The following is a 288,358-nucleotide window of genomic DNA, read 5'->3' as shown; positions in this document are numbered from 1 at the left end:
AAAGTATGTAATATATACTTCTCTTGTCCTCAAACCGTTTTTTTCATGGACCTCTTAACAATTTCCGAGAGTCTTGGTGGACCACTTAATAGTCTTTGCAAATGGTGTTCGTGCTGTTAGCTAACTACTGTAAAGCGCTTTGGATAAAAGCGCTATAAGAAAACTCTTAATAATTAATGCTTTTTTTGTTCTACAAATAAAAGCACACAACTCATATTTTAATATCACTAAGAGTAGAGCTGAGGCTGGGAAGGAGGGTCACCTCTTCCCTCCAGCTATAGCCCTATAGCTGGAGGAAGTTGCCTCTTTCTCTGGACGCTGCAGCCCTGCGTGTCCCAGATTCCACCCACCCACTCTCCTAACCCTACTGCCTCTCCCACCTACCCCTACTCAGGCCCGCATCTTGCAGGGGGACAAAGAGGGCAGTTACCAATTTCAACAGGGCCAGGAACGCCAGCCGCAGTTGCTGCCAAAGCAGCAGTAGAAGTGGCTGGAGCTCTGGGCCCCTCTGAAACACTACAAAGAGCTGTGTCACTGCTCCATGTGCGGCTCTGAGGGAGCATGGGCATGTGGGTGGGATGCACAGGGCTGAAAGCCCAAATCTCTACCCCTTCTGCCCTTGCCCCTGAGCCTTGCCACTGGTCCCACAGTGACTCTCACAGCTGCTGGTCCTATTCCTCCCAAGCCATCACTTTACCTTCCAGTGAAGGTCCAGGTGCAAGGCACCTGATCTGTGGAGCCACTACTATGAGCCACTGATTAGGTGGACAACTTTTCATTCTCTCGTGTGAGACTGCCCAAGAATACAGCCTAGAGGTAACTATCTATGGATTCTATTCATAACACTAATTAGTAAAACTACAATAATAAGATGAGGGCAGACTGTAAAGAAGGGCAAACCACTGAAACAGGTGCTATGTTCAAAAACTAGATTTCACCAACCAAGAAACAATTGTGAAATCCTAAACTACTGTAAGTCTTACCAGGGAATCCGATACAGCTTCCTTGGGCACACTGATATTTTTGGTTACCCCAGGCAAGACAGCCTCTTTGACAGATCATCCCATATATTACAAGTCACAACAATATAAAATTATAGATTGATTGTACCCAGACTTCACACCAAAGACAATGGCCGTGTCCACACAACAGAGCTTTGTCAAGCTTTTGGTCAGCCATTCTTTCGAGAGAGGGCCAGGCAGTCTGGCTGCTCTCTGTCAACAGCGTGGATTGCTCTTTCAATCTGCTTTTATGTGTAGACATAATCTGTTGACAGAAGTTTTGCCAGTAGATCTCTTTTGACAGTGACTTCTGTCAATAGATTGCTGTTGTGTAGACATAGCCAATAGGTATAGACAAGCCCATAATAAGCTAACTAAAGGGTCATTAACTAGGAGAAAGAAGCAATTTGTTTACACACTGAAGACGGTAACATGCACACACAAATGAGTAACTGTCCTAGATTCCAAAAACTGACAGAAACTCCTGTAACAAGCAGATTTCTTATGTCCATTAGAGCTAACCCAGATAAAATAGCTGGGGTCATTTGCTTATTGCTTAGGGAGTTTTTCCTATTGACAGTGCAAGATGCCTAAAGGGCCTATTTTCACCCCCTTGTTTCCAGAACCCAAGATGATAGGGGGAGTTCACACATAGGCCTTCTGTTTGTGGAATGGGAAAGGAATGTAATTAACAAAGTCTTTTGATGCTTCACAATAGCTCATTTAGTTACAAAGCCCTTCTTTTCAGGCAGGACATATCTGCTTCCCTTTTCCACGGTAACAGCCAGTATCTGCACTAGAAAAGGCATGTCTCCTTTTTTGATGAATTACACAGTCACAGAGGTCTACAATACAAACATTAGCTATTGCTTTATAACATAGGCTGCAGATAAGTGAGACTAATATAGGCAGCATCTCATGAGCTATTCATAAGGTCTAAATGCCTAACACTTTCTTATGAGTCTAATATCTAGCTTTACAGTACTAACATGCAGGTGAGCAAGAATTGTTTCCAAGTATGAATTTGTCAAGGTCCAGTGAGTCCTGATGCCTTGGTATAAGTTGGCACCTGGTCTTCCATCATCACAGGTACAAGATGTGGCAGCCTATCTTCCAAATAAAACTGATCAGGAAGAAACCAATTGTCCTCATGCTCTGCACAACACACTGGTTCCTTGCCATATACTTAATCCAATATAATGACCTGATGTGGATTTTACACTTGGGGTAACTAAAGCATAAGAAAGCTAAGGGTCCTAGATCATCCATTTCATCAGAAGAAAAGCCAAGACAGAGCACCTGCATTCTGACTTCCAGGAAAACAATAATTGTACTGCATCTAAGTTGTACCCACAAGGTAGAATGTCTCTATTTTTTTGCACAGAAACAGTCACGCTTTATTGGCTTGTTAGAGATGATATGCAAAATTGTGTCTCGGTTCACATTTTCTATTAATTGTTCGAAATCGATTTTTCACTTAACTATTTATGAAGTAAATATTTACATAGTAAACTTTGCAAAAGACTGCTAATTCCTTGGTTTTTGTTTTTTGTTTTTTTAAAGGTAATAAATATAAATAACTGGAACATATTTTCTCTCTGGCATGTGGTTCCTGCAACTCCCCTTAATGTTAAAGGAATTGTACACCCTAATTTGGAGGAATTGAGTTCCATAATTCTGTATTAATATTAATTAGAGTATGGCAAATTTAATTGTAAAGTTACAATAAACATATATGATCATGTATTTGTTATTCATTTTACAGATTTTAAATTAAAAATAATGTATCAAAATTTCATTTACAGTCTTTGCAACCTGTTTCTTCATAAGAATTATTGTGATGAAATACTGTACTGTAGTCATGTGAGTGTGTTTTGAATTCTAGAACAATATAAACTATCTGTTACAAAATAATTTAGGTACTGATGTTTTTTCTATACCATAGTGATCTTTTTATTCCTTTTTTTTAAAAAAAGTCTGTACTGCTAAACATGTACATCATAGCCCTTCTGACAATACCTGTGACTGTATATAAGAAGGCTGAACTAATTTTATACTGTGTGAAATAGGACAAAAAGTCAGAGACTTATAAGATGATTTGTGGAGTTCAGACATATTCCATTTTAATAAATGTTATACAGTAATGATCAAGTCAAATGGTAAAAAGTGAATAAACAAGATAGACTCTAGGAAATTTCACTGTAAGGGTGGCATTTGAAATGAATACACATTTGAGGCTATTAATATATGTCAATGATGCATGAAAAGCTTACATTTTATTATCCTCTTTAAACCTATTTTTACAATACTATATATTCATTAAACAGCAAGAGCCAGAAAAAAAATATGAAGTCAATGAAAGATTTACAGATGTACTGGCCTATCCTTAGCCCAAGGATTAGTGTGGAAACTGTGTTTGACTGCAAATTATTACATCAACCTTATTAGCATGATGATTTCCCACCTTCTATGGTGATGCATTGTTATCCATCAGCTCCCAAAGGTCCTTAAGCTTGTTAATAACCATTATAGATGTTCACTGTAGTGAATCAAAACTAAAATGAACTCACCTGAGCCCAAATAGATTAACCCTGTTCAAGTATGTCAATGTCCACATAAATTTACCAGGATCCTGTTCCATCAACAAATAGAAAAGTGTAGTAACTGGGTAAAGCACAAGGACATTTTATTTGTTCTTTTAAAAAGAACACTAGAGAGTAATGCAAGAGACAAATTCAGAAGTACAGTTTTGGTTAGTAATGGAGATTCTTCCAAGTGGAGACATGCTTAGTCTCTGGGCGATATTCCCTACACAAAGTCAGACCATGGAATTTTTTATGTCACTGGGGGTTCTATTGGATCTAAGCCACTGTGGTCCACAAACTAATTTTACAAGTATTCTGGTGGCCTCTAATCTTCAGAAAGCTCCTCACTTTCTGTTACAGAAACAAAGACTGTCTCTGCAAGTACAATGGTTTGGAATTGGGGTAAAAAGCTGAACAACATTTATACTCAAAAGCATGGGTGGTGGATTTCATGAAGGTTTTAGGCTAATATAATATTGTGGATAGAATTGTTTAAAGAAAACAAAACATTGCTATTCTTGATCTATTGTGGAGGAATAAAGAACCGTGCAAATAACTTACTACAACAAAAATAAAATTAAATACTTTCCCAAATAGATCAACTGTACATAAATATGACAATAATGAGAAGTCATGTGTATCTTATCCTTTTCTTTTTCATTTCCAAGTATATTTAATTTCACACAGTTTTGTATTAAATGAATGGTACAGGCATAGCATATTTCAATTTAGTGTTTTCCTCAGCTGACACATTAAAGGTCACGTTCAGATTACTGCAGTATATCTCCTTATTTGTTGAAATGTGTTCATTACATAGATTTTTATTAACTTCTTTGTTTACATCATTTGTTCTCTGCTACAGTAGCTTTTGAATTGCCTTTAGTAACACCCACATCTACTAACTACTTCCTCAGATTACTATTCAGAATCAAATGGATGCTCAGATCAATTTCTTAGTAATGGACTTGTGATATTTTCATTGCTCTCTCACTCCACTGCCAGCTGGCTGCTTAGATCAAGAGTCACCTTCTGAGTTACTTTTACGACTTTCCTTGGGGCCTTCTAGGTAACTGAGTTGGCCATGGGAGTGAGGGCCACATGAAATACGCTACATAAAAGCAACATAAGTGTGTATTATAGCTAATATAAGCAATACCTTTGTTTCCTGAAGGCAAAAAGAGGAATTTTGGATTGGTTGTTACCTCTTGATAGTGCCTTGAAAGGTTGTTTATTTGTTTTAAATTGGTAAAGGATTCCATTGACCTTACCTGTCCTGAGTATTTCTGTGCTTTCACAGGGATGGGATTCCCTCTTTTCCTAATACCAGTATCTGGCCAGGGCCACCTTCTCCAGGACCTTTGCTCCCATGAACAACTAAGAACTGACTCCATCTCTTACAAGGCTGCTTTAACTGCTGCCAGGCCAAACTCTCAATGATATCTAAATTATTTTTCAGTTGTGGTTGAGATACTTCCAGGGATAAATTTGCTCACAGATGTCAACTGTTTTTAGACTATCATCTTACTTCTTTCTTCTTGGGTTCTAGAGTTGGTACCAATTGGACCATTTATTTTCACAGCCAGGATCTGCAGGAATGTAATATAGATCATGTGAGAGGGGATTCACTGCATGTCCATCATCCATGATAAGTAGTGCAAGTATGGCCAGTCGGATGCTTTTATTATTATTATAGTTCAATTTTTGACAGAGTGCTATGAGTGCGGAGGGCAATTTACAGAAAGAATAATGATTTTGGCCTATATGCTATGCCAGTATTTCTCAAACTTTTTTATGAAGTACACCTTTTTTAAAAAATTGTAAGTACCTCCAGACTTCTCTCACATACCTTAATGGGTAAGTGTATCACCAGTTGAGAAACATGGTCCTAAAGGAAACTGAGGTCTTGAAACAAATGCCATTCAACCTTTCCGAATTAGTGTATCCTTTTCAGGAGTCAGATTTTTTGCATACCACCAACTTACACCTCATTTAAAAACTGCTTATAAAAACATACAAAAATATCACACAAGACTGGTGTTGAAAACTTGCTGATTTTCTATAATCTTATCATCAAATAAATGAATTGGAATAGAAATATTCTACCTATAATTCAGCATAAGGCACATGAATCAGTAGAAACAAGTCATTGTCTGAATGAACTTATAAATGGTACTGACTTTACTAGTGTTTTTATGTAGCCTGTTTTAAAAATAGGCAAATATCTAAATGAGTTGATGTACCCCCGGAAGACCTTGGCGTACCCCCGAGAGTACATGTACCACTGGTTGTGAAACACTGTATTATGCTGATTTCTACTTGCTGAGGATCTAGCACTTGGTTATTACATAGAGATTTGCAATTAAGGTTAGACATGACTTAATGTGGGGGGACTGATTATCTTAAGCAAGAAAGAGCGTACAAGGAAGGCATAGATTAAAGACATGAAGTTGCCATTGGGAGTAAGGGATAATTGGAAAGAGTGTAGAAATAAAGGGCTTTGCAGAGAGATTACAAAGATGAGAAAGTGGGTGTGCAACACAGTGGAAAAGGTAGAACCTTCTGCCTTGAATGACATCATGGAAGAAAAAAAAACGGTTTGTAGAGAAGACTATGAAAGTGATGTTAATGAATAATGATGTTGGAAGAATACGTGGATCCCAGAACCCAGGGTTAGTTTTGTAGGAGAGGAGATTAAACAGAAGTAGGTTTATAAATGAGGGGATAGAAAAGTTTGAATCTGATGTGGAAGGAGATAAGGAAGTGACTCAAAAAGAAAGATAACATTGTCGAAGAAACAAAGGGGGAACCACAGAAAGAATTTGCGTATTAGGAAGGTGCTGTGATAGATAGATAGATAGATAGATAGATAGATAGAACACTTTTTTCACAGGTGGTGAACACTTCCTTGGAACTGACTGGTCATAGGGAGTGGGAAGATCCGGGGACTGGGTGGGCATGGAGTTTAGAATTTGGATCAGGGTAGTCTGGGACTGATTGGGCAAGGATGCTGGGACTGGGAGAGGACTTGGAAGCAGCATGAGTGTAAGGAGCCAATAGATGAAGAGGAGGCCATGGTGGGGGACCTGGTGAGGCAAGGAGACTGGGGTTGAAAAGCAATGAGGTAGACAGAAGGAGGCACAAGTGAGGGCAGACACATCTGTCAAAGAACAGAGGTGCAGGAACCGGCTGACCAAGAGCCTAGGACAAGGAAGCTGAAATGGTGACACTGAGATTGGATGAGGAGACCAGGGAGAAAGATTGGGACTGAGAGGCAGTTGAGATGAGGAACTGGGACAGAGAGATAGAACAGGGGAACCAAAACTGGCTAGGGCTCCATCTACACGTGCACGCTACATCAAAATAGCTTATTTCAATGTAGTGACATCGAAATAGGCTATTTCGATGAATAACGTCTACATGTCCTCCAGGGCTGGCAATGTCGACGTTCAACTTCGACATTGGGCAGCACCACATCGAAATAGGTGCTGCGAGGGAACGTCTACACACCAAAGTAGCACACATCGAAATAAGGGTGCCAGGAACAGCTGCAGACAGGATCACAGGGTGGACTCAACAGCAAGCCGCTCCCCTAAAGGCCCCCCCCCCCAGACACAGTTGCACTAAACAACACAAGATCCACAGAGCCGACAACTAGTTGCAGACCCTGTGCACGCAGCATGGATCCCCAGCTGCCGCAGCAGCAGCCAGAAGCCCTGGGCTAAGGGCTGCTGCACACGGTGACCATAGAGCCCTGCAGGGGCTGGAGAGAGAGCGTCTCTCAACCCCTCAGCTGATGGCTTCCATGGCGGACCCCGCTATTTCGATGTGGTGGGACGCGGATCGGCTACACGGTCCCTACTTCGACGTTGAACTTCGAAGTAGGGCGCTATTCCCATCCTCTCATGGGGTTAGCGGCTTCAACGTCTCGCTGCCTAACGTCGATGTTAACATCGAAATAGCACCCAACACGTGTAGCCGTGATGGGCGCTATTTCGAAGTTAGTGCCGCTACTTCGAAGTAGCGTGCACGTGTAGACATGGCTTAGGTGAGGAGAATGAAAATGGGGAAAGAAGCCAGGAGGTTGAGTATTGAAGAGACAAGATTCAGACAGGGAAAGGATGGAGGAGACAGGGAATAAAAGTTCAAACAGCTGGAATAGGCTGAAGAGTTTTTTCCCACTTTAGCACATTTATCTCCAGAATTTAAAATGTAACAGAAGTTCCCTTAGTCTTTGCCAGTTCTCTGTCAGCAAACATCTATGATACCCCAGTATCTCATCTCTTTCTATTGTTGTTCAAAACAGATGATGACAGACTACTGTTACCAATTAATCCATCAATTCAAGAGGCAGAGTATACCTGGGCGTTGTGGGTGCTGCCAGGCCAGCCCACATAAATGTCCAGGAAACGGCCCCGGCTGTCCACCAAGGCCTGGGGGACCACTGAGTGGTAGCCCTTCCTGTTTAAGTAGCGTCCTCCACTGTGTTCCGGGGGCGTGGATGGGGATGTGAGTCCCATCCAGAGCCCCGAAGCAACTGGGGAAGCCCAGGGTGGCAAAGCCCACGATGGCGGCATCCGGGTCCCCAAGCCTCACGAGCCTGTGGAGGAGCAGGGCGTTGATAGCGCAGATGACCTGCAGGGGAAGCACATGGGAGAGCACCAATGACGGGTGTGCAGGGTGTGTGTGGCCCTCCCCTGCCAGGGCCCCCCTCCCCTCCCCTCCCCTCCCCTGCCAGGGCTGCCTCCCCCTCCCCCTGTGGGTCCTCTTACCTCCATGAGGACAGCCCCGATGGTGGCCTTGCCGACGCCAACCTCCTGGCCCACGGATCGGTAGCTGTCTGGAGTGGCCAGCTTCCAGACAGTGATGCCGACCCGTTTCTCGACGCTGAGGGCACGCCGCATGGCAGTGTTCTGGTGCCTCAGTGCGGGGGTGAGCCACTGGCATGGCTCCAGAAATGTCTGCCAGCTCATGTGAAAGTTCTGGAGCCAGCGGTCGTCGTCCCACTCTCAGAGCACCAGCCGCTCCCACCAGTCGGTGCTGGTGGGGTAGATCCACAGCCAGAGGCGTGTGCGGCGGGGGGGGGGTGCTGCAGGGTTGGGGGTTGTGTCCTCCTCCCCTGCGGGCAGCTCCTCCTCTGTGGCAAGGAGGTGCTCAGCTGCCTCCTGCATGGCATAGAGCAGGGCGAGCACTGCTCCTGCAGGGATGGCTGTGTGGACCTCTGGCTGCTGCTGCTGCTGCTGCTGCTGGGGGTCCATGACTGCGTCGCTTGAGGTGTGCGTGCCTATGGCTCTGCAGACTGCGTGCTGTGCAGGCTGAGTGTGTCTGGGAGGGGCCCTTTAAGGGAGCGGCTAGCCCTGTGACCCAGTCTGCAGCTGTTCCTGGCACCCTTATTTCGATGTGTGCTACTTTGGCGTATAGACATTCCCTCGCAGCGCCTATTTTGATGTGGTGCTGCCCAAAGTCAACGTTCAACGTCGACGTTGCCAGCCCTGGAGGACGTGTAGACATTATTCATCAAAGTAGCCTATTTCGATGTCGCTACATCGAAATAGGCTATTTCGGTGTAGCGTTCACGTGTAGACGTAGCCTTAGAGGTTCAAATGAAATCAACAAGAGCATTCCTTTGAAAATATATAATATTAGGTATTCTGAAAAATCTGATAGGCAGACAGTGAGAAAGATGACCTATGAAAAAAGAGAGTGTTTCATTAATACTGCTGTAGAACGCATGTGTGCAAGGGGTCCAAATTAGCACTGAGCAGGGAGTAAGACATGAAGATGGGATACACCTGCTTAGAACTGGAAAAGATCACCCAGAATAGGGGATGCTGGTGAATGACCATCACTGGTATATGCTGCATGATGTGGAAGTAGAAGATGCTTAAAGAAGATGAGTGATTGACTTTGCAATATTGACATAGGATTGTATGTGTGTGTGTTATGTATATATTTATATTTACAAACATAAAATTGCAAATATATACAGCATTGAAAATTAGTTCACCTTTTATTTTAATTCATAGTTTCAATATTTAAATATTTAATTATTGTAATGCTTTATATTTTTCTCTGACTCTTAATTTCTTTATGAATTTTTAGCAGTTGGCTTTCTAAAAAAACAGCAACAAGATGATCAAATTTTACTTTCCTTAAAGTCTCAAGTTAGAATGGTTGGCAGTACGTGTGAGGCTGATTTTTGTCTTTAAGACTATTTGGAATCTAGAATTGATTTATCAAAGGGCTGTGTGCAGCCAAAATGTACCTTCCAACCTTCTGAGGCGATGCTTCCTCTGTGGACCTCACCGTGGCAGACTACCAATGAGCAATCTTCTTCCAAGATTCTGTCCCCTCTACTTAGCACCCAAGCATTATATTTGCATAATTTGAGACTATTTTTATTGAATTGCATCTTTCTTTTCATTTTTTCTTTTCTGGTTTTTAAAGCAAAAAGAACGTTATGAGAGTCTAGCAGGACACCACTAAAGCAGTTTATCAGCTGAACATTATTTTCCAGAGCAGCCAGAAATTCAGCTCAGGAAAACCAGAAATTTGTTTTTTTTTATTTTTTTATGTTCAGTTTTATATTTCTTAAATGTTGTTAACTGTGGACTCTCCAGTCTGGAAAAAGTGTTACTGACAGATTTTCAAGTGTTGTAAATCAGCATAGCTGCATCAACTTCAACTGATATTAACTGGGTTATGCAGATGATTATCCAGTCCAAATTTCTAGGAATGCCTTTGCAATTAATTAACCACAGAGCAAGTAACCCATACACGAGAGTGTTACAGAGTACATAAATAAGGCGCTTAGAAGAGAGACAAGATGAGTGGGGTAATATCTTTTATCAGACCCATTTCTACTCATCAGAAAGACACATTTTTGAGCTATGCAAATCTGCTCTTCAGACCCTGTAGAAGGCTCTGTACGTATAAAAATTACCTTTCTTTCCCTGAAATTAATGTCATGGCATGTAGGTCAAAATACACTCACCTTTATGTTTTCTTAAATATAGATCTATCTGCAGTTACTCAACTGAAAATTAGAAAAAAAAATAAAATTTCACAAAGTTCATGGGAATCCAGTAAAGTAAACCATAGTTGATTGACCCCCAAAATCTTCCAAAATGAAAACTATCTTCACAAAACAGACCTTTACTGTGAAGGTTGAACTTTACAAATTGAAATCCCACTGGGTCTTTCTTCTTCCTTTCTTTTCAGATAACCTCCCTGAAACAAGACTACTTATATTTTCTTATTACTTGGAATAGAACGTGTCTGCTGCCAGAGTTGCTGTCCCAGTTTCCTATTTTCAAATTTTGTTGTTCCCCACTGAGCTGCAAGAGTTCAGACATATGTATGCAATAAATTCAGAAATGTTGATGTGTAGAGCAGATGAAAGGATAAATAACAGAATAGTCATAAAACTGAAACTTTCATTCCACACAAGCAGCCCGCACTGTATTTTACTCCACATTTCAAAATATATCATGATGACAGTTTTTCTAATGCCAGGAAATAGAATCAAAAAGTTCAAACAAGTTTCTCAGCTGCTGCTGTTAGAATAGTTTTAGGTGAGCTATAAAACTGTCTGAATCTTGCTAGGGTTTTCCCTATCTCTCAAACTTTTAGAATATACGAAATTTTCATTTGTGAAACATTAGGGCTGTGTCTACATTGGCTCCCAACTTCAAAGGGAGCATGATAAGTAGGGCATCAGGAGATTATTGCATATGCAGCACTTCATTAAGCAAATTGTCACCCGCTGCAACTTCAAAGTGTTAAATTTTGAAGTGCTGGCTTGCGTGTAGTCTCGGCTAACCCATGCATACTTCAGAGTGCCTGGGCTACTTCGAAGTCCTTTTACTCCTCAAAATTTTACAGTGCAGATATATAAATAGCATCCTGATCCTGTGTGTTCAACACTATCCACTAAGAAACTGAACCAGAAGGGTTCTGACATCAGAGAGTAGACCTGGGTAAGGAAGAGTAGTTTTCATTTACATGAGCTAAACCTCTTTGGTTTTTATTTGTTTTATCAACATCTATTTAACACAAAGAGTCAAGCAAGACTTGGGAGAACAGTTTAAAAAAGCTCATAATTCACGGTTGTGACAGATACAACAAGAAGTCCTGTGGCACCTTATAGATTAACAGATATATTGGACTCATGCATCTGATGAAGCGGGTCTTTGCCCACAAAAGCTTATGGTCCAATATATCTGTTAGTCTATAAGATGCCATAGGACTTCTTGTTTTTCTCGAAGATGCAGACTAACACGGCTACCTCAGTGGTAGTTGTGACAGATATTATCAAGCAAAACCAAGGAAGACCAAAGGAGAGTTTTGTTATTTCTAAGGCCCAATATTACCCCCAAAATTATTTCTCCCTACTGCCACCCCATTTCATACTTTTTTGAGGAGTAAAGGGACTTCAGAGTTGCCCCAGCACTTCGAAGTACTGGCGGGTATGCCATGGCTAGACGCGCACCAGTACTTCGAAGTTTAAAACTATGAAGCTACCACGTGGGGGAGTTTGCTTAATGAACTGCTGCCTATGCACGGCAGCACTTCATTAGTAAACTCCCAACACCCTAATTACCATCCTTCCTTCGAAGGAAGGTGGTAGTGTAGACAAGCCCTGTGTGGAATATTTTAGCCCCTTTTAGCAAATGTATCATCAATCTTCACAATTGTATATACTTGCTGTAATTGGTAAATATGTTTATTTGGAAGAATAAACAGTGGTTAAAGGTCATGATAAATCCTGATTTCCATTTTTTTCTCATTTACAATATTCCAGCAGACTGTTGCATTTCATTACCATGAAAGCAATGGTCTTGAAGTTACAGCAAAACTAAGGTATATTGGCATATTTATTCCTTGAAGTACCCCAGGAACAGTCAAAACTAAGTTGTTTGCTTTGATATTTATTGAATTAGATGAACCCTGGCTGAACTAGAGTCAATCTCAAACATGTCATAGAGCGTCAAGTTTTTTTTGAAATACAGCTATGAAAATGTGCTTTCTTATGTTGTACAAATAGTGAAACTGTAATGTCAAATATTTCTTTGAAATTAGCACAGGATTAATAATTGATTGAAAGATGTCTGTTTCCTAGAATGTAGGAAAAGGTTTGAACTCATAAAAAGGGTGACAAATATACAGTGCGACAATCATGCCATCATAGAATTACCAGTGGGCATCTGAAAGAGACTTTTTAAAGTGTTATGTTTAAAGTGATATGTTGAAATTATTTGAGTTGCCAAAGCTTTTCCACTTATATTGTACCTTACAATCATCTGTTCTGTTTACAATAATAAGCATACCAGATTACCTAAAACAAGGCACCTGTTTACAATTCTAACAATTATGGGATGACATCTTTTGCTAGTACTGACTATTCACTGTGAAATGGCACTGAAGACATATTATTTCAATACAGAAGGTACTGATCAAGCCAAATTGTTTAAATACAGTAAGGAAAATAATAACATACAAAGAAACAAACAAAACACAGCACAATGAAGTATGTATACAACCTATTTTACTATGTCTAGTCCCAGTATACATTTATTTTTTTCTGGTTTCTTTGCTGTACTATTTGTAAGAAAGATTAATTGAAGCTGCAGCACATTCAATCACAGCTGATCGTGTACATTTCTCTCCTTTCACCCGCTTCTAGAACATACAGAACAAAGGAAGTCTCTTCCTAATATAACCAGGCAGCATCACTTGACAGGGCTCTTGCTCTGGCACACATGATAAAGGAGATGAGACTACTGGGACTGGATAGTCCTCTTCACATGAAAACGAGGCCCTAACTTGCTGTACCACCAGACAACTCTGCCATGCAGTCCACATCTTCTTCCAATTTGACTCCCCTGTCCATGACTTTGTTCCCATGGTTGAGTCCACTGTCTACTGTCTCCAGCCTCGCCAAAGTATTTATGAGGTTCTTGACAGTGGAAGTGGGGTCATTGCCCATGACAGCATCTACCCTGTAGAAGTGGCAGGTCTTCAACACAGTACCAGAGCAATGGTTTGCCTTCTGGCCTGTCTGCCTTAACTCCTTCATCTTTGCATGGCAAGTGAGTCCTGAAACAGCTTTGGCATGACTCATGGACAATCTACTTGTTGTTCTTTACTAATCCTGCTTGATTTGTCTTAATCTTTTGACAGAATGTATAACAAGCTCCTACACACTTAGGCTGTGTCTACACGTGCCCCAAACTTCGAAATGGCCATGCAAATAGCCATTTCGAAGTTTACTAATGAAGCGCTGAAATGCATATTCAGCGCTTCATTAGCATGCGGGCGGCAGCGGCGCTTCGAAATTGACGAGCCTTGCCGCCGCGCGGTGCGTCCAGACGGGGCTCCTTTTCGAAAGGGCCCCGCCTACTTCGAAGTCCCCTTATTCCCATGAGCTCATGGGAATAAGGGGACTTCGAAGAAGGTGGCGTCCTTTCGAAAAGGAGCCCCGTCTGGACGCGCCGCGCGGCGGCAAGGCTCGTCAATTTCGAAGCACCGCTGCCGCCCGCATGCTAATGAAGCGCTGAATATGCATTTCAGCGCTTCATTAGTAAACTTCGAAATGGCCATTTGCATGGCCATTTCGAAGTTTGGGGCACGTGTAGACACAGCCTTATAGTCATGAACTTTCACATGCAGTTGGCAGTAGATAATAGGGACAAGCAGTACCATTCCTTGTTTTTCAGATCCTTTGCATATGGGGTGCCACAGGGATCGATCCCAATGCCCCTCTTTTTAAACACAGAACTTATACTCTTACGAGGAATTGTTCAATGTTTTCAGTGTCCCAGCTGCTGTTGGCGCATAGGTTTATTACTTCCTATCTGGGAAGTTGAGCAGCACTATTGCACACAACCTAAATTACCTTTGAGACATACCCACTTGGAAAAAAAAATCAACTGCTGGCTAAAATTTAACGCTTGAAAGATAGAAAAGACTTTGTTATGGACAGGGAAAATTTTCTGTGCTTTTGACAAGACCATGACTATATTATCTATTGAAAGGCTTCCAATTATCCAAGCTTAGGAGTAGTATTATACTTGTCCCTTATTCTTGAGAAACAGATAGAATTAAGCAGTAATACCTTCTTCCACCTCAGAATAGACTTTTCCCATTCTTACTGGATCTGTGCATGGGTTGTTAATTTCAGACTAGACTGTGTCAAATTCCTCTATCCTAAGTATTATTTAAGCTCTTCTAAAAGTCTAGCTTGTCCAGCATGCCTCAGCCTGCTTCTGATCTGAATGAGCTGTGGAGAACATGGCTCACTGTGTTCAACTATCAGTGTCTTCCCTTGCACCGCAGAGTTCAATTCAAGATTGCCATCCTAGTCTTCAATGAATTGTAGCCAGTTTATGTCAGTGAGAGGCTTCCACTTATAACCCACTCGCCAGTATCATTAGATTCAGAAATGATACAGAAACTGCAACAACAAAAACAGAACTATCTACTTCTGGTGCTGGGCCCTACATTGTGGAACACCTTACAAAGCCTGTTCTAAATAGACAGTGTGAAATGTTATAACACAAACCAACCAAATGCCACTTTTTTCAAAATAATTATGAGACTGAAACCAGAAACAAGAAGAACATGGCACACTATTATTTGAGTCTTACATCTTACTGTGTTCTATACCAAGGTATTATAGTACAGGTTGAACCTCTCTAATCCAGCACCCTCACGACCTGACCACTGCCAGAAGAGAGAATATGCTGGACCATGAATGGCTAATATTGTCTAGCAGCACTTTCACTATTTGCTGGGCTCTTACAAGACATTTAGGGGTAAACTATAGAAAATAATAGCACAGAACACTGAGAGCCAGGACTGGTGGCTGGAAACAAACTTTATGGGACCCTGGAAAACTTGGCCACACCCATGACAAGCGGCCACCCATCGAACAAAAATCATGCCAGATTACAGATGCTACTGGATGAAAGAGTTCCAAATTAAAGAAGCTCAACCTGTATCTGATATTCTGTTCAAAGGACATATACAGATAGAAAAATCACATGGCATTTTCATATTAGTACACTTCTGCATATAATTTCAACACATTCAGATTCTCATTTTTCTCTACAGAAATTACTCATTTAGTTTGCCCTGAACATAAAATACATATGTAACCTTTGGGAACATCTAACTAAATGTCCCAAGACTGGCATTAGGTATCAAGTAGTATTCCAGAAAATAGCTAGGAAACTACAAGGTGTGGATGGCATGCAACAGAATAGGTTTTTGAGCTACTATCTTGCTATAGCCTTGACAGATAAGGTCTTATGCTTGATGTCAGCTATTCTCTGACTGCCAATTTGAAGGCAGATTTTGCTAGGAATGACTTTTATCTAGGCTGACAACCAAAATATAGCGAACAATGTTGTTACACTTCTGAGATGAGAGTGAAAGGACTATATGTGAAGTGCCAGTCAGAAACAGCAGAATATGAATACACATTATTTAGTGTCACTTACACATATAAAACACGCATAAAGACTGGAGTGATAACTTTATCAGTGGAAGGGAAGAGTAAGCGTCACATAGAAATTACATATTCTTTAAAATGGAGATGAATGAGCAATTAGCACTGGGAGGAAGATCCTGTCATCCTAAGCAACATGTGCCCATGCTGTGATACTCACTTTTAGGAATAATTCACAATAGCCAAGCTCCACCATTTTCAGATATGCTAGGTTCTCAGCCTTGACACGTGGGGTATGTAGAAATATGTTTGCACCTAGCCATAATCTTTTGGCTCCCAAGTGAGTGAGCAGATTGTTCAGATATTCTATAGTATTTTTTGGGGGGTGGGGGAGTAAATTGTCTAGATTTAATCATCGAATCATAGAATTATAGAATACTGGTAATGGAAGGAACCTCAACAGGCGATCGAGTCCAGCCCCCTGCCCCAATGGCAGGACCAAGTACTGTCTAAACCATCCCTGATAGACATCTATCTAACCTATTCTTAAATATCTCCAGCGATGGAGATTCCACAACCTCCCTTGGCAATTTATTCCACTGTTTGACCCCCCTGCCAGTTAGGAACTTTTTCCTAATGTCCAACCTAAACCTCCCTTGCTGCAGTTTAAGGCCATTGCCTCTTGTTCAATCCTCAGAGGCCAAAAAGAACAAGTTTTCTCTCTCCTCCTTATGACACCCTTTTAGATACCTGAAAACTGCTAACATGTTGCCCCTCAATCTTCTCTTTTCCAAACTAAACAAGCCCAATTCTTTCAGCCTTTCTTCATAGGTCACATTCTCTAGACCTTTAATCATTCTTGTCACTCTTTTCTGGACCTTCTCTAATTTCTCCACATCTTTCTTGAACTGCAGTGCCCAGAACTGGACACAATACTCTAGCTGAGGCCTAACAAGCACAGAGTAGAGTGGACGAATGACTTCTCGTGTCTTGTTCACAACACACCTGTTAATGCATCCCAGAATCATGTTTGCTTTTTTTGCAACAGCATCACACTGTTGACTCATATTTAGCTTGTGGTCCATATAACCCCTAGATCCCTTTCTGCTGTAGTCATTCCTAGACAGTCTCTCCCTATTCTGTATGTGTGAAACTGATTGTTCCTTCCCAAGTGGAGCACTTTGCATTTGTCTTTATTAAACTTCATCCTGTTTACCTCAGACCATTTCTCCAATTTATCCAGATCATTTTGAATTATGACACTATCCTCCAAAGCAGTTGCAACCCCTCCCAGCTTGGTATCATCTGCAAATATAATAAGCGTAATTTCTATGCCAATATCTAAATCGTTGATGAAAATTTTGAACAGAGCCAATCCTAAAACAGACCCCTGCGGAACCCCACTTGTTATACTTTTCCAGAAGGTTTGAGAACCATTAAGAACTACTCCCTGAGTATGGGTATCCACCCAGTTATACACCCACCTTATAGTAGCTTCATCTAAATTGAATTTGCCTAGTTTTTTTATAAGCATGTCATGCAAGACCGTACCAAATGCTTTACTAAAGTCTAGGTATACCACGTCTACCACTTCTCCCCTATCCACAAGGCTCATTATCCTATCAAAAAAAGCTATCAGATTGGTTTGACATGATCTGTTCTTTACAAATCCATGCTGGCTGCTCTCTATCACCTTACCACCTCCAAAGTGCTTGCAAATGATTTATTTAATTACCTGCTCCATTATCTTTCCTGGCACAGAAGTTAAGCTGACTGGCCTGTAGTTTCCTGGGTTATTCTTATTCCCCCTTTTATAGATGAGCACTATATTTGCCCTTTTCCAGTCTTCTGGAATCTCTCCTGTCTCCCATGATTTTCTAAAGATGATAGATAAAAGCTCAGATACCTCCTCTATCAGCTCCTTGAGTATTCCAGGATGCATTTTGTCAGGCCCTGGTGACTTGCAGACATCTAATTTTTCTAATATCAGAGGGGTAGCCGTGTTAGTCTGGATCTGTAGCAGCAACGAAGGGTCCTGTGGCACCTTATAGACTAACAGAAAAGTTTAGAGCATGAGCTTTCGTGAGTTAACTCACTTCTTCAGATGCATCTGAAGAAGTGAGTTAACTCACGAAAGCTCATGCTCTAAACTTTTCTGTTAGTCTATAAGGTGCCACAGGACCCTTCGTTGCTAATTTTTCTAAGTGATTTTTAACTTGTTCTTTTTTTATTTCAACTTCTAACCCTGCCCCTTTCCCAGTAGCATTCACTATGTTAGGCATTCCTTCATCAGACTTCTCAGTGAAGACCGAAACAAAGACGTCATTAAGCATCTCCGCCATTTCCAAGTTCCCTGTTACTGTTTCTCCCTCCTCATGGAGCAATGGACCTACCGTGTTCCTGGTCTTCCTCTTGTTTCTAATATATTTACAAAAAGCCTTCTTGTTTCCCTTTATGCCTATAGCTAGTTTGAGCTCATTTTGTGCCTTAGCCTTTCTAATCTTGCTCCTGCATTCTTGTGTTGTTTGCCTATATTCTTCCCTTGTAATTTGTCCTTGTTTCCATTTTGTATATGATTCCTTTTTTATTTTGAGATCATGCAAGATCTCCTGGCTAAGCCAAGGAGGTCTTTTGCCATATTTTCTATCTTTCCTACACAGTGGGATAACTTGCTTTTGGGCCCTTAATAATGTCCCTTTGAAAAACTGCCAATTCTCCTCAGCTGTTTTTCCCCTCAGTTTTGCTTCCCATGGGACCTTACCTACCAGCTCTCTGAGTTTACCAAAATCTACTCTCCTGAAATCCATTATCTATATTTTGCTGTTTTCCCTTCTACCCTTAGAATTATGAACTCTATGATTTCATGATCGTTTTTACCCAAGCTGCCTTCCACTTTCAAGTTCTCTACCAATTTCTCCCTATTTGTTAAAATCAAATCTAGAACAGCTTCCCGCTGGCAGCTTTTTCAACCTTTTGGAATAAAAAATTGTCTCCAGTGCAATACAAAAACTTACTGGATAGTCTGTGACCCACTGTATTAGTTTCCCAACATATATCTGGATAGTTGAAGTCCCCCATCACCACCAAATCTGGGGCCCTTCATAACTTAGTTAGTTGTTTAAAAAAAGCCTCATCCACCTCTTCCACGTGGGTAGGCCGCCTGTAGTAGACTCCTAGCAGGACATCACTCTTGTTTTTTACCCCTCTTAGTCTAATCCAGAGACTCTCAACACATCCATCTCCTATGTCCATCTCCACCTCAGTCCAAGTCTGTACATGTTTAATATATAAGGCAACACCTCCCCCCTTCTTCCCTGTCTATCCTTCCTAAGCAGGCTGTACCCTTCAATACCAACATACCAACCACATATATTATCCCACCAAATTTCCGTGATGCCAACAATGTCATAGTTGTATTTATTTATTAGCACTTCCAGTTCTTCTTGCTTATTACCCATACTTCTTGCATTTGTCAAAACAAAAAAGCAGTCAAGTTGCACTTTAAAGACTAACAAAATAATTTATTAGGTGAGCTTTCGTGGGACAGACCCACTTCTTCAGACCATAGCCAGACCAGAACAGACTCAATATTTAAGGCATAGAGAACCAAAAACAATAATCGAAGTCGACAAATAAAAAAAAAAACATCAAGGTGAGCAAATCAGAGAGCAGAGGTGCAGGATGTTGGGGGGTGGGGGAGACAAGAATTAGATTAAGCCCAGTATGCCAAAGAGCCCCTATAATGTCCCAGAAAATTTGCATCCCGGTTCAAACCACGTGTTAGTGTATCGAATACGAATACGGAAGAGAGTTCAGCAGCTTCTCTTTCTAAAGCAGACTGAAAATTCTTCTTCAATAAGACTCATACTCTTAAGTCATTAACAGAAGGGCCCACTCCATTAAAATATAGACTAACTGGTTTGTGGATCAGGAATGTTTTGATGTCTGTTTTGTGCCCATTAACTCTTTGTCTGAGAGAGTTTGAAGTCTGTGCAATATACAAAGCATCTGGGCATTGTTGGCACATGGTGGCATATATGATGTTAGTTGAGGAGCATGAGAATGTGCTCATGATTCTGTGGATAATCTGCTTAGGTCCAGTGATGGTATCACCAAAATAGATATGTGGACAAAGCTGGCAGCGAGATTTGTTGCAAGGAAAAGTCCCAGGCTCCTCAACTAACATCTAATTCTTGACTCCCCTCCCCCCGCCCCCGGCTCTCTGATTTGCTCACCTTGATAATTTTTTTCTGATTTGTTAACTTTGATTACTGTTTTTGGTTCTCTATGCCTTAAATATTGAGTCTGTTCTGGTCTGACTATGGTCTGAAGAAGTGGATCTGTCGCACAAAAGCTCACCTAATAAATTATTTTGTTAGTCTTTAAAGTGCTACTTGACTGCTTTTTTGTTTTGATAGTATATAGACTAGCATGGCTCCCTCTCTGTTACTATTCTTGCATTTCTATATAGGTATCTAAGATATTGATTTGATCTTGCCTCTCTTTGATCTTGATTTGTCTTCTCACAGTCCTCTCCTCCCTTTTTTCCATTGACTGATTTTCACTGATTCAACCCAAGCTTTACTCTTCTTCTCTTCCATATTTTGCACCTCTATCCTATAACAGGGATAACATGTTGACTCCAGTCAAACAGACCCAGTGCCTTACGTTCTGCAACCCAGTATTTCCCAAAGTTTCAAAACCATTGTTGTAGACAACACCACCTTCCTACCTATCATTCAGTCCAATAACCTTAACGCTATCTTTGACTTGGACTTCTATCTACATCCTCACATCATAGCTATGTCTAAATCTCACAGATTATTTCTGCATAACATTCGTAACATGCAGCCATTCTTATCTGTCTATACAAATAAAACTCTCAATTGAATTCTCACCAAGTTGCTTCTGCACTTGACCACAACTAAACTGTTGATGTGCTGACACCATCACCAGTCACATGGACCTATATTGTCTCCTCATTTTATTCCATTCCTCTATCAGTCTGCATCTCTCTGTTTTCTTATGTCTCATATTTGCAATATGTCTACAGAGCACATAAATGTTGTGTGCAGGCTAGCCTAACCAAACTAGTTTGACTCCAGCTAGTGGGGAAAATTAGCATTGAAGACAATGCAAAGTGAGCTTCAGCCCAATATGAACCCCTGTGTACATACTCGCTAGCTCACTCTGAAGACTTAACTGTTTCTACTGCTGTTGCTATCCATGTTATGCTGCAGTCAGCCCGAAACTTCCAACGTACTGTGCAAATTTGGAATCCTCCATAGATCTTTGAAAGCACCATGGGACATTACAAGCATGCAAAATCATTTGGCTGAGGGGAGGGAATTCAGATTAACTGTAAGGGAAATGCTGTAATAATCTTGACAAGAAAACTTCCAGTGATTTGCTAGTAAATAAAACATTTTAATTAGATAACTTGGTGTTGTTCCTTTTATCTTTAGATCTTTTGAAAACTGGAAGTAAATACTAAACACATAAATCCTCTTGTCTCCACCAATGGACCAAAACTCTAAAGGAAAGCGATTTGAGAGAAACAACTTGGCAATTCTCTGGACGACAGGCTTGCTGTGCAGATGATATGCTTGCTCTCTGATTTACCAAGAAAATCTAATGTAATAAGTTCTTAGAAGAATGGAAAGGAATTGAGAAAAGGGTAATGAAAATATTAGAAGAGCTGACCTCACCCCCTAAAACTGGATATTGAACTGCTGATAACATAGATCTGAATGTTATAACTTCAGGAAAGACAGAACTAATATCCAACACTTCCAAATTTGCGGGAGGATAATAAAATGGATTCAAAATCCCCACTGTTCTAAAATTCGTGATGCTTTGTCCATGATAAAGAATGGTTCAAACTGCAAAACCACACTGAAACAAGGTCTGAAGTTAAGATCCAGGTTTTGGTTTGGCCCAGTTCCAAAACAATATAAATATAGTTTTGATCAGATTTGCTATGCCAACTAAAATGATGAAATGGTGAAATAAAACTTTCCCCCCTGCATTTGTCATGCCACTTTCAAGACATTAGCAAGAGAAATGCTCAGCTGATGTATTTTGTTACCCCTTTAATATATGTATGAATATACTTGTGATATATTCTTTCAATTTGTGAATTTGAGTTTGGACTGTTGGAAGTCTGTAGATCAGGGGTCATCAACCTGCGCCTCCAGAGGCTGAGAGGTTCCTTGAGGTTCCAGAGGCTGCTGCTGCTTAAACAAAAATCTAAATCCAGTTGTCCAGTGTTAAGCCAACTGAATTTAGTTTTTTCATTTAAGAGGTGGCAGCCAGAGCAGTCCACTGTGGCAGGGAGCCTGGAAAGGAAAGCTGGCTGGGCAGGAAGCTGCCCCACATTGGTGAAAGTGTAAGCCTGCAGAAGAGCTGTGGGGAGGGTAGCAGAGCCTGCCCCTGCCAGAGCCACACAGCCTGGATGAGGAGAAGGAGAAAACAGCAGGTAGCAGTGGGCGGAGGCAGCAGCGGTCACTGAAGAACTGCGTACACTGAAGCGAGTTAAGTCTGCGGGTGGAGGAGGGAGCTCAGAGTGGTTAAGCCTGGTGCCTGGTGGTGGGGAGGTTGGAGTTCAGAGGGGTTAAGCCTGGGGATGGGGGGCAGGTTTCTGGGATGGGGGGTAAAGCCTGGAGATGGGGGTAACAATATTCTAACTGGTACAAATTATTGTGTATGTGTTGTTCGTAAAATAAGGGTGATAAAAAGCACAGTTTGCTGTCATTTATTAAGGCCTGTCTCGTATTCGCATGCATTGTGGCTCTTGAAGGATTGATTTTGTGACTGAATCTGAAAACATGCCTCTTCTCACTATTTCGGTTGCAGACCCCCACTGTGCATGATTCAAAATCTTTTCTACCTCTGATATTAACATTTATTTTTTCTAATAATATTTTGAATGTTTTTATAGCCATGATGTGTCAAGTTTCTGACAGAAATATCCCACTTTTCTTGTGTTGTTGTCTTCTTTTTCTCCTTTTTTCCATAATCTCAGAGCTGTTCAGAGGATCTTATTCTCATGAGGGTCAACAGCTTCTCTTTCTCAGCAGTGTTGTAAATATGAACGCTGACCCTGCAAGGCTTAAATATATGCCCTTTGCTTTTATGCTAGTCATGAAAATCACAAATGCTGTAATAATTTGCTCCTAGCAGTAGTCTAGCAGCTGTCTAAATTTACAAGGTCACTACTAGCACAACCTAAGCCAAACTTTTTAAGAGACCTCAGGTCAGGTTTCAAATAACTGCACATTCCTACTTTAACCAAAAACAATCCCTGAGACTCAGCACACTTTAAAGATGAATGTTCATCTCGTCTCACATTTGAAACTTCAAAGGGCCAATTACTACTGGGCTGATAGAGGCAGCTCCATGATACTTCCTGTGCAAAGTGCTACCTCTCTGCACTTTGATTCTGAGGCTTCTGTTTTCACTGGCCAGTTTCTCTTGGCAATACAGAATTCAATACCAGGCTTCCTCTCACCTCTCTTGCTCTTGTTAAAAGCAATTAGTGTTAGCATCTGTATGTGAACCTTGATTTCTGTTTCCAGGACAGAGATTATGTTCTGTATGATGGCTACATTAATCATTCATTGTTATGTTACTTCATAGTCAAAACTATTAGAAACATATGGCTTGAATAAACAAAACTACAAAAAGTCAGGGTTAAGCTAAAGAGGATAACACTTTGACACCTTCAGTACGTACTTTGTTTGCAAGGAAAAACATTGACAATACTAATCAGTCACGTTAAAAGCAATGCTTACTTGAGTGGGCAACTGGAAAATTAGGCAATTGTATGTGTTTATATATGCTGTCAAGGGAGTTTATTTTTTTTATTTATAATTTACATTTTCAGTTCAGTGATTTAAAGTCCTGTCTCCTGGATGAACTCAGGTGTCCCACCACTGTGATATGATCCATGTGTGGGAAACTGACACAAATCACTCATCCTTTACTAAAACCTTTCATCCCCCTAAAGGTAGTAAAGAATAATCTAGACCAGTGTTTCCCAAACTTTATGTACTTGGAAGCCAATTTTTTTCAGTACCTTATTTTGCAGCCCAAAAATGTAAACACATGTAAAAACTGAATGAAAAATGAATAAATTTTCAATCTTTATTATTTATTCACAATAATAATAGTACACAATAATATAAATCTTGATAAAGCACACTTAAGTGCATAACCATGTTATTACCTTAATTATGAAGGAAAATAAGAAATGTGCCAAAGCAATAGGATTGTGCACGATAATTTATGTATTTTCTAAATACCGGTAATTTTTTTCCAAGGACCAGTACTAGGCCACACACCACACTTTGGAAAATGTTGATCTAGACTAAGCAAAGTTTTTGGTATACAAGCCAGAATCTTCTTGCACTTTAGCATCCAAGTAGGATTCCAAAGAGAATTTTGGGCCATTTTCATCTCTACCCAGAAGACTAATGGTAATCATTCTCTTTTAAAGCCCTGCTGACTAATTAAAATTTTGAATCAATTGACGTAAACTGTATAATTAAGGATAGTGGGGTGAAAATTAAAAAAAAAATTAAATCCATACTTTACAAAAAATAAGCCTGTATAATATCCCCTGAGGCAGCTGCCTACTCAGAAAGTTGTGGTGTAATCCTGAAAAGGCCTATTAATTAAAACAAAAACAAATAATTACTCGGATATAACCCCTTCCCACAAAAAAGCAAAACACTATATTTCTTTCTCCAAATTTTGATAACTCTCTCCAAAGACGATCATACATTTGTCTGATAATACTTAAAGAAGCCTATATAAATATCTGCCTTTTCTGAAATGTTAAAGATTGTACAGACAAAGCTTCTTTTATATGGTGTTAAGTCTGCTTCCAAACTTTAAATGTTTAGTTGTGTCTTGTCATTAACAGCAATTTTGAAATTGTTTGTACTTCACTAGAAAAATAAATGAGTGAAATCATTCCCAGTAACATAATACCTTTAAATGGTTTATACTAAAATGGCTTGTTCTTTTTCAGGGATTTACCTTAATGATATCATTCCAGAGGAGTCTGGTTTGGATCAAACTAGGTTAAAGATCATGACTGTCAAAAAATGATGTCATTAGATTCCATTACTAATAAAGCTAGAGGTCATTTTGAGTACGAAAACCTACTGGTAGTCATGATGTTTATTTTCAGACATACAGTAAATAGAATACAATTTTAGAAAAGTAAAACACCATATTGGCATAATCTAGCCACAATAGCTCAGCACTGTGTCATATCAATCAGCTTTATACATGTTTATCTCTCTATGTCATAAATAATTATTCATAAACTTTACCTGAGTGCTTCTAAAGGGGTTTCTAAAGTGAACAAAGTACATTTAATACAAAATCTAAATGTCTATCAGATATAGCTACCAAAGCCCTTTATGTGACAGGAGAATGAGAAGGAATATATTGTGCATGTGCAGATTTGATATTTAATACAAATATGTGTGTACACATGTGCAGGTAGATATGTGAAATTATATAATGATAACATGTCTGTTGCAGAACAAAACACTTAAAGAAAGGAAATTTCAGCTGAACCTTAGATCTTCTCTTTGTGTGCATGTATATTACCATTACTGTAAATAAATAATTATATTTTCAGCACCTCAAACAGCGTGAGACACTTTACAGAAGAAAGAGAAGGGCTGATCTCTGCCTTGAAAAACTAACCATCTACTTGAAATAGTGATGTGATGAGCATACGTAGTGCCATTTTGAGTTTGAAATGGAGTAACACAAACACTTCCACAGTTACAATTTAACACAGAGATATCTTTTTTCAACAGGGAATGCCAAAGGAGTTGGTAACAGATCATGGTCTTTCGAGCAATTCATGAGAATTCCAGCTATTTATAAACAGCTGATGTTTTCATCACACTCATAGTCCCTGCTGTCTGCCAGCCAATGGGAAACTAGAAAAAGAAGCATAGACTATGACACACCTTGTAGCAAAAATATCAAATAGGTTGAAGGAAACCCATATCTGTCTATGCTGAAAAACAGGCATAGGGAGCCTGAGGACACAGGAGCCAACTAATGAGCAGTTGCTGGCGTTTTATTTGTCTTGAACGATGAAAGCCAAAAGCCACTGTTTAAGCTATAGTGCAGGGGAAGCTTATGATTAAACCAGTTTTCCAGTTTGGGACTTAGGTGCCTAACTGACTTTTGAAAAATGTATTCAAGCTTCTATGTCATGTAGGGCTTAATTTGCAAATAGACTTTGGTGCCTAACAGCCACGTTAGGAACATAATTCCCAGAGGTCTTACTGGGATTCACTAAACCTCCACTCAGCTGTGGGCACTTAAATTTGCGCAGATTTTCATAGAAAAAGTTGTCTAGAGTGCTATGTTTTTGCTTATATGCAAGGGCACTGCAGCTCCACCCTTGGTGTCTGGACACCTAATCCCCAGAGAGACCCATGAACTGGGAGGAGGGTAGCCTACCTCACCTGTTCCATCATCTAATTTTTTAATGCGTCTGATTAATGGGTTATACCCATGAAAGCTCATGACCTAATACATTTTTGGTGTCTAAGGTGCCACAGGACTGCTTGTTGTTTTTGAAGTGACACATTATCAGGGCGTCTTACCCCTGTAAGTCTTACCCCTGTAAGACTTCTCACCTGATCCAGTAAACATATTGGGGCGTCTCATGTTGGATCAAACCCTGAAACAAAGTGTACATGAAAATTATAGGCTGTGGCTAGGGTGCTTACCTGGGACATCACTGGTTCATGTCCACCCTGTGCCTTGGAATGCAGAGAAAGGAATTGAACAGGGACCTGACACTCTTATGGGGGTGCTCTAGCCAGTAAGCTATGCTGTTATGAGGACTACCTCAGTTTCACCTGATACAGTTATTCCACTGTGGATTAATCATTTTAAAAAAGTCATCGTGGGACAGGGGGACTGAGTCCTGGGTATCTGACATCCCAAGGAGTACTCTGTCCACTGGGTAAAAATTACAGGGAGGAGATGTCCTCTCCATCTCTTTCACCCCCACAAGTTTCTTGATAAAAGAGCACAAACCTAGATAGGTTTGCAGCTGAGAATCCTAAGGGTGTTCCTGCAATCTGACTGTAGGCATCTCTGTCCAAGAGACATTTTTATGTCTGACCTCTCCCATTGACCATTGTAAGCAAAAAGTGCCTAGTCTGCTGGCTTTTGCTGGCTTTTGGAGCTCCATTTGAGGCCCCGTCTCTCGCCATTCATTGTACACGGAGCCTGGGTGCTGAACTTGAGCTTTATGGATCCCAGTGGCTGTCTCAGCAGCTAAAATTTAGTTCAGTTTCTTCAGAAACCTAGTCCTTAAATGGTTTCCAAATAGCACTATGAATTTGTAAGTAGCTGACTTTGTGCTTTTCAAGACTATATCAGAGATGTCAGCTTACTCTGAGGCATTTAGGAATGTTTATGAGAAAAATTAGGGAGGATTTAGGGATGTTGCTTGGTCCCCTTACTCCTCCCTGTACCTGTGAAGACCAGGAGAGGTCCTGTTCTACAAAGCCTCCCCTCAGTCCAGTACAATGCAGATGTAAATTCTATAACTTTCAGTCATCACTGGTTTTAAGTCCTGTAACTTGCTATAAGCTTTGTTTTGTAGCATCTGATAGGTCTATACTAGGTATTAAAGCTTAGTAAGAAATTGTTTATAGATACCACAGGTCTGTAAGAAATCCTGGTTGTTCCTTTGTAAAAGAAATTGCTTTCTCCGAAGTGAGCCTTCCTTTGCATGAGTGAGGTAAGTGTGAATGTGGGTGTATGGGCACTGGAACCAGTCCTCCAAGCCAGCCTGTCTGGATAACAAGCTGCCAGCAGCACCTTGCTGGCCAGAGAACAGGAGCTGAGTCCTGCTGAAGAACCACCCGAGAAAGAGGCCCCATCCAGAGAAGATTGAAGTCCCATCTGCTGTTAGCTGATGACTCATGGTCATACAGAGTTCTGGGCCAGTAGACGGAGTTCTGGGACAGTTCAAGAGCCATGAGTTGAAACATATAAAAAGATGAGTGCAAAACTATAGGGTAGTTCATCTTGTCACCCCCACTCTGTAGGAGTTAGTGTCAGCTGGCTGGGGATGCAGGAGGAGGTCCAGGGTTCTGGCCATGGGCCCCTTCCCCTTACCTTAGGATGGATGGTACTGTCTGCTCATAGTGCTATATTGATAAAAGAGGAGGCTGACCCGGAGGCGGGGGGTGTCATGCAATTGGCTGGCTGCCCCAGATTCATGATTTCAGGCAGAGACACTGGACCCGTTATGTCTTGGCTTCTTCCACTGTCTCTATGCAGCTCTTCACCTGCGTGAGTTTGCCTGTGTAAGTGCAGGAAGGCATGAGTGTACATAGCCATGTGCTTGAAAGCTAGTTTCCATTTTCTTTAACCCAACAATGGCATTTAAAAAAATACATTGAGTAACATGGCACACATCAATGAGACAAACAATTCCATGGTACACCCCTTTTTTCAGCTGAGTCAATTGCTTACACATATCGGCCCACCCCGCCAGCCAGTTGGAGCCATGATGCAGCATTTAAACTATATCCCAATTCCAACAGGTTCCTGCACTCCCTTCCTCCCCCATTGCCACAGCCGGGCATGGGGGTGGGCTCCCCACCAGTTCATTCAAGCCAGGAAGCAGCATTTCAGCTACTTCCCAGCACACACAGGTTAGAGTGAGGTCAGCATTTTTCTTGTGATGGTTCTGCAAAGAGCTGCCATGGGGCAAAATTAACCAACCCCACCTTTCTCTTGAGCCCCAGTTGTCATTGGGTCATAAATCCCCTTCACCCCCAACCCATGGTGGCTCTGAAAGAGCTGCTGGGAGGGGAATTGATGAAATCTCACGGCACATTTGAATGGTTCTCACAGTGCACCACTGTATCAAGGCACACCGGTTGAAAACCACTGAGTTGGTGTGCAACATGCACTGTGCTATGGGCAATTAATTCAACCCCTTCAAAAATGCCACTGCTTGCCTCCTTTCAGGCATTTATTCCACAATCCGAGCATGTGCACAGCAGCAGTGAAATAGAATGCTCTCCATAGCAGAAGAATGATTTGATCTGTGCATCAGACCTGAGTGAGAGTGAGTGACATGCACTGTTCACGTATGTAATGTGTGTGCTTGCAACATTGATAGGTTTATACCTGAATTAATTGTTTCTAATGTAATAGGGTCAGGCCAGCAGACCCCAAGTAGAAGGGTTGAAGGCAGCTCAGGACACAGCCTGGGCTAGGGAACAGCAGAAACAGCTAATTAAGCTCCCAGGTGGAGGCAATAGGGTGTGGTGGCAGGCAAACAAGCAGCCCAGGAAAACAAGGATGGGAGAGCGTGAGACAGGAGGTGGCTAAGTTTGGAGAGTCGCTGTAAAGGAGGAAAGGAGAAGGCAGAAGCAGATAAGGAGCTGAGAAAGTACTCGTAGACAGCTGGGTATGGAGGAGTGGCTGGCCTCCCCTCCCCACATCCAAGCCGACAGCCCTGGCTGGGATTAGCGGAGAGGAGAAGACCAACCAACCAGCCAGGTCAATAAAGTTAGTCACAGTCTAGACCCCACAGTCAGAGGCAGAAGCAAGGGACCCCAGGCAGAAAAAGGGACAACTTATCACAGTAGATACCTGTAAAGCTTGGGAAGGTAATGGAAAATTGGGATGGGGGGTGGTATTTTGCATCTGTGCTATATTACCTTGATATGTTATTGTTTTCTTCTGTCAGAAGGAGGTTGTAATATTATTGGGGGCCACCAGATGGTGTTACGAGTTCTGCTCATCAAATGTTTAGGAGCCAGTTGGTGAAGAACTGCTTTTTGTTAGCTGTGATGCTCTTCTTGTTAAATGCCAAGCCTATCACCAATAAAGTCTGCTCACTGCATTCATTTCTCTGTCTGTAATCAATCAACATGCAGCTGCTTATCATGCAAACAAATCAAAACGGTTATCTGTTACCAAAATATTTCATATACAACTCAACTGTACCTGTACATGCTGAAAAACATACCACTGCCCCCTTGCCTTTTCAAAATTTCCAATACTAATGCCCACTTCATTTCCTTCTCTCATTTCTACATATTTTTCCATGTTGTATACCCTAAGCAAGAAATAACCTCCTAATTCCTGTTTTCCAAGACACTACCCATTCCTTATTTACATCCACCTCGATTAACTTGTTTTATCACCTATAAAGAGTGAATTAAAAACAAACAAAAGTAGCTACTGGGAATAGAACTCCATGACTTGCCAAAGCAGAATAATCAAACAATCTTTTCATTGTAACTTCAGCCTTCCTTCTTTCTCCCCCAGCTATTTGTCCTCCTTTCAATGTATCAGATCTAAAATTAGATTAAAAAGAAAGGTCGGAGCTCAGAAGAACTCTTATATTACCGTAAAGCACTTCACATGCTTTTGAGCACTGAAAAAATAATAGTAATGGTAATAAATGAAAATCTTGGTTAAAGTAAACATCACAATCTAATTTCAGCGTTAGGTGCTATTCTGTTAAAATTGAGAAATAAACTTGAATACATACATTAACTTGAACACTATAATGTAAATTGCTGGAAAAATGCTTGGCTTATACACTAAAATTAACATAAGGAGAACATGATATGATTTATCCTAAAAAGTGGACTAATCACCATATGGCAAAAAGATATACCCAGGTAGATACATCACAGATCGAATTAGTTGTATAACCCACTGCAACATGTAAATTACTTGCTTTATCAGATATTTAACCTACTAAATCAAAGTGAACACCTACTAAGTTAAGTATAACATCTAGTAAAAACCTACTAGCACAGATTGCTGGGCATTCATGTGAATTACAATAGACATAAAGCCTGAAAAACTAGACACACACCTATATTAGTTCTTTTATTCATTAAACTCTGCTAACTCCCATATAGACAATACAATAAAGTAGGGTCCACCTGGAATCAACTTATATTAATATGAAAACATGTAAGTTGAGTCTACACAAAGTGAAGGTCTACTGTACTAAGAAGACAGCTATACAGTCTCTGAAGTCCAACCATTAGATAATGATCAGCCCAGGAGACAAGGGCTGTGCTATCTTAGTTCTCAACCATAATGAATACATGGATAAGGTAAAATGATAGTGCTCCAACAGCACGTACTTTGAAGAACTCAGAGAAGACCCTACACCATGATTCATCCAGCAATTTAAGGAGATCATCAAATCCTTCCCCAAAAATTCCAAGAGAAATGCTCCAACCTCACTCCCCAAAAACCCACTTCAGAGAAATACGTGCTTTCTAATATACACATGTGAGGGAACTCAGGCAGACCCATCACACCTGAGACAACACTCTTAGGCTGTGTCTACCCTTGCATTCCTCTTTCGAAAGTGGCATGCAAATGAGGGAAATTGAAACGCAAATGAGGTGCAGATTTACATATCTTGCACATCATTTGCATATTCTTCTTTCGAAAGAAGAAAAGCGGTGTAGACACTGCTTTTTCAAAAGTAAACCTCATCTTTGAAAAAACCCTTCTTCCCCTTTTTATGGGAAGGAGGATTCTTTCGAAGATGTAGTTTACTTTCGAAAGAGCAGTGTCTACACCGCTTTTCTTTTGAAAGAAGGTCTTTTGGAAGAAGAATATGCAAATGAGGATCCATATATGTAAATCTGCATCTCCTTTGCATTTTGATTTCCCTCATTTGCATGCCTCTTTTGAAAGAGGAATACAAGAGTAGATGCAGACTTACTGATAGAATATCAGGACTCACAGATACCGTTCTCAAAGTCGTCACCACAAAAAGGGCCTATAGCCTCCAAAACACAACTGACATCATCCTGAAGCTCCTCAACATTAAAACCTGCCTTAAGATGCCATCCCTGACACTGAGAATGTCACTTTCCTATGCACCACCATCCCTCTGTGTGATTGCATCACTGACTACAACAAGCTAATGGACTAAACTGAGATATGCACCCCAAACTCATTGCCAAACTCACCCATTTCATTCTCACACATCATAATTTTACGTTCAATAACAAACACTTTTTCCAAACCATGGACACATCCGCAGCTGCTAGGATGGCTCCCTGTTATGCCAACATCTTCACGAGCCACCTCAAGGAAGAATTTCTGGATAAAAGTGTCATAAAAGCCCATGGTATACATGACAAACTTTTATGACATTTTCATCCTCTCTGTGGATGACCTACTCTCTCTCTCACAGAGTTCCACCAAAATTTCAACAGCTACCAGCTTTTACTCAAGTCTCCCTAGAACATTACTGCACCACCATCAACGTCCTGGGCACCTGAATCAGCGTCAGCAATAAAGCCCTATGGACATCTGTAATCAGGCAACACGCAGACCTCCCCAAGCACACCAAGAAGCTATCTACAGCCAGGCACTTGGATACAACAGAATATGCCGTGACATGAAAGTCCAGGATATACACCTTAAAAACTTAAACCCACCTTCACCAAACAAGGACTCTCTACCCCAGAAGTAGATCTCTCCTAGCTTCAGAAAGTGTCAAAATGGACCCTTGTAAGTTAGATGTGGTCAAGCTCTTGGCAACACTCTGAAATCTCTGTGGTCTGTAGAACTTCTTGGGCTTTTTGAACTTTTACCATCAATTTATTCAAACTTTCTCTGAACATATCACATCCCTTACTTCCCTCTTGCACAAAAGTGTCAAGTTCCCAAGGCCCAGCCTGATTTTGAATAACTGAAGCTTGGGTTTACAAGGCCAATGCTCTAACCACTGAGCTATCCCTCTCTCCCATTTAGCAATTAATGTTGCCTTTGATGACTGTCAGATCACTCTTTCCTGACCTCAACCACTACATTGTACGATAGATTCTCCTTGCAAACAGCAGCCATATTATTAGATTTGTAGTATCATGCTGTATTCAGACTTTTTCTGCTTCCTCAGAAATCTGTCACCCAAATAGTCTTGTTTTGTACAGGTTCTCTACTCTGATCTTGAGAGGTTCCTCAGAGGCTGACCCAGCTTGTCCTCCTTGTAGCAGCTGCCTTTCTAGTATGCCACCACATTAGTCAGCTGACATGCACACAGAAATAAATAAGCTGCTGATATTCTTTTCATAATTAGTGATTTTCTCATCTCTAATATTTGCTCTTGTGAGTTATTGTTTAAAATACAAGTAAACACATGCAATAAGGAAAACTGCAGAGCTGTGATTGCAGCATGTGAAACAGTACAGTTTCTGTAGATTTCCCTTGTTGATTTAATGACATATGTTTTTTGAGTGTTTGGGTTGGTTATCAATAATTCAACAATGACACTTCTAACAGCTCACTGACTGCTACAGAAACGTTGCAGGTTGTCCAGCAACCACATTACAATTCAGAGGTAAAATTTTCATTTGGCACGTAACTGTGAAACAGACTTCAGCTCATTAATACATAACTTGCTACCAACCTATAAGAAAACTGATAATTATTTGCACAGTACCATGCTTGAGATACTGAGCGACAGCTGCATGTGTCTTTCATCCATGGATGTGTCACATAACATTCTCTATTCATACACAGAGAATCAAAAATTATTTGTTTAACTAAAGCAAACAATGACTTCCATTATGAGCTTACTTCAACTCTTTTGGTATCTTAGAATAGGCACACACTAAACACAAATTAACATCTACTGCATGCATCTCAAGCTGAAATACATTATGGTGGCTCAATGCCTCTTAAAACAACAATGTAATTACAATTATTGTGCAGACCCAAAGGAAGTGTATCCTGGTAAGACAGATAACTAATATCTGTATTAAACAAAAAACATCTGCATTAGAAAAAAACATCAACACAGCTTCAGAAATGGTAACTGTTATCACAAGATTCATAAAATTTACAACATTTGGAAGGCCGGGTATGTAATTGTAATAGTGATTTCTTGATGTATGTACATCGGAAAGACAGTATGAATGGTCTTAGTAAGATTACACAGCATTTAACTTATTTATTGAGACTATATTGGTCAACAAACTAGACAACTGTTTTGAAATATGTACATATTTATGAACTGATAAACAAACCAAAATATGTTAGACACTGTCCAGAAAAAAGGCAGAGATCTTTCCCAAGATGTTATTCTCTAAGGCTATATGTACACTATGAGATAAATTCAAATTTAATGCCATTAGCTTGGCAGTACCAAGTGTCTTCACTGTAAATACCATTAACTGAATTTATGGAGCACTAATATTGTCAGAACTGGATGGGTGTAGCATCAAGTTCAAATGAAGGTTGGTGTGGAAGCGCCATGTCTTTAAATCAAATTTATTAGCCTCTAGAGGTTGAGTGGTGCTGCTGCACCTGGATCCTGGTTCCCTGCCACTCACAGGATCCAGGAAGCTGACTAGCGCAGCACCTGACTCCCTGCTGCCCCGGCTCCTGGGTCCCAGGAGCCTGGTGGAGCAGCTCTGGTCAGTTTCCCAGCTTCCTCAAGCTGCGGGGATCTAGGAACCAGGCAGCAGGATGAGCTTTGCTGGTGGTGGGGATTCAGAAAGGCCCGGGGGGAGGGTGTAGAATTTGGGCTGAGGGAACTGTGGGATAGCCCCACAATGCACTGCTGCAACAGTCAGTCTTTGGCCACTCCAGTGTGGCAGCACTAACTTGACTTTGTGTGGACTTTGTGGGAAGTTGAAGTAATCGATAACAGATAGTAACTGTAACATGATAATTTCAACTAAATAAATTTGGTTTTAAAATTTAAGTGGTTAACTGTTCAGAAGTTTCTACTCCTCTACCATTGGTGGTGAAATGAAAATTTCATACCTTCAGTGGCTTTTCCTACGCATTCATTGTATGCTCTGTACCTGACTTCATTTTTCAGGCAGCACACATTATATTGTGAAAGTTGTCCGATTTCAGTCATTCTCACAAAGGTGAAAGTCACTGAATTTAGTGTATGGTGCTTGGGAGAGGAGCACTGTGTAGTGATTGCTACCTGTTTAGTGCCTTCTACCTTCTGCAGAATTTCTGGAGCCCCGCAACTGGTTCGCCCCTGCCCTTGGACACCAAGAGACTGCATGAAGCCCACTTTCCCCCTCAAGAAGTGGATCGCTATTGCCATATGGAAGCTGCTACCCCAGATAGCTACCAGTCCATGGAACACCAGTTCAGGGTGGGCAAGGTGACTGTTGGGGCCATCCTCTTGGAGGTAAGGCACACTCAGATTGCACACCCAGCATGGGGAGCGGGGAGAGGGCTCCTGGGCTCAGGGACCAGGGGCAGGGGGACAAGAGACCAGAGCAGAGTGTTGAATGTCAGTTGGGCCATATCAGCTTGACAGGCCTTGGGTGCATAGCTCAGGCACTCTACTTTTAACCTCGGCTAAGGGAAATGGGGACACATCTCAGCAAGACAAGAGAAAGGGAAGTAACTAGGGCCTCTTTGACTGCATGTGATAAACATGGAGCCTGGAGAAGCAGGAGCAGTTCGCAACGCATGAAGCAATGAACGTAGTGATTAAGCTAAAGCTGGTGAGCTCCTCCCTATTCCACATCCCAAATAAGGAATCAAGTGAAATGTGTTACAATACCCTTCCCCTAGTATATCCCGTACAAGGGAAAAAGTAAAATGTGTGGTAAAATGATTGGTGTATAGATATACATAGGGGACCAAGTAAAATGTGTTGTAAAATAAGTGATGTATAGGCACACATCACCCCAGGAAGTAGTGACATCAAAAGTCCTATAAAGTAGTATAATAGTAACCCCCAAGGGGAGACTCCTGAAGCCTGGAGAAGCCGAGTGTTGCTTGCACCGAGGACTGATCACCCTACACTGCCATCCCCCCAGCCTGCTCACGAGATAGATAGAGTAGTGTGCGAACACCTATTGGTACTGTGAAGAAACCTGTATAAGTATAGCTTTAGCAACATAATGCGACAGTTTACTGTTTTATCTTTGTACCTGCTCAGTTGCATAAGCAAAAACTATTATTTGTGTTAACTTTGTCTATGTCTTGTTATTTGCTTGTCACCCATATCCATTCTTCTACCCAGTACCCTAACCACTGGTTAAAGGTAAAGGTACCTTCAACTGTGTATTGTGGTATGTTTCTGTTCTAGTTCATGAACCTGTAAAGGCCACGTGTAATGCTGAGGCAAAGATGCCCCAGGACCCCCGAAAAGGTTCCGTCCCAATGAACAGGAAGTTCTGAAAGCAAGCTACCTCATCTGGGAAGCATGTCCTGCTGAACCTCCATGTTCTACAGGACAGAGTGTTGTGTGTTTGTATGTCAGTACTGACAGCTGGGCTGCAGGCACACCCACTACTGGGACCCCTTCCTAGTTCACCCCCTTTCTTAGTTCATTACTTTTAGGTAACCCCTTCCTAGTTTACCCCTTTTAGTTAACTCCTTTTTAGTTAACGCCTTCTCAGTTAACCCCTTTTTAGCCAACCCCTTTCTCCAACCAAACCCAGTTAGAAAGCACTAGACAAACCTGGGAATCTGTGTGCGTGACAGTAGAACCCCAAAAATACACAGTTCACAGAGCAGCTAGGGAGTCCAATCCCTGGTGGGGACAGAGGGTTTGGGGGGAAAGGGGACCAGGAAGGGGCAGTTGAGCTCACTCGGGCCTGGGGGTACCCCATTATGTACTCATGAGTGCGTTCCATGCAGGTCATCAAGATGTTTAACCTGATGCTGTTGTGAAGGGTTGTCTGCATCAGGGACTTGTCACTGGATTCACCACCCTTGGCTTCCACCAATGCTTTGGCAACCTTGCTGGCACTCACATTACCGTCCATGCTGGGACCACAGCACGGCCCACTTTATCAAGCAGAAGGGCTACCACTCAGTGGTGCCACAGGCCCTGGTGGACCAATCAGGAGGGACATGGGGGTGATGCTCCAAAACCTTTTTAACTCAACAAAATACAATAGTGTAGAAAACAGACTTTTGAAATAGAGTTATGTATAATTTAAACAAATGGGCAGGCTTGGGTCATGGGATGTAGGGCATCTCAACCTGGACGAGGGGTTGGTGGGCATTATTCCAGGGAGGGAGTAGAGGGCAGCAAAAGATGTCAGCCTCAGGATCCCCTTCCACCTCAGATTTGGGGTCCCCATCAGGGTTGGAATGGGCCCAGGAGCATGAGGAAGTTCAGGGATGGTAGGGGGTTGGCAAGCTAAAATTGGTGTGGGGAGAAGGGGGAACCGAGGGGGCTGGGAGGAGCAGGAGCACTAGCTATGGTCATTGCTCTTTTCTGCTGCCCCTGCAGCTCCACCTGGGGAATTGGCCAAAGGTGATTGGTATGAGTGGGCAGCAGGGGTGGCAGCAGAAACAGGGAGGCATAGGGGTAATAGGACAGAAGCCTGCTCCCTCAGGATGCCAGTGATGTCCCTGAGGTTGCCCATCAGCTCTGCCCAGGCCTCCTGCTCCCATGCCACATCTGCCTCCTCCAACCACAGCCTCCACTCTGCCACCTCAATCTGGTGGTGGACGGTGGCCATGTCGGTGTTGTTGTTGTATGTGGTGTACCTCTGGGCCCTGTGGGCACAGGCCAGATGGGGCACCATTAGTGGGGGTGCCCTGGCCCTTTCCACCACCGCTGGTGGACGCCCCAGCTCCATGTACTGGGCGATGCTCGCCTGGCCCTTGGATGGTGCACCTGCAAGGATGGAAGGGGTGAGAGAGTACATCAGTCCTCTCTGTAGTCCTGAGGGCCATGCCATCCACCCCCCATGGGTGGCAGCCCCCTCATGCCCCTATCCAATGGCCTGGTGGCCCTGGGGGAATCGCAGAAACTGAGGGGTCCCTGGGTACAGTCTGCACCTCCCCACACATGTGGCTCACAGTACTATCCACGAGACTGAGTGCTGAGTGTCACCTGCAGCTTCTTCTTTAAGCCAGGAGCTGTGGCCTCCCATGGTGCATCCAGGCTGGGGCCAGTGGCTGTGGAAGTGGCTAGTTTCCGGCTGTGGTGAAGGTGGGTGCTACCTGCCCATGCCCCAGGATGTGTGACACACCTGGGACTTATCGGATGATCCCTTGGAAAGGTCCAGGGATGCCCTGCTGGATGTTGCTCAGCTTGAAGAACCCAAGGGCATGGCAATCACCAACATCCCATTGCTCAAGTCCTCCTTGTCCAAAGGAGACTCCAGCTCCAGCTCCGTCTTTGGCTCCGATCCAGCTTATTATCTGGAAGGGTGGTCCAGCTGAGTTGTCCTCTTGCAGGTCATCCACACCATCAACCAAGTGCTTCTGTGCACAGTTATCACTCTGGGAAACAGGGATGTCCCCATGGGTGTCTTTGCCATCACAGCCTTCATCAACTGAAGAGGGGCCCTACCCAGCAAACACATGCTCATCCTGGCCCCTGCCCATCAGGCCATGGACTATGTCAGCTGCAGGGACTACTTCTCCATGCATCAACATGAGATGGCCATGATGTATGGCATCTTTCAGAACTCCAGATATTCTGGATAATGAACACTGGCAACTTCTTCTCTGACCACACCATCAGAGTTGGTGACGTGGATACCTCTTCTGGATGATGCGGCCTACCCTTTTCTCCTCTGACTCACGGAGCCCTACACAGGCAGCCTGGAAACTGGTAAGGAGGACTTTAACACCAGGATAAGCAAATGTTACATAGTGTGGAATGCACATTTGGCCATCTTAGCTGGATGTTCCAGTGTCTCCTCACCCTTCTGGAACTCAGTGAGCATAACATGTCCTTTGTGGTGGCAGCTTGATACGTGCTTCACAAGCAAGGGGGAGGTTTTCCTGGGTTACATCCTGGGCAGAACATCTGCCCAGGGTCTATGAGCAGCTGAACACTAGTGCCCTACGCAGAGAACATTGAAGGGCTGTGCTCATCATGGAGGCCTTGAGGGACAGTTTTCTGCAGGCCCATTTCTGAGACTCTCTGTGGTGCTTCTTCACAAGGGACCCCAGATTTCCCATGTGTGCTTTCATCCCTCACCCATCCCTTCCCCTGTCCTCCCTTCACACTATCCACCCTGCTCCTATGTTGAACAAACTAGTGTTTATTGCCAGGGACATACAAGAGGGGAGAGAAAGGGATAGAAAACTGGAATGCAGGAGGACAGACGGCAGTGTGGGGTGGGTGGTGGTCAGGGATGGGCTGCAAGTGCTGACTGCTTCCAGGTCATGAGGAAGCTGTGGGTGGGGCCTCAGTACCCCCTGTGGAGACTGGGAGAGGGAGGCTGGAGGTGGGCAGGGATTGGGCCAGTGTTCTGCTCCACGCAGAATATCAGGTGCTCCACTGCCATGGCTATCATGTCCTGTTCAAACATCAGGTGATCCCAGACAGCTTGTTAGTACTCACGGTCTCCTCAGTTCTCTGCGTGTTCATCCTCCAGGCCCTCCGTGATGGTCCACATGTAGGCCAGCTGTTGCAGAAGCAGGTTGCCCTGGGAGCACTTCCTCTTGCAGGTCCCATGCAAGTGGGTGGATGGGAGGGTAGGAGAAGCTGTGAAGAGAAATTATGAGGATTGTCGTCATAAGAGACACCCAGCCCCAATCCCTGAGCTGACATCAAAGGTCTTGCTTCAGATGCTGGCAATGTGCTTTGAGCATGGCCATATGTTGTCCGGACAGCGGGCACTGTCCATTGAGGCACAAATAACCCAGCCTTGCAACATCAATGACCCACGGGCAATATGGGAGTGTGCTAGCCAAGCCATGGACCTGCAGGTGGGAGGGAAGACTAGGTGGTTCAGCATCTGCCTTAGTCTGACATACCCCAGGTTCATCCCCTGCAGGAAGGACTCCTATCTGTGCCTGTTGGAGGGTGAAAAGGAGATGGAGGTGTGTGAGAGTAGCAGATGCCACTTGCCATGGAGAGGGCAACCAGATTTCCCATCTATGCCTCCCCTCCAGCAGGTTCCCCTGCAAGACATCAGTCTCCCTGGTAGCACCACGCTACATTGAGAGTGAATGCTGCCTGAGTGCGTGTCCAACCCTGAACCCTGAGCTGGCACTGCTGTTTGGGTCATTGACCCCAGACAGCTTAGTGGTGGCCTGTTGTGGGAAGGTGTCCTACCAGCAAGGACAAAATCAGGCAGGTGTCTGCAGAAAGCTTGTGAGAGGAACCACAGGGTCCCTGTGTGGAGTGTCCTGGACCTGATTGCCCCAGACTGGTGGGCCATCTGCAGACAGATGACTGGGCTGTTCTGCAACTGCCAAGATGTGTGCGCCGCTAGAGGAGTGCACCTACCCAGCCACTGATGACCACCCTAGGTAATAGGAAAAGGTTTCTAACTCACCTGAAGTGTCCTCCCTGGGATCCTGAGGAGCATCCTGGGAATGGGGGACCAGCTCCAAAGTCAGCAGAATCTCCTGGCATCCAGACATGGTAGACTAGCTGTCCTCCTCCTTCTCCTCCTCCTCCTCTTCCCTGTTATCATCCCCAGGCACCTTAAGGGTGATATTGGGCATGTCCCTGCTGGAATCCACAGCTGTAGGAGAAGGGAGACATGTACTGCACCCCCAGGATGGTGTTCAGATGCTAATAATAGCGGCACCTGTGGGTTATCACCCCAGAGTGGTTGGACTCCTCCCCGGCCTTTTGGTAGCCCTTGTGCAGCTCCTTAATTTTGAGCCATCACTGCTCCAGGGTGTGGGACTACCCCTTCTCTGCCAGGCTGGTGGAATTCCAACTGTAGATCTCTGCATTTTTCTCTATCCTTCCCACAGAGCCCTTTGAGGCCCAGGGTATCTACACCAGTCCAGGACAGCATTTGTCTGCATCCTGGGGCACTGAGTGCTGTGGCAGCAGCTCCGGTGGTGCTGTCAACTATTGGGGCTAACTTGGAGCTCTGTTCTGCCTCATGGCTCCCCCCACACCCTGTGTTGGACTACAGGGCTTCAGGGCAGGCCATGTGTAGCCAGCCCTTCTGCCAGTGGAATATATTAACATAATTATCCAGTGCCTAGTACACTAGCAACAACTGGTAAGCATCTGTTTTAATATATGGTCAGACTTTTGGAATGCGTTACCTAGAGAGGTGGTGGATTCTCCATCCCTTGATGTTTGTAAGTCCCAGCTTGACAAGGTGCTGGCTGGGATGACTTAGTGGGGGTTGATCCTGCTTGAGGTCCCTTCCAGCCCTATGATTCTTTGATTCTATGATTTTGTTCATAGGCTTTGACTCAGGCCTCAGATCTTGCATCAGGCCTAGTGCTGCAGGCTGTTTCTTTACTATACCCGAGGGGAAAAAGAGATCTCACTCAGATCCTGGATCTTGACTGGAGTCTAATTACTCCTGAAGTGAACTGGGACACAGCAAAAGGAAGAGGTTACTTTACAGAAGTCAGTAAGCTGATGGGGTTACAGCCATGGTGAGCAATTTGATTATGGGCCACAAGACGTTTTGCTGATGTTGACCATCCATAGGAACCTCTCCCTGAAGCTCCCAGTGGCCATAGTTCTGTTCCTGGCCAATCAGAGATGTGGGAAGCAGTAGCAACTATAGTCACTGGGAGCTGCAGGAGGAAGGTGCCGTGGATGGTCAACTTCAGCAAAATGTCTCATGGCTCACAGTCAGATTGCCTTGATGGAACACAGGTTGCCCACTGCTGAATTACAATCTCTTTGTAAGGACATCAGTTACACGAAAAAAGACTGGGGCTTCTTGTGCTTCATACTGGGACTTTGGGACCTTGTAAACACTGGTTATCATAAAGGACATGCAATGGCATTTTCAGTCTGACTCCATGTTTGATTAATAACCTAGCATACATCATGAACCATGTGTTTCTACCATTGGACTCTTCAGGCCTTAGCCCTCAGAAGTTTCCAAGATTATTCATCCACTTCAGCTGACAGGATTTCCTTTCTACAACTGACAGAAGTAGAAGTTGCAGTTACTCTTAAAAGAGCTTCTTAACTCAGCTCCCAAGGAGAAGTCCAGAATGGTGGAAAGCTACAGTTTCCAAGATATCCAACTCCCCCACCAATCCCCAGCCACCTGACTAGCTTTTTGTCCACCACCAGTTTCCAGGCTACTGCTCAGCTTCCAGCTTCCTCCCGAACCTTCTCCTTTCTGATGTCAAGTGGGACTTCCCTTTCCCAAGAGGGAGGATTACATGGCACTCTGCTGGCTGCATTTGGTACTGGATCATAATACAACTTCCAGTGAGTTATCAGCATATTCATTTTTCACCTTTAAAGACTCCTGCTAGCATTTTCTTAGAATCTTTTAACAGGTATTGAATTCTATTTTGTGATGGCTGAGGCAGACTTAGGATTCTTTATGGTCAACAGGTTCATAGTTGGACCCATCTAAACTATTCTCAGTTGGGCCATGCCGATTATCCAAATGCAGACACCACATGGCTAGAAAGAATGAGAGGCTGATTTGTTCTCAAAGCATATTCCCTTAATGGGGATCATGTGTTTTGTTTTGTTTTGATTTGTTTTGTTTTTTCAATTCAGATCAATTATGAAAGAGTGTCCTTACAGGCCCTCCCCACAACATATGAATGCCACAGAAGAAGCCTAAAAAAAATCCACCCATCTCCCTACAACGGCTTTCATAGTAAAAAGACAGACTGTGCACACAAATGAGACATTTTATTTTAGCTCGACTGCCTACTGCAGATAAAAGCATTTTGGACACTTGCCAGGAGAGAAACTTTAAAGCAGCTTCATTAGGCAAAAGCAAGATAATCAGAGTAAATACACAGTACTGCCTTTGTTACTTAAGCTTTTTGAAAGGCCTTTATGCTGTGGGCTAACCAATTAATGCCCTACGCACAGGGTACAGACACAGGCTTGGCACTCAGGGCTCTGAGCATTCAGAGATTGGCAGGATTTTAAAAAATGCTGATCTGCCCTGGTTTGGACAACCAGCAGTGGTACAGAGCCAGCCAAGGGGTTAGTTACCATATGCAAATTATAATTAATATATGTTAATGATGTTGATGAACACCCTCTCCCCCAAAGACATGCAGCACAACAAAAAAAAACAACCACCCTTCCTTTGTAGCCACAACGTGAGTGCTTTTTCCAGCAGCAATAGAGGGGTAGGTGGCTCAGAGTACCAGGGAAACAAGAGGATGCCCAATGCTATCAATGGAAAAATGGTTTCATTGTGGTCAAGACAAGGAGTTGCTTGAGAAAATTTTCTAGAGCTCTGTGCATTACCTTGAAATGGAAGCCGTGACGCCAAATAGATGGGTAAATTCTCTTCAGCACCAAAGGTGAAAATAAAAGCACTGCATACCTACCCCTCCCACCCAAAAAGGTAACTTTTTAAGGTTTCATTTAGCTGTGTTTTGTCTGTGTTACTTGTGTGTTTGGGAGGTTGTTCAGTTTCTCCTTGACTTAAAGACAGTATACAAAGTAGCTGGGCCTATACGTCCACAAAACATAGAAATAAGCGTCCCTCTTTCGAAAGAGCGGGAGGAGCGTCCACACACGTAATGCCATCTTTCAAAAGGAAGTCGGAAGAACAGGGTGCAGATGTTGAAATCTGAACCCTGATCCCAGATCAGGACAATCGGCCCCTTTTGAAGTACTAAATCGAAAGAGTACACATGTAGATGCACCACAGTCCACTTTTTCGAAATAAGGGTTCACTATGGCTCTGGTCAGAGGGAGTGTGGGGCTGCTGCAGCTGGCAGCAGGGGGGATCTATGGTCCCTGCATCCGGCCGCCTTAAAGCTGTATGCACGCAGGAAACCCGTGGCAGGAAGCTGAGAGCATGCTAGAAGCAGCTTTTGCACATGCTCCAGCCCCATGTTCCAGCACCGCATCATGGCCAGCAGCCAACCATCCTGTGAGCCCCATGGCCCCCCCTCCGAGCCCCTGCAGGGCTCCCAGGGGGAGAAAAAAAAGGGCCCCCTCCTGGACGAAGCAGGAGCTGCAGGACCTGCTCAGCCTGTGGAAGGAGGAGGAGGTCCTGCACTAGATGGGGGTCACACAGCGCAATGACGCTGCCTTCGACCACCTGGCTCACAGCCTCCAGACCAGGGGCCACCCAGAGCGTACCTCAGAGCGGGTATGCTCCAAGGTCAAGGAGCTGCGGCAGGGCTATGCCCGGGCCAGAGACCAGGCCGGCCGCTCTGGGTCAGCTCTAGCCACATACTCCTTCTTCCTGGAGCTCCGGGGTATCCTGGGGCCTTGGGACAGCTCCCCACCCCTGGCATTCTTGGACACCTCGGTGGAGGAGCTGTAGTCAGAGGAGGAGGAGCATCCTGGACTGGGGATCCAGGAGGGTGAGGAAACCACTGAGTGGTCAAGTGTGGAGGGGGACCTCACCATTGTCATCCCCTGCTGCTCCTCCAGCCAGGTGACTGGGATCCGGTCATCCCCAGACGTTGTTGAGGAACCCTCCTGTATGCACATGGAGTGGCGCACACTTGCTCCACAGGGTGGGGGCGATGCAATGGCTAGTCACCCACATACAGGACCGGTGGTCCCAGGCTGCAAACAGGCAACCCCCCAGATGGTATGCAGCACCCCACGGTGGCAGCAGCCAGTCAGTGCTGTACAGCTCCTGGGGCCTGCACACCACAGGCTGGGAAGGGCCACCTGAATGAGAGACCCCTGCATGCACCCCAGGCCGGGAGGCCCAGCCCATGGAGGGCGGGTGGGTGCCCCTTGGGGGGTCAGTGTCCTTTGGAGGGGCCGTACATAGTTACCAACAATGATTTTGATAAATTTTTATTTTAACGTTTACCACTCCGTGCAATGCTCCTCAAGGGGATGGTGGGTGGTGGATGAGTGGGTGCGGTGCTGGTGAGGGGGGCAGGGACAGTGGGTGGTGGATGTGCATGGGATGTGGGTGTGCATGCGAGTCAGAGGTGGCCATCAGTGAAGGCCTGTCTGAGGGCCTTCCATATGCAGTGGCCTCCCCGTTGGGCCTGGCGGATGGGGGCAGTGCCCAGCTGCTCATAGCCGGCACCAGCCGGAGTGCCCCCTCCAGAAGCTAAGGCATTCCCCTTTTCCTCCACAGCATTGTGGAGGAAGCAACAGGCACCCACCACCTGGGGCACGTTCAGGATCACCACCTCCAGCCGCATGTGGAGGCACCTCCACTACCCCTTTAGGTGCCTGAAGGCCCACTGCATGATGTTGCAGGCATGGTTGAGGTGCTGATTGAATGCCTCCCGGGTGGGGTTGAGATGTCCTGTATACGGCCTCATGTGCCACGGGTGCAGGGGGTATGCTGCATCTGCCACCATGCAGAGTAGCATGGTGACGTCCTCTGCCACTGGGATCTCCCACTGGGGGATGAACATACCAGCCCCCATGCGCCAGGAGATGCCAGAGTTCCGGAAGAGCTGGGCATTGTGGGTGTGGCCAGCCCAGCCCACATAGATGTCCGTGAACCTTCCTCTTGCATCCACCAGTGCCTGACGCACCACCGAATGGTAGCCCTTCCTGTTGATGTACTGGCTGGCGCCGTGTGGTGAGGCACAGATGGGGATGCGCATGCCATCAAAAGTGCTGATGCAGTTCGGGAAGCCCAGGTCCTGGAAGCCAGCGACAGTGTTGTCCAGATCCCCAGGTGGATGACCTATGGAGCAGCATCATGTTGATGGCTCTGACAACCTGCACCGGGGGGGAGGGGGACACATGCTCTTGTCCGGATGTGGCGGCCATCTCCCCACTGCCTCCAGCCCATTCTGCCCCCCTCCCATCCGGCCCCTTGCAGCAGTGGGTTTCCCTAGTCCCAGCCTCCCCCCACCTGTAGGCGATGCATGACCCATCCCTTCCTTACCTCCATAAATACAGCCCTGATGGTGGCCTTGCCCACCCCAAACTGTTGTCCCACAGAGCAGTAAGAGTCTGGGGTGGCCAGCTTCCAGATGGCAATCGTGACCCCATTTCTCCAGGGTGAGGGCTGGCCGCAAACAGGTGTCCTGGTGCTCAAGTGTGGGGGCGAGCCAGTGCCAGATCTCCTTGAAGGTCTGCCTCAACATCAGGCAGTTCCATAGCTACCTTTCCTCACCCCACTGCCCCAGCACCAGGCCCTCCCACCAGTTGGTGTTGCTGGGGTGGGTCCAGGGGCGTTGAGGCACCCGGGAGAGCACCCAGCGGTGCCCTGGGTAGGGGTGCCCCACGGCCCCAGGGGGACTGCCCAGCCACCCAATGAGATAGGGTGAAGCTGCTGCAATGGTTCACAACACTGCCGGCAGGGTTTCCATAATGAGGGTGTCCTGCAGGAGCGGTTCCTGTGCCTCCATCACAGGCACAAGTGGTCTCTGCCAGGCTGGGAAAAGCTGCACTTGGCTCATGCAGAGTGGAGGGTGGAGGGAGGGGCCCTTTAAAGGGAGTGGCTGGCTGTGGTCCCAGAAGGGCTTGTCGGCCATGGGACCCCATCTGCAGCATTTCCTGCCTCCCTTCTTTCGAAAGAGGGCTTGGAGCAGTGTGGACGCTCTCTTTCGAAAGACCGCGGTGAAACTTCAAAAGAGCAGATCAAAATGCCGATCCACTAATTGCATTGGGTGCTCCCTTTCAACAGCCACTATTTCAGCTGCCGAACGTTGATTTTCGCCCTTTTGAAAGGGTCTCACATGTAGACCCAGCTAGTATGTGTGTGTAAAATAGATATAGAGAAAAGTCTCGTTGAATAACTTATTGTATGAGGAATTGCTATATGTTTGTGGTTTGAAAGATTTTTTGCCATGCTATTTAGTATTTCCTTCCATACAGTCCTCTGTTCTTTCCACTGGAAAGCTAGGAGACATGATATCTGAAAGAAATATCTTAAGCTCCCCAGAAATTCACAAAGGTGATGAAAGTTTCATTAAATGACAAACTGGTTTCATCAAGAAAAGGGAAAGACTCTAATCTTTCTCTCCCCACTTCCCAGGGCTTCTTAGTTGTTTCATCATCAGCCTCACACTCACACAGTTGCTTGACTAATCTGGTTCTTCATACTTAACAAAATAGTCAAATACACTGGGTACTTCATAAGTGTCAAAAAAACCATAGCCTAATCTATTTTCTTTACTTATAAAACATACTGGTAAATTGCTCCAGTTAGTACCATAACACAGCAGAAAAGCAAGAAGAAAGATTTTTCGAAGCTTTCTGTCAAGATGGACTCCAATTAGAAAAATGGGCATGCAGTATATTTGTATGACAAAGGCTACGTCTACACGTGCACCCAACATCGAAATAGGCTATTTCGATGAATAACGTCTACACGTCCTCCAGGGCCGGCAACGTCGATGTTCAACTTCGACGTTGCTCAGCCCAACATCGAAATAGGCGCAGCGAGGGAACGTCTACACTTCAAAGTAGCACACATCGAAATAGGGATGCCAGGCACAGCTGCAGACAGGGTCACAGGGCGGACTCAACAGCAAGCCGCTCCCTTAAAGGGCCCCTCCCAGACACAGTTGCACTAAACAACACAAGATCCACAGAGCTGACAACTGGTTGCAGACCCTGTGCCTGCAGCATAGATCCCCAGCTGCCGCAGAAGCAGCCAGAAGCCCTGGGCTAAGGGCTGCTGCCCACAGTGACCATAGAGCCCCGCAGGGGCTGGAGAGAGAGCATCTTTCAACCCCCCAGCTGATGGCCGCCATGGAGGACTCAGCAATTTCGACGTTGCGGGACGCGGATCGTCTACACTGTCCCTACTTCGACGTTGAACGTCGAAGTAGGGCGCTATTCCTATCTCCTCATGAGGTTAGCGGCTTCGACGTCTCGCCGCCTAACGTCGAAGTTAACTTCAAAATAGCGCCCGACGCGTGTAGACATGACGGGCGCTATTTCGAAGTTGGTGCCGCTGCTTCGAAGTAGCGTGCACGTGTAGACGCAGCCAAAATTTCTTACTCTAGGACAAAGCAAAAGGGTCATGAAAAGCTAGCATCACATAAAACTTCTGTGAGGTGAAAGTGTCTGTGGTAACATAGCAAAATAGCATGAAGAGCATTTTTCAACAGAAATGATTTTTGGATCCATGAAAACTGGAAATAGAGGATATGACTGCTAGACAAATAGAGGGACCACTCTTAAACAAGCATTATATTTTAAATTAACTTAAAAGATCTCCATTATTTAAAAAAAAATTAGAGATTTACCTTCCCTGGCTACTACTACACTACAGAGATCTTTTGAAAGAAGTTTGTCTGGAAGATCTCTTTGAAAAAAAAACAACCTTGTTTTGAAATAGTGCATCAAGACACACACACACACACACACACACACACACACACACACACACACAAAGGATCAAAAAATTGATCTGCTCTTTCGATACAGAGCATCCACACTGCCTCCTTTCTTTTTAAAGGATGGTCTGGGGATCAAAAAATCTCATACCATGAGGACAGCTTCTTTGAGAAAAGGACCCCCAGAGCATCTACACATTTTTTTCAGAAAGAATCTTTCAGAAAAAGGAGACCTTCCTCATCTGGGAGAGGAAGAGAGCCACCATTCTTCCAATTTCAAATCAAAAGAGTGCATTTTGTGTGCAAACACTCTACAGGTTCTTTTGGAAAAGGCCCGGTATTTTCAAAAGAACTTGCTAGTGTAGATGCAGCACCTTTGTTTTCTTTATCCAACTTCTTAAAGTATATTTTTAAACCGTGGCTAGATAATTGTGATGACTCTTGATAATTCCCCTATTTTTCCACTTGGTGTCTGAAAATTGCTTTATAGAAAGGCTTTTCACCAGCTGAGTGTAAATCTTCCTGGTAGAGAGACATGGCAGTTCACTAGGAACTAGCAATTTAATCACTGAAGTAAGCTTATATAGACTATGAAAAAAAGAAAAACAAAACCTTTTGAAACCTGTTTCCTGTGGTGTGCATCATTCATGATAAAAGACAGAAAACATACATATTCATACTTATTTTAGCCAATATCAAAAATCAAGACAATATTAGTCAATGATAACAAACTCTGGTTTTCATTGTCTAGGGTGGCAGTGGAAGACTGATAAAGCTGCCAGTCAATGGCAGAAGGAAGAGCCTTTTCTTGGCACTAAGGGGCAGCACACTGCCCCCAAGAGAGCATGGGGAGGCACCAGGTACAATGCCATCTGAGTTACTAGATTGCACAGACATTGTACTGCCCTTTTAGCATGCAGAGAACCTTTCCCTCGGTAATCTGACCACCTCTGGAGGCTGAGGCAGAGAAGTGGTCGTAACAAGATCATGCACAGGAATTAGGTGGATTGTGTGGGGTTTTTTGTTTGTTTGTTTTGTTTTGTAAATGTGGACCGCAATTTTTTTAAATATAATGGAGTTCAAAATAGTCATGCAGTGAGTGTGCATAAGAGATGTTAACGGAAAATTTGACTGGAAAAAGTGATTGGTACAATGATTTGATACAACATATTAAAATTATACGGTAATAAAGGTTTTATAGAAATTACCTCCTGGGATCTTACAGTCTTGGTCTTCAGAGATTTTCAGTTCAGGCTGTATATAGGTTAGTAGTAATTAAATAGGTTATAGTTAACAGCAACCTTTTCTTCATGTCAAATGCTCTCAGAGAGTAGGGCTGTGTCTACACTACGAATTAACTTCAAAGTTAACTTTGAACTAAGGGGCTACTTCAGAGTAGCCTGCAGAACATCTACATACGCTTTTCCTTACTTCAAAGTTAACATCAAAGTAAGAGAGGCTTACTTTGAAGTCACTGCTTCATTCCCAGGAATGGAGTAGTGGCTTACTTCGACCTGCAACTTCCAAGTTAATGTGTGTAGATGCTCTGCACTCCTTATTTCCAAGTAAGGAGTCCTCCAAGGAGCACCACCCCCCCGCCCCAGAGGATGGAGACAGCCTGGCCAGCCCAGGCAGGGCTCTATGGTCCCTGCCAGCTGCCTTAAAGGAATCAGCTCCCTGGCAACCCCAGGCAGGAAGCTGAGAATGTGTCACAATCAGGGGCAGCACGAGTTCTGCCCTGGACTGCCCTGCTTGAAGCACGTGCCAGACTCCTCAGACCCTACCCACCATGTCTGCATGGCAGGATTCCCCTCCCCCTCCGGGGGCTCCAGAGGAGGGGTCCCAGGACTCACAGGGCACAGGCAAGGGCAGCACTAGGAGGGCACCCCCTGGACAGAGGCAGAGAGGAAGGACCTCCTCTCTCTGTAGGGGGAGGAGGAGGTCCTGTGGCAACTCGGAACCCACCAGCGCAATGCTGAGACATTTCACCAGCTGGCCAGCGGTCTCTCCACCTGAGTACACCCCTACCGCCCCAGTAGCAGCATCCGAATCAAAGTAAAGGAGCTATGCCAGGCATATATCAAGTCCCATGATGCTGCCAGCCAGTCAGGGGCATGATCCGTCCACTGCCCCCACTACCAGGAGCTGCACAGGCTCCTGGGGCTGAGGTAGGTGGCCAGCCCGGAGCATCTTGTGGACACCGCCATTCCCCCCACTGCAGACAGCAGCGAGGAGGTGGGCCCCTCCAGTACCACCAATCCCCCAAGCAGAGACCGGCCCACTGAGATGGAGGGCGATGACGGGGGCTTCAGCAACAGGACCCTCATCATCACCCTCCCTTCTGGAACACCGATCCAGGCATCATCCAGCTGTGACTTGCCCCAACCCCAGGTGGTCACAGCCAGTACATTCATGGAGAGTGGGACATCACAAGGGATGGGGATGGGGCCCCTCCCAGAATAGCCCCACAGTCCATACCCCTAAGGATGAGGGGGAGCCCAGGCTGATCCTTGCCAAGTGGGAACCCCTGGGCATCCAGGATCCCATGGGCCATTGGGTGGCAGGGAGGTGGGTCAGGGGGCAAGGGAGCAGGAGATCCAGCCCACCCACAAGTTGGGAGCCAGCACTCACGGTCCATCCCCCGTCCCTTCCTGTCTCCACAGGTCCCTCACCAGCCAGCCATCCCTGCAGTCCTGAGCGGGATGGAATTGTGGAAGGCCAGGAGGCTGCCCCATCAACCCAGTCAGCATCCCCTCACGGCCGTGGGCGGGCCCCTTGGAGACGGCAGTGGAGGGATGAGGAGGCAGCCTCCAACCGGGTGGTCGTGCGGGAGCTCACCAGTGTGCTGCGGGAATGGCTGGCAATGGAGCGCGATGTAGGGGTGAGGCTGGCCAACAGCATGGATGCCTGCTCACGACCTTAGCTGGCTGCCTCTCCCAGCCCACCCCGCAGCTGCCCCTCCAGCTGTGGCCACCCTTCCAACCACCACCCAATGTGTGGCGGACCTCTTAGCAGCTGAGCGCCTTGAGCTGGCCTGGTAGCTGCTGATGGAGGCGGGTGTTCCTGGCCCAGACCTAGCGGCCCCTCCTCTCTACCCCATAGGGGCAGAGCCCATGGCACCCCCACCCCAGCCTTACCTCCCTGTGGTACCAGCCCTGTCACAGCCCCATAGGGAACCCCAGTCCCAGCCCCCCTGTGCCTCAAACCAACTGACCCAACCAACATCCCAGCCCCCCGCAGTCCAGTTCCCCACCTGAGCCCCTGCCTCCCCACTGCCAGCCAGTCCCCATGTGCACATGAAGGTTTCCACACTCCGTTCAGTATTTTATGTTACTATGGCTACGTCTACACGTGAAGCCAACATCGAAATAGGCTATTTCGATGAATAACGTCTACACGTCCTCCAGGGCTGACAACGTCGATGTTCAACTTCGACGTTGCGCGGCACCACATCGAAATAGGCGCTGCGAGGGTACGTCTACACGCCAAAGTAGCACACATCGAAATAAGGGTGCCAGGCACAGCTGCAGACAGGGTCACAGGGCGGACTCAACAGCAAGTCACTCCCTTAAAGGGCCCCTCCCAGACACACTTTCACTAAACAGCGCAAGATACACAGAGCCGACAACTAGTTGCAGACCCTGTGCCTGCAGCATGGATCCCCAGCTGCCGCAGCAGCAGCCAGAAGCCCTGGGCTAAGGGCTGCTGCCCACGGTGACCATAGAGCCCCGCAGGGGCTGGAGAGAGAGCATCTCTCAACCCCGCAGCTGATGGCTGCCATGGAGGACCCGGCAATTTCGACGTTGCGGGACGCGGATCGTCTACACGGTCCCTACTTTGACGTTGAACGTCGAAGTAGGGCGCTATTCCGATCCCCTCATGAGGTTAGCAACTTCGACGTCTCGCCGCCTAACGTCGAAGTTAACTTTGAAATAGCGCCCGACATGTGTAGCCGCGACAGGCGCTATTTCGAAGTTAGTGCCGCTACTTCGAAGCAGCGTGCACGTGTAGACACAGCTTATATTTCCCCTATTAAAGTTTCCTGTTCCCACCCTAACCTAACATCTGTGTTGCTTCCTGGTGAGGGGGTCATGGCAGGGTGTGAGGGGTGCAGGGTGGTGTGGTGTGTGGCAGAGGGGGTCAGGGCTGGCCCTGTGTGAAGGCCTGGCACAGGGCATCCTGGACCCTGACCCCATCACACTATGCCTCACGGCACAGGGCAGCAGGTGGCTGCTCATAGCCAGCTCCCTGGTCCACAGCCCAGCCCTGCATGAAGGGCTCCGAGCAGCCCTCCACAAAGTTGTGGAGGGAACAACAGGCAGCAATGACCATGGAGACATTCAGGAGGCTGACATCCAGCCTAGTGAGGAGGAAGCAAAACTCTTCCCTTCAGCCTCCTGAATGCCCGCTCAACTGTGCCCCTGGAATGGTTGAGGTGACTGTTAAAGATGCCCTGGACTTGTGTGGTGTGGCTGGTATAGGGCCGCATGAGCCATGGGTGCAGCGGGTACGCGGCATCAGCCAGGATGCAGGGGGGCATCGTGATGTCCCTGAGCGAGAGCACTGCGGGGGGGACATATGTGCCCTCCTGCATCTGGCAACCCAGCAACGAATCCTGGAACACTGAGGCATCGTGGGCCCTGCCTGGCCACCCCACACACATGTCCAAGAAACAGCCCCTCATGTTCACCAGGGCCTGGAGTACCACTGAGTGGTACCCCTTCCTGTTTATGTAGGCACCCCTGTTGTGGCCCGGAGGCTGGATCGCAACATGTGTCCCATCCAGGGCTCCAAAACAGCTGGGGAAGCCCAGGTCCACAAACCCAGCAAGGACAGCATCCAGGTCCCCCAGGGTCATGACATGTTGCAGAAGTACTGTGTTGAAGGCTTGGACAACCTGTAGGGGGAAAAGGGAGATGTCCATGACCACCGGACTGGGGGCCCCATACCCCCTCTGGGTGCCTCTTGCTCCCTGCCCCACATGGGGTGCCCCCTGCCCCCTGCCTGGTCACCCCCTCCCCAGAGTGGGTCCATGGTGAGGGCTGGCCATACCTCCTTCAGCACTGCTCTGACGGTGGCCTTGCCTACGTCAAATTGGTGGCCAATGGATCTGTGGCTGTTGGGGGTGGCCAGCTGCCATAGTGCAATGGCCACCCTCTCCTGCAATGGGAGTGCTGGCCGCATAAGTGTATCCCAGTGCTGGAGGACTGGGGCGAGCCAGTGGCAGAGACCTATGAACGTCTGCCAGGTCATCCTGAAATTCCTGAGCCACCACTTGTTGTCCCAGTCCTCCAGCACCAGCCTGTCCCACTATTCAGTGCTGGTGGCATAAGCCCACTGGCTCCAGCCTGGAGGGGGGGGACGTGGGAGGAGCAGCATGAGGGTGGTAAGGGCCTCAAGTCTGGGTCCCAAGAGAGAGAGCTGCCTGTGCTGCTGGTGCTGCATGGTGAGCAGCAAGGGAAACAGGCTGAGCAGGATTGTGACAGCATCATCCTTGCCGAGGGGGGAAGCTGGCGTGGTCTCCAGCTGTTCCCCTGTGTACGTGCTGCTGCTGTCTTCAGCCTGTCAGCCTTGAGCATGTACAGGCTGTGGATGCTGGGAGGGGCCCTTTAAGGGGTTGGCTGGCAGGGATCCCAGAAGGACTTGTCGGCCATGCGACCCCATGCCTGCATCATTTCCTGTGTCTTTATTTCGAAGTAAGGAGTGTATGTGTGTAGACGTTTAACTTCGAAGTAGGGGAGCGGTGCTTTTTGTGTGTGGACACTCTACTTTGAAGCTGCAACTTCGAAGTTATTTTGTAGTGCAGAGACAGCCTAGCTGTGTTAGCCTGTAGCTTCATAAATAACAAGCCGTCCTGGGGCACCTTAGAGACTAACACATTTATTAGGTCATGAGCTTTCGTGAGTCAGACCCACCTCTTCAAATGATCGGAGTACACAGTTAGAATTCAGGGTATATATAGTGGCAGGGAGGGGTTGAAGGAAGGAGAAAGAGAGGAAAAATGGAGGGAGGAAATCTGTCATCACTAGGACCAGCAGACTAAGCAAATTAAATTAAGTAGGATGTGTCTCATTCCTGAGAACATCAAAGGTGGGGAAATTGCCCTTGTAATACACAAGATACTTGAGATCTCTGTTAAGGCCTAATTTAAATATGTCAGATTTGCAAATGAGTTTCAATTGAGAATTCAAGAAGACAAGGATGAGTCTATGAGTTTGATTGGATAATCTCTGAGGTTAAGTAGGGACAGGTGACCTCACTCTGTACTGCTTGGATGGTACTTCCTGTGGTACTTAACCTTCACGGCGCCCCCTGGTGTGTTTTTATTTTCTTTTATTTTAAAACATTTATAAAGAATTTGAGTTTCCACCCATATGTGTAGGCTGAACACTTGTCAAACCTTTGCATTTTTACTTTTTATTGCAAGTTATTCATCTTTAAATTGTGTATTTATTTCACACATGGTACAAGTATAACAAACCATTTCAATTTTCAGATGTAAAACAGTTTTATGTGCAAATACATAAAATGTGACTCATGGAATTACAGAACAGGAAGGAAGCTCAAATCCAGTTCCCTGCACTCATGGCAGGACCAAGCACCATCTAGATAAAGCATAGCAAACTTTTCACGCCAGGCCGCACTTTTTGTTCCCTCAATTAGCAGGGGCCCCCAACCTGTCTAATAAAAGCCAAACTGATGGAACTATTGGCTATATTCATATGAAAAAAACCCAAAAATGAACAAAAAAATCTTTCAGCACATATAAGAAAATAAGTCTGTAGAATATAAAATCTTTATTAATCAGTACAGAAATGTGAATACACATACATAAAATGCTATCACTTATTCCAACATTTTTAATGAGATGGATGAGCCTTAGCAGACCATGGCTACGTCTACACGTGCACCCAACTTCGAAATAGCTTATTTCGATGTTGCGACATCGAAATAGGCTATTTCGATGAATAACGTCTACACGTCCTCCAGGGCTGGCAACGTCGATGTTCAACTTCGACGTTGCTCAGCCCAACATCGAAATAGGCACAGCGAGGGAACGTCTACACGCCAAAGTAGCACACATCGAAATAAGGGAGCCAGGCACAGCTGCAGACAGGGTCACGGGGCGGACTCAACAGTAAGTCGCTCCCTTAAAGGGCCCCTCCCAGACACACTTTCATTAAACAGTGCAAGATACACAGAGCCAACAACTAGTTGCAGACCCTGTATATGCAGCACGGACCCCCAGCTGCAGCAGCAGCAGCCAGAAGCCCTGGGCTAAGGGCTGCTGCCCACGGTGACCACAGAGCCCCGCAAGGGCTGGAGAGAGAGTATCTCTCAACCCCCCAGCTGATGGCCGCCATGGAGGACCCCGCTATTTCGATGTTGCGGGACGCGGATCGTCTACACGTCCCTACTTCGATGTTGAACGTCGAAGTAGGGCGCTATTCCCATCCGCTCATGGGGTTAGCGACTTCGACGTCTTGCCGCCTAACGTCGATTTCAACTTCGAAATAGCGCCCAACATGTGTAGACGTGACGGGCACTATTTCGAAGTTACTGCCGCTACTTCGAAGTAGCGTGCACGTGTAGACGCAGCCCATGAGTCACATGCCTCCTTTTGAAATATCATGGTCCCCCACGGGGACCTGACTTCCACTTTGCTCACCCTGAGCTATACCATCCTGACAGTGTTTGTCTAACTTGCTCTCCAATGAAGGAGATTCCAAAATATCCCTAGTCAATTGATTTCGGTGATGAATCACCCTGACGCTTCGGAAGATTTTGCTAATCTGCAACCTAAACCTTCCTTGCTGCAATTTAAACCCATTGCTTCTTGTCCTATCATCACAGGTAAAGGAGAATACTTCTTTCTCTCTCCTCCTGGTAAGAATGTTTTAAGTATTTGAAAGCTCCAGTTGAGGTCTAATCAGTGCACAGTAGAGCAGAAGTGGTAAGTGATGTTCACCATCCCACAACATAGTATATTCAGTGGGATAGTAACACAGATTCATTGACAATAAACAAAAAATGTTTGTCTAGCAGTGCTTTTTTGTGTTGTTACTTGCCTTTTCTGAGCACTGCCATCTCGGCAAAACCAGCCATGAGATTGGTTGGTGGCAGGGATCCGGCTAAGTACCAACTTCGGTTTTTTGCAAAAAAGGTACAGGTGTCTATCATATATCTGTGGCTGTCAAAAGTATACATAAAAGAAGTAGCAGGTGGAAGACTCTTTCAATCTGCTCATCAGCAAACACTCACAGTCCCAGGTAACTTCTATTTAGTAACATTTTTTAGCTTGTCTAGATAGATTCTGATACTCCCTTGTTTGCTATGACAAGGTGACCTGAACGGGACTGCAAAGAAACTCCAAGAAACCAGTAAGACTGAACAAAGAGAAAGAAGGTTTCTTACCAAGCAGTTTAATAAAGATGCTGAGAGGTTATGCTAAGTCTACCTGGTCACCAAAGATTGTTTTATTTAAATCTTAAGATGTCAGGGAAGGGAAGGCTCCAGTCTAGATTGAGTTCCTTTTCTCTTTCCAATGAGGGAACAGTTTTTGTGATATCTTTTAACTTGCAGTAAAGCCACGAGAAATATTTATTACTGGTGTATGTAGATTGTTCTGTCCTTTCTAGAAATGACCAACATTCTTCTTGCAGTTTTCTACTCAGAGGCCCCAGTTGTACACAAAGAACTTTTTGCTTGTTTTTAACTTTGCACACTTGTGATCAATCCCACTGACATCACTAGAACTACTTGAAGAGAATAAAGTGGATTAGAGGATGGACTATAGCCCATATGGAGCTATAATTTTGAATCTTTCCAGATACACTGCTTCTCAAAAATGGCTACTGTTTAAAAAGTGCTGTTTATTTGTTGTTTGAAATGACAGCAGTTTATCAATCAATAAATGACCAATCTTGCTCCCATTTCAACTTGGTACCACGTTTTGATTAAAAAAGCTATAAAATGTCCATGGTGCACATTTAATGGATTAAACACCAGCTGATAGGTCTCTAAATGTAGCTATACATGAGGAATTGTCACTAAGCAGGGTATTGCCAGTGGCAGTCCCACAGGCAATGGTGACTGGTGAAAAGTGCTTCAGGGAGGCGCCAGCCACATGCCCTCCTCATCCCCCTTTGCCCCAACCCCTCCCCTCTTTCCCCTTGTTCTGCCCTTGTCCCTACTGTACCCCTTACCCTCCCCACATTTCCTCTGCCCCCTCCCACCTCTTCCTCCAGAACTGATGCACTGTTTCTGGTGCGTGTGGGGGTGGTTCTGACCCTATCCTGGAGCAGCACAGCCTGAGAGCAGCATGAGCTGCTCTAGTTCACACTGCTCTTGGGCCACGCGTCTTTGGGAGAGAGGCAGTGCTGCCCTCACACTCACCAGAGGCATCACAGCACTGACAGTATGTGTGTGGTGTGAGGGTGGGGGGCACTGGGGAGTGAATATGGCCACTCATGCACCCCCACACATTGGCCTTGTCCTGAGGGATCAACTGCTGGCCCTATGCTATTAATGACCTGGAAGAAAACAGAAGATCATCACTGATCAAGTTTGCAGATGAGATGAAAATGACTGGAGTGGTGAGTAACGAAGATGATGATTCATTGATTTATGACAATTTAGATTGCCTGGCAAACTGTGCACAAGAAAACAATATGCATTTTAATACACCGACATATAAAAATTGTAAAGCATATTTAAATGATGGGAGACTCGACCCTGGGAAACAAGGACTCTGAAAAAGATGTGGGAATCCTGGCTGACAATCAGCTGAACCTGAGCTCCCAATGGGACACTGTGGCAAAAGAACTGGTTTGGCCCTGGCATGCATAAACAGAGGAAGCTTTAATTGGAGAAGACAGGTGACTTTACTTCCATATTTGGTAATAGTACTTCTAGCACTGGAATACTGTATCCAATTCTGTTGCCCATAATTCAAGAAGGATCTTAAGAAATGTGATATAGGTCCTGCTGTGAGTGCAGAAGACTGGGCTTGATGACTTCTCAAGGTTTTTCCCAGTTCTATAAGATAGGTATATGCCCATAATTTGGAGCGGGTGCAGAGAAGATCTATGAGATTGATTAACGTAGAGTTTCCTAAACTAGGGTCTGTGGGTCATTGTAGTGGATCTGCTGTTTCTACAGTTCAATCTACTCCCTCCCTCAACTCCTTCGCTTCCTTCCAATGCATCCAGAATGCTCAGGAAGAGTGTCTGACCAGGGGGAGAAGGCAGAAAGAGGTGGGGAAGAGGTAAGGCTGAGGGAGGAAAAGGTGGGGTGGACTGTGTGCAGTAGGGAGTCCTGGGGGTCCAGAAAACTTTTGAAATCAGAATAAGGGTTCAAAGATTGATATAGTTTGATAAATTCTGGATTAAGGATTGAAAAAATGTTTTATAGGCACAGACTCAAGAAGCACAATTTGTTTGTTTTAAGAAAGAGGATGTCGGGGGTGACTTGATTGCGCATAGGTACTTACATGGAAAAAATATCTAATAGTGGGCTAACTGGCTAACTGGAAGGTGAAACTAGGTAAATTTAGACTGGAAATAGCCATTTGAACAATTTACTATAACTCATCTCTCCATAACTGAAAAATTTTAATTCAGGATCGGATTTATTTTTTTCTAAAAAATAAACTCTCGGAATTATTTTGACAAATTCTATGGTCTGTGCCAGTTAAGACAAATGAGATCATCATGACTCATTCTGGCCATAGAATTCATGAATCTATAAAGCTTATGCTGCCTGACAGTAGGAAACAATGTGGCTCCTAAATGGCTAAAAATACTTATATTTGGTAAATAAAGAAGTTTCTATATTTTGAGCTTGGAAGTTAATAATATTGATGTTTCGAGTAATTATGTCCAAATATAAATGAATGCATCTTGATTGGCTGCAGATGATTACTGTGAAACTGCTCTTAACTTTGTTTTGTCTTGCATCATAAGAAATAAATGTTTTTTTTCTTGAATCTCTAGCATCTTTTCCATTTTGAAGAAATTTCCAAATATTTTCCATCATGAAATTTTGAACATATTTAACAATACATATATTTTGGTGAACATCAAGATTCATTATTGTTTTTTGTCTTGCTTAAGCAGTGCTTTCTTCTGAGGGCAAAAAATCTTAAGGTTTTGCTCACCAAATTATTCTGTGGACGTTATATATGTAGTGGGCAAGTGGCAAGAGTGAATGAACACATTTAAAGTTCAAACACCACTGAAACTTTATTATATTGTTTAATGTCTAAATCTTAACCAAATTGCTTCTCACGTTGTTAACTTTTAATTGTACAAAAAGGTGAAATTAATAAATTAGATGTTTCAGAGAAAAATTCTTTGGTGGGAGGAGGGGAAGGGGAAGGACAGAAGAGGACATAACGGGAAAAGATGCCTGTGTAAGTTTGCAGAATTGTCATAAACATCTTCTTTGACAGCTGATAACATGGACCTTTCATCATAAGGGGTTCACTACAGAACGTGGGTTTCCAGATGGCAGTGCACCTATTGGCACTTGCTTCTGTGCCCATTTGATGGAATGTGTTTATCTGGGACATTTTCAGTGCCTGCAGAGAAGGAACTCAGTAACTCACATACACTTGTTCCCATTGACTGTGGTACACTGTAAATGTATGGGCTATGGCAAGAACAGTTACTTAAGTGCATTAAGTGATGCTGAGTGATTGTGGCACTTCAAATGGGAATTAAATGAAATATTTGTGTAATAAGTATACCACCAACTGTCTATATTAATTTGTGATATCATTAAAATGTTCTTATAAGATAGACTGATAGATACACTATTAATAAATAGATTTAATAGGAGATCTGGATGCATAATAAAGTATTACAGAAATGGAAAAACTATAAGATTCATTCATATTTAAGTGCCTGTGCAGCATGTGGACAAGAAGACATTTTATGAATAACATCATTATTTTAATTTTCTCTTTTATTTTTTCTGGCCTATTTATACCAAAATAATCAATGCTATTGGTCAGGTACTTCTAATGACACAATGCAGAAACTGAGGCTCACATGAAACAAATTAAAACAATAAGTTCAGATAAACAACAAAAGCTCAATTAGTCAAGTAGTCTGTAATTTTGGAGTGTTCTTAAACCATAAGAAACAGTGTATGTACAAATTCAACTTTTTTTGAGTTAGGGTTTGTTTGGTTTTTTTTTGAGTTTTCTTTTAGAGTTTGTTTTTGGTTTTGCAGATTGCTTTATTGATTTAATGGCCTAGTGATCAACAGCTTGGAACTAAACAAGTGAAACTGTACAGAAGCTATACGCTCCTTCAATGATCAGTGAAGTCAATGAGAATCTTTTCCGTATAAGCATGACAGAAATGAAGGGATATATACTGATTAGTGTGTATACTATTATTAGTATATATATAACCTATTTAGAGAAAAGTGGATGGATCCCCTACTCATCCTGATTGCTTTGGCCCAGTTCTTCTGTACCCTGCTGTAATCCTTGAATACAACTACTTTAGTCTTTTTCAAAATACTTTCTTGAGCAGCACTGGTGCTGGAGCACATCTGATGCTCTTTCACACACTGACTCTTCAATATTTTGGCACTTGGCTGTGAAAATCTCTACAAGAAAGATCATTTTCATAAACTAATGCATTCTGCCATGATTTCTGAGCCCCAGCATTCAAGATCCGGTATTCTATATACAGTCACAGCCGAAGGACTACTCCCATTGACCCACTGATCACTCTACTGTATCTAGCCCAGTATCCTGTCTCTTGACAGAGACCAATGCCTGATGCCCCAGAGGGAGTGAACAGATCAGGTAATCACAAAAGTGATCCCTCCCCTGACATCCATTTCCAACCTCTGACTAACAGAGGCTAGGGACACCATTCTTACCTATCCTTGCTTTAGCCATTAATGGACCTAACCTCCATGAATTTATCTAGTGCTTTTTTGAACCCTGTTCACTCCCTCTGGGGCATTGGTCTCTGTCAAGAGACAGGATACTGGGCTAGATGGACCTTTGGTCTGACCCAGTATGACCATTCTTATGTTCATTGCTGAGGCAGAACAGGCAAGAAGGAGACCTCCCTTTTGCCTCAAAATACTTCATCTGAGAACTCAGGGGATGCCTGCCCTGCAAAGCAGTCTGATTCTGAAATAAGCTATTCCAGACTGGCCATTCCAAAATAGCTATTTCAGAATAGGACTGCTACATACAAAAATGTATTTCAAAATAGCACTTAGCTATTTTAAAATATACAGTCTGCACACATGGCACTTATTTCAAAATAGACAGGCTATGGCTACACTACAGTTTCTATTTCAGGATACAAATGCCTGCCCTCTTCTCTCCAGATCCCCCTGGTCCTCCAGCTGACCCAAACCCTGCTGCAGACCCACTGCCTCTGTACCTCCCCACTGCTCCCATCCTCAACCCAGCCCTGACAGGGACCCTGAACCTTTGATGGGAGAAGATCCTGAGCCTGATGGTGGTCAAGGTCCTGCTCCCCTTTGGGTTCACAGCCCCTCACCCTTCCATGGACTGAGACCCCACCATCTCTTTCTCAAGCCCCCTCCAAGTTCTGCTGCTCCCTTCCCCCATCCAAAGCCTCCCACTGTACATAGTTAATTGTTTCTGCACTTGTCTTTGATGTACATAGTTCTTTGTTGCATGGTTTCTGTTTTGCACTAGTTTTTATTTAAGTAAAATAGTTCCTTTAACACCACTCCCACATCCTTCTTTCTTCAGCAAGGGTTGTGGAGGGGTGAGGGTGTGATGGGGTTATGATGGGGACAGAATGAGGCTGCGGTCCCAAGAGCCATGCTGGGGGGGGCGGGTCCTGGGGAGGGTTATTGGGAGCTATGGGAGAAGCTTTCCCTCAGGTCCTCATGGATCTGCAGCCCATCCTGATGGGCCTGTTGTATTGGAGCTGAACTCAGCTGCGCATACCCAAGGCCGGTGTCCTCCCCTCAGCCTGCGAGGAAGGCCTCCTCCTTCTCTTCCACAGTGTTGTGTAGGGCACAGCTCATGGCCACAACTTTGGGGATGTTCTGCTCCCCCACATCCAGGTGGGTGACCAGTCACTTAAATGCCTTGCAGCATCCAAAGGTACACTCCACCTGCATCTGGGCCCAGCTGAGGTGGGTATTGAGCAGTTCCCAGCTGGAGTCCAGCTTGCCGATATAGGGCTTCATCAGCCAGAGCATGGGGGTGTTGACCATACCCCCCAAAATGCACAGTGTTATGTGCACATCCTAAATAGTCAGCTCCCAGTGTGGAAAAATGTGCCTGTCTCCATCTTCTGGAACAGTCCAGAGTTGTGGAACACCTGCATATTGTGTGCTCTGCCCAACCATCTGACATGAATGTCCATGAACTGTCCATGGTGGTTGATTGGGGCCTGCAGCACCATGGAGAAGTACCCCTTTTCGGTTGATATACTTGGCCGTGCTATGGTTTAGGGAACGGATTGGGATGTGGGTCTCATGAATAGTCTCAAAGCAATTTGGGAACCCCAGGGTAGTGAATCCATCCATAACTGTGTCCACATCTGCCAGATGATGGATGGCAGCAGGATGGTGTTGATGGCTGTCAAGACCTGCAAAGAACTGAGGTAACCAAACACACATGTCAGGAACTGAGGGAGGAAGTCCCTGGGACCTGGTGTGGGAGGGTTCCCCTGCCCCTTCCCATCCCCTTCTCTCCGAGCTCTCCAGGATCCTCACTGTGAGGTTGCCTCCCCTCCCCCAGCAGCAGGTTTGTGGGAGCGTGGGACAGCACAGTCACCTGGGGATGGAGCTTCCCCTCACCCCAACCCCCCTCCTTGTGATCTCAACCCTGGCTCCTGAGGGTCTCCCGTTGATGGGACACCCCCTCCCCGCATGCAGGGACTGCAGACAGAGAGTGCCTTACCTCCATGAGAAGGGTCCCGATGGGTTTCCCATGGAGCAGTAGCTGTCAGAGGTGGCAAGCTTCCAGAGGGTTACTGTGACTTGCTTCTTCACAGGGACGGCAAGCCACAGCCAGGTGTCCTGTCTCTAGAGGATGGGCATGCACAGAGCTCCAGGAAGCTGCCCTTTCTCATTCAAAAGTTCTGAAGCCTCTTCTGGTTGTCTCACTGCCCCGTGACCAGCCAGTCCCACCAGTCAGAATTGGTGTGGTGCCTCCAGATCCACCTGTGAACCTGGGGGCAGGGAGGAGGTGGGTGTAGGTGGGACCATGCAGCAGCAACAGTGAGCTCCTCCAAGCTGCTGTTTCTGACTTGTCCTCCCAGAGGAAGAGGTGGGCAGCTCTGAGGAGGTGCAGCAGGAGCTGAAGCACCTCGGTGGGGCCAGAGCAAGCCTGGGCGCTGCAGTGGCACCATGGCTAGCTGGAAAGTGCTGTGTCTCTCAGCAAGCTCCAAAGCCCTATTCTAGGACATATGCTGTCTCTTGTGGAGGCAGGTACGCCTCAGCATGGGCAGGGAATGGGAATCTCGGGGGATTGGGGGGCTTTAAGAGCACATTTTGCCAGGGCTCCCAGAAGAGACTGCCAGCCACGCAACCCTGTCTGAAAGGGTTTCGGGTGGCCATTCTGTCGAAAGAGCAGCTGGGCAGTCTGGCTGCTGTCTGTCTACAGAGCAAATCGGAAGAGCAATCCACTTTGCTGTCTGGCCACCATCTGTCAACAGATGTTTTGTTGGAAGACATTTTCTGACAAAATCATCTGTTAACAGATTGGTCTAATCTAGACATAGCATCAGTACCACAGCCTTTTAGTTGCATTTAGTTGCATACATCTGCAGTTGATTTCTTCTGATAACGTTTAATGCTACTACATTACTAGCAGAGATAAACACATAAAAGTAAGCAACAGCATCTCAGCCTATGTGAAAAACACAAACTCACACATTGAAAAGTACAGTCCTTTTAAAGAGACAACTCTGCCCCATTTTGCAGAAATAGTGTGTTGCTGTGTGCAGTTCCTGGATTCCTTCAATAGGCTGTCAGAATTCACAAGTCCTTCTCTGAATGATGCAGAAAATTCTACTTTGATCTGCACTGTCTCTAAGCAGATAAAACTGACATGGTCAATAGTATTTTAGGGACTGCAGGTTGTGGTGGATATTAGTATTTTATTAATATTTTTTAGACTTCAAAGAGCTGTTTTTCTATCACTTCATGGCTATCTTACTATCATTCATGCAAGGCGAGAAAGACAGCGAAGATCTGAACATCCAGGATTTTCTACTTGTCACTGACAAGCTGCTTCTAAGTGCTGCCACTTTCCAGCCATGGATTGGAATCCTTTCTAACCTGCGTGACTGTCAAAAATGGACACACGTGAATAGAGCTTGTGCAGTTTGAGACCCACAATATCAAACCACAATTATTCGCACACTATAGATGAAAACCCTGGTCCTAGACTGCATGCTATGTTTCCTATTTCATTTAACCCCAGGCCACACAGCATGGTTCACTAATTTTGGAATGTTGTTTTGAATACTGAGTTCAAACAGCAAGTTTAAACTGTAGATTTAATCTGCCGAGTGCTGTTGAGATGTATGTAATTGTCTTCCACAAAAGCTGAACAAAGAGACAATATAACGATATGATTGTGTAAATCTTCTTTCATCACCTCCATTGTGAATGTGGTCTCAGTGATCGAATAGCAACAAACAACAGAGCACCTCAATTACATTTCTGTGACTCACAGAAACATGAAAGCTTCATCCAAAGTATTCTCTATAATTAGGTGTCTTCTTTTTAAAGCAAAGCGTGTTTGGTTTAAAACATGTTTGGAATTATGCTTGAAAGGCTGAACAATAATGATCTGATTTCTGACTTGTAAAACTTTTCTTTAAAGGACAGTCAGAATAATTTATTGAAATCACTTAAATCTTGCTATTAAATAACCAAAGACAATAACTTAGCTCTGAGTTTTATTCGTATCACCTATTATCTATCATTTTTCAGCACCTATAACCAGGTCATATGCAGAAGGCAAAAATGATTTCCTGTAAACCGCAGCAGGATTTTAGATGAAGCTTAAAATAGCTGTTAAATGAGTAGTTGATGAACTACACAGTTAAAAGCACAAAAATAAAACCCCGAAAAATATTTTGCAACAACATTCAAAGGTAGTTTGAAATCAGTATTAATTATGTAATAGCAAATAAAATAACTAGAATAGTTATTCTGTAATAAAAACATTAGTTTTATAGGGTAACAAATTGAGCAGGATGTTCTTCATTCCCTGGTTACATAGCATTGTTTTAAGATCAGGCTCATTGATCTTCCAAAACAAACACTCTAAATCTTTGATTGCCGCAACAATTTATTTAAAACCTAATGGGCTAGATTCTCAAATACCTGCTCAGAGCACCTGAGGAAAGGAGGGAAGCAGAGGTGTCTTTCCATGGTGTTTCTGCTCTCCTACATATCAAGGGACTACGCTAATTTTACTTACAGGGTTTTCCCTATACCAACTGTTTGGAGCATCAGAAAGCTGACAATATGTCTGCCTACACCCGTGATGTATATGGATATGGCAATGTATTTTTTGTTGTGTGAGTCAAGTCAGTGGGTTGTGAAGATAATGGGGAAACAATTCTCAAATCTTTGCCTAAAAAGGCAATTGCCTTTTAGAGTGTGGCAATGGATCACATTTTGACCACTTGGAATGCTGGGGAAAGGTACATCAGTGCAGTGATGATAAACTAGGTTAGCAACACAGAATTTGCCTGAATATAAGAATATCACTATCTTTGCTGTTTTGCAGATATTGAGATTTCAAATCTATTTTATGCACTGTGAAGTAAAACATGGAGGCCGTTTCTACACATGCCACTTGTTCTGAAAGTTGCATGCTAATAAACGTCCTGGAAAATGCTAATGAGGAGCAGATGTAAATTTCCAGAACCTCATTAGCATAAGGTCACATCATTCAGGGTCCAGAAAAAGCTCTTCCAGATTCCAAAACAGCGTGTAGATAAACTGCCCCTGGGGATCTTCCTGAAGGAAATCCTCCTTCCAGAAGCCCCTTCTTCCTGAAAAGGAGGATTTCCTTCTGGAAGATCCCTGTGGGACCATGCTTCTACATGCTGTTTTGGAGTCCAGAAATTGACATCCATGCCTCATTAGCATTTTCCAGGGCGTTTATTAGCATGCTGCTTTTGGAACAAGTGGCATGTGTATCAACGGCTGTAATGTTTTTATGATGCCTCCACTGGTGACACAGGAGCAGGAGTACCAATCTCAGAGCAGACTGTTAAAAACCAGGGCAAAACTCATTAATTTACTGTGATTTCTAACCTCAGGGTGCCAGCCAGCTGTGCTAGTACAAAGTCCTCTGACACTTTAACAGCCTTACCATGAAATCACAGACTGTCCTTTGGTCACTCATATCTGTCTTGCCACATGAGTGAGAGCATGTCTGTGGTAGATGTCCCTCTTTATACCTAGAATCACAACACTATTCAGATTATTCTGCTCCCAAGGGACCAGTCTCTTACCCCAGGCCAATTGTGCTGTAGGTCTCCCAGCAAAGACAACCCTTGCAGTCATTCACATAGTAAATCAAATGAAGATAGGAAAGAGGAAGTGCATTATTTACAAGAAAAAAGTAAGGAAATATAGATACATGAATGAATTGCAGTCTTAAACTGAAAAGGTGATTTAGCCTCAATTTTCCCTTTAGTACCAACTGGGGATCCCTTGCTTATATCTATCAACACCTTGTGTGTCATTTCCATCCCTCTCCCCTCCCCAAGTACAAGTACAAGCAGCACACAGAAAGCCCACTGATGGAGGTCAAAGAGGCAGTTGCCAAAGGGTCTGTCAATTCAAAAGGCCCAGAGCCCCAACCCCCTTTGAATTGCCACTGGTGCACCAGGACACAATCTTTGCAGGGCTTTGAAGGCTGGAGGATGGGCCAGCACCACAGTCTGGGCAGCATCAAGGGCTGGCTGTCTGTAGCCCCATCCCTTTCACCTAAGGCTCCACTTCTTTTGGGGCCTTGGAGCTACCCCACACACCTAGGGGTCACAGTGGCTGTCGGTCCTCCTGATGTAGAGATACCTTGTTCTTTTAGATTTTTTATCCCTCTCCTCCCATGTGCTCTGAGCTGCCAACTCAGCTGATGGAAGGAATCCACTTGCAAGACTCATCTTCCTGGGAAGGAGATCAGAATAGGAGTCTTTTCCCCCCTTTTGTTAACAGTTGCTCAATCCAGATGTAGGCAGTGTCCAGTTGTAAAATCCAAACAGACCCCATCTGCTGTCCATGGGTCTCCTGTTTCAGGAGGGTCATAACAATTCTGTAGCAGTGCAACTCTTTACACTGATTAATTTCCCTCTCCTGTTATGGGGATTCTTACAGTCACAGAAGCTCACAATACGCTCACTCAAATATTTAATTATGATTTGGAATACAGATAAACGTAAGTAAGTGTAATGCATGCAGCGACTCATCAGCATTTAATAGAGGTCAAATACTACCTAAATTCATAGAATTCTAATATCTAGTTTACTAATATTATCCCACAAGTGAACCAGACAGAGCCCATCCAGCTTGTGTATGTCAATAGAGAGAGGAGGACCTTAGCACGAGCTAGCACACGGTTTGCCAGCACCACAGTTTTCATAAAGAACAAAAATGTAGCCTTAAAATAGCCTTGTATTTTGGTGTTTGTTTTCTAAGCTCTTTTACAAACTTTAGAATTCCCATTTTGAACTCAGATAACTCAAATTGGATTAAAGGAAAAGTACCCAGTTTGCTGGAGCCATAATGTGACATGCATTTTAGAATCGGAACAAATTCTGCTCCATCCTACCTTACTTACCCTACATATTTATGATAACAATATTATCTTTAATTATTACTGGGCTGTTATCATAGTAAATTGTTTCACCTGAAGCTGATGTTCATATGGTGTGTGGCTGTGTCAGTGCATACATTAAAATTGCCCATGGTTATTAGTCCTTTTGGAACTCCCACAATTCTGTTTCACCCTGACCATGAACAAGAGTGGATGGTACAACTGCTGTGACCATCATTCAAAGAAGTAATTCAAAATATTAGCATATATTTGAGGAAATCTCTAGTTCCTATGCTGCCATTACTCATGTAATGGGACTACCATTTAAGGCATACAGAGCATCTTTTAGTCTAGCACTGTAAGGCTTTACTTTTGTCCCATAACAAGACTTGTGGGATAGGTAACTCTGGGTGGGAAGTAGTCTAGAGTTTGTAACAATGCTCACACTCCTCAGGCTGTCAGTAGAGTCCAAGTCTGGATTTCCATGAGAAGGATTCATGGAATTTCCTTTTTTCCCTCTGGCATAATGGATAAAATTCTCTCTAAGTGACACCATGCTATCTTCTCTCTGAAATTCAGGGGGATCAGGATTGCTGGGAAAAAATAGTTCCTCTTGTCTGGCCCAGAACAAGGCATGTTGGGAAACAGAAAATCCCAACCTCCACCACAAAGGGCTAGAGAACCATATGGAACCAGATTGTGTTGATGGTCTATTCTGAAAGTTGTGAGAAAATAATGGCATATTATTTGTTTTGTGCAATTGTTGTTTCTCTGTAAGTCTTTTGAAATGTATATGTATATGAAGGTGTCAGACAATAAAGGCTTTTTTCCAACCCTAATTTTGGGCAAAATAAAATAAAAGTGCCACTTCACCAAAAACAAGTGAATTGACTTTGGTCTGGCTTTTGGTCTGTTTACAAATTCTCCATTTATACATTTCTGGGCCCACTTCACTCCACAAAGAAGGATTTAATGAAGATGAATCTTCTTTGGCATCTGCTTGTCTGTTTAATTTTTTTTGTTTTGTTGTTTTTTTTAATATTTTCAGACGTTCCTTTCAGTCAAAGCTGAAAGTCATTATTTATGTAAGACAAAAGCAAGCACCTCACTTATTAGTTTGCTTGTCGAAGCTTCTTTATAAGTTATCTGGGAGGGAAAAACTATTACACTTCAGCTTCCCTTCCTGGCTCGCCAGAGTCCAGTGTCACTATGCCTCAGTGACTCCTCAGATTCTGACTGCCTTGCGAACCCTGGCCCTTCCCAAACCATAAAGATCAAACACTCTGAAGCCTCTATAATGAAGTTTCTTTACTATCAGGGTATGGGAAAGTAATCATATTTCCTCTTCTAAGCCTTTCTCACCTATTTTTTTTTTTTGGTGCCTTCTACATTGAAAGAGAATTGGAACCTTAGCATATTTCAGTGTTTGGACACTAGTAGGAAGACTATCATCAAGTATCATTTCTGCCTGACAGGGTACAACACTAACTTAATAAAAGATGTTACTTTAGCCCTCCCATTAGCAGACCTACATGACAAAAACAGCTCCTTTCTCAAAGAAAGAGGACACGGCAAGATTTCCACTTTTAATCCATTGGATATTATCTCATTAGTCAGCATCCAAGGCTTTTCCTTCTTTATTTTCCCACTAGGCAATTTCTCTCCCTGGTTGTATGGCTTCTGCAGTATTTAAATGACATCAGTTTTTAGGAGATCTTTTAAAATCCACCATTACTGATTTATAAACTGTTCACTGGTATTGAAGGTCCCAAGAATAATTTAAGTCAGTCAGGAAGCTAAGGTATCTTGTAACAATGCCAAGAACTGCTTTATGTCAGGTACTTTAATGTCTTAAGTTTTGTATACAGTGGAACTGCATTCATCTGATCTTACTGGGACAAGGGCCAGATTGCATAATCAAACTTTTGGTTAATTAGGACAATGGGAAAAAGAGCTTTCTAATTGTTAATTTAAGATGTGAGTTGCTGTTAAACTTTCTGAAACAGCATTACAACATGCCCTCCTCCCTCTCTCTCCCACATCCTCACTCTTATATAAGCCGTGTCTACACGTGCACGCTACTTCGAAGTAGTGGCACTAACTTCGAAATAGCAGCCGTCACGGCTACACGCATCGGGCGCTATTTCGAAGTTAACTTCGACATTAGGCGGCGAGACGTCGAAGTCGCTAACCCCATGAGGGGATAGGAATAGCGCCCTACTTCGACGTTCAACGTCGAAGTAGGGACCGTGTAGTCGTTGCGCGTCCTGCAACTTCGAAATAGCGGGGTCTGCCATGGCGACCATCAGCTGAGGGGTTGAGAGACGCTCTCTCTCCAGCCCCTGCGGGGCTCTATGGTCACCGTGGGCAGCAGCCCTTAGCCCAGGGCTTCTGGCTGCTGCTGCGGCAGCTGGGGATCCATGCTGCAGGCACAGGGTCTGCAACCAGTTGTCGGCTCTGTGTATTTTGTGTTGTTTAGTGCAACTGTGTCTGGGAGGGGCCCTTTAAGGGAGCGGCTTGCTGTTGAGTCCGCCCTGTGACCCTGTCTGCAGCTGTGCCTGGCACCCTTATTTCGATGTGTGCTACTTTGGTGTGTAGACGTTCCCTCGCAGCGCCTATTTCGATGTGGTGCCGCGCAACGTCGAAGTTGAACATCGACGTTGCCAGCCCTGGAGGACGTGTAGACGTTATTCATCGAAATAGCCTATTTCGATGTTGCTACATTGAAATAAGCTATTTCGAAGTAGGCTTCACGTGTAGACGTAGCCATACTTAATCAAATGCACATGTCCTTCAGTTGCTTCTTGGTATTCAAGGATGCAGTTATTTACCTCATATTTAAGAATTTGCTCATTCAATACTCTGTTTTTTTTTCCAGTGTTATAATCTTGTGCTCTTTTTGCTAGTGCCTCTCCTTTTGAATGTTATTAGTAATGTCTAGTTTAGCATTGAATGCCAGTGCTATGCACTTTCTCTTAGTAGTTGTAGTTATCTGTCAAGAACAAAAATATGTGATGGTTACAGTAGTGTTGCCATGGAGGTGACATCAATTTCCCATCTGTCTGTGTGTGTGCTGGTTGTTCAGTTAAAATGGAGCACCAGATAATGGAGGCACAGATAAATGGGGTTGTAATATTTGTGAATAAAAGATCTGGGATAATAAAAATACCCCGTGCAGTTGTTAAATCTCAGTATGAATGTGTTGACTAAAGTTGCCAAACAAACCTTTCATTCAAGTTCTCAAAATCATTGCAAGTTGTTTTATTGTTATAAGACCTTCTGGCAGGATTAGTAGTGAAAGTTTATTAAATAAGGAATGTCCCTGTTTTTGTTTTATTTCTTTCATTTTTCTTTTTTCCTTCTCCAAAACAAACAAAAATAAATAAAAGTACTTTAGAGCAAAAAAATGGAGTTTGTGCTGATGAAGACAGAGTCCTTGGAGGGAAATTGAAATGCTGTTAGAATTATTTTATTTACAGAGCTCTGAGTTCCAACAATATTATTCCTCTTGGTCCTTGAGGAAGTAATATACTCTCACCCTTAAAACTCTGTAAGTAGTCGATAATCCATTATTACAGTAAGCCGTACACTCTCACAGTAATTATCTAATAACCCCTTATAAAAGACCGTAGCTTCCTAATCTGTTTATAATTATCATTTCAATGATCCTGTGCATTAATGTCTGACCTTCAGCAACTCTGACCTGATCTTAATTAGCTCTAATATCAAATCATCACTATATAAGAAACTAGCCATGACCAAATGAATGAACCCCAGGTACAGTTAATTTCTAGAGCAATTATCTTTTCATGTAGGGAGATTTAAATGATTATCTGCACAATTTCACACAGTTTTATGTAATTCTGTGACATTATAAATTCTGTTTTAAATCATATTTCAAAGGCAAGGCTCCACAGACTGCTTTCACATACTATACTGAGCTACCAGTATACTACATCATACTATTACTGTATAACAGTAGATGATTTTGTGTCATTATTTTCAATTACACAGGAATAAAAAAAACATATTTCACAAAGTGATGAATTGTACCTGAAATACATAAATATGTACCCAGATAATCTATGGGCCAATGATATCAAGTTTAAATAATGTGCCATTTTAAAGAAATATTGCATTATGTTAAAATATTGAGAGTAATTGATAATATGTATGTGTTAAAGTAAGATTAGAAAATCTGAAGTCTATGTTAATATGCATATAGTATTTATAATGCTTTGGCAGCTGAAAATCATTTATCATGCTAACCAAGCTACCATACAAGAAAATGACAGCTCTGCAAAAGGCTTTTGGAAGCTGCTGTTTAACTCACAGTTTTGTGCTTTTGAGAATATGGGGAACATCTGACGTGCTATTAAAACACTCATGCTCTTGATTTATTGTTTAATCTGACCTGAACATAACTCAACCTTCAACACCACTGCTGCTGTTTTCCTCATGCCATTTTCTTGTAAATTTGGTGGGAAAATGCAAAGTCTTTAGGGTAAACCAAATGATTTGAGATTCTATAGGCCAGCATAATAGCCAATGGAGCAGATGTACACTGTACAGTTTTAAATAGCATAGCTTTAGGAAAAAAAACAATAAATATTTGCTTGGGTTTCACAAATTGTAATTTTTGCCTCATCTGAAACATATGTTCAGAGTAGCGTTTTTGTTTTGTTTTGTTTTTTTGTTTCCCAAAAACTACAGGACACTCGCACTAAGTATTTCAACAAGCATATTATTGGCTACGCTTTCTTTACTTAACTCATTTACCAAAGTTAACCATTGAACCTCCTTGGTCAGGGCGCTTTTAAATTCTAACATTTCCTACCTATAAGCCAAAGCATTTGTCCTACAGCTATCAAATGAAGATAGCTGCCTGATGAGTGTGATTGATCTGAAAGATAATTTGAATGGAGGATGTTGTGTACATCCTCTTACTGATGCCTCAATGACAGCTCAGACAACCTTTCCATGATGTATCACCGAGGGAAGCAGAAAAGAGTCACTTTAACAAGTCACATTACCTTATCACATTTTTCCTTTCCCCTAATTGAATATCTTTGTTATATATTTAGTCTAGTTATTTATAAATATCAAAAGTAGCCAACAAATGTTTTCTTTTCCCCACATAATTAAGATAAAAGCTACTTAAGTAATGTAAACTGGTGTACTTAGGCTTGGTATAGATAAAATATAATTACTGATCATGGTGTAAACAAATTTCAGAAGATGACGTAACACAAACCCTAACAAGATTTCCAATATAATAAAACTAGCTTATTAGCACCTTTTCAGGACTACCTTTTCTCTCCCTTTCACACACCTGTTATATATACATTTAATTTTCTTCCCAATACTATATGCTGTATTTAGGAACAAAGAATTCACTTTCTTAAGTCTTCAGAATATCCCTGTGGTAAAAAGTGGTCAGTATAATGTCCTATGTCCTGACTAGATTTTTCATTAAATAGATCTCCATCCACTTTTAAAATTCTGATTTATGAAAAGTAAGATGGAAAATGTTTTACAGGAAATTAAACTCTTTTCTGAAATTTTTGAAATCTACTGAATTTGTCGCTGTCTGAAATGTTATTATCTATTCTTAAAAATCTTTCTCTTGTTTGACTCTTCTGTCCTTAATTTTAATCTCATAACTCAGACATGGCAATTTCAGTTGGTTTAAACTCACACTCTTGTCTCTTTCAAAGGAAAGTGATCCAACAATTTATTTTTAACTAAAGCACCTTAAAGAAACCGTTGCTTTTATATTTAACATTTTAATGTAAGGTTTTGTGTTTTGTATCTTAATATCTAATTTAGCAGATTAACTGAATATTAAGAGCTCAAGAGTGTTGGACACAATCATTCATTTATTGATTGGTGAGCCCTTGATTCAAGATGAACTCTACCATGAACTTACAATTGGGTACTGAAATAACTCAGGAATCTGATCCTGCATCCACAAATCCACCCACAATAGGTCCAGATATTCCATAGCAGACCATCTGCCTTGTGGGAGAAAGTTCTTTCTTTTTCCTTCCTTCTTTCTCTCTTTTCAGCTTTGAGATCCAGGGATGTTTCTTCAAAATGGACCACTGACGGATAGAAGATATAGCACCATTATCAACATCAGTTTTTCCAAGATATGGTTTCAGAGTATCTTTGTAACATTTTCTATGACTGCTTTATCTGACCATGGGTGAGCTGACAGTAGAGGACATGTTTTGGAAGGCTGGAGTTTACCTACACACAACATCCAACCCAGTGGAGGTGGTGCATAGGGTTCATTGCTTAAACGTTGTTGGCATTGTCTTCACCAGGGATTTTGGTGTAGTGTAGATATCCTTTCATTTCACATGAAGGATCTTCCAGATGCACTACTAGTGATATCTTTCCAGATTCTTCACTCAAGTTTTGTATCAATTAAGAGCTGTGTCTACACGTGCACGCTACTTTGAAGTAGCGGCACTAACTTTGAAATAGTGCCCGTCGCGGCTACATGCGTCGGGCGCTATTTCGAAGTTAACTTCGACGTTAGGCGGCGAGACGTCGAAGTCGCTAACCTCATGAGGGGATCGGCATAGCGCCCTACTTCGACGTTCAACGTCGAAGTAGGGAACGTGTAGACGATCCGCGTCCCGCAACGTTGAAATTGCCGGGTCCTCCATGGCAGCCATCAGCTGGGGGGTTGAGAGATGCTCTCTCCCCAGCCCCTGCAGGGCTCTATGGTCACCGTGGGCAGCAGCCCTTAGCCCAGGGCTTCTGGCTGCTGCTGCGGCAGCTGGGGATCCATGCTGCAGGCACAGGGTCTGCAACCAGTTGTCGGCTCTGTGTATCTTGTGTTGTTTAGTGCAACTGTGTCTGGGAGGGGCCCTTTAAGGGAGTGGTTTGCTGTCGAGTCCGCCCTGTGACCCTGTCTGCAGCTGTGCCTGGCACCCTTATTTCGATGTGTGCTACTTTGGCGTGTAGACGTTCCCTCGCAGCGCCTATTTCAATGTGGTGCCGCGCAACGTCGAAGTTGAACATCGACATTGCCAGCCCTGGAGGACGTGTAGACGTTATTCATCGAAATAGCCTATTTCGATGTTGCTACATCGAAATAAGCTATTTCGATGTTGGCTTCACTTGTAGACGTAGCCAAGGAGTGTAGGAACAAAAATTTTCTTGCAGAGTTGGATCTTGATGTCCTGATGTTGGTCATGGTCATGAAAAAGTACTATAACATTTTTGCAAAGAAAGCACTTGTGCACAGTATTCTGTGCAGGTCACTGTTGATTTTTATGTTTGAGAAAGTTGGCTACCGAGGCAGCAAAAGTGCTCAAGTGTCTCCAAAGTTTGACCCTTGCTGGTGATTTTTGGGAAGTTATATGCAGAACCTGAAGCAAGTTGTAAGAGCGCTTTTGTCTTATCATTATTGAATGGAAATCCCAAGCATTGATAACCTTGGGCAAGGAAATCAGATATGAACTGAAGGTTCTTCTCAGTGTGTGTGAGGCTGGCACAGACATCAGTACACTGAAGATCAGTAATAGACACCTGGAAGACTTCAGACTTTGAGCAGATATGTTGGAGAATAAAGGACCACCTATCCATTCTGTATTGCACATCAGCTTCTTTAGGGAGATGATCTTTTATGAGGACCAGAATGACTTATATTTGTCTTGGGCTCAGAGTGGTGTGGGTCCATGGGAGCATGGACAGTAAATGTTCCTTCTTGTCTGACAAAGAAACCCTCCTCATGTCATGTTTATCGGCACAGAGCTCAATCTCCTTGGCTTTTCTCTCCATCACTTGTTTTTGATGCCACAGATTTTCCTCTGGGCTTTTGCCTACTGGTATAATAAGTCATTTTGTCACTTGTGATGAGCTTTTCTTTTCTGGTCAAACAGGCCCTGACTCATAACATCATTCTCATAAAACCAATCTGAGTGATAGTAGGTGACATATCCTCTTGCCCTGCTCTCTATGTCAAGAGAGAATAACATTTCTTGATCTTTTTAAAGGCAGTTTTGCAGGTATTTGAAGACCATTATCATTTCCATTAATCTCCTCTTTGGCCTTTTCTCAGATGGTTTGTATTACATCCCTTTAATCTTTTTTGTTTATCTCTGGATCATTTCCAGTTTGTCTAATTTATTTGCATATATTTGTTACCAAAACTGAACAGGATACTCCAGCTGAGGACTAAGGAGCACAAAGAAGAGCAATGCTATCACCTTCTACTACTTGTATGCTGTGCCACTCTTAATACAACCTAAAATTACATTTTTTCCAGCAGGATCACAGTGCTGACTCATGTTGAGGTTGTGATGCCCCACAGCTCTTAGGTCCTTCTCAGCAGTGCTGCTGCCAAGCTAGTTTCCACCCATTTGTTATTTGTACATTTGGTATTTCTTCTCTAAGTGTAGCATCTCCTATTTGTCTCTGACGACAAACAACTCCATTCTCCAATTTATCAAGTCCCTTCTGAATTTTAGCTTAATCCTCCTTAATGTTGGCAACCTCCTTTTGTGTTATCTGCAGGCTTGAACAGTGTGCTCTCTGTTCCTACATCCAGATGATTAATAAATATAGTAAGCATCACCAGATCCAGAACAGATCCCTGAGGAACCCCACTTGAGACCTCCTTCTAATTTGACATCATTCCATTCTTTGGTTTTGGTTGTTTAACCACTTATGTACCCACTTACTAATAATCCTGCTGAGTCCACATTTCTCCAGCTTACTTATTATAATGTCATATGGAACCGTGTCAAAAGTTTTGCTGCACTCCAGGCATATTACGTCCACCATTTTCCCCCTATCCCACATAGTTAGTTACCCAGTGAAAGAAGAAAATCAAGTTGGTAATACAAGATTTGTTCTTGGTAAATCATTCTGATTACTCTTCATATTTCAGGTATTCACAAATGGAATATGTATATATTGGACAACTAGTTCCCCAGGTATTGAAGTAGTATATAAGTACTACTCAGACCCTATGCTGGCAGCGCTCCCAGCTTTCTTCAAGATACCACAGACTTCCTTAGGAAACTACAATTCATTGGTGACCTTCATGAAAACACCATCCTGGCCACCATGGATGTAGAGGCCCTTTACACCAATATCTCACATGAAGATGGACTTCAAGCTGTTAGGAACATTATCCCTGATGGGACTGAGGCACAAATGGTGGGGGAGCTTTCTGACCTTGTCCTCACCCACAACTGTGACAGATTTGAGGACAATTTATACCTTCAAATCAGTGGCACTGCTACGGGCACCCTCATGGCCCCACAGAATGCCCACATTTTTATGGCTGACCTGGAACAACGTTTCCTCAGTTCTCATTCCCTAGAGCCCCTCCTCTACTTGCACTACATTGATGACATCTTCATCATCTGGATCTATGGGAAAGAGGCTCTTGAAGAGTTTCACTGGGATTTCAACAGTTTCCACCCCACCATCAACCTTAGCCTGGACCAGTCCACACAATAGATCCACTTCCTGGACACTACTGTGCAAATAAGTGATGGTTACATAAATACCATCCCATATCAAAAACCCACAGACTGCTATGCTTATCTACACTCCTCCAGCTTTCATCCAGGGCACACTACATGATCCATTGTATACAGCCAGCCACTAAGGTACAACCACATTTGCTACAATCCCTCAGACAGAGACAAACATCTACAAGACTTTTACCAAGCTTTTCGTAAACTACAATACCCACCCAAGGAAGAGAAGAAACAGATTCACAGAGCCAAATGTGTGCACAGATCCCATCTGCTACAAGACAGGCCTGATGAGGAAAACAAGAGAACACCACTGGCCATCACATACAGCCCTTACCTAAGGCCTCTCCAGTGCGTCATCAGTGGTCTGCAACCCATCCTGGACAACAATCCTTCACTCTCACAGACCTTGGGAGGCAGGCCTGTCCTCACCTACAGACAGTCTGCCAACCTTAAACAAATTCTCAACAGCAACTGTAGACCACAGCACAGTAACTCTAAACCTGGAACCAATCCCTGCAGCAAACCTTGCTTCCAATGCTGATCACATATCTACACCGGTGATATCATCACAGGACCTAACATCAACCTTACCATCAGGGGCTCTTTCGCCCGCACACCTACTCATATAATATTGGCCATCATGTGCCAGCAATGCCCCACTGCAATTTACTTTGGACAAACAGGACAGCCTCTACCTAAAAGAATAAAAGGACATAAATCAGACATCAGGAAGGGTAACATACAAAAGCCTGTAGGAGAGCACTTCAATCTCCCTGGACATTCAGCAACAAATTTAAAAGTAGCAGTCCTGCAACCAAAAATTTCAAAAAGAAAATGGAAAGAGGAATCTCTGAGCTGCAATTCATTTGCAAATTTGACTCCATCAACCAAGGATTGAATGGAGACTACTAGTGGTTGGCCCATTACAAGAGCAGTTTCTCTGTTCTTGATGTTCGTACCTCCACATTAGCATCTGACAATGGGCCACATCCCCCCCGATGAACTGACTTGTTTTTTCTCCTCTCTTGATGTTCACTCCTTCACATTAACTGCTGATAATGGGCCATTTCCACTCTGACTGAATAGATCTTGTCAGCTCTGGCCCGCCCTCTTAATGAGACCCCCTCTTTAAATCCTCCTCTGAAGCACTCCTACTCATGCATCTGATGAAGTGGGTCTTTGCCTTTGAAAGCTTATGCGCCAAGATATGTGTTAGTCTACAAGATGCCACAGGACTTCTTGTTGTCTTTGTATTAGTACTGCGAGTGGCATTAAAGACTAGGATGAAATAGACAACCAGCATCAGCTGAATCAGAATGGAGACGACAGGTGGTAGATACATGGTAATTTCTGTGAAAATAAGTGTGTTAAATGCACACCAGGTGGAAGCAACTGAGGTTTAGAAGTCACAACTGGGCCACGGCAAAGCTGTAGGGTCCACCAGATGCACTAAGCTGTGCAGTGAATAAATATGAGGGTACCACGGAGATGAACCTCTTGAAAAAACTGAATGCTGTGCTCTCTAAAGAGGCCAGCCATGCTAGTTATAGAGGAAACCCCAGAAATAAAGGAGAGTTTGTTTCCTGTGGATGGGATTCCACTTCCAGCAGTCTTTCTGGAAGATGCCTATTTCATTTTCCCAATAAGTCCTCCCAGAGACTTAGGCAACAACATAGTTAAATAGTAAGGAGAGGCAGGATGAGGGTAGAGGAATCTATTATTACAAATGTAGGATCTTGGAAATTGAAGTGTGACTTGCTTACTGAGTGCAAAAATCACAGGTTTTATGTGAGAGAATGAAGGAATAATGGTTCAGAAGCAATAAATTAGTGTTCTCTGGAGTGCTTCCAGTCACAGGGACACTAAGTCTTAATGCACAGGTAGGAAGATAAGGTAAAGGACTGTGAATTCCGATTCTTGAGGTATTGTGCAACCTTTTGGGAATGGAAGACATGCTCTGCAGCTTTTTGCTCTCTGTTTGTACAGCATCTAACACAAAGGAGATCTGGTGCATAGCTATGGACACTAAGATCCATGTTAATACAGATGATACAAAATATGAAAGGTACGGGTTACAGTCTTAACACAAAGAGACTAGATTTCTGATAATTAAAATGAACATGTTTTGGAGACTTTTTAATAAAGAGCTAGTTATTTTTAGAGTTATACAGTCTTGTTTTAAAACTGTAAAACTAAATTCAAAACCAAACAACATTGGTTTTAATCATCCCACAGAGACGCCTATCTTCCTTTTGGATTAAGGTTGACTGAGATAAAAAGAAGCTCTCTTTTATTGATTGCCATTGACTGGGAAAAGCACTTGACTTTGAACTCTATCTTTTTTCACCACATATTTACTTTTTGGAGATGACGGTGGGAAAGATAAATGTAGTTTTGTTTTTGTTTAAATTGGCATATTTTCTGTATAGGCAAATAAAATTCAAGATTTGTACATAAACACAAATAACGTGCATACTCCCTGACACTTAGTGTTTCCTGTGAAGCATTTCCTCCTTCCTTTTACCCACTCACACATCACAGGGATGGGAGTCAGGAATGAGGGAGAGGGGTTTTAGTGCCAGTTAGCTTCTCTCTATTACAGATCAAAATCATACTGAAAATACCACTGCTCAAATAAGTGAATGCTGTGGTAAGTACTAGAGAGACAAGATGGGTGAGGTAATATATTTTATTTGACTAACTTCTGTTGGTGAAAGGGACAGATTTTAGGCCACGCAATCTCTTCTTCAGCAACCAGTACAGCTAAACCTACAGGCTACATCTACACAAGAGGCTTTTCAGGGCAAAACTGGGTTTTTGTTGGGAAAAACCGTGGAGCTTCTGCATGTAAAATCAGCTTTGTCAACAGTTTGTCAACAAAATCCAGCACATCCGCTGGCAGTGTTATACCTTTCAGGTATAGAGCCACTCTCGACAGTGTGCTGTTGACAAAACAGCTATATAGATGCTCCGGGGCCCTTTTGTCAACAGACAGAGCTTTTGGTTCACCAGGCAGCCTTGTTTGCAGAGCATCCAGTCAGACATTCCATTGAGAGAGGGCAGGGCAGCCTGACTGCTTCCTGTTGACAGAGCGGATTGTTCTTTTATATGCTTTTATGTGTAGATCGGTTGACAGAAGTTTTGCTGGGAAAAGTCGGGGCTCATCAACTTATTCCCATCTGCTCATAGGAATAAGGGGACTTCGAAGTAGGCGGGGTCCTTTCGAAAAGGAGCCCCATTGGGACGAGCCACGCGGCGGCGAGCCTCATCAATTTCGAAGTGCCATGGCTGCCTGCATGCTAATGAAGCACTGCACATGTATTTCAGCGCTTCATTAGTAAACTTAGAAATGGCCATTTGCATGGTCATTTCGAAGTTTGGGGCTAGTGTAGACATAGCCTAAATGAATGAATAACTAAGGCTATGCCTACACTACTACTCTCCTTTGAAGGAAAGATGGTAAGTAGGACGTTGGGAGTTTACTAATGAAATGCCGGGGCAACTCATTAGTAAAGACTTCGAAGTTGCCCTGTCACTTCAAAGTACCGGCAGGTGAGCCGCGGCTGGACGTGAGCTAGAACTTCGAAGTTTAAAACTTCGAAGTTGTCGCGGGCGGGGTTGGAGGGTATTTGTTTAATAAAGGTGCTGCGTATGCAGTGCAGAGCTTCATTAGTAAACTCCCAGCACCCTCTTTACCACCCTTCCTTTGAAGGAGGGTGGTAGCGTAGAAAAGCCCTAAGTCAAATGGCAGAGCTAGACACAGGGCCTCCTGTGTGCAGTTTGCAGAGCTTTTCATAAACTCCCTCACTTAGTTGGGGATAATGTATGAACATCCATATGCAAATCTCAAACTGTAAATTTATAAATGGCTCACGTTCATGCAAGCACAAAATCCCATATTTGTGTTCACATAAAGAACAAATGCTCACCTTCGTGGGCCACGCTTAAGAATGTACATGAGCTCAGAAAACCCCACTATTTCACACCATGGGACACAAGGCTGAAGAAGGGTCAATCAAAACTGTACAAATAATCTCACAAAGTAACTTTGGCAATGATGTTCTTAAGCACAAAAGGGAACCACAGGTGCTTCAGAGAATACTATGTCAAGGAGCCAAGAATTAGTTTTATTTGCCCATAATAAGACTAAAGAGAGTGGATATTAATGCTTGTTTTGAAACTTGACATGGTACAGAATAAAAGAACCAACACTGTGGTTTTCTTCCTGCTGGCCAGTGATGGAGAAGAGACAAAAAGAGCGCCTGGGCAAGGTGTGTGTGGGGGCAAGGGGCTGCTCTTTGCCTCTAGAAGGGGTGGGGCTTCTGTAAGAAAGAATCAGGCTGGGACAGCCAGCTGTTAGCACTGGCCAGACTATGGCATGGTGCTCTCTAGCTGTCGAAACCCAGCAGCAATTTAAAAGACCCTGAGTTCCAGGCCCTTTTAAATCATCAGGCCCTGGGGCAGTTGCTTCCTTTGTCCCCTTGGTGGTGGGCCTGGAGAGAAATAAAGAAGGGAATGATCCCCAAATCATCAGAGATATCACCAAGCCACTGGGTCCTTGCCAGAAAACAGTATCAAGTAGTGGGCAAGAGAGCTGCCAAGATGGAAGGTTATATCTATAAGCCTATGTGCAAATTGAGGCCCATGTGGCAGATTCTTCATTGATATGGTTAGCTTGAATCAACAGGCTAACTAAACTTATCCCTTTCCAGTTTCCATTCCAGGCAAATATATGTCTTTTTCCCAATGCTGCCAATTGTTTCTCTCAGTTTTTATAAACTCTTTGTCCCACTCAAACTGGTTTATCGCATTTTTTTAAACGTCAGGTTACAGAGCTGATACTGGGTTTTTTTCTTACTTTTCAAGTTATGAATTAGGCCCCTCCTAATGTCCTTGGCTATGCAGGACTTTTTTTGTTTTTTGTTTTTTTCTTCAAAACTTGCCCATTATTGCTACCTCTTAGGCCACAGCAAATAGTATGAATGGTAGGATTGATTAGTATGGAGAAGTTTGCAGCAGCAGTCAGAGTTTAAACTGCTGAGTGCACTACCATTTCCAGCATTATTCCTATCTGTGGAGTTGCACTATAGGCAAAAACAATTTTATGAAAAAAAAATCCAGGGCCCTCCTCTGAACTAGGACAGGCATAGAGAGGAGTCATATAGGAAGTTATCACATGGCCTGTGGCCCCCTCATATCCCTCCCCAGCCATCGTCACTGGATGGCCTGGACCTGCAGTTGGTGCTGTTGCTGTTAAAATGCAATTCCATTTCCTAAGAAGACAAAACAAGATAAAAACACACAAAAGAGGGAGAGCAAAGAACAAAGACCGAAAATGCAACTTTTGTCTTCAGTCTTGACTATGACTTTCAGCCTTAATACTGGAAAAGCACAGGCATATCCTGTGGTTTTCTCAGCCACTCCAAGACCTGCCAAATTCATATCAGTAGCTTTCTGATCACAGGCTTATAGCCAGGGAAAAAGGAGATAGGAAACAGAATAAATAAGGTAGGGAAGGAAAAGGGCATATGGTCTTCTCAGTTATTTATTGGGATTTAACTGGATTTGGTGGAGGTAACAATGTCATCTGGGTTCCTTGCTCTGGCCTGAGGGGTGAGAACATTTCTCAGGACTATGATAAAGAAGTTCTGGAGTGCAAGCAGAAAGTAGCAGTGGAAGTCATGATAGTGAAGGTTGCTCCAGTACTCTTTGACTGTGTCTGCACTTGCATTCCTCTTTCGAAAGAGGTAGGCAAATGAGAGAAATCAAAAATGCAAAGGAGGTTCAGATTTGCGTATCTGGCACCTCATTTGCATATTCTTATTTTGAAATAGCTTCTTTGAAAGAAGAAAGCCTGTGTAACACTGCTCTTTTGAAAGTAAACCCCATCTTCAAAAGAATCCTTCCCATAAAAAAAGGGAAGAAGGATTCTTTTGAAGATGGGGTTTACTTTCGAAAGGGCGGTGTCTACACTGGTTTTCTTCTTTTGAAAGAAGCTATTTCGAAATAAGAATATGCAAATGAGGTGCCAGATATGCAAATATGTCCCTCATTTGCATTTGATCTCCCTCATTTGCATACCTCTTTTGAAAGTGGAGTGCAAGTGTAGATACTGCCTTTATGTCTTCTTTCTTTCATTTACCATCAGAGGCTTCTTTGAGGACTGATGGTTGGAATTGCCCATCCTCTTATTAATCAGTCAAGAAATTTGGCCTAATATCTGGTACACTAATTTTGGTTCATCAGTTTCCCAGCACATATTTTCTTGTTTACCAAACATGATATTTGTGTTATATCAGGAGGCACTTTTGGTGTGTGGATTAATTCAGTCTTTCTCTTCTTTAGGTACCTTCTTCCATCATTTCTTATTATGACATCTTATGAACATTCACATATTTTTCACAGATAAGCTCACAATTAAATTTTATGATTATTATTAAAGAGTTATGCTAGCATAAGATTGTTTTGAAAAAGTGGTACAGAGAGCTAAGAAAGATATGATGGTCAAATGGCAAAATTTCTTCAGTCTAACTAAGAAAATGTAGGCTTTCTGCAGCCTTTCACTAGAATGTACTTTTGGTACAGTTGATGAAACTCCTCTTTTTTTTCCCTGCCTTTGAATGAATGATATATGCATTCATTTATACGCCATATAAAGTAGTGAAAAGGGGGGGCTTGATAAAATCCAATATTTTGATTAAATGAAGTTATGTAGAAAAGGGAAGCTGACCATAAGTGATACAGCTTTGTGAAGAATATTGTAAACTTTAATGAAAGGATTTATGTCATGGTCAATTTTGTTAGGAAAACAAAGGGGTTGTGTTCATATTGATTTCTCTTAATTTAGTAACAAAGTAAAGAAGTAAAGCTAATGTCGGCAATCAAGCATGCTTATCCTCTTGAGTTAGTGGAAAGCACCTGTGCAGAAAGAGGCAGTAAATAAAAGGAACTGAAACCAAATAATGTGTTTTATGAGGACACTTGATCACAGAGGGACATAGTCAGAAATGTAACTGATTAATAACGTCCAGACTTAGGTCAGCCACACATACCAAGGTCCTAGCAATGTTGTTAAAACTAGGATAACAGAAATGGAAGATTTATACAGCTCCTCCAGCCTGCAGGAGAATCAGAAAAGGCTTACTCTTTGTGGCTATGGCTACATTAGAGTTTTGTCAACAAAACTGGGGTTTTGTCAACAAACCTGTGGAGCACCTACACACAAAATGCGTTTTGTCCACAGTTTGTTTACAAAACTCGGCATTTCCACTAGCAGTGTTTTGCCTCTCTGCGATGAAGAATAACACTTTTGTCCACAGTTTCTGTTGACAAAAAGGCTGTGTGGATGATCCAGGGGGGCCCTCAGTCAACAGACAAGGCTTCTGGTTACCTGGGAAGCCCTGTTTGCTGAGCTTCTGGCTGGCCATTCTCTCAAGAGAACAGCCAAGTAGTCAGGCCACTCTCTTGTTGATGGAGCAGATCAACAGAGCAATCTGCTTTTGTGTGTGGATGTAATCTGTCAACAGAAGTTTTGCAAGAAGATATCTTCTGACTGTAACTTCTGTCAACAGATTGGTGTGGTGTAGCCAGAGTCTGTGTGTGTGGTGCCAAATGTATTTGTGGGCATTGATGGGGGCCACGGAGTATGGGGATTGATCTCCAGCACAAGAGGCTGCCCAGGGGCTTAGCATAACATGTGTGGCCTGCCTCTGACCAGGCCATTGGGAGGGCATTATTTACAAGCCAGCAGTCACCAGATGCACAATAGCCCTCCTGGCTTTGTGCTGCCAGCATGCCCTATACCATGCCATATATCCTCCCTTCCCAACACTGGAACACTCCCCATGAGTCCCTCTGGCCAGAGACCCCTGTGCTATGCCCAGTTGCTCCCCAGACCCTGCCACAAATGCAAAGCTCCCAGCACACCACCATCTCTGCCTAATGCACCCCTGCCCAAAGCCTCACCACCGTTGCTCAGTTTCTTACACTCTTTATACAACTTATACTTTAAAACACGGATTCCAAACCTATGGGTCTGGACCCAAACAGGGGTGGTGATTAGATTTGTTAAAGGCTGACAGCAGCTCAGATCTGCATCTAGCTCTCAAAGAAGCCATTTGCAGCTCCTTAATACTGCCACATCCAGTAGCTGTCTCTATCAATAGAGAATCAATTACACATTACAAAGACAGCGTCTCCATCTTTGATATTCACAGCCATCCCAGGCAATAGACTTAATAGACTCTTACAATAAGTAATTTTCACTCCTCCTCCCTTCCCCCTGTTGCCCCCCTTCTGTTCTATGTAGCTGATTTGTCATTTTTCATTTTTTGTTTGTATCTCTCCCAGCCCAAGTGTGATTCCCCCAGCCTCTGAGTGTGACCTCCCAGTCCCTCCAACCCCTGAATGTGACTCACTCACCACCTCCAGACTCAGATTGTGACCTTCCCAGCCCCTTCATTATGAGTGTGACTCCCCCAGCCCCTGAGTGTGAACCCCAGCCCCGCAGTAATAGAGTGTGACTTACCCAGCCCTAAGTGTGACTCCCCAGCCCTCCCAGCCCCTGAGTGTGGTTCCCCGCAGCCCTCCAACCCTCCCAGCCCCACCAGTCCCTGAGTCTGACCCTCCCAGCCCCTCCAGCCAGATTGTGACTCCTCCCAACCCCTGAGTGTGACTCCCCAAGCCCCTCCAGCCTCTGAGTATGGTGTTTAAGTTGTAGGTGTGGGGGAGAATAGTTTGGGGATGAAGGTCTTTCTCCCGCTACAACTCAGATGGACTATAAAATAAAATAAGAATTAACTATATTAAATGTCGTGTTATTATTTTATTATTATCTATGTATTTTCCCTTTTTATACAAAATAACTACTATGAATTATAAACATAAGGGATGCAATTTGATTTTCTTGCCTCAGGTGCAAAATTAGCTAGTTATGGCACTGCTCCCAAAAAGGTTGAGAATTGCTGCTTTAAAAGAACCCCCGCTTCCTAGTGTGCCAACACACAAAGATCTTCCTTATTCCCTCACACCCCAACACCCCCACTCAGGCCCTCCAAAGACACTTTCCTTCATGTCTTACCTCCCAGCTGCACTCACCAGCTCTGCTGAGAGGTATCTTTTTAGGCTGAACTGCCAATTTAGCCAGGGAAGGCCCTATGGCAGAGAGTTGCCCCATCCCCTTGGGAGTGATGTGATCAGCCAAGCTGGGGCCTGTTGCAGCCGGGCTCTCTCAGGACCCAGTGGCTCAGCTCCACGGAAACAGGTGGGCCCCAACAGGAAACAGGGACTGCCAAGAGCTGGAGGTACACTGAGATCCAGCCAGGATGCAGATAGAAGCTGTGAGTAAGATCAGGAGGTGGAGAGGAGGCCTCGGCTGACCTGCAAGCAGGCCAAGATTCATGGTGGGGTGAAAACCAGCAGGTTGGTGGAGTCTCAGGACGCAATGCAAGCAGATCAGGCCATAACCTCTTCTGAGTATGGGTCCTGCTCCATGACACCACTAGCACACTTGTAAACCCAGCACTGAGGAGAATAATAATTCTTGGAGGGACTTTGTATAGTATAACTGACTATTAAAACAAGCTCAGAGAGCATCAAACAATACTGAGAGACTTAAATTATATGAACTTTAAGTTGGAGATTTTAGCACCTAGCCGAGCGATGATGGCAAAACTGCATTTGAGTAAGTGTAACTCCAGAATTAGTCAAGAGATGCAATTCAAAGGGACCCCTGGAAATCAATTTGCATAACTGAGTTGCTGACTTCAGCAAACTGTTCAATGTGTGTCTCATGACAGGTATATTAACAGCCATGACCTAACTGGTCTTATACAAGCTGGTGTGACAAATGTGTTTGCTGCTGAACAGCTATACCCATCTCTTTCGTACGGGTGTGAAACATGGACGCTATATAGGCGTCACATCAAGCAGCTCGAAGCATTCCACATGCGCTGCCTCCGTAACATCATGAAGATCCGCTGGCAAGACAAAGTGCCCAATCCTGAGGTCCTCGAGAGAGCCCAGATGACAATCATTGAAATGATGATTATGAAGTCCCAACTACATTGGACAGGTCATGTCAGCCGCATGATTGCCAACAGAATTCCTCGCCAGCTTCTGTATGATGAACTCTCCCAGGGCATCCGGTGTATAGGTCGTCCACGGAAACACTACAAGGACACCATCAAAGCCAATCTGCAGTACAGCAGTATCAAACCTAGAGACCTTGAGGACACTGCCGGTGACAGAGCACAGTGGAGTGCAACAGTCAGAAATACCTGCATTGCCTTTGAGGAAGACCACTGCTGGCATCTACAAGAGTCACACGAACGATGTCACAGAGCATCAGCAATGCAGAACCCACAGATTACAAACTTCCCATGTACCATCTGTGGCAAAATGTGCACCTCTAGAATTGGCTTATACAGTCACCAGAGGGCACACAATAAGACCAATAACAGATGATCTGCACACATTTGTCATCATCGGATCGATGGACTACCATTATTATTATTATACCCAACACCCCGTGTGAAAGGTGTCTAGCCCTGCTACAGAGTCTAAGTAACCATCCTTTTCCTAAGGGAAGGATGACCTTATGGTCAGCATCAATAGGAATAGTCCTTTGGTACAGGACAGTAGGCCCAAGGATGGGCCACCCCCAGAGTCCTGGAAGTACAAAATAATCATCATCATCATCATCATCATCAATAACCTTGGGCTCAGCGCCTGTTGGTGTCTGATGCTTCTCTCACTATTTCCTTCCATCTTTTCCTGTCCAGTGCAAAGTGGGTTAGTTTCTGTAGACTAGCTCCGCACCTATCTACTACATCATCTATCCATTGTCTGTGGGGTCTGCCTCTCCTATTCGAACCGTCCATTATGCCGAATACCAGGATCTTGATTTTTTGTTCGTCATTCATTCTGCAAATGTACCCGAATAGTTGTAGCTTCAGTTTTATAAACTTCTGCAGCAGGTTCTCTTTCGGCTGTATCTTCCTATTATTATTATTCTACCGACTAATGGCCAGAGTTAACAGGACTGCCATTTAATGAAGGGCTAAAAGCTCCAGTGGCCAGTTAGTAGGACTGCCCTTAGCAATCAGAATAAATATGTTTTCCCTTCTCTGGAGGGTAGTATGTCCTAATGACCCAAATTGGGTGGACCACCACCCAGGGTCAGGTTTGTGGCCAGGGAGTTCCAGACTCTCCCTATTCCAACAGGTCCTAGCCCAGGGCTCTATCAGCAACTGTTGTGTCTCACAGGAGGTCATTAGGGATCCATTTAAAATACTATGGCTCTCACCCAGTTATGGAACCGGTAGCTATGTCTGGTTTCCTTAGCCTATTTTCTACCCTTTCTTTCTCCTCTGAGTCTCCAGGGTCATTGGCAAGCAAATCTTCTCCTCATGGTCATCCACAACCAGCTGGATATTTGCCTGGGTCCTGGTATGTCTGGCTTCCGTGGTCTGGGGAACCAATAGTTCTCACCAAGGGCCTTCAACACACACCCTCTCTCCACACAGTCAGAGTTGAATGAAATGGGCTGCTCCCTTTTATACTGATGTTCCAGTTGGAGTATTCCCAGCAGAGGTGAAGAAGCATTGCTTCATCAGCCCCCTATATGAGTTTAACCTCTTCCTGTGCAGTTCTGGCAGGTATACGCTGTCACTGTGTCACACAAGAAGATTGGAGTATCCCAATACCTGTTGCAGGAAATCAAAAAGGTTAGGCCCATTTCCTGGTAGGATAGCGAGCAAAGGTAGCTCTCATTTTGGTGAGACATTTCAAAGACTAAGAAGAGGTATGGGTCACCATCTGATTGGGCCACACTAGAATTCAAGAGGAAGAAGAAAGTTAAACACCCACCCCACCAAACCCCAGCAGAAATTGTACTAAACAGTTTGTTTTCATTGGTACATCACAGCACACCAGATAAACACACCTGAAAGGGAGAGTACAGTATTACCAATGCCAAAACCAATCACCCTTTGGGACTACTGAGGACCTGGTCTGAGGAACTCTTAGTCAACCTTTCCCAGACTGTGAAGGACTTCTACTGTGGTTGACTAGAAAGAGAGGCCATTATGTGGTACTTTGAGAATAGTGTGGCAGGAACATTCCAAGGACACAATTTAGGAACAACAAAAATTTTTGATCTTGCAGATGGTACAGAACCCACTAAAGACTATGGAAGCCATTTCCATGATCTTGGTTAAATTTCCACAATGTGGAAGTTGGATGCACTTTTATTGAACTGGGTATGAAAAAATTAAGCATATTCTCCCAAAGGTTTGCATAAAATGCAGTTAGGTTTCAGTTGATTTTTAAGGGGTAGAGAATCAAATATGGATTAAGAAATCCATATTCATATAGATGTCAATCAGTTAACTTCTGTCTCCATAAAGCTGCATGCTAGATTAACTTTATTCTCCAGGGGACTACTTTTAAGTTAAATACCATAGTTTCATATATATGTTTTATGAAAGATCCAGTAAAGGCCCAGTCACTTTGCTTTTATAAAAAAATGAATACAATCACTAATTCATTCACTGTCTGTAGTGTTTATTTTTACTTTAAAGTCAGATTGAACATAATATATTAAAACAGTCTTTAATCATTTAGCTATAGGAATTCATTCAATAGATTTTTTCCTCTCTTTTTAATAGGACTTTCTGAACAGAGTTCTTTTGATCTCCTTGACTGCTTTCTATATTGTAAATCTAATCCTATATTTAAACATTTCCAACATTTCATCAAACACTCTGATTTAAATTTTCCTTAATCTAGCTAGTCATATTAATCTACTCCTTCACTTCACGTTGTAAATCATGTCATTTCCTTTTTAAAATAAATAAAAATAAAAATGCTTTATGAAAATGACTGCTACAATATATTTGAAAATACTCCACAATTTAGCATCACAAAAAGTGAACATTTAAGGATTCTGCTTCTAAATGCCATCCTAATTAAAGGAACGTTCCTTTTAAATGTGCTTTTTTCACATGCATAAGAGGCCTTATTCAAATGAAGGGGAAGACCTTTCACATACATGAGGCTATAATAGAGAGCTTAGCATAACTTCCACCTGATTTTCAATGCAAATGGCAGAGGAGAAGTTAGTGTGTTGATGCAGATTATGGTTTATCCTTCTCACACACCACAGAATTCTTCACGCTCTGGAAATATTTTGCTTATCAGTGGGAAGCAATGATCAACACCTCACACCCCCATTCCCAGAGAGACGCTGAAAGTGAGATCATCAATATTCAGATATAGTCAGATTCTCACTGTTCCAGACTATTAATTTGCTCTTAAACTGAAGGTTTACTGTACAATTTATAATATCAACATTTTTACTTCCACATATCAAATATCAAACAGAGTGATTAAAAGACAATTTAACAATGATATTCTGGTGCAAAACAGCAGATGTTTTCCTTTGCTATTATAAGCAATGCTAATTTTTCATCATAACTTTCGATAGAATAATTTTGACTGCTTTAATATTCATTTCGCAAAGCACATTAAACTACAGGACTGGAAGGCACCTCAAGAGATCATCTAGTCCAGACCCTTAAATGGGGAGAGATTCCTTTTTGTGATACACTAACATTCTCTAAACGGTTTAGAAAGTGCATACATTATTTACTCTCATTTATTTGATTTCTGTTGGATGCTATAATAGCTTCAAGAGATGCCAGACATTAAAGGTAGTACATTGCACTGAAGCCTGAGATCATAAATATATGTGCTACATATAACACATGATCATTTTTAGTCTAAATATGCAGAATGTATTCCCAATAATGGAGGAGAAATATAACTTACAACTAACACCATTGCTCAGAACTATTCCAAGTAACTAGCCATGTGGTTTGGCTGATCCAAATGTTTCTGAAGAAACACTATTGGATTGGAAGGTGAGGAACACAATATTATCAGAAGGAAGGTTTCACCCCATTTTACTGACTGAAGTGTTAAGCATGCCTAGTCCTCTGTGATCCTACCACTTATGAATGGATGTATACCCTTCTTTATTATTCACAGGAAAGGTGGAAATTGTGAGCGTTGTGATTGATGAGAATTATTAACATCACTCTTCTGGTGGGCAAAATGGCAGATTATAGGCATTAGTCATTCTTAAATTATATTGACTCCAAGCAAAGAAAGCAGTCCTTTAACACCTTAAAGACTCACATGAGCTTTCATGGGAAAGACCAACTTCTTCAGATGGGTGATTCAATGTCAGAGGTGGTTATTGAAGAAACAATGATGAAGCAATTTCAGTGACTCTTGCATTATATATACTCCTAGACTGCTTCCAGTCTAGTTTTAGACTGAGTGATGGACTAGCATAAGGGTTCAATGTCAAATAAAACCCATCAACCAGCAACTAGGATTTTACAAAGTAGACGGGAAGCCCTTCACTGAATATTTTTAAACATTTCCCCCTCCCCCCAAAGATATCCCAAATAATAACATTGGGAACAGCTCACAATCCTCACAGGCCTTCTAATCTACCATACTGAGTGAAGCGATAAAGTCACTGGGAAAGAGTGAAATATGTTTTGGTCAGCAATGTAGTGACTATGCTGAACATAATTAGTTCTATATCTTTCCATCAAACACAAGATCTCTGGAGGATCATACAGCAGAGGTGATCAGGAAAGATTTTCCATGAGTGACCAGGAAGGAGAGTGTGATAGTTTCTTTCAGATACTGACCTTGGTATCATGCTCCTTATCTTTGGGAACATCCATAGTTGTGTGAAGATTGACTCTCTGGAGGTAAGTCGTCTGGAGTTTGATTTAGCATGTCTAGTAGGGGTGCACTAAATTGAACATGGAGGGTTCCACCATTGACTCTGGTACATCTTTCAACCACGAGGAAGGAGTAAGAGAAGTTGACAGGAGAGTTTCTCCTGTCAACTTCCTACAGTGGGCTGAACCAGAAATTTGACTTAAGGTATGTTGAATCCAGCCGTGCCATTCTTAATAGAGTTCTGTATCGTAAGTTGATTTATTTATTTATTTATTTTGTAGTAGAGACCAAGGATGGAATAAGATGGAATAGTAGAATTCATGCTACACACCTCAAAGCTATTGGGAAACTGAAGGTGACACAGCATGTGGGCTCCTACTTGAAAAACAGTGCATCCCTCTAGGAAGATATGACACAAGTGCTCTTCAGGCTGCACTGGCTGACTAAATTTCCAGATAGAATTAAAAATAATGTTCTTTACCTATAAAGTATTCAGGGTGAGATTTTCAAAAGCATTCCACACTGCCATATGTGTTTGAAAATACCACTCTAAATAGCTTTGGACATGTCTGAAGAGGTGCTTGTTCTGCATCCTCCTTTGATTTAATGTGGGAGAGGCTAATAGTAGAACATGCTTCAGGAAGGTCCTCCTCTGTGGAACTAACTTCTCCCCACAACCCTCTCCAAAATTGTTGGGGAATGTTGTCAACCTTCAATTAAACTGCAATGCCCGTCTTTTTACTTAGTTAGCGGAAGAGGTTGGGGCAGAAAGCGTGATAGCTTATGAGAAATAGAGGTTTGGTAGGGAATCTTCCATTTGGGACATGGAGTGTATGGAGGGTTATGTTGGTTTTGGCTTTTATTGATATTTCAAATAATGCCATAAGTACCCACATTAGCACATAGGGGCTACGTCTACACGTGCACGCTACATCGAAATAGCTAATTTCGAAGTAGCGACATCGAAATAGCCTATTTCGATGAATAACGTCTACACGTCCTCCAGGGCTGGCAACGTCGATGTTCAACTTCGACGTTGCTCAGCCCAACATCGAAATAGGCACAGCGAGGGAACGTCTACACGCCAAAGTAGCACACATCGAAATAAGGGAGCCAGGCACAGCTGCAGACAGGGTCACGGGGTGGACTCAACAGCAAGTCGCTCCCTTAAAGGGCCCCTCCCAGACACACTTTCATTAAACAGTGCAAGATACACAGAGCCAACAACTAGTTGCAGACCCTGTATATGCAGCACGGACCCCCAGCTGCAGCAGCAGCAGCCAGAAGCCCTGGGCTAAGGGCTGCTGCCCACGGTGACCACAGAGCCCCGCAAGGGCTGGAGAGAGAGTATCTCTCAACCCCCCAGCTGATGGCCGCCATGGAGGACCCCGCTATTTCGATGTTGCGGGACGCGGATCGTCTACACGTCCCTACTTCGATGTTGAACGTCGAAGTAGGGCGCTATTCCCATCCCCTCATGGGGTTAGCGACTTCGACGTCTCGCCGCCTAACGTCGATTTCAACTTCGAAATAGCGCCCAACACGTGTAGCCGCGACGGGCACTATTTCGAAGTTACTGCCGCTACTTCGAAGTAGCGTGCACGTGTAGACGCAGCCAGGGTTGCCTGGTCTATATATTATAGACAAATGAAATGTATCAAAACAAAAAGCAGTCAAGTAGCACTTTAAAGACTAACAAAATAATTAGGTGAGCTTTCGTGGGACAGACCCACTTCTTCAGACCATAGCCGTACTAGAACAGACTCAATGAAATGTAGTATTAAGAACTCAGCATCTGGCTGAGTTTGGAATGTGAATGAAAGGGAACTGGCTGTAACTCAGCCCAGATAATACAAATGTGATGACTGTTGACAGGAGTAACTACGAAGAGGAATGGCTGAGGCAGCCTTGGCACCAATTATTGAGAGTGGATTTTTTTTAAATGAAAAAGTAATCAGTGCCCTGCAAGATATCTATCACTGTCTGCCACTCTGAAATCCTAAATGCTTACATTGTTTCAAACAACGGGACAGTACAAACATGGTAATAATTAAATGGCAGTTCAAAATGTCAGCAGTTTCTGCATAAGAGAAAAGCAGTAGAACTCAATCCTTTAATGTACAGAGGTGTTTATATAGAACTGGCTGTGGAAGGCATTTCCAAAATTATAGTTAGGTAAATATAATAAGCAGGTTACCTATACTGACTTGTGGGTGACAGGTAAAGTAAAATGCGTGTAATCAATTAATCCTATCTTAAATTGTTTAGGGAATATATATATATAGATAGATAGATAGATAGATAGATAGATAGATAGATATACAGATTCTTCAAAATAAAAATGAGAATTTTAAATAGTAAATTTAAAAGATTTGAGGCTGTTTTTTTTGTTTTTGCTTGTGCAATTTTTGTTATCTTTTGGATTAAATGAAGTCACAAAAGCCAAAGCAAAGCAGTCAGCTACATTCATTGTCTCTTTTTTGTTTTGTTTTGTTTTGTTTTGTTTTTTCATGAACTCACTTTAGGAGAATTACCAAACCTAGAATTCATGTTTCGGTGGGTAAGCGGAAAAATAAATTATTTTCAAATATTTTCCTTCAAAGTATACTTTCCTGTAATTTTTAAATCTAGTCAACTATTGCTATTGGGAAGCCTTAGTCTGACTGAAATTAGTGACCAAACTTAATTGATTCTAAGATTATAATTGTATGAATGTGTATATATGTAAACACTCAAACACTTTAAAAACATTTGTTTGTCTGAAGAATTTTCTTGGCTCTAGCAATGTTTCACTGGGTCTGTCAAATCCAGAACTGGTCTCCTAATATTTTCTTTACACGAGATCTGTGCAGTGCTCTTGTGGTATTTGATTATATTGTATAAACAACAAAATGTTTAATTGAAAATCCAGTACATGTCATTTATTAACAAGAAATCATTAAAAAACAAATTTCATAGCCCAACTGTGATGCTAACAGTTACAAAATACATATTGCCTAGCAATAAAATACTGTATCTGATCACTATATACTGTGTCAAAGAGTAGTAAGTACTTCACGAAAATGCACTGGGAGATAAGGATAACATAAGCCAGATCGTCCTAAATAACTTCATGTGCCAGTGCTTTGACTTCACTGGGAGGTATTCCATGAAATTCTGCCATAATTTACATAAGCAACATTATTCTGCAATTCTCAGTCATGGAGTTCTGAAGCACTTAAGTGAAAGGAGAATGCTATATATAAAATGATACAATTACAGTACATTTGTAGAGCAGAAGAATCTATTCATGATTTTTATGAATCCAACTCCTTTAGGGATTCTCACAAACAAACACACTGTTCTTCATCACATTTTTCATTTAGGTTTTTGGTGTAGTGAAAAGATTTATAGAAATTTATAGCTGGAAAACTCCTAATTACCTATATAGAAAAAAGCTGCCCAGGATCAGAAACTGCAATTCACATTAAAAGAGATAATTTAGATGAACCAACATACCTGGTAGAATGACCCTTTCCATACGTGTTATAGGAATAACATATGCAATTGATACTGCACATCCATAATGTTTTAAAACGAAAGATTGCACCTTATGCTTTACATCACATATATAGATGAATCACTTCAACCATCACTGAAACACAGCCGCTTCTAAACTGAACACACCAGCACTTGTCAAGATACCCTATTCTTACAAGAGTTGCAGGCTCTCTTTCCATTAATAATCAATTAATAATAAACAGCTTAACATCCAGTATGAAAAAAACATCATAGAAAGAGGGATCACGTCTCTGGATAAAGAATATCTGTCTCCCTCTCTATATGTGTTTGCTGTTCTGCACATTTCATAGTTAAAAAACTGACAAACTGGTGGGCATTCACAGAAGGGCCTGGACAGACTGATTTCTGAAGAAAGACTGACAAGTTAAAGATGGGTTTAAAGGTAAGAAAGGCATAACAATTTACAAATATTTGACAGGTGTAGGCAGAAAGGGTGGAGCAGAAGTAGTCAGAATGCTAAGAGAAGGAGTAACTGGGAGTCACTCTATCAAATTAAAAAAGGATAAATTAAAGATGAAGTCAGAAGTAGCTCCTGATAGTAACATTTAAATTATTGTGGAAAGTAAAGAGGTGAAACAGTGTTTTCTAGCAAATTTTAATCTGCATTGGACAAAACACTGGTTCTTTTACAGAAAAGAACAATTATACAGGAGCCATGCTATAGGCTAAAACATATGATATGTTTGGGGGGTTTCTATTTGTTGATGTTGCTGTTTTTGCTGGGAGGGAGGACACTACAGGTGTTCCTACACAACAGCCTTATTTCATCTTCATTATCATCATCATCATAGAACTGGAAGGGACCTTGAGAGGTCATCATGTCCAGTCCCCTGCACTCACAGCAGGACCTATCACTACCGCCACAGATTTTATTATTTTTAATGTAACCTGCCCCAGATCCTTGAAGGGCCCCCTCAAGGATTGAGCTCACACCCTGGGTTTACATGGCAATGTTCTAACCACTGGGGGAAGGAATAGCTCTTATGCAACCCATAGGCAAGTAATTGCAAATGAGTGTGTATGTAAATTTAAACACTCCCACCCCTCACCTCCAACACACACAAAGAGACATAGACTCAATGGCTACAGTTACACTACAGCACTCTGTCAACAGAAGTTTCTCTTGCAAGAGATTTCCCAACAAAACTTCTGTCAACAGAGTGTGGTTACACACAAAAGCCATTTGGGTGTGGTCACACACAAAAGCCGTAGACATCCATAGACATACATAGACATACTCCGCTCTGTTGACAGAGTGGTTGGACTGCCCAGCTGCTCTCTCAACAAATCAGAATCACAGCCGACAGGGCTGCCCATTGTCCTGGATGCGTTACTTATCAAAAGAAGGTCCCCCAGAACATCCACACAACTTTTTTGTTGACAGTACGTGTTGACAGAAGGCATTAGTCCTCATCTGGAAGAGACAGAAGGTTGTCCTCAGAAATGCTGAGTTTTTTCGATACAGTGTCGACAAAATACATTTTGCGTGTGGATGTGCAGTGAACTTTATTGGCAAAACCCTGGTTTTGTGGAAAAAAACGTAATAGCGTGGCCATAGCCCAGGTCTTACATAAGCTGTCAATGTGTAAGATATTTACATGGAGTAGTTCCCATATGGAAAACAACCCAAGCACAAACTTTCATTAAGTTTTCCACTCTTGGAAAATTTGTCCCTGCCTTCCTTTTTCTTTTTTATGCATAAGTATACACTAGGATGCATAAGTAAGTACTAAACACAAGGATCATAGAATCTTGAATTTATATGAAGGGCTTAACAAAAAACAAACATTGTATATTTTTTAAATTCTTAATGGCTGTGTCTACACGTGCCACTTCTTCTGGAAGTGGCATGCTAATGAGCTATTGGGAAGATGTTAATAAGGTGCAGGTGCACATTTTCCATGCCTCATTAGCATATCAGGATGTGGTTCAGAGTCTGAAAGAAGCTCTTCCAGACTCTGAAGTACAAGTGCAGATGTACGGCCCATGGGGATCTTCAGGAAGGAAACCCTCCTTCTGAAAGCCCCTTCTCCTGGACTTTGAACCACATGCTCATATGCTAATGAGGCATGGAAAATTTGCATCCATGCCTCATTAGCATCTTCCAGATAGCTCATTAGCTTGCTGCTTCCAGAGAAAGCAGCATGTGTAGACACAGCCAGTGTCTTGTAATGATATCCATAGACATACCGTTTCTCATTATTTTCACACTGGCAATTTCTTCCAAATCTGAAAGTTTGACCCTTGTGCCTATGCTTCATGTTTACATGGTCCCACTTAATTAACCTTTAGCTATTAAGTTTTAGAATTCTCACACCTTTGAAACTGGCAGATGTAATTCCAAAAGGGACTTCAAAATGAGTTATGGAAGAGATGTAAAAACATACAATTGTGTCAGTTTACATGAATTTCTAGGCGTCATATAATTAACCACTAGAATAATTTACCATTACTGACTATTTCAAAATCAAGACTGGATTTTTTCCCTAAAATGCTCTGGTCTAGAAATAGTTTTGGGGAAGATGGGCAGACTGGATGATCGTAACAAGTCTTGTGGCACCTTATAGACTAACAGACATTTTGGAGCATAAGCTTGGATGATCATAAGGTTCCCATCTGGCCTTTGGATCTATGGGGGCAAAAAACTCACACTAAAACTATAAATAATCACTGTTGTAGTTTTCAAGCTTCCTCATTCTAATCTTCCTCTAATTTGCCATATTTGTATTGGTTGAAAACTGTGGGGATGGAGCAAGAATGAAAATCCCCCCACCCACCCCCAAAAGGCCATTTCTATCCAAAAATAAAATCATAATGAGCTATTTTGTTAATGTAATGGGGTTAACACCCATCTTTTCTGAGCATCCCCTCACTGTGTCTCTAAACTACTCCATGGCTACGTCTACACTAGAGAGATCTCTTGACAGAAGTTTCTGTCAGAAGATACCCTGTGACAAAACTTCTGATCACAGATCACAGATCACAGCCAGACTACCAAGTAAATTGAAAGAGCTATCCACTCTGTTAACAGAGAGCAGCCAACCAGAAGCACAGCAGACAGGGTTGCCCAGTATCCTGGAAGCCCTGTCTGTCGACAGAGGGCCCCCCCTGGAACTTCCAGACTGGCTTTCTGTCAACATAATCTGTTGTCAGAGGTATTCTGCCTCATGGGGAAACAGCAGAATTCTGTTGGCAGAGGTGCCACAATCTGTCATTTTGCAGTTGACAGAACGCCTTGGGAACGTGGACACAAAAATGCCAGTTTTGTTGACATAGCCATCTCTGGTATGAGACCATATCCCCAGGGCTTCCTCCCTCAGGGGCACTCTTTCCTGTGTCCCTCCCCACAGCCATCCAGGAGTTCCTTCAATGCTCTCCCATTCATTGCTAGCAATATGTCTTTGGCTCAGTTCTAGCATCCTACCAAGAGCCTCTTGCTCCCTCAGTCTCTAGCAACAGACTTAGCTGTTCATAATCCTTCTACTCTTCCATGTAGCCTTTTCTTCTCCAGCTCCAAGCAACAGCTGTCTTCTGCTCTGTTCTGCAGCTCCTTTTTACATGGTTCTCCTGGACCTTCATTGGTTGCTTCCCCTGCAACCACTGTAGCCTGCATGAAGGATGTCTCCACTACTCATTTTCTGGGATGAGTGTCATAGAACCTTAAGACTTCCAGCAGTAGGCCTTTGGGCCTACTTCACCCCATCATATTTACATTGTAGCTAGAGAAATCATACAGGATGAACTTCAAATATATTATAAATGACTTTTACTGTTTCTGTGAAACTTTCAGTTTTATGTGATAAAAGTAACTTGTAGTTTTACAACTACATAAATAAAATCCTTCATTATCTTCTCTCACAGGAGCTGCAAAATAAACATACACTTAGTGGAGGTTGAGGCAGTGAACTGATATGGACTGCATTTTTTATAAAGTTACAAAGTAGGCTATATAAGTGATTGAGGGATAAATTGCAAGATTTTAATTCAGTGGTACTAAAAACATGTGAACTATTCTCCTGAGATTTCTGCCAGATTGGGCTGGCAACTCATGAGGACATCTGATCTGTAGTGGGAAAATAGGACTTTCTCTGTTTAGTTACAGGAAGGGTTCAGATGTAGGGATACAAATCTGCCTTCTTCCCCTAATATTTAATTGGATTAAGATGTAAGGTTCTGGTTTTGGTCCATCTCTGCATAATGTGTCCAAGATTTAATACAGCAAACTATATTCTGAGCACAAAGGCTGTGACAACATGTATTAATGGCTAAACTAAATACATTTTCCAAACAAGAAGAATTATGCAGTAATATTCAGTACACCTGGAAAGGTCAGCGCAGAACTCGTCTGGGAGCAGAACCAATAAATTATTTGTGTGATAAAAGCAATGTGTTGCCTAGAACAAAATGCACTATATTTTTAACTGACAATTTATTTTCCATATAAATAAAACAGTAAGCATGGTAAAACAATGTAGTGTGCAGTGAACAGAAATAATCTGCAGTTTTAGCATGCATTTCAACAGTGGTGTGAGTAACAGTGAGATAGGTTCAGCAGTAGATGGAGACTAAGAGCTAGCTCTACAGGTAGGGAGGAAAATTTGTGGCTATACCATTTCTAACACCAACAGTAATACAGTCAGCTCTTGTTTGTAGGCATGTAGCCGCAAGGGAAAATTCAAGATCTAGAAAAGATTAGTGTACATCTGTGACCATTCCTTCAGTGCAGTGTTTAACTCTCGTTTGCCTGAGTTTCAATTAATTTAATACTTTGCATTTATCTTGGACAGGAGCTTCCATCTAAGCAGATCTATTTTGGGCATCCTTTAAAAGAGATTGTAAAGTGCATTGCTTTCACTATCAAGCAATTTGGTCTAATTTGATCAAGTTTTGATTTTTCTTGAAAATGAAATGAAAGCCTTCACTAAAACATTCCTTCTTGAAATCAGTGACATATTTAATGTGGTTTTATGCCACAGTCCTAGAAATCTGTTTATACAAGACTACCCAACCTCCTATCCATAGCCATCAGTGGGGTACCACGCAGGTTCAAGGCATTGACAGAGACAGTTTGCTAACAGATCTGATTACAGTATACAAGTCTTCATTACAGGTTGCACCTTCGAAAGCCAGCATACTCTCATCCGCCAGCATCCTTGGTCCGGCAGCAACATGGATGATCCTGGACCAGACAGCCCAGGAACAGAAGCACAGGCTGCCAGCTACAAGGAAGTGGGCAGCCCAGGGCCAGAGCCCTGGGACAGTCCACAGCAGCAAGGGGCTAGGGCCAGAGACCTGGCAGCGGCAGTGTGGGGCTGGGACTGGAGTCCCACGGTACCTGGGAAGAAAGCCAGAGCCTGGTGGAGGCTGAATGCCATAGTCCTGGGACACTGGAGTCAGAATTCCATGGCAACCAGGAGCTGAACCCCTGCTGCAGAACAGGTGAGTACAGTCCAGGGTTGAAGCCCTGGTAGCACAGGGAAAACCAGAGCTCCAGGAGCATGGGGACAAGGATGGAGCCTTTGCGAGATGAGCTGGATCCCTCCTACTGCCCCAGGGAGCAGTGCAGAGGCTGAGGCTGGAGGTCAGTGGAGGTGGGTTGGAGCCCTCCAGCTGCAAGGGACCAGAGCAGCAGCCCTGTGGTAGCATGGGCTGAATCAGCAGGAAGCCCTACAGCAGATAGGCAAGGAGGTTGGGAGGCAGAGGAGGAGCTGAAACAAGCACTTGCGGGCCATGGCAAAGAACCTCCCCGGTCCAGCAAATTCTCTTGTTCGGGAGTGGTCTGGTTCCGACCATGCCAGACAAGGGAGGTGTAACCAGCATTAAATATCAGCTGACTACATATTCTCCAATAGAATGATGAAGACAGCTATGGCCAGTGGGACTGATAGACTCACTGCACCCCTGGGCAAGGTGGGAGCTGCCTGGCTCCACGCCTCTGGAAGAGGCAGGGCCTTGGGTGGAAGAGGCAGTGCTGGGGCTAACTTCCCCCAGACAGGACACTTGTGGTGTGCTGCATCTGCCCCAGGCAGCCCTCAGCACCTCCTGTAGCAAACCACCCATGGCTCTGGAAGGCATTTAAATGGCCCAGGCTCCAGCCACCACCACTGCCACTGTAGCAACTGTGGTGGCCAGGAGCTTTGGGACTTTTTGAATTCCCAGGCCCTAGGGGAGTTGATACCTTTCCTCCTCTCCCATTGGCAGGCATGGCTATGGCTAAGTCTGCACCACTGGCTCTGGCACATAGTCTGTGTGTTGCTACATGCCAGAGTGAAAAGGAGACTGGACGCACACTGTGGTATGTATCTACACATATCAGTGAAAGGCTCTGGCATGAGGAGGCAGTGGTACACTGCAGTGTAGGCAGGGGAGGAAGTGCTTAGGTGAGCAGAGAGCTGCGCAGAGTATATAGCCTCCTGGCCCAAGCATGTCTTTATTCATCTCAATAGTGTCTGAGCATCTAAGCTGCTATTTATGCTTGTGATAGAAGTGCAGGCTAAGACATCTACAAGACACTGAAAGGATCGTGCAATGTAGACATGTTTTACAATAATAACATAAATGGATCCAGGCACCTTTCTTTAAACTTGCAGTTTGAAATATTTTGGCTTCATCAGGTGACCCTAAAAACAGGTTTACCTACACTATGGATGTGATGCTACTCTTTTGCAAATACACCCGTTATCACATTTCTGTACTGATGCCAAATCATGATGGGTGATGAGCCATAACTAATGTTCATTCTGCTAAAGTATTCTTGTGTGTCAGTTCATCCCGTCACTTCTCCACTCAGTTCACCTTCTCATCCTACCCTGTGTATTTCATTTACTTCTAACATAGGGTATATCTACATGACAGAATTATTCCGGAATAGCTTATTCTGGAGTTATTATTCCAAAGTAAGGTATTCTGGAATAAGACATCTACACTACAAGGAAGCCCCAAAATAAACATTTTTTTTTCCAAAATAGTGTGTCCACACACAATAGAGTCTATTTCAGATTACAGCCCCTGGAGGCACTGTTTCATGTTGCTCTGATCTGCAATACAGTAAACCCTCAACTTAATGGACTACTGGGGGCGGGGGGGGGCGGTCCATTAATACCAAAAGTTTGTTATATCCGAATGGCTATACTGTATGCTAATGCACTGACCTTCCCAGCCCATGGCCCCCATCACTCGCTTCTGTTCTTCTACTTTCCTGTCCCATTCTTCCCCTCATACCTCCATCTCCCTCTCCCAATAAGCAGGAGAGGAGCTGAATGCCGGCCTGGCTCCTTCCACTTGCTGCAGCTCAGTGCTGATGCTCCTGCAGCCCCTGGCTCTGAGCCGCTTGCATGAAGGAAGAGTGTGGCTGCCCCCAGCTGCTCAGCGCCATTGCAGACAGCGGCAGCCTGTTGCTGACATGCTCTGTGCACATGGGGATGTGGGAGGAGAGCTCCTGTGCCCCACTGCAGCCCCCCGCCCCCCGCAGCTCCTCTGGCCCTGAAGGCCCCAGCTGTAGCAGGTGGCCCCTCCAACCCCAGCTCTGGCAGCTCCTTCAGCCCCTGTGGTGGCTCTGGTGAGTCTCCAGACTCACTTTTCCGTTTGTAAAAAAGAAGATTAAAGGGGGACATGATAGTGGTTTTCAGGTATCTAAAAGGGTGTCATAAGGAGGAGGGAGAAAACTTGTTTTTCTTGGCCTTTGAGGATAGAACAAGAAGCAATGGACTTAAACTGAAGCAAGGGACATTTAGGTTGGACATTAGGAAAAAGTTCCTAACTGTCAGGGTGGTCAAACAGTGGAATAAATTGCCTAGAGAGGTTGTGGAATCTCCATCTCTGGAGATATTTAAGAACAGGTGAGATAAATGTCTATCAGGGATGGTCTAGACAGTACTTGGTCCTGCCATGAGGACAGGGGGCTGGACTCGATGACCTCTCAAAATCCCTTCCAGTCCTAGCATTCTATGGTTCTATGATTCCAGCATTTATTTAGGGGGGCAGGGGAGCAGGCAGACATCATCTGTTATTTCCAAAGTCCATTATATCAGGGTTCATTATATCAAGGGTTTACTTTATTATGGCCACACGGCAAAATATGCAGTTTGAAATAAGTGCTATACCTCATACAATGAGGTCTGACACATTCATAAACAGCAGTTGTGTTGCGTAGATGCTTGCAAAGTTATTTCGAAATATCGGCGGTTATTTCAAAATAACTGTGCTGTATAGACACACCTATGAGCTACGTCTACACTGGCCTCTTCTGTTTGGAAGGGGCATGGTAATGAGAGAGTTCAGAAGATGCTAAGGAGGCACTGACGTGAATATGCAGTGCCTCATTAGCATAACAGAGGCAGCACGCAATCTGAAATTGCCGCTTGCAGAATGCACGCTGAACATGTAGACGAGAGCCTTTCAAAAGGATGCCTGGATTTCAAAAGCCCCTTTCTCCTATTTGGTTCTGAAAGGAAGGGGCCAGTGTAGATGTAGCTCATGGGTATCTCCATACAGCATATTCACGGCAGTGCCTCTTTAGCATCTTCCGAACTCCCTCATTACCATGCCTCTTCTGAAAGGAAGGGGTTAGTGTAGACATAGCTATAAAGAGCTCTTTGTGGCATGCATTCTTTTTAAGAGAGGGCTGAACACTGCCTACCAGAATGGGGCCCTGTTACTGACTTTGGGCAGTATCATAAAATAAATACTAAGCACTGTTTCTTTTTATTTTTCAATTGGGCATTGGTTACAAGAGGAAATTCTGATATGAAACACCTTCACTTCTGGGGCAGGAGAGAGGCAGGTGAGATTATGGAGAGTTGGAGGTACTAGACTTTGGTTCTAAATCTATGAATCTAAACCAAACCCAGGTTTCCACTCTTGGTTTGGATTTTGTGGCTGTTAGACAAATACTCATTCACATGCAATTATTTTAGCTGAAATGACAAAAGTGTCCTAAAGATTTCCACCACCCATTTGAAATCAATATCTTGCAAGAACAGTATAAGATATTTTGGTGTCATTATCTCTGAACTCCTGGAATCGAATCCAGGTATCAAGCTCAATCATACTCACAACTAAAGGAAGCTCTGGAGTCCTCTCAAATTAGTTAGAGCCACAGGAGAAGTGCATTGGCAGGCAGAACAAACAGGAACACTTATTGAACTGGATAGTTTTCACTTCCTGAACGGGTGGATAATGCTGGCCCTGATTTTCTCTAAACAATTTGCTCATCCCTCGTCTATAGAACCAGGAACATTATGAAAATTGAACTGTGTTTAGCTGACTGTGCAAGTTATACTGTAAGTGCCTTTGTTAGGACATTTGCCTGTACTCTTCTGGGAAATTAATTATATGGCAATAGAATAACCAACTAACTAAATACACTGAAGTGTTATGTGCTGCTGACTTTAGGATCCCTTTGTTGATGGGTTCTGGCAATTGCCTCTTTCAGTTCGTTGCTGAAAATGAGAGCGGAAGTTTGACAAAAGTTGTAATTTTCAACTGATGGGTTCAAAGTGGAAGGGTTTAAAAATCTCATTTTTAAATGTTACCTTGATTTTTTCTGATCTGTCATCTGTACCCATCCGGAAAGACAAGGAAAGGCAGATGGAAGTTAAGCGACAACTCTTATTTGTCAGTTGCCTGCTGCCAGCTGCGCACTGCTGTAGAGAATCGTCTTGGTAACATACCAAGTCAGGTCTCAGTTAAAGCGATGAGGCCCCTACACATATTGTGCACAGAGCCACCACAGTCACCCTACGAAAGCCATTCATCCCTGTGAGTTATTGTGTCAGTCTGTCTGCAGAAGCAGGGAAGGAGGAGTTCACATTTGCTATTGGCTGGGCAAAATCTAATGATAGGACACATCACCAGCTTGGGCTATCTGCCCTACTTTTTGTCAGCCTCCCTGAGGCAGGCAATCACTGCTGTAAGCCATGCCAGTGTGATACCTAGTAAATGAACTTTTGTTTTGTCAGCCCCCTGTAATCTCAGAGGGAGTTTTAATCATGGCATTGATGATAACTTCTAATCATTTCTTATTTTTATCTATTAAAATGCCCCTTCTTTTGTGAAATGATACTGTTCAGCTTCTACGCCTATTGCAGACTGATACATATAGGCAGAAAATGAGCTCTTGAGTAGATACAAGTAGATATACTCTAAGGCTTTGTCCACAGTACCATGATATGTCAATAGAACTTACTCTCAGAAAAAATATTCTGACAAAACTTCTGTCTGCAGATTGCATCCACACACAAAAGCGGATTGAAAAAAGTGATCTGATTTATTGATAGAAAGAAGCCAGACTGCCCAGCCACTTTCTTAACAGAGCTGGCCCTGGAATCTGGGAAGACAGGGTCACATGGACTGCAAGCCCTTCCGGGAGACCTGGCCCTTAAAGGGACTCCCTGCACCCACATTGACTGTCCATGCTGAGGTTTGTCTCCTTCCTTGAGGTACAGCAAAGCGACTGCAGGGCTTCCATGCTTGCTGAGAGAGAGTTCCTTCTCTCCAGCCAGCCATGGTGCCAGACCAGCCCCTGGGCTTGCCCTGTACCTAGTCCCTGCTGCTTGAGCTGCTGCTTGTGCTGCCAACAGCTGTCCTCCACCACCTCTGTGGGGACACAACTGGCACTGGGCACTAAGAACAGGACCTTGGTCCCAAGTCCCCCACTTGTGCTTGTCCCCTTAGGTGACATGGTGTGTCAGGAGGTACACCACCAGTTCTGGCTGGTGGGACCCGCTGGTCATAGGGCAGTGGGACGACCAGCAGTGGCTCCAGAACTTGCACATGAAGAAGGAGACCTTCCTGGAGCTCTGTGATTGGCTCACACCCACCCTCCTCAGACAGTATGCCCAGACATGTCCTGCTAGCCCCCTGGAGAAGCGGGTCACTATCACCCTATGGAAGCTTGCCACCCTGGACAGGTACTGCTTAGTGGCAAACTATTTCAGCATGAGAAAGTCCACTGTGGGGGGCCATCCTCATGCAGGTACGGCACTACTGGGCTGCAGGCCCTGCATGGGGAGAGTGGGGAAGGGGGTCCCATCAAGGGCAACCCTTGGGGGAAGGAGAGAGGCTGTGAGGGGGGTTAGGGAGTGAGGGAAGCCCCATTCCCTCAGGAGCATGCTAAGTCAGCCTCAGACAGACCCGCTGTTGGGGGATGGCTACTCAGGGACAGTGCCAGGAGAGCTGGGGAGGAGGAGATGGGAGAGGGCAGGGGAGCCCCTGGGAGACTCCTTCCTTCTGTCCCTAACATGTGTCTGGTCTCCCTCTCTTGCAGGTAGTGATGGCCATCAACACCATCCTTCAATTATGTAATAACCGTCTCCCCCCCCCGCCCCTTTGGGACAGATGTGTTCATAACTGCAGCAGTCTGAGGTTTGCATGGCTGTTTGGGGAAGGGGCGTGCCATTACTGGACCTAGCTATCTGGTGTTCTGGGAGTTGTGAAAAGTGGCTTTGTCTGCCCCAGCTCTCCTCAGCATTTCTCAGAGTGAAGCTGGGGAACAGGGTTCTAAAAACAGCCCTTTTTTGCGCTCTTACAGAACATACTTTTCTGAGGAGATACAGAACACTCTGTGTGAAAATATTGAGTCAAGTACTGCAATGTAGGTGGTGGGGGAAAGGGTTCTGATGCCAGAAGTACCTCGTGGTTCAGCTTTCCTAACACAAGTTTTACTTATGATTTAGTAAGGGCTTGTAACTTCCTAATTCATTGTCATTCAGAAATCCCACTGAAAGTCTGCATTGCCTTCTCTTTGCATGACACACCAGGAATGTCCAATGGGCATCTCCTAAGTTATCTCTCACTCGGCTGGGTGCAGAAGGTCAGCCTTGTTCCATAGGCTGCCTCTCCGTTATTAGTGACTGTTAAAAGTATCACTGGCACTCGGACCGTACATGGAGGTCAAAAAGGTCAAATTTTGGCACTCCGCCTCGGAAGAGTTGTTGACCCCTGCTCTAAGAGGAGTCAAAAGGCCAGCTCCTCAGTTGATGAAAATTGGCAAAACAGGAATGCAATCAACAGAGCTTGACATTAGTCAATGTGTGGTTTATATACAAAGGTTATAATAAGTTCTTCCATTTACTTTTAGATAATCTCACACTTCTAGATTTTCCACCTTGTCGTGAGACAGGGGCTACAGCTCAAACTGAAATGAGTTAAATTATGAAATATTTTTCATATTCCACATTCATGAAATTTCAGTGGAAATGTGTTATCCGCCATTTTTGAAATCAGGTGGTGCGGATACACCTCAAGTGCACTCACTCACTAGAGCTGTACTCAAATATGCTGTGGGTGTCTAATACTACAGCTCCCCAGAAGATGAGGACTGGTGGACGTACCATGAATAAGCTCAAAGTGCTGGGTTAATTCTCAACGGCCGATTAACAAACAGCTTCCCGTCCTTTTTGTGTCAGGGAAGCACACGGATAGGGAAGCTTCCCTTTGGGGAGACTAGTCCCCTGCTCTGCCCCTTCCAGCCAAGGCCATGTTCCCACTCACTCCTTTCAGCTTCCTCCCCTTCCCGCCATGGGCCTAGTTGGGGCATGGAGGGAGGGAGACTGAGAGCTTGGCCCCATCACCAAAAAGGTCCTAGGGCTGAGAGCTCAGTCAGGGCCATTCTATGGATGCCATTTCACCCACTGCCTATCCCATTCCACCCTTCTCCTACAACCCTCTTCCCCTTCCTCTTATGGCCAGCCCCCGCACTTCTTTCTGTGCCTCCCTAACCCCGCACAGTTGTGGCCCTGAATCCAGAAAAGTTCTGCAGCCCCAGGTTGCTGACAAATATATTTCTGGGGCTTCAAACTGGCCAAGGCAGACCCTTAGGCACAGGCGCCATGGACTTGTGCAATAATCCACCGCTTCCCTACCTCTAGGGGTACACAAATTTTGGGGAGGCTTAGCCTCCCCCAGCCTCCATTCTGTGCTGCCTATGTCGGAACAGCACAAAGGAAACATGAGGGCCAAGGATCCAAGTTCTTATATGTAATAGAAAATTAAAGTAATAAAATACAGTGAAATGCAGACCTTCCTTTTCCCAACTGAGCCAAGATGGCAATATGTAGACAGTGCATTATTGACTTCATTATTCTGGTCTATTTAAGCGTAAAGATAGGAAGAGGTAAGCCTTTTTTTCAGAAACATTTTTTATTTTTTTGATTTTGCAAGCAAAAAGCAAATTTCTACTATATTCTCCATTTCATTTATAGCCTGTAGAAGATACAGTATTGTAGTCTTGAAGTTTCTTTGTACATTTGTAAAGCCCAAACTGAAGTGGTAGTCCTGTTTTCCCTTGCAAATGCTGTTTTATCCCAATGAAAGAACTATTTAAAAACAAGCAAATATGCCAATGCCAGTGTTAACTTAGTCAAAGCAAATACACATTTTTTCATTAAATTAGCCCCACAGCAAATTAGCTTTGGCATTGGAAAATATAGATATCTCTAGAGGGATGGAACCTCAATATGTCTGATATTTGAATTAAGGTATTTTCCAAAATGTTCATGCTTATTTATACTCAAACTATATAGATTCTGCTCCACCACTAGATTGTTAGACTGACTCTCTGCTCCCCATCCCAATCTGTCATCCCACTTACTGATGTCTGCTATGATCTGATTGTCCTGACTGGTGTTTGAAGGGCTGGTAGGCCTGTTAGTCTATACACCTAATAATTCTATAGAGTTAGCATATTTCCTCCTAGCATTTGCCTCCCTGCTGCTTATATAGTCAGAGAACCTAAAAAAACAGCTTGTGAAATCAAATGACTATCTCCAAGTAACCAACCCAGCTGAAATGTTTCCATGGTATTTTCACAAACATCAGATAGTGCAAAACACACATTAACATTCTCCTTCAACAGCATTTTTCATTTATGCAGAAGTTTTATATGAAGCACAGTGAATTCTCTGAAGCTCCTAGAGCTCAAAACCAAGAGTATTTTGACTTTTTAAAAATTTCTGTCACACATTTTTTGACTGAGGCCTGGAACTTTGGGATATCATTAACTTTTATAGTCTGCAGAAATGCTGCCTCCTCATAGGCCCTTCATTAATGAGGAATCTTTTCCCTGGAATTCATGATGCAAGCAATCAGTCTGCATACACAAACCTGCAATTCCAAAAAGTTTCATAGGCTGATATGATTTTTAACTTGATTACTAACCTCTCAGTTTGGTGATTGGTTTAAGGAAAAAAAAAAAAAAAAAGGGAAAAAAGGTCTTACTGATGGGAACCTTCCAGGGTGCTGGTGCTGGCCACTTGTCATTTGTCAAAGTAGGCCACTGGCAAGATGCCAGACACTGGAGCCAGGAAAGGTGAGCTACAGTCATTGGGAGCCGTGAGTGGCCATGCCTGGGAAGCCACCTACTGTAATTGCCTCCCAGGCAGAGATTGCACTTGGTGCTCTGCTCCCTCCTGCAGCTTAATCTCCTGCTTCCAAAGGGGTCACAGCCCTCTCCTGCTTCCAAATCCTTTAGACCCCCTCCTGCATCCCAGCCCCATGTCACAATCCCCTCCTGCATGCAAACTTTCTCCCAGACCCTGCAGCCAAGTCCTTTATCCTGTGTTCCCTTCTGTACCCAAATTCCATTCCCATGCCCTTGTCATTAACATCATGGAAAAGTGCGGCCCATGACCACTTCCCAAGTTCTTGGAGTGCTTGCCCCCAATCAAAAATTACTTCCCACAACAACTAGGAGAATAAAATAAAGAACACTGACATCATGCCTTTGCCTTTCTCCTCCCCCCTGGCAAGTTTCTGTGCAGTAAACAAGATTTTTTACACTCCAGCTGCAGAGGTGCACACACTGTTGAGTGACTTTCTGTGAAGTAATCGCACAGTTGCAGTTCTGTAAAAAAACCCACCCCGTTAAGAGGCATACAGGTTCTGCACCAGGCTACAGCTACACAGCACCAGATTAGACACTTTGGTCTACTACAGCATTTCACTTGGCCTCTGGAGATGTCCCACAATGCCTGTTCTTACCTCTCTGGTGGTTGGTTTGAACTCTACTGCCCTGTCTTCAGGAAACCAAGCATCAGCCCCATCCTTTAAATTCTTGAATATTTTGAAAGTCCTCTCACAGTTTGCTTCTTGACACATGTAATAGCTTCAGTGCATCTTTCCAGGTGACTATGGCTGCTCCAGGCACCAGCTGATCCCCACATTGAGCAATGACAAGGTGTTGGTCCTCATTTACATTTGGGGAGAGGAGACAGTCCAGGCTCAGCTGTACTCAGTATTAGGAATGATAGAACCTTGGGAGATCATCAAGTCCAGTCTCCTGTATTCACAGCAAGACCAAGCACCAACTAGATCAGCGGTGTCGCACATGAATTCAAAGATCACCAGACTCGTGGTTGTTATCCTTCCATATTCACCACATTATCCTATTAAATAAATAATTATCTAAATAAATGCCTTCTCCCTCCCCGCAGAGCTAGGTACTCCCAGCTCCCTCTCCTAATTCAATGCCAGTGACTCACTGTGTCCTCAGCCGTGGCTGCCACTGGAGCTGCTGCCATATGCTTCTCCAAACAAGTGGTGGGACATATGCACAAAGATGGTGGATGGCACTCCCCACATGCATCTCTCAGCAGGAGCTGCACTCAAAGGCTCCAAGAGTCATGAGTGGCTCAAGATTCATGGGTTGGTTATCCCTGTATTCTCCTGTCTTGATGTTCACAGCTCCACATTAACTGCTGACAATGGGCCACATCCTACATGACTGAACAGACCTTGTCAATTCTGGCCCTCCCCTTGACTGAGACTCCCTCTTTAAACCCTCCTCTGGAACCCCCACTCATGCATCTGATGCAGCGGGTCTTTGCCCACAAAAGCTTATGCTCCAAATTATCTGTTAGTCTGTAAGGTGCCACAGGACTTCTTGTTGTTTTTGAAGATACAGACTAACTCAGCTGCCCCCGATAAAGGCCAAAGAGTTTTGCTTCTGCAAACCAAAGCTGAATTAGAGAAAAGGAAGGAGTAATTTTACATAAGGCCTTAAAGCATGTATCAACTTTAAGAATAAAGCTGAAAAACTAATACTTTTCTTATTCCTTAACTGAGATAGAGGGTTTTTTCTTTTTTCTTTTTCATACTTTGCCCTCCTTTAGAAGATTGCTGTAATTTCTATTGAATAAAATAAATTCCACTGGTATATTAAACACAGTAAGTTCTGGAAACATTAGCTACAATACAGTACTTCACCACCCTGAAACTTTTTCACCTTACATTTTACACTAAATCTGGCTAAAGAACCTATCAAGAGACTTAGCAAATCATCATGTCTTACTGTAAAGTAATTTACAGTTGCATTTGCAGGCAGGCAACAGCAGGCTCAAAACCCATTACAGCCAAAGATAACAACATTAACTTAATCCTGACAGGCAAAATATTCCAGTCAATACAGTTGCAGGTATGGCATATTGAAATATCCAGCCTCAAACAATCTTGAGAAAGGTCAATGCAGTATGGTTTTAATAACACAATAACACAAGTGTTTCAGTCTAGTGTCTTAGACAAAGATTATAACCAATATTTAAGTCTGAGAAATTCATATTGAATCCTTGCCTTTGGAGTTTTTGTTACACCAAGCTTTCATCATAGCCAGAAGGAGTCATATTAATATATCACAAAAAGTTTTGTTTAAAAATCTGGTTAGAAAAATCTATCAAACTCAAACAGGCTTACAGATGTAGACAACTATTTATTTAGATTTTTAGGTTCTGTAATATTTATGGTCACACAGCTCGGTGAGCTGTAAAGGTGGGCCAACAGCAAAATATTTGCATTCAGCTCAAACTTTGGTCTTTCTCTAGTGCTGGGACTTCCTTGAAAACCTATTGTTTTCACAAGATTTTTCTATTTTATGTTACTATTTAAACTATCATCTTTGTACGATGCCATAAAATAAAAATAAATATGAAAAAAACATATGTGAATTCCTCTTTCAAAACAGACAACTGTTTTGGAAATATGCCCAACTGTTAAGAACATACACACACACACACACAAGCGTTATCCATTGCAATAGCAGTCAACACTGTAGGCAGGAAAAATAAAAACTGAAGCACAATAAAACCAGTTTGAGGCAAATCTCTAATCAATTAAACATCTTTAACTGGGAATTCTGGCTAATTTAAATGCCTCATGACTGACTTTGAGGTTTACATGAGCAGCTGGTGTTAGCTTGGGAATAAGAATTTTCATACTTGATTGCAATAAGTGTGCTTTTATACCACTGCTTAATACTATACCATCACAAACTTCAATGTCATATCCCTATTGGTGCACAAAAAATCACTTTTATTTACGATAAATACTAGCAGGCTAGTGTCTGTAAATCATATGCTGTTTCTAACAAATATCTGCAAATTAAGAAACAATAACCCAGAATTGTCTTTTTTCTCCTGTCAGTTTGAATTCATATCTAGCCAAGACAGTTATTATTAGTAGTAATATTAATAATCATAATAATTGTATTATTACTAGCTTTATTTGGAAATTAGCCTTATATTTAACTAATGAATCTGACCAGATAAGGGACAAAGATACAGATCCCAGTTTTAGAAGACTGCAATTTGATTTCTTCCTCTTCTCTGTAATTACAATAATAATTAAAGATGTTATTTTTTCCAGCAATAACAGAATGCACTGCAATGCTTGCAACATTTGTGCATGGTAAGTTACCGAATAGCAACAAAATGCTCTCTCCGATGGGTTGAGAATTATTACTACAATAATAATTAACATGTTACTCTGACATGACTCAATTTCCAGAATAAAGCTGATGTTCCTCAGGGAGGGACAGTCTAGAAGGTTAAATCAACCATGCATCATTAAACAAATGCATACCACTAGATCAACTGCCAGTACAACTGATGTACATCAGGAGAGGTGTTCACACTGTGTTTCAACTAGCATGTATCATTGGGGCACCTGTATTGAGGATCCAATGTGAGCAAGGGAAAGAAAACAAATGATGCTTGCATATAGAGAAATGGGTGCAATTTACAAAAGTAATTTGTCAAAACAAAGGAGAGAGAGAAGTGGAATATCTGTATAAATATGTGGCTGACAGGATGTAGAAGGATATATTCAAGAAAAAGAAATGAGGATTTTTTTAAGCTCACCAGTATTGTGGTCTGACTGTTGAGTTATGGATGGGAATATACAGCATAGAGAAAAATGTGGTCAATCCATCATGGCATGGCATTCAAACTTTGGACTATTTGCAAACTCATGTTTGAATTTAATTCCCAAATTCCCTAGCTAGGCTTGCAGGAGCCTTCCTCTGGAGATGAGCCCACAAGAAAGATGGATCACAGCTGTGAGTGGTTAGAGAGGCTGCGGAAGGTAAGGGGAGAATGACAGCCCGCTAGCAAAACAAAACTCATATGCATAACTGTCTATATATGAATTGTGCACTTTGGAGGATTTTAGTCTAATCTCACAAGCAAATAATTGTTTTTTCAAAGGCAAACCTTTGATTATACAGTTTGACTTTTAGTTCCGAAAAAAGAAATTATACTGTTTCGAAAGATAACAGCAAAAAGTAGGATATTCAAAGTAATGACCCATATCACCATCTTTTTGAGCCCCATGCTGCATTTGTTATCCAGGCAAAATTTCCACTGAAATCAATGAGAAATTTTCCTATAGAGAGAATGAGTAAAGAATGAAAAATCAAACCTTCTGATTTTACCTCACCTTTATCAGTTGAGTCACAATCTGGCAAAAACTGAAGTTCATACCTTACAATATGCCTTCACTGCACAAATAATCTAGATGTTACCGCCTCCTGTCCACACACAAAACTCTCCCACAAGCTTTTTTTTTTTTTTCCTGGAAGACAGGTGCTTTTTGAAGGGATCCCATCCATGCTGCTGCTTTGGCTTCTGGAAATGGCTCTTCCAGAAGCCAGATCACACGGGAATATGCAAATGAGGCATGAGATATTTAACTCCACATCTCATTTGCATTTCCAATCTCGTGCATTTGCATGCACCATCCAAAAGGGAGGGGCCACGTAGATGCAGCTGTGTAGTTAAGGAGCTATAAATGTTCAAATTAGTATGTCTGAGGTTATAATTATCTAAAATCTTACAGCAACGTAGCATATTTTAGGTGACATAAGGGATTTGCGTTGTTTTGGGTACTGATACCCAATGAAAGCCTTCATTTGCTTTGTCTGCAAAAACTATTTTAATATCTGCAACTTGGGGAGGGAAGACATAAAGTATGCGGGGGGTTGGCTAAAAAGGCCATGCTTCTTATCCTGCCTGAAACTGTGCACTTGGGGGCACAAAGAGTTTTGGAGACTCTCACTTAACCTGTAGCGCCAAAGATAGCAGTCAGTCCTGTCTATCTGTTGTCTCTTAAGCCTACTCACATATAACTACTAGTTCGGGGGCAACAGCAAACCTTAGCTGCAGGGAGTCTGTTAGGATTGCTTGTGCTTTTGTAAAAGCTTAGCAAATTAAATGATAAATACTACATTAAGGCTGGGTCTACCCTTGCCTCCAACTTTGAAGGGGGCTTGGTAATCAGGGCCACAGGAGATTACTAATGAAGTGCTGCGGTGAATACACAGCACTTCATCAGATAATTTTCCCCTGCAGCAACTTCGAAGTGTCAAATGCCAGCCTGAGGAGTAAAGGGACTTCGAAGTAGCGTGGGCATTTCAAAGTGCCCGTGACTACATGCATGCCAGCACTTTGAAGTTTAACACTTCAAAGTTACCATGGGGGAAAATTAGCCTTCATTAGTAATCTGCCCCTTCAAAGTTGAGGGCGAGTGTAGACAAGCCCTAAGTGAGCAGGATTTGGTCCAGATTAGGTGATATGCATGTTTATCTAAGAGCTGAGTTCTGTGAATCGCTAAGCACCCTTAATGTCTGTTAACATCAAGGACAATTGACAAAACTCAGCAACTCCCAATTGTTTCCCTGCACTGTGCTGTAACACCATGATGTATTGTGGCATTTGAGAATTGCCTAATAAGATTTGAGATTGCCTAATAAAGAATATCATAATATATGTGCAAAAGAAGTTAGGATTGGGCTGTCAGTCCCAGCTTTCATGCTTGCTTACCTTTGTAAGCTTAATGAGAACACATAAGCTCCATTCTCTTAGCTCTCCTTCCTGCCCCCAAGAAAATTAATGGGAAGTTGCCCGTTGACTCTGATGGGTGCAGTATCAGGCGCACAATGCCTTGTATTTAATAATGAAGGGGTCTATATTTTACTTTTGGAATTCTCAGAGCAGTTACAATCATCATTTTTCCTCTCCAAAGCAACATGAACTTTTCAGTCTACCTGCTAAATATTGAAGTTCTATGAAGATAAAAATGGACAATGTTTCTTTAGCAGACAATTTGTCAAGTAGCCTTTAAGTTTTACTAGCCCGGAGAGATATTCGACAACTAAATAGTGAAAGGAAAGTGAATGATTAGCTGGCAGGCCTTCAGGCTACTGAAAGATAGTTTTAGTAGCCTGTCATGAAAATCTGTGGCCTCAGGCTGCAGGGCTACATTTTATTTCCAAGCCTGTTATTGATTTTGGTATGAAGAAAATAATTTGGTATTGTTGCTTAAGGTGTCACTGAGAAAAAAAAATCTGGCACATGTTTCATTTGCTAACAGTTTTTAGTTCAAATTTACCTTTTTATTACAACAGGGATTGAGTGAGTAGATGAAGGCATTTACTACTTAAAGGTACTACCATCTTTATGAAACATGGCATACTAATCGAAAACACAAGTAAACTGAAAATTAAATTTAAAAGCCTATAATTTAGTATCTTCCTTGCCAGGAATGATGACTTTCATTTACAGAAGGAATCCAGAGCTGCTCAGGGTCAGTCTGATGTGTGCCATTTTCAGGCCTATTGCGAAGGCTGATGGAGTTGATTAATTTCTTGGAACTCAGCTTTGTCTTCTCCAGCTCACTGAACAACTTCATTTCAGCTGATGAGTTCAAACAGAGGTCAGAACAATCCTCACTTCTGACATACCCACAAAATGGGAATTAATTTTATGAGTTAGTACTACTGCGTTGAAAACTAAGCAGAAAATACTCAGCTAAGTTAACATAAGCAGAGAGGGAAAATCTGTTTGCAAAGCCCTGTACGATAACCTAACCTCTTTAAAAATGCAGGAAAAAAGTATTTAACTAGGGAATATGGCTAAGTATCTCATAGACTGAAAAGACTGGAACACATCAGTTAGTTCCTTATCTCTGGTAAACACTAGGAACATTTTTTTCCAACTTTTCATCATTATTTAAAAAAACACATTCGGGTTGGTATGTTGGAGTTCACAGATATTTTAGGGTGTGGAGACACACTCATTTTAAGATGCTACAATACATTATTTTATTATGGTTGTTAATCATATATATCAATAGCACTACTTCAGTATAAGATGGTAACATTGTTTTACATTATGAATGTTGATGTCAGTTTCAGACAAATGCTAAATCTAAATCTTTACACTGGAAAGTGATGAAATCCAAGTAATGTCATTGCTTATTAAGAATTTCACAAATAATGTTGGAATAATACAAATTTATTGAATTGTTTTCATTAAATTCAGACACTGGAAAATGTCTTTTGAAGATCTTTTCCTTTTCTTCTTAATATGAAACAACTTATTTGAACAGTTTCATGTCCACCCATCAAGGTGTTTCCTGACCTTGGTTTGCACTGGCGATGGTTTCTAAGTGCAGAATGTTTGACAACATTGTTGTTAGCTCCTGGATTTGAAATGCCAAAGAAGCACAGAAACTGCAGGGACACAATCTGAACAAATGATCAAAGTGAATATTATCTTGTGAAAGACCCTCAATATTGCCTTTCTTTTCTTTAAATTATTTTTGTTTGTTTCCAGTCCATAATCTTTAGAGCTAAGCTTTAAGGTGACACTCTAATCTAAGTGAGAGGCAGGACATAACCATGTTCCTTCATGAGCAGACCAGGAGGGAGCTATCAGTCACAATCCTCGGTCTTGCTCTAAGTCTGGGGAGTGGGAGGTAGAGAGAGTTAAGTTTCTGATGGTCTGTACCTAGTTTTGCCAACTTTCTAATCTCTAAAATTTGAACACCCCTTCACAGCCCCTTCCCCAAGGTTCCACTCATATCTCCTCCTTTCTCCAACCCCAATCCCACCTGCTTCACTGCCTGCTCTCTCCATCACTCACTATTCCTCATCCTCACTCACTTTGACCAGGGAGGGGGGCTGGATTAAAAAGGGGGTGAGGGCTCCAGCTGAGGGTTCAGGCTCTTGATGGGGACAAAAATGAGGAATTTGTGATGCAGGAAAGGTTTTCAGTGTGGGAAGAAGACTGAGGTGTGTGTGGGGCAGGTGAGGGCTCTAGGCTAGGGTCACGGATTAGGGTTTTGGGGTGCACAAGGGGGTTCTGGGATGCGGCCAAGGATCCCTTTAGATCTGTGCATTCTAATAAAAAAAACCTGAATAATTGGTAATCCTATCTGTACCAGATTACTGTCCTCTTTCTGTGACAGCTTATTACTAGAAAAAGTCAAGCCTTTACTATGCCTCATCCAGGAGTGTGGAAAAGGAAGTAGAAATCCTGCAGAATCTTCTCCCGCTCAGTGCTGTGGCCTGATGACTAGGTAGCTCACACAGGGGACAAAGAAGGCATCTTATGTCTTTATCTTCCTGTGCAGCTGCATTGGGCCAACTGCTAGTTTTGCCATTACATAACAACTCTTCAGAGCACAATCTCTCCTTTTTGGATTGGAAAGCACAAATCAAGGAATAAAAATAAATAATAACAGGTGAATATTAACAATATTGGCAGGCTTTAGATACAGGAGAGCCTAAAAAGAAGACATTTGGTCCAAATAAATGTTTTTACTTATTCATCTGTAATCTGTGCTATACAACATCTCCTCAAAAGGCAAAGAGTATTAAATATACTACCAGAACAGGCCTTCTTTCATGAGATTTAATCCTTCCCGCCTCCAGTTCAGGCAGGAAATGAGAAAAAAGAAAATTAATTTACCTCTCCTGGCTATCTGTCTTTTCTTGGAGTTATAAATTTTTCAGGAAGGTCCAGCAACTATCCCATTGCGACCTTGCCTCACAAATGTTATGCAGGATACAGCAGGCAGCTATAACCACTGGGATATTTTTCTTGAAGAGATCCGGTTTTGTGAATGAACAGTGTCAGAGTCCCTTCAGTCTACAAAAAGCAAATTCAACTGCCATTCTTCACCACCTAAACCTGCAGCTAAATCTTTCTTTAGTGCTGTTGAGATGTCCACTGTACAATTCAAGAGCTCCAAGAGCAAGGGATAGTGAGTCCCCCAGTTTCACTACTGGTATTTCAATAATACCAATGGTAATCTGCAAATCAGTTCATAGTGTCCATGCTTGCAGCCCTCTGAACAGTCTTATATTCTTAAGGTGTGTGTTTTATGCACTTTTCTTGATTGTCATAATCCTTGTACGAATAGAGAGGGGTGGGGTAAAGGGTCTTGGCAGGAGGTAAGGTGCAGGACCAGGGCAGGGTCTGAGTGAGAGCTGGATACCAGAGCAGGCTGAGGATGAGCCTGTAGGGTCTGAGAGGAAAGTAGATGCCAGAGCGGGTTGGGATAGGTAGTTTGGAGAAGCATCTCTAGTGATCCATGAAGCCTTGCTTAGCCACAGAAGAGTAGCACTTTCTGTGGATGTAATCTGTATCAATGTTGTTCGTTCCAAAATAGATATTACCATGTCATCTATATCCCTACTGCTGTTTGAGACTAACATTTCTGCAAATTCATTTCTTATGCCCTGCACATTATGAGACTTGCAGTTCTGTGTAGCAGGAGATGACGAGCAGCGCACTTGCATAACAATAAATCCCACTCTTGACTTTTCAGCTCAAAATGTTTTCCCACTGTCTGGCAGTTTCCACAGTGTGGTTCCAATTCCCACTGTCTGGCAGTTTCCACAGTGTGGTTCCAATTCACTTTTCCACTGAATCGCCAATAGAAGGAGAGACAGAGGCTGGAGAGGAGGCAGAGACCAGCATCTATCCCAGCCCAACAGAAGCATCTATCCCAGCCCAACAGAAGCAATGCTGGAGCCAGATTGGGGGAGGGGGTGGGGGCCAAGGCTTGAACTGGCTGGCCCAGGGAGAGCGACATTTGGGCATGATCAGGCAGAAGACACCCAATACCAGTAGAGGACAAGGCACGTTGCCCTGGCCCCTACTTTATCATAAAAAGGGACCTGCTGTACCATGTCACACAGATCCAAGGACAAGAGGTACACCAGCTCCTGGCACCCCGGAAATATCAGTGGGCCATTATGGACTAGGCCCACAGCCACCTCTTTGGGGCACACCAGGGGGTGGAAAAGACACAGGCACGGATTCTACGCCAATTTTACTGGCTGGGTTACACGAGGATGTCCGCTGATACTGTGTCTCCTGCCAGCTCCACGCCCTCAGCCCCATCTGAGGGCCCCCCGGTGCCTTTATCCATTATAAAGGTTCCATTCAAATGAATTGCAATTGACCTGGTGGATCCACTGAAGAGGACTACCTGAGGACACCAGTATATACTGGTGATCCTCGACTATGCCACAAGATACCATAGAATCATAGAATCATAGAATAGTAGGACTGGAAGGGACCTCGAGAGGCCATCGAGTCCAGCCCCCTGCCCCCACGGCAGGACCAAGCATTTTCTAGACCATCCCTGAAGCCATCTATCTAACCTCTTCTTAAATATCTCCAGTGATGGAGATTCTACCACCTCCCTTGGCAATTCGTTCCAGTGTTTGATCACCCTGCCAGTTAGGAACTTTTTCCTAATGTCCAACCTGAACCTCCCCTGCTGCAATTTAAGTCCATTGCCTCTTGTTCTATCCTCTGAGGCAAGGAAGAACAAGTTCCCTCCCTCTGCCTTATGACACCCTTTTAGATACCTGAAAACTGCTATCATGTCCCCCCTCAATCTTCTCTTTTCCAAACTAAACAAGCCCATTTCTCTCAGCCTTCCTTCATAGGTCATGTTCTCTAGACCTTTGATCATTCTCGTTGCTCTCCTCTGGACCCTCTCCAATTTCTCCACATCCTTCCTGAACTGCGGTGCCCAGAACTGGACACAATACTCCAGCTGAGGCCTAACCAGCGCAGAGTAGAGCAGGAGAATGACTTCTCGTGTTTTGTTCACAACACACCTGTTTATGCCATGAAGCCATTCTCCTCTGAAACACAGCCTCCAAGAACATCGTCAAAGCGCTGGTGGAAATATTTGCTCAGGTCAGTATCCCAAAGGAAATTTTAACAGATCAAGGCACCCTGTTCATGTCTCGTCTAATGAAGGACCTTTGTGGCCTGCTCCATATACAGATTTGAGGACCTCAGTTTATCATCCTCAGATCAATGGCTTGGTGGAAATGTTTAATCATACTCTCAAGGCAATGATTAAGAAGATTGTTTGCAAAGATGGAAAGGACTGGGAAATGCTATCGCCCTACCTCATGTTCACTGTCTGGGAAGTACCCCAATAACCCACTGGGTTCTCCCCCTTTGAGTTGTTATATGGGTGCCACCCCAAGGCATTTTAGATATCGCCAAGGAAAACTGGGAGGAAGAGCCAGGCAGGGGGAAGAACATAGTGGATTGTGTGATGCAGGTCACTCCGATAGTGAGGAGTCACATGGAAGAGGCTCAGGAAACCCAAAGACCTATTACAACCGCCAGGCCAGATCTGACGATTTCAGTCTGGAGACCGGGTTATGGTATTGGTCCCCACTACTGAAAGTAAGCTGCTGGGCCAGTGTCAGGGTCCTGATGATGTCGTTGAGCCAGTCAGAGAAGTAAACTATAAAATACGCCAACCTGGGCAGCGGAAGTTAGAACAGGTTTATCTCATTAACCGCTTGAAACCCTGGCAAGAGAGAGAGAGATCTGTCTGATGGCCCGAGGGGAGGAAGGGAGCCACCCCCCAGATGAACCTGCAGTACTGGTAAAAGTAGGTCCTGAGTTAACACCAACCCAGAGAAGGGACATCTTCGACATGATCACCTGGAACCAGGATGTGTTCTCTGAGAAACCTGGTTGAATATCAGAAGCTGTTCATCATATAATTACAAACCCTAGGGCCCGTGTAATGATGAGACCTTACAGGGTCCTGGCTGCCAAAAAAGAAGAAATCAAGGGAGAGGTGCACAAGATGCTGAAAATGGGCATTATTGGAGCATCCCACAGCCAGTGGTCCAGTTCCATAGTACTGGTACCAAAACCAGATGGCACTACATGCTTCTATAATGACTTTCGGAGGTTGAATGAAATCTCCCAGTTTGACAGCTACCCTATGGCGCGTATTGATGAGTTGGTAGACCGCCTGGGCAATGCTTGATACCTTACTACACTGGACCTAACCAAAGGATACTGGCAGATCCCTTTGTCTGAGGATGCCAGGCAGAAGACAGCCTTCTCTACACCCAAGGGACTATTTCAATACACCATTCTCCCTTTCGTCTCCACGGGGCACCAGACACCTTCCAGCGCCTAATGGACAAATTGTTGCTGCCCCACACCATATATGCAGCCGCTCACCTATATGATGTAGTTATACACACCCCAGACTGGGAAACTGACCTGGAAAGGGTGGAAGCCGTCCTAGACACATTTAGGCTAGCTGGCCTCACGGCAAATCCAGCTAAATGTTCAGTGGGGCTTGCTGATGCCAAGTACCTTGGGTATGTGGTAGGAAAGGGGGTAGTAAAGCCCCAGTTTAATAAACTAGAGGCCATACAGCAGGGGCCTCAGCCTAAATAGAAGAAGCAGGTCCGGGCTTTCCTGGGGGTAGTGGAGTATTACTGATGGTTCATTCCCCACTTTGCAATGCCGGCCAGCCCCCTGACAGACTTGGTAAAAGCTCAAGGCCCTGACCCAATAAAATGGTCTGAAGCAGCTGAGGCTGCATTTGAAGATCTAATAACTGCTCTCTGTAGCAATCCAGTGCTGATAGAGACATCAGACGTGGGCTTGGGGGTGGTCCTGTCTCAGGTAAATGAAAGAGAGGAGCACCCAATCCTATATCTTAGAAGGAAATTGCTCCCCAGGAAAAGAAAATATGCAGTGGTCGAAAAAGACTGTCTCACAGCCAAGTGAGCTATAGAGGCCTTACAGTACTACCTGCTCAGGCATTGGTTTGTCCTAGTCACAGACCACTCTCCACTACAATGGATGCACTGGAACAAAGAGAAGAAAGTCAGGGTGACCCAGTGGTGCATATCCTTGCAGCCTTTTCAATTTAAGGTGCAGCACAGGGCAGAAACACTGAATTGGAATGCAGATGGACTTTCCAGAATGCACTGTATGACGTCCCAAGTTGCCCAATCCCCAGGTGTTGAGCAGCGGGGAAGGATATGTGGCAGACTGCTGCCTGTGGGCTACAAGAGCCTGCAAGAAGGCAGGTATACCGGATTGTGGGGGAATGTGTTCCTGTTCCTGGAGTAAAACCAATTAAGGCAGGCAGCTGGGGGCCTCATAAAACATTAGCCACAGATGAGTCTAATCGGCAGTTGTGGTCAGCTGAGGCCCTGCACTCCCCATAAAAGGCTCCCTGCCTGGTAGCAGGGGGGAAGATTTTGGAAGGTGCACCAGAGAGCAGGAGCAGGAGCAGGAGCAGGAGCAGGAGCAGGAGCAGGAGCAGGAGCAGGAGCCATGGGGAAGCAGTGGGCCAAGTGGCCCAGGGTGAGGTTGCTGTGTTGGGGTAAAGGCCCTGCCAGCTGCCTCTTGTCCTCTTAGGGACCCTGGGCCGGAGCCCAGGGTAGGGGGTGGGTCTGGACTCCCCCAACCCTTCGTCAGAGGGTTACTCCACTGGAGCATGTGCGGGCAAGGGAACTGGCTTTATCCTCCCCATTTGGGACTTGCCTGTGTTGAGCATGGCTCGCTAAGCGAAGACTCCTGCCTCTGGAAAGGCCTGGGCAGATAAGGGCTCTCCGTGAGTCTCTGAGGCACAACAGAGAACCTCCAGGAAGTGCAGGGACCCACAGGGGCTGACAGGGGAAATTGTCTCAGTATGTATAACTAGGATAACTTTTTCCAATGTGCATTTCTTTGCATTTGTAAATATGAAACTTCACTCAGTTTACTGAGATTCCATAGACACTCTTTACAGAGAGCTTTGGATTAACTAGCTTGAGCAATTTTGTAATATCTACTAATTTAGCCACCTCATTATTCACCCTCTTTCCAGTTCATTTATTAATATCCTGAGCAAAGCTGGCCTTAGTATAGATCCTTGGGGAACCCTGCTATCTACCTCTGTCCAGTGTAAAAATTAAGTGTTTATTGCTACCCTTTGTTTCCTATCTTTTAACCAGTTACAGATAGATGAGAGGACATCCAATCTTACCCTATGACATCTTGTTTTGTTTAAACGCCTTTCGTGAGAGACCTTGTCAAAGGCTTTCTGAAAGATCAAGTACACTATATCCACTGGATCAACTGTGTCCACATGCTTATTAACACAATTAGAGAAGTCTTGTAGAGGGGTGAGACATGATTTTCCTTTGCAAAAGTTGTGTTAACTCCTCCACACTAAAATGTGTACTACAGTATTTGTACTAGATGAACTGAAAAATAGTATTTATTTTGTTCTTTACAGTGCAAATATTTGTAACGAAAAATATAAAGTGAACACTCTACACTTTGGCTACGTCTACACTACAATGCGTTTTCAAAAGACAATCTTTCGAAATTACATTTAAAAAGATGGCCTTTCAAAATCGAGCATCCACAGAGCCAAACGCAGATTGAAGGTACGATCCACCTTTTCTAAAGACCCAGCTGCTCTTCCAAAAGGGACCATCCACACGTCCCAGGGCACCCTTTCGGAAGTAGATGTCCAGGAAGGTCGCAGGCAAGGTTGCATGGTGGACAAGCCCTTCCAGGGCAGTTGCCAGCTGGTTCTTTAAAGGGCCCCTCCCCAACACCCTCACTCTGCACATGCTGAGGGCCAGCTAGCTGTCTTGAGGCATGCAGACGGAAACCACACAGAAGAGGCATCATGAGGCACAAAGTGGAGCCCCAGAAGCTCCCCCCTCCACCACCCATCCAGGCTGTGTCCAGCTTGATGGTTGTGCTGCTGGCTGCCATCCTGCAGTGGCTTTGGGTGACCATCCTGATAGCCACTGTCCTGGAGGCTGTCCTCAGGGCGCAACACCCACAACCCATCTGCCAGGCCATCTGCCACTTGCAGGGCTACCCCACAAGCACAGACTGGTGGGATAGGCTGGTGCTGAAGGACTGGAATGATGACTGGTGGCTGCAGAACTTCAGAATGACCAGGGGACATTCCTGGAACTGTGCCACTGGCTTGCCCCAGCCCTCCAGCACCATGGCACCCACATGAGACCCATGCTGGTGAGGTCCCTCAGGGCTGCAGTTTGTGTGGGGTCCCCTGTGTCCTTCTCTCTCCCCTGGTGGCACCAGCATATGGCCCGGAAGTGGCCCCGTGCCATCCCAAGATGAGATATGACGTATGAACTGCCCCCCCTTGCCCTCTGCAGTGGGGCTCCTGGGCCAGCAGACAGGGCTTGGCTGGTTCCTGGGTGCTGGAGCTGTGGAGACAGAAAGGGACAGAGGAATGGGTCATTAATCCCATGAGTTGGCCCCTGTGTCCCTGTACCTCTATCTATTGTCCCGGGGGCCCTGTGGCATCTGGATTGTTGGGGGACCCCACATGGGTGGACCGAGAGCAGGCTTGTGTTTGACTCCACTGCTGTGTGGCCCATGGTGCTGTCTAATATAGCTGATGCTAAGTGCCGCATGCCATCCCCTCTGGGACCCAGGGTGTGCAGTCGTCCAGGATGCATCTTGACTCAGGCTGGCACCTATGTGTGTGGCTTGTGGCCACCTCAGGCAGGAACAGGCACCCCTTCCCCAGGTCCCAGGGCTACCAGGACACACAACTTCTACCTGAGGGTCCCTCCAGGAACTCTAGTGAGGTTCAGGTAGAGGGGGCCCAGCTGGACAGACTGAAGGAGATGTCAATGACAAGGGTCCCCTTGCTGGAGCCCTCATCATCACTGTTGGCCACAGGCTGCAGGACCATCCACTGGGGTCTGGTGGTGGCTAACTGTCCTGGGCGGTCCTCTGAGTCAGTCCGTGGCTCCAGCTCAGCTGTTTCTAAGACCACAAGTGGGGGTGCCACCAACTTTGGGCCAAGGAGATGGTCCAGTTCTTTAAAGTAGGGGCAGCTGGTGGACATTGCCACCAATTGTGTGGCTGTGTTCCTGGCCTTACAGTAGCCCTGACAGAGCTCCTTCACTTTTGAGAGTAACTGATCCATGATTTGGTTTGGGTGGCCCTGGCTGATGAGGGCCTTTGACAGCCAGTTCTGATGCCGGACCCCTGTCTGGTGCAGGACCTCCTAATCCTCCTAGAAGGAGAGGTGGTCCCGGAGTTCAGCCTTCATCCAGGATGGGGCCCTTTTTTTTGGTGCCGAGCTTGGCTCCTGGGAGATGTCCCCAGTGTCTCTCTGGGGAGAGTGGGGGTCCTGGCTGCTGGCCAAGGGTCTGAGGGTCAGGCTCTTGTGGCTCAGGTGTCACGGAGGGAGTGTGTGGCTGGGCAGTGTGTGCTCCCTGCTACCAGCAGACTCTGAACTTCCTGCCTAGGGATTTGTGGGCACCTGTGTCTTTAAACACAGCCACATTCTGGAGCCATAGAGCTCTGCTTACACTTTCAGTGAAATCTCCACTCACCAGCTGATCAGCGCCATAGAGGGCTCCCTTTTTCAAAATAGCTGTCCACAGAGCATCTACACATGCTCTCTTTCAAAAGGGCCTTTTGAAAGAGGTCACTCTTCCTAAAATGTGAGCAGAGGACCGATTTCAAAGGATCAGCCCCATTTTTTGAAGATAATTTCAAAAGGGCGCATTGTGTGTAGATACTCTGTGGTGTATTTCAAAAGGGGCTCTTCTTTAGAAGTTTCTTTTGAAAGAACTTGCTCAGGTAGATGCGGCCTTTGTATTCTGTGTTGCAAATAGAAATCAATATAATATAAAATGTAGAAATCATCCAAGGTATTTAATAAATGTCAAATGTTGTTCTATTGTTTATCAGAACCGTGATTAAAACTGATTAATCATGATTAACTTTCTTGTTTCAGTTTTCCAAAAAAGTTTATAGTGATTGGTCAATAACAGATTGAACATGCATGAATAAAAGGTTGGATCCATGCCTAAAATAGGCAAAGAACAATTTAAAAACTGTTTATACAAATTACATGTCTTCAAGTCAGAAGTACCTGATGAAATACATCCTAAAACGCTCAAGGAGCTAACTGAGCAGATATCCGAGCCATTAGTGATTATCTTAGAAAATTCCTGGAAGATAGGACTGTTTCCAGAATACTGGAAGAGATCCAATATTTTGCCAAAGTATAAAAAGGGGTATAAAAACAACTCAGGGTATTCTAGACCAGTTTTCTTATCTTTGGTATCCATAAAGACAGTGGAACAAATAACCATGCAATCAATTTGCAAATACCTAGAATAGAATAAGGTGATAACTGGTCATCAGTCTGCAGTTATCAAGAACAAAGCATGTCAAACCAGCCCAATATATTTTTTTTAACAGAGTAACAATCCTTGTGGATATGGATGGAAGCATTAGATGTAGTATGTCATCACTTCAGCACAACTTTTGGTATTATCTCACATGAGATTCTGATATTACCCTCAGTCGATATTTTAAGTTGGATGCATAACTGGCTGAAAACCATGCCCAGAGAGTAGTCATCACTGATTCACGGTCATACTGGAGGAGCATCTTGAGTCCTGAGTCCAATTCTGTTCAATATACAATTTAGCTCAGAGTTTCTCAACCTTTTCAGACTACTGAACCCCTCTCAGGTTTTTGATATGTCTTGAGAACCCCCAACTTTCACCCTTCCTAAAAACTGCTAAAAATCAGATGTAAAAATACAACCGTAACACTGCACACTAATACCAAAAATCGCTTACGTTTTCATTTGGAATATAAATATTGTACTGATATTTCAGTGTATAGCAGTGGCTCTCAATCTTTTCAGACTACTGCATCCCTTTCAGGAATCTGATTTGTCTTGTATACTTGCAGTTTCACCTCACTTAAACTACGTGCTCACAAAATCATACATAAAAATACAAAAGTGTCTCAGTACATTATGACTGAAAAATGATGATCTTTTTACACCAAAATTATAACTTTAATCAATTTTAATATAAATATTCTATTTACATTTCATATGTAATCTTTGTCTTAAGACTGAGCCCCCACAGTCTGGGGCTGAAGCGTGTAACGTGTAACTTAGCTTTGCTGGGTCCTACGTGACATGGAACCCCAGAAATGTCCTACAAGCAATCCCCGCACTTGCAAATACCACCCCTCGCACCCTGCACCAATTTAGCCTCCAACCCAGGTTGAGAAACACTGACCTAGGTGAGTTTATGTACCCCCTCAAAGACATCTGCGTATCCCTGGTTGAGAGCCAGTGATTTAGATAATGCTATACAGAGTACACTTGCCAAAGTTCTTGTTAATGCCCAATTGGGAGGGGTGGCAAATGTTTTGGAGAACAGCATTAGAATTCAAAATTATCTTGATTAACTGGAGGAATGGTCTGAAACAAAAAAAAACAAAATTCAATGAAGACAAGTACAACGTATACCACTTAGGAAGGAACAAGTCCAACTGCACCCATATAAAATATTGAATGGCCCTAGGAAGGACTACTGTGGAAAGGGATCTAGAGATTAAAGTCAGGGATGAGGGGAAAAATACCAAGCTACTTAGAAAGGTGGCTGTGCTGGGTCCACCAGTCTAACCACCCTCTAGCCCCGCCCAGCCCCGCCCCGCCCTGCCCCCTGCAGTCCTTGTCGGATTGCATGGCCAAGGGCCCCAGCAACAATTTAAAAGTTCCCAAGGCTCCAGCCACCACCATGGCTGTGGTACCAGCTGCAGCAGCAGAGAGGCATGTTATGCCTTTTTAAATCTCTGCTTCCCCGATCTCTGTCAGCAGCTCTAGTTATAGTGGGCTACACACTAAATATGAGTCAATGGCATAATACTGTTAAAAAAAAAAGGCAAGCATTCTGGGATGTATTAGCAGGAACGTTGTAAGCAAGGTATGAGAAGTAACTCTTTGTACTCCTCCATTTTGATAAAGCCTGAGCTTGAGCATTGAATTCTGACTCAATTTTGCCTGATTCCCAGTTGTTAAGAGTAGAACAGGTGGTAAAGTATAATTTTTTTGAATATGAAGAGCATGGATTTGGCGAATTTACACTACAAAACTTTCATAACAACACACAAAGGAACAGTGAAATATATCCTCTAAAAGAGACTCTTTTGAGATCAGTAGTTGTTCTCTCACAGGATGATATTTTAGTAAATCTAACTCATGTAAATATTACAAATATCCTTGCTCAGTGAAGATGAGATCTTGAAGCAGATTTTACTAAGGAGCAGAGATAAGAAATACAAAGACATATTTGTTATCTAAAATAATTTACTTACATACCTTATATTTGTGTCACTGAATAAAAAGGAAGAATTACCATGCCACATTATCTGGATATGTAAAATTGTACAATTATTTTGTAACAAAGCCAAGCATATTACAGCCAACACACTGAATTAGAAATTAATGACACCATGACTATGATTCCTAGTTATTATATATGATTTCTTTTCTATACCTAGATAAAGTGCAGAGAATGATGACCAAAATCAGGAGACTATGGCTAAATTCCATTAAAGACATCATACACGGGAATGAATCACAGTACAGAGCCAGACTAGCAGGTATAAGAAAGACTTCTTGAATAAATCCTTCAAGCTATCCCAGAATGATCCCCCCCAATCTAAACTGCAGCTTTCAAGGGAGAGGGCTACAAAGGCAAGTTATTTTGAAATAGGGATTGTGTAAACAGGGAAGGTGTGTCTACACGTGTACTTTATTTCAAAAAGACAAGAACTTTTTCTAAAGAACAGAGGGAGCCTCTATGGCTACGTCTACACGTGAACGCTACATCGAAATAGCTTATTTCGATGTAGTGACATCGAAATAGGCTATTTCGATGAATAACATCTACACGTCCTCCAGGGCTGGCAACGTCGATGTTCAACATCGACGTTGCGCAGCACCACATCGAAATAGGCGCTGCGAGGGAACGTCTACACGCCACAGTAGCACACATCGAAATAAGGGTGCCAGGCACAGCTGCAGACAGGGTCACAGGGCGGACTCAACAGCAAGCCGCTCCCTTAAAGGGCCCCTCCTAGACACACTTGCACTAAACAACACAAGATCCACAGAGCCAACAACTGGTTGCAGACCCTGTGCATGCAGCATGGATCCCCAGCTGCAGCAGCAGCAGCAGCAGCCAGAAGCCCTGGGCTAAGGGCTGCTGCACACGGTGACCATAGAGCCCCGCAGGGGCTGGAGAGAAAGCGTCTCTCAACCCCTCAGCTGATGGCCACCATGGAGGACCCCGCAATTTCGATGTTGCGGGACGCACAACGACTACACGTTCCCTACTTCGACGTTGAACGTCGAAGTAGGGCGCTATTCCTATCCCCTCATGGGGTTAGCGGCTTCTACGTCTCGCCGCTTAACGTCGATGTTAACATCGAAATAGCGCCCAACACGTGTAGCCGTGACGGGCGCTATTTCAAAGTTAGTGTTGCTACTTTGAAGTAGCGTGCACGTGTAGACACAGCTTATATGTGCCATGTGCTCTTTTGATTGGAAATTGGAGGAACACAGCCCAGATGTCGAAAGCTGAAAGAGCTCCCCCCATTGACAAACTATGTCAAAATAAGGCACATGTAGACGCATCATGGCCCACTCTTTTGACAGAGGAGTCCTCAATGGTGGCACCCAGTTGGAGCGTGGAGATGCCCTGCCCTGCAGAGCTAGGCTCTATGATCTGCATATCCAGCCACTCTTAAAGCTGAATCCCTCAAAGCTCCTCTCCTGAGCTATGCAGCCGGGACCTGGGGGCGTGACATAGGCTGGAGCAGCATCCCTCCCTTCAGGTTGCTGTGTAGGGTGCCAAAACATCTAGAGCCAGCCCCAATTGATAGCAGAAGTTTCTCAAGTAATTAGATGTGGGATTTATCCCAAGGTAACAGGCATTAAAGATATACCTGAGGTAACTGCTGCCTTTGCGTAAATGGGGTTTCTGCCCCAGGGCGATTGGAGACACTCATGTGACCTTCAATGAGCATGAGTAAATAAATTGTCATACAGACCCAGTTGACCAAAGAGATGACTTTATAAATTTCAGTGTGTGCTGCACAAGAAAAGTTCATGATGAGTGTTTCACCGGACAGGAGTCTACATTCATGGGCTACGTCTACACGTGCCCCAAACTTCGAAATGGCCATGCAAATGGCCATTTCGAAGTTTACTAATGAAGTGCTGAAATCCATATTCAGTGCTTCATTAGCATGCGGGCGGCCGCGGCGCTTCGAAATTGACGCAGGTTGCCGCCGCGCGGCTCGTCCAGACGGGGCTCCTTTTCAAAAAGACTCCGGCTACTTTGAAGTTCCCTTATTCCTATAAACTGATGGGAATAAGGGGACTTCAAAGTAGGCGGGGTCCTTTCGAAAAGGAGCCCCGTCTGGACGAGACACACGGCGGCAACCCGCGTCAATTTCGAAGCGCTTCAGCCACCCTCATGCTAATGAAGCGCTGAATATGCATTTCGCCGCTTCATTAGTAAACGTCGAAATGGCCATTTGCATGGCCATTTCGAAGTTTGGGGCACGTGTAGACACAGCCCATGGAGAGGCAAGGTCCCACAAAATGAGGCTGTCATAAATGGAGTTACTGTTCCTACTGTTATTCTAGGACTGTTAGTCATACCCCTCATACCTTGGTTTATTGCATCTTACCCTGATTTCAGAAGGCATTACTTTCTCAGCCAATGCGGAATGTTTGTTGAAAGTGCTTTTGATAGATTGAAATCTCATTGCAGATGTCTCCAGACCCATTTGGATATCAGTGTTATTAAAGCTATGTGTATCACTCTGGCTTGCTGTGCCCCTTACAGTTTTTGTGAAGCAAGTGGCGAGCTATTTCTCCACAAGTTGTCATAGGACAGCAAGTAGCGGCTGAATCAGTCCATTTTGCCAGAAAGTAGAGCTATCACAGCTGAAGCAGAAGTTAAGTAAGTTTTGTGTTCTCATGTTACAAACTTGTATGGCTCAATGGATGAAGAGGACTAGAACCTCAACAAGTATACTTAAAGAGTGAGAGGACTGGAACAGGGTTTTGGGTTTGTTTGTTTTTTTTGGTTTATTTGTTTGCTTGCTTGCTTGTTTTGCAGGGGGAGCTTGAACACCAGGCAATATACTTAGGAATGACATAGTGAATTATGAATTGGGTGTGAGGCAAGAGGCAAAGGTCATGACAAAAGTGTGAATCACTTACCTAACTGTATGAATATGGTTTGCTTAGTTAAAGTGTAGTTGCACCATATTTTGTGTTTAGCACTATTATTTCAAATCATGATTTTACTGAGTGCAGTGATAGCAATAAACTGATGACATAAAGCTTTATCTGTAAGCACATAATAAAACAGTACAACAGCTGATCGTGGTCTGGCAATCCAGATGCCACTAAATACCTAAACAACTTTTACAAATGAATATTTCCAAAAAGCATAACAAAAGTATGTGAACAAATGCAAATGCATCATATCACTTCATGTCTCCTGGGCTACGTCTACATGACGGCCCAAACCTGAAATAAGCTACGCGATTTGCACTGTGTAACTTGTGTAGCTTATTTTGAGTTAATTTTTAAATAGGCTATTTTGGCATGTGGTGCTATCTAAACTTTGCCACATGTCAAAATAAATCACTATTCCAAAACATCCCTTACTTCTCCTGTAATAAGGTATACAGGGATGTTGACATACCATGCCCATTATTTCAAAAACTATTTTGAAATGATGGGCATGTTGCATAGATCCAGGGCAGCTATTTCAGGATACCACAGTATCCTGAAATAGTTCCCACCATGCAGACGTGGCCCTGGTGTCCTGTTCTCCTTCTTTTCTTTCTACATTTTCTGCACAAATTAGCACCAGGGTAGGGGAAAGGAGCTATCCATGGCAGAGGGGTTCAAGAAATAAAGCCTCATGGGATTTATTTGCCCTGTTTAGCTGCCTGTGGGGCTGGATTCTATAGATTGTCCAAGCATAGAGCTCTCCAAGCTCTCTGTATGTCTCAGAGGGGTAAGGCCATGGTGTAGGAAGCAGTAATGCAGTCATGAGCCACGTCTACACGTGCCGCCTACTTCGAAGTAGCGGCGCCAACTTCGAAATAGCACCCGTCACGGCTACACGTGTTGGGCGCTATTTCGAAGTTAACATCAACATTAGGCGGCGAGACGTCGAAGTCGCTAACCCCATGAGGGGATGGGAATAGCGCCCTCCTTCGACGTTCAACATCGAAGTAGGGAACGTGTAGTTGTTGCGCATCCTGCAACATCGAAATAGCGGGGTCCTCCATGGCGACCATCAGCTGAGGGGTTGAGAGATGCTCTGCCCAGCCCCTGAGCTCGATGGTGGCCGCGTGGAGCGGCCCCTTAAAGCTCCCCGCCCCCTGCCTTCCTGTGCAGGAAGCTGAGAGAACATGCAGGCGGCAGCCCAGACACGTGGCCAGCCTGCACGTCCCTCAGCAGCCCCACACACACCCCACCCGACGCAATGGCAGCCCGCCAGCCCCCCAAGCGCCCCCAGGGGACCCCCCCGCAAGGGAAGCCAGGACTCCCAGCCCAGCAGCCAGGCGGGAAAGCGGCAGCGGGGCCCCTCCTGGACGGAGGCCGAGCTTCGGGACCTGCTGGGGCTCTGGAGCGAGGAGGAGGTACTCCAGGTAATGGGCAGCAAGAGGCAGAATGCGGATGCGTTCGCGCAGCTGGCCGAGGGCCTGGCTGCCCGGGGTCACCCTGCCCGCACTCTGGATCATGTCCGGAGTAAAGTGAAGGAGCTGCGGCAGGGTTACGCCCGGGCCTGGGATGCGGCCGGCCGAGCTGGCGCCGTCCCTGTCACTTACCCATTTTACAGGGAGCTCAGGGACATCCTGGGCCCCCGGCACACCTCCTCCCCTCCGGCCATGCTTGATACCTCGGCCGACAAGCCCCAGCAGGCCCCGGAGGCGGAGTCTACCCCGGGGGCCCCCCCAGGAGCCCACACCCGGAGCACTGGAGGAGGAGGAGGAGGAGGAGGGGGAGTCCTCCTCCAGCGATGCTGGCCTGAGGATCGTCCTGCCATCCAGGAGCTCCAGCCGGGCGTCCACCCCCCGGGTGTCCCCCGACCGTGGGAGTGGACCATCAGGTATGTACCCCCCGGTGCACAGCCCCGGGGTTGAGGGGCGGGGGTAATAGATATGACCAGGGCCCTCCACATGCCCAGATGACCATGGCCCCAAGGACAGCAGTGGCATGTCCCTCAGAAGAGTGCATCAGCCCCTGCCCCCCCCAGCACGACAGTGCCATGCCCCATCCCTGGGGCTGTGGGGAGCGGAACCTCTAGGGTCCCCTAGGGGGAGGGGGTGGGACACTCAGCAGCAGCAGCAGCAGCAGCAGCATGTGATGGAGTGGGGGGAGTGCAAATGCGAGACTCAGGCTACATAAGAGAAACAAGCAGAATAGCTCCCAGTGGCTAAGGATGACCCTGGGGCTACAACTGGCAGGTTACACCTCTGCCCTGAACAAAGAGGAGGGAGGAGCTGAGCTGGGTTTGAATTGGGGGCGGCAGTTAGAGGCTAGGGGAAGGGAGAGCTAGAAGGCAGCCAGCCTGAGGAGGGGGAAAGCTACACCCCAGAGGGGCACCCCTCGGGGTCTTCTCCCCAGGATGGGTTGGAAGGACTGTCTCTGACTGCTGTACTGTGGCTTCTGTGAGAAACTGGGCATCTGTTGCTGAATAAACCTCCTGTTGTACCTGCTGAGTGAGAGTCACTCCTGCCAGCGGACGGGGTGCAGTGCAAGGGGACCCCTGAACCCCATCACAGCAGCATCTCCCAGGGACGGGGATGGGGAACCTGTACCAGAGGGGTGGGGGGACAAGGACCACGGCTTGGGGCCCACACGAACGGTTGTCTCCACTCTTCTTCCCCCCCTCCTGTGTTCCACAGCTGCACCATTGGAAGGACCGGAGAGCGCCGGCGAGGTGTCAGTGGTCCCGGACAGCCCCCCAGGGCCATCACTCCAGGCCAGCCCCTCGGTGGAAGACCGACCAGCCCCACGGCAGGGAAGACAGTGGACCCAGCACCACCACCCGACGGCGATGGACCCCCAGCTGCTGGCTCTCCACCATCGGCAGCTGGAGGTCGCCAAGCAGCGGCTGCGGGTGGAGGAGCGCTGCCTCCAGCTGCAGGAGCGGCCGCTGGCCTGGCACCAGGAGGCATGGGGGGCCTTCATGCGGATCTTCGATCGTATTGCTGACTACCTGGCCCCCCATGCTGCGCCGGCCGCCGCTGCGCCCACCCTCCCTGCTCCACCCGCTGCTCCAGCTGCTGCACCAGCCGCCGTCACACCGCCACCCGCCACCGAGGGCCCTTCCGCTGAGGGGGACCTGGGGCCAGCTGACACCCGCCAGCCGTGTCTACTGTTCCGCCCGGCCCCCAGCCAGCCCCGGCCAGGGCTGAGGCCGAGGCGGGGATCCCGGCTGCCCACCCCCAGCCCTGGACATTAGGGGGTGTGGGGCCCAGGAGGTGGCCCCCTCTTCCCCTTTGTATATATTCCCCCTACTGTTATGTTCTTTTGTAAATAGTTTGTATATTTGACCCCTGTTACTATGCTGATCCTTGCCCCCCATGTACATAGTTCTCCCCTTCCTTGTCTTCCCCTTTCATCTTATCTTATTTATAATACACATATATATATAAGTTAGATTTTGCCTGTAAATAGTTAGTCTTGTTGATAATAATAATAAGAGTTCTACAGATATTTGAGTTGGCGAACAACTGTCTGCTTTTATTTACAAGAAAAGTGGGGGGGTGTGCTCTTGGGTGCTCTGTGGTGTGGGCGTAGGGGCAGGGAGTGTTGTGGAGGATGGGGGGGCAGTGGGGGACCTGCCAGTGTTCACCCTATGGCCTCATCGAACTGGGCCCGCAAGGCCTCCCGGACTCGGGTCCCTTCGGGGTCCACCTGGCGACTGGGGGCAGCGGGTGGCTGCACATCAGCCCTGCCGGCCTCCACAGCCCAGCCCTGAAAGAAGGCCTACCCCTTGCTCTTCACCAGGTTGTGGAGGGCACTGTACGCGCCCACAATCTGGGGGATGTTGGTGAGGCCCGCATCAAGGCGGGTGAGGAGACACCTCCAGCGCCCTTTGAGGTGGCCAAATGTGCACTCTACCACCTGGCGCGTGTGGTTCAGGCGCTGGTTGAAGCGCTCCTGGCTGGCTGACAGATGGCCCGTGTACGGGTGCATGAGCCAGGGCCGGAGGGGGTATGCCACATCTAAGATGACACAGAGGGGCATGGTGGTGTCCCCCACAGGGATCTCCCGCTGGGGGATGTAGGTCCCCGCCTCCAGCTGGTGGCACAGGCCTGAGTTCCGGAATACCCGGGCATCGTGGGTGCTGCCAGGCCAGCCCACATATATGTCCAGGAAACAGCCCCGGCTGTCCACCAAGGCATGGAGGACCACTGAGTGGTCACACTTCCTGTTTAAGTAGAGTCCTTCACTGTGTTCCGGGGCGTGGATGGGGATGTGAGTCCCATCCAGAGCCTCGAAGCAATTGGGGAAGCTCAGGGTGGCAAAGCCCGCGATGGCGGCATCCGGGTCCCCAAGCCTCACGAGCCTGTGGAGGAGCAGGGCATTGATGGCACGGACGACCTGCAGGGGAAGCACATGGGAGACCACCAATGAGGGGTGTGCAGGGTGTGTGTGGCCCTCCCCTGCCAGGGCCCCCCCTCCCTTCCCCTCCTCTGCCAGGGCCTCCCTCCCTCCCCCCCTGCCAGGGCTGCCTCCCCCTGCTCCCCCCGTGGGTCCTCTTACCTCCATGAGGACAGCCCCGATGGTGGCCTTGCCGACGCCAAACTGCTGGCCCACGGATCGGTAGCTGTCTGGAGTGGCCAGCTTCCAGACAGCAATGCCGACCCGTTTCTCCACAGTGAGGGCACGCCACATGAAGGTGTCCTGGTGCCTCAGTGCAGGGGTGAACCACTGGCATAGCTCCAGGAATGTCTGCCGGCTCATGCGAAAGCTCTAGAGCCAGCGGTCGTCGTCCCACTCTCCAAGCACCAGCCGCTCCCACCAGTTGGTGCTCGTGGGGTAGCTCCACAGCCGGCGGTGTGTGCGGCGGCGGGGGGGGCGGGCGTGGGGTGCTGCAGGGTTGGGGGGTGCGTCCTCCTCCCCTGCGGGCAGCTCCTCCTCTGTGGCAAGTAGGTGCTCAGCTGCCTCCTGCATGGCATGGAGCAGGGCGAGCGCTGCTCCTGCAGGGGCGGCTGGGTGGACCTCTGGCTGCTGCTGCTGCTGCTGCTGCTGGGGGTCCATGACTGCGTCGCTCAAGGTGTGCGTGCCTATGGCTCTGCAGACCGTGTGCTGTGCAGGCTGCGTTTGTCTGGGAGGGGCCCTTTAAGGGAGCGGCTAGCCATTGCCCCGGAAGCGCTAGTCCGCCCTGTGACCCTGTCTGCAGCTGTTCCTGACACGCTTATTTTGATGTGTGCTACTTTGGCGTGTAGACGTTCCCTCACAGCGCCTATTTTGATGTCGTGCTGCCCAACGTGAACGTTGAATGTCGATGTTGCCAGCCCTGGAGCTTGTGTAGACGTTATTCATCGAAATAGCTTATTTTGATGTCGCTACATCGAAATAGACTATTTTGATGTAGCATTCACGTGTAGACGTAGCCATGATGGATCTGAATTTCTCAAACAGTTCTTGCTCATGAGTTCTGTCTTCTTTCCTGAGACAACATTCCCATTACAGGAATTGCATTGGAAGTACCTGCTCCCATGATGAAAATCTTTCCTCAAGCTGTACAGTGAGTCTCAGCTTTTCCTCCTGCTTTTTGGCAAGACTTTCCTCCCTGCTTATGCCCCTGCTTCTGAACTAGACCTGTTTGTTGAACCACTCAAGAATCTTGACCATAACCTCATCAAAGAAATACTTCCTCTTGGAAGGGTCTGTGAAGGTATTTTGGATCAGGGCTTGAATTGTGGAGTAGAGCAGCAAGTAGAGTTTCCTGGGCTGAAAACAGGAGAAAACAGTTGGTTATTACCTCAAATAACTTAGTGGAGGAGCACAACAGGAATTCTTGTGGAATTTCAATGGCATAAAATATCACATTTCAAAACTGAACTACAATATATTGTGAAAGACAATCTTTCAATACAGACTAGTTAATCCCATACATACACATGCTGAGACAATGTTAAATTTAGAATTATGACTGTTTTATGGCTATGTGGTCTGAGACCAGAGGAACATCCAGTGTCCTTGCTACAAAAGTTATTATCATGTCAGACCTTTAAATTTTGGAGGACATAGCTGTTCCTGTGGTACCCTCTTAGCAAAGGGAGATGCTACTACAAACTGCTGGTGGGGAAACCTATCCTGCAGCATACGTAGCCAAAGTATTCAAATGTATAGTGACTGAAAAGCACCTCTCTGGAAAATACTCACTTCCCTGCAATGAGTAACCAGCTGAAACTCCTACTTCATGAGACATTTTCAGCTTTCAGCACCCAGGATTGGAGCAGAATTCATGAGGCAGTCATCACAATGTTGCATTAGCTTCTGTGTGGCTTACCCTGTTGTGGCTGCAGGCAAACACACATAACTCCACAACATTCCTTCTCCCTGCCCTCTACACATTTCTGGACAATAAATGAAACCCCAGTCATGCTTGGGATAAATGACTTTGTTACCCATGGACTACAGGGACTAACTTTGTCTGAAAGGGACTGGAAATAGAATGGTTCCCCAAACTCACACAGAGTTCACTTGTTCCAGGCAGCTTCATCGAGTGACTACTGAGCTGCAAACTCAAAGCCATGGCAATGTGATACTATTATTTTAAAGAAAACAGGAATGATCCCAGCAAAAATCTGTTCCTTTCCAGTAAAAATCCTTCATAAAGCTGTTCTTTCCTGTTTGCATTCCCAGTCACTATTTTGAACTCCACTTGGTGAAGGAGCAGAGGTATATGGTGACAGCAAAGCACTGGGATAGACTTTGCAATTAGCAGCCCTATGCTGCTAGCCAGGGCATCTCATATCCTAAAACAGAAATCCTTCCCATTACTCTAACAATATGCTTTAAATTGGAGCAGAAACATACCACGCTCAGAGGTGGCTTCTATTTCCTTGGGGTTTGCTGCAGGCTCAGCCATGGACTGTTCATTGGCTGTGGCATCAAACAGCTCCTCTGAATAGGGACAAAAAATTGCTGTTGATCCTGTTCCAAAGCCTGCTCTGGGGCTGCTTTCAACAAGAGAGTGGTTTCATGGTGCTGAGTCACTGTCTGCAGCTGGGCCCTCTCACTCCCCATGCTGGACTCAGGGGCCAGCAGGGCACCATTCTGGCCGACCAGGTAGTCATGTACCATGGCTGGCTCCTTGCTGAATGCTGTGCCAAGCATGTTGGCAAACCCTTCATAAAGTGAACACGAGGATGATGAGCTGCTTAAGATGTGGTTTTGGTCCCTGGTTTTCTGATGCTCATTATTCATCCAGATGTTGCCATCCAGTCCAATCAATGGACTTTGAATCAGACCTTGATGGTTCCATTTTAGGAAGAATGTAATTTAATCCCTGTGCACCTTCTGTTTTAGACTTATCTGTGGTTCTCATTCACTTCACCCCAGGCACTGTCAGTTACATTGTTCTGGAAGGCTGGTCATGAAGGAAGATGCTGCCTCTGATGTACCTGGGCCCTAGACCATTGAGGACTTTTATAGATTGAGGCCTGGGCATTGCATTGGTATCAAATGTGAAGTGGGAGCCACAGAGGATGCAAAGGACCTAGGTAATGTGTTTAATACCATGGTAGACAACCTGCATTCTGCAGGCCGTATGTGGCTGGTCAGGTTAAGCCACTCTTGGGTCATCTCAGGTACAGCCTCCCAAAGTTCCCATTAGCAGCAGTCTGCCTTTCTTGGTGAATGGGAGCTGCTGGAAGTGGGGTAGGCCTTGGTATAGGGACCTGCTGGCGGCCACTTCCTGCAGCTTCAGCTACAGGTGACAAATCACTGCCAATGGGAATTGCAGCCAGCCGCACCTGCACGTGCAAGTAAACAACCTGTTTGGAAACCGGTCAGTGGCTCACCCTGATGAACTTCATGTGATTTGGAGGCTGTAAGTTGCTTAATAAAGTTTAATAGCTTTTTCCTACTACAGATGGAGCTGTTACATAATGCAAAGATTGTACTGCCTTCAGCTTTAGCCTCACATACAGTGACTTACAATAAACCACCCTGAAGGTGATGAGTCCCCTAAGACAAGGTCCCCATCCAAATGGATGATGTGTAGTTTCCTGGCAAACTGGAATTTAAAGACATTATTTTACAGCAGTATTGATAACTGTACAAAATTACTGATAACCCCAAAAGGTTCTTGAGCACCTGTTCTGGTCAGATTCTTTTTTACCCCTTCCCTCACAGGAAATTGCTATCCTCTGCTTTCTTGGACTTCTAATAAGAATGTAACTAACCGGGCTTCTCCTGAGCTGTGAAATATCAAACCTCTCAGATGCTCAGCAGTGTACTAGATGTGCCACAACTCCAGAGGACAGCACAGTTGGCACTTCAACTCGTAGGTCCTACAGCATCTGATTACCGCAATCAGAGTCTGGACACAGGGCTAAAATGGAAGATGATTTACTAGAGCTAACAGAAAATAAAAGATTGCAAACAAACTAGAAACTGTTGCTGACCAACGAAGAGAAGTGAGTTTGCAAGATGGTAAGTTTAGGCATATTTTTTTTCTGTTTTCAGGGGGCGGGGGCAGGGGCGGGAATTGTTTTCACTTTGAATTACCCTGTTAGCCACTTCATATATATGTTTTATATATTTTATTTAGAATTATATTTAGGATTTGGATGCTAATTTTGGCACATAGAGATATGTATGTGCCTTTCAAAGTTAACTGTAGCCTGAGGGATAGCTCAGTGTTGTGAGCATTGGCATCTTAAACTGAGGAGTGTGAGCTCAATCCTTAAGGAGGTTGTTTAGGAGTCTGGGGCCAATAGACTATTTAAAAAAAAATCTGTCAGGTTTGGTGCTTGGTCCTGCCCAGAGGAAGGGGACTGGACTCAATGACATTCAGAGGTTCCTTCCAGGTCTGTGAGATGTTTACTTCCATACGCCATATTATTATTTATTCATAGACTGACATTTTTCTTCCTACAGAACTTTGGGCCTCTGAATTCTCCGAGAGATCTATGAAACAGATTTTTCCCCAAAGAACAAGCCAAACCCAAGGATATAGAAATGCTGTAGATTTTCCCTCACCCCCACTTTTTCACAAATAGTATTCATGTTATTACAAATGAGTTATGAAGGAATGATAAGGCAGTCGAAGAAGTGTGGTGAGGATTGAGCGAAAGTGGAAAAAAGAGGTAAGGGTGCAAATAGCAAAAGAAATGAGGTGCCTTCAGCAATGTGAAAAAGCAGTAATCACTGAGGTATGGTATTAAAGAATCAAATATGCAAACAAGAAGTTTAAAGAAGAGGCAGCTAAATGAAATGACAAATCTGGGGCTGGGAATACGATAATGTTACAGGTTAAACAGAAAAAAAAATAAATAAAGTGCTGTTATCACTGCTGAAGTTGTAATTGGACTGTGCATTAACACTGAAATGACCTGTATTAAATAATGTTACAGTAGGTGACAGCCTTAGAAGATTTACCCAGGACTTTAGTTTGCTTTTCTTGACTTTGGCCTCTCATACTGAAAAAAGATCCAATGATTGGCAAATGGCATTTTCAAGATATGAGATAGCAAGTGATGTCAGTCTCTCATTAGCCTTTACCCGCTGCAGCTTGAGACCATTGCTTCTCATTCGGGCATCTGTCACCATTGAGAACAACCACTCTCCTTATGTTTTGGAACCCCCTCTTCAGGTAGTTGAAGGCTGCTAACAAATCCCCCATCACTCATCTGGAGATATTTTTTAATGAGTCTAAGCTCTGAAATCTGTGCTCACGTCTCACAACTGTGACAAGCAGCAGGAGCAGGATCCTTAAAGCAACCCACGCATTCAGACAAATATTCTTTATTTCTGCATCACCAATTATTTGGAAATGTTGGAGTTGAATATGCTTCAAGTGTTGCAAAATGTGATGGCTGTTTTCCAATCCATCACTGATGTCAAAATATTTCCCATATGTCAGCAGCCAGTGAGGACTGTACTATTGTGTTTTCCTGTCTGCTGGCAACTTACTAAGATCAAACAAATCCCCAAGATCTTTTTATGGTTCTTCATTTGTTCAAACCTTTCTTTGATGGATACTCAAGAAGTGTCAATGAGTCAGCAAAAAACTTTCGTTTAAATTTTTCTCTTAAAGTTTCCCATAACCTCGTCTCTGCCCTTGTAATAAAACTGTCTCTTCTTCTAATGAATAGGCGTTTCTCTGAAGACAGGCTCAGCTTCTAAAATTTCCACCACTTCTTCAGCAGCACTGATGGCAGTTTCTCATCCAAGTGGTAGTGGTTGTAGTGTCCATCAACTGAGTTTGCAATGCCTCGCTTACACTATGTTTACTTGGAACAGGATATCATGCCAAATCACACATGACCCCAGAAATGTCATGTTAGTGACCCATGCACACTATGCACTTCATGTGAAATTCCAGCCTTGGCTTAATTCAGCTGCACATGTTCCATGGGGGCATCATAAACCTCAGTCATTTGGTACCTTGCAAGCCTTATGCTGTCAATGTGGGTCTCAGAGTGCATGTCACTGAGTGTCTTCATAGTCTGATTTGTAGCACTGTCCATGAGGATCTTCCACCTGTTACCCTAATACTTGATGCTGAAAAAAGTACTTTGGTGTATTCCAAAGATGGATAGTGAATCTAAAGAAGATGCTGTTGCATCTTACACAACCAGGTTCAGGAAATGACAGCCATATGGCATGAAGAAAGCTTATGGATTTAGTGCAAGGATCCTTGCCTGGATGCCATAGTTTTCTCTTTTTCCCCCCTCCTTTCTTGTTCTGACCATTGTTGTAGCTTTTACTGAAGCAGTCCTGAAGCTTTATTCAAAATGTTTGTAAAGAGTTCTTTTCCAGTAGAGTCATACACAAAGGCTACGTCTACACTTACAGAAAACTTCGAAATGGCCATGCTAATGGTCGAATCGAAAAATACTAATGAGGTACTGAAATGAATATTCAGTGCCTCATTATCATATGCTGGCTGTGCCACTTCAAAAGTGCTGCAGTTTGCTTACCCATGGGTCATCTACACGGGGGGGGTCTTTTTCAAAAGGACTCTGCCAACATCCAAATGAACTGATAGGGATAAGGGGATTTTGATGTTGGCAGGGTCCTTTTGAAAAGGACCCCCATATAGAAGAGCTGTGGCTGAGCGAACTGTGGTACTTTCAAAGCGCAGTGGCCGGTGGCATGCTAATGAGGCACTGAATATTCGTTTCAGTGCCTCATTAGTAGTCTTTGATTTGACCATTAGCATGGCCATTTCAAAGTTTTCTGAAAGTATAGACACAGCCAAATTGGAAACAGAGTATTCCTCTACTTGAGAATGAAGATGATGATGATGGATGTACTCATCAACAAATCTCACTATGAATGACATCTTTTCATTGTGTCTGCTGTTGGAAGCGTAGTCCAAAAGTAGTCATCAGTGGGAAAACATTATTATATGACCTGAAGCTAGTCAACATTTTCATCAATAATTTTAATATAATTATAGAATCACTGCTGACAAAGGTTATGGAGGACATAGGAATTGAGAGAATGATTAATAATTATGTGGACAAGGCAGCTCTTCAGAACAATCTGGATTGCGTGATAAATTGGGCCCATTCAATCAAAGATGTGTTTTAAACACAATCAAATGCATGTTATATATAAATAGGGGACTCGGTACTGGAATGCACTATAGTAATCTAGGTATCATAGTGGAAGTGCATCCCAACATAAGGTCCCAGTCTGAAACTGGAAAAAAGGGCAAATGCAGTTCTTAAATGTAAAGAAAAGAGAGCAGTGAATAGCAGCTGGAAGGCAATTTTTACCTCTATGTATGGCATCAGTAAAGTTGATACTAAAATATTTCATACAGTTCTGGTGTTGAAAATTTTAAAAGGATGTTTAAAAACTGGAGCAGGTACAGAAAAGACACATAAACATGATTGATGTGCAGAAGCAAATGAGTTATCTTAAGAGAATTAAGGAGCATAATTGCTTTAGTTCATCAAAAAGATTGAGAAGTGAGCTGATTAAGGTGTATAAGTATTTTCATGAAAATATTGAAATACCAAAAGCTCTTTAAAGTAGTGTAGAAAGAAACAATGAGAACTAATGTCTGGTAGCTGAAGCCAGAGAATTTCAAACTGGAAAAAAAGCACAAATTTTTAACGGTGAGGGAGACTAACCATTGGAACAAACTACCATATGAAGAAGTAGAGTCTCCAACTCTTGATGCCTTCAGATCAAGGCTGTTGGCCAGGACTTTCTGCAAGATACTGTAGTCTTTATTTTATTTATATTGAATTTAGTAATATTATATGATACCACCATGGGTTTGGCTCCAGTTGGTATGATTTCAAGCTCAGTAGACTGAAAGTGCCCCTGGTGCTTTTCTCAAATTTGGAGACTCTAGGCACACAAGAAGTCCAGGCATCATGACTGGAGACATCATCACATACACAAAGTCTTAATGGTACTTCATGTTTTATTAAAGCAAGCAGTAAGATTACAATTACACATGAATACAGAACTCTTATATAAATCTATGTGATAGAACAGTAATCATACCTATAACCTCAATAATATTCTAGAGGATGATGGACCTCTCAAAGCTAGAGTGTTGGTTCCTGCTGGGGTTTCCTATAGGGTTGTCCCTTGTGTCTTTCCACTTTTACCCAACCATTAAACCCTCTTTATACTGTAAGTCTGACCACATCTAACTCTTTTTTGAACATTCATGAAGGTGTCTTTATCTTTCCCTTATCTTTACTTCCACACCTCATGAATTTGGGGCTGCATTTTTCATAGGTTGCACATAGTTCCTCTTATGCTCACTAGCGTTTACCTATATCTTGTGGTCAAAATAGAGGTTTAAAATGTCACACTTGTGTATCTCATGGTCTTACACAATACAGTGCTATCTTTTACAATCATCTTTTGGCACAGTTTTACAGTAATTTTGTGACTTGTGGGCAGAGAGTTATTCCTAGTCCCTCACTCATGTGAAGTATTCCTAAACCTATGGCCTAGTATGGCTAAGCTAAAATATTACAGGTCTCAGCCTGTAAACCTTGTCTTTCGGCTATGTTATGGTTATATAGCTAATACACACTCCTAAACACTTGTCAGTCCAGTACTTCTATGATCCTGCAACTTAAATCCATTTAGTTGTATTGATTATATATGAACTAGCATATGAATTGACCATAACATCACATAAGATGATGATAAATTAGATGATTAAAAGAATTAATTCACTACAGTATGGTTTAGTCAAACCACTGACTGGATTCAATGTAAGGGTAACTGGATGAAATTGAAGGACCTGTGATATACAACAGGTCAGAGTATATGATCTAATTGTCTTTTGTGGCCTTAAACTATCTGACCTTAATATTTGAATAATGGGAGTGTTAATTTAAGACTGTTTAGCTTTGGGGGCTTTTGGGGTGGGGTGGATTGTGAGGAAAAGTTTACAAGCGGCTAACTTTACGGTACTTAAATTGTATTTAATAGGACTTTTGTTCGCACACAGGTCCATTTATTAAAGATACTAATTTAAAGTTGGAAGTAAAATTAAATTTACCATTCTAAACCATAAATTTAACCCAAGTCACCATGATATGATGAAAACAAATAGATGGCAAATCATCCTAATATTTTAAAGAAATAGCAATAAATTTCTCAGGTATTTTTATAGAGTTTAATATCTGTTATTTAGAGGAAATTAAAATCAAGAAGCTAAGAAAGTCCTTAGTAAATATTTCACATATTGCACACAAGAGCTAATCAAAACAGAAGTTTAATAAAAGCAAGCCACATCCTGGATATAGAAACCATTAGTAACAGTCTACTAATTAAATCATTATTACCTTTTTCAGTTTCTCCCAATAGATCATTTTACAGTAGCAACATATTAACTAACTTTTATTTGAAATATAGTGCAATATATCTAGAGGAGATATTTCTTGTAGGATTTGAGCTGTAAGAAAAGAATGTGATGTTGGCAAAAGTAATGAAATTAAACCAGCTGATAAAAATATATTATTCATATAGCATTCAACTACATTCTCTGCATGTGTGGCTCCCCAGAGATGTTCTATATGTATATCTGAGTATGGAACTGTCTCTTATTCTTTTTTATTTATTTTCTGTAATCTTTAAATATTAGTTATTGATGATCTATCATAACTTTACAAAAACACATTGGCTATGTCTACACTACAGCAATCTGTCGACAGAAGTTACTGTCAGAAGATATCTTCCAACAAAACCGTCAACACATCATGGCCACACACAAAAACAGATCACTCTGTCAATCCGCTCTGTTGACAGAGAGCAGCCAGACTGTCCGGCTGCTTTCTCAATAGAATGGCCAACTTGAAGCACAGCAGACAGAGCTTCCCGGTGACCTAGAAGCCCTGTTTGTCGACAGAGAGCCCCCCAAAGCATCCACACGTTTTTTTTGTCGACAGACTCTGTCAAGAATGGGGGACTAGCAGAAGGTTGTCAACAAAAGTGCCACATTCTGTCAACCATATGTCAACAACATGCATTTTTAGTGTGGCCATTCTGCGGGTTTTATCAAGAGAATGCCTGTTTTGTCGACAAAAGCCTCTAGTGTAGATATCGCCACTGAGATTAAAATACAAACTCTTTCCACATGTACAATAAAACTCTGAAAAGCAATGTCATATTCTCTAGTACCTCTCCAGCAATGAAGTAAAAGATACAGTATTTGAAGTTTGTAAAGATTACAGTTTGGGAACATTAACTTTTATTTGTCTTGGTGCTAATATCTTTCAGGAGCAAACAGAAAAGGAAGATGCATTTGGCTAGTGAGCAGCATGGAGAATAAGTACTGACAGTGATTGAATTATGTTGATCATATCAGCAAAACAGCCATCATCGACACAGGAGGCTTGGGACCATCAGCCTGTCTCTTGGCAGTGATCACTGCAGTGCCTGACATCAGGCAGGTAATGTTAATTCAATTGCTGAAAGGGGGCTATGAACTATGATCAGAGATACAGCTCCATCAATAGACATTTATTTTCCTGCTTTGCCATAAATGTCAACGTTCATAGACCTCTCACTTACTCAGTGTTCTGCTTGAAGGTTAAAGGCCTAGAACTGATTTTATAAGTCAGTCATGACATGTTCTATTGTCCCCCATCACACATGTGCACACACATGCACAAACATGTGCATGTACACAGACTGGTAACACTAGAGAAAATCAAAGGCTGTTCACTTGTAGTAATTAGATGACAATGAAAAACCCTCTGGCTTAAAGCATAAACAGCCTTTTTTCCCTTTTGCAAAGTATTCTTAGAAAGCAAAAAAGGTCAAATACATTAGACTTTTTTGTTTACACTTTCACAACCAGCATTACAATTTTATGATGCACCAAGTGGAAAACTTTCAAAAATGTCAGCTTTTGAAAAAGATTACTATGAATAATGTATTTCAATACAGCTTTGTCAAACTGTTATATAGTACAGGCACTTGTAATTTCTTACCACTGAATTTACTGGGAAGTGACACTAATGTGCTCATGTTGTTCACACTTGTTTACAAATAGAGGCAGTCAGGCTTTGAGCTTCACGTGCAAGTGTCCACATGCTGACGTGACTTGCCTGAAAACATTGGCAGGAGAAGTGTGCTATGTTAAAAATTCATAAAGAACACTGCTTTTTATTTCAAGAGTTACAGGAGCAAAAGGCTTTTGCAGTGCCCAGGGAAACAGAAAGTTCAAATATTGTGAAGTTGCAGGAGCAGATCAGAGCATGTTATTCACAGTAAAAGCCTACAAGGCAGTTCTTTATAGTATCTTGGGCGAGACAGCTGAAGGAGAACTGAACCTAAGGAGCCAATTTGCTGAGTTTTGTTCAGTCAGTAAAATGAGCAGGGTTTTTTTTTATTACAGAGTCACAAGCAAGAACTGTGAATCAAATATTGGAAAAAAAACATGTTTGAACCTACAGCTATATTCAGAATATCTAAATATAAATTTAAAACCTATTCTAAATGTTAGGCCTGGGTCATTTTTAAGCCCGTGAAAGCCAGTTCCACTAATATAACAGATTGTGCTTCTGCTCTTCTAGTACTAATATGCACATTTTAAAAAATCAAATATAAGTTTAGGTGACTGTATGTTTCACTTAAATGTAGTACATAATCATCTTTGCATAACTGTTCCTCTTATTAGCAAGTGGCACAACCCTGAAGGTGGACATCACACAGGGAATCAAAGGAAAACATCACCTCGGGCTACCTAGACTTAGAGATTAGCTTCAATACCTTTCTAAAAGGGCATTTATGTGTATATGCTCATAATATTCACACTCTCCTCCCGCAAACCTAGCACCTGAATCCATCAACATCTTATTGCAAAAGAGATCAGTGTTAAAGCCAGTACCTGATCAAATGGTTTAAGTGCCTTAAACTTATGAGAGTTCTAGAAAGCAGTTTGTTTCTTACGTTTTCCCCACCATTTTCAATGGGTGCGTCTACACTACAGCTCTGTTTCGAAAGAACATCTTTCGAAAGAGAACATTGAAAGATGCTCTTCGAAAAGGAGCATCTACACACGCCAGCGGGAACTGTAGTTTCAATCTGTTATTTCGAAAGCCACCCCCCCAGTGCAATTTCAAAAGAGAGCATCCACACACACCAGGGCGCTTTTTTGAAAGAGCAGGGGCAGGAAATGCCATGGGCAGGGTTGCATGGCGGACGAGCCCTTCTGGGGCCGCTGCCCACCACCCGGAGTCCCCTTAAAGGGCCCCCCCACCAGCATGTCTCCAGGCAGAGGAAGAGAGAGACTGAGAGAGCGAGAGAGAGAGAGCGGAACAGGCATCCCAGGCCGTCATGGACCCCAAGCAGCAGCACCCCAGCATTGAGGTCATGGCCAGCACACTGGCTGCAGTATTGGCCGCTGTGCTCCAGCAGCTCCCGGTGGCCACTCTGCTAGATGTCCTCCCGGAGGCCGTCCTCAGGGCACGATGTCCCCAGCCAGTCCCCTGTGTCACCTGCTGCCTGTGGAGCTAGCCGAAAAGGAGCGACTCGTGAGACCAGCAGGTGCTGGAGGACTGGAGCGATGACTGGTGGCTACAGAACTTCAGGATGACCAAGAGGACATTCCTGAAGCTGTGCCACTGGCTTGCCCCAGTCCTCCAGCACCGGGACACCTGCATGAGGCCGGCGCTCCCCCTGCAGAAAAGGGAGACCATCGCTCTATAGAAGCTGGCCACCCCGGACAGCTACCGATCCATTGGCCACCACTTCAGAGTGGGTAAGGCCACCATCGGGGCTGTCCTCATGGAGGTAATCTATGGCTGGGTCACACCCACACTGCATGGGGGGAGCACGGGCAGGGGGTGCCCCAGCAAGGGAACCTATCGGGGAGTGGTGGGGCATCCCCCACCGGGGACAGGGGTGGGGAGTGGCAGGGGGGCAGGTGTGCAGGGTGCAGCCCAGGCCACACTCATGAGCATGCCCCCTCACCGCCCTGCAGGTCATCCATGCCATCAACAAGGTGCTCTTGTGGCAGTTGATCTGCGTTGGGGACCTGGATGACCCCATGTGGGGCTTCCAGGAGCTGGGCTTCCCCAACTGCTTTGGGGTCCTGGATGGCACCCACATCACCATCAGGGCCCTGGAGCACAGTTGCAGGGCCTGTGTGAATCGGAAGGGCTACTACTCTTTGGTCCTGCAGGCGCTTGTCAGTGCCAATGGCCAGTTCTAGGACATCTGTGTGGGCTGGTCCGGCCACACCCATGATGCCAGGGTTTTCAGGAACTCAGGACTGGAACGCAGCATGGCCAAGGGGACCTTCCTCCCCCAGTGGGAGCTGCCTAGCGAGGACATGACAATGCTGCCGTGTATCGTGGTGTATGCAGCCTACCCTCCCCAGCCCTGGTTCATGAAGCCATACACCGGGCACACCCAGCTGAGCCACAGCCATCTTAATGAGTGGCTGAACCAGGCCCAAAATACCGTGGAGCAGCCATTTGGCTGCCTCAAGGGGCGCTTCAGTTGCCTCCACACAAGGCTGGAGATGGGCCTGGCCAACGTCCTGGGAATGGTCGGGGCCTGCTGCACCCTGAATAACCTCGTCGAGGCCAAGAATGAGCCCTACATGTAGGGGTGGGCCGCCCATCTGGGGCACAGTTACAAGCAGCCCCCTGCCGCCTGGCTCAGCAGGACAGGGTGCGGATCCATGAGGCCCTGTGTCAGGCCTTTGAGCAGGGTGCATACTGAGCCACCCCACCTTGCACACACACAAACCACCATCCTGCACACATACGCACACACGCCACCACATTTCACACTCCCCACCACCACACATGCACAGGGGACATGGGTGGAACACAAAAATAAATGTTTTATATAAATAACAAAGCAAGTCTTCTTGACTATTTGCAGGGGGGGCAGAATGGGTGGTGGGGACAGGGGGTAACTATTTATGGGGGGGGGACGGACTGGGTGATGGGGGCAGGGGCCGGTGCCACAGGCAGGTAGGAGCACACCTGGGGCGAGGCCTCTGAGGGCTGTATGGAGTTGGTGTGGGGCAAGCAGGGGGTGGGAGACACGTCCTCCTGCTGGCAGGCCTTTGCCAGCAGCATGGGGCCAGCTGGACAAAGTCAGCTGGGGGAAGGTGGGTCCGGATCAGGGCAGCGAGGTCAGGCATTTGGGGGGGTTTCACTGTGGGTGATGGAGTTGAAGAGTGGACTGGGGAGTCGGGGGAGGTTGTAAGGGGGGATGCCTAGCAGGGGCCAGGGGAGCTGGGGGATGGTGGAGTGGGGGTGGGAGGGGCAACTGCAGGAGTGGGTGGTGATGGGGCAGTGGTCAGGACCAGGCAGCCACCACCCAGTCCCAGGCCCGCCGCTCCATCTCCAACCACTCCTGCAGCACGCTGGAAAGGTCCCACAGTGCTGCGGTGTGGGCAGCCTCCCCAGTATCTTCCTCCCCACCCATGTGGAGCCGGCAGATGGCCCAGTGGTGGGACCGCGCAGGGATAGCACAGGGGCCGGGTACCTCCCACTCACCCCTGGTGACTGGTCCGGCCGCTGGCTATGGGAGCTGTGGAGACAAAAGGGGAGTCGGGGGAGACCATGAGTCCCAAGCACTGAACCTTGTGCCCCCCCCAGCAGGTGCCCTGTGATGCCCATGTCCTGGGGTTCCCTGTGTGGGAGCCAAGGGCACAGGCTGCCCCACACTGTCCCCCCAGTCCCTTCACAGACACCGGTCTGTGGTGCTGTCCCACCCACGTGGTGCTGAGCACCGCATGTCAGCCCCCCATCCGGGCCCAAGGAACACGGCTGTCTGGAGGCCGCAGGCCCTGGTGTGGCGGGCACATGGGGGACTGTGGCAACCCCGGGTGAGACTGGATGCCCCCTCCTCAGTCCCAGGGTGGCTGGTGTGCGGGCTACCTACCTGTGGATCCCTTCAGGAATTCGGGTGAGATACAGAAAAATGGGGCATGGCTGGACAGCCCAGATGGGATGTTGATGATGAGGGCCCCCTTGCTTGAGCCCTTGTCATTGCTGGTGGTCTCCAGCCTCCGTGGGTGCCTGCTGCCGGGCGCAGGTCTGGGATGGTCCTCCTCTGTCCGTGTTTTGGGCTCCTGTTCTGATGTCAGGACCATTGTGTCCAACAGCGCGGCCAGGGATCCTGCCTCCTTATGCCCAAGGAGGTGGTCCAAGTCTTTGCAGTAGCGGCAGCTGGTGGGTGCTGCCCCTGACCACCTGGCCATGTCCCTGGCCCTACAGTATCTCTGGCGCAGATCCTTCACCTTAGACCTCACCTGGTCCAGGGTCCGGGTAGGGTGACCCTGACTGGTGAGGCCCATGGCTAGGCACTATAATGCCTCCACATTCCTGTGCCGGACCCCCATTTGATGCAGGACGTCTTCGTCTGCTCAGAGGGCAAAGAGGTCCCGTACCTCGTGTCAGTCCAGGAGGGGGCCCGGCGCTTGGGGGGCTGGCTCCCCTCCTGGGAGAGCTCCCTGGTTTCTTTGGGGGGGCCCTGATGTGGGCAGGGGTTGGGGGCACTGGCCATGGTGCTGAGGAGGGCTCAGTGCTGGCTGAAGCATAATGCCAGGGAGCAGGCTGCACAGCAGTGTGGGCTCCCTGCTGCCTGCACGGTCTCAGCTTCCTGCCTGAGGGCTTCTGGGAGCCTGCATCCTGAAACGTGGCCATACGCTGGAGCCAAAGAGCTCTGCTTGTGCTGGGAGCAGCACCACCGCCTGCCAGCTCATCGCAGCCATGGAGGACCCACTCTTTCGAAAGAGTGGGCTGTGCAGCTTCTACACATGCGCTTTTTTGAAATAATCTTTTGAAGGAGGGCGCTCTTCCCATCTCAGGATGAGAGGACCAACTTCAAAAGAACAGGGGAGTTCTTTCATAGTTAATTTTGAAAGAGTGCCATGTGTGTAGATGCTCCGCGGGTTCTTTCAAAAGAACTCAGTCTTTCGATCTGGATTTTGAATGTACTTGCTAGTGTAGATGCACCTAATAAGTTTAACCAGGACTGGTGTTAGGGAAAATGGCATCCTGGGCAAGCATGTATTTTGGTGCTATGGGCTCCTATTCCCTTCCCATCCATTCCCCTCCACACTTGCCCTTGACTCTTGCCACTTCCCTCGACTCACCATTCATCTTCCCATTTCCCCGGCCCTCCCTTGCCTTCTTTTTTTGTAGTTGTGAATTTAATTTTTCCTTCCTAAATGAAGTAGTTTGCAAGTATAAGAAAGGCCACAGTGGGGCAAGTCAATGGGGCATCGAGTGTCTCTGACATTCGTCAATATCAGATGCTTCAGTGGGAACGAACAGACAAGGGAAATATCAAATGATCCATCCTCAATCATCCAATAATTAGCTTTACTGAATCTCATATTGTCATATTCAGACCAATTTTTCACTTTGTCAAGATTATTTTGAACGTCTGATCTTGCCTTTCAGAGTGCTTTCCCCCTCCCCATCCATGGAATACCTGAGCCAAACAAGAGACATAAAGAAGAGGACTCGGGATGACATGACCAAGGAGATCCTGCCAGCCAGAGCTACATCAGACTGTGAGCACGGGGTCTGGAGGGTGAACAATAAATACGGAAAGTTTGGAGAATGAAAGAACTGACGGGAGGCAGGCCCAGGAGTCCCATAGGGAAAAGAACAGGGAGATAGACTAGGAAATAATGGGGCTTCTCTAGAAGCAAACACAGATACTGCACACTCTTTTGGACCTGCAGTTTCCTTTGCACCGAGATCTCCACTGCAGCACCTCACTAACTCCCTCCTTCGCAACATACACATGGCAGTAGCAGCCACATCCCAGTCCACCGTGGGGGAAATTAAAGACAACCACATCTTTGCATGAACTGACATGTGAAAGCCAACGTGTCTGCATATGTAACTAAAATGGATGTAAATGTTCCCCTTCCCACACCCAATAAGTTCTCTGCTATCAATTTAATTAATTTTTCATACATACTTGCTTTGACATTATATGCATGTTTCTTTTTGCTGATTTTTGTCACTGAATAAAATTCTATTATTTGGAACATAATTTGTTTCTAAGTTCACAATATGTGGTGCAGAGTGCCTAGCAGTTACTGTACAGTATGACAGAACTTATAGCATCAGCTATGGCAAACAAACACTGTGTTATATAAATGTACACTAGGCACCACAAAATTAGTAAGTGTTATATTCATATGTAACACAAACACCACACAATTCATAACATGCCCCAAAGGAACAGGGCCAGATAGCCCACAATGCACCATAACACATTACTACGACACACTGACTTAAACCCTTGTACTCTGAATGGAGATAGGTCATCTACAAGTCTCCTCCACTTCACGCTGTCTTGGGACAAACCTTCTACCTGACTCCAGGAGTACCCCAGTTGTTGTCTTTCAGTCTCAGTAGATCTTCTCCACATTGTCTGATGTCTTCATCTTTTGCATTTTCCTTGAGGATTCCATTTGAGAGTGTGACAGACTATGCTGGATGAGGGTTTTCTGTGGCCTAGCCATCCCCACTTTCTTCTCTTGATTTGAACACCAGGTTCTTCTTGTTCTGCTCTCCTTCAAAACTCCTTATTTGTGACCACGTCTTGCTATGTGATGAGAGGGATGTACCTCAGGCATCCGTTTATGAATATCTGTAGTTGTGATTTGTAAGCTGTTTAGTACTCCAAGTCTCGCATCCATGCAAGAGCTCACTCTTCCCATTTGTGCTGAGGATCCACAGTTTCATCTTTGCAGATATTATTTGTGAATTCCATATGGGATGAAGAGTCTTGAATACAGCTGTTTATTCCCCATTCTGGCACCAATACCCTTGCCTCTTCCTCCATTTCTGCTCATAATACTCCCAAAATCAGTGAACTGCTCCACATCTTCCAAGTCATCCCTTCCCAGTGTGGTGGTGTTGGTGGACTGACTGATCCTTATTGTTTTGGTCTTTCCCTTGTTAATGCTCAGTCCAGTCATTGAGGCAGTTTCATCTAGTGTTGCTAACTTTACTTCTATGCATTCATGTTGGTGTGAAAGGAGGGCAACATCACCAGAAAAATCAATGTCTTCTGGCTGTTTGAGAAGAGTCCACAGAATTCCCTGTTGGTGGCCATGTGCTGTCCTGCTCATAATCCAATCCATTTTGATCAAGACCAGGAAAGGTGACAAAATGCTCCCTTCTTACTCTACTGAGAATATGCTGAAGGATCCTGTCAAGACACTGTTGTGAACAACTTGGCATGTCGAGGGTTTGTAAGTTGAACAAATCAGGTTAATATTTTTGGATGGTATGTCACAGTATTTCAGCAGTTTCCACAAAGTGTCATTCTACACCTGCTGAACTCATAGTTGAATTTTTCCTCACTCCTGTCATGGATACTAGTATATAACTTAACAAGCCAGGAATGTAAGGTATAGTCTGGTTCTCCCAGCATCACTATTGTCATTTCAATATCATCAGTAGTAATCCACGTGTCCCTTCTTTTAGCTTTATGAACAGTCCTGTATTCTTAAAGATGCAAGTGTCATGCACCTTACAAGACCAGCTAACATCAATGCTGGTGAAATATTAACCAGTGATCCACCAAAGTTTTCATAACCATACAAAAACAACCCTTTTTTGTTCATGTACTCTATTGCAAGGTGGTTTCATACAAAAATAGAATATATATGCCATGTATGTCTGAAAGACAGCTTAGGAGCCCCATTACTGAAACTCCATCCAATAAGTCCTACACCATGTTCTGTTGTTGATCTTTTTGGGCCTATCTTGAACTTGAAGTAGCTGGTTTCAGAACACCGCTTGTCATCATCTATAGCCCCCAACTCATACCCCTGCAATGCATCATTAAAAATCTACAACCTATTCTGGATCAGGATGCTACACTCCAGAAGGCTCTAGGTGACAGGCATGTCCTTTCCTATAGACAACCTCCTAACCTGAGAAAGATTCTCACCAGCAATCACAGGTTACACCACAGTAATACTAATCCTGGAACTTTTCCTTGCAACAAACCCCACTGTGAACTTTGACCTCATTTTTATTCTGGGGATACTATCATTGGACCTAACCATGTTAGTTACAAGACCAAAGGCACACTCTCATGCACTTCCAGCAACATTATATATGCTACTCTTTGTCAAGAATGCCCTGACATTATGTATATTGGACATACTGGGCAAAACCTTTGCCAAAGAATAAATGGACACAGAGCAGACATCAAGAAACTCAATACACATAAGCCAGTCAGTGAACACTTCAATGGATTGGGCTATTCTGTTAAAGACCTGAGAGTTTGTTTCCTGCAACACAAAGAATTTAACAACAGATTACAGCGAGATATTTGTGATTTAGAGTACATATTCAAATTCGACACATTAACATGTGGTATGAACAGAGACATCAACTACCTCACCCATTACAAGGACTGCTTCCCTTCCTTTGATGCTCATAATTATCTCAGACAGGAAAATTAACATCCCCTCACCTCTCACCCTTTTCCTTCAATCCTCTTCGATTTGTCAGTTTTTATTACATTTTTTTTTTGGTCCTCTGTACTTTTAAATGTCAGTCTGTATTGGAAATGTGATTGATCTGATGAAGTGGGTCTGTTCCACGAAAGCTCATCACCGAATAAGTCATTTTGTTAGTCTTTAAAGTGCTACATTTCTGCTCCTTTGTTTTGTTGGCGTATAGACTAACACAGCTACCTCTCTGTTACTGTTCCCAAAATGAGTTACAAAGACCTCACAGAGCTAATCAACAACAATATCTAGGGCACCGGGGTTGGGAAAAGCCTACCCTCAGTGGCATGCAGGGCCATCCCTACTGATATTCAAATACTCAGACGTATAGAGCACCACAGATTCTGTGTAACCAAATTGTCCCAAATTTTCTGGTGCCTGAGGTAGCTGTGTGATATGAAATGGCACTGACTCCAGCAGCAAGCCCTATGTCCAAGTCAGCATGTCCCCTCCCAGCTCCTTTTCCCTGCAGGTTGTGCCCAGCTGACACTCATCAGTCAGTATGAAGAGGCATGAGTGTGGGCTATAGGACTCAGGAGTACCATGGGGCAGCCATGAAGTTAGCTGGAGAAAAACTGTGGTTTCCCAAGCAGAAGAGGGAACTGCCTATTCTCTCCAGCAGGCTGCATGGCCCTCCCCTGTTCCTTCTGATTCCTCTGCCCTACACTCATACCACCTACTTCTGACTATGCCTCCTGCCTACTCCCCTAACGCTATCAGGTGAGCCCCCCCCCAACTGCTCTTCATTCCCCTGAAGCTCTGGGCCTGCCCCCCACCAGTTTCAGACCCTGCAGCTTACCCTTCCTGCATGTAGTGGCACACTTGTGGGGTGGTGGTGCAGGTGCATGGTCTGTGTAAGGTGCCAATTGGTAGGGACTGCCTTGTTGGCATGCAAAATAGGGAACACTACGAAAACAAAGTACTCGCACTGCTTATGCAGGTTGCCCATGGCACTTGCTAGATGTAGGATGAACCTCCCTAATCTGGAACTTTCTCATTCAGCAATATCAATAGTCTGGCATAATTTTACTTAGCTAGATGTCCACTTAGGTATGGCCAGGTTTTCTGTGGTTTGATAAAGTTTGCTTACAGCTATCAGTCCTGGCTCTCCATGTTCTGTGCTGTTATTTATCTCTGAGTTACTCCCAAATGTCTTCAAAGATGCCGGTAAGCAGTGGAAATGTTGATATCATGCTAGACAATGTTTTCCTCCTGTGATCTGGCAAATTCTTTTGTATGCACTGGTCAGGTAGTGAGGGTGGACAAGAGAGGTTCAACCTGTACTATGTGTAGCAGAATTAATTTTAATGAATGTGAACCAAAGCTCATATATAAAACATGGCTGATTGGACAGAAAAGAAACGTAAATCTGTGGTTTATTTGGATGACCCATAAACAAGACAATACAATACCGAAAAAGTTTCTTTCACCCCACAAGAAACTTGCTCCATTGGCTGCATCAGCATGCCCCTGGGTGGTGCAGTAATGTTTCCAAACCTATGCACATTTGGACCTAATTTAAAAAAAAGGTAAAAACAACAGTAAAATGTAATGGGGTGTAATTATGTAGTGCTTAGGGAAGAAACAGACATCAAATTAATTTCACAGTCTCCTAGTTAGAGATTTGAATGCTGATGGCCTGGTATCATATTACTACTTAATACTCATTCTCCAGCATATTCGGGAGGCTCAGGGTTTCCAGAGTGTGGGAAGTCCCTTTTGATTGACATTTGAGTGGTGCATAGACTTTGGGCTGACCTTTTGCACTCAGACGAATTTCAGTCAGATAAATTATTCATTGCAAATTATTTTTTCAGTTCCAATATAGTCTGTCTATCATATCTCTGAAACTACCGATCAGATTTCCTTAAACTCCTCTTTTTGGTCAATGAAAATGAACAACCCTTTTTCTTTAGATTTGTTTCTTCACTTAACTCTAATGTACTACTTTGTAATACTGGGTCCTTTTCCCACTACTGCATAATTTTAGTGATTTCATTTGCTTTAATAGGAATTTCTGTTGCACTTCATTTATGTTCAGGAAACACTTTTGGCCACCCAATACATATATTTTCAGATCACTAGGGATGAAAATATGATTCACTATCCAGAATAACATTCTTCCTGTTTCCATTTCTTGTTTCTCACAAAAAGTGTACTATGGGATATTGCAACAACATATGCACTAATTCCCATTTCCCATCTCACTATTTCAGTATGTATCAGTTTCTTTTAAGCCAGTTTTCAGCATGCTAGCTGGTGTCCAAAATGTTTTGAAAGTTATTGTCCACTAGCAAAATATTTTGTCTTTGTGCATCTTTTGTATATTCCAACATTTTTAGTTCCACAATCCTTTTTTCAATACTCTATATCAAAAAGGTTGCCCCCACTTACATACACACATTATTGGTTAAAATTGTAGAAGCAAACACAACCCTTACTTACTCCATTCCATATGATATCACCACCTCAACTTTGCATGGCTATAAATCACAGGGCTTTGTGAGCTTCTGGATGAATCACTATATTTGGAAAAGAGAAAAAAATAATTGTGATAACATAAGAACATAAGAATGGCCGTACTGGCTCAGACCAAAGGCTCATCTAGTCCAATATCCTGTCTTCCAACAGTGGCCAGTGTCATGTCAGGAGCCCCAGAGGGAATTAACTGAACAGATAATCATAAAGGCTGTGCCTACACTAGCTTCCAACTTCGAAGGGAGGATGGTAAGTAGGGTGTTGGGAGATTATTCATGAAGTGCTGTGGTGCATATGCAGCAATTCATTAAGGTGATTCTCCCCTGCGGCAACTTCTAAGTGTTAAACTTCGAAGTGCTGTCTTGTGTGAAGGAGTAGAGGGATTTTGAAGTAGGAGTACTCCCTTTGAGGAGTAAAGGGGCTTTGAAGTAGCCCAGGCACTTCGAAGTACCCAGGGGTTAGCCACAGCTACACGCAAGCCGGCACTTCAAATTTTAACACTTCATAGTTGCCGCGGTGGAGAATTAGTTTAATGAAGTGCTGCATATGCAGCACAGCACTTCATTAATAATCTCCCGACACCCTATTTACCATCCTTTCTTCAAAGTTGGGAGCTAGTGTAGACACAGCCAAAGTGATTCATCCCCTGTTGTCCATTCCCAGCTTCTGACAAACAGAGCCTAGATATACCGTTCCTGCCCATTCTGGCTAATAGCCATTGATGGACCCATACTCCATGAATTTATCTAGCTCTTTTTTGAAACCTATTACAGTCTTGGACTTCACAACATTTTCTGGGGTGCATCTACACGAGGAACGAACTTCGAAGTTAGCTTCAAAGTTAGGCACTACATCCAAGTAGCCAGCAGAGAGTCTGCACTCATTTTTCCCTTACTTCAAAGTTAACTTGGAATTAGGGAGCCCAAATTTGAAGTCCTTACTCAATTCCTGGGAATGGAGTAGTGCCCTACTTTGAAGTTTAACTTCGAAGTACGGTGTGTGTAGACAAAGTAAGCAACTTCGACGTTATTTTTGTAGTGTAGACACAGCCATCATTACTTATCTCCTTCCATTCTGATAACTGACCATTTATTCCTACCCTTTATTTCCTACCTTTTAACCAGTTATCAGTCTATTATCAGTCTATAAGATGACCTTCCCTTTTATCCCTGACAGCTTACTTGGTGAGGGACCTTTTCAAAGGCTTTCTGGAAATCTAAGTACACTGTATGCACTGGATTCTCCTTGTCCACATACTTGTTGACATTCTCAAAAAATTCTCATAAATTGGTGAGTCATGGTTTCCTTTTACAGAAATCATATTGACTTTTCCTCCATAATTTATTTTCATCTATGTGCCTGACAATTTTGTTCTTGACTATAATTTCAACCAATTTGCCCAGTATTGAAGTTAGACTTACCAGCCTGTAATTGTCAGGATCACCTCTAGAGCCCTTTTTAAAAATTGGCATCAAGTTATCTATCTTCCAGTCCAGGGGGCAGCAAACTTTCCTAGGCAGAGTCCTGAAATTTGGCCTTTTGACATCTGTGTACAGTTCAACTGCCAGTGATACTTTTTAAAGTAATTAATTGTGCTACTGTGATGGTGTACACAGCCTGCACTGGCCAGGGAAGTGACAGCCAGGCTTATTGGGTGGAGAAGGTCCTGTCCCCACATGCCTGTTGGGCATGCTCCAGCTGGAACCCTGGTATAAAGGTCAGAGAAGCTGGTCAGTTGGGGCTGGCCACGGGGAAGAAGGCACTCTGGCTATACCCAGGGAGCAGCAGCGATCTGAGGGGCAACTGCAGCAGCAACAGCCAGAGGAGGCGTAGCCACAGCTTGAGCAGCATGTGACGCCTAGAACAGGTAGGAAGTAGCCCAGCAGAGGGAGGAGGAGGTTGCACATGAGCTTAGCATGTTGCAGAAGGATTCCTTGCTGAGCTGGTGGTTGGGGCACACACACCTCCAACAGGGCCCTGGACTGGGGTCTGGTGGAGACAGAGGGCCCAAGCTCCCCTACCACAACCCCCATTACCTCCAAGGGAGGTGCAGCACTGACCTGCCAAGACTGACTAGGCCACTGGGCCTGACTGTGACATTAATTAGGCTGCTGAGCCCTGACTAGGTCACAAGGTCACAGGCATAATAGCTTTGAACAAGTTATTGGCTGCATGGAGGAGGAAGGGCATGGCTGAACTCCTGCTTCGTGTGCCAGTGAAAATTGGCTTGTGTGCCAGTCTTGGCACCCATGCCCAGGGCTGCTGACACCATTCCAGTCATGAGGTACAGAAGATGATCTAAAGGATAGATTACAAGCCTCAGTTAGTGGTTCTGCAATTTCATATTTTTGTTCTTTCAGAACTCTCAGGTGAATGCCATCTGGTCGTAGTGATTTATCACTGTTTAGTTAATCCATTTGTTCCAAAATCTCCTCTAATGGCACCTCAGTCTGGGACAGTTCCTCAGATTTCTCACCTAAAAAGAATGGCTCAGGACTGGGAATTTCCCTCATATCCTCAGCCATAAAGACTGATGCAAAAAAAATTTAATTTCACCTTATCATTTTGATTGCTCCTTTAATGTCTTTATAATCCAGGGAGTCTTCTCCATTTCACTCTGGTGTGGGACAAAACTCCAAGCTGATGCTAGGAATATCCCAGTTGCTGTCTTTCAATCTCTGTAGACTTTCTCCACATTGTCCAAGGTCTTCCTCTTTTGCATTTTCCTTGAGGGTTCCATCTGAGAGTTTGGCAGACTATGCTGAATGATGGTTTTCTTAGAGTGTGGCTGAACCATCCCCACTTTCTTCTCTTGATTTGAATGTCAAGTGCTTCTTTTTCTGCTCTGTTCCAAAGCTCCTCGTTTGTGACCAAGTCTTGACATTTGATATGAAGGATGTACCTCAGGCATCTTTTCATGAATGTCTGTAGCTTGTGATTTGAAGACTTTTTAGTATGTCAGGTCTCACATGCACACAAGAACACACTCTTCATATTGGAGTTTCTTCTTCGTAGATGTTATATATGATCCCCATATGGGACAAAGAGTCTTCAGTCCAGATCTGATGAATCCTTACAGTTAATTTAAAACCCATGAAAATGTGTGATGCATTCCAACCATTCCTTTCAGTGAAAACTTGGATCTGTCAACAATAAATTGTGCTGCCCAATCTCCTGGCTTTTGTAGATTCCTTTGGACCTCTCCAGTCTTGACTGACCTAAATAACTGTGTCATCTGTAAACTTGTTCTCCTCACTCTTTTCATCTATCTTCAGATCATTTATAGAAATATTTAACAACCTCAGTCTTAGTATGGATCCTTTAGTCAGGCCATTATTAACCTCTTTTCATATTAAAAATTGAACATTAATTCCTACCGTTTGTTTTTCTATCTTTCTTAATCAGTTTTTAATCCACTCTTTTCTAGCACTATTACTAAGGTCACATAACATGCAGACTAGAAAGTTAATTTTTTTTCAGAAAAGAACTTTCTTTCGACTGACCGACTTTGAAATCCACAAATGACTCTCTTTTGGTTTCACTCAGAAATTTTCCAACTCACAATTTGTAGAGAGTTTTCTTTAAAGTTACAGCCTAGTCATAATTCATATTTTGTCAGTGAAACCAGAAATTTCCAGCAGCAATCAACAGGTAACAACAAGAGGCTGGACCATGTCATCCAGCACACATAAAACTTGTTCTTGTATCTTTCCTTCATCTGCTGTGGACAGAATGGCAATGGCAAAGAACTCTCCAGTCTGTTCCTTTACTTTAATCATGAGGGTGCTAGGCATCCATATCAATTATTACCATGTTATAGCCAACAAAAAAATCTCCAAACTCAAGGACATCAGCGTACACTTGAAAAGTTCCAAACAAATTTTGCTTATCATGCATGGCCTACATAGTAAAGAAGTTTTCAGGCTGAGGACAGAAGCTTAAATAAATTCAAATTTTGAAAGACCACATATATTGCTTAGTGGTTGTTGTGAAGTTCAGTATTGAGTGTACAGTTTCCATGGAAAAGTGAAAAAGTTCAGGAAACAAATATATTCTGCAGAGGCAGTTTCAGCAGCAAAGTAATATCAACCGGAGCCACAAATAAGTATCCTCCCCATGCCGTGGCCTCACTCTTATGCTGTGGCCTTTGGGTGGGTTGTCTGTGGCTCCCCAAAATAGTGTCATCTTTAGGAGTGGCAGGAGAACAACCACATCTCTGCGCATGCTATGCCTCTCATCTCCATTCCCTCTTTCCTTGTCATGAGGTGGGCTGTTGTCCATATAGAGAAAATAGGAATCTGTCCTCTGCCTCATAGACATGATGGAGCTGCAACAAGATGAACAGTTTCACATGCACACAGGGCCACCATCACATCCATTGTCTAAGGTCCAAGCAGTGGTTACAGAGCTGAGAATCCTTTGAGATTAATGGAACTGTTCCCTCTCTCACAGCTACTGACAGTTTCTCTGCTCATTCAAGCAGACTTCTGTACAGGTGTTAAAACTGAATTTTATTATTTTCTTCACAAACAGTAAGGGATATAATCAATAATTTTAAATGAAAGTTAGAATCTATCACCTTATAACTGCATAAACAGAGGCCCAGGCCTGTGCCTACAGAGTGCAAGCCTTAACCATAACCTGGCTAGAAACACAGAACAGCCAGGAAACCAATTTAGTTGGTCATCTAAGGATTATCTCCCATCCTCCCACCAGTAGTCTTATCATCAGGACAGGGGGCATTGCTAGCAGGAAGGTGACGATGTAACTGAGTCATCCCAAAAAGATATCAAACCCCAACAGCCATACCAATGTCTGGGATCCATGGGCAGTGGGACATGGGACAGAGAGGAGTATACAGGTGACTATGTAAAATATTCCCTGACCCTCCTGCCCCTGCCATTCTTTCCTTACCAAATGGCTGAACCAGGAGCATAGCATCTTTTTTTAAAGGGTTGGTGCATGCTTTCCCCTAGACTGGACTTGCTTTTTAGGAAGGATATGTCTATAAGTTCATTTCTGTCTCTTCTCTCTTTCCTTCTTTGTGGTATCCAGTATCAATGTTGGTGCTAAAAATTCCTTATCCATGGGGGAAGAAATAAATGTGTAATGGTCACCTCATCTCAAAAAAGATATATTAGGTTTGGAAATGGTTCGGAAAAGGGCAACAAATTATTAGGGGTATGTATGTAATTATGTAATGGCTACCATATACGGTGAGATTAATAAACTGAGAATTTTCAGCTTGGAAAAGAGAGAGCTAAGGGAGAACATGATGGAGGTCTATAAAACATGACTGGTGAGGAGAAAGTAAGTATGGCAGGGTTATTTACTCCTTCCCATAAAACAAGAATTAGGGATCACCAAATTAAATAAATAGTAGGTTTAAAATAAAGAAGGTGTTTCTTCACACAAGACACAGACAACCAGTGGAACTCCCTGCCAGAGGATGTTGTTAAGGCCAAGACTTGCAAATGCAATTCCAAAAAGAACTAGGTGAAGTCATGGAGATAGGTCCCACAATGGCTGATGAGCAGGGACATTATCCCTACATTTATTTATAAGCTCTGGGAATAGGTGACGGGATCGATCGCTTGATGATTACCTGTTCCATTTATTCTCTCTGGGGCACTTGTCATTGATCACTTTCAGAAGACAAGATGCTAGACTAGACAGGCCTTTGGTCTAAACTAGGATGGCCATTCTTATGTACTGTATGAAAAAGTGTTGCTGTTTTTTTTTTTTCGTTTCTCATCTGAAAAACAACTTCACTCCAGTTATTTCATGTCTCCCACAGTATCCAGATACTATGGAAACTTGTCACAGAAATCCCCTTGAAACTGTCATTTATATGCTGAAATACCACTCAGCCCTCCTATCTGCCCTTCGGGGTGCCCCATCACACTGTCCTCCAGCACTGGCACATAAATGACGTCACATCCCAGAGCAGAGAAATACAGGCACTGAGGTCAGCTCAATTCTCAGAAGGCTCAGTCAAAGGGCCACAGCATCCACATACACAGCACCAACAGGATCAGACCCCCTCAAATCTATTTTACTCTGTATAAAGTTTTATACAAAGAAAGCTCATAAAATGTTCACCCTCTTTATCGATGAGAGATTAGGCACAGCTGTTTACCATGCCCAGGTAATAATTATTTATGCTGGGTTTATTAATGAATAAGAGTCATTTTAAAAAGTACAAAAAGTAGTATTTAAGTGCTCATAACAGATAGCAGGCAGAACAAAGTAGAGTACTAAAAAATAAAACAAAGCATACCAGCTAAACCTAATACATTAAGAAACTTGTTACATGCTGTTTCTTACCCTAGCAGTAGTTCTAATAATTTTTTCTTACCAATTGGAAAGACTCCCAGCCTGGGCTTGAATCTTGCCCATGTTCAGTCTCAAGATGTTTCCAGCAGCCTTCCATCTGACATCTGCCAGCAGCCTGTATAATTTGGCTTCCCACCTTTATAGAGGTTTTGCCCAAAGCAGAAATCTGTTGTGTTCAGTTTAAATGTTTTCACACTTTTTAAGTGGAAAACTACAACATCCAAGATGGTTGGAGCATCAGATGACCTAAACATACGTCTTTGTGGGGATTCTGAGTCCCTCCTATTGGCTGGATCATAAGGAAAAAAAACCCATTTGCAGGCTTGTCTTTACCAATGAGCCATCAAGTTTCTGAAGTCTCCTTATTGGCTCTCAATTAGCATATCTAAATTAGTGAAACAGGCTTATAACTTCATAACTTACCAACTTCAAATACAGGAATGATATATGCCCACAAATAAAATATATACATACAGCAGACTGTAACTTTTCAAATGATAACTTACAACAAATATTTTGCGTAAAGCATCTTCCAGATATGCATATTCACAAACATATTTCTATAAAGAATATGAAATGCACCATCAAAACAAGGTTTGAGACTAAAAGTAGCTTTTTGCATCTTATAGCTTTTCTCTTCCTCTCTTCTATGTAGGGCTCTCCACAATCACTTTCTTTTTCGTGTAAAATGCACATTTTAAATAACAAAAATATGAACAATATGTGTGAAAAACAAGAAAAAATAAATGTAAATGCAAAGAACCCTCTACTCCACAATAGAATACTGTAATGGAAAACAAAACATAACTGACTTGGTTTTTAAGAAGCTACATTAACATCAGTTATATGTGGCAAAACAGAACTACAAAGATGACAGATTAAGGAACAATAATAATATTTCCATATTTTTCTGTCATTTAAGCAAACGTCCTCCAAAGGGGGAAAAAGTCCTTTTTTTTAATATTAAAATTTCAGTCAGCTTCAAACCAGCATGAAATTCTACCTATAAGGTGCCCCTATGCTCAAGGAAGTCAGCATGACATATCAAATCTATTTTGAGCATTGCTCTGTATAAGTGCCATTTCAGAAGATTCATTGGCTATGTAGGCTTTTACTATCAGCATATTTATTTCACCTCCTAAATGAAATCCAATTTGAAGCTATTAATATTAATGCACTGAGATAATTCTGATGATGAATTAATAAAACACTTGGCCTCTCAATATGCTGTTTGCTCTTACCATTTAATGATGCTCTTAACCGGAAAGAAGAAGAGAGAGAGCAGACTCCACCAGGAGCCTGAAAATTAGAAACCACTTCATTGTTTTTAGCTTGCTGCTTTAATGACAATCGATGGCATTGATTTTGGACTGGAAAAGTATTTACTAAATCTTTACCATGTGCTACAATCCCTATTTAGATTCTTCAAGCTTCATCTGTATGTGACACATGTTTAAAGTACTCGAATTGCTTGCCAGTAATAATTTGAAATTATTAAATGAATTTAAGTAACATTTGTTTAAAGTCTGGACTGTTTGTGCTAATTTTTTCATTAGTATAACGTAAAAAAACCCAGCCACAAATGACGTTACTCAATAGAATGATAGGCATTTCTCACACTGAGGATGGAGGTTTTCTGTAAGAAATATCCAACACCATCAAGAACCTAATTCCTTTACAAAAATAATTTCAGTCCACTGAACATTTTAGTTCAAATAAGGCTGATTCACCCACCGTATTCCGCTGAATTACATCCCAATCAATGTATACGTTTTACATTAATCTTATACTGAGCACATAACTGTAACAGAAAAATTTAAATAATAATAGGTCATTTCCTCAGGCAAGCTAAAGCAAAAAAAAGTTATGAGTAGCAATATGTAACATGCAGTCCTATATTTTAGCTGGTTTGTTTGTTATTCTAAATAAATATACAAAATATTTTATACTAAATATACAAAATATTTTATAAGAAGAAATATAATTTATTTCCAAGAGTATTTTAGCACAAAACAAATACTTTTCATTTCCATCTCCAGTAGAAACATATAAAAGTAAGTGTAAAGCAGAATTAATGAACAATTGCAATTTACCATAACATTTTCCTCTGATGGATGTACAGCCCATTTTAAGAGGATGTCAACAAAACCTGGGTGATCTAATACTTAAAGTATCAAATACACTGGAAAGGCTTACAGTCTTGCACACTGGCACACATGAAACTGACATCTATATTTAGGGTAAACGTTGCATTCTATCCTACAGGTTTTATTCAAGCAAATCTATTGACTTCAAGACTGTGGATCAGATTTTCAATTGATGTAAATCAGCATAGCTCCCTTGTCCACAAGAGAGTAACACTACGTTTACATGAGTAGATAGAGAAGCTACTTCTGTGACGTGTGACACACTGCTCTTAGTAACGATACTCTTTATAAATATGGCTTAAAAATGAAGTAATCTAAACAAAATATTACCTTTTAAACTACTCACTTTATGAACTCTCTGGGGCAGTGACTGTCTTCTGTGTTTGAATAGCTCCTCTAGCGCAATCAGGCCCTGATCTCTGACAGGGATTCCTAGGTGCTATGATATTACTACTACTACGACTTCTATTATTATTATTAGTAGTAGTAGTAATAATAATAATAATAATAATAATAATACTGTAGTAAGTGATAATGGAGAGGGAGCTTTGCGTATTGTCATTTTATTACATTTGTGTGGTATTCAAGCACTATAGGGATGAGGGCCACAGAACTATCTATATAGTTAGATTTAATGTAAATCCCAGACCCTGGACGTGGTTCTGTTTAGAAGCTTTTGAACATTTCCCTATTTATTACTTTAAAGAACTGGCTATGTTCACATTTCAAATTACCTGTGAGAAGAAAATAGTGGGGATAACTTTGATTGCAGGGGAGAATGGAAGATAGAACTAGAGCACATCTGTTATATCAAGTCTTTTTCATTCTTTTTTTTAAGAGGTATGAGAATGAAATATCTAAACAATAAATTACAATGCAACCCACACATTATAAAGCAATGCATGGGCAGACCACTCAGGAGGGCAAAACAGACAGCTCAGGCCAACAGCCATCTGCCGGCTACATTAAAAGCTCAGGCAGTACATTTTCACTTTCTTTTCTATTCCCATCTTCCTGGTGAATGGAAGAAGACAGGTTTATATCAGTTCAAAGTTTCTTACTACTTGCAGAACAACACCCATAAGTATAGACACAAAGAGTGGAGTTTAGACATACTGTTTTTCAAAGACAATCCATATCATGCAAAGATTTAGAAATGTTTCATTATTAGCAATGATGATTTTTGTTTAACTTCAATATTCATTATTAGTTTGATCATTTCAAAGAGAGTGAATATAGCAATCATGACATTACTTTCCAACTACGAAACTCTTGTCAGTCATTTCTATGCAAAATTGTTCCTGTTCATATCTAATTTAAATCTACAGTTTCCAGTATATAGCTTTCTTCACTATGTGTACGTTAAAAATAATTGAGGATGGCTCACGACCAAGAATTGTGAAAATGCAGAGATTTGATTTTTGCTTTTATTTTGCATTGGAATGACAGCTATGGTCACCACTCACCACATTTGGCAAACAGGACACCGCACATCACCACTCGCCATTCACTAATATGGTCACCACTCGCATATGTGGCAAACAGGACAACGCGGTGCAGTGATTTGGCTTTAGAGCGACATGAAGCTCTTGGAGACTTTAAATTCAGCTCTTCCTAGAGCCTCATGTGAGTCCTGCCTGCCTGTGCATGCACCCCATCACTGGTGGAAGAAGCTCGTAGTAGCCCCAGTGGTTCCTTTGGCCCCACCAGCTCCTCCAGCCCCAGCCATAGTGGAAGCCCCAGCCACTCGTCCAACTGTGACTTCTCCAGCCCCAGCAGCTCTTCCAAATCCAGTGGCCCCAGCAGCTCTGGCAGCTCTGGTGAGTCACTGGCATTTATTTGGGGGCAGGGGTACTGCGAGAACCTGGCTCTGGGAGAGGGCATTTAGTTAGATGGGGGCTGGGAAAGGCTGACTAGCGGGAGGCAGTGGCAAATATAGAAAGCTGCCAACCACAAGTGTGGCAATCTTTCAGTTCTCATTGGACACCACTGAACTACACCTTTGCAAAAAAATTCTCACAGAAAGAGAGACGCTCCCCCTCAGAATAGCTCCATTGACAAGCCAACTTATCTGGGCTGTGGGAGGCACAGGTTGTAAGTTCCTTCCATGTCTAATTTGAAGCAACAACTTGAACCCAGGTCTCACACATGCCCTGTGAATGCCTGGATCACTGGGTTTCTTCCTCTAGAAAATCTGTCCCTGACCAGGGGCATAGCTAGGACTAGAAATCTGGATAGGCCCCAACTTTTGAGTGCTCAGGCAATGGAAGAGAGACACAAGGGCATGGAATGGGGGACTAATGTCCCTGTTGCCTTCCCTTACTTCTTAGCAGGCACAAAACTTCACAGAGCACATAGGCTGCAGGGCATGCACTTGGGGAAGAGGGGGTCCTCCACCAAGATTCAAGTTCCAGCCACAAGCCAACCCCAGCTTGTTGTCTGTCTGACTGTGCAGCCACATCCCTCTGTCCTGATGGTGCTGTACACTGCTGCCCTTCTCTCTGATGTCCTGCTCATCCCCAACCCAGTCATGTGCCTAGGTGACCGGCCCAACTCTGATCTGGCCCCAGCACTAGCTCCTTCAGGGCCTGCCCCCATGAAGCACATGCCCTGTCTTGGATGATTCACCCCCTCTCGTCCTGTGAGTTGTTGGAATAATGGCCCCACCCCTGTCCTGGACACAAGAAACTTTAAGATTAATAAAGTTGTTAAAACAAGAATGTTTCTATTGAAAAATTCAGGTTTGACATCCAGCATTTTCCATTAAAAAAAAGTTCTGTCAAAAGGTTACTGACCAGCTCTAAAACTTACTGACTTGCTCTAAAACTTACTGACTTGCTCCATATATGAAGAATTCATTGAAAATATCATGTTACCTCTTTTGTTTCCCTTTCACAGATTTTTGGTTGCAAATCTCTTCTGATCAGCTCATTCTAAGATAATAATGGGAGTTACTTTTGTAGCAGCTGTCACCAGAAACATCTACACTACAGCAATCTTTGAAAAGAAGTTCTTCCTGAAGATCTCTTCTAAAAAAACTCCTTTTCAAAAACTGTGTCCATATAGAAAAAAGTGTGCAAAAATGGATATGCTCTTTCAATAGAGCATGTCCACACAGCCCCTGCTCTTTCAAAACAATGGGCCAGGGCTAGAAAAATCCAGTGCCATGAGGACTTTTTTTTTTCATAAAAAAGGGCCCATGGAAAGTCTACACATACTTTTTTTCTAAAGAAGCTTTCAAAAGAAAGCACTTTTCCTGATGTGGGAGTGGAAGAGAGCTTCCAGAAGAAGAGCCAAATTCTTTCAATTTCAGATTGAAAGAGCACATTTTGTGTGTCAACGGTCTGTGGGATCTTTCAAAAAAGGGGTGTATTTTTGGAAAGAAATTTTGAGTGTAGATGCAGCCCCATAGTACAGTTAATGCATTGTTGTTGCTGACAATAAACTAGCCATGTTATGGGCAAAAACTTGTATGTATGCTTAACTTTACAACTTTGAGTAGTCCAGCTGAAAACAATTTGATATCTGTGTACATGAGGTATGTGCAGAAGTATTTTCAGCATCAAGATAATAATTTTTAAACCTGCAGACTTGAATAGGTGATCTTCTGCTCACACTAAATTCATTTTCTATTAGTACAGTGAAGAAATAAAAATTCCCAGCATGCTTAACTTCTCAGAATATCTTTTATAATATTTGTATCACTACATTTTCTGTGGAAACTAAAGGTTAAAATAGAAAAAGGAAAGAAATCCAAGACAGAATCAATGCATTTAATTTGAAGAGTTATGCAAGAAACTGATTTAAACATCTGCTTCAGCTTTTCTTGTTTTCTTTTATTTGTTAATGTACAATATTATACATTTAAAAAACCATCAATAGGCAAGGTAGAGGAAAATGTATTTCAAAATATCAAAGTACAATAGAAAATATGAATTCTAAGCTTCTTTTGATTTTAAGTTCTCTTAAGTTAGTTTAAATTTAAATAAAGAGCAATTGTGATATTTTGCAATCAGAATATCGTAGGGCCTGATTGCGTGAAGTAAACATGAATCTGAGGAAGTGAGTCTTTGCCCATGAAAAGCTTATGATCCAAAAAATCTTTTAGTCTATAAGGAGCCAAGGACTTCTCATAGGTTTTATCTTGTTTTTGTTAGACATAATTTGATGTAAAAAAGATAGTGTAAGTACATCCCTGCATATCACTTCTATCACTGAAGTCTATAAAATCCTTCCCCTACACTTTTAAGGCGATGAAAAGGACAACTAGATTGTGTCTAAATCAGGATGTCAAAGCCTTTGGCTAAACATAGATTGACTTAATTCTTTCAATAATGAACTTTGGTCAAGAGCATTTAACAACCACAAGAGGGAGAAACCCAGTATAAAAGAGAAAATCTCCTCATTCAGGTTATCTTGACTCTGCTGCAGGCAAAACATAGAAATATTTTTTTAATCGAGATTCTCTGCAGCAGCACTTTCCAAATGCCAGTATCCATCACCGATGACTGGATCAATAGCTCTGTTTTGGCCCCAGTCTCCTACGAGAGATGGCATGCCATCAGTGACAGACAAATATCACAGTTAAGCAAAGTATCCAGCCAGACCTGGTAACATTTTTATTGATTTTTGTTGTGCAAATAATGTCTTTTTGGGCTGAATAAATGGCTTTGAGCCAAACAGTCATTGTTTATGATTCCAAAATGCAATAAAGGGACAGGAAATATATTATAGCCAATGTCTCAAGGCACACAACATAATCATCCTTTGGTGGTGAAAAACTATCCAGCTGAAACCATGAGTGCATATTTATCCATGCTTAAAGGTACCTGTAGGACTTGCAAATCTTACACAAAATGTCCTGTTAGGAAACAGATGGTATTGCCCTTTAACCTATTGAATAACTACTAGAAACCCAAGCAAAAAATAAGCACTATATTTCTTCAATCAATACAAAAAGAACACTTTGTTATATTCCCTTCAAATGAAATATCAAACTTGCCAAAATATCATTAGCGTACTTTGAAAAAGAACACCTCAGAAAGAACCAGGCCTTTTTTTTTTCAAGTGGTACAAAACTGTAAAATGCTTTTTATGCTTTGCACTACAGTTCTATCTCAACCATTTCTGAATCTGGTTTTACATATCCTTGAGTTAAAAATCACATCATTTATACTTCAAAAATAAAGTTTCTGTACTAATCACGATCAAACCACTACAGCTACATACAATCTAAAATGTAAGCAGTGAAAGAGGCTAAAATGTACACATTAAAAATCTGTTTACTAAAGGGGAGGCCTTTTCACTCTTAACACGTAGTACCTCAAGTAAAGGTGATGAGGAACTTCTAAAAGCTCAGCCAACGTTCAGCTGTAGTGCTCGGACATCAATGTCTCACAAGTGAACATGCTCTTGCAACCCTGTTTCCAAGACACATGCACAGTCCATCAGGAATGAAGATGTTGGGAAGCAAATATTTTATAAATGCCAGATGAGCTGGTTTGAAAAATGTTTAAATTAGACAAAACTAAACTGCATTAACTAGGATTATTGCAAGGCTGGAAAAATATTTCTCTGTCGTTGCATAGTCCTAAGTTTCTGTGGGAAATATCAATAATTCAAACACCTTTCAGAGAATAATCAGGAATATTTATCCTCACCCCAGAAGTGTCCATTTATCTCTAGGAATCTGCTACGGTAATCATCTGACAGCTCAGCTCCTGTCTCTCTCTTACATCTTTAAATTTCAGGCTTTTATTAACTCTCTGGTGACAGCATTCAACAAAATGTTTAAGATATTTGAAGCACAAAATAAGGGCTGTGCTTCAGAAGTGACACAGGAAGCCTAAAGGTCTGTCTTTGCAGTGTCATGAAAATTAAATTGCAGAAAATAGAACTACAGTTCACGGACAAGGACATGAATGAACAAGGATGGATAGTGTTACAATAATTGACCTCAGCCTTATTAATAAAACAAAATAAGGCTCTGATCCTGTTTCTATTAAAGTCAAGAGAAAAAAAGACCTCAATGATGCCAAAATGGGCAAATTGGACTCCAAACGCATATGTTGTTTGCAGTGTTGATGTAGATACATTGTTCCCAGGAGAACAGACAGGCAAGAAAGGTGAGGTAATGGACCAACTTCTGTTGAATAGTCAGAGAGAGGTAGCTATGTTAGTCTGTATCTTCACAAAATTAAAAAGCAGTCCTGTGGCACTTTAAAGATTAACAAAGCAATTTATTAGGTAATGAACTTTCTTGGCACAGACCTTCTCCAGAACTGAAGAAGTGGGTCTGTTCTATAAAAGCTCATCACTTAGTAAATTAGTTTGTTAGTCTTTAAAATGCTACAGGACTGGTTTTTTGCTTTGCAACTTCTGTTGGTGAGACAAGTTTTGAGCTACAAAAGCTGTCTTTCACTAACAAAAATTGGTCCAATAAAAGATATTATCTTATGCACCTTTTCTTTATAAATGCATATAGCGTTTTGAGCTATTAAAAATATTGTCCTCAAACCTTCAGGTCACACAACTCACCTAGTTTAGAGCTTCATTTCACAGTTAACACAGTCCCGCTCCATTGTACGTTTGCTAATGTTCCCAAGAGAACTTGTGAGAGCCTGGCCTCAAATGTGTGCAAATCCAGATCCAGACTGAACAAACCTAGAGCTCAATGGTTGTGGTTATTTATTGTCTTATGAGCACACAGAAATTAAATATGTATAATGAAAGGGATTTCTGCCCTGCAAAGATTATAATCCGCGGCCTGTAACCACACTTGTGAATTCACGGGTCCCACTGAGTTCAGGACTGCTCATGGGCACAGAGTCAGTCATATGTCTGTTTGACAAATTGCCTCCCTCTCCCCACAGAAAAAGTAACAAATAGACAAAAGAAGGCAGACCAGCTAGTATCACTCAGCTTGCATGACACTCACATATTCATCAGCTCTCTCATGTCTGTCCATGTAACTGGGAACATTTCATAAGAGAGAGCCCGAATTCCCCCTGATAATTCTGTAGCATCAGAGAAGTGGAAAGCTGCAAGCGAAGAGACTGGTTTCAAGTTTTTCACTAATTGGTGTTAACGTTTCCGGAATCTATACAACCCATTATTATTAAGCAAAGTTGTATAGCTCTACCTCAGGGGGAGGCTCTAACATTGACACTCATTTCACCACTGTCTCACACAAGCCTCCAGTACAGCAGACCAAAATCTCAGTTATTTTGCCAGACTCTTAGCAAATATGCTAACTTGTGTCAGTGGCTTTTCTATCTGTATGGATTGCAGTAAGCATTTAATTCCCCCAGAAATAGAACCCAGAAATCCTGATGCTTAGTGCCAAGTGTTACCCGACAAAATAGTTGCATAGTCGCAAAGTTCACCTGCAGTATGTTTCTCACCATCATCCCCCTGTTTATGGATTGATTCCTAGGGATCCTCCTGCATAGAGGCTAAAACTTCTGCAGCTCATGTGGCGGAAGGCTGTGCAGCAGATCAGAAAAAACCTGGCTTCAAACTTTGCTGGTGATACATGTAAGGTAAGAAGCATGTAGTTATGTAATTAAAGACTATGTGCACCAGGGAGCCCAACTGAGGTAAAATGAATAAATTTAATTTCGTCATTTCCTAACTTGTAAGTATTTAACAGAGCAACACACACTCTCTCTCTCACGGTGCGTGTGATACTATTATGTGACAGTAGTTGGCCTTTTGTTTCAAACTAGAAATTTTCACAGAATACTGAAATTTTACATTTTTGATGAAATTGTAAAATGTCAAATTTAGCCCCCTTTCTTTTTCTTACTTTTTCTTCACACTTATCAGGTTTTTGGGATTTCCATTTATCACCTTTATGCCTGTTTAAAAAGGAGAGAAAGGATCAACTGGCGGGGAAAGGGCACCAGGAACAAAAGACTGAAAAGATGAAAAGTTGTGAAAATTTAATGTTCTTATAACAATTGCAAAAAGCTAAAAAAAAGAAAATATTGAAAAATTGCAGAATGAAAAAGACTTTGAAATCTGCCCATTGTTTGAGCTCTGGAGGGCATTTCCTCCAGGACTGGGTACTTCACATTACTACTAATAGGCTTCAGAATCTTTCACCTGTGAAATTCCATTTTGAATTCAGTCCTCATCGGCTGGGTGTGCACATTGGCTGTCTCTTACATGAGCTCCCACATCAACTCAAGAACATGCTTTTCACCTACTGGCAGACTTTGCACCAACAGCCTGCTCAGTACTAGGAACTGTGTGGCCTATGAGGACTGAACTTTCCAAAATCTCAAGGAAGGACACTCGTTCCAAATCAAGGATGAAGTATTATGTCAGGATGGACTGTTTGGAAAGCTTGTCCTGAGGCTGCTGTCTGGATAAAGGGAGTACCATTCCCTGGTACTGCTAAACCAGTCCCTTCAGAAGCACTAAATCTACACATTTTTTTAAAACTGAAGTTTCGGGAGATATGCAAACCAGCTAATTAAAAAAATCCATAATGTGTCACCAGTACATCTGGCAGGGAAGGAAAAGGATGTCATCTACAATTTGTTTATTTATTAAAGAGGAGCCTGGAGCCAGACTTAAGTCATGGGGACTTGCTTATTGTACTGTATTGATCCCATGAAACAATTTATTAATTTGAAAGGGTTTCTACGCAACATGAGGTGACAATCAAAAGTTTTGACTGAAATGCAGGTGGGGTTTTGGGGCTCTTTGAACCAGAAGCTCAAAATAAAAGGTGGACCGCATGAACTCACACAAATAGAAATCAAAGAAACCCTCTCATGAAATCCTGTGAAGTCCACATTTAATACTGTTTTACGTTAGCAGTTCTTGCAACATCATGTCCATAACCAACCATTCTCTGCTTGAATGAGCATGACTGTGTAAAACCCAAAATGTGCTACAAGACCATGAATGAGGCCCTTCAAGACTTCAGGAACATGTGTATGCATGACTGATGAGAACTGCAAACTCTGGCTATTCTTGTCAAGCAGCTTCAGCTCTCCCTACTGGCTAAGCCCCATTTATGTGAATTAGTCAGGCTCCTCTTGCCCTGGGGGAGCTGAATCCCTCCAACCCACAGCAGTTTCAAGGGGATAGATAAATACATTGTAACTGTATATAATGTGGAATGTTCGTGTAATGACTAATCCACCTGGGTGTTATGAACTGAGAAGTGAAGATGCTAAAATTAAGAGTGTTGGAGCATGAAATCACCTTTACTGATGGAGCTAAATATAATGGAATGGAAAGAATATGTTCATAAACTTTCAACTGCACCTACTACTTTTCCCCTGAATAAAAGCAAAAGTGCTGTTTTCTCTTTAGATAAAATCCTCTCCTCTCAACTTCCCTCAATTCAAACAGGTAGGTGACTAAAGGAACTGCAGTATTTATACAACAAGATAAAGCCTGAAATGCTTCATTGGCTTCCTTTTAAAGGCAATGACAGCTGGGTAAACCCCAATCACATAGCTTCAGTGGCATTCTTATTATTAGAGTAATGAGAATAAAGGTCAGTCAGTAATTCTTATATTTAAGCTGCTTTTACTATTTTTATTCCAGCCCCCTTTCTGGCAGCTCATGGCTTTTGGAGAATTTTACTGCGGGGCTGAAATTTTCAATACGCAGTTTCCACACACAGGTGAATTCCTGTGAATGTTCTAGGGGAAATTGGAGCTCTTGTGCATTGAAGTTTTGCATCAGTTCCTGTGGATCTTGTAAGGTATGAAGGACCTAAAGAAAAGCTGAAGTATATTTTAATTGCACAGGAGAAATGCCATGGTGATGCACATAACCATACAGCTTCGTTGTATTTGAAAACTTAAAGCAATTAATCTCATAGATAAATATTAGAGGGATAGCCGTGTTAGCTTCTATCTGCAAAAACAATGAGAAGTCCTGTGGCACCTGACAGCCTAATAGTTTTTTTGGAGCATAAGCTTTTGTGGGTGAAGATCCACTTTGTCAAATGCATCTGACAAAGGCGGTCTTTGCCCATGAAAGCTTATGTTCCAAAAAAATCTGTTCGTCTATAAGGTATCACAGACAAGGTCTATAGATTGAGGTTAGTGGAGCTCAAGCTATGGCATAAAAAATATATGGACTTTTAGGGTCAAGCTGACACTAAAGCTCTGAGGCTCAGATCCCATATATCTGCCCAGCACTATAACTGCTGGTGGCCATTAGTAGTCTGAGATGCTTCTGGTTGAGTTCCTCCTTAGTGTGGCCCAGCTCTTCCAGTAAGCAAATAATCAGTGAGGGAAATGGTGCCAGCTCCCAACCCACAAGAGTGGCATGTAATATGCACAGTAGGTGGAGAGTAGTGCAGGTACCTGTGACCTCCTCCTGGCCAGCACAAATTCTCTTTTCAGTAGAAGGAATTCATGGAATGCTCCCAGCAATTTTTTTTTCGTTTCGAGATTCTTTCTTTTCCTTCATCAGATTACAGCCTTACATTTGTGATGGATTAAAAACGAATTCATATGGTTCATTTGGAATGGCTTATTCTTTTGCACTTTCCATCAAAACAGATGCTTTATGTTGTTTACCTTTGGAGGCAGGGCATCATCACTTGCTGTGCTAATGAAAGTGTTCATCCAGTAAAAATCTCACTCTTGTGTTTGTGGTCTATACGGACATAATAGAACATTTGCAGCTATCAATTACACACTAATTTTTAAAATAGTACATGAAAATAGCATTCACTATGTCATGCACTGATATAATGATTAGCCTCTCTTATCTCATGTTAGGTTGTGGGTTAGTCGTGATAATATAGCATTGAAGCCTGTTTATTAGCCTGAGATAGAATTTTGGGTTTTGTTTGCCTGTTTGACTGTTGATATTCTTACATCTTTACTAACATGCACAAAGACACTATGACTATGTCTGTACTGGAGAGTTTTGTCTAAAAACCGGGGTGTCTTTTTGACAAAACTTGCAGAGCGTCTGCACACAAAATAAGTTTTGTCAACAGTCTGGTGAGAAAACTTGGCACTTCCATTAACAGTGTTCTGCCTCTCTGCAGTGAGGAATGATACCTTTGATGACAGTTTCTATCAACAAAAACACCCTGTAAATGGTTCACTGAGAAGCCCTGTTTGCTGAGCTTCCAGTTACCTGCTTTGTTAAAAGAGTGGCAGGCCAGTCTGGCCTCCCTCTGTTGACAAAGTGGATGACTCTTTCGATCTGCTTTTGTGTGTGGACATGATCTGTCCACAGAAGTTTTTTCTGGGTGATCTCTTCTGACAGTAACTTCTGTTGACTCACTATAGTGCAGACATAGCCACTGTGTTACATCTGCTCACAACCAGATGGACGTATAATAAAATGAGAAAAGATAATGAAGAGTTAAAGTTGCTGAGTATTGCGGCAATTTAGTATATGACCATATACTTGAAGGCTGCCTTGAGTCCTCCCTTAAACTAGGGTCAAGCAACCAGTCAAGAGGGGCAAAGCGGTGGGGAAGGAACATATCACAAACACTCAAATTAAAAAAAAAAAAAGATGACCCTGAACAAAACAAACAAATAGTCAGATGCCAGTGATGTGAATCAGAGTATATACAGGTACTTTTGTATTTGTTGAAGAACCGGAAGAGAATATTTATGGTAACTGGCTAGCACTTGATGGCTACGTCTACACGTGCCCCAAACTTCGAAATGGCCATGCAAATGGCCATTTCGAAGTTGACTAATGAAGCACTGAAATGCATATTCAGTGCTTCATTAGCATGCGGGCGGCAGCCGCGCTTCGAAATTGATGCTCCTTGCCGCCGCGCGGCACGTCCAGAGGGGGCTCCTTTTCGAAAGGACGCCACCTACTTCGAAGTCCCCTTATTCCCATGAGCTCATGGGACTACCGGCATGGGATGTGTAAGGTCAGGATAGATGGACCTGGACCCATCCTCTCCATCAGGTCCCAAAGTAAGGCTCTGTCAGTGGTGGTGTTGGGCACTGACCTTTGTATTGAGTGTAGACATTCTTCCCCCAGGAGCCAGCAGTGTATCTCTATCCTCAAACTGAGCAGCTCTGCTGCTTTTCATATCCTGTCTCCATCTGGAGCATGCCCAGCAGAGACTACGGGGCATGGCCTTCTGGGCCAAGAGAGAAGGGTTAACTTCTGCTCCACCAGTGCAGGACTAAAACAACCTGTCGCACCCCCTCATTCCTGCCTCTCTTTAAAATGTTGCAAATTAGAAGTAAAGATCTTTTCCACTTACAACTCACATTTACTAGAAAAAGAACATTGAAATATGGCCTTCATATGATCTTCCACAACTTACAGCTATAATTCTGCATACACATTCCACTTCTTCTTCCTCTTCTTTCATACCTTGCTCCACTTAGAATATGAAAGGTATATTTCTTCTTGTGCACTTTAATGCACATGAACCCTACAAGAATTTGTTGTACATTAATATTGTCATTCAGCTGCTAGAATTAAGGTGACCCACTTCTGTTCAGGTGGACTTGAAGACTTCTTAAATTTGTCACATTCTGTTTTGGCATTCCTGAACATAATTTCCAGAGCATTGTGTTGAAAATTGAAGATTTTTTTTTAATCTTCTCTGAGTGCCTCCCTTTTTTCAAGCAGAGACAGGCAAGCAATTTGAACCTGCAACTTTTAGTTATACCAGTAGTTCCACTGAAGCCCTGTAAGTGTTGGGGAGAAGTCCTGGCTGATCAACAATATAACTGAATATGGAGAGTCAGTGGCACTCTGTAAGCCCAGCTTGATGCCAGTAGGTTACTGCTGGTAGGAGAACATCCATATGCTTGTCCATGACACGTTTGAAGTGTGGGGTAACACCTTTCCCAAAAATGATCGATCTTGGAGTCCTTGCCATTCATTTTATCTCTGTGTGTCACTTACCTCAGAAGCAAAGATCTCATGATTTCTTACTAGTCTGTGTTGATCCATGGCATGTCCCTTCTGTTCTTTGGTCAGTCACTGTAAGGTCCATTTTGGAAGTATGTAACAGCCGAACTGTGTTTGAATCAGTGGTCTTCCCCTAAATCAGGAACTCCTCAGTATTAGCAGGAGCTGTCAGCAGTTACAAAAATTCCACTGGCCTTCAGTAATTCTAAATATTCTGGGCTCAGCAAATGAGCCCATCTTTAGATGCTGGCCTCCTCATCTGACAAATCAGTTCAGATAGAAGAAAAGGAAACAGAATTGCTCCCCTGAGTGAGGACTTCAGGAGTATTCCTTAAAAATTGCTTTGCACTGCTGGGATGGTTGATATCAACTAGCACAGATTCTCTCACTTTTACAAAGGAAACTTACATAGTGATTATCAAAACAAAAAGCAGTCAAGTAGCACTTTAAAGATTAGCAAAATAATTTATTAGGTGAGCTTTCGTGGGACAGACCCACTTCTTCAGACCATAGCCAGACCAGAACAGACTCAATATATAAAGCACAGATGGATCTCCATTCCAAACGGCTAAATGTAGTGCCTCACATGTTGAATAGTAACACAGAGAGAGCTGTGCTAGTCTATATACTACCAAAACAAAAAATCAGTCAAGTAGCACTTTAAAGACTAGCAAAATAATTTATTAGGTGAGCTTTCATGGGACAGACTTTGGTCTGAAGAAGTGGGTCTGTCCCACGAAAGCTCACCTAATAAATTATTTTGCTAGTCTTCAAAGTGCTACTTGACTGCTTTTTTGTTTTGATAGTATATAGACTAGCACGGCTCCCTCTCTGTTATATAGTGAGTGGGTGTGTTTTCAGGTAGGCTTTATTAGCAAATTCAGTAACATCACAAATCTCCCAGAAATTAATCCGAAACTGCTGCTCAGTAAGGCCCCAAGTAAAAAAATAACAACAGTTAAAAAACATCACGTTACATCTGTGAACCAGCAAGTCAATACAAAAGGTAACCAAGTGGTACCACTAATACTGAAACATACAGCTCCATATGTACCTCTAATCTTAGGACTCTTCCAGATTGCCCCACATGGTACCTCTCTCTCATCTCCTGCTCTCAGGGGATTGTTGAATGTATTCCCATCTACCCATCTACACTCTTTGAGGGAACCATCAAACCCAAATCCAAAGACAGATAGGCAGACAGAACATGCTAGGATCTTCAGAGGAAGGAACGATGTCTCCCCTAATCTGGAAGGCACCAGACCACAGCTGCTGTCCTGCCAGCCTGAGGATACCCTGAGTTAGCTTGACCCAGTAGCGGCGTGGGACTCCCCTCCATGTGATGATGAAATATCCTATCCCCAGAAAATCTCTTACAGATTCAGGCCCTGCAGAACTCCTTCTGCCTTTGACCAAAGCGTATAACTGTCTAGTTTCCCATGGGCTGTGATAATTTGTTTAAATGATGGTTGTTGAATTTAGAGTTGTGATGCTGAATGCAGTTGATTGCCTGCTAGTGGTGATTCTAGATGATATGGCAGTCCCTTTCTTTTTGTAAGTTGTATGATTCTATGACTCCTGTTAAACTCCACCTCCTGACATCTCCTGCAGTGAAAGTGACTGGCATAGATATTACAGAATACGCTCTTCCACAGTAGGTATTCAGGAATAGTGCTCCAACAGTCACTGTATTTTGTAATAATTACACCACTCTTCTCCACTGTGATGATGACCCCATGTGGTCTTTGAAAATGAATCCTCACAGATCTTTAGTTTTTGACTCTACCCTAATAATGGAAAAAGATCATTCTGTTTAAAAGAAACCTGAACATGTTCTTCCCTCCTTGGGAGACTCAGGAAGAAGCATGCAGGCAGAAGAAAAATATCTCTGCAAGCTGTATAATAATAAAGCAAATGGTTATTGGACTCTCACTCAGGTTAGTGTGCCCTCATCTGACTCGACCATTCTTTTCTTTCTTTCCTATGTCTTTATCTTCTTCCTTTTTATGTTTCTGTCTTAACCTTCATCTTCATTTTACAGAGCTGAATTTCAAATCCATGTATTAATTGAAAATTGTTATCATACATTGCAGTAAAATGAACATCACTTTTCTTTTCTCTTTTCTTTTCTTTTTTTTTCTTTTCTTTTCTCCTAACTTAGGAAAGACACTCTGCACCAGATTGAAACTTTTAAGCTACGTCTACACTTGCATTCCTCTTTCAAAAGTGGCATGCAAATGAAGGAAATTGAAACAAAATAGGAAGAAGAGTTCTTTTGAAGATGGGCTTTACTTTCAAAAGAGCCCCATCTACACTGTTTTTTTCTTTCAAATGAAGCTCATTCGGAAGGAGAACATGCAAATGAGGTTCCAAATATGTAAATAAGTACCTCATTTGCATTGTCAATTTCCTTCATTTGTATTCCTCTTTTGAAAGAGGAATGCAAGTGTAGACACAGCTTTCGTGTTTTCTTGTCATTTTACCTCTACTTTGTTCATAGCTTATCAAGTGCAGCTTCTTTGTACAGGCCTTGTACCTTTTTCGGTTTCTATGAAGCTGTGTCCACACTAGCCCCTTCATTTCAAAAGGGGCATGATAATAAGCGAGGTCAGAAGATGCTAATGAGGCGCTGCCATGAATATGCAGTGACTCATTAGCATAATGGTGGCCGTGGCAATTCAAACATGACACTTTTGAATCACGTGCCACACATGTTTATGGGGGCCTTTGGAAAGGACCCTCACCCAAGTCTTCAAAAGCCCTTCTTCTTATCTGATGTTAGGAAAAGGGGGCTTTTGAAGACTGGGGGGGTCCTTTCAAAAGACCCCCATCTACACTGTCAAATCACTGCAGCCACTATTATGCTAATAAGGTGCTACATATTCATGGCAGTGCCTCATTTGCATCTTCTGACCTTGCTCATTACCATGCCCCTTCCAAAAGAAAGGGACTAGTGTAGACACAGCTTGAATGTGTATGATTATGGAAAATAGCATTGGCAAAAAGATGAGATATGTCATGGGAAAAAAGCAAGCTTTTTAGTTCAAGAAAACAGAGTTTATACATAATAACATTAATGTAAGTTTGTACCAGGCTGCTGTCTGTATGAAAGTAATCCAACAGGTATTATTACCTTGATAACATTTATTTATGCTATCCATTTGATTCTGGTCCCATAAATAAGAACTGCAAGGTGATGGGTCTAAAGATCCAACAAACTTTTTCTGCAACTGTATATAAGCATTATATGCATGATCACACTATGGAACCTATTTGGCTATTTAACATCTTTAAAGTTTCCACAGGCCTTAACTCTGTACTGAAAGATTCTTACATCCTGTGTTTTGATAAACATCAATTCTGCTACATTTTACATGGGATAAATTGCCCAGGAAGGCTGTGGAATCTCCATTATTAGAGCGTTTCTTAAAAAGAAGGTTACACAAATTCCTGTCAGAAAATGTCTAGCTAATGCTTAGTTCTCCCACAAATGTAAAGGACAGGAGTAGATGACCTCTCAAGGTCCCTTCCAGGCTTACAATTCTATGATTTAAATAAAGAAGTTCATTATCTAATGTGAGAATATAACTTCTTAAGAGAGTTCACCAATGTGCTCCAGTACAGCCCTAATGAAAACTTTAGCCGGCCGTCATCTTGTTTTAAAGTTTTGTTTTAAGTGATGGCACAGAAGCAGACTTTTTAGGGATAGGGAGTGGCAGGTACTACAATAAACCAAAACACAGGAAAAGTTATGAAAGATATGGAAATATTACGAAGTACTAATAATCCATTCAATATGGCATCCTGTGTTTTGTTTCCATATACAAACCAGTTTTCTATATACTGTACAAAAACATAACAATTCCACAGAAAATAAATGAATGAGGGGGAATGGAAAGAGAGAGAGTGGCAAACTGTCAGAAGTCCAGCCATAACTAAGATCAGTAACCAATCAAGGTGTGAATTTCTTACCTTTTCCAGTATGCTTCCTCTTCAGTGATGTTGAGTTGTCTGCTAGGAGTTGTAACAAGCCAGGGATATCCTTCCCTGGGCATCCTTTTCTGAAAATAAGATAACATCTGAAATCTTTCATTTGGTTGAAAATTCTCCTATTTCTGATCCCTCCTGACAGACTTTAATCTCACTTTTGCTGAAGAAAGTTTATCTACTGCTATACTGTAAAGTTTATTTGTATTAGTTCAATACATTCTCCATTTAATCTTAGGTAGAGAAAATAAAATATCTCCAATGTGACTAATCTCAAAATGGTGGTGCTTTGTACTTGATTACTAAAAACTTTCCTTGGAAACTAACTAAGCCTTAGAAATCTATTTTTACTGGAAAATTGCTTCAGCTTAAGGATTCAGTTATGACATCAATAAAAGATTAATTAACCTGGAGACTTTTGCTTGCAGAAAATCATATCCTTCAGGATTGGTATTTCAAGTGCATTTCTTATAGATATTTTTGTGCATTCAACAACTATGGATTTTTTTTGGGGGGGGGGCCTTTGGAAAGCTTTTAGTAATCTTACACAGTTATGTTAATGAGGCACATAATTAAACCTAAAAATAACCCCACTGTAGAGTACCTATTTTATGGGTAAGGCCCTGACTCATCAAATCACTTAAACATGATTTAAATTTGAAGCTTGTCAGTGGACTACCTTGAGTTTAATGGGAATATCGCTATACTTAAAGTTAAGTATGTGCTTAACAATTTTGCTGAGTCACAGCTTAAATCCTCAGGCTGTGAGTAAAAAAACTAGCTATTGGGCAGATGGAGGTGGAGGGAAAGGGATGCAAAGGAAACTTCCCTCTGAGCTGTGAGTAGTTTTGCGGAAGCTACTTTGGTATATGGCATAAAAGAATGAAAAATTACTACAGCCATTTTCCTAAGCTCCTTTTAAATTTACTTGTGTGATTCCCCCCATCCTTTCAATTTACTACCTCAGTAATACAATAATGCAATTAAACAACAACAAAAAGAAAGACTAGAATAGGTTATACATGTCTAAAGCTTTGCCCAAAGATTTGTACAGATTATGAATGGCCATGATTATAGGTGATAGACAGCAAAAAGGACATAAGTCTTTGCAAACTGGTTTGGTGTGCAGCCTTCGTTAGAATCATGAAGGGAGGACACAACAGTAGGAGACATGTTGATGTAAGACCTGATAGCTGATGAATATACAGACTTTATGGAACACAAAACAGCATGTAATGGCATTTTATAGGTTGAACATTGAACATCAAGATGAAGATCCTTTTTAGACATACTTTGCACTTTTAATGATATTCACAAATCAAAATAAATACTAAAGTATAACAATTGTGTTAATGTGCTGAAACATTGTACCAGCACCTCTCTTTCTTGATGTTATTTATGTAGGACAGCAGAAAATATCATTTTCCAGGAGCAGGAGATGTCTGTAGCACTGAAAGGGAAAAAATCACTTTACAAAACTATTGCAATGGTATTGTCATAGTAACCTATTCCTCCTGGACTGTGATTATAGGAATTGGTGAGTGAGCAAAGAAGTGAGGATTTTTCTGGGTTATCTAGTTTGAAAGGATCATGTTCAAACCCTGGAAAGATAAAAGAGATGCTATACAGAATATACGCTGGACCGTTAAACATTTCCATATGACAAACGTCTCTCATGAGATCTGACCTGTCTGTAGATTCCCCAGTTTATAGATCTAAAGGAACCAGACTCACCAGCACCCGCTCTAAAGAGAAGAGGCTGAATGTGACTAGCTTTTGAAAACTACTTTAGAATTCTATCCAGAAAATGCCTCAACAAAAAAAAAAAGGAAGACATATCCATAAAACATTCAAAAAAATGCTATAACCCAGGATGTTTAGAAAGTAACTCTCCCAACAATATTTTAAAGACTAGAACCCATGTATACGTTTGTGGGAGAAGTTGCTGATCTCTATAGACAACAGTTTTTTTCCTTGAAAGTTATTGATAAATTATATTTTTGAACACTAGCCCTGTAGATAATTATATACATGCTTAGCTTTAACAATATGGGTTGTTCCATAGACTATATTGGAATTAGTTGCAAGCTTTAAGTTAAATATTTACTGGAAGTGTTTGCAGGACTAAGACGTTTCTTTTTAAATCATCTAATGATCATTATGGAGACCAGCTATGCATGCACTGTAATAACAACTGGAAAAACACTCTATAAATGGCATTTAATTAAAAAATAATTTTACCGATTTTAAGGGAAAAAAATAAAATATTCTTAGAAAAGACACTTCTTTCACCACTATCAATCATTAAAGTCTATGAACCTTCCCACGGATCAGCTCAGACTTTTCTCCTTTTTTGCCTTTTTTCCTTCATTCCAAATAATACTACCCATAAGAACAATTTCCTGTGAAGGATTTTTTCCCTTTTATTGGACCCTCATCCTACAAGGTTATATCTAAAAAGCTGTCAATTATTAAAACTGAAGTGTACTTTCCCATCTCAATATATTGCCTTGTGATAAGGGCTGAGTTACATAGACAATATAGCTTGAGCTAATTTTCAGTACATTACTCTGTACAGTACTAATTTGTAGATATATAGAAGTATTCAATATTGAGGGCCCTTAACTCAGCAGCACCAAATTCTCTTAATAGAATTAGACATTTGTCTTATCTGCTAATAAAGTTGAGCTATGTCTACACTAAAGGGTTTTGTCAGCAAAATGGCTGTTTTACTGAAAAAATCCATGGAGCATCCAAATTCCCAAGGCTTTCTGTCAACAGTGGCAAAATGCAGCACTTTTGTCAACTGCTGTACCCTGCTCCCCTTGAGGAATAACAGCTCTATCAACTGAGTTCTGTCTGCAGAAAGCCAATCTGGATGTTCTGAGAAGCCCTCTGTCGATAGATAGGGATTTTGGGACACTGGGCGACACTGTCTGCTGTGCTCCTGGTTGACCATTTTGCCAATAAAGTGGCTGGGCCGTCTGGCTGCTCTCTGTTGACAAAACAGATCGCGCTTGCAATCCACTTGGCAGTTAGGCCGCGATCAGTCAACAGATGTTTTGTCAGAAGGTATCTTCCAACAAAATCTTCTGTCAACAAATCCCTGTAATCTAGACATATGCTAGGACTTCAGTGAACAGCTGGAGTGAATATTTTGGAAAACTAAACCTTCAAATAAAGTTATAATAGTAGCAATTTTTAGTACTTGTTTTGTGGGCACTGAAGCATGCTTTACAACATAAATAAAATCTGCTCATATAGTGAATGATCTCCAGATAAGTGATTTCCTTCATCTTACATAGGATCCTTTATGTCTTTTTTCTCAGTAATACCAGATACCGGAGTCAGTGTACTCCAGCCACGGCAACAGCTATACTATATGAGGACTCCTGGATAGCCAGGATGCTACAGACAGTATTATTATTATTATTATTATTATTATTATTATTATTATTATTATTATTATAGAATCATAGAACACTAGTACTGGAAGGGACCTCAAGAGATCATTGAGTCCAGTTCCCTGCCCTCTTGCCTGGACCAAACACTGTCTAGACTATCCCCGATAGGTGTCTATCAAACTTGCTCTTAAATATGTCCAACGATGGAAATTTCACAACCTCCACAGGTAACTTATTCCAGTGTTCAACCACCCTGACAGTTAGAAACTCTTTCCTAATGTCTAATCTAAACCTTCCTTGCTGCATTTTAAGCCCATTGCTCTTTGTCCTAACCTCAGAGGACAAGGAGAACAATTTTTCTCCCTCCTCCCTGTAACCCTCTTTGAGGTACTTGAAAACTGCTATCATGTCCCCTCTAAGTTTTTTCTTTTCTAAACTAAACAAGCCCAGATCTTTCAGTCTTCCCTCCATAGCTCATGTTCTTTAGACCTTTAATCATTCTTGTTGCTCTTCTCTGGACCTTCTCCAATTTCTCCACATCTTTCTTGAAATGTAGTGCCCAGAACTGGACACAATACTTCAATTGAGGCCTAATGAGCGCTGAGTAGAGTGGAAGAATGACTTCTCCTGTCTTGCTCATAACACTCCTGTTAATGCATCCCAGAATCAAGTTTGCTTTTTTTGAGACAGCATCACACTGTTGACTCATATGTAGCTGGTGGTCCACTATAACCCCAAATCTCTTTCTGCAGTACTTCTTCCTAGACAGTAGCTTCCCATTCTATATGAAGCTGATTGTTTCTTCCTAAGTGGAGTGCTTTGCATTTGTCCTAATTAAACTTCATCCTGTTTACCTCAGACTATTTCTCCAGTTTGTCCAGATCATTTTGAATTATGAGCCTATCTTTCAAAGCAGTTACAACCCCTCCCATCTTGATACCATCTACAAACTTAATAAGCATACTTTCTATGCCAATATCTAAACTGTTGATGAAGATATTTAATAGAACCAGCCCCAATACAGATCCCTGCAGAACCCCACTTGTTATGCCCTTCCAGTGTGACTGTGAACCATTAGTAACTACTCTCTGAGAATGGTTATCCAGCCAGTTATGCACCCAACTTATAGTGGCCCCATCTAAGTTGCATATGCTTAATTTATTGATAAGAAGGTCATGCAAGACCATGTCAAATCCCTGACTAAAGTCTAGGTATACCATCATCCACCACCTCTCCCTTGTCCACAAGATTTGTTATCCTGTCAAAAAAAACTATCAGATTTGTCTGGCATGATTTGTTCTCTACAAATCCATGCTGGCTGTTACCTATCACCTTATTCTCTTCCAGATGTTTGCAGATGAATTCTTTATTTATTTGCTCCATTATCTTTCCCAGAACATAAGTTAAACTGACTGGTCTGTAGTTTCCTGGCTTGTTCTTTTTTCACTTTTTATAGATGGGCATTATATTTGCCTCTTCCAGTCTTCTGGAATCTCTCCCAGCTTCTAGGAGTTTTCAGAGATGATAGCTAAAGGCTCAGAAACCTCTTCTATCAGCTCCTTGAGTATTCTAGGATGCATTTAATCAGGCCCTGGTGACTTGAAGACATCTAATTTTTCCAAGTAATTTTTAACTTGTTCTTTATGTATTTTATCCTCTAAATCTACCCGCTTCCCACTAGCATGCATTATGTTAGGCATTTCTGCATCAGCCTTCTTGGTGCAGACCAAAACAAAGAGATCATTAAGAATTTCATCCATTTCCAAATTTCCTAATATTGTTTCTCCCTTCTCTCTGAGTAGTGGATCTACTCTGTCTTTGGTCTTCCTCTTGCTTCTAATATATTTATAGAATGACTTCTTGTTACTCTTTTTGTCTCTAGCTAGTTTGAGCTTGTTCTGTGCCTTGGTCTTCTAATCTTCCCCCTGCATACAGGTATTGTTTACTTATATATATCTTTTGTAATTTCTCCTAATTTCCACTTTTTATATTACTCCTTTTTGATTTTGAGATCATGCAAGATCTCCTGCCAAAACCAAGGTGGTCTTTTACCATACATAGTAATAATAATACTGTATGACCTACGAGCTCTAGTCATGGACCACAGCCCAATTTTGCTAAGTTCTGGACAGACACAGCAAAAATAATAAAACAGTCCCTGGCTCATAGAGTTTATAATAAAGTATAAGATATGAAAAAAACAGAGGCATACAGACAAGACAAGGAAATAGGGAGTGAGATAAAAACAGTCAGTCCAATAAGCTATGGTCACACATAGTAGTTACCCACTTAGTAGTTTCCTTTGGAAAACATGAGGAGCAGTTAACATAGGCTCCAGGTGGTAAATCTACCACAGCTGCTTTGAGAGAAAACAGTGCTTGTGTGGACAGAAGAGCATTGAGATTCAAAGATAATAGTCATTGACAGGTTTTCAGTAATAGGCAAAATAACCCTCTCATCTGTTGGAGTGTTAGGGTCATCAACCCCGACCTCCATCTTTAAATATCACCATTTGTTCTGTTAATTAGCTGTATTTGTAGTGGTTACTTTGGGTTGCTATAATATTTTATGTGCATTTGATTTTAAAATAAACAAACAATATAACAGTATCAGCTACAGTCTGTGAATGCTGATCCTTGACATATCACAGAAGCATGACCTTTCACAACTTCCTGCCCCATAGCAGGTATTGGGTCAGGAAATAAAAAATAATTTCTTCCAGTAGGATACAGTCTTATTTCATTCTCTCTCTTCTGTACAATATTTTTTTTCTTTTTCTTCACCTTTCCACCACAGAAGTGGTATTATGAAAAAAGAAGACCTAGAATCCGAATGATGCCTGCAATAATCAATGTGTTCAGAAGAGGAGGCAAAATATTCAAATGGACTGGGGGACTCTTTCCCCATATATCTTATGCCTATCACTATTCTTTGCTGCCTAGTGAATGGCTGATTCTCTGAAATCTCCCACTGGATGGGACAAAAGGGCCAAAGAGATATCCATATAACCTTTCTAAAAATGCCACCATTCCATACCATTTCAAACTCTGTATTTATATTTGCTGCACCCAATTATTGACCTGTTTGTCCTATACCTGCAGTTTTGGAAGATAAGTCTACCAAGTCAAAAGAAGAATAAAAAAATAACGAGGGATCTCTTTCAAACTAGAGATTGTTGACCATTCATGACACAAAGATTGGTTAAGTTTGGAAACATTTATGAAAAATAATGTAAACTGCTGAAGACAGACTAATGAATATTTGTCTCTCTCTCTCTGCTTATTCATGGTATGGATATTCATGCTTCATTATGTTATAATTTCTTCCTCCTCCCTCCCTCACTCCTTTCATTTGCAGTTCTCTGACCCACCCAAGAAGATAGGGGAGTTGGTGAGCATAGTGAGTAGGGGACACAGGCCCCTAATATTCTTTATCAATAAAATAATCACAAAATCAATTTAAATTTTGCAGTAAAATAAAACTAATATTCCTTACACAACTAAATAAATAATCCTCATCTGAATTAGGATGTGACTTCAGTGGGATAATAGTTAACAATGTACATTTCTGAAAACTACACCCTAAACTTCTGATACACAAAATATATTGGCGTTATGTCTTGTGAGATCGATCATAGCATCTATTCAGCTTAAAGATTGGAGTTGTTGCTTTAATGCTGTTTCCATGTGGATTCAGTAACTATCCTAAAGAAGTTCAGATAGATAAGGTGAGTGAGATAATGCTTTTCATTGAACTTACCTTGTCTCTTTAATATCCCAGAACCAAAACAGCAATAAAGAAATTCACACATTCATTTCTCATTATCAGGTCCCTGTTTCTTGAAGAGTAATCCTGTTAATCAGCCAGGACTTCTCCCCAACACTTAAAGTGAAAGTATCACTTCTGATCCAATTATTGTTTGTGAACTTTTCTGTTCTTGTTGTTTAGATCTTCAGGAAAGCTGGAACTGAATATGGAGAGTCAGTGGATACTCTGTGGCTACGTCTACACGTGCAGCCAACATCGAAATAGTCTATTTCGATGAATAACGTCTACACGTCCTCCAGGGCCGGCAACGTCGATGTTCAACTTCGATGTTGCTCAGCCCAACATCGAAATAGGCGCAGCGAGGGAACGTCTACACGTCAAAGTAGCACACATCGAAATAGGGATGCCAGGCACAGCTGCAGACAGGGTCACAGGGCAGACTCAACAGCAGGCCGCTCCCTTAAAGGGCCCCTCCCAGACACAGTTGCACTAAACAACACAAGATCCACAGAGCTGACAACTGGTTGCAGACCCCGTGCCTGCAGCATAGATCCCCAGCTGCCGCAGAAGCAGCCAGAAGCCCTGGGCTAAGGGCTGCTGCCCACGGTGACCATAGAGCCCCGCAGGGGCTGGAGAGAGAGCATCTCTCAACCCCCCAGCTGATGGCCGCCATGGAGGACCCAGCAATTTCGACGTTGCGGGACGCGGATCGTCTACACGGTCCCTACTTCGACGTTGAATGTCGAAGTAGGGCGCTATTCCAATCCCCTCATGAGGTTAGCGACTTCGACGTCTCGCCGCCTAACGTCAAAGTTGGTGCCGCTACTTCGAAGTAGCGTGCACGTGTAGACGCAGCTTGTAAGCCCAGCTTGATGCCAGTAGGTTACTGCTGGTAGGAGAACATCCATATGCTTGTCCATGACACGTTTGAAGTGTGGGGTAACACCTTTCCCAAAAATGATCGATCTTGGAGTTCTTGCCATTCATTTTATCTCTGTGTGTCACTTACCTCAGAAGCAAAGATCTCATGATTTCTTACTAGTCTGTGAGTCTGTGTTGATCCATGGCATATCCCTTCTGTTCTTTGATCAGTCACTGTAAGGTCCATCTTGGAACTATATAACAGCCCAACTGTGTTTGAATCAGTGGTCTTCCCCTAAATCAGGAACTCCTCAGTATTAGCAGGAGCTGTCAGCAGTTACAAAAATTCCACTGGCCTTCAGTAATTCTAAATATTCTGGGCTCAGCAAATGAACCCATCTTTAGATGCTGGCCTCCTCATCTGACAAATCATTTAATTATAGTCTACTTTAGTCCCTAGCACAGTATTTTTATGTCCATTAATAAAACTACTAGTAATCTTGTGTCTGGACTTAACACATTTCACCCGTGTGCCAGACAAGCAACAATCATATAAGAAACTCTCTTGCCTATTTTTATGTCTATAGTTTACAGAATAAATTCTTCCCCACCTTTCATTTGTCCCAAAATGGGGAGTTTGCATATTATGACTCCTAATGACAGGAGTGCTATACCTTTCATGATAAAATTCATTAATATAATTAATTATTAAAATACTTACATTTGTTGTTGACCTATTTATTTCTCACAAGACCTAACCTTATAATCCAAACCTATAGCATGTTTCAGGCCTCTAGTTTTGCAGAAAGCAAAAGATGTTAGTCATCTGAGGAGAACCCATCATTCTGAGCTGGAAGTGTCTCTCCTTATCATAAAAGGAGCAGATTCAAAGAATGGAACAACCTAGTATACATTTTGCTGATGATTCCACCAAATGAAGGACTGACTAATAATATGATAGAGACAAAGAATCCTGGTGAGCCCATCTAACCCTGGTCAAAACTGAGAAAAGAGTCAAAACCGAAGAGATGTCATCCTGGTGAACAGGATCACCAGCCCTCAACCTTATGAATCTGAATATCTCCATTCATTAACTCATCATTTTGCCATTATACATGAACAGTTTCTGTGGCTTTATGAATAAAGTTTGTGGAGAAAAGTTGCAGATGTTTTGGCATTTAGAGTCATTCCTATGAATACTAATATTTGATCTGGTTGAAAAGGGAATTTCACACTGGTATAGATTGTCCCCTCAGCCTCACATGGTTTCCCCGTCAGTATTCTGTACTCCCAAGGAGCTATTCAACATACCTGACAACACTAGGTGTGGTCTGCAGTTTTGTAATGACAATCTCTGATGCTGACAGATTTCCTGTTATCTAAAGTTCAGAGTTTCTTAGCTGGGCATCAAGCATGCTGCCAGGTACTTGGTGAAAATCCCAAAAGCTGTGGCTAGCCCATCTGGGAGCACCTTATTCTTCCAGCAGTCACTATCTCTCTGAGTCTCAGTACACACTCTAAAGTGGGTCCCTAATGAAGATGTGGAAGTGAATATCTCAAAAGGCTTTTGCTGGAGGAAAGAAGAGATGATAGAACATAAATTATTTATAGCACTTTATTTTGCAGATACACCTGCTTTGCTTGTGGAAAGCTAAAATAGCATTAAAATACAGCTTCATGCCCCCCCACTGCCCAACTTTTCTGAGATAAGGAAATAATTGGAAAAAATTAATCTGTAAGAATCATCCAGGTGGTTTGCCTTCGCATTCCTACCCTGTTCTGCTCTGAGCATTTCTGGGAAGAACAAGGTTCACCAAGGCAGAGGTAGTGCCTAGCATGTTGATTGCCATGTTAGCTGGGATAGGAGGATATCTTGCTAATATTGTATGTTGCCGGGGTTCATAGGATTTCTCTCGTTTTGTCATTTTGTATGGTCGGCAGAGCTGACAAGAAAAATATTGCTATGACAGGGTGTGGTCACAGAAGACTCCTTGGGGTGTTCTCTGGTGTGCTGATCGGGCCACTGACACCCACCTTCTTGCTCTCTGGGGCTCCCCCACCACTCTGTCATGCAAAGCCAGATCCTCTGGTCTCCCTCAGCCAAGGCACAGAGTTAAGATACTGCTCCCTGCACCGAACTACATACACTGATTTAGTTCAGCTCTGGGACGACACAGTTCTAGGGCACAGCTGCCAGGAAACCAACGCCCCAAAGTGATCAACCCCCCCACCCCAAAAAATATTTTTGCACAGAGAGGGCTCATCAGATAATCACCCTTTGTAAATGAAAAGAAGATATTCCCAGTGGTGGCCCTCCCCAGATAATAATTATTTCATTGGGCTTGATCATAAACAAAAGAGTGTTTTACTGAGCAAAAGCAATAGGATTTGAGTGGTAATAATAAAAAACAAGCATATCAAAGTGAGTTTCCAATTAAAATAAAAATGCATAGCTAGTTGTAGCTTCCCTAAGAGACTTATGGCATAAGATTCTTATCCTAAAGAGCTGTAAAATCTTCAAACCAGAGCAGTGCTTTTCTCGGTTTCGGTCAACATCCTTTCACAATTCTTTCTTTATTCTAAGGGTTTGTCAAACCAATTACAAAGTAGGCTGAAGACAAAGCAGCTGAAAGAGTCTCATTGCTTAAATAGATTTTCCCTCTGGGTGGGACGCCTTTGTTAACCCCTTCCCCCACCCCACCCCCCGCCCCTACACACACATTCATACACAATGGAAAACACTGAAGTCTAAAACAGAAGCCTGTACCGTATGGTATGGTCACAGGTCTTTCTAGATCAACCACTTTCCAGACTTACAAGACAAACAAAACCATTTACAATCCATCAGGTTGAATACCCAGTCACCAAGGTCCTAGATGTACCATTAGTGGCTCTCATTGACACATTTAAAATTATAAGCAGTCACATGTTTCATATTCCTAACTTCACACACTAGAATGATACATGCACAAAAGTAGGATACACAGATCCAGCTGATTATAGATTACAAGTGGCATTTTGTCCAAGGCATCTCTTAGTTATACATATTTATATTCAGAACCCATTTTCCAAAAATTTTTGGGACAGTCCACCTCAGTTGCAATCTACAATCAGCTACTCTATCTGCTAATACTAATTTTTTAAAAATGTCAAGAAACATAGAGAAAAAAAAACCCAACCTGGAGTGTTAGTCTATGACCCATTGTTCCCAGTGGAGGGGCAGGAAAATGGTTAGATGGGAGACCCAGATCATCATAACCTTGTCTAGTGTTTTGGGATCTGTAAGCGATATGTACCTGATCCCGATGTTTAACTGTTTCTCAGACTCTGAAGGCAAGTCTTCTACAGTAGTATATTCAAAGACCTTTTTTTTTAAGAGGAAATCTCTTTCACCAGTACCCTGATCCAGCACCAACTAAAGATCTAAATGCCCTGTATTTGCATATAGTTTCTGTATTTCAGGTATTACATTGCATAGGATGTGGGCACATAACTCAATAATAAAATATTTTATGTTAATATCCTACACATAATTTATATCTGATATGTGTACTCTGCACTAGATTTAGCTAGTCCCAATTGTTTGATAAAGTTACTAACAAATAATATTGAGGACTAAACTTTAATTGACATACACCTCCATCGTTGAGAAGCATACACTTGCCCAGAGTTCTCTGGTCTTCCCAGGAAGGTAGGTGGAGGGGGTGCACATTTTGCACTATCAACTAAAATGGTGATGATCACTCCACAAGTTTTACTGGCTCTGTTCTGTGGGATGGTGCACATAGGAACCGGGCCTTCTCCCTGGTTTTTTCAGGTTGGACAGCAATGTCAACAGAAACTGATATAGTGATCAGTTCTTATGCACACCTTGTCAGGGCAGCGGGAAGTGGTGGTGGTTCTGTACCCCTTCCTGAACACCAAGAACTGTGGTTTAAATGCTTTGAAAAAAAAGTAATATTTAAAAACCCTTTAATAAGAAAATGGAGTTCATCTTACATCTCTCATACTGCAATATCTGAAAAACATGTTGCTCACTTTATGCTTTACCAACAGCTACTCAGTAAAAGTATAATTCCTAACAGATAGAGACAAATCATCTGATGGCAGAGGTTAAAAGAAACCTGTTACTATGACAACAGATAGGGTCAGATAACAAAATGAACAGCCGCTTTTGATCTTCAAAAATTTCTTTTTCTTTTGCTCTCTCCTCTGTTATCTAGACCACTCCATCAAACACCTAGCAGATAACAGAGTTGAAAACCCAATCGACCTTCAAGGAAGACCAGACAAGTTGAAAAGTCTATGGAAAGGTTACTATTACAGTGGAAGTGTTAGTCATGATACTGTGTGTGTGCGCCTGTGCGCCTATTTTACTAAAGTAACACGATATTGTTCAAAAGGTTTACCAAACTATTTAACGTGGGTTATAAAATATAGTTTTTTTTAACAATTTCACTTGCAAAAAAGGAAAAAAAATATAATACAATCTGAAAAGATTCACTGCATAAATAGAATGTTCAATTAGTGTACTTTGAGTAAAAATCTTGACTGAGACATCTTTGAATTTTCCCAGTGCACAGATTTCACTGAATTGTTTTTTTCACAGATGGGCTATAGCCAGGAAAAAAAAAATCAGTATTCTAAATCTTATTTCTCTGTATGTGGCTTCAACAGCAATATAAGACTCTTAAGGGATTCTGAGAGTCTGAATATTACAAAGTTAATCCATTTTATAATTTGAAAGAGCTCCATGGGTGGGTGAGTAGATCTGCAGTTCTGGCTGTCAACTAGATCTTATCCCCTATTGTAAAAATGGGGGCCAACCAATGGTATTGATCAATGAACCACGGGTATGCCACCTTCTAACTGATATTTAAGCTCTTGGTTGGATGGAAGAGGTGAGGTCAGCACTGGTGAGCATGGCAGACTTAATGGGGACCTCTGATATAAGCAAAGATGGAGCCCATAATAAGCATGAAAAGGGTGAGGTGAGTTAGGTGGAGATGTTGATTTTTGCTATGCAATTGGTGTACCTAAAATTGCATAGCAGCCTTCGATATTCAAGGTAAGTGTAGACCCAGCACAGTGATATAAGACAAGAAAAGATACTGGATGGTGCATTTTCTGTATGCAGGTATTTTTATCTCAAGGGGAAAAAAACATTGATACAGGAAAATTAGAATCTGATTTCATACAGAATATACCTATTGGATAACTGTTGTGTAACCTACTAATGAATATGTCATAGGCCCTCCTCTGTTTCAATCCAGAAAGGATAGGACATGTTCCAGCACTCCATCTCTCCTTCAGGAGTCAGCACAGAAGGAGACCTGAAGCACTCATACACCTGTGGGTTACAGGTGCACTTCTAATATCTAGTAAAATATTTCTCTTCTTTTAAGAACATAAGAACATAAGAATGGCCATACTGGGTCAGACCAAAGGTCCATCCAGCCCAGCATCCCATCAGCCGATGGTGGCCAATGCCAGGTGCCCCAGAGAAGGAGAACAGAAGACAATGATCAAGTGATTTATCTCCTGCCATCCATCTCCTGCCCTTGTTCTGAAGGCTAGGGCACCATACTTTATCCCTGGCTAATAGCCATTTATGGACCTAACCTGCAAAAATTTATCAAGCTCTTTTTTAAACCCTAATAGAGTCCTGGCCTTCACAGCCTCCTCGGGCAAGGAGTTCCACAGGTTGACTGTGCGCTGTGTGAAGAAAAATTTCCTTTTATTAGTTTTGAACCTACTACCCATCAATTTCATTTGGTGTCCCCTAGTTCTTGTATTATGGGAAAAGGTAAATAATTTTTCTATATTCACTTTCTCCACACCATTCATGATTTTATATACCTCTATCATATCGCCCCTCAATCGCCTCTTTTCCAAACTGAAAAGTCCCAGTCTCTCTAGCCTCTCCCCATATGGGACCCATTCCAAGCCCCTAATCATCTTAGTCGCCCTTTTCTGTACCTTTTCTAATGCCAATATATCTTTTTGGAGGTGAGGAGACCACATCTGCACGCAGTACTCAAGATGTGGGCGTACCATAGTTTTATATAGGGGAAGTATGATATCTTTTGTCTTATTATCGATCCCTTTTTTAATAATTCCTAACATCCTATTTGCCTTACTAACTGCCGCTGCACACTGCGTGGATGTCTTCAGAGAACTATCCACTATAACTCCAAGATCCCTTTCCTGATCTGTCGTAGCTAAATTTGACCCCATCATGTAGTACGTGTAATTTGGGTTATTTTTTCCAACATGCATTACCTTACACTTACCCACATTAAATTTCATTTGCCATTTTGCTGCCCAATCACTCAGTTTGCTGAGATCTTTTTGTAGTTCTTCACAATCCCTTTTGCTTTTGACTGTCCTGAACAACTTGGTGTCATCTGCAAACTTTGCCACCTCACTGCTTACCTCATTTTCTAGATCATTGATGAACAAGTTGAACAGGATCGGTCCCAGGACTGACCCCTGGGGAACACCACTAGTTACCCTCCTCCATTGTGAAAATTTACCATTTATTCCCACCCTTTGTTTTCTGTCTTTTAACCAATTCCCGATCCATGAAAGGATCTTTCCTCCTATCCCATGACCACCTAATTTACATAAAAGCCTTTGGTGTGGGACCGTGTCAAAGGCTTTCTGGAAATCTAGGTATATTATGTCCACTGGGTGCCCCTTGTCCGCATGTTTATTAACCCCTTCAAAGAATTCTAATAGGTTAGTTAGACACGACTTCCCTGTGCAGAAACCATGCTGACTTTTGCCCAACAATTCGTGCTCTTCTACGTGCCTTGCAATTTTATTCTTTACTAGTGTTTCTACTAATTTGCCTGGTACTGATGTTAAACTTATCGGTCTATAATTGCCAGGGTCTCCTCTAGAGCCTTTTTTAAATATTGGTGTTATATTGGCCGTCTTCCAGTCATTTGGTACCAAAGTAGATTTAAAGGATAGGTTACAAACCACTGTTAATAACTCCGCAATTTCACATTTGAGTTCTTTCAGAACCCTTGGGTGAATGCCGTCCGGTCCTGGAGACTTGTCACTATTCAGCTTATCAATTAACTCCAAAACCTCCTCTAATGTCACTTCAATCTGAGTGAGTTCCTCAGATTTGTCACCTAAAAAGGCTGGCTCAGATTTAGGAACCTCTGTAACATCCTCAGCCGTGAAGACTGAAGCAAAGAAATCATTTAATCGCTCCGCAATGGCACTGTCTTCCTTGATCGCTCCTTTTATATCTTTATCGTCCAAGGGCCCCACTGCTTTTTTAGCGGGCTTCCTGCTTCTAATGTATTTAAAAAACATTTTACTATCGTTTTTTGAATTTTTGGCTAGCTGTTCCTCAAAATCTTTTTTGGCTTTTCTTACTACATTATGACACTTAATTTGGGAGTGTTTATGTTCCTTTCTATTTTCCTCACTAGGATTTGACTTCCACTTTTTAAAAGCTGCCCTTTTCTCTCTCACTGCCTTTTTAACATGGCTGTTTAGCCATGGTGGTTCTTTGTTAGGTCTCTTACTGTGTTTTTTTATTTGGGGTATACATTTAAGTTGGGCCTCTAGTATGGTGTCTTTAAACAGTTTCCATGCAGCTTCCAGGGATTTTAGTTTAATTACTCTACCTTTTAGTTTCTGTTTAACTAGCTTCCTCATTTTAGTGTAATTCCCCTTTTTGAAATTAAATGCCAGAGTGTTTGACCGCTGCGGTGTTCTTCCCAACACAGGAATATTAAAAGTTATTATATTGTGGTCACTATTTCCAAGCGGTCCAGTAACAGTTACCTCTTGGACCAGATCCTGCGTTCCAGTCAAGACTAGATCGAGAATTGACTCTCCCCTTGTGGGTTCCTGTACTAGCTGCTCCAAGAAGCAGTCATTTAAGGCATCAAGAAATTTAATCTCTGAATCCCGTCCTGAGGTGACATGCACCCAATCAATATGGGGATAATTGAAATCTCCTATTATTACCATGTTTTTTATTGTGATAGCCTCTCTAATCTCCCTTAACATTTCAGCATCACTATCACTGTCCTGGTTAGGTGGTCGGTAATATATTTCTAATGCCATGTTCATATTAGAGGAATGAATTGTTATCCATAATGATTCTATGGAACATTTTGATTCCTTTAGGATTTTTACTTCATTTGATTCTATATTATCCTTCACATATAGTACCACTCCGCCACCTGCACGACCTGTTCTGTCTTTCCGATATAATTTATATCCTGGTATGATAGTGTCCCACTGATTGTCCTCATTCCACCATGTTTCTGAGATGCCTATTATGTCAACTTCCTCCTTTGATATGAGGTACTCCAGTTCACCCATCTTATTAGACAGACTCCTAGCATTAGTGTAAAAGCACGTTAAAAAACTACCACTATTTATATGTCCACCTTTCACAGACGCGTTGGATTTTTTTATATGCGATTGTTTCACATCTGATCTTGCCCATATATTATTTCCCACGTCCCCTATCTGACTAACTTCTTCTTTAACCTCCCATCTGAAAATATCCTTCACAGAAAATTATCTTCAGGAAATACAATATAATCCTCACATCAACACTCTACTGCAATGCCAGGGTGATCATTAAACTCACCTTTTTAGCAAAATAAAAATGTTCAGGTGGGTATCATGCTATATGTCAATTCCTGAAAAGAAAAGCATGTTAAAACAAGCTAAATAATTGCCTAACAGTAGTTGCACTAATGACCGCAAACTTCTACTATGCTAATTTTTATCTGCACTTTTAATTACAGATCAATAATACTTTGTGGTTGACATTTAAAAATGCTGAACCACATGTAGGGACACATTGAATGGAAATAGACAATGCGGAACTGAATTTGCCAAATCAATAAACTTTGCCATTTAACAAACAGTAGCATGTAAACAGTCACCAAGATTAGCAAGTGTAAAAGGACAACACTTCAAGTGCTTAATTATTGCTTAATAACATTAAGCTTCACTTCATTGACAGAATTCCACTGCTGTGAAACTCAGCAGTTCTGCTGTGTGCTTGCCTTGTTTATGCATATAATCTCTTTCAAATATTCTAGCATAGCATCTCCTGAACCAAAACTAAGCCACACTAGTAAATGATCCTTGAAATACAATACTATGAAAGATCAAAAGGTAAAATTCAACCTCTTTTTCACGTGCGTCCTCAGCCACACAGTTAGGGACCTGGACTACGGAGTCCACGTAAAATACAGACTTGATGGGTCACTTTTCGACCTTCGTTGTCTGAATGCTAAAACCAAGATGCTTGAGAGGCTTATCCTTGAAGCCTTTTTTGCTGATGACTGTGCACTTATGGCACGCAAGGAATCTGATCTCCAGTTCATCGTCAACAAATTTGCTGATGCCACTCGCCTCTTTGGTTTGACCATCAGCCTCGGAAAGACCAATATACTGTTTCAACCTGCTCCAGGATCTGCTGTTCTCCCTGCTTCAATCTTTATTGAGGGAACAGAGTTAAAAACAGTAGAGGAGTTCAAGTACCTTCGCGGTGTGATAGCCAATAATGGCTCCCTTGACAAAGAAATCAATGCCAGAATCTGCCAGGCCAGCTCGGCACTAGGACATCTGAAAGCGTGAGTGCTGAATCAGCACAATATCCGACAGTCCACTAACTTGAAAGTGTACAAGGCTATAGTCCTGACCCGTCTCCTGTATGGCTGTGAAACCTGGAGCCTGTACAGAAAACATATAAAACTGCTGGAGCACTTCTACACATGCAGCCTGAGATCAATACTGCACATTCGATGGCAGGACAGAGTTACAAACCTGGAAGTTCTGGACAGAGCAGGAACCACGAGCATCAAAGCCATGATTCTGAAAGCCCAGCTTCAGTGGACAGGGCAAGTTATATGAATGGAGGAGTCAAGAATCCCTAAGCAACTCCCCTATGGTGAACTCTTCCAGGGCAAAAGGAATCAAGGTAGGCCTCGCAAGGTGTATAAAGACTGCATAAAGGCCAACATTGCTCATGCTGGTTTAAGACCAGATCAGCTAGAGCAGCATGCAAAAGACCAAACAGGCTGGCAAGCTCTCATACGACATGCATATGACAACTTTGAAGAGCAGGAACATGTATGCCTCATTGATGCTCATGAGAGGAAGAAAGCAACAGCAGCAGCCTCACCAACAGAGCCAGAACAATTCCCTTGCCCCCACTGTGAGTGCCCATGTCATTCAAAGCTTGTACTCCTCAACCACATGCGAGTCCACAACCGATGAGCCTGCGCAAGCTCAAGACGTCGTCGTCGGACATGACAGACTACCTACAAATGAGCTTTCATGGGTAAGAACCAGTTCATTAGCTTCTGGAGAACAAATGAGCAAACAGGGTAAATATATAACAGGAAGTGGGGAAAAAAGAGAAAAGAAAAAAGAGAGGGAGTCATCTATCATTAAAAGGACCTCTGGAAAGAGTAAATTACATGGGATGGCTGCCATTCCTGAGAATATCAAAAGTGTGGAAATTGTCTTTGTTAATAGTTAATGACTCAGTTAGGAGTTAAGGGATAGATTCAGTAAAAGACTCAGGCTATGTCTACACTATGCATCTAGCTGTGGCGCATCCACCAGTACAACCTCAAAAATTTGAGGAGTAAGGGGACTTCAAAGTTGCCCTGGCACTTTGAAGTACTAGCAGGTGCACTGCAGCTAGATGCGTGCCGGTACTTCGAAGTTTAAAATTTTGAAGTTGCCACATGGAGGAATTTGCTTAATGAAGTGCTGCCTATGCATGGCAGCACTTGATTAGTAAACTCCCAACACTCTAATTACAATCCTTCCTTAGACGGAAGGTGGTAGTGTAGACAAGCCCATTGGGTGTGTCTACACTTGCATTCCTCTTTCGAATGAGGTATGCAAATGAGGAAATTGAACATGCAAACGAGATGCATATTTGCATATTTGACACCTAATTTGCATATTATTATGTCAAAATAGCTTCTTTCAAAAGAAGAAAACAGTGTAGGCACTGCTTTTTCAAAAGTAAACCCCATCTTCGAAAGAATCCTTCCCATAAAAAAGAAGCTCTTTCGAAATAAGAATATGCAAATGAGTTGTCAAATATGCAAATATGCACCTCATTTTCATTTTTGATTTCCTCATTGCATACCTCTTTCAAAAGAAGAATGCAAGTGTAGACACACCCATTCAGTGTTGTTTTGGTGAGTGTTCACCCTCACCTGAGCTAGGCTAACTTGAGAAGTGTTAACTTGAGTGTAAGTTGCTTGAGCTAACACTGCAGTAATAACAATCCCTTAATTTATCCCTCAAATGCCACACAAATCATGTGATTGTTGAAACGTCATTTCAAGTTTCAAATGTGGGTCTCGTCGTGAATTAAATACAATACTCTTCTCTCCTGTTACAGGGTCCCAGCACTGTTGTGAGATCTGTCAGAGTCTCTGTCACTCTCCATTTGCATTGTCCCAATCATTGAATGAAGAAATAAAAGCTTTTTTCAGTGGTACGTCAGTTCCTGATATTGATAGCTTTTACTAATGCAAATAGTTCCAGGGAAGTCAATGGGATGAATTCTACTATATACTAAACTCAGTCTACACCAGATAGGAAACACAATGGCTACATCTACACTAGCCAAAAACTTCGAAATGGCCATGCAAATGGCCATTTTGAAGTTTACCAATGAAGCGTTGAAATACATATTCAGTGCCTCGTTAGCATGCGGGCGGCTGCGGCACTTCGAAATTGATGCAGCTCACCACCGTGCGGCTCGTTCAGACGGGGCTCCTTTTTGAAAGGACCCAACTACTTTGAAGTCCCCTTATTCCCATCTGCTCATAGGAATAAGAGGACTTTGAAGTAGCCGGGGTCCTTTCGAAACGGAGCCCCATCTGGATGAGCCGCGCGGCGGCGAGCCGCATCAATTTTGAAGTGCTGCGGCCGCCCACATGCTAACAAGGAGCTGAATATGTATTTCAGCGCTTCATTAGTAAACTTCAAAATGGCCATTTGCATGGCCATGTCAAAGTTTTTGGCTAGTGTAGACACATCCAAAAAGAACTAAACCTGCTACAGATTCTTCTTGGAGAATGTGTCTTCCCTAACAGCATTGTCCAAAAGCCATTTAAAGATTGCTACACTTGTGGTTGTCATCTTTCCATATTTGCCACAGCACCACTCCCCCACACTCTAACTGATTCCCCTCCCCCAGAGCCAGGCATCCCCCCCTCCTGTCTCCCCACCATTCTCTAACTGAATGCCTTCCCCCAGGACCAGTCACCCCAGCCTCTCTGTTCTGCCATAGCTGCCAGAGCTGCTACCAGAGCCACCCCCAGACCCACCACCTCTGCCACCATACACTTCTCCCACTGAGCTGTGGGGCGCATGCGCAGAGCAGGTGGATGGCACTCCCCATATGCAGCAAACATGACAGCCATGTTTGCCACAGTGTGGTGTCCTATTAACCATATGTGGCAAGTGATTGATGACCGTATTGGACACTTCAGCCTGGCATAAGAGTTGGGAGAGGAAAGGGGCCAGAAGGAAGGGGGCACATCTGGGAAGAATAAAATAAATGTAAATATATGGAGATACACATCTCATAGAACTGGAAGGGACCTTGGGAGGTCATTCAGTCCAGTCCCCTGCTCTCTTGGCAGGACCAAGAACCACCCTTTTTACTCTAGATCCCTAAAGGGCCCTTTCAGGGTTTGAGCTCATAGAGCCAAAAGGACTACAAGGCTACGTCTACACGTGAAGCCTACATCGAAGTAGCTTATTTCGATGTAGCGACATCAAAATAGGCTATTTCGATGAATAACGTCTACACGTCCTCCAGGGCTGGCAACGTCGACGTTCAACATCGACATTGCGCAGCACCACATCGAAATAGGCGCTGTGAGGGAACGTCTACACGCCAAAGTAGCACACATCGAAATAAGGGTGCCAGGCACAGCTGCAGACAGGGTTACAGGGTGGACTCAACAGCAAGCCGCTCCCTTAAAGGGCCCCTCCCAGACACACTTGCACTAAACAGCACAAGATCCACAGAGCCGACAACTGGTTGCAGACCCTGTGCATGCAGCATGGATCCCCAGCTGCAGCAGCAGCAGCCAGAAGACCTGGGCTAAGGGCTGCTGCCCACGGTGACCATAGAGTCCCGCAGGGGCTGGAGAGAGAGCGTCTCTCAACCCCTCAGCTGATGGCCGCCATGGCGGACCCCACTATTTCGATGTTGCGGGACGCGGATCGTCTACATGTACCCTACTTCGATGTTCAACTTCGAAGTAGGGCACTATTCCCATCCCCTCATGGGGTTAGCGGCTTCAACGTCTTGCCGCCTAACGTCGATGTTAACATCGAAATAGCGCCCAACACGTGTAGCCATGACGGGTGCTATTTCGAAGTTAGTGCCGCTACTTCGAAGTAGCATGCACGTGTAGACACGGCTCAAGAGGGCACAAGTACCAGGCCTGTCAACAAGAAATGCACAAATTCAAATTCTGAAATATGGAGTATGCTTAATTTTGAAACCACCTGCTCTGCTGTGCTTTAACAGTAGTCCCAGTGCTGATCCCCTGCCTTGGCCTGCATCACATAAGGATATCAATAGAAGTGACTGACTATCAAGGCCCGAAAACATAAATTCCTTAAATTTTGTAGAATGAAATAAAACACTGACAAGATTTGTCAATATACGAGGTTTCGAATTTAGAATAATAAAAATATCCTGACAACCTGTGTTTGCGGAAGATAAAAAAACGGTGACATTAATGAATCGTAGCATGTTCTCCAAACTCCCCCACCTCCATCTAATGGATTAAAGGGTAGAAAATGATCTTTTAAATATACTGAAATAGATGTAAAGGATTGCTAAGGATAACATTAAAAGGTTTGAGAGCCATACTTTAATAATTACTAATTATGTAGTGACTGAGTATAGCTAAGGAAACACTTAGGAAAAGTCCTCACCTGGCATGAGCGAGCTACTGCCAATTTTTCTTTGAAATAAATTGCTGATTTGTTTTAGATGATGTTATTGCTTTGTGAGACAAGCAATATTTCATGTGAGAAGATGTAAATAAGATGTAACGTAGTGATAACATGTAATGATATATTTTAAAAAATTCCTTTTTTTCTGGGAAGGCTCAGAAACAGGATGACAAAGAACAAAATCACCCAGGAACTGCACAACCAGCAGACAAATGCAAGAGCTAGATGACTGAAGCTTGTGCATGTGTAATGTATGATTTGCATTTTAAAAAAAATTAATGGGTAATGTCTTTGACACTGACGGGAGAAAAGTTGCAAATATACTCTGTCGACAGAGAGCAGCCAGACTGCCCTGCCTTCTGTCCACAGAGTGGCTGACTGGAGGATCTGCAAACAGGGCTGCCTGGTGAACTGGAAGCCCTCTCTGTCAACAGCAGTGTCAACTCTGCACTTCTGTTGACAGAACTCTATTGACAGAAGTGTTGTTCCTCAAATTTTCAAGGGACAGCGCTGTCAAGACAAATGCAGAGTTCTGTCAAGACTCCGTCAACAGAACGCTTTTATGTGTCTAGACATAGGCCTCTTCTGCTGAGAAAACTCTCTAGTGTGGACACAGCCTATATGAACATCACTTTGAATATTAAAGTCCTGGATGACAATCTCAGAACCAGCAGAGTTATTTCTCCTAGGCTGAAGGCAAGTACAGTATTAGCACTGAAAATTTCAGTCCAATCAGAGACAATAAGATATTCCGAAGTCTGGCAAAAACCACTCCCACCCAAGATAATTTATTTTTTCTAAAATCTATAATGCCTGGACTAATAAAGAAAAGTTTATTGGGACTGGTGGAAACTTGGATTTCCAAGAAATATTCAGGACAACCTGCATGATTTTCTAAGACACAGATTAAGAAAGGTAAGTGAAATTGAAAAGAAACAATCAGATGTGGTGAGTGCTTTCCTTCATTTGCTTACAAGGCTCTGAATTCATCTGTGTTGCATTTTGTCTGCCAACAGCATGGTTGAGGTTGGCTGTCATCTCTGTTCTCAGTTAAAACTTTTGATTCATAATATTGCTTTCAACTTTGAAGGACAGGGCTTTGTCAGAAATGACCCATTATACACATATGCAGAAAGGAAAATAGGGATTGCCAATTGAAAGAGCTAGTTCCTCTGTCTTTATCTAATTTTCCTTCTCCCCTTTTTGTAAGTACCTACATGGCAAAGAAAATAAAATATTTAATTATTAAAAGCATTCAATTAATGTAGGGAAATTATCAGTTCTTCAGGAATGATTTTCCAGCCATAAAAAGAAAGCTAATTAATCTATGCATGATAAAGTATCAGAGAGGAAATACAAGAGATTATCTTACTCAGACAGTTATCCTTGGAAATGGAAATCTGTCCCAAGTTAAGCAAATGAAAAGGAACAAATTATGGCATGAAAAATGTAAATTGGAAATTAGAGGAGTTTAAGAATGACTTTGAAGATCATATAATCAAAGACATAAAAACAAATAAATAAGAAATGCTTTAAGTCTATCATAAGCACAAGAGATCAGAGAATCGGTGGCACCATTAGATCGTCAGGTGGCAAAGGGACTATCATGTAAATTAACTGTAGCAACACAGTAGAGAGAATCACAAAACATAATAAAAAAGAGATAAATCAAATGCAGTTCTGTAAAGGTAAATCATGCATCACCACTCTACTGGAATTCTTTGAACATACCAAAAGCTGAGTAAAAAAAGCGTAACTGGTTGGCATGATTTATTTAGACTTTTCTAAAAGTTCCCAGCCTCTGGCAGCTAAGAAAACTAAATAGCTCTGGCATTTATTAGAAACTGAGTAAAAGAATGAGTAGGAATAAAAGGATAATTTTAAATATGTGGGCTGCTCCAATTACCCAAAATTAAGATAAAGTTTTTAATTATATCAATGATCTATGAAGTGGCAAAATGTATAGATGTCACAAAGTTATTTGAATTATTCAAGAGTAGAGTATTCCAGAGGGATTTAAGAAAGTTAGGCAACTGGCACCACAATTTTAGCAGAAATTTATGTACTGAAGTACTAGGTAATAAACATTAAAGGGAACAACTGAACAACTCATGTACGTTGTTGGATTCCAAATTAATTGTAATAATAAGATTTAAGCATTATTATAGGTGGTTAAATGAAAACCTTTGGTCAATGGGAACTGGTGGTAACACAAGCAAACGAAATCTTATGACGTTCAAAGATTGGAAAAGGAAATAAAACTGAAAATATTCAGTTATAGCATCTAATATTATAGAAACTAATCATATACTTGAATATTGTGTTCAGCTCTGATCACACCATCTCAAAAAAGGAGAAAAAAGAGAAGTGGGCAAGGCAAATATTTCTAGATATGGAAAGAGTTCTGCATCAGACTTAAAAGGATAGGCTATTTAAAAATTCAGAGCAAAGCTCATGATTACTCTCAGATAACTCACACAATTAATTCAAAATATTAATAGTGATTATAAAATTAATTAAGATTTATTGCAGTTTTAATCTCACAGTTAAACAATAGAATATCAAATGAAATGTATTAAATATTTGTGGAGGTTGTTTTACATTTTCAAATATAATGCTTTCAGTTAAAACATAGAATACAATTTGTGCAGTGCTCACTTCATATTATTTTATTACAATATTTGTACTGTAAAAATTTTAAGCAAGAAAAATAGTATTCTTCAATTCACCTCATATGAGGACTGTAGGACTATGTTAAATGAGAGGGTTTTCTGGGCAAAACTGGGCTTTTGTTGGGAAAACCCAGAGAGCATCTACATTTAAAATGCACTTTGTTGACAGTTTGTCGACAAAACCAGCACATCCACCAGCAGCATTCTACCTCTCCCCATTCAGGTAGAACACCTCTCTTGACAATGTTCTGTCAACAAAACAGCCATGTAGATGCTCAGGGGTGCTTTTGTCGACAGACATGGTTCACTAGGCAGCCCTGTTTGCAGAGCTTCTGGTCAGCCGTTCTATCAAGAGAGGGCCAGGCTGTCTCTTTCAATCTGCTTTTATGTGTAGACGCAATCGGTCGACAGAAGTTTTGTTAGGAAATCCCTTCTGACAGTGACTTCTGTCTACAGAGGCTTCTCGTGTAGATGTAGCCTAGTATAATCTCTTTATCATGAAAGTGACAGATATCGGTGACCAAAATTGGACACGGTACTCCAGCTGAGCCTTAATCAGCACTGAGTACAGCAGTACCATCATCACCTGTGACTTACGCGATATGCCTCTGTAAGTGCAACCCACAATTGCAATTGCCTTTCTTCTTGCATCTAACTATTGACTTGTTAAAATAATCATCCACCACAAATCCCAGAGCCTCTCGGCAGTTAACGCAGTTATTTAGAAAATAGAAAACCATGCCTGTGAAAAATTATACCTTTTTGAAAAAGAACAAAAGAAAATAAAAAAATGAATTTCTTTACAGGGAGGGTGTCACACTGTTTGGGATGGCTCACATCCATGAGTGTTTTCCTCACTGCCAGTTATCAGGGCAGAAATCCCAAACCGGTGGTCTGTATTTCACCAACCCAGAAATAAATGTGAACTCTTGGATTATTATAACAATTTTACCATGGAGTCACAGACAATCATTAGATTCTACAGCCTGTCTCACAACCCAGGCAAGCTGAACTTAGGGTCCACTTCCTAAAAAAATCACAAAATATTCAGCTTGCTTCTAATCCCAAGAGACCAATTACTTATCTCAGATAAATTTATATCTTAAATATCACAATAAAGGGAAAGACAGAAACCAATCTTGTAATGAACTAAATTAAAGGTTTACTAACTAAGAAAAAGAAAGGAGAGTTATTTTCAAGTTAAAATACACAGGTATAGACACACAAGTGAGTTACCATCTATGGTTCCTAAAGGTGACAGAGACAAAGTAATATGTCAATTCAAATGTCTTTCAGGGCAGGCCCAAAGGTAGCTGACCCACTGTATTATTCACCACCTTCCACAGCTAAGGGTTGTGGGAAGGTGAAGTGGATCACAGTGCATCATGGGTGGCCAGGCTCAACAACCCATGATTCCAGTTCTTCCTGTCTCATCTTTTCATGGTCTCCTGACTTCATTTCATGGCATTCTCAGTGGCCCTGTTTACAGTGAGCCTGCCATTTCTGAAAGATGGATCCTGCTCTGCTGTCTATTGCTGTGTTCATTCTTATGAACACATCATGGATGGTCAGATAGTATATCATGAACACTCATTCAGAAAAGGAATCTGAGTTCATAGAATCATAAAATCATAGAAACCTAGGGCAGGAAGTTCAGGCCCCTGTCCAACGCATAATCAACACTAACTAAATAATCCCAGCCAGGACTTTGTCAAGCCGAGGCTTAAAAACCTCAAGGGATGAAGATTCCACCTTCTCTCTAGGTGACACGTTCCAGTGCTTCACCACCCTCCTAGTGAAAGCTTTTCTTAATATCCAACCTCGACCTCCCCCACTGTAGCTTCAGACCATTGCTCCTTGTTCTAACACCCATTGCTACTGAGAACAGCCTCTCTCCATCCTCTTCAGAGCCCCCCTTCAGGAAGTTGAAGGCTGCTATCAAATTGCCCCTCATTCTTCTCTTCTGTAAACTAAATTAGCCCAAATTCCTCAGCCTCTCCTCATAGGTCACGTGCTCCAGCCCTCTAATCATATTGGTTGCCCTTCTGCTGGACCCTCTGCAATGTATCCACAAAGTTGCCTGTGTATGATAAAAAGAAACACCAGTTTACCTTTGGTATTCCTGGAGCAGCTGCTCCTGGTGGGCCATCACTTTTGGGCTCAGAAAATGAGCACTTAGTGGTAGAATTGCATTGTTATGCAGGTATAGTATTACAAGCACTGGCTGCAGAACCTTTTGATGCAGAAAGCCACCTTTCTGGATCTATGTGACTTGGTCACCCCAGCACTGCAGCACAAAGACATCAAAATGAGAACTGTACTCTCAACAGAGAAGTGTAGATCACCACAGGAATTTCACCCCATCATCTTAAGCTCTGAATAGAATAAAAATCCCTCACAGGAAGAAATTGCATCTCTATGCTATTTGGAGTTTGAAAGGTCAGCATATCTAAGCATAAGCAAGGGATCACCAGAGCTTGGTTTGGGTTAGCCCCAGAGAGCATACAGATCTTGTATTTTACAGCAGTTGATATCACTTTCTGAAACATAAGACTGTAACTTATTTGCGTATGTGTCCTTGCCTGTTCTACCCTTATAAATAACTCATTTCTTTTTTCTTACAAAACAAAACAGCAGAAATGTAGCACTTTAATGACTAACAAACGATTTAGTCAGTGATGAGCATTCGTGGGATAGACCCACGTCATACCTCTCTGTTGATATTCTTTTTTCTTAGTTACTAAATCTTAGCTAAGTTATTATAGGACTGGTTACAAGCATTTTCTTTGGCATAAGGTCTAAGATATAGTTGATCTGCGATAAGCTCAAGCACTGTATCAAGAATGAGACCAACATTCTTTATTGACCCAGTAATCACTTTACATCATCCCAGGATCATCATAGCTGAGCTGACTCTAAGAATTCATTTGATGTGTATGTTGAGGTCACTAAACATGGTCAGCATTGACACAGTCAGTTCCACCACAGCAAGAAATGTAACTAGTTCACACACAGAAGCTTTTCAGTGTTGCAAGGAAGTCAGTACACCAAAACTAGTGCCAACATGACACCACCCTGGGATTCACACAGGAAATGAACACACTCGTTGTTCAATACAGCCATTCTGTGAGACCTCTCTTTGAAGATGGAGGCAAACAGCACAATTCTGATAAACCAAATATAGCTCATGCTATACCAAATATCTTCAAGGTAACAATCAAGGTAAAAGTGATTCAGCAGCTCTGTCCAACCAGGAATTGGTAATATAAGCAGAATCACAGACCTTGGATGACATCCTGACCCCACTGGAATCAACCCAAATTTTGCTATTGACTTCAATGGAGCCAGGATTTCATCCCTTATTTTTAAGTAGATTGTGTTGTTGCTGATATCTGTGTATCCATCTATATACATATGTATTCATTTGAAAATGTATAGGCCTTTTTACAACACTATATGCAATATACCAGAGAAGTTATAATCTAGTTCTTTGCTGAAAATTAAGCTAACAGCGTTATTGTTTATCTGATCTGATTTCATAACTTAAGCATATTGTATAAATGAGAATCTGGTCTGTTTCTATTAAAGATTAAAAGTATTCAATGAACAGAGGAGTTGCAGGCACATAATTCAATTCACTACCAGTAATTTGTGTAAATAAATGTCTTATATGAAAGAATCACCACAAGTGGAAATTAGGAATGTTAAATTTTTATGACAATCATCAAAAGAACAAAAGGGTCCTTGCTCATTAAAAAAAGAAAAAAATCCTAAAAATAACAAGGCTTGGTTTTTCCTATGGGTCCATATAAATTTTTTATGTTCCATTTTAAAGTTAGGATCGTGCCATATATATGATTTCCTGCTCATGCATTGATTGAATTTAAACTTTTCAGCTAAATTATTAAGCATAACTTTGGCATGCTCTAAGGTGAGTATTTGGAGCGTACTGTATTGAAGAAGTAGGAGAAAAGCACATTTCAGTGCAAATATTGATGCAATTGTCCAAAATTACATAGGAATGAATACCTCTGCCTGTGTATTATAATCAGAATAAAAATAAAGTCTGGGTTTCAAAACACAGGTTTTCCTGGCTTCCTCTTTACACTTAGTTAATTACAGGTGCAATCTCCTGCCCTTTGCTGTAACTCAGGCATGGGCAATAATTTATGCTGTGCTCCACGAATTTTGAAAAGATACCAGAGGCTGCATCTTTCTTATTAATGAAATTACTCAACCTCTCTTGCAGCAGCCGGCAAGATATGGCCTGCATACTCTTTATATCCCACTTGAGAGATAGCAGAGGGGGGCAGGAGCTGCAGGCTTTTTAAATAGCTGCAGGAGCCACAGGTGTTGTCCAGACAGCAAAGTAGCCACAGGGGCTGGGAGCCATGAGCCTGTAGACATTTAAATCAGTGCTATTTAAAGGGCTGTCAGCCCTGCTTCTGCTGTGCTGCCTGTCTGCTGCCTAGGGCTCCTGAGGCTATTTAAAAAGCCTGCAGCTCTCCAGGACCCCACTGCTACCTCACCAGCAGGATATAAACAATATGCAGGCCAGATGCAACCCATGGGCTGGATGTGAGTGTTAGACAGGCCAGATCTGGCCTGCGGGCCATACCTTACCCAGCTCTGCTGTAACTCCATAACGAAAGCCCTTACCATCGGGGTTGGTGGGGAGTGCCACTGAAATCAATGTAGTTCATCATGAATGCACAAGTCCCTCCATGTGCAGCTGTTTGCAAGCTGGGACCTATATCATTTAGATATCTAAAGACTCGGGAAATTTGTTCCATACATTTTCTAAAATATAATATTCTGATATTTTAATTTTAAACTTTCACAATAAAGACAATGTTATTAATCCATATGTTACCCCAGAGGCACTGAAACCACTGACAAGGGAGAGCAATGTCTCCTCTACTGCCTTGGCTGAGAGCCAGCTAGCTTTTAGCTCATGTAATAGAGCCCAGGGCTTTAGCTCCTAAGGTTGCAGGTTCATTCCCTCCTGTCAATGACCCAGGTGTGTTGGTCTTACAAGTGGGGGCTTGTCTGGGATGAACTGATGGAAGGTCTCAGAAGGTTGGGATGTGCTTCCTCAGCTGAGAGAAATATGTAACCCTGGAAGTACTGAGACCACTGACAAGGGAGAGTGAAGTCTCTGCTCTACAGCCTTGGTTGAGAGGCAATGGGCTTTTAGGTCATGTGGTAGAGCACAGGACCATAGCCCCTACAGTTGCAGGTTCATTCTGCGGTATGTCAGCCTTACACACATAACAAGCCAAATATCAGAAGCTGCCTCTGAACCAAACATGAAGCTCCCAGTTACATCATGTGAACAACGCAAGAGCTGTTTAAGTCCTTAAATTACTACTAGTAGAACAGCTGCTTTCAAAAATATCAGTTCATTACTTGCATTGCTATATACTCAGAAAAGTGACCAAAGCTATTTGTAGCACTGTGCACAGAGTACCATTTTATATACAAGGGATACTTAGTGGACCTCACGTGTCATAGGAAATAATATATTTTTCATTCCTTCCCTCATGTCCTTTATTTGTTGTTAAATCATGGGGGTGGGGGGGAAAGGAGTAATCTGGATTTTAAAGTCCAGGATCTGCTTTGTCAGGATCAAGACACTTGCACCACAAGTCCTTTGCATCACGAGCTCCCCTCCTCTTCTCTTTTTCATTTATAGACGATACCTGCCCCAAGGGTGGGGAGGGCTGGGGGAGGAAGCCTAAAATGAACGGATCCTTTGAGTGAGAAATATATTTTGCTTTGATAATCATAAGTTGGAGGAGAGCATTAGGACATGGTGAATTAGTATGTGGAATGATACTGTAGTGATATGTGTGTCTGGCCAGTATCAAATTAGAGAATGGGGATTGTTACTGAATTGTGCTTTTTTAAAACATAGTTAAATCCAACCTTCCAATCTTCTGGTGTCAGTCTCAATCTTGTTTTCTTTCATTTCACTTCAAAATAGACAAAGATAAACAAATACGCAATCCATAAGAAGTTTGTCTGAGATGAGTAAGACAAGTCATAGGGACTTCAGAAACTGAGCCAAAGCCAACAGACAGAGGTTTTTATATGGGTTGCTGCTTGGAGATGTCAACATCCACCGGACAAGAGCTCTTCGAAACCGCCTCACAGTCCACAATGCTCATGGGTGGCCCGTCTCAAGTAAATCTGAGTCCACTCAAAACGAAGGACACATTTTGGATTCTCTCTTTCTATGGGGATTGATGACTGGGGAACCAAAGTCCACACTATTTACATGGCAGACCACAATGAGGTTTGAAGTCAGAGTTCATTTTTGCTTTGATCAAGATAGATGACTTGGTCTATTATTTTGAAATCCAGTAGGATGTTATGTCCTCCTGATCATAAATATAAAAGAGAACGCTGCTTCTAATAGACTATAGTATTGAATGTTGGATAGGACAGCATCCTTATATTTTGTTATCAGCTATGAGTACTGTATTTCCTCGTCTTCCTCTTTCTATACATATAGCAACCTCACAGGTCACCTTTCTTTAGAGTTGGACTCAAACAAACGAAATGCCTGGGGCAGAGGTCAGAACATTGGGGTGGGGGAGTTGTTTGTTTGTTTTTGAAAATGACACTCTGAGTACAGTTAATTTTGTCTAAAAGAATGTTGATGTCCTGTATGACTATTGTGGTGGAGGAAACTATTTTGGACCATGGACAACCTAGCAAATCCAGAACACCTCTTCTTGGGAGAAGGAATCAGACCATTCAAGTTGTGGGGAATTTTTTATCTGCTTCACGGATAAGACATATCAAGCACACTGGGCTGGCCATTGTCATGGGGCAGAGCCACGTGGGCTGCTGACAGAAACAACATCTTCTCAAAAAGAGCTTCAACCAGTTTTAATCACTAAGGCACAGAAACTGCTGAGGAAGCGATGACCTGTAATCTGCAAGGCGATTCCATAACCTTTATGGCTACTGAAAAGAAGTGTGTTATGGCTGAATCATTGACAGTGAAGACTGATAATACCACTTCAGTTAGTGAGTTACACCATTTCTATTACATTGAATAGTAACAGAGAGGGAGCCGTGCTAGTCTATATACTATCAAAACAAAAAGCAGTCAAGTCAAGTCAAGCAGACTTCTTGTGGGTCTCTCCCACGAAAGCTCACCTAATAAATTATTTTGCTAGTCTTTAAAGTGCTACTTGACTGCTTTTTGTTTTGACATTTCCATTACGTGACCAGTTGTGGGGCCTTTATTCAAGTAGGCGTCTCACAAAGAAAACCTCACAAACTGTTGCCTTTTCTCAGATTTTCCCCTTGTAGAGAAGTATAAAGTGAAGTGAGTGCCCAGGAAAGGTTTACAGATTTCCTTGATCCCTTTCAGCTGGCAATTAAACCTATATTTGGTATGGAGAGTGAACTAGTCTCAGACTTGAGGATCATGTTCATAACGGTGAACAGTTAACAAGAATCCATGTGGATATTTGTAAATCTGTTCCCAGTGTTACATTCATAATAAGTGATGCTAAATGCCAGTTAAGCTGAATAAGTGAAGCTTTATAAAAACCCAGAGAATGCTCTAGCCCTGTGACTGAGTAGCTTCAAGCCTACCTTCCTGCATTCTCCGTTCCACTGGTGATCTATCAATGACAGTGTCTCCAGGGAACATAGCCCTCTGACTCCAGTTCCACTGATTACGACACGGCCAGCCTTTTAAACTTTGAACCATGAGGTTTTGTTAACTCACCGTCAGTTCCTGACAGCGAAGGGGAATTGCTTTTTCCTCCCTGTGTGGTTTGGAGCAATTGCTCATATGCCCTTAGAGATTCTTTTTTGCAGAGTTGTACTAGCCTCTGTAATTAATAATTCCTCTTGCTCAATGTGTACATAAGAGCACAGGAACAATTTGCTCCATGGTGCTCTCAGTAGGGAGAGGGCATGCACTATTACAGCTTATTTTCATCAGAGCTGAATGATGTGCATTTGCTTCTTGAAGCCAGAGTACTATAGAAACTTCTGAAACCCTGTCAAATGTTCACACCAAACAAGCTAGGAGTTAGGCTATGTCTACACTGCAGTGATCTGTTGACAGGAGTTACTGTCAGAAGAGATCTTCCTGCAAAACTTCGGTTGACAGATCATGTCCACACACACACAAAAGCAGATCGAAAGAGCAATCCATTCTGTCAACAGGGAGCAGCCACACTGCCTGGCCACTCTCTCCACAGAATGGCCAACCAGAAGCCCTGCAGACAGAGCTGCCCGGTGAACTGGAAGCCCTGTCTGTCAACAGAGGCCTCCCCAGAGCATCTACATGGCTTTTTAGTTAACAGAAACGGTAGACAAAAGCATTATTCCTCACTGCAGAGAGGCAAAATGCAGTTGACGGAAATTCTGAATTTTGTCAACAGACTGTTGACAAAATGAATTTTGTGTGTAGATGCTCTGCGAGTTTTGTTGACAAAACCTCAGTTTTGTCCACAAAACTCTCTAGTGTAGACATAGCCTTAGTGTTAGGAGATTGGATCTGGAAAGTATGGCAAAAGTAGTTGTTCTCCCCATGTAGGTGGGTTTCCCTTTCCCCCACGAGCCACCTACTATTTGGGACTGCTATGGGGCCTCTTTTCCTAGAATCCCAAGTGTCGTCAGAGCTGAAGAGCACCATTTTCATTATATTCTGGCTAGGTATTTGGCAGTTTTTCTTTTAGATCTGGCCCATGAGACTTTAGACTGCACCTTTGTAACTTCTAGACTGGATTACTGTGTATTTTGACATAGGGCTGCATCTAAAACTGAGTGATGCCATTTTCACATTGGTTTCTGTGTCAGTGATTTAATGGAACCCTGATTTAATGAACATCAATATTATGACCGACCTCTAACATGGGCCATTGTCTGCAATCAAAGTAACTTTTCTACCTCAGAATGGAACTTTAACCAATGTTCCAGTGGCTGTGCAGATTTGAAAAGATTGAGAGGTTGGGTGGCGAAGAAGAACTGCAGTTCTTTCAAACAAAGAAAAATCAGGCAGACTGACTACATTCATTACCATTTGTTATATACACTGTAACTGACGAACTAATAAATTAATTTATGCAACAGATCTACAGTAATTTTGAGATGTTCATTTTCATAAACTTTCCAATTGTTTTAAGTGCCCAACTTGTTCATAAAATAGGGATTCTTCTGTATTAACCAAAAAAAAAACAAAAACTAAAAAGGGTTTTCTTTCAGTGTGTTTTATTTTAGAGCAAGTCTCAACAATCTTCTCTTTGTAGCCAGTGTGTTTATTAATGCTAACACTTAATGGAAACAATGGCTATGTCTACACTAGCCCCTTCTTTTCAAAAAGGGCGTGGTAATCAGTGAGGTCAGAAGATGCTAAAACCACATAGGAATAAGGGGCTTTCGCAGACCAGCGATCCTTTCAAAAGGACCCCATCTACATGGGCAGTGCGCAATTCAAAAGCAGCACTTTCGAATTGCCATGGCTGCCATTATGCTAATGAGGTGCTGCATACTCATGGCATCTTGTTAGCATACTCGTGTGGCTAATTAGCATAGCCATGCAAGATTTCGCTCTCAGCAGAGTGTGATGCTGGCAGTAAATATGCCGTGTGGATAAAGGATTAGGGACTGGTGACAGAGGGGGTTTAGCCAGTAGAAGCACTTCCACGCAGCACGTTTACTGCTGGCAACCACCCTCTGCTGAGAGTGAAATCTCGCATGGCTGTGCCAATTAGCCATGCAAGTATGCTAATGAGCAGCCACTTGCAATTGCAAGACTGCTCATTAGCCTGGAGCTGCCAGGAAAGCAGCTCTGTGTAGATGTGGCCCATCTGTATAACAGAAGGAGGAAGACCAGCGTGAGAAGGCAGAAAAGACTGAAACAGGAATATAAATTATTTCTAAATAAATAAGATTGCATCTAAGAAAGAACAGATTCCAAATTCAGTTTCTCTTCCTGAACAAAACAGTCTTCAAGACCCCAAATTTCAGTCAGCTGTCCTGGTCCAAAAGGGTAACAATACAAGGCTGTAAAATTGGCATACATTTGTTTTTTGGTGAAAAAAGATTCTTTTAGGGCAGTTGTTAGTCATAAGAGAAAATGTATCCCCCCCCAACAAAAAAATCATTTTGTTTGTGAGGACATTGTGAAAGCAATTGGAACCCCTTGAATAAGTCACAAATGAGGTGGATTGCAAAGAATTAATTCCATGCTGTCAGGTTCCAGCAGAAAATTTGAGGGAGATTTGATCAGTGTTGGAAGGAGATTTTACAGGATTGCACAGAATGTTGGACTTTTCTTCCTTGCTTCTTCTTTGTGTTTCTGCTTTGCTTCTATTTTCTGATAATGCCTGCCCCCTATTTTCTTTCTTTTACCACGGTTGTTCCCTCTCCCTTGCCCGTGTCCTTCTCCCCTTCTCTTTCCTCTTTACACCGCTACATTATCATCGTGTCTATTGAATCTTCCCTTTCCTCTTTACTCATCTCTGGTCTATTTTATCACCCTCCTTCCTCATTTCTTCTTAGCAGTATTTTCTCCATCACCACTGCTTCGCTGTGACTGAACCACACTCTCTCTCTGATCTTTGTCTCCCTGGTTCCTAACCAAACCCTTCCTGATATCTTTATCTTTTCCTTTTCATCTCCATTAATCCCTCTGCAATGCCTCTCTTTCCTGTCACGTTTCCTTGCTCCTCACGTTCGTGCTTCCCTGTCCTAGCCCTCTTTGTAGACAAAATTTCACACGAAAATGTTCAAGTCTGAGAAGCTGTTGAGAAATTAAAAGAAGCTGGCAGTGGAGTGGAAGAAAACAGTGGAATGGAGCACAACTGTAAGGCTGACCAATGTCACACATTTGCCTTCTCTGTCATGGTACATTGCAGACATGGTGGAATGTTACACATTTGGTGGGACTTGGAGAGTGGTCCTGTCTTTGCTGCTTGTGCCAGGCACCACAGATTTAACAGAATCATGTAAGTGTGGACTACAAGTAACTTCAACAGGTCATCTAATCCAGTTCCCTGCACTCAAGGCAGGACTAAATAATTCTTAGGCCATTCCTGACAGGTGCCTGTCTAACCTGCTCTTGAAAAGGTCCAAAGATGGAGATTCCACAAACTTCCTAGAAAATTTGTTTAGTTCTTAAATGCCCTGAAAGTTAAAGCAAGCAATCCTGTAGCACCTTAAAGACAAGCAATTTTATTTATTAGGTAATGAGCTTTAATGGGTAAGACCCACTTCTTCAGATTCTGGAGAAGAAATGAGCAATCAGGGTGAATATAAAGCAGGGATGGGGGAAGAAGGAAGGAAAAACAAAAAAAGAGAGAGAAACGAAAAAAATTGGGGAGACGACCTTTGAGAAGAGTATATTAAGTGGGATGTCAGTCATTCCTGTGAATATCAAAGGCCTTTCTGATAATCTAGACTGACTTCATTTATAATGCAGGACGCAGAGCTTCCCTGTATTAGTTCATGCTGCAAGTCCACTAGCAATTAAAATAAACTTTAAGGTATATTTTTAAAAAGTATCTCCCCACAGCCTTTATTAAGTTCCTTTAGAGGTAGATGTAGTACTTGCTCTGCAAGCAGCCAGGCAGACATTTTGCATGCCATCTAATTGTATCTCCAGCTTGATCTGAGGAGCAGGTGGAAGGAACAGAAAGTTATCCAGTAATGACCCTCGTCTATCCCAGACACATATACCCACCCATCTGTCCCCTAGACAGCCAACCAGACCCAGATCACAACACTTCCCAATATACAAACACCTAAATCACTCATTCTTACCACCAACCCTGCTAAGATTTACAAGTTTTGTGGAATTCCATGTCCTACCTCTGCCTTTGCCACCACCTCCCACCACCCACTCCTGGACAAATTTTTTAGAATAAACAATTATTTGCCAAAAATACAATTTTGGTAGATCCAACATTATTTATTTGGCTAAAGTTTGCCAAAAAAGTTGAGTAAAAAGTCAAAATATTTTGGTAATGTTGAAACAAAATGTTTCATTTTGTTTTGACCCTAAACATTTCACGTAGGCGATCATGGATTTCACAAAAGACAGTGAGTAAGATCAGTGAAAGTAAGCCAAAGCATGCTCAAAAAAATAGTAGGAAATTAGAATGGTAGAAAGTGGGGCTCATGGCTGTAAACATGTTTATTAAACTACTAAGAAATATCAATGTCGTGAGGAGACAGAAAGCCTCAGTGAAGCACGCTAAATGCAGACAGGTAACCTCTTCTGAGCACTGTTAAAAATAACTTCCTAGTATGCCTTGTGCATTTAAATGCTCTGGTTTTTCTCTCTAATTCTAAAGCCCTTAAAAATTCATTCCCTCTTGCATTTTTTTTCAACAGGTTGTATATTTTTTACATTTTTATTATATATTTTTATTTTTATATTTTATTTAATACTTTACATTAATTTTTCAACCAGCCTGTGTATTTCTATTGTCTGATATTATTTTGTTTGCCCTGAAAGATGAAATTTTGTCCTAGGATATGTAATTGCACTGAGTTAAAGAGATTTTAAATCTAGCAGCTTGCTGTTATGTACTTGTGGCTAAACTCAAATGTTTATTTTTGTTTAAAGATCGGTGTAATTTTTTTTCCATTTTATGTATTATTTCTGATTTAGCAGTTACCACCAACCAAAACTATTTTGATATTGCTTAGATGGTTAACATTAAGATTATAGTTATCTTGTATATTTTCTCAAAATGTGTAATTGTTCTGTATTGTTAACACTTTGTGGAAAATGTATTGTTCAATGATTAATCTTATTTTCTTGTTTAACTTTGGGTGCTCTTGTAAAGTAGCAAATTTGTAAAATCTGCTCTGGTGTTACATACGTGTTCCTGGTGGGGAGACTGTCTCTGTGTGAGAAAATTATAATGCAATATGGGTGAAAAAAGCTTCCTTAAATGTTTCCATAGTTGTATTATGCTTCAAATACTAAAAGAAATGTGTTTTAAAGTTAAGTCTGTAACCTCTTTACCTCCAACTTCTTGTTCCTTTATTCTAAGAAAAAAAAAAGTTTTTGTTCTTAAGCCAAACATGCAAAAGGAGTTGGAGGGAAGTAAACTTTTTTGCATGAAGTTAGTTCATCTGTATATCAAATCAAGTTATTGGTACTAAGATGAATACATGGGTAACAAAACAATTTGTATTCATGATGGCAGTTATGCATTACAAATAATGGATGAGAGGTTACAATATCTTAAGGGAAACAAAGTACCTATCTTAATAAAGGGTCACCAAATGTCCAAGTGGCATTGTCCTAAATGTGACAAGAGAAATCAGCCTATAGATTGAGTCAGTGTTTGAACATGTAAGCCATTTAACACAATCAGGAACCTTACAAACCAAAGACACTGCCCATAAAATTAATTGTAACACAATGGCCAGCCTCCCATATATTTATTTTATTTTGCTCTTGCCTGTGTTTAATCCTTTGGGAATCGTTAAGGAAGGAATATTTAATAAAACAGAAAATGTCATATTGACTCTACAGAAATCCATGTATACCCACATTCTTGAGTACTGTGTGCAGATGTGGTCTCCCTCTCTCAAAAAAGGTAAGTTGGAATTGGAAAAGGTTCAGAAAAGAGCAACTAAAATGAACAGCAGTACGGGATGGATTCCATATGAGGAGAGATTAATAAAAGATGAAAAGTTCCCAAATCAACAGACAACTGATGTAAATCGAATAGAAGGAGGAAGTGTTTCTTCTCATAACACACAGTGAACCTGCGGAGCACATTGTCGGAGAATTTTGTGAAGACTAACACTATAACAGGGTTCAAAGAGGAACTAGATATACTCATGGAGGATAGGTCCATCAGTGGCTAATAGCCAGTAGTGGCAGGAATGGAGGCCTTAGCCTCTGCTTGCCTGAAGATGGAAATGAGCAACAGGGGATGAATCACCTGATGAACCACCTGATGAAGCACCGGTTCTGTTCATTCCCTCTGGGACACCTGGCTCTGGCCATTGTCAGAAGACAGGTTACTGGACTCCATGGACCTTTGGTCTGACCCCGCATGTCTGGTCTCGCTCTTTTGGTCAAGTGTTTGATAAGTTGGCAGCTGCCCATTCAATAGCTTAACCTGAATGAAACATTTCTGGCACCAGTAGAGTTTTTTGTATATCATAAGAATCCAGGACGTGGAGAGCCTCTCACATGCCTGTTGTTCTGTTACAGGATATTTCTATGTATGCAGGAGTTATGCATTTAATATGGTAAAGATGTGGTTATGAAGGACTAGGAAAAGTCCAGCAAGCTCAGTGAGTTAGCAGCTACAGTGTCTTCCTCCATATGACTTGTCAAATGGCTGTGAGATGACCTATGATATGAAAGAACAGCACTATGTGGTAACTAGCCATAAATACTATCAATATGACACTTTAGTATGTTCCTTATTGACACCTTCTGTTTTACACTCCACAAGAAAACTATTGTTGGGCACACTGCTATTACTCCGGTCTCAGAGGGAAAAAGAAACTATAACTAATGGCTTTCCAAAATACATTGAACTTGACCAATAGATACCCAAGTTCAAAGTCCACATCAACAGTGTAAAAAAATTTAAATAAGTTATTAAATAAAATGGATACTCATCTTATCAGATGAGTAATTTTATAGCCCAGTCTAAAGAACATAAATTGACTTTAAGACTTTACTTATACTGATGACAATAGATATATTAATGCTGTTTTGTTGTTTACTATTTTTAATATGCAACTATAGGCGTCATTTTAAAGCACATTCTGTAGCTGTATACGAGATTATTCTAATGTAGGGTTAATCAGCTAAGGTCCACTATAATGCACCATTAAGTGCAAAAGGGATTTGGGGATGGGGGGAAGAGTTGCCATGTAATATTAACATTCCCAGCATACCACTTCCCAGGACTATCCTGGGTTGTGAGGTACCTCACCTCCACCTAAGCTTACAGTGAGGGAGTTTCATCTGAACCTGGTGTGGATCAGCTCCCTGAAATTATCAGCCTCTGGCAATACAAACATTGCCTCCCAGGTCCCCTCCCCCATCTCTCTCTCTTTTTCTCTCTCTCTCTGTCTCAAGGTTAGCAATAGGCACATCGATTCCTGAGTCCTCTGAGTATTCCTCACTCAGCTCTTGTTCCACTGAACAGTAGCAGATGCCTTAGCTCTCCTATTCCAACATGCACAGTACACATCAGCCTGTATTAAGCAAGCCTGGATCACAACATTGCTTAACACACTGCTCTTAAATTATCAAAGAAAAGAAATTTAAGAAATAGTAAGAATATCAGAAACAAATGGTTGCATAAAACACAAAATCATATAATATTTTCTAGAAACTAAACTTAACAAAAATGTATCCCTCTATCTCCTAAGAGCTTACACCAAGTTTGAAATAATCTTTTGTGGCTGTACCTGGGGTGCAAATTAACCCAATGTACCTGTAGGGAAAATAAGACAGAGGAAGGTCAAAATTCTTGCCTCAGGACAGAAAGAAAATCAGAAAAAGAAACAAGACTAGAACCCCAGCTTCCCACATCAATGAGTTGTCCAATGACCCTTCCTTGTACTGACTGAAGGCCTCAGAGATGTTATATATTTCTATGTTTACATAAGTATGTGCCCAAAGCCTATCCTTTCCAAAAATGTCTAGCAGTAGTACAGTGCTAAGATTGTTAGTTTTCAGCTGTTTCAATAAATTACTGTAATAAAACATAGCCATGTTTACTGGGCTCAGAGAGGTAGCTCTGTTACTCTGTAGTTTCACAAATAACAAGCAGTCCTGGAGCACCTTAAATAGGAATACATTTATTTTTTAGGTAATGAGCTTTCATTCTGCCTGTAGGTATGAATAGCAATTTTGTATTAATCCTATGGACCAATGCTTTCTTCTTTATAGGTACAGTTTGTGTTTGCATAAATTGTACTGATCTTGGAAGTCACTTATCAGCCATCCTGGTTTGTCTCTGGCTGAGTTTCCCCAACTCTGGATCATAAACAAGTAGTATTCAGTGGCACACTAGCTGGTGAGCTTCAGAGGCTACTTGGTACTAAGAGTCCCTCCCTTTCAAGCTGCTTAAGTGTAGGGAATGTGGCCGAAGGAATGCAGTGCTGCTGAAGGCTGGGAGGAATGAGTGTCCCAGAGGTCATCTGCATGAGAATGCAAAAGGTGTGCATGTGGGATACCTTTTCAGGCAAAGCCTAATGGGTAGCAAGTAAGCCATGAGATTTGGTCTATTGTAAACATGTAGTTGTAAAATCACAATTTAAGCTGACACTTAATGCGGGAGTTGTGAGATCTCACCAATGCTCTGGGTTGTTGTGGGGGACAGGGCAGTCGCCTTAGCTGTGTAAGACATTGATTACACAGGGCTCCCTGGTTTAAAGCATTGTGAGAGAGAAGGGGAGAGGTATTGGTTGAGCTAGATTGCTGAGTGCCTTGGCCCTGCCTATGCCTTGGCCATATAGCTATAAGCCTGGCTTGACTAACCCTCCCCACCTGTTGAAAGATAGAGCTGGATACTAGGGTGTTTGTGAAACCCACACTAGAGATACCAAGAGCTGAAATCACAGAGTGGCAGCTGAGGCTACACAGAGCTGACATCGCTGGGTTCTGCCTTAGGGCAATCCTAAGCAGTGGGGTTAGGACTGGCAGACAACAGCAGGACCGCTGGGTGACTGGTAGGAGCAGTGGTGGACGATGGCGACTGGCGGGCGGCCGGTAGGAGCGGCGGTAGATGACGGTGACCGGCGGGCAGCTGGTAGGAGCGGAGGCAGATGATGGTGACTGACAGATGGCTGGTGACAGCAAGGGGAGGCTACAGACAAGTGGACAGCTAGTATTGCCCTGGTGATGTATCTGTGGGCTTTGAGTTTGGGACTGCACCACAGAGGGTACACCCTGTAACTGTGTGTGTGTGTAAAAGGGCCAAGAGCCCCAGCAAGAGACTGGGTTATACTGCATATGGGGATGGTATCTGGGTAAAAGGGGTTTTGTCTCTTCTGTGCTGAGATATACTGCATCTGTCGCTGTAACCTTGGGGTAGGTTACGGTCATTAAACAAGCCATTTCTATCTCAGACTCTGTGCTTGCGAGGAGAGGGGGAGAACTGCCTTACAGGCACCCAGCATGAGGGTGAAATTGTCCCAGGCCACTGGGTGGGGGCTCGAGCCGGTTGGTTGTATCCTTGATAGGAAAACCCCACAAGAGTTGAACCCGGCCCTTCTGGCAGGCATCTGGCATTAACAGAAGGGTTACATAAGCGGGGGCTCGTCCGGGATCTGTTTTGCTGGGTAGTACCCCTCGCAAGCATACATATATATATAACATTGTAAGAAGCAGCTGTTGTTGCGGGATAAGTTAGAGTTTATACCGTGGCTGGCCGTATGCTAGAAGAGTGGTGTGAGGAGTTGGGTATTGACCCTAGAAATTGTCTATTAGTTTTAGGGATACCTGAGGGTATGGAAGATGGCCCGATTGAGGCCCTTCTAACAAAAGCCATTGATTCTCTAACGAGGTGTCGCATACGGGGGCGTACACCTCAAGTAGACGACAAAGCATTTGTGGTGCTATGTGAATTGCCAGTAGCTGTGGACTCTTTGCAGATCCCAAGTGAGATAAAGATTCCCACTGGCACCGTGAAAGTTGTGATCGCCAAGGCCTTTGCAACAGGCCCCGCTTCACATGCTGTATTTGAGGAGAAGATGACAGCCTTTTTGGCACAGGAAGGAAAGACTATGGCTGACGTGTCAAGTCTACTGAGTGCTGAACCATCGGCCCCTGGCCCTTCTATGGATGTATGGGCCAAAGCTTTGGGACAAGCATTGGAGAAGGTCCTGCAACCTCATCATGAATCTAGTTCATACCGTAAGTTACGCTTATTTTCGGGTGGTGCGGTCCCACTACCCAGGGAAGAAGCGTTTGAACCCTGGTTAGAACATACCACTGAAATGCTCCGAGAGTGGGCAGTACCTGAAGCTGAGAAGAGAAGGCGACTGACAGAGAGTCTCCGGGGTCCTGCGCTGGATGTCATTCGCACGTTGAAGCTGGGTAATCCGGAGGCTAGTGCAAATGACTGCTTAGAAGCTCTCAATCATGCCTTTGGGAGGACTGAAGATTCAGAGGAAGTTTATTGCAAATTCTTGAGCACCAGACAACAGAGAGGCGAAAAGTCATCAACCTATGTTCAGAGGTTGGAGAAACTACTGCAGAGAGTTGTCTTGCATGGAGCCATCACAGCGGAGCAAATGGATCGAACTCGAGTGTCCCAAATTGTGAGGGGAGCGCAATACCAGCACCCAATCCTATTCCAGCTTCGGTTAAGGGAACGACTGGCGGCCCCACCCAGCTATTCGCGATTGATTAAAGAGATCCGAGAAGAGAAAGAAAGGCAGGCCACCAGTGAGAGCGGGGGCACTCAACCATCCAAACATGGCAGCACGGCCCCCTTGCAACTCCCCAAAACATTGATGGTGAAGGGTGGAGAGGAGCTTGCCCAAAGAGTGCAAGACCTGATGGTGCAGGTGGACGAACTGAGGGGTGCTGTAGGTTCAGCCCGGGCACCAGGGAGTGGTGAACAGCTAGCAGCAGCGGTCCATAAGACTGGGCTCAGGACAGCTACTTCTGCAGGCCGGCCAAGTATGGGATCCTTCTTCTGCTACAAATGTGGTCAGGAAGGACACACTGCAGCAAGATGTCGAAATAAGGAAAATCCAACACTGGTGTACCAAAAGCTGAGGGCCACCTGGGAAAAGTCAGGAAACGGCTACAGGGTCTGGGAAAGGAGCCGCCCACACCCTCGGGAAGCTAGGGCTCCCCTAGAAGAGACAGACCCACAGCTTTCCCATGAGGACTAATAGGACCTAGAGCAGAAGTCAATGTGAAAATAGAAGGGGTGGAATGTACAGCCGTCCTTGATACAGGGTCTCAAGTGACGATCATATTCCAGTCATTCTATCAACAAAGGCTTGGGCACCTGCCTATCCAGCCATTGACAGGTCTCGGCCTGTGTGGACTCAGCCTGAATGAATACCCCTATGTGCGGTATATCATCGTGCACCTAGAGTTCCCAGAAGATGTGGCGGGGTAAGAGAGGAGGTGGACACAGTTGCCTTAATATGCCCTGACCCCAAGGGGATCTCTGACGTGTCGGTGCTCATAGGGACCAACTCCAGTCTCTTTAAAGTACTGGCAGAATATTGCAGACGATGGGCCGGGGACCAATACCTGAGCACCCTGATGATTCATACACTTTGTGCTGAAGCCTACAAAAAATTTGAGGATTCTAAACAGGAGTTGCCTGAACTACCAATGGGTACCCTGAGGTATGCGGGCACAACTCCCATAGTAGTGCCTGCAAGGACAGAGCAAGAGGTGCTCACTAGGAGTACCTGGCTAAAGAGCAGCGGAGGGACTCTAGCTATGGTAGAGCAACCAGCTGATGGAGGCCTTCCTGAAGGAGTGCTGGTTCCCAGTGGAGTTATAGCCTTACCCGCTGAAGCCCAGGAAGAGGTGACTATACTAATCGCTAATGAGATGAGTCATGATATTGTTGTAAAGCGAGGGCAAAAGACAGCAGACCTTTTTGAGCCCGATGCAGTGGTAAAGCCCCAGTGTGGTACTCCGGCCCCAACGATAGATCCAGAAAAATTCGACTTTGGAGATTCACCACTGTCTGAGGAATGGAAGATGCGGTTAAGGGAAAAGCTTTGCAAGATAACAAAGGTATTCTCACTGCATGAGTGGGATGTGGGATGTGCAAAAGGGGTTGAACATAACATCAGGCTGCATGATTCTCGACCCTTCCGGGAGAGATCTAGGAAGATCACCATTTCTGAGATGGAAGATGTGCAACAGCATCTTCAAGAGCTGGCAGAGAATGGCATCATTACAGAGTCCCGCAGCCCATATGCTTCACCCATTGTTGTGGTCCGTAAAAAGAATGGAAAAATCCGGATGTGTATTGATTACCGCACCCTAAACAGCCGTACGGTGACTGACCAGTACACTATGCCTCGGATCCAAGATGCCTTAGACTGCCTGCTAGGAAGCCAGTGGTTCTCAGTTTTAGACCTTCGAAGTGGATACTATCAGATTCCTTTGGGGGCAGAAGATAAAGAGAAGACAGCCTTCATCTGCCCATTAGGGTTCTACCAGTTCGAATGCATGCCGCCAGGGATTTCCGGGGCACCAGCCACATTCCAGCGTCTTATGGAGAAAGTTGTAGGAGACATGAACCTACTGCAAGTCTTGGTTTACTTGGATGACCTGATTGTATTCGGAAGAACATTGGAGGAGCATGAAGAAAGACTTCTTAAGGTCCTCGACCGGTTGGAGGCCTATGGGTTGAAACTTTCTATTGACAAATGCCAGTTTTGTAGAACATCGGTGAAGTATGTGGGTCACATTGTGTCCCAGGAAGGTGTGAGTACTGATCCAGATAAAATAGAGGCACTGGTCACATGGCCACATCCCAACAATTACCGAGAGCTTAAAACCTTTCTTGGATTTAGTGGATATTACCATAGATTTGTGGAACATTATGCGTCCATTATCAAGCCTTTGAATGATCTCACTCATGGATACCCTCTCAACAAGAGCAAGGCTAAGACCAAGGGTAAGGGGGGGCCCTCAAGACTGCCAGGGCAGAAGTGCTGTGGCCCTCTAGAGCCTTTTGGATCACAATGGGATGAGAGGTGTGAGAAAGCTTTCCGAGAGATCATTAACTGCCTAACTCATGCTCCAGTCCTTGTGTTTGCTGACCCAAACAAACCCTTTATCTTGCATACGGATGCCAGTTTGGAAGGGTTAGGGGCGGTGTTATACCAAGACGTGGACGGCAAACATAGGCCTGTGGCCTTCGCTAGCTGAGGATTGTCTGACAGCGAGACCCGTTACCCGATTCACAAGCTGGAGTTCTTGGCCTTGAAGTGGGCCATCACTGAGAAGTTTTGTGACTACCTATATGGTGCTAAGTTCCAAGTATGGACAGACAACAATCCATTGACATATGTATTGACAAGTGCTAAGCTGGACGCCACTGGGCAGAGATGGGTGGCTGCCTTCGCCAGCTACGAGTTCAGCCTACAGTACCGATCGAGCAGAAGCAACATTGATGCCGATGCATTGTCACGACGCCCACAGCCACCAGAGATTGCTGAGATTCCTCTAGATGGAGTAAGAGCCATTTGCAATGGAAGTTATCACAAGTCCCAGGCCCCTGAGAGTTGCATTGCTGAAACTCTAGGTTTACCACCCGAGAGTGTGCCGCCAGCCTCTGTGAACTATATTGCGTTGAATCAATTGCCATTGCCTAGGCTCAATGCAGCGGACTGGCAAAAAGCCCAGTTGCAAGACGCCGACATCCGTGACACCCTACTCGCAAAAAGAGAGGGGCAAGACCCTTGAACCATTGTTCCCTCCACTCCGGGAAGTAAAATACTGCTAAGGGAGTGGAACAAACTGAGACTGATACAAGGCGTGCTGCACCGGGTCACCGTAGATCCATTGCAAAATCGACGAACACAACTGGTACTACCAACCGAGTACAGGGTTCTGGCCATGAGGGCTCTGCATGATGATTTCGGACATTTGGGTATGGAAAGAACACTTGAGCTTCTCCGTAATAGGTTCTATTGGCCCCGGATGGCTGAGGATGTACGCAGGAAATGTGAGACGTGTGCTCTATGTGTTCAACGCAAAACTCTGCCCACTAGAGCAGCCTATCTGCAGAGCATCGCGACCAGCAAACCCTTGGAACTGGTATGCATTGACTTCTTGTCTCTGGAGCTGGATAGGAAGAATATTGGAAACATCTTAGTGGTAACTGATCACTTCACCCAATATGCTCAGGCCTACCCGACACGGGACCAGAGAGCCACCACTGTGGCACGGGTATTGTGGGAAAAGTACTTCTCAGTGTTTGGACTCCCAACTCGGATACACTCTGACCAAGGGCGAGACTTTGAAAGTCAACTCTTAAAGGAGGTGCTAAGAGTGGCAGGAATAAAGAAGTCCAGGACAACCCCTTACCACCCGCAAGGGGACCCTCAGCCAGAACGGTTTAACCGAACCTTACTGGATATGCTGGGGACATTGCGCCCGGAGCAGAAAGTGGCCTGGAGTCAATATGTTGCTTTTTTGGTGCATGCCTACAATGCCACAAAGAATGATGCTACGGGAACCACCCCGTATTTGCTAATGTTTGGACGAGAGCCCAGACTACCAATAGACTTATGTTTCGGGGTGTCAGGGGATGGGGAAGGCTATGAGACACATTTGCAGTGTGTTTCCCGACTAAACGAAAAGCTGCAGGATGCCTACCATTTGGCTATGGCAGCTGCCCGCAGGAACACAGATCGTAACAAACACCGGTATGATGCAAGAGTGTGCCCTCAGGAGCTCCAACCTGGGGACCGAGTTCTCCTGCGGAATCTAGGGGTTGCTGGTAAACACAAGATTGCCCATAGATGGAAGGCAACACCCTACCTAGTGGTGGAAAGACTTAAGGACCTACCTGTTTACAAGATTAAACCTGAGAGCGGATCAGGGCCAATGAAGACCGTACATAGGAATCTCCTACTGCCTGTGGGAGAGTTGGTTGGTGCATCTGCAGAGATGGACTATGACATACGACCAGGTGCAAGGTCACATCCATTACCCAACACAGGCAGTGGGTGCAGTGGAGATGATCTTCCCTTATACAGCACCTTCGAGAGTGATTCTGAAGAGGATGAGATTCCCATGGAACACCCTAGGGTGGGAACCAGATCCCAGAGTCTACTGCAGGAACTTGGGGAAAGGGCAACACCTTTGGCACTGAATCCCAGAGCAGAAGTGTTTAGGCCCCGGCCTGGGCACCCTCCTTCCACAACAAGACGTAGTGCAGTTTTTAAACTAAGAGGTGGGGGAAAGCCGATTGGTGCGGGGGAGCACCTGGATCGGACAGAGACTTCTCTTACACGAGGCTCCATAGATAGGGATTCCCTAGAAGTTAGCCAGATAGGGAATGTGGGAAATAATATATGGGCAAGATCAGCTGTGAAACAATCGCATATAAAAAAATCCAACGCGTCTGTGAAAGGCAGACATATAAATAGTGGTAGTTTTTTAACGTGCTTTTACACTAATGCTAGGAGTCTGTCTAATAAGATGGGTGAACTGGAGTACCTCATATCAAAGGAGGAAGTTGACATAATAGGCATCTCAGAAACATGGTGGAATGAGGACAATCAGTGGGACACTATCATACCAGGATATAAATTATATCGGAAAGGCAGAACAGGTCGTGCGGGTGGCGGAGTGGTACTATATGTGAAGGATAATATAGAATCAAATGAAGTAAAAATCCTAAAGGAATCAAAATGTTCCATAGAATCATTATGGATAACAATTCATTCCTCTAATATGAATATGGCATTAGGAATATATTACCGACCACCTAACCAGGACAGTGATAGTGATGCTGAAATGTTAAGGGAGATTAGAGAGGCTATCACAATAAAAAACACAGTAATAATAGGAGATTTCAATTATCCCCATATTGATTGGGTGCATGTCACCTCAGGACGGGATTCAGAGATTAAATTTCTTGATGCCTTAAATGACTGCTTCTTGGAGCAGCTAGTACAGGAACCCACAAGGGGAGAGTCAATTCTCGATCTAGTCTTGACTGGAACGCAGGATCTGGTCCAAGAGGTAACTGTTACTGGACCGCTTGGAAATAGCGACCACAATATGATAACTTTTAATATTCCTGTGTTGGGAAGAACACCGCAGCGGTCAAACACTCTGGCATTTAATTTCAAAAAGGGGAATTACACTAAAATGAGGAAGCTAGTTAAACAGAAACTAAAAGGTAGAGTAATTAAACTAAAATCCCTGGAAGCTGCATGGAAACTGTTTAAAGACACCATACTAGAGGCCCAACTTAAATGTATACCCCAAATAAAAAAACACAGTAAGAGACCTAACAAAGAACCACCATGGCTAAACAGCCATGTTAAAAAGGCAGTGAGAGAGAAAAGGGCAGCTTTTAAAAAGTGGAAGTCAAATCCTAGTGAGGAAAATAGAAAGGAACATAAACACTCCCAAATTAAGTGTCATAATGTAGTAAGAAAAGCCAAAAAAGATTTTGAGGAACAGCTAGCCAAAAAGTCAAAAAACGATAGTAAAATGTTTTTTAAATACATTAGAAGCAGGAAGCCCGCTAAAAAAGCAGTGGGGCCCTTGGACGATAAAGATATAAAAGGAGCAATCAAGGAAGACAGTGCCATTGCGGAGCGATTAAATGATTTCTTTGCTTCAGTCTTCACGGCTGAGGATGTTACAGAGGTTCCTAAATCTGAGCCAGCCTTTTTAGGTGACAAATCTGAGGAACTCACTCAAATTGAAGTGACATTAGAGGAGGTTTTGGAGTTAATTGATAAGCTGAATAGTAACAAGTCTCCAGGACCGGACGGCATTCACCCAAGGGTTCTGAAAGAACTCAAATGTGAAATTGCGGAGTTATTAACAGTGGTTTGTAACCTATCCTTTAAATCCACTTTGGTACCAAATGACTGGAAGACGGCCAATATAACACCAATATTTAAAAAAGGCTCTAGAGGAGACCCTGGCAATTACAGACCGATAAGTTTAACATCAGTACCAGGCAAATTAGTAGAAACACTAGTAAAGAATAAAATTGCAAGGCATGTAGAAGAGCACGAATTGTTGGGCAAAAGTCAGCATGGTTTCTGCAGAGGGAAGTCGTGTCTAACTAATCTATTAGAATTCTTTGAAGGGGTTAATAAACATGCGGACAAGGGGCACCCAGTGGACATAATATACCTAGATTTCCAGAAAGCCTTTGACACGGTCCCACACCAAAGGCTTTTATGTAAATTAGGTGGTCATGGGATAGGAGGAAAGATCCTTTCATGGATCGGGAATTGGTTAAAAGACAGAAAACAAAGGGTGGGAATAAATGGTAAATTTTCACAATGGAGGAGGGTAACTAGTGGTGTTCCCCAGGGGTCAGTCCTGGGACCGATCCTGTTCAACTTGTTCATCAATGATCTAGAAAATGAGGTAAGCAGTGAGGTGGCAAAGTTTGCAGATGACACCAAGTTGTTCAGGACAGTCAAAAGCAAAAGGGATTGTGAAGAACTACAAAAAGATCTCAGCAAACTGAGTGATTGGGCAGCAAAATGGCAAATGAAATTTAATGTGGGTAAGTGTAAGGTAATGCATGTTGGAAAAAATAACCCAAATTACACGTACTACATGATGGGGTCAAATTTAGCTACGACAGATCAGGAAAGGGATCTTGGAGTTATAGTGGATAGTTCTCTGAAGACATCCACGCAGTGTGCAGCGGCAGTTAATAAGGCAAATAGGATGTTAGGAATTATTAAAAAAGGGATCGATAATAAGACAAAAGATATCATACTTCCCCTATATAAAACTATGGTACGCCCACATCTTGAGTACTGCGTGCAGATGTGGTCTCCTCACCTCAAAAAAGATATATTGGCATTAGAAAAGGTTCAGAAAAAGGCGACTAAGATGATTAGGGGCTTGGAACGGGTCCCATATGGGGAGACGCTAGAGAGACTGGGACTTTTCAGTTTGGAAAAGAGGCGATTGAGGGGCGATATGATAGAGGTATATAAAATCATAAATGGTGTGGTGAAAGTGAGTATAGAAAAATTATTTACCTTTTCCCATAATACAAGAACTAGGGGACACCAAATGAAATTGATGGGTAGTAGGTTCAAAACTAATAAAAGGAAATTTTTCTTCACACAGCGCACAGTCAACCTGTGGAACTCCTTGCCCGAGGAGGCTGTGAAGGCCAGGACTCTATTAGGGTTTAAAAAAGAGCTTGATAAATTTTTGCAGGTTAGGTCCATAAATAGCTATTAGCCAGGGATAAAGTATGGTGCCCTAGCCATCAGAACAAGGGCAGGAGATGGATGGCAGGAGATAAATCACTTGATCATTGTCTTCTGTTCCCCTTCTCTGGGGCACCTGGCATTGGCCACCGTCGGCAGATGGGATGCTGGGCTGGATGGACCTTTGGTCTGACCCAGTATGGCCATTCTTACGTTCTTATGTAAGACTAGTCTGGGATGATGAACCTGCCCCAACTGCCGACAGTTTGGAGGAGAACCAGGCATGTGCAGATACACCCCCATTAGCTGACGGAGACATTTTTGTCCAGGATATCCCAGTCTGTGAGCGAGAGACACAAGGACCAACACGGGTGGAGGGGGAGTCCCCGGGTGGATGCCCCTTGCCCCTGCTGCCAGAGGAGGACCCTGCCCCTGTTATCCCCATCCTCAATAGGAGAGATAGAGCCATAAAGCCCATAAACAGACTAACTTATGAGGCACCTGGAGTAGTTGGGGAGGATGTAATACATCTGGCACACAGACTTGTAGAAGCCATAGTGAGCTTTCTCAGGCCATTAGAGGGGAATTCATGTGGATGTTATAATCAAAACAGTGTTTTGCCAGGACGTCAAATTCTCACCTGGGGGTAGGATGTAGGGAATGTGGCAGAAGGAATGCAGTGCTGCTGAAGGCTGGGAGGAATGAGTGTCCCAGAGGTCATCTGCATGAGAATGCAAAAGGTGTGCATGTGGGATACCTTTTCAGGCAAAGCCTAATGGGTAGCAAGTAAGCCATGAGATTTGGTCTATTGTAAACATGTAGTTGTAAAATCACAATTTCAGCTGACACTTAATGCGGGAGTTGTGAGATCTCACCAATGCTCTGGGTTGTTGTGGGGGACAGGGCAGTCGCCTTAGCTGTGTAAGACACTGATTACACAGGGCTCCCTGGTTTAAAGCATTGTGAGAGAAAAGGAAGGGGAGGGGTACTGGTTGAGCCAGCTTGTTGAGTGTCTTGGCCCTGCCTATGCCTTGGCCATATAGCTATAAGCCTGGCTTGACTAACTCTCCCCACCTGTTGAAAGATAGAGCTTGATACTAGCGTGTTTGTGAAACCCACACTAGAGATACCAAGAGTTGAAATCACAGAGTGGCAGCTGAGGCCACACAGAGCTGACATCGCTGGGTTCTGCCTTAGGGCAGTCCCAAGCAGTGGGGTTAGGACCGCCGAATAACAGCAGGACCAGCGGGTGGCCGGTAGGAGCGGCGGCGGATGACGGCGACTGGCGGGTGGGCGGCCGGTAGGAGCGGCGGTAGACGACGGTGACCGGCGGGCAGCCAGTAGGAGCGGCGGCAGACAACAGCGGGCGGCCGGTAGGAGCAGCAGCGGACGACGGTGACTGGCAGACGGCTGGTGACAGCAAGGGGAGGCTACAGACAAGTGGACAGCTAGTATTGCCCTGGTGATGTATCTGTGGGCTTTGAGTTTGGGACTGCACCACAGAGGGTACACCCTGTAACTGTGTGTGTGGAAAAGGGCCAAGAGCCCCAGCAAGAGACTGGGTTCTACTGCATATGGGGATGGTATCTGGGTAAAAGGGGTTTTGTCTCTTCTGTGCTGAGATATACTGCATCTGTCGCTGTAACCTTGGGGTAGGTTACGGTCATTAAACAAGCCATTTCTATCTCAGACTCTGTGCTTGCGAGGGGAGGGGGAGAACTGCCTTACAGGCACCCAGCACGAGGGTGAAATTGTCCTAGGCCACTGGGTGGGGGCTCGAGCCGGTTGGTTGTATCCTTGATAGGAAAACCCCACAAGAGTTGAACCCGGCCCTTCTGGCAGGCATCTGGCGTTAACAGAAGGGTTACATAAGCATGAGTCCAGGGTTCTTAAAGAGAAGGTATTGCAGACATGTAAAGGCAGTGGAATGCAAGGACAGTCTTCAGAGCTACAGCCACTAGGGGCCTGCTGCTGTATAAGAGGAGAAGAAACAGCAGTTTATCTCAGGGTGCTGACCCATCAGAGGGAGAGGAATGGCCAAGGGACAAGGGAATGAGGGAACTGTAGCGTATGAGAGGCAAGTGCAATAGATGGGCAAAGGTGGCAGGTCCAAGGGGTTAGGAAGCCAAGTGGCAGAGAACCCTGTGCCATAGGAAATAATGACCAGGAAACAGGGAAGCATGTGGGAAAAATAGAAAGATAGAGGACCCAGGCAGCAAAAAAACATTTGCAGAGGAAAGTGATTTACAGGATAGATTAGAGGAGTGAAGAACCAATGTAGGCAGCATGATTAACTCCTAATAGCCTATCTCCATATCAGCAATTACTGTAGTTGAGACCGTGAGGTCATGAAATTGCAAATGGGGAGAGCTGGTCCACTCATTTGCAAAAGGCATATGAGCTGTTCCACACTACATAAAAGTTTAAGACCCCCATGGCCTGGGTTATATGTCCCAGCCAGCCTGTTTCCACGATATTGTCTTGGAGGCCTTCATGGATCCACAGGATACGTGCTTTGCCCCAGCTTTCAAGCAATCTCTGAAGGTACACCTTCAGTTTGTCACAGCTCTCACTCTTCCTTAAGGACACACCAGAGGGGCTCACTATTTCCTAGACTCCAGCACTCCTGTTTCACACTTTGAGCTCTGTCCATTGAGTCTGGCTGGGACAGACTTCTGTTTGGAGACCTTTTGCCCCCATGAGGGACCAGTGCACCCCTGCAAGTATTTGCAATGACACAAAACAGACTTTTCAAAATAGAGTAAGGTTTATTCGTCAACTTGAATATGACATCCGGAAGTCTTGAGATTAACATTAAGAAACAAAAGTTAAGACGTAGCCCATATTTGTTAAAACCAGGGCTCTCTTGAGCCATGTTGTTATAGGTAGAATCATGTAATAGCCTCCTGTGTTTTTCTGAGCTAAGCTCTTCACACAGATATATGAATAACACCTCTTGGTCCATTGTCCTGCTCCTGCAAACCCAGGCTAGTGAACAGGTTCTGCTTACTGAAGTTTTGCACTGTTAGGTGTCAGTTACTCAGTCATATATGTTCCCAATCTCTGTCCAGATCATCATCAACAGGACTTTTTCTAGCTAGTCCTGAAAGACCATTCATATGGCCACATGCTGTTATATAACCCAAATACCTCACGTGTTCTGCTCTGCCCCAGGAACACTGTAACTCACCTGTGCCCACTGGGTAAACAATACCAAATCAAGTAAGTCACTGCCAAAAATATCATTCTAAAGTTATTACAGAAAATCCCCAATTTGTCACAGAGGCATAAGTTCACCAGAGGGATATATAATGCTCATGTGTTCAGTTCTTGAGAAGACCTTGCTGATGCTGATTACTGTCATTTCCTTAGCAGGGAACATAACATGATCTGTAGCAAAAATTGTCAGTTCTTTAGAACTTATTGCTTAGTCTGTGCTGTGGGATAAATAAAGGTGTGGGTCCCTGCTTAGCCAGTCAGTTACTAGAGCATATAATTAATTAATCCAAAAGTTGCACTAGTGTGATCATAAAGATGTGCTTCTCCTTTAGTGCTATGATTATTTATACAGTGGCTACAATATCTTTTTAGAAGCAGAGCTATTGTACTTGAGACAGTGTGCTGAGGCCACTTGTTTTGGGAACTTTTTGAAAGAACCTTGGGATCACGTGGCAGACTCTCAAACTAAACATCTTTGCTGTCTTTAGTGACCTGTAAACCATAGGAATGCACAAATGACAGTGGCAATGTGTTTGTGTTATTAAGGAATCTGTAAAGTTAGTGTTACTATTTTGAGCACGTGAGATTAGTCAGAAGCCTCCTTTAGACAGTATATTTACACATTGGAGTGCGTTTGCATGTCTATTTAATTTAAGCATTGTACGTTTAAAGAAATCCAGGTGTCAGTTCCTATTAAACTAGCTGAGTTTTATGTAGTTAATTCAGTTGTCTTTCACACTATTCCTACTAAACCTAAACAACTCTTTACAAAGGCAGATTTATGATGGATGCCATCTGGCCTGATAGAAGGAAACAGATATTGATTTTTAATATTTTCTCCAAACTTGTTTACTCTAGGATAATACAGCAGCTGTGTGGCGGCTTGTCTCAGAGTGGAAAGGATTATTACCACTGCCTTTTGATGAGATAAATTACCTAGAATGACTTGAATGGCTAAAGGGTATACTTTGATGTTATGTCGCTTCATTTACCCTTATGACTAAATGATTATTGATTTTATATTTTTAAGCTCTTGAAACGTGAAAATAAGTTGGTAGAGAAGCCTAGCTGTGTTAGTTTTATTAATTTATTTCTGCAGGGCATAATTCACTTTGGACCAGGTTGTGAAGGTTTTGGGTTCATGACCGACTCCAGATACAGTGGCAAAGAAATGGCTTATTTATATAGTCATTGTAAGTAGTTCCAAAATCAATACAGTCTGGGACTGGATGATTAAACTTAGTCCCTTTGTGGGAGTCATTCCTGTAGCTACCTCTGAAATGATCTTGACTGAAGCAGATTCATGTGATCCAGTCTACAAATAGCAAGTTTGTTCTAGCTGAAATACTATTTTTGCTCATCATTTTTTTATCTACTGTGTTCACTCAATGACATTTTAACAGCCGGGAAGAAATAAAAAAAGCAGCTGATTGACTACTTCAATGAAATCACTAATCTGCATTCAAAGAATTGCTTCCAAAAACTACTTAGATTTTCCATGGATATATTTAACTACTGCTTTGATCAGTTAGTCCCAGTATGCAGTGGATTTAGGTCTCTCTGTACTTATGCAGACAGCAGGAAACCAAGGTGTACACTAAACCTTTAAATAGTCTTCACAGTTCAAAACAGCTATTTGCCTTTTGTGCATAACAGACACGTACATATTTCTGTGAAGTATTGCCATTTCTATCAACATTTAACATGTTGGTGCTTTTTAATGTTTGTCTGAAATGTGACTCTGTTGTCAATCTACTGAAGTATTATGTAGCTGCTTGAGCAAGCGCAGAAATGCTGTATGAAAAAATAATCTCTACCATTTTCCTGCTCTGACTGGTTCAGTGCATCTGTACTTTTAAACTTCATTTTCACTGAAAAAGTTTGAAGTAAAAAAACTTTAAAACTTCAAAATATCCCTGTGTATTGCTTAGTTTTAAAAATGTGACTGATAACAGTGGCATTTTGTTCTTTAGTTTTCATTTGCCCTAACTATTCAGAAAATTGTAAGTATGATAACTAACCTGCCCAGTAACAATCTGCCTTGGGGAGGAAGAAAAACTTATTTTATAAGCACATTTCACATTTAGATACTTACTATTTCAAGTGTCTTAAAGGAATTAACAGCAGTAAGGTATAGCAGTAAGCTGTGACAAAGATTTTTATTTGAAAATCTTATCAGTGATTCATTATATTGAAGATAGAACTTGATATTTTAACAGTCTATAATAGTTTAAATATCTTGAAATATGCTTTAATATTAAAAGTGATAGATTTTAAACTTTCTCATCTCTGATCCTCTACGGAATACGATGGTGTGTTTAGAAATTGTTTGTATATATATAAGAATTTGTCTGATAGCTAAAGCTGCACATTTCTAAAACAGAATGACATTTCCAGAAGTTATGTTTGATGCAGATTAGGGTCTTCTACATATCTCTATGTAATGGTCAGGTATATTGTTTTCAAAAGAAATCTTTCTATTATAAAAAACCATAGCCAGATATTTTACAAATTTAATAAAGGTGTAAAACTTTTCTTACTTTAGTCTCACTGTATGTATAATTAATGTATAGTAAATTATATGGCCCAGTTTAAAGCTTGTTTAAATGCATAGCATTTGAAGTCTACTGCAGGAATAAAATAACTTTTGGATCAGTGTAATGCAATATGTTGATCCATTTTACAGGGTGGCAGTGATTATTTAATTAATCACCTTTTGACAATTATTCACATTGGTCCAAATCAAGGTCTCCATTAAAACCAAAGAATAGCTTCATTACAAATGACCCATAAAAGTGTCAAGTGCTGGCAGTGAAGACAAGTAATTTCCTTTCCCCTTAAAACCATTAGATCGAATGATGGGGGTGGGGAAGGTGATGAAGTGCGTAATAGTGTGATTCCAAAGAAAAGCTTAAACAGCAAATTTGAGACCCATGTGAGAGTGAACAGAAGATAAGGGTTATAAAGTGTTGGTTTTCTATCTTCAAAAAGCTTTCAATTTATATGAAACAGGAATGAATAGATTATATTCGGCAAACTTTCTTTTATCCTCTTCTGCTTGTTTACTTATAAACTGAGTTTTGAAAAGCTCTTACCTTTAGAATGATGTAATTATAAAATAATATTGAATTTCTTTCTGAAAGTTGGTTAAGATAGTACTTAATGGAGATAAAATCATTTTAAAATTGTAGGCCTATTTTAAAAGTCTGGGATTGTTTTTTGTTTGTTTTGTTTTGTTTTGTTTTGTTTTTTATAGAATCCTTTCCATATATCTTTGGATAGAAAATATAAAAGGACTTTCACATCAGTTTTTGAGTATTTTTTGCACTCTTTTACTTCACTGACAGTATTGAGAACTACCAACTAATCATTATTATTCCATCTACACACAGATAGAATTATGAAAATTTTTTGAAAAAATACAAATCATTTATATACTACTGAAGTCATGTTCTTATTGTAGCAAATTAATCTAAAATGGCTCTGAGTTTCATCTACATCTGAAGAATTATCATATAGTGTTATAATTATGCCCATTTATACACAAAGATCAATTTTTAGCTTTTTAAGTGAATGTAGAATGCTTAATGTTCAAAATCATATCACAATGAAAGTTTATGTGCAGGACTGAGAAAATATTACAGTTTTGAAGAAAAGTAAGAGAAAGGGAGCATTACCTTCTACCAAGGCTCAATTATATGGAGTTATCCCCACAGATAAATTATTATTATAAACACGGACTCGTGGAAACTGAGAAAAAGACATTTGCTAATGTAGTCCTTGTACGAGGTGGTACCATCTCTTTGTAGAAATCCTAAGTTAATTCTCTGCTTTGGGGTAATAACAGGTGTTTGTGATCTTGACATCAGCCATCCTTGTAAATGGACCTTGCAGTAATATTTTCACTTCAGAGATCTGGATACATTCATTTACTACAGAAAATGAATATTTTTACTTGTCTTTCAAAAGAGCACCAAATATTGACCTGTTCCTAAAATGTGCTTGTTAAATCTACTTGACTTTCTTTCTTTCATCTTCATTTGTTTTAAAATCTAGCACCCATGATTCAACTAGTTACTGTAAAAAAACCCAAAAGTTCAAGTGCTGCTTCTAAAAACTAATGTCTATTGACTTTCATTAGGATTTCTGTGATGTTATCTATCCCTGTAAAGACATTTGCGGTATGCAGTTTACATTGTATCTAGTGATTGTATAATCATTATTGATTTTCCTTGTGTATAGAACCTATGTCAAACAACCTAATATATTTAAATGGTGATTATTTCAGCAATATATCTATTATTAGATAAGATCAAAGGCTGTTAAATGTGCTGCTGATAGAGTGATAAGATAAGATAATGTATATTTGTGCCAGTATCCATGCCTTGTTGTGCATACAACTACAATTCATGTCTGTAATGATTAACCTTCTGAAACGTGTGATTCTGTCCCATAGTAGAATAAAGTATGACAAATGGATTAAAAGAAGTCCTGTTTTTGAACAAAAGGCCTAGGAGTTATGTAAATGTAATGCTGTTAGATGAATTGCTCTCTGCATACTTCATTTACTTCTAGTTTTCTTACAAATACTTCTGAAGAAAACTAGAAATATATTTAGAAAGGTGCCTGATTTCCTCTAGGATGTAATCACTGTTAATCCCATGAGTATGGATTAACAGAATAATTCACCCTATGGTGACATTTGCCTGGTTAATTTTATGATTTGAATAGTTACTGTATTTTAATGATCAAACAATATTCTATTTATCCTCTGGTAGAAATTAGCATGAATTTAATATAAAAGAAAACTATATATTTAGTTATGAAATGCCCATGTTTTAACTAACACCGTTAATTGGAATACATTTTTTGGACCATAAATAGGATAGTTTTGCTCAGTTTTAGCACTTTTTCTACTATTCCTTTTGCAAATCCTCTATGTTGCATAATATAAAATGTATATGTGATAGTACCCATTTGACTGCACACTTCTGTTTGTTCTAGCAAGTGAGAGTTCAAAGGTGTACAAGATTTGAAAACCTGTGGGGAACTTTTTTGGTGGATACAAATTTGATGGTTCGTTTTGAAAATTTTCCTGTGCAAAACCTAAATAGATCCTTTGATTTTTTTAAATGTTCTTATCAAAATATACTGACATTTAAAAAATAAAATTATAGGTCACACAGAAGGCACCACCTGTAAAGTTGTCTGACACTATTTATTATAAGTTTATTGTTTATTTCTTATTATGTCACAATAATTATGTAGAAGACCAGGACTTTAAGAGAGTTCAAAAATAGGAACAAAGAGATAGACAAGTTAGTCTGTATTCTATCAAAACAAAAAAGCAGTCAGGTAGCACTTTAAAGACAAACAAAATAATTTATTTGCAACAATCCCCATTGCCAACTTTGCCCACTTATCCATTCTGAAGACACCATCATTTGGTGATGAGCTTTCATGAGACAGATCCACTTCTTCAGATCATAGCCTTACCAGAACAGACTCAATATATAAAGCACAGAGATCCAAAAACTGTTATCAAGGTTGACAAACCAGAAAAATTGTTATCAAATCAGATAGAAGAGCAGAAAGAGAAGGGTGAGGGGTGAGGAAGTTAAGTGTTCGGTCAAATGTCAAAGTGACAGGCCTGTTCTCTCCTACAGACAACCTCCTAACCTTCAGAGGGTTCTCGCTAGCAACCACAGACTATACCACAATAATACTAATCCTGAAACTTTTTCTCGCAACAAGCCCCATTGCCAACTTTGTCCACATATCTATTCTGGAGATGCCATCATTGGACCTAACCGCATTAATTACAGAATCAGGGGCACATCCTCCTGTTCCTCAACTAACATCATATATGCCATCATGTGCCAACAATGCCCACACACCATCTATATTGGGCAAACCGCAAACACTCTTCACCAAAAAATGAATGGACACAGAACAGACATCAAAAAACTCCAAATGCACAAACCTGTCAGCCAGCACTTTAATGGAATGGGCCATTCTGTTAAAGACGTGAGAGTTTCTGTTCTGGAGAAAAGAGACTTTAACAACTGTCTACAGAGAGACTGTTCAGAACTAACATTCCTATTCAAATTTGGCACATTAACATGTGGTTTGAACAGGGACAGCAATTACACGACCCATTATAAGGACTCTTTCACATACTTTGATGTTTGACCTAACACTTAAATTCCCCACCCCTCACCCACTTCTTTCTGCTATTCTGTCTGATTTGCCAACCTCGATAACAATTTTTCTGATTTCTCAACCTTGATAACAAATTTTAGACCTCTGTGTTTTATATATTGAGTCTGTTCTGGTAAGGCTATACATGTGAAGAAGTGGGTCTGTCCCACGAAAGCTCATCATGTAATAAATTATTTTGTTAGTCTTTAAAGTGTTACATGACTGCTTTTTTGGTTTTGATAGAGTTCAAAAAAGAACTAGATTAATTCATGGAGGTTAGGTCCATCAATGGTTATTAGCCAAGATGGGTAGGAATGTTGTCCCAAACCTTTAGTTGTCAGAAGCAGGAAATTGATGATAGAAGAGGGACTATTTGGAGTCTATCTGTTTTGTTCACTCCCTCTGTGGAACCTGGCATTGGTCACTGTCAGAAAATACGATGCGGGGCTAGATGGACCTTTGGTCTGATCCAGAATGCTCGTTCTTACGTTAAGACTCTGTTTTCAGTTTTGTATAACTTTGCCAGACTAAAACCATTCAGACTGAAATTTTATTACCTCAGACTGAGGTCTTGTGTACCTAACAAGCTCATGATTTAGGACTTCTGCCAGCCACCTGAAGGGATCAGGAAAGAACTTCCTCCACCTCCTCTCCCACCCACGTATTTTGTGGCTTTATTTGTTTTTTTTCATTTTTGTCTTGTTTAGAGATGGTCGTGGCTAGAGATAAGACATTGGACAATGTGGGCCAGTGCTTGGAGGTGTCACCATGGCTTTTCTCTCTCAGCTGCTTGGTTGGCTGGTTCTGCTGACACGTTAAGGTCTGTCTAACTGATCACCATATGCGGGTCTGAGAAAGAATGTTCCCTCAAGTCAGCTTGTCACAGACACTGAGGGGTAGGGGAGTCCACTTTCCCTCCAGCATGTGAGTGCAGGTTAGTTGAAAAGATTACCTGGGTATCTCACTTAACCAATTTCCAGCTATTGGAGGGGCCTTAAGCATGGTGCACCTGGGTCCTTCCTGTGGTATGTAATAGTCTAGTTTTGCAGGCTCTCGTCAACCTCCCTTAGTGGAGATGGCAAAGAAGACCAAATTATGGGATGACAACTTTAGCTAACTAATTAACATATGTGAAATTGAATACCTTAATTTGATCTTCCCCTGTAGTGTAGACCTGCCCTAAGTCAAGTTGCCTTCACAGAAAACATCCTGCCAGCAATTCCCCCACAGTTAAAAGAAGGCAGTACCAGCTCAAGTGCCACCACTGAGCTCCAAGCTGTGCAGTAGAATGATTGAGGCAACTAACTCCCAGCCTCTGTGGCTCATGATGTTACCTCATTGTACCCTTTCACCCACTAATTGGCACACTCACCCAGTATGTTAGAGACTCAGGTTCAAATCCTCATCTGGAGCAGGAAGTTGAATTGAGACCCCCTAGGAGAGTGTCCTAATCACTAAGAAAGATGGATTCTCAGGAAAAGTTCAAGAGAGCTGAAGATCCAGTGCATTGTCTCTCTACAATATCTAAGTTAATCCCATTTACATTAAGACCTCCTGGACATTTAAAGCTACTGTATATATTGAAAATTGTGCCTTTTTAAGCACTAAAAAACAAAACACATTTCACATCAACTTTAAAAGGATTTTAGGTTATAGATGTAATTTATGAGATCCAAAAATAGGTTAACTCACATTTCTCTTTTGCAGTTTCTATACAGAAAGAAAGTGAGTTATCTGCAAACACTTCGGCTGCATCTACACTACAGCGCAATTTCGAATGGTGAACTTTCGAAACATCAGCTTTCAAAAACGTGCATTGACACAGAAAAAGTGGATTGAGATAGGAATTCACTCTTTCAAAAGGTTTGTTTGGGGTGGTCCAGGTGAGTCCATAACACCTGCATCTTTTGCAGCTCATGGCTCAGGTGCAGAATGCAGAAGGGGACATATATCCCCCTACGGGAGCTCCTAATTGGGGACATCACCATGCCCCCCTGCATTGTGGCTGACACCATGTACCCAGCTGCGTGCATGGCTGATGCAACCCTACACGGGACATACCGAGCCCAGCTGGGATGTTTTTAATGAGTGCCTAAACTGGTCTCACAAGAGTGTCAAGCAGGCATTCAGGCAGCTGACGGGGTGCTTTTGCTGCCTCCTCACAAGGCTAGAGGTCAGCCTCCACAATGTGCCAGATGTGGTGGGTGCATGATGCACCCTCCACAATATTGTGGAGCTGAAGCATGAGCCCTTCATGCAAGGGTGGGCTGCTGAGGCTAGCCACAGCTACAAGTAGCCAGCTGCTGCCCTGTGCCACCAGGAGCAGAGGAATGGGGTGTGGATCAGGGAGACCCACTGGGATGCCTTTGCCTGGAGGCCCCGTGACCCCACACACATATGCAGCTGCCACCACACCCACCTCCTGCACAGCCATACCGCCCCTACCACCTCCCCAACATACACCAGGGACCCTGGAGTGGTGTAAAATAAAGTATTTACTTGAACTATGGTAATGGATTCCCAACTATGTAAACAGAACAGCAAAACATTTACAAGATGGATTTGGGGGAGCTACATATAATGGGGTTCTGGTGAGGAACTGGGGGCAATGGAACTCAGAGGGGGCCCTGGGGTGAGGATTGGGGGCCTTACTCCTCCACTGGGGTGGAGGGCCAGGACCTGCACCAGGTGTGAGATTCCCTACCTCCCCAGATCCAGGGTCCCCGTTGGGGCTGGGATGGGGCCAGGACCATAGGGAAGTAGGGGCATGAGAGGGGTCCAGCAGGCTCAGGCTTGGGCTTCCTGGGGGCGATGGGGAAGGATGGAGGGAGGGAAGGGTGCATGGAGAAGGCAGGGCCAGCTCTCACTGACCAGCACTGGCCATCAGCCACTGGACCAGTTCCAGATGGGAGGCTAGGGGAAGGTTAGGCAGTAGCAGGGAAGCAAGGTCAGGAACCATGGACGGAGCTGTTGGGGGAGCTGTGTGGAGATCTGTGGCGGTGGGACTTAGAGAGTGTCTGGTGAGGAATCAGGAGGCTGAGCGAGGGGGGCTGGCACAGATTGGGTGAGGGTGTCCAGGCTGCCTGCCACCTGATCCCAGGCTTCCTGCTCCATCACCAGCCAGTCCTGCATGACGACGGTCATGTCCTACAGGGCAGTGATGTGGGTGGCAGTGGTCTCCTCCTCCACCTGATGGCACCGACACATGCCCTGGCGGTGGCCCTCATGGGCACTGGTAGGGGCACAGGGCTCCCCAGCCTCTGTAAGGGGCTCAGCCAGCCCCTGGATGGTGGAGCTGTGGCAACAGAAGGGGACAGAAGAATGGGCAATCGGTACCTTGACCTGACCCCAGAGGCCGTGCCCCACTCCACCATGTCCCCGACCACCCCCCTGTTTGATGGCACAGGGACCCTGTGGGATCCAGGTGGCCATAGGTCTCCGCATGGCTGGGGCACACACAGGCATCAGTGAGATCCCTCTCCCTTCCTGGGTGCATTACCTGCAGTGCTGTCCATGGAGGTGGGTGCTGAGTTCCACATGCAGCCCCCACAGAGGGCTGGAGAACACGGCCTTCCAGAGTGCGTCCAAACTGGAGCTGGTGACCATGTGAATGGACCACTGCAGGCTGTGGCAGAGGTGTCTGCCTCCTCCCCATGTGCTGGAGTGTCCAACATGCACAAGACCTACCTGTGTGTCCATCCAGGAACTTAGGGGAGGCCTGGGTGAAGTGGGCCCAGCTGGAGACCTCTGAGGGCAGAGCAATGACAAGGTTCCCATCGCTGGGATCCCCATCATTGTTTTGGACTTCCATTTCTGTGCCCGTCAGGCAGGGACTGCTGCCTGCTGCTGCTCCTGGTACATCCTTGGGCCTGCTGACGGGCTCCACGTCCAGCCTGTTGGTGTCCAGGATGTAGGTGCCGTCTGCTTGGGTCCAAGGAGGCAATTGAGCTCCTGGAAGTGGAGACAGGTGATGACCCTTGTCCCTGAATGGCTGGCCACATCACAGGCCCAGAAGTAGGCCTGCTGCAGTTCCTTCACTTTATTCTGCACTTGTTCTGTTGTGCAGGCAAGGTGGTCCCAGGATCTCAGGCCTGTTGACAGCTGGCTGAAGGCTGTGGCATTCTGGCACCAGCAGGTCATGTGCAGCAGGAGGTGCTCATCCCGCCAGAGTACCAGCAAGTCCTTCACCTTGGCCTTGCTCCAAGAGGAGGCCCTTCTCTTCAGCACCTGGATGGGGTCCTGGGAGCCTTCAGATTCCTGAGAGGGGAGCCAGTAGGGAGCACTGGACTCCTGGGTGCTGGCCATGATGTCAATGAGGTTTCAGCTGTCGCTCTGACATCACTGGGAGGGCATAGTGCTGGAGGCTTGTGCTCTCCTTGCTGCCAGCATGCTATGAGCTTCCTGCCGAAGGGTTTCTGGGTCGCTGTGTCTTTAAATGCATCCAGACACACAGACCATAGAGCCCCACTTGTGCTGTCAGGGTCGTCTCCGTGTGCCTGCCAGCCAGAACCCTTCTTTCTAAAGACTGACACACAGAGCATCTACACATGTTCTCTTTCGAAAGAGCCTTTCAAAAGAAGACACTCTTCCTGAAACGGGAAGGGAGGAGCAATTTTGAAGGAAATGCTGTGGTCTTTCTCAATCCCTTTCAAAAGCATGTGTTTTGTGTGTAGGTGCTCCATGGGATCTTTCCAAAAAGCCCCTCCTTTCGAAAACCATTTTGAAAGCACATGCTAGAGTAGACGCAGCCTTTATGAATTGAATTAAAACATTTTGGTGTGACTTACAGGCAGCTCAAAATCTTCTTATCAACATTTATCAGTTTGAGGGAGGTGTTATTTAGGAATTTCAGACTTTTTCATTTAAAGGAGGTAAACACTATGGGCACTAGAAAAGCCTGCATGTTTAGAAATCCGAAGCTTTGAATGACTTCCAAATAGACAAAATAATTTCTATATCCTAGCATTTTCCTAATACAGTAAATACATTTCTGGCATTCTATAATCCAGAACTTTCAAATAATCATATTTGGTTATAACCATATTCACATAACCATATTCAAATAACCAAATAAGCATTTTAACCATAAATAAATTTTAGTTAATTTTACCCTAAGTACAGTATAGTGAAAATAAATACTAATAAATACAGTATAAGTTTAGTAGTACTACTAGGCATCCTTCAGTCTGCATAGACTATGGATCGCACCCTTCGTAACTCCATTTAAGATCTTCATTTGCAGCATTGACTGTGACTGTGGAGGCCCACATGAGAGTGACAGTCTTTGCTACATCTGTTGTATATGTGGTGGGTGTCTGGCAGGTCCTTGCTGTCCTTTCTGCGGGCTCGCTTCTCCTCTGCTAGCTGTCTGATCTTCATCTCACCCTTCAGTATAAGTTTACAAAGTACAATACTACTGTGATGGTAAATAAAGTACTCTGTATACATTATTGTTTGTTTCTTAATATCTAATCTTGTTTTTCTGTAGTGTTATGCATTGCTAGGTGTACCTCTCTATTATCCAGAAAATTTGACTATCCAGCAATCTCCTGATCTCCGGGCTGCTGGATATGAAAGATTTTACTATACAGGCTACGCAACAGAGAGGAGCTATATCAATTAGCTCAGTGATAAAAGGACAATTCCGGACTTTTGTGGAAGTGTTGCTCAAGTGAGGTCTGTAGGATCAGGGTCAAGGTCATTCACCTTCACACATCCATCTGTAGGAGAAATCTTCAGTTTTCAGAGAAAATATAGTAATTTTACAGTATATACCAAAAGACATTTGAAAACATTTCCCCAGTGAATTTATGAAAAAATGTAACTCAGAGGCTGTGATTATTTTGTCCTAGTGTGAACTGAAAGTGTAAAGATTAGGAAAATATGCACTTCTTCTTTGCACAGATGGTGCACATGTAGGTCAGATGACAAACATGAGACCAGCAATGTATGTCTTGTTTATGACTGAACTAAGTCAGTAGAAAAGTGGCTGCCATGAGGCTTACTGAGTAAAGAGGGCCAAATTACAAAAAGCCTATAATCTTATTTTAATAGTCTGAATGTTTAGGTGAAGTTTATTTGAGCCATCCAAACTTTTCTTCTAGAGTCTGCAAAGTTTGGATCGATATCTTGTGAGAACTGACCATTCTGGTTTAGAATTGTGCTTCAGATCAAAAACTTTCCTTGTTAACTTTCTTACTCAGAACCACGTGCAGGGTAGGAATTTACGGCACTCCACTGTGACAGATTCCACTCCCCCTTTCCCCTCACCCCCAGACTGCATGGTAAAAATCTGAATCTATATATAAAATTAGCATGTCATATGTAGGCTATATAGCCCTCCCTAGCATTATATTATCCATAATCCTATCTTGGGAAGGACTAATCAATGCACACAGGAAAAATTGACACACAGCTTCCATGTATTAATTAGAATAACAAAATAATCCTAATTTTAATTCTGCAGTGACTATAGCAATATTAAATACATATTATGGGCTATGTCTACACTAGCACACTATGGCTACGTCTACACGTGAAGCCTACATCGAAGTAGCATATTTCGATGTGGCGACATCGAAATAGGCTATTTCGATGAATAACATCTACACGTCCTCCAGGGCTGGCAACGTCGATGTTCAACATCGACGTTGCGCAGCACCACATCGAAATAGGCGCAGCGAGGGAACGTCTACACGCCACAGTAGCACACATCGAAATAAGGGTGCCAGGCACAGCTGCAGGCAGGGTCACAGGGCGGACTCAACAGCCAGCCGCTCCCTTAAAGGGCCCCTCCCAGACACACTTGCACTAAACAGCACAAGATACACAGAGCCGACAACGAGTTGCAGACCCTGTGCATGCAGCATGAATTCCCCGCTGCAGCAGCAGCAGCAGCCAGAAGCCCTGGGCTAAGGGCTGCTGCACACGGTGACCATAGAGCCCCGCACAGGCTGGAGAGGCAGCGTCTCTCAACCCCCCAGCTGATGGCTGCCATGGAGGACCCCACAATTTTGACGTTGCGGGACGCGGATCGTCTACACGGTCCCTACTTCGATGTTGAACGTCAAAGTAGGGCGCTATTCCGATCCCCTCATGAGGTTAGCGACTTCGACGTCTCGCTGCCTAACGTCGAAGTTAACTTCGAAATAGCACCCGATGCGTGTAGCCGCGACGGGCGCTATTTCGAAGTTAGTGCCGCTACTTCGAAGTAGCATGCACGTGTAGACACAGCTTATGTCTAAGTAGCCTATTTCGACGTAAGAACATCAAAATAGGCTACTTCAACGTGTATCATCTACATGTCCTCCAGGGATGGTGCCATCGACGTTCAACGTTGAAATAGCGACGGAGAACATCGAAAGGAGCCGCCTCGGAAGGAAATGCGGAGCGTCCACATGCACAAGCACTCCCCGTCGAAATAAGGGGCCAGCAAAGCCCCAAGCTGCTCCCTTAGGCTGCGTCTACACGTGCACGCTACTTCGAAGTAGCGGCACTAACTTCGAAATAGCGCCCGTCACGTCTACACGCGTCGGGCGCTATTTCGAAGTTGAAATCGACGTTAGGCGGCGAGACGTCGAAGTCGCTAACCCCATGAGGGGATGGGAATAGCGCCCTACTTCGACGTTCAACATCGAAGTAGGGACGTGTAGACGATCCGCGTCCCGCAACATCGAAATAGCGGGGTCCTCCATGGCGGCCATCAGCTGGGGGGTTGAGAGATACTCTCTCTCCAGCCCTTGCGGGGCTCTGTGGTCACCGTGTGCAGCAGCCCTTAGCCCAGGGCTTCTGGCTGCTGCTGCTGCAGCTGGGGGTCCGTGCTGCATATACAGGGTGTGCAACTAGTTGTTGGCTCTGTGTATCTTGCACTGTTTAATGAAAGTGTGTCTGGGAGGGGCCCTTTAAGGGAGCGACTTGCTGTTGAGTCCGCCCCGTGACCCTGTCTGCAGCTGTGCCTGGCTCCCTTATTTCGATGTGTGCTACTTTGGCGTGTAGACGTTCCCTCGCTGTGCCTATTTCGATGTTGGGCTGAGCAACGTCGAAGTTGAACATCGACGTTGCCAGCCCTGGAGGACGTGTAGACGTTATTCATCGAAATAGCCTATTTCGATGTCGCAACATCGAAATAAGCTATTTCGAAGTTGGGTGCACGTGTAGACGTAGCCTTAAAGGCCCCCTCCCAGACACACTTGCCCTGCACAGCACGAGATCCACAGAGCTGACAACTGGTTGCAGACCCCGTGCACACAGCATGGAGCCCCAGCTGCAGTAGCAGCAGCAGCAGCAGCAGCAGCCAGAAGCCCTGGGCTAAAGGCTACTGCATACGCCCCAACCGTAGAGCCCTGCAGGGGCTGGACAGAGCATCTCTCAACCCCTCAGCTGATGGCCGCCGTGGAGGACCCCGCTATTTCAACATAGCAGGACATGGATCGTCTACACACGCCCTACTTTGACGTTGAACATTAAACTTCGAAGTAGGGCGCTATTCCTATCTTTAGATAGGAATAGCGATTTCGATGTCTTGCCGCCTAACATCGATTTCAACATCGAAATAGCTCACGGCGCATATAGACACAAAGTGTACTATTTTGACATTGTGCCAGCTACTTCAAAGTAGCCGGCTAATGCAGACGCACCCATAAAGTTTTAAAATAGGCATAGCCTGAACTGAAAAGTGATTCATTTCAAACTGATGAAAGGTAACGTATGCTTTTTCTATACAATATGTAATTGACTTTTGGAACTCACTGCAACAACATATTATCAAAACCAAGAGTTTAACAAGATTAAAGGAGGATTAGACATTTGTAGGATAATGAGAACCTCCAGTTGTATTAGATAGGATAAGAAATGCACATAAGTAAACTTCCATGTTTCAATTCCTAAGCCAACCAGAGTTAAGAAGACACTTCCTTGGGCAAGCTATTCCATAATTGTTCATGACAAAGTCTCTTTCATCTTTGTCTGAAACCTCTGGTACTGGTCTCTTGCAGAACTGGATGATGGGCTACATAGATCGCTGATTTGATTTGGTGTGGCATTCCTATGAGTACAGGTTCAGGGAGTTCAGATTTAGCCTTGCTAATTTCCTCACACATAGCTCACCAACCTACGACTCCCTCATCAATTCAACAAACCTATTGTAATGGAAGAAATACAAACCTATTGCAATGAAAGAAATATGCAAGTTGTGCTGAAATTATGTTAAATGAAAACAAAAAGAACTTTCTTGGAAAAAAAATCTCTGCTGCAAAATGGATTTCCCTGATTTTCACATTCACATATGCAGACATTTCTTTCTTCAGTATGTCTACGACAGGTAAAGTGCTGGTTATCAGTTTACCGTATCCAAACCAACTTTGCAATATACTTTTCTTTAAAATAACTATATGCATATCTTACACCTATACATCTAAATTTTTAAAGATCTATTTACTATCCTCAATCTTCAAAAAACCTTTCATTTTTCCTCTTTTGCTTTAATGACATTTGTTTTCTTCTTGATGAAAAACAAGGCAACAACAGACCAACCAGGTTTGCATAATGCTCATGGCCATCAAGAGAAAGAGAGTGATGGAAAACAAAGGAACCAAAACAACAACTAGAGGGTAATTTTAATTATTTTTTCCTACTCCCTGTGTTTTTTTCTCTTTTCTGTTTTTTGTCTGTCTTCCGTCCCGCCCCCTTCCAGAATTAATTGTTGAAATAATGAAGATTAAATGGTGAAAAGCTACTTGCTTGGGTACGCTAAAAGCCACTATATGATCCGCCCTTTTATATAGCAAAGTCTGTTATTCAAACATGTTTCCCCCTGCTCTCTGTACCTCTCCATGATTTCTTGTTTTCCCATCTTTCAATTTTTCATTGCTGTTTATGGTTTTTTTTTATTTTAACCAAGGTCTCTGAAGAGATTGAGAACTATGTAACCAATCACCTTTCAATACACCATCAGCAAGTACTCTATGTCGAACAGACAAATCACTGAGCTTTTCCACCTCCCAGTTCCTCCATTTGTAAAACTGAACTAATAAATAGTACTTTGCAATTACAAGACCTATCTTCACCCATAGGTCCTGGCTCATCCCTCAGACCACAATGCCTTTTTGACATAATTAAACCAACTATGCACCAGAACTGATGTACATCTGTATATACATTGCACAAAAAAAAAAACAGCATTAAAAATATTAAGATTACAAAACTAAGCACACAAAAAAGAAAATGTCAGAAATAAAGGTTGCCTATACAACCTTAATGCAGCCTGCTTCTACAACTGCACTGTGATACAGTATTTATATTAACATTCACATTTTTTAAAGAAGGAAGGGACCATATCTGTGATGGAAATAGTGTCTGACCTGGAAAGGAATAACTGGAATTTTAAATTACATAAAAAGGAGTTTGCCTTCAACAAATTCTGCAACCTGCTTAAACAACATTTAGGGTGAGAAATTACTACTTGTTGTCAGTCTCTTTAGTGTACTAAGCTTAGTTTGGATGTTTGTTTTATTTGCTCAGTAATCTGCTTTGATTTGTTTGCTATCCCTTATAATCACTTACAGTCCAGCTTTTGTAGTAAATAAACTTAGGGGTTGTTTTGTTTAATTTAACACCAGTTTGTGGCTTTCCTGATGGGGGATAGGAGGAAAAGGCTGTACAGGGAAAATATATGGACATATTTGAAAGATATATTTGAAATTTATGTATGTAAATTTCAAAATTTATATTACAAAGAAAGTAGATTTAAAAAACAATGAAAATTTCACAAAATTTTACATGAAAAGATACTCTGTTCCCTTGGTCATTTTGAGAGTTTTGTAAAGAACTCAGACTTCCACTTTTTTCTGTCAAATGTAAGTGCTTTGGCTACTACATATCAGAGGGGTATGATATCTACTGGAGGGTATGTCATTAGATTTTGTTAATATAAGATAAGAACATAGAAGGTCATTTATAATCTATATCTACCTCACACATCAGCTTGAGTTCATATGGAGGCTTGCCTTTGTGTACTAGCACAGCAAGATTGTTTACAAAGTAATTCTTCTGTGGGCATTAGAATTATTCCATACTAAAATGATTGATATATCAGTAAGTAAATTAAAGGTTTCTCTTTGATGATTTCACATTTCTTTGTTTAAAAATATGTAAACACTTATTTTATATATATGCACACCCATATACACATTCCTTTTAGGAGTAAATTTATTCAGCATTCCTTCTCTGTGATAAGAGGGTACTTAAGATGTCCCTTGTTCCTTATGAATAAAGCCTTATAGAAACATACCTATATAGCCATTCTCAAAATATGAATGACATTGTAGGGTTTTTCCAGTGTAATATTTAAACAATTCAAGGCAGGGCCCATATTCTACAGAGCTTTACCAATCTACCACTAATCTTTGATGTGGCTATTCCATAAATAGATATAATGTTGTATTTGTCTGTCATTTAATGGTATAATAGAGATGGTAAATGACAAACAGGTGGGAAGACCAGATGTTGGGGTAACTGGGCAGAGGCCTCTCGATAACACTGCCATTTTCTTTTTTGCCTTCATATATTTTTTCAACAGGTCTCTGTGACATTACCGGTCTGATGGCCTCAGTTGTGCCGGATGCAGTCCATGCTAGAATTTTTATTCTCCTGTGTAAATCAAGTGATGTCTGTCCAAAAACATCTAGGAGCCCCTTTTCATTTCACTCTGCATTTCACTCTGCATTTCAAGAAACGTATCCCCTCTTACTTTCCTTTTGCATTCCCTTAGGTTGGTAAAGATCTTGACCCCTAGTAACACAGCATACCTAGTGCCAGTCTCATTCTGTTCTGTCCTTGGTTCAGTAATGGTTGCTGAAATGATTAAAAAGAAACAGTAGGTCTAATAACTATGAAAGTGGAATATGCAACCTTTGAGTTCAAAAGAGTGCAAATGTGATAAAGGTAACAGGTTCTGCTCTATTTCCATGCTTTCTTCCAAAGAACTCTATACAGAGACTTCAAATGCTAGTGATATAACAGACCGCTGAGGAAAGATTAGGATTTATGAGGGATTACGTGCAATACAGAGTTGGTGTTACATTTTAAATAAGCTAATACAAGAGCATCAGTAACAACTCTCAGTAATAAAAGGAAAGCCAAATACTAAAGGTATCCAGGAATGGAGACTGTGGCTACATCTACACAATGAGATAAATTTGAATTCCTTACAGTCAGTTTTATAATGCCTTTTTTTAATTTGATTTTGAGTATCCTCACTTCCAACAAATTCAGCACATTGCTTCCACACTGAAATCACCAAACACTGACAGGTGCCACAGTGCATTGTGGGAACCTATCCCATGGTTCCCTCAGCCCCGCATTCTGAGCCAGGAGCCAGGTGTCAGTTTTCTGGGTCCAGCAGTCTGGGTGATGCGGGAAACTGACAGCGCAGCAGCCCTTGCCAATTTCCTGGCTTCTTCTAGTACAGTAAAACCTCAATTTAATGAACTAATGGTGGAAGGGCTGCCTGGTCTTCCCAACAGTCCATTAAATATAAAGGTTTACTCCCCCTCCCCACACTCTACCCCAGCACCAGTCCTATACCAACCTTCCACCCCCTAAAAAAATACCCAAAAACACCCCCCCAAAAAAAAAACCCTCTCCAAAAAAAACCAAAACCCTGCCACTCACCAGCTCTGGTAGAAGAGCTGCTGAAGCCCACTGGATGGAGGCACTTGGTCGCAGGTGGCCAAGGGTGCCTGCGGGACGAGAGCCTGCGCATGAGCATCTGGCTGGAGCCACCTGGTCATGGGGTACCCATTCCCATGCAGCTCGAACCACCTGGCCACAAGGTATCTGACCCCATGCCACAGGAGTGCGGCAGTCTTGGTCAGTTTCACAGCTCCTGCTAGTAGTGGGGAGCTGGGAGTGAGGTGCAGCATGCGTAGCTCTGTGGCATATACCGGGGACCATTGTGGAGGCTTATAAATTCAATGTTAAGATGTGGCACTTCCACGCTGACCTTTAATTGAACTTCTGAATTCAAGCTTGATGCTATATCCATCAGGTAACAACGATATTGTAATCTCTATATTAATGCTCCCAAAATCGAGGAAATGGTATTTGCAGTGAAGACAGTCACGTGGTAATAGCAAGCTAACTGCCTTAAATTTGAATTTATCTTATAGTGTAGACGCTGCCTGAGTGAGGGTCTGTGGAAGTGGAGGGAAATTTGCATTGCCTTTCAATGTATTTGCCAAAGGAGAGGTTTGCGGAATTATTTTAGAAGACTTGGGGATAATGGAGCTAAGATAAACTGTCGTCTTCTGTAGATTCTTTACCAAGGATTACCTGAATGGCAGCAGAGAGTATAAACAGAGAACTAATATCAACCTGTCCTATCTAGGTACTTGCACGACACCCAGTCCCAATGTATATGAGTGTCCTACAAACATTTGTAATTCAGCAGCTGTCTGAGACAGGACACTTTAATTTCTGCATTTTACTCATGGGTAATAGGTATTAAGTGACTTACTGAAGACTATAACTATGGTCAGGAGCTCAACAGGTCATGTGCCCCACAGTCCAATGGCCTAAACACAAGACCTTTTGTCCACTTACAGCTACTGTAGAGCAGCATGCCTTCAGATAATGGTCATGCTTGTTTTGCGTGCATTCATTATAAAAACAGAACACTGTGTAATTGTATTTATATAAGAAATGATAGCCAGCTAGGTGCCTGGTCAAGACTCCAGTCTAATACAATGTAGTGAATGTGCACTCCAATTTATTTTATTGCATTAATATTTTCCTGTTCACATGTATTCTACTTGACTGTTTCATTTTTCCACACTTGTCTCCAGTTTTGAGACAGACCATGTGGTGTGACTCCATGAGTCACTGTATATGCAATTAGAGGCTCTTCTCCCCTGAGAGTAACCATGGCACAAGTACATTATAAAACCACATTTCCTCTTCAAGGGTTCTATTTCCAACAATCTCCTGCTTCTTTGTTATTTTAACCTTTGTGCATATTTTTGCAAATGTTGGGAGATCAAAGATAAGCTGAGGAGGGTGGGTGGTATTAGCTGGATGCAGTGAGAATGAGAAAGAATTTTGTGTTGTGGGGAACAGGATTGGAGTGTTAACTGCTCGTTTCTAGACAGTCTACTTTTAAAAAGGTAGCTTTTCTGTAAAAAGAACATAGTATCTTGCAGAGCACTATTACTGGGCAGCTATAGGTGCATTGATGGAACCACTCTGCTCTGGATACCACAATCAGAAATACTTTTTCTATTTGGTGTCAAGTATCGGAGGGGTAGCCATGTTAGTCTGGATCTGTAACAGCAACGAAGGGTCCTGTGGCACCTTATAGACTACCAGAAAAGTTTTGAGCATGAACTTTCGTGAGCACAGACTCAAAACTTTTCTGTTAGTCTATAAGGTGCCACAGGACCCTTCATTGCTTTTTCTATTTGGGTTTACCCTATTCATGTCTTTGGAATATGTCCTGGAACAGAGACAATCTCAACCCTTCAGGATAGAGGCATTAGATATCATTTCTTTCGTCAGACCTTCCTGCATCTTCTGGTCTAAAAGGTGTTGAAAAGGTTGCCAGTATGCTGTACTCTTTACCCAGCTCACGTGCCAAAACCTGTTCCTTCTATTATAAATAGTAAGCATTCTTGCTTTGGGAAGACCTGGTAAAACGTGATCAGTTATGAGATAGGGACCTCTTTTTAATGCCAAGCGCAGTGGATTTGGGTCAAAACAGATATGTAATTAACCAGATCACTTCTTTACCACCTCCATACTGCTTACCCACGCTATATGGGCCCCTACCATTGCCATAACATGTATGTGCTGCAGGCTTTTAAGCTTGTTGTACACTGGACTATGTAGTGCCACTGGAACTTTCCTTCCCAGTAAACACACTGGTTCCATCATGGGATCTAATCCAGTCATAGCTCTCCTATGAGATAAAAATCACCTTTGAAACCATCCCTGTATGTTTTTCAAATTGTCATCATTATCAATGGGACTCTGCATCTTGTTTTTTTTTATAAATGTCTGATGATTCACTGTGATGAGATCCATGAATCATATGGCTGTATTCCCCCAAAAAGGTCTGTGAGGTTTACCATCCACCCCACCCCGCCCCAGAAATTTCACTTGGTACCATGTGTTATTTTTCAGGTTAGTTATTATGAGATTACATTTTTCTGTGGGCTGCACCACGCTCTCAATGTGCACTATTAGATTGTGCCTACTCTTGTAATGGGAGTGTTCATGTCCAATTCACCCCTAGGACTCACACCACAGGAGCTGAAATTGCACTAATTGTTAATAATTCCCTATTGACATCCTTGCCTGTACAGATGCTGTTATTGTCGCTTGTTGTAATCATGTCCTGACAGCCTGAACCTGATATTGATATGCAGGATTTTGAGCTGCTCTATTTTGCTTCTTAAGCAAAGCGCTGAGAACATTGTTTTGCCACCATTAACTGAAAATAGGTGGAAAACAAAAATCAGACTGATTCAGTTGGTAAGAAATGTGGTGGCAGCAGTAGACCATAACATTAAGGTATGTAAAAATTAAGCATATAATCAAGAAATGGGGTGATGACTTACAGTTTAATATTTGGTAATTTAAGAATGCAGCCAGTGTCGGCACGTGGCCAAGAACAGTGAATTAGCAGTTTCCAGCACTTTAGTTTATGGCTAGTGTGATGGTAGGCAGAATGTGGACTGAGGTTAAATACAGGTCACTGCTACACCGCAGTGAGGGATCAGGCAGACGTAGTCCAAAATTAGATGAGGGTCAACATCCCATAATAGGAAACATCCTGTAATACTAAAACTTGTTGTGTAACAGCTTTGACTGACAGTCAGATTTAGCAGCTGTGAGTGGTCTGTAAGTATGGACCAATCAGAGGGGGTTTAAAGATGATTGGAAGATAGGTATGTTAATGGTAGGATTGAAAAACAACCCAATCAGAATAGGCCAAAAACTGCATAAAAGGCAGAGAGCAAGCAGGCAAAAGTTTGGCAGATTAGGAGCAGAAAAAGAAGAAAGAGAACCAGATAAAGATCAGAAAAAAATTAAATGAGCAAAGAAGCAGCAGAAGCAACTGCAGGGTGGCAGAAGCAGCAGTGGTGATGCTCTGGGACAGAGCAAAAAAAGCTCCTTAAATAGAAAGGAGGGAAAGAAGACTACAGAGTGTAAGCATGCTACCTATAGTACAGGACATAGAACAAAAATAGGGCTAATGACTGTGTATGCTTGGGATAATAAAAAAGGAGTATCTATGGTGTGTATTTTATGTTACCATGTATAACATTTAGATTTTATTAAGATTTCTCAGTCCACTGCATATAAGTAATTACCATGTGCAGAACATAATTACTTAAGCCAGTGTTTCCCAGACTAATTTGGCCACGGAACACTTTTGGGCTCAGAATATGTTGCCAGAACACACGCAGGCTGGTTGGTGAAGTGGGGGAGGGGGCAGGGGTTCATACTGAAAAATTGTCACTCTCAATGCTCAAAAGTTGATTTAAAAGAGTTTGGTTTTAAAGATGCTTTTATTTTACAAAGAAGAAAAAAACCAAAGAAAATCATCTGCATGAACATAGAATGTCCTTCTGATAGAACAGTTAGCAACCCTATAAGTATAAAGTATAAAAGTATATAAAGGTATAAAAGTTAAAAACTAAGTACAAACCCAAAACAAAACATCAATATAACAGCCGAAAGAAGCATCGTTAATGCCATTCTTTTGTACAAAAATAGAAAGGACAATATTGTTCCAAAAAGGACTGTCTTTCCTTAACGCTTAAATTTTTTTTGTGAAAAAGAAAAGCAAAATAAATTAGAATATGGAAAAATACTTTCAAATATTGTGTTTTTATAAGTGTGTTATTTTTACAGAAAACTACTGGAAAATCAAAATACGTAATAATTGACAGTTCTTTTTTTTTTTAATAAGAAGAGTGTTTTATAGGTTGTGTGTCTTTCGATTACAAATCCAGTTAATATTAGGAACAATGCTGGAGAGTTGTATCCTCATATCAGGTGCAGCATCATCTATTCCTGTATTTTGTTTTCATTGCAGTGTAGTACAAAAATCTAGTTTCACATAGGCATATTGTAGCAAAGGGCAGGAGCACTCAAACTGCATGTGTTGGTAAACTTGGTTACTGCTCATAGACTGCTCCAAAATATTTAATGGAAGTTCATTAAACTTTTGTTTGAGTTGAGAGTCTGAAATCAAGTCAATCAGACTCTCATAGTCTTGCACGCCTAAACTGACTGGCTTGAGTGTAATTGCAAATGGATTTCGAATCCAAACATTATTGTCTTTTGTTGGAGTGAAATATTCTAAGAGAGTAGAGTGCAGGTCACGTGGGTGCTGTGCAATGACACTGCCAATATCCTCGTTGACTGTCTTAGAATTAATTTCAATCACAAAGTCACTTAACATAGGAAAGCAGTCAACATTCTTTTCTTCCATGGACAAAGTCCAAATTTTCAGTTTCCTTGGCAATTAAATTTTTTTCTCCATTGCAGCGAAAATGGTCACATTCTTTCCTTGCAGCAACAGATGAACTTCATTTAATTTTGTAAAACTTTCTACAAGGTACACATATCTCAGCAGCCATGAAATACTGTCAAATATTCAGGCAGTTGAAATTTGGGATCCAAGAGAACCAATAGTTTACCATGAAGCTCAAAAAGTCTTACAAACACTTTGCCTCACAATAGCCACCTCACCTCTGTATGTAGAAGAAGTGCTGTATGCTGACTAGCCATTTCTTTGCACAAAAATTTAAGTAGTCTGGATTGAAGTGGTTGAGCTTGACTGTAAGTAATAATCTGCACTGCCTCATCCAGCACATTTTTCAGATATGTAGGTTTTTTTTTTTTGACTGCAAGCACTTCTCTGCATGGAACACAATGACTGCTAGTGCTTTCTGGTGCCACACGTTTGATCCGTGTTACAGCTCCGATCATTTTCCTGACCATTGCCCTAGCACCATCGCTGTACATATCAACACATTTTTCCCAACTAATTTTATGTTTTTTCATACAGTTGTTAATGCAGTTGGATATTTCTTCACCAGTCGTGATACAGGCAGCAAGCCCTGAGACATCAAGCTGCAGTGAACCCATCACAGATTTTCAGTTGGCAAACTAGCTCTTTTTCAATGTCAGCAGCAAGATCTTTAACACAACGTGAAACAGTGTTGTTTGACAGCTGTATGGCATACTTGTTTTTACTGTACTTCTTGTTAAACATGCACATTGCAACATCTTTTGCACGAGGCTTGAGGAGTGTTTCTCCAATTGCATGCACTTCTCTTGCCAGCTCTATATGGTATCTTACTTTGTAAGAGGCCTCTGTTGCATTTTTGTTGTCTGTTTTAGCAATTTGAAGCATTGAGAGTTTACAATTTTCAAGTGAGTCAAGCTGTCACCTGAAAAAACTTACATCTCTGTCTTTGTATTTGGCATGGTTGGTTTCCAAATACCTTCGAAGTTTAGCAGGGACAAGAGAACTGTTGGACAGTATTTTGTTACACATCACGTGCTGCACATCCGGACCACCTTTATTTCCAATGCATGTAACTGCAAAAGACAAATAACTTTCATCATACTTTTGTTTTGGTATTTTACCCCCTGCTGCTAATTTGGTGGAATTGTTAGAAAAAAGAAAAGCAACCTGAACTGGATGGGACCTTGAGAGGTTATTGAGTCCAGTCCCCTGCACTCAAAGCAGGATCTATCACCATCCCTGGCAGATTTTTTTTTTAGATCTATTTTGCCCAAAGTCCTTAATTGCCTTCCTCAAGGACTGAGCTCGTAACCCTGGGTTTAGCAGACTCATACCACCGAGCTATCCCTCCCTGCTTTGCAAAGAGACATCATGTCCCAATTGTCCAGCCATGAAAGGCCACCATTGCCCATCCTCACTCTGAAGTGTTCCAAGATTTTGCTCTTTTCTTTTTCAGCCACACTTGGAGTACAAGAGAAAACTGCTTTTTGATCAAAGTTTCTTCTTTCAGCCACAGATCCACTGAGGGAGAGTTTAGTAACAATGTTTTGAAACACTGATTTTTCCTCACAAAGATATTGATATAAGACAAACAGCCTAAAATACACAAGTTCACAAGGCGACCACCATTAGCACACTGTTGTGGGCCTGACGTCTGTGCCAGCATCATGTGACCTTCTCCCATGAGCAGCATAGGCTCATGGCATGGATCATCAGGTGACTTCTCTGAACATATGGGGAAACAAGACACATTTAGTTAATGGGCATGCCCAACTGAGGACACAGGCCATAGGGTCTGTGACCAAACAGGGCCAGCAACCAGAGGTCCTGGTGTCTTTGCTGGGGCCAGAACCCGTGGAGCTGGTGTCCCCACCAGGGGTCTATTGTAAAAAAGTGTCTCTGCTGAGGCTGCAGCCACGCAGTTTCAAGCCATGGTGAGCAGCCAGGGAGCCAGTTTCTCAGCCAGACCAGCAGCCGGAGGCTGGCACTTGTAAAGCCAGTGTCTCGGCCGAGCCGGCTGTTGTGAGCTGGTTTCCTGGCTGGGGCCCTGCCAAGGCCAGCAGTCGTGGTGCTGGTGTCTCCATCAGCCTTGAAGCCAGCATCCCTGATCAGGCCAGCAGCCAGGGAGCCGGAATCCCCACCGGGGCCAGCAGCCAGAGACCCTGGGTCCCCGCTGGGGCTGGCACCATGGAGCCAGCAGCCAGGGAGATGGCATTCTGGTCAAAACTGGCATCGCAGCTGGGGCTGGCAGCTGAAGATCCAGCAGCCAACATTGTCTCCAGGGCTGGCAACTGCAGAGCTGCGTCGCAGCCTGGGCCAGCCGCTACAAGCCAGTTTTCCAGCTGGGGCCAGCTGCCAAGGGGCTGGTGTCCACCAGGGCAAGCAGCCCCAACTGGCACCTGCAGAGCCAGTGTCCTGGCACAGAGTACCTATTCATGTCCCATAGAACACTAGTGTTGGAAAACACTAACTTAAGCCATTCCAGCCTTATAACATTACAGTATTGAGTGTTTTAGCTTGTATACTTCTGCTACAGAATTCATTTTTATGTTTTAATTTAACTTTAGATTAATTGTACTAGAAACGGTTGGTTGCACTAAATAAAGAAAAGGAAAACTACTCCCTGAGTGTTATCTTTTGAGTTGTATCCATGTCATCCCAGCGGTAAATAGATCTAGTCTATCCTGCGTAGCTTCCTGAAGGGCACAGGCAGATCTTTGGCAAACCCTGGCAATTCTACTAGGCGGACTCCCTCCTTTAACCTTTCAGGAATAGATGAACAGGTCAACAGCTTAGAAACTCTGAAGCAGACACTAAAAGAGCTATTTTGTGATCAGTTCTTGGGGCAACAATTGGCTCTCACTGTCTCACTTCTCATGTACAAGCCTGACCGAATCTTTCAGATACCTTCCTCCGTTCTGATACAAATGGCTAAAATGAATGGTTCAAATAGTCACGTTCTCTGCAATATTGTCTTAGTGCGGAGCACCTCTCCACTCCTCCGCTCATTCCATCTCTCACAATAAATACATCTCACCACAGATAAAGAACCTCACCCCCTGCTCTCCTTTGCTGTTCCCTCACTGTATGTGTTTCTGAGGACTTGGACCTTTTTGCATTTTTGTCTCTCTTTTGAGGGATGTGCTGCAGGCCCTTGTCTAAACATTTCTCTGCTGTCAGACAACCTTTCTGTGTAGGGTCACAAGGTGTCTTGCTTTCAACTGGCCATTCAGTCAAAAAGGCACCCTTTCTAGCCCTGTGAAAATGAGCAAGTGAATGAGAGCGTAAGAGACTGAGTGATGGAAGGAGAGTGGGTGGAGTGGGAATGGGGCTTCGAGAAGGGGTGGGACAAGGGTATTCAGTTTTGTTCAGTCGAAAGGTGGCAATCTGAAACTTCTGTAGGAGGGTACCTAAGTACCACAGACTATCCGGTTCTGATTTAGGGAATGTGTCAAGTCCCCAGAGTAGCATGTGGTAGGCAATGAACCTAAGGCAGTAACATCAAGATCTATCCCCATCGCCTCAGACTGCTCTCTACTGAAAATGTAGTTTCACCAGTTTCATTGTGATTTGAGGAGCAATAAATTCCATTGGCTCCAAGTGTTGCTGTGAAGCTTGAGGCAGTTGTGTGCATCAGAAGGGTGTAGCTCTCTCTGCCTTCTTCCCCAATAAAATAAACTAAAAGTGTTACTTTCCTGCTGTTATCAGAGAGGTAGCCGTGTTAGTCTGTATCTTCGAGAACAACAAGAAGTCCTGTGGCACCTTATAGACTAACACTGTGTTTGCTCAATTAGATGCTTTCAACTGTCTTGTATGATAGCAAGAGGTAAAATGTAGGTGGAAGAGGAAAAATACAAAGGATAAGGATGCAGAATGGGCTTTTTGTTTGTTTGCCTCCCTCTCTTTAAATGAGTGAGCTGACCGTTAGCCAGACTTCCAGAAAACCTTTTATGAGCTTATGCGTTGAACAATCAATGGTCGTTGTATAAAACAAGCTATTGCTATTGGCATAGCTTTGTCCCTGTTTCCCTAGGCAGGGCAACTCCAGGAAAGACATTGTGGTTGACACAAATAGCAGTATGTTATTGTCTATCATATCTTTTATATCTATTGTAGCCATCTTTTCAGAAATTATAAAATTTATCTGAAACTACAGGTAACATGATATAATGAGCTGTGCAACTAGCGAGTTTAAAAACCACTTACCATTAGGAGTTTCAAAGGAATCCTTCATATTATAATTCACACACACTCACAAATAATGACAGTTGAAATACAAACTAACCACAATACATGGTCTGTCAAACACTATCATTATGATAAACAATGGGGCTAGTGCCAAAGTAAATAAATAAACAGTGCCAAAGAAATTATTTGCATCTTTTTCTCTCTCCCCAACCAGTGCTTGAAAAATGTTTTCCTGTATTGTGCTTGCTCATCCACACAACTGCCAGCTGTGCCTCCTTCTTCTAGCAGTAGTCATATGCTACACTGGTTTGTAACGTCGAGTTCGGAATGGTGGAGAACCCTAGGCTGAGAAATACAGCTCTCTGTGGTGCTTTTGTGGTGTTATGATTGCGACGCTGAACCAACACTTGCTGCCTGGCCGAACACCCTGGCACATAAGTAACCATGACAAAGAACTTACAGGCAAGGGTTTGCAGATGATAAGAGACTTCCACAGCAACCGTTATGTCACTGTCATAAGTCTGGGCTGCCAAAGTACTAATAGCACTCAAAGCAGCTTTGAAATCCCCATTGTGCAACTGCTAAATGTACAGCTCTGTTCTCACTCTTTTTCAGCTATACACATGTGTATATTGCTGTGCCTTCATTGCAAGGCAGAAGGAATGTAATAAATAGGGTGACTCTCCATCCCATTTTTCTCAGGACAGTCTCTAATTTAAGCTGTCTTGCAGGTGTCCCAGCTTTTTTAAGAAAATGGGCAAATTAGCCTGTATTTTGTGGACCTCCTGTTTCCCAGCATCCAGTGTCTCAGGGGCCACAGCTCCTGCTGCAGGGAAGCTCCTCCTTGAGGCAGGTGCCGCATTTCCCAGCAGCCCATGGCACCAACTCCCCCTTGCTGGTGAGCTCTGCCATGGGGTGGCTGCCTCGTTTCCTGATACCCCACACCCAGGGGAGGCAGGTCGACTGCGAAGAAGCTCCTCTGTAGGGTGGCTGCCCCATTTCGCAGTGTGGCAGCCCCTGCTGCCAGGGACTCCTGCCACAGGCCAGCTACTGCATTCCCTGCCTTCCACTGCTGGGTGGCTGTCCAAACCCTTATTCTCATCACCCCCCTGCCAGGAGGTTGCAGAGTTCCTATCTTGCACTCTCCATCATAGCGAGGCTATGGCCATCACCAAGGAGCCCTGACATGGGACAGCAGCCCCCCACCCCCAGAGGCCAGTGTCCCATATTTGCCATAGGGCAATGTGGTCACCTTAGAGATAACTCCATATTTAGAGCTATGTTGTGGCTTTCAACTACAGACCAGTACTAGGAACAACACTGAGGTGAAATTCCCAGGGAAATTTAGGGTAGCAATCTGCGTACCAAGGAACTCTCAGGAATCTAGGCAGATGCTGTGCACTTAAAGAGGGTACATATGAGGTATGATCTCCTTCCTACCTATATTGTAATTGTTATTACTGGTGTGGAGAAGAGCCTTGGCCCCATCAACTCTGTGTTCCCCCTATCCCCTTTGCAGAGGCCAGAAGACGTAGACCCCTACAGAGCATAAGGACTAGTAGCCCCTGCATGAAAGGCACAAACCAGTTAGATCTTCCTTGAACATTCCTCATTTCTTTGCATGCTCTCACAAAGACCATTCGTAATCTGTCCAACACTATTAGACTATAAATAATACATTATGTTTTGGACCAGCACAATTTTGGAAGTTTGCAGCTTAAAACATACTCAAGTGCAAATCTCAAATGTAGGCATAGATGTTATGGACCTCATTTTCTGAATATATGAGAATCATCATCCTGAATATGATACTTAATATACATTTACATCTAGCATTTGGTATCCCCACAAGGGATATTACAGCTGGCCAGCTATAGACAGAACTGGGCTCCGTTCTACTACCTGAGACCAGCAATGAGCATCTGACCCTTAGTTCTTGCGTTGCTGTTTCAGTGCTTGCACCTCCATAATTCCTTATTAGTCATTCTTGAGGACTTACAGGTAATATATCAGCCACCACACCGCAAGTGAGAGAACAAAGCTGTTCCCTGCTATTTTTTTTAACAGGAAGTTACTGAGATCTATTTGTGTCCCCCTCTCCCAAAAAAAAACAGCCCAATAGATTCTGAATCTTCAGAATTTCCTCATCTTTACATTTGTGTGATTTTTAACTATGATGCTGCTGCTTGACTTCATGCTTTTATATGCCTTTGCAGTGATGAGGAAGTTTTCTTGTGTGATTGTACTTCCTTTTATGCTGTTGTGACTCTGGAGATAGCTTTAAAATATTCCCCTATAGTTCTAGAAACGGGGTTGACCAAATTTAAACAGAAAATTGAGATTTTTATTATTACTATTGGACATCACTAAATTATTTCCTTTTCTCTTGTTTTTTCAAGAAATACTCCTGCATTTGTTGCCTCCTTTTCAAATACTTGAAAATCTTGTTTCCTCATGTTTTGGGTGTTCTTGACACCAATGTTCCTTCCCCCTTTTTGTTAAAGGGACATCGCTCAAATCATTCTTCTGGATGGCTGATGCACAAAGTGCGTGTATTCAATGGCAGGGTTCATTCTGAAAAAGCAACTAACTCCCTTTGTGGTACCTTGTCTTGCTTAGTACACCAAAAGTGCTAGCCAGCTGATTTAGCAGCCAAAGAATTTACTCCAGAAATGATTGTATGAGATAATCACCAGTCAGCTCCATTACCTTCCCATGAAGAAAAGACACCTGAACATAAAAAGAAGATAAGACACAGCAGGAAATGTGATGAAAAAGTTTCCCAACTGTACCATGCATTTTCTCTAACATAACCTTCTACTAACACCATAAATTACTGGCATGAACTGCATGTGGCTCCACAGAGGGACGCAGAAATTCTATATTATACATGTGTTCCACAGATGATAGATTTGGCACTTGTTACCCAGCTCATAGCAACCAGAATTATTTTGGTAGAGGGGTGAGGAAGACAGAAACAGACAATTATCCACAAAGTGGGAATAATGCATTGGCATTGATTCATCCCAGAATAAATCCAGTTCTTGTGTCAGTGATAGAGGTTTACTTGGCCCCTAATCCCTCATGGGCTGTTAGTCATGTGGTCCATATGCTCTCCTTCTGTTTAAACAAACATGGGAGAAGAGCAATCTCTTGCAAACAGCCATGACTTTATTCACCTTCCTTTGTGCAGAAGATCATCTTGTAAATTTCAGAAAGGGAATTTGATGTAGCCTGGGAAAGAATAGAGACTTTGGATCTACAGGAACATCAACACAAGGCCAGATCTCAGGGATCACTGGTCATCCATGCAGAAAGAGGTCTCTTCCTATATAGCTCGTTTGGTCACCCTGTCGAAATTTGATAGCACACCTGGCTCAGCTGTCATGTTGCCACTGGACCCTAGGAAGTTGAAATGCTCTTGGGAATCTTCCAGCCATGTTCAAACACAGCCTCTTATCCTAGCTGATATTGCTCAGACTATTCCTGTGAAAAACTAAAGTAAGTTATATGGTTTGGATATGCATGGGGCTTCAGCCAGGCCAGTCGGCATACTAGCTTAGAGGTACAGGCTATATTCCCTGTAGAACATAACTCCATAATACATTGCGGATGCGTCTACACTTGCATTCCTCTTTCGAAAGAGGTATGCCAATGAGATATAAATTTGCATATTTGGCACCTCATTTGCATATTCTAATTTCAAAAGAGCTTCTTTCGAAAGCAGAATGACAGTGTAGACATTGCTATTTTGAAAATAAACCCCATCTTCGAAAGACTCCTTCTTCCCATAAAAAAGGGAAGAAGGATTCTTTCAAAGATGGGTTTACTTTCAAAAAAGCACCATCTACACTGGCTTTCTTATTTCTAAAGAAGCTCTTTTGAAATTGGAATATGTACATGAGGTGCCAACTATGCAAATTTATGCCTCATTTGCATTTTCAATTTACTTCATTTGCATACCTCTTTCAAAAGAGGAATGCAATTGTAGATGCACCCTGGGAGAACACCTCAGGAATGTTGTGGAGCAGTCCCTCCGTAGTGTTGGCGGAACTGGACCTGGGAGCACATCTAATCATTGCTATCTCTTTCTCCCTTCTCCAGCTCTGGCTGATTTGGCATGTGTATAAACCACAGCTTCTGATATGTACAGGTACCGATTCATACCGGAATTGGTCCATTCTTCTGACCTCTGCTGTAAAACACTAGGGATGAATAAATAAATAGTGGAAATGTTAATAATCAGTTAGCGTGATGAAAATTTGTAATATTTGTCCAGAATTTTTGACTAGTGTATTTGTGAATCATCTGTCTTTGTAAGGTGGATGAAAACTAAACATATTGAATGAAAATTGTTAAATTTACATTTTACTGTTAACAATTACCCCCAACTAGTATAAGCAGACACAGTTAGTCAAATTCCACCTCTGTGGGTATGCACTGAAATTTCACTGACCACACAGGGCAGAATTTGGCCCCAGATACTTGAATTTAGTCACAAAAAGAAAAGCTCACCCAAACCACAAACCTATCAAAAATAGACATAAAAAGCATATTTCATAACTTAATAGTCTTTTCCTTTTACTTCTTTTACTCTTCGTGTCAGGTAGACTACTTAGGAAGCCAGACCTTCTGAGGCGGAGCTGATCTGCATGCACATTACCATAAAAATAGTGTGCCAAATCCTCAACTGGTATATAAACTGATTTCAAGAGACATAATCTGGATGGCTCCAGCTGTGAATCTGGCCTGATATTTTAAAAGAGAACTACTTTAAAAGCATTTAATAAAAATGATTAGCATTTTTTAATCCACAAGGTATTACTGGCATGGTGAGTGTTTCCTTTAAGAGATAAAAATAAGATGAAATAACTGCCAACATCGCCAGAAAGTCACTGAGATCACTTAAGGAGGGAAATGATTTATTGAAGAGAAGGAAGATTTTCAGTACTCACTTAGCCAGACTAAGTTGCACTGCAGAGAGAATATTCTTCCACAAAATATTTTCTTTGAGTTAAATTACTCATATGCCTCCCTATTAACTGAGCCCTCTCTATGGGTTTGATCTAAAGATCATTGACGTCAGTGGGCAGCTTTCCACTAATTTCAGTGAGTTTTAGATTGGCCTTCCTGTTTTACTTGAGGGGGACAAATTCTTCATATTTTTTGTTTGCTAGATTTATTCACTTTAGTTCACTAATCACAAATGTATCAACCTGTCCATACCCAAATCGAAGTTCCACAGTGTCAAATACCCTTTTGCTGACTCACTTAGGCCATGTTTACACTAGAGAGTTTTATAGACAAAAACTGGGGTTTCGTTGACAAAACTCATGGAGCATCTACACACAAAATGTGTTTTGTCAGCAGAAACTGTTGACAAAAAAGTTATGTAGATGCTCTGGGGTGCCTTTTTGTAGACAGAGTGGGTCAAAAGATGATCCGCTTTCAGGTGAAGACACAATCTGTTGACAGAAGTTTTGCCAGAACATCTCTTCTGACAGCAACTTCTGTAGACAGGTGCTTCTAGTGTAGAAACAACCTTAATGCTTCTTTCACTCAGTGACTTTCTGGCGATGTTGGCAGTTATTTCATCTTATTTTTATCTCTTAGAGGAAATGCTCACCATGCCAGTAATACCTTCTGGATTAAAAATGCTAATCATCACAAAGAAATGGGACTTTAAATTGATAAAAGTTGTGGTTACATATTCCCAAAGAAGAACATATTCACATGAGCTAATTCTATCTTGAACTGAGCTCAGGAGTAGGGAAAAGGATTTCTCTTCCTCTTTCTTTCCTGAAGCTCCCTAGTTCTCATTGGAATTAATTGGGCTAGAAGATGGGAAAAGGTTAATACTGAGCACTGGGTGAACTTTTTAAAAAGAAAAATCTTGTATATGATGTTCATGTACATGAACAGCTTGAGAGGGAAAGGAAGTGAAACAAAGAATAAAACAGTCTCAGGTCAATCTACAATTAATTGTCAATGTAACCAGTCCAGGACAAATTCTATAAACAAAAATCAATATGCTCCAATTAAACAAGCAGGAACAGCTAAAACTTCACTAATCAAGTTTGAGCAGACCAAGCAATCAAAACAAAGAAATGGGACTTTAAATCTAAATTGATAAAAGTTGTGGTTATATATTCCCAAAGAAGAACATATTCACATGGGATGGGTTCCATTTACATCCAAGCTTTTTGACTTTATCAAGATAGAATTAGTACTTTGTCCCCCATGGATGACTGTCAGTTTACTTGGTAAAATACAATAACCTCATAATTTATGAGTCTGTTTGAAAAGTTCGTATGGACATTTTTTTTCAGTGGTTACAATTTTCAGAAAGTACTTAGGCGGTGAAATCACTTAGGTCATTAAAAATGGTTTACCAACTAAGTATATGCAGGCATGTGTACGTATGATATCTGAATTTGCAAGAGTAATTCTAATGGCTGTTATTTTTGTCTGGTTGGTTTAAACAGCACATAAAGAATTGAAAGTAACAACTTTTATGTAAAAAAATAATCTTCCTAAAATCACAATGAAGGAACATCTGATAATATGTAGTATTTCATTACTTTAGTATGGAGGACAGGTCCCTCAACAGCTATTAGTCAGGATGGACAAGGAAGGAATTCCCTAGACACTCTTTGCCAGAATTTGGGAGTGGTGACACTGGGTGATTACCTATTTTCTTCATTCCCCCTAGACACCCAGAATTGACCCCTGTTGGAAGACGGGATACTGAGCTAGATGGGCCTTTGGTCTAACCCACTATGATTGTTCTTGTGTTCTTAGAACAGGGGTGGTCAAAATCATGCCTGGGGACCAGATCTGGCCCATCAATCACTTCTCTTCAGCCTCCCCATCTGATTAGCAGACTGTGCGTGTTTACAGCCAAAAGCATGTGTTCAGCTGCCCCGTCCCTGACCTTGTTCAGTCTGCAGCCAAGCTGCTCCTGGGATTCTCCTGCTAGCTGCGAGGAGTGGGAGAGGTGGTGGAGAGAGGGTAATACAGAAGTCTGGGTGTTTCCCTGCCCCTGCATCACATTTCTGCAGAGAGGGATCAGGGAGAGGGAGACACACAGTGGAGCTTCTCAAGTCTGAGCAGGGATGGTAAGTGTAAAACAAGGGATGGGGAGACAACAGAGCAGGTCAGATTTCCCTTAAGGAGGCAGAGGGTGGCTTATCTCAGAAACTTACCCAGCAGCCAGCACACACCCTCAGTGAGACTGCCATACATACCCAGTCTATGCCACACACACACACACAGTCGCTGTCACATATACACTTCAAAACACACTCAATTTGAGTCACAAAGTTTGTCGCTCTCACACAAAGTATTTCCTTTCACACACAGATCCTGTTTGTCTCTCCCTGTAGCCCCCAGCCTCACTTCTTCTTGGGGGGCCACAGCCGGCCTGTGACCAGTATCAAAATTCATGGAGTGGCCCCTCTGTGAAAATTATTGCCTGCTCCTGCCTTGGAACTTGGTATTGTCTGAATATTTCTGGTATTTCAGACCAAAGCATCTCAAAAAATCCCAGTAGCAGCTTCATAGAGATGTTTTAATGGAAGGGTAAAAGATTCAAGCACCCCTAGGTTAGCACTTTGGGAACATCAAGAATCCCATTTCAGCAGTTTTCCGTAAAAACTTGTTACAGAACTTCTGGTCATGTGTAGACCCTATGGTTAAAGCTAAATGGGGAATCTTTTGTTAAGAGTAAAGTGTATCCTCCCCAGGTTTTCACCACTTTGAATATAAGACTAGAGAAGGAATTTTCTGAGAATTTGACAATCTATTTATTAATGTGTAAAAATTAAATAAAAAGGTCTCCTTTATGAAATTAAGCGCAGTCAGATTTTTGTTTGTCCAAAATCTTTTTAATAACGAAACAGTACAGATTCCCCAAATTTTCCATATAGCTAAAATTCAATTTATACATAGGTTTGCGGCTATATCTGGGGAAATTAAGTTTTTAAAAATTGCTGTAGCTAATGGTTGTGAGTGTAGGCAAAAGACAAAACCAGGTCAATAGTTCACATCATTCTTATGTGGAACTATTTTGACATCAAAGAGAGCTCAGTCAATCAACACCCTTTTCTTCAGATAATTTGAATAATGCAGCTCCATTGGCTGAAATGAATTAGTGTTATCAGAGGGGATTGCATACATGTCTAGATTTCTCATTTATAGGTTATTTGGCTGCCAGCTGTCACTGTATTTGCTCCAGTTGATGGTGTTTGAACAATTCTATTCTGTATGCTGACAAATTAAGGAACAGATTCACCAATATGCTGTGATCACTTTGCATTGCTCCAGTGATACAATGCTGCTGTAAACTTGGCCTCCCTAGCCAGTCTGCTCTGGCTAGTTTGTCTTGTTCAAAACCAGGGTGAAGGAGTTAGAGCACACCAATAAAAGTGGCCTTGAAAGCTAACTCTCTTTTTTTTGTTGTTTGTCTCATTTTTAATGACTTAAGATTGATATCATATATCTCCAACTCATTAGATCTGTTACAGGATAACATTTTCACTGAGTTTCTTTTTTTAGTGTTTCTGCATGAAAATTGTAATTAAAAGTACAATGAAATAATTAAACAAAACAAAAATCAAGTGTGAGAGTGCACAGCGTACATATCAGTAATCTGAAATCAAATGAATAAATGAATTCCAAAACTATAGTAATTATCCCTGCACTAAGAATTACAAACACAAGAAATTGAAAGCTAAACTTAAAAGAAATTTAATATTTTAAATTAGGGGGGAAAAACTGTTAGGACACGCAAAGAACCTTAACTCTGCCCTTCACTATACATTATTGCATATCCATGCAATTGTTATTAAACAATATTTTTCAGATTTCATTAAACTGATTTTTAAAAATAGTGTAATTTTCCCATCATCCTCATAGCATCAGTCAGGGCATATATTTTCTGGGGTTATAATGTTTTTTTTTCTGGTATAATTATAAGATGTCTGTAATTTTATTTATGCATTTTACCCAAATATTACTGATACATACTCTAAAGCTGTAACTGTATTTAACATAGGTTTTGTTCCCAGTACTTTTATGTGGGTGGATAGTTGGGCATACATGCATCCAGAAACATATATATTGCATATATGATAAAAAGAGAGAACTGCACAATCCAGGTGAACAGGTGCTCTCTAGTGTTAAAACAGGTGATGGAAATTGTAGGAAGAAGTGGAAGGGGATTGACATGCTTTTAATCTGACACAAATTTGATCTGTTACCACAAACTCTGCATAGCTACAGGGAAGAACTATTAGAGGAACTCTTCTTCCAAGGAATCTGCCTAGAAATATTCCCCCCAAAACACCTGACTGGTTAAGTGTAATTTACAATGAAGTCATTGTCAACTCCTCCAACAGAGGAGTGCGCTCTGAGTCCCTAACATGAAACAGCTCTCTCAATCCCTTTCAGTTAAAGTGCCCACTTTTCCTTTCCTCTGTCCACCAGCCACTTGGAAAGTTTACCAGGCGCTGAAGGGATTAGATATCACATTAACTCTGAAGCGATCTTTTCAATAAAAGTTGGCTGAGTACGAAACCCAGAGGTAAGGGTAACTGACTAGCTCCAGAGGCTGTGGAGAGAGGGGTGGGAAAATGCCTCTCCCTTCTGTTGCAGAGTAGGGGCGAAAAGGGGCTTATGTTTGGCACAGACTAACTTCCCACGCAGCATCTGCCAACCCGAACTCGCCCCCCCGCCCCGAAAGTGATGGCGAGGCAGATTTTTAAGTTCCCCGCAAAGAAATCAATTGCAGCCACTTCCAAGGAATTTCCACGCCTGGGCGGGACGCAGTCTGCCTGCTGCGTGGTTTTTGCTACAACTAGGACAAGTGTAAGCCCCTGACTCCACGCTGCGGTCTTCTGCACTCGCCGCCGTCAACCAGTGGTGATAGTTGCTCGTAAAACAGCCACTGTGCTGTCATTTGTAATGAGGTACCTGGTGGATACACGGGTGCGTGGGACCAGGAGAAAAGGCGAAAGTGATTGGTACGCTGACTGCATCTCGGCTGAAGAAATTCTTTGAAACATTACCGAGTCAGAAGGGCACTTTGTAAAACACATTGCATTGCATTGCAAAGGAAAAGGTCACCGCCTACCTGTGGCTTGAACTCTTGCTCTGTCTCTACATAACGCTGCCTTTCTTCCAGGTGAAACCGCGCGGCGCGCGCCTTTTGAGAGCATCTTTCCCGCCTTATGCCCCCCTTACGCGGAAACCCGCGTGTCTTGCGCGAAGCAGAAGAAAAATAAGACTTTAAATAAAATGGGGGGGGGGTAGGGAAACTTTTCCCATTGCCTAAAGAGCAGATCAAAGAGCTGCACGCCTTCCAGAACAACGCACGACAAATAAGGTCCAAACACGGGAAAGAAGAAGAAAAAAAAAATCCTGTCTTGTTCTCAAAAAACACATAGCAGCTTTTTTTTTAATAAGAGCAAAGTTTTCATGTCGCTTTGAAAATGACAGGACCCCGTACGGCAAAACAGCATTGTGTGTTTGGTGTCTCTCTCTCTCTCTCTGTCTTTTCTTTTTGTAAATAAAACTACTTTCAGAGAGTCAGCCGAACCCACCCCACTTACCCCTTAATCTGGGTGGAACTGGTGGTTCTCTTAGTGTGTCTGGAGAGCTCTCTCATTATGCTATCCCTCCCTACCGAGCTGAAAAGCGAGAGGACACGTGAAAGCTTGGACCAGAAGAAGTGGATTGCATTTAACTGGCGCAAATACTCCCCCTTTTTAATGTATGTATCACGGGGCGACCGTTAGATAATATTGTTAATAAAAGTAATGACTAAAATAGGAAAGGAAGCCCCAGGGGAAAACCTTGCAGAAACACTTCTGCTGTGAGAGTTTTGGAGCTCTGGGGATAATCCGTGGCCACAGCGCCCCCTCCCACTCTCAGCCTGAACTAAAGATTTTCTCCTGCAGCTGGGGGGAGAAAAGTTCAGCCTTTTTCTTTCCCTCCGTCCTCTCTTTCTCAGCTCTTGCATTTAATCCCACAAGCGGGTCCGGCCAAGTGACTGCTTGGGCTCGGGCTCTCCCCCTCGGCACCGGCTGCATTGTTTTGGGAAAGGGCCTGACTGCTTTACTAGCAAACTGAGCAACGCAGGGATGGGTCGCTGGGACCTGAAGCCCCGCTCGTCAGTATGTCAGTAGCCCTGCCGGAGATGGTCGAGTTCCCCCGTGGCATAAGAGAAAGGAGACCCATTCCCGGCCCCGAGGGGCTGCTAGGTCAGAAGAAGCTGTTTCTTCCGCGTACTGGATCCATCCCACACCCCGCACTAGATTCCGTTTAACCCCACTGAAAAGTTTCTGTGACCAGGGCGCCTGAGGAAATGACACATACGCTGTTAACTGCCTGGCACCGGCGTGAGGTTGTTTTGGCCGGATCGCGCAGTCGGGCAAATCCTCAAGCCAACCAGAGCTTCACTTGAGTAAAAAGCCAAGGATCGGGTCCTGTGTGAATACCCACCAAACACGCAAGCCCGTGTTTAAACACCCCCCGCCCGTCTTTACCCAGAGCAGACAGCCCGGGTTTGCATTCTATTAGAACGGACACCATTCCCACAGCCCTGGCTTTCATCTTTCAGCGCCTTAAACACTCCCGCCTCTATCTATCCACCACTGGCTTTAGTGGAAGGAGCCAGCCTTAGCCTCCAAAAGGTGACAACCCACAGACTCCGTCTCCCAGGGCTCTGGCGAGAAATAGCGGGAAAGGATTCCTCTTTGTTAGCTGCTCATTAACTATACAACCGAAGGAAACTTTCCTGGAAGAAGTCAAACGCGAGTTTGCTTAAACTCCAGGGGCGTTCTAAAATGCATAGGGGTCCAAAGCGCATAGCGGAATGCAGTGGGGAAGTCCTCAGTTCTCCGAGTAGGCATTTTAATTTGCTACTGTTAATACCAATAAAAAGTGCATGTCGTGCTGTTTCACTGCTCAGTAGAGCAAGGTCGCCGGGTTTTATTAGTGAGAGGAAATAGATTTGAGTTAAGGAGCAATGCATATTAAAAGCTACCTACGGTAAAAGTGTGCAGCTCAAAAAGCATATTTGGGGGGGGGATTAAATATAATCCGCATACATGACCAAAAGCGGTATTGTCAGAAAACTGTCGGTTTTAATCCCATAGAGTTCACAATTTATATCTAAGTGACCTCAATAGCGGTTCGATCCCTGCATTCCAAGTCAGCTGAGCCGTGCCTTATTGTAAATAAATGCGCGCTCCTTTCTGAAGCGATACAAAAATATGCAAATCAAATCAAAGCAGACACGTATTTTGACATGATTACACTATACTCAGTACTGCATTCATCTCTTACTGCGAAATTGTCCCCTATTTTGTATAGAAAGTTTTGGAATTCCCAATGGAAACATTGCAAATTTAATCTGTTGATCTTCGTATTTGTTGGGGAAGGTGTTATTGATTTATGGTCTTCCCAGTGAAATCATAATAAGATGTGCGTTAAGGAAAGCGAGAAACGCAAATGGAAAGTCATCATCTACATTTTCCACATGCATATATTTTCTACATACATATCCAGGATACGTGTGTGTTGGTGTGTGTGTATATGCCCTCTCGAGAATGTGATTTAGGTGTGTGTACACGCGGAACTGAATTACATAATTCCTCTTGGGATCACGGTATTTGTTTAAGCATTCTTTCCAGGTCATAACTGTAACACTCAGTTAATAGCATTAATCCCCTGTTATAATGTCAACACAACGGCCATTGTATTCCAGATCTGAATTGTACCACTAATTATTAAAGAGGATGAATTGAAAGCAATCAGCCCTCTTACTTACTTACTTACGTCCTCCCTGTCGGAAAGAAGAGAATAGTCTTACACAATACAAATGCAGAGGTATTCTATATTTTGCAACGCAAGCAATTTGACGTAGAGATATTCACGTATGACTTTAGCATGTTATAATTAATTTTGCATACTCACATCCCCAGCTGCTGCAGCGCTAAAGCAAAGAAGACAAAATGCATATACTTAAAAACAGAAATGTCATATTCAGACGCGATCGCCTGGTATCGATTATTCCACATAACTGACATGTGAATGCGTGTAATATAAAGCTTTTCCTTTCACAGTTGATTTAATACATATGCATTAATCATCAGGTAGGCAAGCAGGCGTCATCCCTGTAATCTGTTGCACTTAAATTTACCGCTAGTTTATCACTTTCTTATCACGAACTGGGAAGTCTAGATTCCATGATAAGAAATACCTGTTGGGATTAACCTCCTCCTTTTCCCCACCTTCCTTTGCAAGGATTACATCGCCCACAGGCCACAGGAATTAATTCCCTAGGTCTAGTGGCCAGAGCTCTTCTGCGTGCAGGGGCAATGAGAAATTTGGCGCGGCGCTGGGGGGTGGAGGGGAGGGTTCCCACAGGGAAGGAAAACCAAGCAAACATATGTTGCTCAAAACATACACCCATCCCTGTAACTTGACCACGTAGTTTTAAAACCGCAAGTTTCCCACAGAGCACACTGAGCCTGTATTCCATTATGAAAACAGTATCTCGGCGCGTATTATTTTATTAGCAGCATGTTTAATTGATTAACAATAGGCTGTCCCGGTAACCCATAATTCTTCAGTTATTGCCACCTTTCCTTCCTGTCAGTGTCTAATAGATTCCCCCGCCTAGGCTGGGTAGATGTGTTTTCCACCATCCGCCCCCCTGTAATCATGTGGGGCCTTTTGTAAAGAAGTCAACTTTAACGCTGACTGCTCTTTTCCAACTACTGCATTTGGTGAAATGGGGGACAAATGCTCATTCGCAGATGTAGTGAAGACGAAATACACCAGTGTAAAAGTTCTTCCCGGGCTTGAACGTTTTGCCTGTTGTGACCAGTATTGCATGACGACTTGGTTACCTTCAACAACTACTATTTCGCAGGGTGGGTGAACACCTCGAGGCCTGATCCTGGGTGCCATAGGCAAAACGCTCCCTGATGGATTGCCACTGAATAGGGGAGTGTAGCTGAGACCAGACACAGGGGCCTGGCGTACGTGCCAGCAAGGGATATACCATAAATACACAGGCACATGCAGACGGGTGGGAAATCCACGTTTAGGTGTGCTGCCTACAGTGCGGTCGGTTCGCCTTTGGTGGACGAGGCGTGTTTTCCCTGGGAAATAAAGGCTCTGGGGAGGTAAAGAGGGGAGGACAAAAGAATTGCGGCTCTGTCAGAGACTTGAAACGCAAACCCAGAGGCGGGTGTGTGCAATTAAGCACAGTTTGCTCAAATGGCTCTGCAGACCAGGCAGCCTGGGAAGATACACAGGGATGCCTTCTCCTCGGCCTCCCCCTTTCTGGTACGTTGCGGAGCTGCTGGTCGGTGGGGTGAGCAGAAATGATGCTATATATGAAGTTCTCAGTGTTTCCTGTGCACCCCGGCGGGGGGGGGGGGGGCGGAGGGGGTCACCGGGCCTCCCCCGGCTGACAGAAGCCCAGCAAGGAGAGGGGCCACCGAAAGGCTCTTCCTCCTTGGAGGGGGGAGGTCATCGGTTCAGCTAGCCCGGCCGCGTGCGAGGAGCTGCTCCAGGCAGCAGGCAGCTAGTGCAATCCCCTCCCGCTCTCAGCCTGCGTGCTCCCCGCCCGCTCCCCACGCGCTGGGCGAGGCTTGGCCTCCTGCTCTCCCCTCCCCCGCCCCCCGGTAGCCAGCCGGTCCCCGGGAAAAGACGGCGGATGGGGGGGGGGCGTGGTAGGTAGCGGTGAGCGGGGGCGGACGGCGCGCGCCGGTGGATTCGCGGCTCGGAGCCGGGCGGAACCGATCGGCGGCGCGCCCGCTGCCATCCGGGCGGGAGGCTGGAGGGGAGGGGGGGGGGCGGAGAGGGGGGAGCGGCGGGGCATTCCAACAGCCCGCTTCCCTCCCGCCGGCCGCGGGCGGGGAGGCAGCCGGCGGAGGGGGCGGGGCCGGGCGGCATATGCAGATGAGCCGGCGTGACGGACAGCTCCGCTTTCCAATGTCCCTCAGAAACTCCCGCGCTCCGTCCCTCAACTCTTCACTGCCGGCGCCGCACTCCGCCCCGATCCAGGCCGGGGGAGCGGGCTGGCGGGCAGAGCTCCGCAGGCAGCCGCCGCTGCCCTGAGCCGGGCTCCCTGCGCCCCGCGCTGCCGGGCTTCCCTTCTCCCCCGCCCGGCCCGGCCCGGCCCCCGCTCCGTCGCCCCGCTCCCCCATGCCTGGCTGCGGCGGGGCAGATCGCTGAGCGGATCCGCCGCCGCGGGGCCGGCCGGGGCGCATGGGGGGCCGGTAGGACGAGGCTCCTTCTCCGCCCCGCTGCCAGCCGGGGAGCGGGCGAGGGAAGGCGACAGCAGCAGCAGGAGCCGCGGCAGCGCCCGGGCCGGTCCCCCTCGCCCCCTCCCCGCTGCCGTGCGCGCCCGCGCCAGCCATGTCCTATCCTCAGGGTTACCTCTACCAGCCCCCCGGCTCGCTGGCGCTGTACTCCTGCCCGACCTACGGGGCGTCGGCCCTGGCGGCCCCCAGGAGCGAGGAGCTGGCCAGGTCTTCGTCGGGATCGGCGTTCAGCCCTTACCCGGGATCCGCGGCGTTCACCGCCCAGGCGGCGGCCACCGGCTTCACCAGCCCGCTCCAGTACTCCACAGACCCCGCCACGGGATTCCCCTCCTACATGGTAACTACCGACAGCGACCAGCCGCAGCCCCCCGCGCCTGCCCACGCCCCCGCGCCCGCAGCGCCAGCCCGGGCAGCCCCGGCGGGGCGAAGGGGGAAGCGGAGAGAGGGGAGCGGGTGGGTGGGTGGATCGGGCAGCGCCAGGCTCCGGACCCCTCTTCTCCCGCGGGTCAAAACCGAGCCGCGCCCGGCCTGCGGGTCCCCAGCCAGCCAGCCGCATTGTCTGGAGCGCTCGGGGCGGTGCGTGTGCGTGCGGCGGGCAGGACGGGGAGGCTTCCCGGGGCAGCCTTTGCGGGAGCTCGGGGCAGGGAGCCCGCTGCGCTTCCAGCGACTTCCCCAGTCTTTTGTGCTTGCTGGGCTTTAGGGAGGCAAAGAAGCGGCTGGTGGCGAGCTGGGAGCTTCGCTCGGACCCGAGATGGTCGTGGTGGCCGGGGCTTCAGACTTCATTTTGCTGTCGTTCCTTGCAAGGGAGCATTTGAAATTGTGTATATGTGTGTGTGTATGGGTGTGCGTGTGTGTGTGCATAGTTATAGTTGTATACACGCACAGCAAAAACTTACGGCCGGAGCCACCGGTTTGCTTTCAGTTGGTGGCAAGACCGGGGGGCAAAAAGGTTAGTTGTATTTCCATGCAAGCTGTCAGAAACCGAAGGTTTTCCGCTTGCAAACTCCTTAGGCAGAAAGGCTCGTGCGGGCTTTATTCAATGCGATGGGAATGGTCTGAAGAGCTGCCCCGCCTGACTTGCTGGTAGATAAGTGGCTGCAAGTTGCAAAGTGCGTTTGCGGACTATTGCGAGCGTTAGGCGAATGGGGGACCAGAACTCTCCCAAATCCTTCGGATTTCGAAAGGTCCTTAAAGTTATCAGCCCCCTTAGCCAGACCTGCAACTTTTCTCGCGTTAGGCAAATTTAAATGAGCGCCGTGCGAACGTTAAAGGGCGAATTAAAATGCTAATTACGTCGCATTTAAACAATTCGAAACGGTGCATCTCTTCTGCTTTGCAAATTGGATTTGCGATGCATTAGCGCGGTGAATTGGTAAGTGGCGGCTTTGTTGTACTTTCTATAGAGGAAAGGAAACATCTTTCGAACCTTTGAAACCGACGTAGCTAGCAAGAGCACTACCTGCAAGGCCCTTTTTAAATGCCTGCGTGGCTCAGAAATCATTTGGGGGCATATTCAATTACCAGGAAGTGAAATTAACTGAAGATGAAACGCTCGGCGATTGAAGTGTATGGGAAGGTGGGGAAGGCGAGGAAGCTCTTGGCGGCCGCTGGGTACCTTTTTGCTGTGAGGATAGGGATGTGAGCTACCGGGCCAGGCAAATGCAAATATAATCCCTGATCTTTCCCTGACAACCCACTAATGACGAGCAGAGATAACCCATTGCCAACCCACTGTTCTGGCCTTTCCAGGGCTCTCCTTACGACGCTCATACGACGGGGATGACCGGGGCCATCAGTTACCACCCGTACGGCAGCCCTGCTTACCCTTACCAGCTGAACGATCCCGCTTACCGCAAGAACGCCACCCGAGATGCCACGGCCACCCTGAAGGCCTGGCTGCAGGAGCACCGGAAGAACCCCTACCCCACCAAGGGCGAGAAGATCATGCTGGCCATCATCACCAAGATGACCCTCACCCAGGTCTCCACCTGGTTCGCCAACGCCCGGAGGCGGCTCAAGAAGGAGAACAAGATGACCTGGGCTCCCCGGAACAAGAGCGAGGATGAGGATGAAGAGGAAGGCGACGGGGCGCGCGGCAAGGAGGAAAGCTCGGACAAGGGGCAGGAGAGCCACGAAACCTCCGCCGAGGACGAAGGTGAGGCGCCCGGCGGTTGCATTAGCCCCGATGCGAAGGTCCCGAGGGGAGAGGCGGGCCAGGGCCAGGGATGCTGCAAAGGCTCCCCGCCTTGCCGGCGGCGGTGCTGCGGCAGGAGGCTAAAAGTCCTGCCCCTGCCCTCTGGGCCGGGTACCTCCCTCCCTTTACCTGTCAATAACCAGAGCGAAGGCCCTTGGAAGGAGTCTCCTGCCCCCGGCCCTGCCCCGGCCCCAGCCAGCCAGCGCGCGGCGTTCTTGGCAGGGCCGGTGGGAAGCTGCTGTCCTGCAGCCCTAGGCGCAGCCGGGGCTGGGGGCGGGGGTGCGGGGGAGGGCTGTGCCCAGAGTTATAATGATCCAGGAGCGCCGCTGGCCTGGCTTCTCCCCTCGCTCTGTGTCACTGACGGTGCCCTTGTCTGTTTGGCCGGGGCCTTGGCAGGGATCAGCTTGCAGGTGGACTCGCTCACGGACCACTCCTGCTCCGCCGAGTCGGACGGCGAGAAGTTGCCCTGCCGGGGAAGGGACGCGCTCTGCGAGTCCGGCTCGGACTGCAAGGACAAGTACGAGGACATCGAGGACGACGAGGAGGAAGAGGAGGAAGCGGAGAGCGACCTGCCCACCAAGCCCGTGACTTCCTCCCCGCTCACGGGCGTGGAAGCCCCCCTCCTTAGCCACCCCCACGAGAACACTGCGAGGAACTCCCATAAGACTGCTTTGGACAACAGGATTTCCCCCAGCTCGGAGACGCAGGCGAATAAACCCAAGCTCTGGTCTCTAGCCGAAATTGCCACCTCGGACCTTAAACATCAGCCCGTGGGCCAAAGCTGTCAGCCCCCGGCTTTATCGTCAGTCACCCCCTCTTCTACTTCGCCCAGCTCGGCCTACTCTCCCCCCTCTATCTTAGGAAGGCACATTTATTACACTTCACCTTTTTATAGCAATTATACCAACTATGGGAACTTTAACGCGCTCCAGAGCCAGGGGATCCTGAGATACAACACCGCAGCGATGGCTTCCAACGAGGGACTAGGTCAGACTGTACTAAGCACAAGCTCTGTTCACAAACAGAGCAGTGACTCTTTGAAAACGATCTCTACCCAGCTAGAGCAACATTACAGGCCCTCTAGTTATGAGACTAAGAAAGGTAGGTGACTGATTGCTTCTTTCCTTCCCAAAGGCGAAAGTGACTTCTCTGCACACTGTAGATAAAGCATGCTTATATGGACAAACACCACCAGCAGCAACAGACGAATACACCGACACTATATAAAGCAAAGGAGTTGGAGCTGGAGAAGAATATATTTTGGGAATTTAAAAATTCATTCCACTTTTTTTGTGATAAGGAAGAGGGGAAAAAGAAAAGTCATAAATTTAAACAAAAATCGAGTGGGCTACCTAGGTAGCTTAAACAGTCATTTCACTAAACTTTATACAATTAAAATATTGTAATCTTTAGGTTTTATGGATCCTGTTTACTAAATCAGCACAATAACTTATTTAATACCAAGGATTAAATATAGTTTTATTGATTTACACTAAAGAAAACACAATTATCCAAATTACTAAATTAAGTCCACCATAAACCTCTATTTTCTCATCGAATTTTAAAATTAGTACAAGTTAATGTGTCTGATTTTTTAAAAAGGAATCCAAAATCTGATACTTCCCTTACCCAAACCGCAGTCAATTCTTAAATATTAATGTTGAGGTTTTAAACGGTGCAGGTATGAATTTTGTGCAAGGGAGTTTTGGGATATAGACACACTGGATAATCTAGTTAGTTGGCTGTGTCCTGTGACTAACTGGCGGTTATATTTTGACAGATCCCACTGACGTCTGCACAGTAGGAGTACAACCATACCTATAGAAGTGCAATCACACAGCAATGCAAGTAAGTGAGAACGTTTTCTATTACACTGGCCATTTGGCATCAGGTCCAAGACATATTGCGCAGCTGTAAACTTGCTTAACGTTAATTTCCTGCTTCATTACATAAGAAGATGATACAAAGCAATATGCTCTTTTCTGGTCTTCTAAAGTCCCTTATTACAGCTTTTTTACCTCTGCTTTCTGTGCCTTTCTGCTTTCTAAGTTTAGAGGGTTCCCAACCCCACCGGATAATCTTGGATTTTGTTTTGTTTTGGAGTCCCTTTGTACCTAAAACAAAAATGAAGGAATACTTAAATTTTATGGAGCTATCTTTAGATCTCTTGTTAAATATTTTTCTGATAATTGTTGTAAGATAGGGCGTTTGTGTTAAGATAACATCACAGTTGCACATTGTGCTTTTAAAATTTAAAAGGACAATTACAAGATCTCAGCATGCATATTTCTAGGAGGGTATAGTATATTTGAAATTGTCTTTTGCCTGGTGAACGACGATATCCTTACAGCCTCCTATGTTTAACACTAACCAAAACCCTATTGATATTGGAACGTTAATACTTTCAGGAGAAGAAAACAGAAGAGTAAGCATTTTAGTTCGATTAAAAAGAAACAATTTAACGGTGTTAGTGTGTAACTGAAGGATTTTGGATGATCTGGTTTTTTCCTTGGTCCACAGGTAGGTGTCACAATTGCTTTGAAAAAAGTCAGCAAGCCATCATCTCTCCCAGAGCTAATATATAGAACAAATCTCTAAATCCGGATCACATCTTGTGCCACTGTATAAAGGAAGACCACAGAGCACTATCAAATCTACAGACTCTAATGATTAAACCAGAATTTTGTTGGACATATGTGAGTTTGCTGGTATAGTATAGTTTCCCCAATGTATGTGTTACTTTTAAAAACAGATCTGTTTTTCTCAGGATATCTTGAATTGATCACTTCATTGCCACGGTATATATTCGATAGGTGTGATAGGGTTTATTGTAAAATTTATTTGTAAAAATGGATACGGTAGAGATAACCAAGATGTGATTGGAAAACTTGAGTACTTACAAAGTGGAAACAAATTTGATATTTATTTTTGTAATGATATAAAAGCTTCTAGTAATTTATGCAAGTTGTATTGCAATGAATTCTGAACTTTTTGTAAATAAATTTTGCCTGGTTTTTATTTGAAACGTTAATGGTTACACAATCTTTGGTTGTTTAACAAGATTTATTTACTAATTTATATCTTTAATTGTAAATAAAAACAGACTAGTCTGCAACAATATGGTGTTTTGGTTCATTTTCCCCTAGAATAGTAAAAATAGTAATTTTTTTAAAGAAAATAATCATGAAAATTGACAGCAGTTGCAATTATACTTCGTAAATTTCGAATGTGAAAACCCTCAGCAAATTAAACGAACTGTGAATTCAGTTGTTCCATATAGACATAGATATAAAGAGATATGTACATGAACTTGTACATTTCTTCCAAGCTGGCAAAGATGCATTTATTTTTATTACTAGCATTTTCCAATGCTATTGTCCTTTCCCATGAATAGATCTCCATAGTCCACCCTGGTTTGCTATAGCTCAAGCAATCATTTATTTTGATTCTGGTTAAGTTATGTCCAGAAGTGCTGAAAACGGGATAAAACAAAATACCCCGCCCCCACATTTAATGGGTTTTTTCCTCTTCTAAGTCACATGAATGATGTCTATAATTTGGTAAGGGTAGCAGATCCACCGTGATTAGACTCAGAAAATCAGCTACCCTATCATTTTAATTTTCAGTAAAATAATGAGAATCCCCATATAATATAATTTCAAAAAGAAACGAACAATCATTTATTTTCCCCGAAAGATAAATTGAGTGAATATAACTTACGGTTATAAAACAAGAATAATAGCTTCTTAGATTGCCCTTTAATCAATCATACACTTATTTTTCAAGAGGCTCATCTATTTTATTCCATGATTAATAATGTTTCAGCGTGAGAGCATTATTAGATCCCAGCAGGGGAGATCCTGGATGCTTTTAGCTGCTTTGGAATGGTCAGTTGGGGTTCATTATGGTCTGATATTGAACAATTTATAAAATCTTGTCTAAACATCTGCCAGCTCAGATAGGCTGATGTGTCTGAGGATGGGAAATGGCTGGACCAGTTGATATTGACAAACGGATCTCTCTCCGGTGGTTTTTTGTTCCGTGAAAATTAGTGGCCTCTTGCTCAGGTCTTGTTAGAAAGGGCATTTGAAAGTGATCTTATATACTCCAGGCAGCAGCCCAGGGAATGTTAGCTGGATAAAGAGCCATTCTAGTCTGGAGTCGGAAAATAACACCCTTATACTAAGCAGAGAAAGGGGCTTTAAAAAGCATATGTACTGGTAACTTATGAAGATGTCAAGCTGATTAACAAAAACATAACCGTGTTTCTTACACATGCAGGGAACTGCAGGGTGTCCATAGATACGCCCACTGAAGATCTTTGCGGTGGAGACCCAGTTCAGGGTGATCCTTTTCGCAGGATATCACACAGTGTTTTAGCTAAGAAGTAAAATGCAACTGTGCCTGCCTGTAACTGCAGCACAGTTTGGCAGAATGTCCACAGATCCTCCAGAGAATGCTTTGCTGGTAGACAAGTGAGGAATACAAATGCAAACCACGGTCTCCAACGGTTTTCAACTGTGCAAATTAAAAATGTTGCGAAATGAACTTTTAAAACAAGATTTGCTGAGGCAATCTCAGCGAAGCCTCTTCTCCCCACGTCGAAGTTAATACTCTTTCCTTTCTTCCCCCTTGCCCCTTCTATGTCCCAGGTCCTCCGTGGAACACAACCTACCCATTGCAATAGGGAAAACCCAAACGCTGGGGCAGAGATTAGAAAAGGCTAATGCCATTCCTTTGATGTTTATACGGCCCAAAGAATTATAAAAGATTTCCATAATTTACCCACCCTTGCTAGTATTCAGACCTGGATTTCCTTCTGCTAGGGAAAGCAGACAGACTTGCGCAACTGGCTTTTAAATAGTCACTCGGTATGTAAAACCCAATGGGTTTCTATCAGCCTCTTTGAGACGTTCCTGAGCTGAGCGCTCCTGGATGAGGCCGAGCTCCGCCCCCAAGAGG

The 288,358-nt window shown here is 43.2% G+C and overlaps 1 protein-coding gene and 1 pseudogene across 1 annotated transcript; one reads left to right on the top strand and one right to left on the bottom strand.

Annotated features, from left to right (window-relative positions):
- Positions 1-260,948: 260,948 nt before the first annotated feature.
- On the bottom strand, positions 260,949-265,191 carry LOC142008293 (zinc finger BED domain-containing protein 5-like; annotated as a pseudogene).
- Positions 265,192-280,772: 15,581 nt separating this feature from the next.
- Positions 280,773-286,506, top strand: IRX2 (iroquois homeobox 2). Its single transcript, XM_074985982.1, has 5 exons — positions 280,773-281,539; positions 282,952-283,357; positions 283,793-284,497; positions 285,177-285,244; positions 285,917-286,506. The coding sequence occupies exons 1-4, from the start codon at positions 281,297-281,299 to the stop codon at positions 285,218-285,220; spliced, it is 1,398 nt and encodes a 465-aa protein (XP_074842083.1). The 5' UTR covers positions 280,773-281,296; the 3' UTR covers positions 285,221-285,244; positions 285,917-286,506.
- Positions 286,507-288,358: the final 1,852 nt, after the last annotated feature.

Source organism: Carettochelys insculpta, chromosome 2 (assembly GCF_033958435.1).
Source record: "Carettochelys insculpta isolate YL-2023 chromosome 2, ASM3395843v1, whole genome shotgun sequence".
In the NCBI taxonomy this organism is placed as follows: Eukaryota; Metazoa; Chordata; order Testudines; family Carettochelyidae; genus Carettochelys; species Carettochelys insculpta.
Note: the sequence above shows the minus strand (reverse complement) of the source record. Positions and strands in the feature narration are given on the sequence as shown.

Bases quoted from the DNA above. Each gene is read 5' to 3' on its own strand.
- IRX2 (XM_074985982.1), top strand. From the start codon at position 281,297: ATGTCCTATCCTCAGGGTTACCTCTACCAGCCCCCCGGCTCGCTGGCG. The intron at 281,540-282,951 runs GTAACTACCGAC...TGGCCTTTCCAG, and splicing joins CGGGATTCCCCTCCTACATG to GGCTCTCCTTACGACGCTCA. The intron at 283,358-283,792 runs GTGAGGCGCCCG...GGGCCTTGGCAG, and splicing joins AACCTCCGCCGAGGACGAAG to GGATCAGCTTGCAGGTGGAC.